The 282,327-nt window shown below is 43.2% G+C and overlaps 21 protein-coding genes and 4 long non-coding RNA genes across 46 annotated transcripts in view; 14 read left to right on the top strand and 11 right to left on the bottom strand.

Annotated features, from left to right (window-relative positions):
- atp5pf (ATP synthase peripheral stalk subunit F6) overlaps positions 1-1,097 on the top strand; it is a 1,656-nt gene extending 559 nt beyond the window's left edge. For all 3 annotated transcript variants that reach the window (XM_076982874.1, XM_076982872.1, XM_076982875.1), the window contains exons 2-4: positions 1-39; positions 257-381; positions 980-1,097. The exon at positions 1-39 is cut by the window's left edge and continues 132 nt beyond it. In XM_076982874.1, the coding sequence (XP_076838989.1) occupies positions 1-39; positions 257-381; positions 980-1,011 (196 nt within the window). In that variant the 3' untranslated portion in view covers positions 1,012-1,097. The remainder of the gene's footprint in view (positions 40-256; positions 382-979) is intronic.
- A 151-nt stretch (positions 1,098-1,248) lies between these two features.
- Positions 1,249-12,492, bottom strand: jam2a (junctional adhesion molecule 2a). 2 transcript variants are annotated; one of them, XM_076982870.1, is made up of 11 exons: positions 11,794-12,492; positions 6,515-6,580; positions 6,280-6,390; positions 5,943-6,092; positions 5,564-5,751; positions 5,034-5,136; positions 4,491-4,598; positions 4,347-4,359; positions 3,660-3,731; positions 3,112-3,145; positions 1,249-2,037 (listed from the first exon to the last, which is right to left on the bottom strand). In XM_076982870.1, the coding sequence occupies exons 1-11, from the start codon at positions 11,834-11,836 to the stop codon at positions 2,005-2,007; spliced, it is 921 nt and encodes a 306-aa protein (XP_076838985.1). In that variant the 5' UTR covers positions 11,837-12,492; the 3' UTR covers positions 1,249-2,004. The 2 variants fall into 2 exon arrangements, with proteins under 2 accessions (XP_076838985.1, XP_076838986.1); XM_076982871.1 differs by lacking the exon at positions 3,660-3,731 and having other exon boundaries at positions 11,794-12,489.
- Positions 12,493-13,849: 1,357 nt separating this feature from the next.
- Positions 13,850-18,688, bottom strand: mrpl39 (mitochondrial ribosomal protein L39). Of its 2 annotated transcripts, none has more exons than XM_076983233.1 (10): positions 18,500-18,688; positions 18,061-18,270; positions 17,516-17,655; positions 17,271-17,370; positions 16,282-16,349; positions 15,951-16,063; positions 15,349-15,414; positions 15,056-15,209; positions 14,114-14,161; positions 13,850-14,016 (listed from the first exon to the last, which is right to left on the bottom strand). In XM_076983233.1, the coding sequence occupies exons 1-10, from the start codon at positions 18,534-18,536 to the stop codon at positions 13,933-13,935; spliced, it is 1,020 nt and encodes a 339-aa protein (XP_076839348.1). In that variant the 5' UTR covers positions 18,537-18,688; the 3' UTR covers positions 13,850-13,932. The 2 variants fall into 2 exon arrangements, with proteins under 2 accessions (XP_076839348.1, XP_076839349.1); XM_076983234.1 differs by having other exon boundaries at positions 18,061-18,267.
- A 4,891-nt stretch (positions 18,689-23,579) lies between these two features.
- LOC143484283 (uncharacterized) lies at positions 23,580-29,809 on the top strand. Of its 3 annotated transcripts, XR_013122595.1 has the most exons (4): positions 23,580-23,707; positions 23,996-24,100; positions 28,121-28,295; positions 28,686-29,807. It is a non-coding gene; the product is annotated as an uncharacterized LOC143484283 (long non-coding RNA). The 3 variants fall into 3 exon arrangements; XR_013122594.1 differs by having other exon boundaries at positions 28,121-29,809; XR_013122593.1 differs by lacking the exon at positions 28,121-28,295 and having other exon boundaries at positions 28,887-29,797.
- Positions 29,810-41,596: 11,787 nt separating this feature from the next.
- LOC143484431 (uncharacterized) lies at positions 41,597-50,602 on the bottom strand. The gene is made up of 2 exons (XR_013122638.1): positions 43,372-50,602; positions 41,597-41,843 (listed from the first exon to the last, which is right to left on the bottom strand). It is a non-coding gene; the product is annotated as an uncharacterized LOC143484431 (long non-coding RNA).
- Positions 50,603-53,228: 2,626 nt separating this feature from the next.
- Positions 53,229-56,998, top strand: LOC143484336 (C3a anaphylatoxin chemotactic receptor). Of its 2 annotated transcripts, XM_076983018.1 has the most exons (3): positions 53,229-53,380; positions 54,260-54,334; positions 55,177-56,998. In XM_076983018.1, exon 3 carries the CDS (start codon positions 55,184-55,186, stop codon positions 56,213-56,215), a length of 1,032 nt encoding a protein of 343 aa, XP_076839133.1. In that variant the 5' UTR covers positions 53,229-53,380; positions 54,260-54,334; positions 55,177-55,183; the 3' UTR covers positions 56,216-56,998. The 2 variants fall into 2 exon arrangements, with proteins under 2 accessions (XP_076839133.1, XP_076839134.1); XM_076983019.1 differs by lacking the exon at positions 54,260-54,334 and having other exon boundaries at positions 53,254-53,380.
- On the bottom strand, positions 56,999-60,883 carry cenpq (centromere protein Q). Of its 2 annotated transcripts, none has more exons than XM_076983020.1 (9): positions 60,727-60,883; positions 60,159-60,262; positions 59,958-60,015; positions 59,557-59,650; positions 59,392-59,460; positions 59,158-59,287; positions 58,861-58,980; positions 57,894-57,971; positions 56,999-57,507 (listed from the first exon to the last, which is right to left on the bottom strand). In XM_076983020.1, the coding sequence occupies exons 2-9, from the start codon at positions 60,243-60,245 to the stop codon at positions 57,361-57,363; spliced, it is 783 nt and encodes a 260-aa protein (XP_076839135.1). In that variant the 5' UTR covers positions 60,246-60,262; positions 60,727-60,883; the 3' UTR covers positions 56,999-57,360. The 2 variants fall into 2 exon arrangements, with proteins under 2 accessions (XP_076839135.1, XP_076839136.1); XM_076983021.1 differs by lacking the exon at positions 60,727-60,883 and adding an exon at positions 60,522-60,547.
- On the top strand, positions 60,404-63,088 carry LOC143484338 (uncharacterized). 3 transcript variants are annotated; one of them, XR_013122609.1, is made up of 4 exons: positions 60,404-60,935; positions 61,363-61,501; positions 61,910-62,101; positions 62,216-63,088. It is a non-coding gene; the product is annotated as an uncharacterized LOC143484338 (long non-coding RNA). The 3 variants fall into 3 exon arrangements; XR_013122610.1 differs by having other exon boundaries at positions 61,910-62,357; positions 62,803-63,088; XR_013122608.1 differs by having other exon boundaries at positions 61,910-63,088.
- Positions 63,089-64,471: 1,383 nt separating this feature from the next.
- cracdlb (cracd like b) lies at positions 64,472-78,489 on the bottom strand. 7 transcript variants are annotated; one of them, XM_076983129.1, is made up of 15 exons: positions 78,369-78,405; positions 76,323-76,424; positions 75,049-75,158; positions 74,460-74,833; positions 73,490-73,590; positions 71,793-71,838; positions 71,431-71,587; positions 70,932-71,064; positions 70,605-70,766; positions 70,426-70,494; positions 70,087-70,296; positions 68,691-69,987; positions 68,022-68,422; positions 67,680-67,752; positions 64,473-64,993 (listed from the first exon to the last, which is right to left on the bottom strand). In XM_076983129.1, the coding sequence occupies exons 6-15, from the start codon at positions 71,830-71,832 to the stop codon at positions 64,815-64,817; spliced, it is 2,721 nt and encodes a 906-aa protein (XP_076839244.1). In that variant the 5' UTR covers positions 71,833-71,838; positions 73,490-73,590; positions 74,460-74,833; positions 75,049-75,158; positions 76,323-76,424; positions 78,369-78,405; the 3' UTR covers positions 64,473-64,814. The 7 variants fall into 7 exon arrangements, with proteins under 7 accessions (XP_076839248.1, XP_076839249.1, XP_076839244.1 ...); XM_076983133.1 differs by lacking the exon at positions 76,323-76,424 and having other exon boundaries at positions 64,472-64,898; positions 78,369-78,489; XM_076983134.1 differs by lacking the exon at positions 76,323-76,424 and having other exon boundaries at positions 64,472-64,993; positions 67,680-67,748; positions 68,282-68,422; positions 78,369-78,489.
- A 151-nt stretch (positions 78,490-78,640) lies between these two features.
- On the bottom strand, positions 78,641-88,979 carry tsga10 (testis specific, 10). Of its 2 annotated transcripts, none has more exons than XM_076983249.1 (19): positions 88,658-88,979; positions 87,003-87,131; positions 86,470-86,629; positions 85,912-86,120; positions 85,598-85,753; positions 85,037-85,216; positions 84,229-84,306; positions 83,924-84,075; positions 83,489-83,604; positions 83,195-83,349; positions 83,000-83,055; positions 82,673-82,841; positions 82,408-82,518; positions 81,915-82,100; positions 81,585-81,794; positions 81,013-81,215; positions 80,300-80,404; positions 79,333-79,523; positions 78,641-79,010 (listed from the first exon to the last, which is right to left on the bottom strand). In XM_076983249.1, exons 1-19 carry the CDS (start codon positions 88,718-88,720, stop codon positions 79,003-79,005), a joined length of 2,637 nt encoding a protein of 878 aa, XP_076839364.1. In that variant the 5' UTR covers positions 88,721-88,979; the 3' UTR covers positions 78,641-79,002. The 2 variants fall into 2 exon arrangements, with proteins under 2 accessions (XP_076839364.1, XP_076839365.1); XM_076983250.1 differs by having other exon boundaries at positions 88,688-88,979.
- An 85-nt stretch (positions 88,980-89,064) lies between these two features.
- slkb (STE20-like kinase b) lies at positions 89,065-117,402 on the top strand. 2 transcript variants are annotated; one of them, XM_076982513.1, is made up of 18 exons: positions 89,065-89,874; positions 93,097-93,261; positions 98,712-98,760; positions 99,069-99,218; positions 101,781-101,853; positions 102,224-102,418; positions 105,612-105,693; positions 106,217-106,348; positions 106,693-107,451; positions 107,632-107,762; positions 108,593-108,716; positions 108,835-109,014; positions 112,855-112,984; positions 113,170-113,294; positions 113,626-113,817; positions 113,911-114,036; positions 114,160-114,273; positions 115,332-117,402. In XM_076982513.1, the coding sequence occupies exons 1-18, from the start codon at positions 89,725-89,727 to the stop codon at positions 115,476-115,478; spliced, it is 3,024 nt and encodes a 1,007-aa protein (XP_076838628.1). In that variant the 5' UTR covers positions 89,065-89,724; the 3' UTR covers positions 115,479-117,402. The 2 variants fall into 2 exon arrangements, with proteins under 2 accessions (XP_076838628.1, XP_076838629.1); XM_076982514.1 differs by lacking the exons at positions 89,065-89,874; positions 93,097-93,261; positions 98,712-98,760; positions 99,069-99,218 and adding an exon at positions 101,164-101,386 and having other exon boundaries at positions 115,332-117,401.
- A 737-nt stretch (positions 117,403-118,139) lies between these two features.
- LOC143484478 (histone-lysine N-methyltransferase PRDM7-like) lies at positions 118,140-139,353 on the top strand. The gene is made up of 11 exons (XM_076983215.1): positions 118,140-118,211; positions 123,648-123,699; positions 126,589-126,706; positions 128,233-128,352; positions 128,773-128,879; positions 130,278-130,362; positions 130,765-130,860; positions 136,063-136,334; positions 137,775-137,842; positions 137,988-138,178; positions 138,349-139,353. Exons 2-11 carry the CDS (start codon positions 123,682-123,684, stop codon positions 139,260-139,262), a joined length of 1,989 nt encoding a protein of 662 aa, XP_076839330.1. The 5' UTR covers positions 118,140-118,211; positions 123,648-123,681; the 3' UTR covers positions 139,263-139,353.
- Positions 139,354-142,729: 3,376 nt separating this feature from the next.
- On the bottom strand, positions 142,730-164,252 carry col17a1a (collagen, type XVII, alpha 1a). Its single transcript, XM_076983158.1, has 54 exons — positions 164,096-164,252; positions 160,763-160,836; positions 160,437-160,484; positions 160,095-160,253; positions 159,261-159,728; positions 159,090-159,137; positions 158,833-158,874; positions 158,695-158,742; positions 158,198-158,320; positions 158,005-158,103; positions 157,515-157,583; positions 157,163-157,237; positions 156,323-156,376; positions 155,608-155,772; positions 155,247-155,321; positions 155,120-155,158; positions 154,820-154,951; positions 154,397-154,657; positions 154,116-154,166; positions 153,958-153,984; positions 153,445-153,471; positions 153,294-153,356; positions 153,027-153,131; positions 152,594-152,656; positions 152,329-152,418; positions 152,212-152,247; positions 152,054-152,089; positions 151,801-151,863; positions 150,819-150,854; positions 150,655-150,726; positions 150,481-150,507; positions 150,285-150,320; positions 150,111-150,146; positions 149,887-149,970; positions 149,769-149,804; positions 149,482-149,565; positions 149,295-149,363; positions 149,153-149,203; positions 148,960-149,022; positions 148,803-148,853; positions 148,454-148,486; positions 148,092-148,190; positions 147,668-147,715; positions 147,417-147,536; positions 146,800-146,904; positions 146,489-146,608; positions 146,252-146,347; positions 145,305-145,448; positions 144,939-145,079; positions 144,491-144,694; positions 144,107-144,244; positions 143,850-143,927; positions 143,598-143,678; positions 142,730-143,485 (listed from the first exon to the last, which is right to left on the bottom strand). The coding sequence occupies exons 2-54, from the start codon at positions 160,824-160,826 to the stop codon at positions 143,433-143,435; spliced, it is 4,635 nt and encodes a 1,544-aa protein (XP_076839273.1). The 5' UTR covers positions 160,827-160,836; positions 164,096-164,252; the 3' UTR covers positions 142,730-143,432.
- Positions 164,253-175,482: 11,230 nt separating this feature from the next.
- Positions 175,483-191,319, bottom strand: LOC143484565 (histone-lysine N-methyltransferase PRDM7-like). Its single transcript, XM_076983357.1, has 11 exons — positions 191,210-191,319; positions 186,139-186,190; positions 184,370-184,487; positions 183,203-183,331; positions 182,640-182,746; positions 181,197-181,281; positions 180,688-180,783; positions 178,062-178,333; positions 176,540-176,607; positions 176,208-176,398; positions 175,483-176,060 (listed from the first exon to the last, which is right to left on the bottom strand). Exons 2-11 carry the CDS (start codon positions 186,154-186,156, stop codon positions 175,483-175,485), a joined length of 1,662 nt encoding a protein of 553 aa, XP_076839472.1. The 5' UTR covers positions 186,157-186,190; positions 191,210-191,319.
- A 1,825-nt stretch (positions 191,320-193,144) lies between these two features.
- Positions 193,145-196,050, top strand: zp3c (zona pellucida glycoprotein 3c). The gene is made up of 8 exons (XM_076983078.1): positions 193,145-193,752; positions 193,959-194,071; positions 194,148-194,245; positions 194,781-194,955; positions 195,042-195,159; positions 195,412-195,500; positions 195,596-195,669; positions 195,822-196,050. The coding sequence occupies exons 1-8, from the start codon at positions 193,231-193,233 to the stop codon at positions 195,974-195,976; spliced, it is 1,344 nt and encodes a 447-aa protein (XP_076839193.1). The 5' UTR covers positions 193,145-193,230; the 3' UTR covers positions 195,977-196,050.
- A 101-nt stretch (positions 196,051-196,151) lies between these two features.
- LOC143484383 (inositol 1,4,5-trisphosphate receptor-interacting protein) lies at positions 196,152-199,048 on the bottom strand. Its single transcript, XM_076983077.1, has 2 exons — positions 198,932-199,048; positions 196,152-198,618 (listed from the first exon to the last, which is right to left on the bottom strand). Exon 2 carries the CDS (start codon positions 198,608-198,610, stop codon positions 196,364-196,366), a length of 2,247 nt encoding a protein of 748 aa, XP_076839192.1. The 5' UTR covers positions 198,611-198,618; positions 198,932-199,048; the 3' UTR covers positions 196,152-196,363.
- Positions 199,049-201,223: 2,175 nt separating this feature from the next.
- On the top strand, positions 201,224-204,528 carry calhm1b (calcium homeostasis modulator 1b). Of its 2 annotated transcripts, none has more exons than XM_076983080.1 (3): positions 201,224-201,352; positions 201,581-202,160; positions 202,348-204,528. In XM_076983080.1, the coding sequence occupies exons 2-3, from the start codon at positions 201,612-201,614 to the stop codon at positions 203,044-203,046; spliced, it is 1,248 nt and encodes a 415-aa protein (XP_076839195.1). In that variant the 5' UTR covers positions 201,224-201,352; positions 201,581-201,611; the 3' UTR covers positions 203,047-204,528. The 2 variants fall into 2 exon arrangements, with proteins under 2 accessions (XP_076839195.1, XP_076839194.1); XM_076983079.1 differs by having other exon boundaries at positions 201,258-201,352; positions 201,577-202,160.
- A 1,182-nt stretch (positions 204,529-205,710) lies between these two features.
- On the top strand, positions 205,711-210,944 carry LOC143484532 (RING finger protein 122). Its single transcript, XM_076983313.1, has 6 exons — positions 205,711-206,900; positions 207,732-207,882; positions 208,225-208,267; positions 209,418-209,459; positions 209,944-210,026; positions 210,526-210,944. The coding sequence occupies exons 1-6, from the start codon at positions 206,876-206,878 to the stop codon at positions 210,647-210,649; spliced, it is 468 nt and encodes a 155-aa protein (XP_076839428.1). The 5' UTR covers positions 205,711-206,875; the 3' UTR covers positions 210,650-210,944.
- A 523-nt stretch (positions 210,945-211,467) lies between these two features.
- Positions 211,468-228,991, bottom strand: pdcd11 (programmed cell death 11). 2 transcript variants are annotated; one of them, XM_076983311.1, is made up of 36 exons: positions 228,871-228,991; positions 228,338-228,453; positions 228,120-228,239; positions 227,559-227,726; positions 226,318-226,479; positions 226,055-226,178; positions 225,662-225,837; positions 225,412-225,519; positions 225,052-225,261; positions 224,720-224,844; positions 224,157-224,217; positions 223,908-224,054; positions 223,363-223,614; positions 222,850-222,975; positions 222,398-222,592; positions 221,814-221,984; positions 221,151-221,364; positions 220,285-220,437; positions 219,986-220,098; positions 219,328-219,812; positions 219,091-219,150; positions 218,910-218,997; positions 218,736-218,825; positions 218,267-218,369; positions 217,714-217,891; positions 217,463-217,525; positions 216,726-216,845; positions 216,486-216,608; positions 216,044-216,215; positions 215,811-215,957; positions 215,537-215,689; positions 215,164-215,414; positions 214,810-214,978; positions 214,571-214,724; positions 212,261-212,426; positions 211,468-212,085 (listed from the first exon to the last, which is right to left on the bottom strand). In XM_076983311.1, the coding sequence occupies exons 2-36, from the start codon at positions 228,437-228,439 to the stop codon at positions 211,911-211,913; spliced, it is 5,424 nt and encodes a 1,807-aa protein (XP_076839426.1). In that variant the 5' UTR covers positions 228,440-228,453; positions 228,871-228,991; the 3' UTR covers positions 211,468-211,910. The 2 variants fall into 2 exon arrangements, with proteins under 2 accessions (XP_076839426.1, XP_076839425.1); XM_076983310.1 differs by having other exon boundaries at positions 228,338-228,458; positions 228,871-228,989.
- An 84-nt stretch (positions 228,992-229,075) lies between these two features.
- atp5md (ATP synthase membrane subunit k) lies at positions 229,076-230,230 on the top strand. Its single transcript, XM_076983314.1, has 4 exons — positions 229,076-229,234; positions 229,469-229,571; positions 229,933-230,033; positions 230,148-230,230. The coding sequence occupies exons 2-3, from the start codon at positions 229,485-229,487 to the stop codon at positions 230,020-230,022; spliced, it is 177 nt and encodes a 58-aa protein (XP_076839429.1). The 5' UTR covers positions 229,076-229,234; positions 229,469-229,484; the 3' UTR covers positions 230,023-230,033; positions 230,148-230,230.
- taf5 (TAF5 RNA polymerase II, TATA box binding protein (TBP)-associated factor) lies at positions 230,226-239,683 on the bottom strand. Its single transcript, XM_076983312.1, has 11 exons — positions 239,243-239,683; positions 238,725-238,950; positions 238,193-238,508; positions 237,625-237,788; positions 237,248-237,383; positions 236,915-237,035; positions 235,854-235,983; positions 235,429-235,593; positions 235,157-235,334; positions 234,741-234,918; positions 230,226-230,897 (listed from the first exon to the last, which is right to left on the bottom strand). The coding sequence occupies exons 1-11, from the start codon at positions 239,661-239,663 to the stop codon at positions 230,680-230,682; spliced, it is 2,253 nt and encodes a 750-aa protein (XP_076839427.1). The 5' UTR covers positions 239,664-239,683; the 3' UTR covers positions 230,226-230,679.
- A 4,251-nt stretch (positions 239,684-243,934) lies between these two features.
- On the top strand, positions 243,935-264,428 carry gsk3bb (glycogen synthase kinase 3 beta, genome duplicate b). Of its 2 annotated transcripts, none has more exons than XM_076982464.1 (11): positions 243,935-245,153; positions 253,892-254,085; positions 254,807-254,890; positions 257,779-257,889; positions 258,110-258,240; positions 258,483-258,589; positions 258,682-258,779; positions 259,891-259,986; positions 260,211-260,397; positions 260,636-260,734; positions 260,846-264,428. In XM_076982464.1, the coding sequence occupies exons 1-11, from the start codon at positions 245,066-245,068 to the stop codon at positions 260,914-260,916; spliced, it is 1,266 nt and encodes a 421-aa protein (XP_076838579.1). In that variant the 5' UTR covers positions 243,935-245,065; the 3' UTR covers positions 260,917-264,428. The 2 variants fall into 2 exon arrangements, with proteins under 2 accessions (XP_076838579.1, XP_076838580.1); XM_076982465.1 differs by lacking the exon at positions 243,935-245,153 and adding an exon at positions 247,869-248,021.
- Positions 264,429-270,718: 6,290 nt separating this feature from the next.
- On the top strand, positions 270,719-273,044 carry LOC143484303 (gap junction gamma-1 protein-like). Its single transcript, XM_076982962.1, has 3 exons — positions 270,719-270,841; positions 271,619-272,651; positions 272,808-273,044. Exons 2-3 carry the CDS (start codon positions 271,637-271,639, stop codon positions 272,819-272,821), a joined length of 1,029 nt encoding a protein of 342 aa, XP_076839077.1. The 5' UTR covers positions 270,719-270,841; positions 271,619-271,636; the 3' UTR covers positions 272,822-273,044.
- Positions 273,045-277,568: 4,524 nt separating this feature from the next.
- On the top strand, positions 277,569-280,009 carry LOC143484552 (gap junction gamma-1 protein-like). Its single transcript, XM_076983337.1, has 3 exons — positions 277,569-277,703; positions 278,511-279,543; positions 279,700-280,009. The coding sequence occupies exons 2-3, from the start codon at positions 278,529-278,531 to the stop codon at positions 279,711-279,713; spliced, it is 1,029 nt and encodes a 342-aa protein (XP_076839452.1). The 5' UTR covers positions 277,569-277,703; positions 278,511-278,528; the 3' UTR covers positions 279,714-280,009.
- Positions 280,010-281,729: 1,720 nt separating this feature from the next.
- Positions 281,730-282,327, top strand: part of LOC143484553 (uncharacterized) — a 1,006-nt gene continuing 408 nt past the window's right edge. Inside the window, exon 1 of the long non-coding RNA XR_013122657.1 lies at positions 281,730-282,264. This is a non-coding gene — a long non-coding RNA (uncharacterized LOC143484553). The remainder of the gene's footprint in view (positions 282,265-282,327) is intronic.

The following is a 282,327-nucleotide window of genomic DNA, read 5'->3' as shown; positions in this document are numbered from 1 at the left end:
GTTTCTGGACAAGATCCGCGAATACAATACCAAGAGCAAGTATGTCCCCGACCAGGGCCCTGAAGATCAGTGTAAAGAAGACTGCTTCTGATTACTGGCCCAGGGATTGAGATAATGAACATGTTCCTTCAGTGGAATAGTAGATAAGCATATAATGCTTTATGGATTAAGAAAAGCAATAGCATCATTAAGTTTTTACATTTATTTTAAATAAAATGTGTTTTCCTCAGTGTATTTTCGTGTACCCTGCATCTAGGAGCACAGGTGGAGTGGTAGATGCTGGCCCCAGTTACCAGAAGAACATGACAGAAGAGATTGCCAAACTACAGAGGCTATATGGAGGTGGAGACCTAACAAAGTTCCCTGACTTCAAATTCCCAGGTCACTACTCAGTTTTCACTTTGACTGTACAGTAGTTTTCTAGTCAGAGGGACAAAAGTGTTGCGGTCAAGAGGACTGTGTCCATTATTCTGTGAGAGGGCTCTGTTTCTTTCCCAATACTACAAGGGTTCAAGTACTACCGCTAACTCTGTGCTCAAAGGCCACTTCACTTTATTTACACATTAAGTGGATGCAAACTACGTCATGTTCCAAACTGGAGCCCGGTGAGCAAAAATTTTAGGTTATAGATGTGTTGCACACAGTGCTAAATAACCTGTGTATTTCATAATGAACATTATTTATGGTTGTGATTTTTAATACCTTGGTGCAAAGACCAAGACCTTAATCCTGCTTTGCTGAACAAGAGAGCCAAATATTTGTCCAGGCAGCGAAAAAAAGATGTGTAGATCTGTTGACCAAAAAAGAAATTTGACCTCTAAAAGAATTTGAAAATGTCTGGGAAGAAAATATGCTTATCATCTAATCTTGGTGTACATCATAATGTAACTAATGATTTGGTCATTCTTTTCAGTGGGATTCCCATTATTTTAAGTGTTTTCTGAGTTCTTTGCTACTTTTCCCCCCCTGTCCTCCACAGAACCCAAGCTGGAGGAGGTGGTGGCCAAGTGAGGAACCCTCTGCTCAAAATGACACTTGTTTGTCCCCTTCTAAATGGCTGAAGTAAATATTTAATAAATGACCTTGGTTTAAAAATGTGCCGTTGTATCCATCATTTATGGCTGTAGGGGTCAGTGATTGGTCTGCTGCCGGTGTGTGTTAAATGTGACCTAGATTTATCTCTCCCTTCAAATCAGAGTGGATTTCCAGTCTCTAGCCTTCAGAAGACCACAATAAATCACACTAGTGAAAAATGAAAAATAACTTTTAATACTGAAATGTACACCAACTCATTCCTTCACTGTTTCATATCCATGCACTCCATTTAGAAGAATATTGTACAAGTTAAAATAAGGCACATTTTCAAATGTTTTTTACACAAACATCACCCAATAATAAATCCTTCAACTTGGGTCAGAAAGCTAACCAGTGTCAATGTACCAGTGGCAACATGGTGAGTTGCAACTGGAAACAGTTAATTTACAAACCAGTGAATATAGCATTGCAGATCGGCTTCCTGATAAGGCACAACAATACAGACAGCAGGTAAAATGAAATCTGGGCACGGTTTCCCAAAAGCATTATAATATTTAGACGCTCAATGCTCATGTGGCGATCTTAAGATGAACTGTACGCTACCACGCTTTTGAAAAGTCACAGTTCAAAGTAAGCATTCCAGCTGCATCTTTGTGCATATAAAGAACCAGCAGGGGGCACCAGAGGGCAACTGAACTTTGCAGCACAAAAGCAAGACATTGGTCACCACTGTGGGGGTGGGAGTGTAGTAAAAAAAAATACAACTTCAGTGATTGAGCATCACATGGTATTACCACGCAAATAGTCTGTTTAGAAAGGCTCTCAGGAGACCCTCGCAGCAGCGGTTGAGGAGACGTGAACGCCTGCGTGCGGTTCCTGTAGGCCATCCGTCCACGGAGGCAGTGAGAGCTTCAGAGAGGCGCAGGGCCGTCGGTTTAACTGTGTTTTTAGAGGCTGCATGAAGACCTCTCACAGCATGAAAGACTGGGTGTGCTTAAAGTCCTGCAAGCCATGAGTGGAAACAGTGATCATGGTCAGTAACACTAATAACAACTGGTATAAACAACTATGCACATAGCTGGAATCATTCTTGAATTGATGTTTTTGGATTACTTTACACATTTCTTTATTTGCTATTGAACTGAAGGAATTTCCAGTGTACTGAAGTGTCAACCCCAGAATATCTAGTGTTTTTGGTAGTTAATGCATTTTAGCTGGTGTACTATATCTTGTGTTATGATGTAATACTGTTAGTTAATTCTTTAATGTCTATATTTCAGTGGCATAATAAAGAATGGGCTGGATACTCAGAAATTGATCTAAACCTGATTTCTGTGGGAAAGGACAGAATCTATACTACTACTACGACTACTAATAATAATGTTCTTATTGTTCTTGCTTATGCTTATACTGCATATATGTATTTCAGTCACAGTTTTTTTAGACCAGCTAAATTTGATCTAATAGTTCATCCACACACTAGAAATAAACACAAGCTGCAAAGGGCTATAAATCAGAGAAGCTTCTAGAACGTCTCAAACAAAGAGCATCAGTTCAGTGTCTGGCTGTAAGTGAAGACAGTAGCTGTGTGCACATCCACATGAACACGTTCTGGGCTGAGACGCCCACACAGGACAGCTGTGTGAGTGCCATATACCACTATTAACATACATTTACATGATATACCAGGGTTATTAACATTCATTTACATGATATTCCAGGGTTATTAACATTAATTTACATGATATTCCAGGGTTATTAACATACATTTACATGATATCCTAGGGTTATTAAGACCCATTTACACAATATTTCAGGGTTATTAACATTTAGTTACATGACATACATGGATTAATAACACAAATTTACCTGATTTAGGTTATTAACACATTCACATGATATACCATGGTTATTAACGCATATACACACTATACCAGGATTATTAACACATCTTCACAGTAGAAACAATGAGAAATTGCATTGCTTCTGTCTCAGTCCATAAAAATATTCTAGCTTTTGTAGTACTAATAATGTGGCTAAATGAACAAAACAAGGAACTTCAGAGTCAGTACTCACGTCTTGTGAAGGAGGGCCATAACCTGCATGGGGGCTGAGGAGCAAGAAAAAAAAACATTTAACAATAATTATCTACACATTATTTTATATTGTTTTCTCTAGAATAGAGAAATATCTTTTATACTTTACTCTCTCTCTCTCTCTCTCTCTCTCTCTCTCTCTCACACACACACACACACACACACTCTCTCTCTCTCTTTGATCTGTACCCAGGCGTTATGGCCTTAGATAATACCATTTGTCTCAGTCCCCCAGCTGTCCTGTTCTCCAGTCTGTCCCACAGTCTGTCTTTGATCAGTGTTTATGTAGAACACATGGCCTGTGTTTATGATAGGAGGAAAGTCTTTTGTCCTCTTTCACCATGTTCACACTGACGTAATTAAGATATGGAGGTTTGTGATTGTCCTTCCACCAGTGACCAGTTCCAACCGTTGATGTAAATCTAGACTATACTGTGGCTTTATTCCACACCATCTCCTTCAGCTGTATGGGGCGTCTAGTGTCCTAACATGTTTGTAGCAGCTCCTTTGTGTGACCCTCTGACTCACATGTCCTCAGTTCTGTTGAGGTTCTGGCTGCTGATGTGAGCCACTCCATGACACTGTGGGATCCAGAATGACCTGCAATAGGGTGCCATGGGGTCATAGGTCAGAGGTAACAGCCTGGGGGAGGGGGACACAGCACACACTGTGCGTCATGCTGGAGGTTACAGTGGCTTTCATGACTGTTTTAGGGGGGAAGGATCAGGTAGTTGCATGCAAAGGTAGAATTATTTTCTCTGGTCACAAGTGAAGTTTATGGCAACAAAGCAGTCAGCCAATCACGCTACCACGTCATGCTACACTTATCCAATCACGTATTGAAGGCTTAGAGCTGTTAGCCAACAGGTTTAGTCAATCTCATTGGTCAGTCTCAGTCATTTCTGCAACACAGTGCATTGTGACACAGGAATCCTTTAGGCTGGATTTCTTGAGAAATTACAGAAGATTATGTGGTAATCACAGCTGCACCTATATGTATAAAGTCCTGAATAAACTAATTTTAGTGGGCATATAAAGTATAAAATCTCTATCTTGACCGCTGACCCCTAATACTCAACAAAACATATGCAACAAAACAATATACACATATAGCCACACAGACACACACATACACACACACACACACACACACACACACACACACACACACACACACACACACACATTTGTTTTTGAATAAATAATTGTTCTTACCGTCCTCTGTGCCCTATTACGGAGATATGGGAAGAGTATGACATGAAATTAAAAACAAAAGCCAACTGGTCAAAACATTTTCATACAGATAAACACGTCATGACCTACATACACAGGCAGTGGGAACCACGCTAGCGTACTTACGGCTGAAGTAGCCCTGCCGGAGGGCGTAACAGACTCCTACAGCGCAGACCAGCATGGCCAGGCACGCCGCAACGATCCCGATCACCACAGCCGGAACGTTGAGGTCGTCTGAGGAAGAGGAAGGGCAGGGTGAGGGGGAAAGAGATGAGAGACGACACCACAACACACGGAGCTGGGAATGGCCGTAGCTACAAAGACAATTCACCACACCCGGCTGAGGAGTTATGGTAGGGATGCAGGCACATTGATATACAGTAACGTAGCCTGACATACACTGACATAGACTGACGTAGACTGACAAACGCCAACATACACTGAAATACACTGACACAGACTGACATACACTGAAATACACTCACACAGACTGACATACACCGATATAGACTGACGTACATTGACATAGACTGACATACACCGATATAAACTTATATACGCTGACATAGACTGACATACATTGACATACACTGACATAAATTACTTAACACTAATGTCTATGTGAACCCTTTCTGACATAAAAGCACATATGCATGCACATACACTTACCGATATCCATCTGTTTCCCTACACAGCTCTTTGGTTGTCCCACCCCGTTTTTGGCCTCACAGTGGTACAGTCCTGTGTCAGCTCTGGTGACTCTTAGAAAGGTCTGTTCCAAACAGCAGGCACAGGGGGGGAGATACAATATAATTTTATCTTAACTCATTTGTATGGTGTTAAGAAAGAAATTATTTCAAGCTCAATAGCAGAGGTGTGTGTGTGTGTGTGTGTGTGTGTGTGTGTGTGTGTGTGTGTGTGTAAAAGTATGCATCCTTACTATTGTTTTTTTAAACATCAGTGTCAAACCAAGATGTCAGAATACGTTTAGTGGGATTCTTACTGCCTGTCAATATTAATCCATCACTGTGGCTCTGTCTGGTCTTTGTGATGCAATTTGTCCAAACAACAAATCCTGAATTGACACCCATGGTGCAACTTCATTAATGGCACTTTGATCATTTAAGTACATGCACTACGCTAACATGCTGCGCACTGTAACCACATAATGCAACCGTCCACGAGTCCTTCGGTCTCACCAGAACACCGGTGTGCTGGTTGACGGTGTAATTGGCGTTGGCTTGGCGTGGGGGCACCAGGGGCCTCCTGTCCTTGTACCAGGTGTAGACAGCAGGCGGGATGCTGTGCTGGTCCCGGCAGCGGAGCTCCACCCGCGAGCCCGTGAGCGCAGAGGTGGGGATGTCACAGGACGGGATGTGTGGCGGTACTACGAGATTAGAACGAGACAGTGATGAGAAAACGACCAACCGGGCCGCGGCGAGACGCGCTAAAGGCGTGCGGCGTGCGTCTGAACGCACACTCGTCGATGGGATTAGGAGACGGGAATTACCGTTAACTAACCGTTTGCTTTCCAAAGGATTAGGATGAGGAGGAGGAGAAGAGGAAGAGGCGCCTTACCCAGCACCTTGAGCGTGACGTTGGTCTCGCCCAGCATGATGGCGTCCAGGTGGGCGCTGACCTCGCAGCGGTACTCCCCCGCGTCCTTCAGCGTGACCTTGCGCAGTGTCACCGTCGCCCCATCGATCTGTGCGCGCCCCGCGAACGGCCCTGTGAAGAGGGGACGTGTACAGGAAGTCGTTCAGGAAGATTACGGGGACATATGGGCCTCACAAAGCTGAGAGTGGGTGTTGGCCCCATTATTGGGATTCTGCCATTTTTGTTGGGTTCACCCTTTAATGTAACTGGAGCATGAACAGGAGTGTCATATTTAAAGTGGGTCATACGTGTTACTCGCCTGTGAAAGTGCCGTCGAAGTAAACAAAGGACACGTCCTTATCTTTCTTCTTCCACTCAATGCGAGGATTTTGATCATTCTCCGTCTTAAACTCACAGGAGAGCACGGCATCTGGAGCGAGAGATAAGGAAGACCCGAAAGTCGGCCAGTTGAGCAGGTGAACCTCTCAGGAGGAACCGGCAGTAGATGCCCTGATGCCCTGAGGGGCCATTTTTGCTCCTTAAATTTTGCTTACCTGAATTCTCCTGCACTTCTACTCGAGGTCTGGTGGTGGTGACGATCACAGGGGCGACAGGGAAACCTGACAGAGAGACACCAGAGGTCATCCCATCACACCGGGTTTCTCTTCAGAACGTTTTGGATGGTTTCGACACGCAGCCCCATGATCTGTCAAAATGGCCGCTTGCTTTGCTTTAACAAATCTACAGCTCTGTGATTTCTTAGCCCGAGTTGTGTCAAAATACGGCTGCTTTCAGAGCCAAACATCTTGATTCATATTTGCTGTGAAATAAAAAATAATGTCAAATTCGGTAGTTTCACTGTGTAAGGGATCTTTTTCTCACTATGCTGTGACATCAAGGAAGCACCTTGACGTCAGCCCTATGGTCCCACTGATTCTCAACGCACTGGTGCTTCTCCCTATGGGCCCTGCAGCACGTTCATTCCCAATAGGAAAGATATGGAGTCTATCGTACCAAGACACAACCAGCCATTATTGAGAAGTCATCACAGTGTATATATAGATGAACTATGCTGACTCGTTGAAAAGAGGACGTTCGTGAGAAGGTCGACACATGATGGATGTGGTAAGACGTGCTAAGGAGTAACGGGATGTCCGTCGAACATGGTGTTCATGCACAAACATAGAAGAGATTGTGATGAATAAACAGGAACATGGTCTGGGCACTGGAAAAAAACAGGATGACAGATGTTTGATTATGTGTTGAAATAGATACACAGAAACATGTATCATTTAGGCCAGAGGTCTTCATGTACAGAAAGAGATTCCGATTGTAGGAAATTCTTACACTATGTATCTGGAAAGAGTAATTTAATACATAGACCATGAAAGAGAACTGTGAATTCTGTATCATTTTGTCAGTTCATAAGAGAAAATCAATTGTTTTTGAGATGTACTCTGCTTCACGCCGTTACCAAACCACTGCAGGGAATGCTGTTTTGTGAAAAATATATATGAATATTGCCAGAAATATATATGAATCAGGTGTAGACATAGCCTTTATTCACCTATGCCCTCTATACTAGAAAACAGTGGCAAGATTAACTTTCCATGGCTCACACAGAAGTCTAACTTCCTGTCAGGAACAGGAAACAGGTGTAGCCCTTCCTCTGTGCTGATTGGTGTATGCATCACAATCATTGTTTGCCTTCCTGTATCCGGCCCACGGTCAGTGATTGCATCGAGCCATATCACATCATCAATTATTTCTTTGTATCAAAATTGTAATATGTAAATATTCTAAATACAACTATAAAAGCATAAACTGCATAAATGCATAAACTGCATGCAAATTAACGTAGCTACACCTATTAAATTCTATATATTTTTTATAATTTAGTGATTGCAACAGTTTGCTGGTTCCTTCATCTGAGATCCTTAAGCATATGAGTGTTTGGGGAGTACAGAGAAGCAACTTTCAAAACTACAAGGAGAATTGTGATTGGCAACTTAACACTGCGATCTGATCCTCAGCTGTAGTTGGGACAGCACTCTATGTTTAGAGACATCAGAAATATAATTTAACTGGAGGGAATGGAGATTTTAAACACTGAACTTTATGTTTCTGACGGAGTTCAGAGTGCAGCCTATTTCAAGAGTCCAACATCCGGACGGCTTCCGTATGTCACTCCACAGACCTCCAAGATACGCTTTGCAAATCCTCGACACATTGTGTACTTTCAGGTATTGTTTCCTGTTTCTGACTCTAGGAGCACCCTGAAAAAAACAAAGCATTGGCTCAATGTAATAAAATGTAATTAACCAATCACACGAATTTTTTTTCATTGACTCAATCCAAAAAACTTAATTCATGACTAAATGAATTTAGTTTTTTTAATTGATTCAATGAAATAAAATTTGTGTGATTGATTAATTCAATTTTATTACATTGAGCCAATGCTTTATTTTTTCATCATATATCTATTTTAAAAACTCAGCTCTGACAAACAGGCAGTCACTAAATGACATTTTCCTAGGTGGAGACCAGCAGATGCAGTTTTAGACCGAACAAAATCTATTCACGTTTTTTTTTAGCACAATAGAATTGTGGCAGTTACATTTCATGGTACATTCAACGTTCATTTTCATTGAGCCCTAATTATAGATTTTGGCATTTCAGTTTGGGAAGTGATTTACAAAGACATCAGTGCCACTGTTGTTGATTCTAGACACCACCGAGCCATTATGGAGTAAGTCTGCTGCCACGGCAACCTCCACATGCCGGGGTGATGGTGTCCTTCCCCTCGATTGGACAGCTGTGCTGAATAACAAGTGACAGAGGTCAGAGGTCATGTAAGGGAGCACTTGTTGGGCTCAGTTGGTCCTGGAAGTGAATTTCACATCTCAGGATCTTTATAAGCTCGACTTGATGTGCTTAGTGTCAAGTGTGCAGTTTTTCAAAGAATGTCCTTCAATAAAATGTGACACTGGTGTTCGGGTTCATCTTTATCCGTATATCATCTTATACGTCATCTCACAGGATCGCGCTGAGAACATTTGTGCCTTAGTACCACAGCTACAATGTTAAACGATGACAAAATGGTATATACGATAATAAAGAATAATATCAAATAGAGAAATGAGATCTCCGTATATAAACTATATTTAATTAATGCTTTACACAAAAAAAGGAAAACACACTAGCCAAAAAGAGGCTTTTAAGTCGTTCTTCATGTAAGCTAAAGCAGCAGTGGGAGATTTGTGCAGGAGAGTCTCGTATCCACACTGCAAGCTGTACGTCACGACTTTAAGCCTTCACCAACTGACCTAAATGCACACGTGCCATCGTCTCACTACAGCCGCCTACATACCAACTACACTCCATACGTGAGACAAAAATAGATTACAGAGAGCCAATAAGAACTGCTCCAAATGTTTCCTGCATCTGTGTTATTACAGTGTAGTTACACGCTCTGAGAAACAGGGACACATGCGACAGACCACAGATTTCCCACCTGGCATGTACCTCAGGTTACTCCCACACTCACCTGCTTTACAGGTAAAGGCTTTCACGTTGAGCTGATCTAGGACCAGCCTATATTTCATTTATTGTTCTATCAACCCTCAAAACTGGTCTCAGATCAGAAGGAAAGTGAAATTCCTCCATGCACATTATCAACACAGCTGTGTGACCAGAGTGTCCTTGCAGTAAGCATGTTATCACCTCACTTTCCCTCTGAGGACCATTGTTAAATGTTGGCTGGGGGGGAGGAGGAGGGAGGCAAATGAGACACAAATGAGAAACAAGAGACGGCTGTGTACACTTTGACAGACGCCAACCGTAAGGCCCAGCACACCCCGATAAGAAATGAGCGAGGACAATCTGACACGGCAGCCGTACATCCTCCAAAGTTACCATTTAAACTGTGACAGACACACCCACACACACACACACACACACACACACACACACACACACACACACACACACACACACACACACACACACACACACACACACACACACACCTGTCACGCCAAACCCGAACACAGAAACGTGTAGGGCAGCAGTTCACTGCAGTGATGGATAAAGACACAGTTAAAGATCTGTAAGCTTTCTTACACACACACACACACACACACACACACACACACACACGCACACACACACGCACACACACACGGAGGGCTCCATCAGAACGACCAAAATCACATAATCGTAAAATGCAACCCGCATATATCAAACCAATCAAACTTCCTATGCAAAATGTTGTGGAGGTAATGGAAAACCAAATGGTAGCATTCAATAAAGGACTGAGTGTCATTATATGCAGCAATGGAAACATGGATTATAGCCGTTTTATTAGATTGTAGTAGCCACTTAATACAGACTGACAACAGAAATTCATTTGCATCTCAGTAGACTCTGTTCATTCTAAATTGGTTTTGACGTTGGTGGAACTGGTTTTATTCCATACTGCAGTAACACTGAAGTCAAATATAGATAACCCTTATTTCTCAATCAGACAGAAACACTTTGGAAAATGTCAAATATTCATGTGTAAGTGATAAAGCAAGTGGAAGGACACCTGTTTGAATTAGAGTGTGCTGACAAGTGTGGTATTTGTGAGTGGTGTGTGTGTGTGTGTGTGTGTGTGTGTGTGTGTGTGTGTGTAAGAGAGAGCGAGAGAGAGCTAGAGAGAGGGGGGGGGCAAAGAGAACAAAGCTTCTCTGTGCATAAGTAATGCTGCACTGCTCAGAGGGAACAGCTGGGTGGCTCTGGTACAGAGAGCCCCACCTTCAACCTCACACACACACGCGCACACACACACGGACACACACACGCGCGCACACACAAACACGCGCGCGCGCGCGCTCACACACACACACACACACACACACACGCATGCCACTTACACGCACACATAACAATTCCACAGTAAAACCACTTTCTCTCTATCACACGTGTCCATCATAGCAGTTGCATATAAACCCTCATATAAAACTCCCAAACAAGATATAAAGACCTCACAAACACAAAGCAGAAACATCCAAACATCCAAAGCATACAAGCACTGTGACAAAAGACACAACGTTTGCTAAGATTTATAACCATTACAGGAGAACACTAAACTTCACCACAACCGTCATAGCCTGACCTTACACCGTCTGTGATTGCGATGCACAGCACATAAATAACAATAGTAAGTAAATAAAAAATGAAATTAAATGCTCTGATTGATAAGGTCAGGCTTGATTCTATCACAATCACTTATTGGAGTCGCCAGAGACGACCAACAACTAAGACGTCCACTGGTATAAATACTTTCATATTTTCGTAGATAAAATCGATGGCTCTATTCCAAAATTAGTGTGAGACTATAATATATCAATTATATCCTATATCCTTTCCCCAGACTGTCCCTCGTGGCCCAATGCGTTTTCTCCACATAAAAAAAACTTGATTAATTTAAAATCCATCATCAATAACGCGTGCGATGTCAGCACTATTACGTAGTAAATTATTTTCCTATAATAACGACTGTTCCAGATTACTACAGTCTGCACATGTACTTGACAGAGGAAATGGCGCCAGAACAATCAAACTTTTCCGTACTGTATTTCGGGTTATTAAATGATGGCTCCTGAATAACCCTGTTACTGGACTTCCTGCTATTATTTCACCTAAACACTGCCACCCCCTAACACACACACACACACACACACACACACACACACACTGAACATTTACTAAGAGTGGACATATCCCCTTCTCAAAGTAGATAATCGGTGTGTGAGAAACAAAGAAGATAAAAACAGGACAAACTACTCACTTTGCATCAACAGCGGTAAAACCACGAAGAGGAAAAGCGGCATTCTGAGCAAATCTAAGTGCAGATTCACAATTAGTCTGTTAAACTCTTGAAGCAAAACGGGGGGGGATGAGAGTCCCGCACAGTCCACGTAAGAGTTCACGGTGTTGTGTTGATCTCCTAACAGGCGTGTGTATTTACACCACGTCCTTTAACCAGACACGCCACTTGCGCTTTCTTGCGTCACGTCTCCAAACCGCGTCTCACGTCTCCAAACCGCGTCTCACGCCTCCAAACCGCGTCTCACGCCTCCAAAACCGTGTCCCACGTCTCCAAACCGCGTCTCACGTCTCCAGAACCGCGTCTCACGTCTCCAGAACCGCGTCTCACGCCTTCAAATCCGCGTCTCACGTCTACAGAACCGCGTCTCACGCCTCCAAAACCGCGTCTCAAGCCTCCAGAACCGCGTCTCACGCATCCAAAACCGCGTCTCACGTCTCCAGAACCGCGTCCTAGCCCGAGTACCGAGCTCTGAGCTGTTTTAGCGACGTTGGTCGTTGGTCGTACGTCTGAGTCGTTTCTCCCTGGAGCGACGGGAGGATACCAAGAGGACTCCGCTGTGCCCACGAAGCGCACGATACTCTCCTACTTATCGACTTTATAGCTACAGTTAAAGGACACGAGGAGGTGAAGCGATAACATTTTACTCAGAGAAAGACGATGCCCATGAAATTGTAAAAAAAAAAAAAAACAAACTAATGCACACGAATGCAACTACAGGTATAAAGTAAAATAAGACTGAACAACTTTGATCCAAACACGTTTCAGGATCCGATGAAAACGTTAAAGCCTCTCTCTTACAAAAGCATTAGTCTACATGTGAGAAATACTCTTATTCTCCGAAGTCTTCTGTTCTATTCACGCGAGATATTGAGATTTCTGAAGGCACCGAAATAAACTAAAGTTTGTGCTGGCGCATATGAAACAGATGAATCGATCGAAACTAGGGAAGGTTGCGATTTATTAAGTACCGAGTCCATCTGCTACCATTTAATGTAACCTTTTCACAGGCTAATTGCAATATATAAAATGAGTTGAAACCAAACGAACAGGTCGCTGTCAAAGTAGTACATGCTGCAGATAACCTGTAAAATGCTGGCGCGTTAACATTAAATTAGCGCAAGAAAGCGCAATTTGCTCAAACCACTTCTGGTGCACAACCAAGAAAGTGATGGATGTCACTGAGACTGATCACGTTTGGTGTTGTGGGTCCTGCACAGCGGGTGGTACTGGTGGCTGTTCGGGCACCGTCTCAAACATTCATATTGGCCCGATAACAAGCAGGAGCGGCCCGTTAGTCTGGAGGAGGGAGTGGACGGGTCCCCCCTCCCCCCCTCTGGTGGGCCAACGCTGGGGGTGAACTGAGCAGATACAACAGCTGCGTTATAGCACCGTACCGAACATATTCAATTCCTTAAGTAAATTCGACATTTTTCCAGATGGGTATAAAATAAAAGGTGACAGTGAGGTTTTTATGCCAATAGAAGATGACACCGTTGTTTCCAAAATAAAATGCAGCTGCGGAAGGTCTTAGATGTGCGACGGATTAAAATAATTATGGCATGACAACTTGTCATCTGGCGTGGTATTTAAATCCTCGGGCAGCGAGCCCTGCACCTGTCCTGAAATGACGGACATGCCAGTTGCAGCCAGAACATGACAGTCACACAACACAGCCTTTGTCCCTGCTTAACCAAAGTGCTGACTTACTTACACACACACACACACACACACACACCTACAGCTGACATGGCTGGACATGCAATACACCAACACACCCAACTGATGCTTTTCTCCTCTCACTTACACACGTGGGCGCACACACACACACACACACACACACACACACACAAATTCCTCTAGACCTTTAAAAACAGACAGGGGTTTCATGTTATATGATCTCAGGATCTGATGTAATTAACGAATTAGCTGTGGAAAACATTGCCATCAAAACATTCATATTTTCCCCAGTGCCCCATAGACACACACTTCAAATCAACACACCATAACATCAATATCCACCGCTTGGCATGTGGTTTATTCAACAATACAATACAAATTTGTTTGCACTAGGATGGGTGACTGCAGGTCACTGTTGTGTCACTGTTGTGTGGAAGGGGGAGTGGCTGATGGAGAAAGGGGTGTGGTCACAGGTTTGTTTTCTGAAGATGACTGAAGCTCTATCTGCAAGAAAGAAGTAGCCAATAGAACAGCATAAATTGTTGGAATAAATTGTTGATAGGCTGGTTTTATGGCTTGGTCAGCCAATGGGATATCTCACCAGTTTCTCTGCTCTCTTCCTCAGCCTTCTCCAGATGGTGTGGTGAGCCTTTAGAAAGAGGAAGGAGGTTCACATGGCTATAGAGATCCATCTTTATGTGTGTCTATATAGCATGGAGTCAACAGGCCTATTTTTATCATTCTTAAGCAGATTAAATTATGCAAAGTGGGTTAATTTAGACATGAACAAGGGTTACTCCGGAATAATAGCATATGAAGACAAGTCACGATAAATTAGTACAAGGGAACTATGCAAATGTTTTCCAAAGCTCATAAGTCATGAGTTTTAATTTTTTTATTATTATTATATACCAGTGTCCAAAAAGAAAAACTTCACTCCCTCAAAAGGCCTCAATTGGTTATGCGATAGGATCATTTTGAAACATTTCTCATTCCACTTTTCTTCAATCTGTACACACTACCATTAGGCCAAATTCTACAAGACATCAAAAATTGCATGAATTATGAAACAGAATTTCCTTCAGGTAGATAAAGATTAAATGTTAAATGTTTATGTTATTTGGAAACTGAGAGGACTGTGTCAAAATTAGCCAACATCTTGATTCACCAGATCTCACCGTAACTATAGAAACTGTACAAAAACAGCCATCAGTCATCTTAAAAACTGGTGGAACTAACTTTCAGGAGAACTTGTACGTGCCCTAAATTTCTGAATCCAGACAAGGAACCTTTCTCTTGTGCTGCTGATTGAGCTTCCACATTTTATTCTGTCTCATTCCAAGTATTAAATACTTACCTATAATAGCAACTTCTCAAAATGTATTAATATGTAATAATTAACATGTAATAATGTTCATGTTTAGTTTTTATATACAAACATATGGTCTATTATGATATTTTTAAAGCACCTTGAATTGCCATCGAGTATGAAATGTGCCGCATAAATTCACACATTCACACCGTTCTTCATTAACAAACGTACCGTGAGGTTCTCAGGCAGCGAGAGTCCTTGAGCTCTGCGCTGTAAGCCCCACCTCCCTTCTCCCACACTGTGGAACGATGTCACCTCGTACTGAGAGCACAGACCCGTCCTGGCCACCAGGGGGCGCCCAGCCAGCATCACATGCTGCCCGCACCTGGGAGACAGTTGGAGGTTGTGTGGGAGACGGAAATAGGTGAGGATATGAGGGAGTGTTTATGAACATGGGTTTATCTGGCGATACCCGGTACTGTCAAGTGCACAGTGTGTGTGTGTGTGTGTGTGTGTGTGCTGACCTGTATAACGACACTGTGCCATTAGGACTACCAGCAGCCTTTTCCTCCACCTCTTCCTGTTTACATCTGCAGGGTGATTAAGACGTTACTTAAACCGCAGGAGGAGATGTCGCTTCACAGAGTAACGTTCAGATAGCTTTTCTTTTCAGTGTTCTCTCTCCGTTACACAGACTACCAGCAAAAATGTGAATGATGCCTAATAAAAATCAGAACTAAAATGAACTATTTTTTTTTTACTTGAGCTGGAAAAGCCTTGGACAATGACATCAGGCATTATTTTATGCAATTCAACATGAAAAAAAGTGCCTGATTTTTGCCGCCAACCCCCCCCCACAAACATTTCCGTGCCGTTCCATATCTTCACAACAAATATAACCGGCTAGCGCCGCACTTCAGACACTTGTGCTAAATCCAGGATATTTCAGTGACACTTATTTTGGTTTAGTTCTCCAGCTGAAAATGTCTGACCTGCATTTCAGGCCTGAAACTCGTTTGAAGTAGCGCTGCACATGAAGGTAACGCTGTCCCATTAAAGCCGGTCGTCTTAAAGCCAGCAGGATACGTTTGTCCTGAGAGGCCCTCGGTGAGTTCGTAAGAAGTACCTGCTGTGCGAGAAGATCTCCAGTGCTACAGGGGGCGCCACCTCCAGTGGCTCCCAGGGCAAGTCTTTATGGATGAGCTGCTGAGCGTCCCGGGTGAAGGAGCGCATGTTCTCCTGTGGGTCAGGCCACGCCCATCACGCACCAACACACACACACAAGCAGAACAGATGTGTTCTTAAGCTGTAGCCAGTTTCTTACTGCACCGCAGCAACTGATCACAGCACGTCTTACATATCACAAATGTAAATAAGGTTCGAGTGCCTCTTGCGTAATAGTGTCCTCGTGAATACATCACACATCACTCTTACACATGAGAGATGAGCAGACTGACCTCTGAGGGGCTCCAGGAGTCGAGGCGAGTGTCCAGCACCAGATCACAACAGAAGGCACCCGAAGTGACTAACAAAACCAGGCAGAACAGGCATGTTAGACAGGAAGAGAGTGAAGACCAGGATGTGTGTGTGTGTGTGTGGGAGATGGGGAGAGGCCAGGGTGTGTGTGTGTGTGTGTGTGTGTGGGAGATGGGAGAGGCCAGGGTGTGTGTGTGGGAGATGGGAGAGGCCAGGGTGTGTGTGTGGGAGATGGGAGAGGCCAGGGTGTGTGTGTGTGTGTGTGTGGGAGAGGCCAGGGTGTGTGTGTGTGTGTGTGTGTGTGGGAGAGGCCAGGGTGTGTGTGTGTGTGTGTGTATGTGTGTGTGGGAGAGGCCAGGTGTGTGTGTGTGGGAGAGGCCAGGTGTGTGTGTGTGTGGGAGATGGGGAGAGGCCAGATGTGTGTGTGTGTGTGTGTGTGTGGGAGAGGCCAGGGTGTGTGTGTGTGGGGGGGGGGGGGGGGGAGGGGAGATGGGGAGAGGCCAGGGTGTGTGTGTGTGGGAGAGGCCAGGGTGTGTGTGTGTGTGTGTGTGTGTGGGAGATGGGGAGAGGCCAGAGTGTGTGTGTGTGTGTGTGTGTGTGTGTGGGAGATGGGGAGAGGCCAGAGTGTGTGTGTGTGTGTGTGTGTGTGTGTGTGGGAGAGGCCAGGTGTGTGTGTGTGTGTGTGTGTGTGTGTGTGTGTGTGGGAGAGGCCAGGGTGTGTGTGTGTGTGTGTGTGTGTGTGTGGGAGAGGCCAGGTGTGTGTGTGTGTGTGTGTGGGAGAGGCCAGGTGTGTGTGGGAGAGGCCAGGTGTGTGTGTGTGGGAGAGGCCAGGTGTGTGTGTGTGGGAGAGGCCAGGTGTGTGTGTGTGGGAGAGGCCAGGTGTGTGTGTGTGGGAGAGGCCAGGTGTGTGTGTGTGGGAGAGGGTTGTGGGGTAAACATGCGGTCACACTCGACAAACACGACTGTGCACCTGGCACTTCTGGAACCGCCAACAGCTCCACGCTGTACTCCTCCTTGAAGGCATCATCAAGAACCTGACCCAACAGGGCTGCACAGGAGCGCCAATACGCCTACCCCACACACACACACACACACACACACACACACACAGTTATTATATTTAATAATAACTATAAACAACAACAAGTTCTATTGATACAGGATGTCCCCTCGTACTCAAACTTGACACAAACAGTCCCGCTAGCCCATTCACACCTGGTTGGTGAGCTGGGGGTCGGCATCTTTGAAGGTGAGCAGGGTGAGCGTACAGGAGCGGGTCAGAGGCCGGTGCAGGGACCACGGCTCCCCGTCCACTAGGGCGAGGGCCGAACTGAACACGTGCCACTCAGTCAGGTCTGACAGACGGGACCAACCAAGGACAGAGACATAAAGAGAGAAATACGCAAAGACCATTAAGTCCGTCTCCAAGTGGCCGGGGTTCTGGTTTGGCCTGGTGCTAGTAACTTCAAGGTCATGTGTTTGATTCCCAGGAAATGTATACCGTCACCCCGATAAGCTTTAAATCACTCTGTACAAGGCAAATACCATAAATGTAAAATCATATGACAGCACTACTGTCAAATAAAGATTTCGAATTCCCTCACAGGAGTTACCACTGAAAACAGATAACCCAAAACACCTTTTGCTCCATAGATGCCGTGGTCACTTAATTCATAGACAGGCGAACGCACATTCACTCACGTTGCATCCAAAATTACAACCTTAAGCACTTCTTTAAAAGACTGAGCTTGTCCACTCACGCCTGGCGCAGCTGTGCGGGGTGGACTCGCCCTTGTTCATGACCAGAAGCGTTCCCTGAACCCCAGCCCCCTGCATGGACACCTCTATCTTCTCTATGCGCGGGTAGAGCGCCCGCTGTCTCGCCTGCTCCGCCGAGAACAGCGCGCTGCGCCAGCTGCGCAACTCTGCAGCCGACAGGCGCGCCGCCGCGGCGCTGGTTGCCAGACCTGCTAGAAATCAACATGTGAAGTAATGCAAATAAAAGCACGCTGATAGTAAAACATAAAAGCAGTCCCGGATGATTAAGAAAAATCCTGGATACGCTTTACTTACGAATTTATTATCTAACATTTTACATAAGTAGTAAAATATTAAAGAGCTGGTGTTTTACGTTTATTAGCAATACATGAAGGTCAGTAATCTGGGATATCACGTCCACAAATTAGGAGACGGACTTACGGCGCTGGACTATTTGGCAAACTGTGCGGCACGACATAGCACCCAAACCCGGCCGACCTCGCCGTTACCTGGAACACTTATCCAGAACCCAAAGCCTAATTTTAAAAACACAAAGCAGCTGTGAAGCTTGATGGTTAGCCACGCACAGTAAGGTCCAGGCGTCGACTTCCGCCAAAGCGCCACTGCTATAATAAGTCCGTGTCGGTACCACAACTGAAATCTTTATGTTCCGTATTTGTGTGGGACTCCATTTGTGTTCAAAAATGTAATGTAAGCATAGACAAAAACAACGTGCTTATGCACAGTGACTATATTATTTACCGTTGCGTTTGTATATACTCTTAACATTGGTGTTCAATCCCATGTAGATATAGCGTCTAATTTAAATGGGGTTGGGAGGTCAGTTCCATGCGTCAGATTTTGCAAATAAATCTTGACTCATTTGGCTCTAATTGTTACAATTAGTTGCTAATTGTTGATAGTATTGTTATTAGTATTGTTAATGCTTATTAATAACAACGATTACAAATTACACACAGACTAATACTATTTTGTGCTACATGGTTTAGTTAAGCCATCCTTCTCTGTCAATCATCTAGGCTTTTAGAAATATTTATTCTACCAGTTCTCAAGTTCTTGTAATGAGTTATTTTGCTAGGATGCAATGGTAAGCTAATACAACAAAAATATTAGTTATAAAATGCTTGTTATAAAATGATGGAACTTAAGAAATGAAGAAAATAAATTAAAATCATTAATTAATTATTGTTTTGATTATCTGCCTGTCTATATGAAAAATTGAAATTGAAATCATATAAAATTTATATTAAAAGGAAATGTAATATTCATTTGCATTCATTTTTCTAATGCATTCAGAGATATGTGCTTACATTATTATATAAACATTACATATAAACATTATTTTACAGTTTTTCTTGGTCACTTTGGTGTATTTTACAAACCAGAATTAGATTTCTCAAAATTGCTTGTCCAACCTCCACATCATCTAGTCACTTGTGCACATAATGAAAGCAATTCCTTGTCCATTTTGAACAAATACCAAATACTTGGCATAATCAAGCAAGTGATTTTGTACAACAATTGTTACATTCAAAAGTGTTGAACCAGTCGTAACCTGTAACTCATATTTTTTACATCTCTTTTAGACTTTTTTGGTGCATTTCTCCTGGACTGATATTTAGGTGAATCGTGACTTCCACTCATGAAGGAGAGTGTGTGAAGCTTTAGATCAACCAATGATCAACCAGTTCTCTAAAATAACTCAGAGGTGCTTCTTACAGTATGAACCTTCAACTGGTCAGCACATACAGACAGATGACAGTGCTGACGGATGCAGTGTGTGGACATCACAGCAGACGCCTGCAGAGGCTGGATCAGACATCCCAGAAGGTTCCTTCCACGCTGCATTGCATGAGGAGATATGTGTTGAGATGTGGATGACAAACCTGTGGCCCGGCATACAGAAACATTGGGAGGTGTAGAAATATTGTGCTGTAATTTGACAAGCAGTGTCGCTTGTTCAATTCTGCCTGTTTCCTATGTTTACATTCCAATCTCTTGCAATCTCCCACATACAGTGATGTGTAATATTGTGCTATAGAAATGCTATAGAAATGTGCAGCCTTGTGTATTGTCGATCATTGTACTTAAAACCTTAGCCATCAGAAAATATTTACAGAGTACAGTGATATATGATGACATGGCAAACAGTTTTGACTGTGGTTCTGTTGTTCATCAGTGACACAAGGGCTTGTCATCCTGATGACACTAACATGTTTATTGCCGTAAATTCTTTTGGGACATGAACGAGACATTTTGAGTAATTTTCGGGGTTTTATAAGGAATCCATTGTGTGGCGCTGTTTGTACGAATTGTTTGATGATTGCACCATATCACAATGCACTGTAATATGTTAATATGACGTTGATGTGCCAAAATAAAATGCTTATTTCAAAGAAGGTAAATACTGGCCATTGTGGGGGAACAGATGAGGTATATCAGCTATTACAGTTTCTCTCAGATGCGTTTCAGGTGCATCTCTCGAATCGTCATGAAGAGTTGCGTAATAGCGGGAGCGCGTTTCTCACAACAATTGGTACAAACAGCGCCACACAGTGGATCCCTCATTCATGTCTTCAAAGTATTTATGTCAATGAACATGTGAGTGTCATTGATTACGAACATGAAACGTTTGTAACGTAGTTTTGGTTCTAGTTTAGTTCATGTTTTAAGCCCTGTGTTTCATGTCACATGTTGCTGATCATTTCTACCATGTCATTTCTGGTATTGTCCTGTCTGGTACTAAGGGATTGTTCAAGTCTGAACTCCTGCAGTGTTTAGCATTCATGTTTAATCTGTTGCCTTCTCTCAAGCTTTGTTTAGTTAGGTCTTTTCTAGTTTTGTGTTTATTTCTAGTTGTCTTTGGTGTTTCTGGTATTTGCTTAGGTTAAGTCATGTCTATCCATAATGGTTGTTCTGTGTCTGACTGCTATTCTGGTGCGAATATGGACTCTGATAAAGGATTTGCCCGTAATAAAACTGGCTTTTTTTAGAAGAGCGCCCCAGGCATACAGTCATATATCAGTGTACTCTGTAAACATGTTCTGATGGTTAATGTTTTGAGGACAATGATTGAAAATGCACATGCCTGCACATGTACATTTCAATGGTAAACTTATACATTACTGTATGTGGGAGATTTAGAGAGATTGGACTGGATTCAAATTCATGTTAATGTGTACAGTAACATTTACTGGCCATTTATTCACAGACCATGTCATTGCAATATAGAAAATAAATAAAAGGCATAACACTCCAGAGCACAAAGAAAAAAAATGACTGAATTAGAAATGTAAAAATAGGAAATAGGCAGAACTGTACAAGTAACGCTGTATGGAAAATAACAACAATCTTTCTACACCTCCCAATGTTTCTGTATGCCGGGCCACAGGTTTGTCATCCACATCTCAACACATATCTTCTCATGCAATGCAGCGTGGAAGGAACCTTCTGGAATGTCTGATCCAGCCTCTGCAGGTGTCTGCTGTGATGTCCACACACTGCAACCGTCAGCACTGTCATCTGTCTGTATGTGCTGACCAGTTGAAGGTTCATACTGTAAGAAGCACCTCTGAGTTATTTTAGAGAACTGGTGGATCATTGGTTGATCTAAAGCTTCACACACTCTCCTTCATGAGTGGAAGTCACGATTCACCTAAATATCAGTCCAGGAGAAATGCACCAAAAAAGTCTAAAAGAGATGTAAAAAATATGAGTTACAGATTGTGACAACTGGTTCATCACTTATTTAATGACTTATATAACAAATGAATGCTGATATGTTTTGGGGGACAGGATTACTCAACAGAGAACAAGGATACTATGGATCGACATAACAAAAGTAACTGATAATGTAGGAAACAGCAGACAGCTGTATAAAATCATTTGCTTGATTATGCCAAGTATTTGATATTTGTTCAAAATGAGTGGGAATGATGCTAGATTACTAAATGATGTGGAGGTTGAACAAGTAATTTTGAGAAATTCAAGTCTGATCTGCAAAATGCACCAAAGTGAAAGAAAACTGTGATTGAACAATATGGTAGGGGAGTGTCTAGTAAAAGTTGCATATTTAACTGTTCCCTGAAAAATACTGTTATAAGACAAACACCAGTCGTTGTTATTTCTGATATATCCATTTACTGGGAGATTTTTACATATTGTTATCTTGTGACATTTTCAGTGACATTATATCTAGATTAATGGAAAGTCACCAAAGTACTGTAACCTTGTAGATTAGTGCTATTAATTTAAACAAAGTAATAACAAGTAGCCTGTTCATTTAAATGAACTAATGTTAGAAGCTCTATACATAAACTACCACTGCAATTTTCTAAAAACACTAAGACATCTAAAAAAATAAAAATGTATCAGTTACTTTGTGCTCTGTGATTACCTTAGCTACTGTTTGTTTTCTCTGACTTGCCAAAAACAAATGTTTATTTTTTCCCGGTTCATCGTTGTAATAAAACCCTATTAAATGAAGCCAAACCGAAAGTGAAACCAAAGTTGTTTCGTCCTGTTTATCAAATCAGATTCCACAAAAATCGTTACAACCACGCAACTGTGAATACATGTAATTTTGTTAGTTTGTGTTTTGAAATGAGAAAAATCACACTTGGTATGGATGATTTATTTATTTATTTAGAAATCTCACACTTGCTTTTTATCTTTAAGTAAAAGATCCAATATGCGTTAAACATCAATCATCGCACCACGACCATATTAATAAATAATGTAACGGCAAACGTTGTACAGTCTGGGTTTGGTGAATCCGGTTGGTTTCTTAATGTGTGAACGCTACCACGCCGGAGTGAGCGTTGATCTCACCACTCCAGTCATGAACAGCATTAACACAAAAACTATGTATCTAGACCAATGATCTGACTGATGGAGAAAAACGGAGAGAGATGAAAGAGAGACATAATGGTTCGTACATGGATCCAGATCAGTATTCTCTCTCAATATACACCAGAAAAAATATTCTTAAAACTTCTGAATTCTGAAAAAGATCCATGTTCATGTCCTCCATGATGCGATGCAAGCTGACCAGCGCAGGGATAATGCTAACAGCATAGGTGTTAACTTAAATACAACCCCTATCACGATTAGCATTAAACCTGAACTGAACAAGGTCGGCAGCGGCATGGAAAGGCAGTCAACAGTGCCACCTACAGGTGAAGAAAAGGTCGCACACGTTATGGTAACTCTTTAAGAGGTAATCATGTATACTTATTTCTATTCTGCCTATATCCTGGGGTTTATAAGAGAAGAAGAGTATTTGCCAGCAACTATTTCATCATGTATATCATTTACCACACAAAATGAAAGATGCTATGTATGATAAACAAGAACTGATAAACAAGAACTGTGTGTTTACATATCAAAAGATGCAGGGTCTTGACTATTACTATTTAGAGAGCTCCTGTCAGATTGAGCTCTGAGTCTGGGCTTGAGATTTAAAGAGAAAAGCGGAGAGTGACGTCTGTCCTGTATAAGTATGGTTTCGGTTTGTCCCCACCTTCACACTCTTCCTGTAAAGAGGAGTAGCAATCCCTACCTGAAGTGACCTTTAAATGTTGGTTAAACTGAGTCATATCGCAGATGACGTAAGGCCTCCTTCAGATGGTAATGGTTTTTTTAAACCTTGGTTTTTCCTTTGCCTTTAAATAAAAAAATAGTTTTTCCGTCTGGAGATGACGGTTGTTGTCTGTTAGAAATAGCCACGTGTGATTAACAATCGCCTTGTGTTTCTCTGTGAACTTCTAACCTTCGTTGCCAATAGTAAAACCTGTGTTTAAAAAAGAACCAGAACACATTAATCTTTATATTCTGGTTGTTATATGAGTCGAGGAAATGCTAAGCTAACAGAGTTAAACTATGTTTACCTCCCCCGACCCGTTTCCTTCCTCTTAGCACCCGGCATTCGCAGGTGTTCTGTGTGGACGTATTTCTCCAGGGTTGGACACGGCTCCTCGGTTCCCGCACGTCTGCGCTCATCATTATCAAATTCTCCATAAGGTATTCCAGTCCATTAAGCTTGTTAAGTAAAGCAATGCAGGTTCACAGATCCACTCTCGCTTTTTCTCTCTCAACCCCTTCACCACCCCCCCTTACACACAGCCACGAGGTGAGCAGGTCTAGAGCTCACATCCCTATATCTCTTTATATATTTCACTGATGACTCATCAGAAATCCCCAGGATGGTGGGGGAAAGTATTTGGTCTCTGATTGCATCTTTATGAAACTATCATTCTTTAACAAGTACAGCATTTCTGTGAAGAGATTTTTCATTCTCAACATTAAAATAGTTGGAAGTAAATTTTTCTTGTAGACACTGAATACGTTTACGTCATTTGCAGTTGGTTGGGTGGGCAAAACCTCCAACTTCTTAGACGTTTATTGCTATAATGTACAGTAACATCTATTCAAACTAAAATATCTTAACATATAAAGGGAATGGCTGGAACTCTCTTCCCAAACACAGCTTCAGTGATGTTGAAAAACAGACAATAAACCAACGTAACACAACCACTGTAGTAGCTGTCATTTAAAAATAAGATTTAAGACATGTGTTTGCAGGGAACACAATACAGTTTCATAATAAAGAAGAAATACAATCAAGAAAACACAATAAAAATGCTAAAACCCAAATCCACTAAACCCACCCTGTAGCTGTTGTTTCCCACAAGCTAACCATTCACATGAATAAATTCTGCACTGTAATGAATTGCAACCATGAAATTACACCAACTAATGCAGTTAAAGTGCATTAATGACAAGGTCATTGCAAGTATGTCATGATGGTGATGATAATGCCAAGATGAACGTTTGCTTCTCAGCAGATAAAGCAAAATGCTGTATTCTCTAAAAATCTCAGAAACAAACATACACACAGACATCACATTTATTTTGATAAATTTTATATGTAAGTTAGAGTGAGGTAAAATTTGAAAAGAAGTTTGTACACTCAGTAAAATACATTTCGTTGCTTGTGATGTTGGTGAGGGCTGTGAGATTTCAGTTAGAATGAATCAATCATTGTTTTTCACTCTGAGTGAAAGTCTGAATGACTGTTGAGACCACACCATTCGATGTCACGTGTTCATCTTGACCTCAAACGATCTATTTCAAACGTTCAGGTGGCCTGCTTTCTTTTCTTCAATGCAAATTGCTGCAAACTCTTTAGCTGTAGTGGATTCAGGAATTCTCCAAATACTTTTTATGTTCTTTCTGCTGCGGGTTTCATTTTGAATAGATATAATTGCCATTTTTACCTACCAGTCTTCACTTAATCACACATAATGATAAAATGAAAGCATGTTTAGAAAATAAATCAAAAACATCTAGCAAAGTGAATTTCAGTGGACTATGTTTGGCTGAGTGCATAGGACACTAGCACTGAGCACTTCACATGAGTAACAGTGTCATTTGAATCACTTAGCATTCATTCTCATTATATCAACTGCAGAGAAGCGTTTTAATGGTAAATGTCTGGTTTGACCGCAGTTTCAGTTTCGGGCAGTGCTCCTCTTCAAACACTTATTGTATACTGATGTTGCTAAGGGATGCAGAACATTGTTCTAAGCGACAATTCACCCGTCTTTGTTCTTCCCCTTGAGTGACTGTTCATGAGATGCAAGCGATGTGTAGGAAATGACATGTACTTTTTCAACACTACACTGGAACTGTATCAGCGGCATGACTGCCTATTAATTTATGCCTCAGAACCATGACGGCATTTAAATAATGATGTAAATAGTGATAATAATGATAAACTAATTATGTAGTTAAAGCATGTTAAGAACTGTAAATGATTCCGTACCTATACTGAAACTGTAGTAAAAAGATGTATGTAGTAAAAATAATGAATTGTCTGAATATATATATATATATATATATATATATATATATATATATATATATATATATATATATATATATATATATGCTTTTCCATAAGATTCTTCCCATTGGTGACTGAAGATTTCTATTCAACTTTCCCTTTTTAGTCACTATTTCACATTACACATTGTCTGTCTCTGTCTGCTTATGTTCCTAATTATATATATATATATATATATATATATATATATATATATATATATATATATATATATATATATATATATATATATTAGTGGTGGGACTTTAACGCATTAATTTCGATTAATTAATTACAGGAAAATTAACGCACTAAAAATATTAACACATTTTAACGCATGAGACACTTTTGCACCGTGGAATGTTTCTCAGTGCACGAGTTCTAGACGTACAGATTATATGGACGCACAATAAAATGAGCATGATGGAGATGACTGAAGAGGCTACGCTGGTGGATGGGAAATTTAAATATAAGAAACTTCCAGATGGAAGTACAAACAAAAATAGTGTTATTTGCACTTTATGTAGGAAGGAGTTCGCTTATCACAGGAGCACTTTCACCCTTCGTTACCACCTCAACGCAAAACATGTTGGGGCTAACGCGCAGGTCAGTAATGATAACTTATCTGCTAAGAACGTTTTGGGAAACTCACCCCTGGATTTTAAATGACCTTCATTGAACCATTAAGACTGGATTAAACTTTCGCGAGTGACCGTAGCGCGCGACTCCGCACGCGTTTATACATGACGCGTCACATTATTTGCAGTGTTGTCCGCTCTCTCTGGTCGAGGATAAAGGCTTACAAGAAGCGCTGCAAATTGCGTCAACTGATGCAAGTTACGAACTACCGTCCAGAAAGACAATGTCGAAGAAAATCCAGCAGCTATATGATGAGGAAAGGGAAGTAAAACAGGTTATTGTGAAGAGCGCCACAAATGTGGCTCTGACTGGGGATCACTGGACCTCTGTTAGCAACAAGAATGATCTTGGTGTGACAGCTCATATAGATGATGAATCTATAGATGATGAAGATCCAGTCATTTGCTTTGAGCATGCAGAAGACCACTTCTAGGCACTATGGAGATCCCTGTGGCAGAGGCCTGGGAAATTATAGAAAAATATACCATCTAAAATGGTATTAAAAAACATCTTCTGATTTACTTCAATTCTTCCAATATCCTGAGCAAAACTCCCAAAATTAAACATTTTTGGTCAGAATTTCCAGTGTTGAACTGAGCTGTTTTCTGCACTCATCTATTGGTCTGTGTAGTAGACTGGTGGAAAAATAAACAAGATGTTGAAGTTTATGATTATGTTCATTGATTCATTCATCATTCAACCTTAAATTAATATTTCTCATGTTAAATACTGAAATGCGATTAAAATGCGATTAATTTCGATTAATTAATTACATAGCTTCCGATTAATTCGATTAATATTTTTGATCGCGTCCCACCCCTAATATATATATATATATATATATATATATATATATATATATATATATATATATATATATATATATATATATATATATAAGCAGACAGAGACAGACAGTGAAAGTTGGATGGAAACTTAATGTGTAATGTGAAATAGTGACTAAAAAGAAGAAAGTTGAAGAGAAAGCTTCAGTCAGCGAGGGGAAGAGACTTATGGTGAAGCAGGGGGCCCCCCACCTGAAAGTGCTGGAAATGTACTGCCCACACGGCCACACCAGACGTGTGGCTCACCAGTACGTCCAGGAAGCAGGACCAGACCTGATATTTGATATTCACGCACACACAAAAAAGTTAAACATATGACGAAGAAGACGCTAAGTGCTAAGATCAGTAAAGGAGAAGACACGGGACCCACACTGACCACTGTGCACCTACACTGAGGAGATGACAGGGGAATGGTGTTAAGGACATCTCCCTACACTAAAACATGCTTCTGTCAGCACATGGGTGGAAGGTATATTTCTGCTGGTTATTAGTTGAATACTCTTCATGTGTGTGTGTGTGTGTGTGTGTGTGTGTGTGTGTGTGAATGCGTGTGTGCTATGCGTGTGTGAGCAATGAGTCAGTGAAGTTTTTATCCCCACGCAAACTCTGCAGGCTCTAATATCAAGAGTCTTACTAATTACTAAACCATATCACTCATGTTCTGAAACAAAGGAAATGAGATGGGTATGAGACCAACGAGACACACTGAGACCTCTACATGTAAAATGCACCAGCTATAAAGTGAGAGAAATGAGAAGGAGGTTTAACACGTCTAAGGGCGGGTCTTTCCCCAAGACCACCTCACATGTTGGAAACACCAAAGCATGGGGGAGCCCACAGAACTCTGGTAAAACACCTTCCACACACACTCAACTGTGGCCTAATTCATTCACAATGAATTCTTCCATGTTTCATCAAGTAATTGACAGTTTTGGCACTAGCAGGGTTATAAGAATATGTATGTAATAAAAATGTTCTGAAGCGTGATTAAAGAATCTAAGAGCAGTTATTTAATTGGGCTAAACTTTACTGATGAAACAAATAAAAGTCCTGCAATTCCTGTGATGTCGTACTCTAAAAAATGTACAAAAACCACTTTTTAAAGTCATTATTTAAAAATTAAATTTACAATAAGGATAAATTTCTCTTTCATTCTGTCCAAATTTCATACATAGTTAATTAATATCTTAAATTTTAATTGTCCATGACCTGATAATCTCATTCCATTTATCCATAGTGTCTGAATCCTACGAGACTGTTGAAAAAGATCTCGAAAGGTTAGCAACAGTCAGGCAGCAGTATTGGAAAGGAAGAGGGCGGGGGAGGGGTGTGTCAGAAGTGCTGCGTCGTCAAGCCGACGTTCTTTTAAAACCGCCAGCCGTATGCACCTCCAACGAGATCGTCGCCAGGCTTTTGATGTCTAAATTTGCTCCGACAGTTCAGAGAAGCGTGGGTGTGTCCCGGAGAACCAGAGAACACGAGGGAAAGGAAGAAAGAGAGAAAGCTGAAGGAGAGAAGTTCAATACCAACGTGGTGTTACGGTGACATTTAAAGATGAACGTGTGTTTCTTCTAAAGGGTTTCAAAACAAGTCAAGATTGCAGTAAAGTTTCCAGAGAGAAACAGCTGATGAAGGACTTCTGATCTGGAACGTCCTGTTTCTCGGGAAACGTTGTGTTCTTCACTTCAATTTGAATATCCCTACATCTTTTACTATAGTATTCGGCAGCTATCACCTGGATTGTTACCCTATTGTTACCCTATTGTTACCCTATACTCTATTGGTTTCCATCTGAGCATTTGTTGATGATTATAATTAAAAATGGGTTTGCAAAATTTGTCATCAAAATAGAGGGGAAATGCTCTATAGGCAAGTCTAAAAATAAATTATTTGGAACTTAGTGAGTGAGCTGGAATTTACTCTAAGAATTTCTAAGAACATTAAGTGCTCTAAACTTAGGGTTAGGGTATAAAGTACATCTGTACATTTGTACACTGTTTCACTTTTGATTTGATTGTAGGGGAGAATTCAATAAAATGTTTTGCATCATCTCATTCTCATTTCTCAACCCAAAACCCAAAGTGACAACACCTAGCACAGGTGGCTCTCTCAATAGTGTATACTGGAGTTTTACTAACGAGACACAAGAGTTTTGTTTTTACATGCTCTTCTGATCCGTCTAATGCTTTTCTTCAAACAGTAAAAGACCTGCTGTTCATTTAAATGTTTGGTTTGAGCATTTTCCAAAATTCCCCCTGCCCGCTGCTGAACTTCCGAACTTCAAGAATAAACATGCAGTAGACTAACGGTGTATGTAAAAGGCATTTTTAAGAATAATAGAATATTCAAAACATGTTACTGACCAAACACACCACCACCACTGACATGTATCATATGTACTGACTGGATCTACAGTCCTTGTGGTAAGATGTCCCACTGTGTATTGTCAGATTAAACAGGGAGCCACTTTCTGTATGTAAATTTATTTTTTAGCTTTCGGTGACTGGGTGTTTGTGTTGTATTGTGTTTTCTTGATGGGGTAACCTGTTTGGTGTTCAGGTTAATCTTGCTGAAGGTAACAAGTTCATATCAGGCGACACGGCAGGCATTCACACCTGCCCCATGCACGCTCTGAACCTGTGGGCATCATGGCTCACAACTTGGTCCTCTTCTTTTTGCTTTTATGGAGGTAATGACCTAAGGCTTCCTCACAACTCTAGCTTCTGGGTTTCTTCTGTACAATATCAGGAGGATTTTGTCATTTCTTCCCAAAATAAGCCCCTTCAGGTGTTCAGTCCCTAGTCATCGCACTGTTGGACTGCTGCAGCTGGTTCCTGGCTTGCTGCACAGTGGTGCTCTCCTTGTGTTTAATCCCCACAGCTTTCCCACACAATTCCATGGATGTGTGCCTTCCACCGGACCAGCCCCTATCGCCCTGACGACCTTAATGGACCCCACCCCTTCAAGTACCTAACACTCATAAAACCCAGTACCTAACACTCATGAAACTCAGTACCTAACACTCATAAAACCCAGTACCTAACACTCATGAACCCCAGTACCTAACACTCATGAACCCCAGTACCTAACACTCATGAAACCCGGTACCTAACACTCATGAACCCTGGTACCTAACACTCATGAACCCCGGTACCTAACACTCATGAAACCCAGTACCTAACACTCATGAACCCTAGTACTTAACACTCATGAAACCCAGTACAGGGCCATGCGGTGGACTAGCGACCTGCCCATGGTGTACCCTGCCTTCGCCCGGAGATGCTGGGATTGGCTCCAGCCCCCCCGTGACCCCGACTAGCGGGATTAAGCGGTTCGGATAATGGATGGATGGATGGAAACCCAGTACCTAACTCACCTCTGGCAACAAGTTCAGCTTGACTTGCCACTGCTCAACACACAAGGAAGAGAAGCACTGAGCCTTTTCAGTATCAAAGTGGTGTAATGAACATCATCCTGTCTTCAGCTGTCTTCAAACACAGACAGAAACAGTGTGCCAGTGTGCTTTTACACTCATTGTGTTCAATTTATATTTATGGTGGTATTTATGGTATACAGCAAACCTAAACCTGTGATTTCTTTCTAATTTGGTTAATCTTGCTTTTTTGGCAACACAATGTGCAGTTATATGAACACCCTTTCAGTAAATATTATTTATTATTATAGAATGTCTTCTCTTCCAAACTGGGTCATTATGTGGGGTAAATGTTACAAGTGCTTATGGGCACTTGGGCACAACATGAGCACTGATTGGAAGGGCTGATGCTCGTTAGAGGAAGATTTAGATTGGAATATGATGGTAATTGGTAACTGGGATCTGTTTCCCCTGCATGTAGTGATTGTAATGAGGGAGGCTTGTAAGATAAGAGCGGATGGGTTGTGTTAATGTGTGCAGCAGATGAGTGCGAATTGAGGATCTCTGCTCTGATTGGGCCAGGCAGGGGTTGCTCAATCATATAATGTGAAATACTTCCAGAGAGGAGGCCTTCTTAAAATAGAGAAGGATGAGAACACTCACCCTTCCTAAAGTCAAGAGAGCATTTCAGCTCAAATGGAATGATCCTTCTTAAAGGCTAAACCTGATGGCCCTTCTTAAAGGTTACATTTTAATCTTGAAGTAGAAAGTTAAATTCTTAACACTCTTACGATTTTGTACCATTTGGTCCTGTGTAAACATTAGCTGTGGGTGTTGAGGTTTTTTTGCCATGTAGTTATGGGTTTAGTGTTGTGTGGGGTGTTTAGAGGTGTGTGTGTTTTACACCTAAGGTTGTAAGCCCAAAGAGGGCCAATGACTCATTTGTGGGTTAGATGATGGGGTGTTGGCTCCCACATCCTCATGGTTTCCTTTGAGAGAAGGTGTGTGTCCTTTGACAAGTGACTGCATCCATTTTATTTTGTTCCCTTCCCCTTGTGCAAATTGGACTTTAAGTGGTGACTAAGAAGCGTTTACTGACCTGTGTTACTGTTTGACTGCTTCTGTAAGGTGAAATGTTGGTGGTTGAAGTTGTAAGTGGCTATTCCCTTCTGACGTAGCTGTGGTATTTATTCAACAGTCTGAATGCTGATGGCCCTTCATACTCCAGCCTTGCTTCCTCTAGCTGTTGAGGTTTGAGCGCTCTAGCCTCAGTCAAACGCACATTGTAATTCTGATCTGTGAAAATCCTTCAAATGGCACATGTTTGCCTGTATTGTCAAAATCCAGCACTCACTGTAATGTTTCCACACGCGTATCAACGCCAAGTATTCCATTACGGGTCATGAAGCGGAGGAGTTAATAATGTAGCGTTGTTTTACTGGGTCTCTCATTGCTGATGGCTTTTGAGAATGAGATGTTTGCTTTAGTTTCTGGAAATGTCCTGACCTGAAATGTTTAACACAGAGATCAAGTGTTTTCTGTTCCCAGGATCTGTACACTAGTACCCTGAGGGCTCTATCCCTAGCGACACCGCTAGCCTCATACTACAAGACGTTTCCTAGGCAGCAAAGCACCATGTTGCTACGGACAGGAGTGTGTGCTTCAGGCTGTAAATGTGACGATCACTAGTGACACTCGTCAGTCTGTATGAGCCTTAAATACACTGAAGTGAGTATAGATGTGAGGAATGAGGTAAACACATCCCAAGATGTGAGGAATGAGGTAAACACATCCCAAGATGTGAGGAAGAGCCAGTGAAATGCGTAGATCCAGCTTACACCAAAGTCACAGCACATATCTCAGAGCTATACGTGTCATAGCATGTTTTACAGCTATAGGTGTAGAGGTATGTTGGAGATACATCACCAAGCACACCTGCTGGCATGCAATGGTGAGCAAGGGAGAATTCTAGCAAGTTTTGCACCCTACAGTTTTTGGGGTTTTCTAGTACAATCAATTAAATCCTCTCAAGACTGAACTAAAATGAAATAAAAATGTATGAAGTAAAGTGTGTTTTTGCTGTGTTCACTTTATCCTGGCTCTAAACTGGAGAACAGAGAAATGTACCAGTTAAATTTGACCGATTTACAGTTTACCCATAAAATAAATAAGGCTTTTTTCATTTGATTGGCAAAACTTTGGGCATATGGACATACAAACTGGATTCCAAAAAAGTTGGTACACTAAACAAATTGTGAATAAAAACTGAATGCAGTGATGTGGAGATGGCAAATGTCAATATTTTATTCGTAATAGAACATAGATGACAGATCAAAAGTAAAATGTAACATTTTAAAGAAAAAATATGTTGATTCAAAATTTCAGTGTCAACAAATCCCAAAAAAGTTGGGACAAGTACCAATAAGTGGCTGGGAAAAGGAAATTGAGCATATAATGAACAGCTGGAAGAGCAATTAACACTAATTAGGTCAATTGACAACATGATTGGGTATAAAAAGAGCTTCTCAGAGTGTCACTGTCTCTCTGAAGCCAAGATGGTTAGAGGGTCACCAATTCCACCATTGTTGCGCAGAAACATATGAATAGTGTTACCCAGTGTAAAATAGCAAATACTTTTAAGTTATCATCATCAGCCCTGCATAACATCATCAAAAGATTCAGAGAATCTGGAACAATCGTTGTGCGTAAGGGTCAAGGCCATAAAACTCTTCTGTCTTCAGTCCAGATCTTTCAGCTACAGAGAACATTTGGTGCATCATAAAGAGGAAGGTGTGACAAAGGAGTCCCAAGACGATTGAACAGTTAGAAGCCTGTATTAGACATGAATGGGAGAGCATTCCTATTTCTAAACTTGAGAAACTAGTCTCCTCTGTCCCCAGACATCTGTTGAATGTTGTAGGACAAATGGGGGGATGCCACACAGTGGTAAAAATGGCCTTGTCCCAACTTTTTTGAGAATTGTTCATGCCATGACATTTTTAAACAACTTATTTTCCCTTAAAATGATACATTCTCTCAGCTTAAACTTTTGATCTGTGATTTGTGTTCTATTCTGAATAAAATATTAGATGTTGGCACCTCCACATCATTGCATTTAGTTTTTATTCACAATTTGTTTAGTGTCCCAACTTTTTTGGAATCCAGTTTGTAATTCTAAGTGGTCTATTTAAATGTTTTACATCTCTGGTGTTCCTGATCATAGAAAAAAATGGAGAAATCAATACTTTCTCTCTCTCCTTCACACACAAACGTTGTCTCTCTCTCATGCACACACACACATCATTCAAGCTGTGTGTCTGACACCTGTCCCCTGCCACTGCAGTCTCACTTGCAGACAAACTCATAACATTTCATCATTTTTCTGTGAAAATTGGTTTTACTATGGGCTGTCCCTGTATTCGTTCTGCCCAGTTTGACTCAACTAATTTGCTCTATATCGCATGGCACCATCGAGCTGGAACTGTGAAGGCTAGCGCACGCTTCTTCATATTTACAGATTACGCTTCTGTTCCAACTGCCTCCGGTGTTACATCACTGGAGAACTCACCCTGCTTGGTGGACATGGCGGCCAGCCGCCTACGTCAACATGGCTGGGCACCGTGTTGAGGGTGGAGAACGAAAGAGAGCTGTCTCAGACTCACGGCCAGAGATGGCTCTGACGTCACCAGTGATCAAACCTGTAAACGACAGGACTAGCAGTTCTGTTTTTATGCCTCAGGGTTATGAATGTGACTTCTTGTCTTTCTCACATTTCACTCTGGACCTGCTCAATGACCAAATATTGGTCAGAGAAGGTTACTTACTGTGACCTTCATCTCTTCTGGACAGAAGGCAAAGCTCAGAGTATTATTGGGGCAGCTGCCAACAAGTTATCCCACGTCCTGTGTTAACGATATTAAAGTCAAGTCAAGCTTTGAACTGTATTTGTCAAAGCAGATTTAATGTGAAGGAGATACATGTTCATACTGGAAGGAGCTTGACCTTGCAAGCACATAGGTGTGCTGATTCTGTCTGGGGGTATTTAAAGGATAAGTCACATATATAGCACTCTTTACCGCACACATTGTTACATAACAGCGTTACGATGTCTTGGCCCAGACACTTAATGAGCAGGTCAGCGGTGACACACCCTTGGGGGATTAATGAAGGACTTAAGGGCCAAGCTTACAGCTTGCAGTTCATGCTTCATAAGTTACACTATATGAAGACAGGTTCAGTGTAGGCGTAGAGGTGAACGTCATGGAAGAGTCCACCACCAGACCTCATGGCTGTGACTGTCCGTTTAATATAACCTGTCGGAACTTCTGATGTTTGCCAAGAAAATGTTCATTTGAAACTTATCTTTGTATATTTATGGGGTTTGCAACAAATGACATATCCACAAAAATAGTTACTAGTCCTGAAAGAAACAATTAGAACCTTTTTAAAAAGAAGAAGAAAAAGTGAACAAGTGATGCTAGTTAAGTTCTAATTAGGCCTGTGTTGAAAAAAACGATTTTCCGATTCAGAATCGATTCGCATATGATGATCTGATAATCGATTCGTATGTCCAAAGATCAATTTTTTAGTGAACTTTTACCCCCGCCTCGTCACTGAATTCATGCAGGCGTGCTCGGTCTAACTAACTGTAAAACAACATGGCGTCGGACAGTGACGGTAACTACGATAGTCAAATCGGAAATCTAAAAGCAGAAGGACAGTTTATCCAGTGTCAGTGACTATTTACAGTTAGTCCATGTCACTGACAGTTTACTCAGTGTTTTTACAGTTTAAAAAAGTTAAAAATGTTCTTGTAACATTGGGCGCAAGGCGATGGACGAGACAGAATCCTTTGCACTTTCCAAATCGTTACGTTTAATACATTTACTGAAGCGCAGACAGCGCACATAAAACACATTTACATAGAACATGTGACTCAAACAACGACGAGCACAGGACGCTGCGCGAACACACAAACCCCACGTGACGAGACGAGCCACAGGTGAGACGGATTATCACAAGACGCACCCGCACCCACGGAGATCTACAGACGCAGATGAGTAGACGAAGACAACGTTAACACGCCCAACAGGGAGGGGTCATAACATGACAGTTCTGTTCTTATATTCGCACTTTAAAGAAAAATACACGTTTACATTTTATACTTTCAGTTTATTAAGTGTGAGCACTTTTAAAATAAAAATGCATTTGGTAGCAACAGCTTTTGGGTAAATTCTTAATTATTTCAATTATAATAATAATGCACTGGTTAGTGTCTCAGTAGGAGTCCACTGTTGCAGACATAGACACCTCAAAGATGTCCTCTGTTTATTGTCCTATTACCTTTCTTGAAAGTAGATTTATAATGACCCTTTTCACCAGTATTCCAGCCATCAGTAACTACCAACTACCAGTAACTATTTGCTGATTAATATCGATATAATACTAGTTTTAACATGTTGCTTCTGTACATAGTCAGGAAACAGCTCAAATACATTTTTAATAACACTAAACCCCAAAATCGGATCGAATCGATTAAATCAAAATAAATCGATTCTTAATCTTCAGAATCGGAATCGGATCGATTCTTGGAATTTGAATCGATACCCAGCCCTAGTTCTAATATAATTCTCGCCATATTCTTAAAATGTATTAGAAATATAATTTGTATTTTTTCTGTAACTGGAATGAAATACAGACACTGCTTTTGATTCTGATTACTTAAATTTGTTTTATGCAGCCTGTCACTACCCAACCCTGAACAGAACATAGCTTTGATAATTTATATTAGACTTCTGAGTCAGCATATAGCAAGAACTTATAGCTACAATTTCAGGCCTTCAATGTTATATAGGTTGGAGTTGGAGTTGTGTATGTGAGTAAATATCTTTTAATATAAATGTTCAAATACCCCCTTTAATTCAAGTTTCTTGAAATGTGTGACTTGCCAGAAGATTGGACCCTGAACGTAATAAATGGTGCAACATAGGCCAAATGTGTAAGAAACCACAGATGCTTTTGCGGCAGTAGGACCCAAGTGCTGAACATAAAAGCCAATTGGGAGGTGAGAAATGAATACTTTTAGTGGTTCGTAAACCGAAACTCTACCACTAGACCGTAGAATGTGATTAAAAGTCCAAAGTAAAGAAAATAAAACCTCCGCTTACTGTTTTCACGGGAAAAAAGAACAAAGAATGCCAGGGGGAAACTGACTGGTTCTCTCAAACACTGAGGAAGGATTTACCAAGAACAAACTGATTTTCCAACCCTAAAAACAATGACAGGAAAACAAAAGAGAAATTGACAGATTAGTCTTTTATCTTATATTTTGAAAAATGAGACATGAGACAGACAACTCGAGGGAGAAGAGAAGGATTCGAAAAGAGAGAGTGTGAAGGAGCTCGAGGGAAAGTCCCTAGGGCTCCTACCAAAATTACCGGCCAGTCTGTATGCCGTTAAAGCAGTGTGTTCTTTCAGTGGGTGACTGGGCAATACGCATACAACCTTGGACACACTATGTCCGCCATTTTACCTATGACATATGACATACGATGTCACACGATCATAGTTAAGCACTCCAGATTAATTTTGGGATAGAACAGTGTGCTGTAATTACATACTTCAAAATGGCTCCTGATTCAGTAAGCCATCCGGGTACTTTTTGCTTACTGTTTAATACATACTATGTATTCGGACATATCGCGTACTGCTTTGGTGCACTGCATAGGAGGGAATAGGACGGAGCCTATTTTCCCTGCTCTTATAAATCCTAACCACCAGGTGAGGCGCTTTTGGCTTGATTGCTTCGTAGGCTCCCCCTGGTGGCTGACGGCGGTCCAGCTCTGGTACCCACCCTTACGTTTCTATTATGACTTCATTAGGGCTGCTTGGGTTTTGTAGTCATAGTTGACCACATGGTTCGTTTATTTCTGAGAAAGAGGCTTTCATTCTTCATGTTCATTACAAAAAAAATTCCAGTGGAGTTTTTACACTGTAACTTTTGGCATTCAACTTTGGCATAAGTTACATTCTCTTCCTGAGTGTGTGTACTGAATACAAAAATGAAAGATAGCTACTGTTGAAGAACTAATTTTCAACAGAATACATTTTCATCTATTGGTCTCAGAAAAATACCTCCTGTAAATATACGTTAATTCAACGTTAGCTAGTTTTGAATTGTGTTACCCGAGGCTTGATTTGTCTCATTAGAAATCCACCCAAGACTTCTTCACCAATGATGTTCTTTGACTTTTAAAACAAATAACATTTTTAAATATAAAAAGAAGAATAACAAAAATATTAGTTCACAAAATAAAATACGTAAACCACGTCTTTACAGTATGATTTTTTAATGTACAACGGCACAGAGCGCAGTTCATTATACAAAAATAAACAGAGCCATCTGGTGGTGCCAAATGGAAATTGCATAATGTAGGAAGCGTTATTGTCTGTACCAAAATTCACCGGACGGCCATACGTATTTGGACATCTCTCCTAATTGACTTCAAATGTTTGCATAAATCATGCACATAAGTATCCAGTCCACAGGCAAATATTGGCAAAATAAAAGGTTGTACTGAACTTGGCTCCATCATAAGAAGTCAAAGGTCAGTTAATGAATGGAGTTACACTCATGCAGCCACATTTTTTTCAGGATAGCCAATTTTGACCTAACCACCATGTTTTTGGACTGCGGGGGGAACCAGACAACCCAGACACAGGTAGGACATAGAAACCTCACAAAGAACACAAGAGAAAAAAAAACGTACCAACCACCGAGACACGCTGTGTCTTCCCCCGTATGTCCCTTTCTGTGAAATGGAAGTCCAGAAACACCAGAATCAGAAGCTCGGCCACAAAGTGGTAGACCACGCGAAGTCTACCTAGCGTGCAAAAACCACCTGTTCTGTTTCATCACAGTCTACATGAACTGTCTTTCCACTTCTTTGACTTACATGCATCAGCAGTGCGCGTTTGGGAACTCGATGAAATGGTCTTCCGTGTCCGAACATCTGCACGCACCTCACCTGGACCAGGGAGCAGCGGGAATGTTTGCCCCGGAGCGATGGGTGTAGCTGATGGATGATTAAGCGTTTGGCAGATACCAACAGAACGTGTCCTCGGTGGAGGAGGGACAGTGGCCAGGGGCTGTTTTTCAAGGTTAGTTTCGCAAGCATTGTGTCAATGCTATTGACATAATGGTTTTGTGTCAATGCTATTGACACAACATAAAGGTTTTAACAGTCCTTCCTAACTTTTGTGGCAAATATTTGGGCAAAAGGCCTTTGGAGGAGCCATAGTGTTTATCTTCTTTATATAGTATTTTACCCTTAGTGAAAACACTTATCAACAGTCTGGTCTGCTTCGTGTGTTACGTGTCATACATGTGTGTGCTCTCACCAGAACAAATTCCCTGTATGTGTAATATGCTTTGCGAATAAAGTGATTCTGACCTGATTCTGATTCATTTCGACACGTAGCCACCAGGTGGCAATGCTTCCCCATGTCATTTTACCATTTGCGCGTCTACGTGATTGGAGATCCAGTTTTAGCCTCCTGCCTGATGGATTTGCAGACGCTAAGACCCAATCTTTGAAACTATGGCTCTTTTGTCGAAACTTAACACACAGCAGCCAATGCTACACACACAACAGGCAAACATCTCACACTTTTGGAAAAAGCACAAACTTCAACCAAAACTCTTGCAACTCTTGCCAAAACCATATTTTTGCATCTAAACCCTACACACAAATATCAGATGATTAGTCTTTCATATATGTGACTACACACTGAAGTGACAAATGGAAAACACTACTACCATGTGTTTGAGTGTTCAGTTTGTAGTCTGCTGGGAAGGTCTGTCAGAGGTCTCACATATACATGCATATTCTGCATATTCAGTACATTTACACTATAAAGTAAAATACAAGGGAAAGGGTTTCTTTTTGGTTTTGCATGAACACTACAGCAACACATGCTGTATGTACTGTAAACACATGAACAACAAAAAAGAACAAAAAGCCAAAATAACCTCAAGCTTCCTCCATCACCTGCTGAATGTATTTACACTGGTGGGGTTGGTGACCACCTCCATGCCAAAAAGAACTCAACAACAATGGAGAGTTTGGTGGAATCACAACAAATCGTGGCTGTTCAGTGAACCAGTTTGTACTTGAGCAGCCCGGTGCAAACTTATGTTGTTCCAGATGACAACAAACCTGGACTGTTCTGGTTCATCCCCCTGGTGATGGAGAATGAGTGTGTTGTGCTCTGTGTTGAAGAAGGTGATGATATGCACAGTGTTGTAGGGACCAAGAGTGGCATGATGATGAGTGGCAAATTCATAGTACAGTTGTTTCACACTGTCACTGGCCCAGTCTGGATAGACTCACTGAATGGATGTTGCTGATGGTGACGTTGTCAGTAATGATGTGCTGTTGTAGTTGTTGTAAACGTATACAGTTGTTTGCTCTGACCATATTGATTATGGTCTCTTTCTGTTCTGAGGTGGATAGCCACCCACTAAGGGGTAGTCTAGTACATGATGTAGTATGTATAGAGGGGTAGTCTAGTACATGATGTAGTATGTATAGAGGGGTAGTCTAGTACATGATGTAGTATGTATAGAGGGGTAGTCTAGTACATGATGTAGTATGTATAGAGGATGAGTCTACTTATCTGTTCTCATTTTGAATTGTCTGGATGATGCTACAGTGTAGCAGCCCAGATAAGGTTGGACCCTTTACCTCCAGAAAACCCAACGCATGCTTGACCACATGGTCAACCAGAGTGGCTCTGATCTCATCCATTATGGTTGCTCATCCTCGTCCTCATTCTCGTACTCTTCATCATCATCTCTATGGAATATTGAACTCCAGTGATGTGCACACCAAGATTTGCAACTTGTGGCCTATAGGGATTAGGCTTTGATGTCTAAAAATTAGCTGTGTTGTAACGTGTGAGGACTGGGTATGGATATTGGTGAGTGTAGCAGTTGCGTGTCAGTGTTTTCCAAAAAAAACACATGGTTTTCAGTTTTGAATGTTGTGTCTTGTGTGAACAACTGTGTTTAAAGTAGGGGTGGGCATAGATTAATTTTTTAAATCTAAATTAATCTCACTGAAATCTTGAAATTAATCTAGATTAATCTAGATTAATCTATATTAAAATGGCTCATATGTGTGTTACCCAAGTAATGACTAAAATTCAGTTTTTGAGATTGGGTTTCTTAATACAGAGGGTGCATTAGACCAGGGGCTCATCTCCTGTTTCCAAAATGCATCAATGACTGCTTGAGGAAGCTGTTCTACTTTGATACTTGAAGAAAAAAAACATGCTTACAGTTTTTCTCGATTGTTTACACACATTGTCTGAAAGCATGCCTCATACTCTCAAAACTCTACACACAAATCAGAAAAACACACACACAATGGGCAAAACCCCTCAGTTCTCTTTCAAAATGAAACTTTACAGTCAGAACAATATTATATCTTCTCAAAATGGTATTTTGTTCTCAGATGACACACACAAACCATCATATGAATAGACATTTATAACAACTGGTTGAACACTGATGTGCTCAATGTAAAACACTATGATGAATGGAAAACACTTCTTCTCCATTCATCATAATGACTTAGGCCTTTTTTGTGCAGTGTTACACTTACTACAGACAGGAAATACATAAGTGCATTGTAAAATATTTTAGAATAGTGTTTTTATACTCAGAACACACATATACAGTAACAAATATATTTTATTTTTTCCCACAAAAGCAATGTACACAGTGTACATCCCACCCAACACAAAGTTGCACATACAGTGGTCTACATACACAACAACAGAAGAGTTTACTATATACAGTTACAATTACAGTAAAAAAAAACTATGTTGCATACAATGGCACGCTGGCCAATGATATTCCTTCCCCTCCTTCGTCCGTCTTTTTGTGAGGTTGAATCCAACCTCATCAATGAAGATGAATTGGTGCTCCACTGCATCTACCTCTAGCTCAAAGATTCTCTGAAACACACATGACAGTATCAGAAATAGACATGGAGGAGTCACTATTGTGAAGCACAATCATTATGATTACAATACTGAAATATGTATAATTTATACAGTGTTGAGGGGATACATCAGTTGCAGTGGTGGACAGTAACTAAGTAAATGTAATTCGTTACTGTACTTAAGTAACATTTCCATGTATCTGTACTTTACTCAAGTACTTTTATTTGGTAAGACTTTATACTTTTACTTCACTACATTTCAAAGCGAAAATTTGTACTTTTCACTTCGTTACATTTACAGAAACATCTCGTTCCTTTTTCATTTTTAAATCAACGTTTAATAAAATACCGAAAGGTAAAAGTGTACCATGTCACAGACTATAACCAATCAGCGCTCAGTAAGAGATTAAGATTTGTACGCTAAATGGCTGAGGATCTGACATGGCTGCAACAGATGTCTTCCCCCAACACCCAGTGCCGTTTCAAGGTATTTGGGGGCCCCAAGCAAAGACACCAACCGGGGCTCCCCCAACCTCCACACCAGAAATCTCATGCCCAAACCCCCCTCCGGCCAAAAAAAAAAACATATCTGGCCGCAGTCCACCTTCAAGAACCACAGCATATACACCTCAAACTAACTACTTTACAAATTTACTACTTGTAGCTGAACATAGCAGATTTAAGTATGGGATTACCCGGGACGTATATATTGTTTTTAGCCTACCTGCTGCTAAATTACACCATTTGTACAGGTAGGCCTAATTTATCCAGTGTAAATCATCACTTACCACTGTCTTGTGTTTTTTTAGGGGTGGGCATAGATAAATTTTTTAAATCTAGATTAATCTCACTGAAATCTTGAAATTAATCTAGATTAATCTATATTAAAATGGCTCATATGTGTGCTACCCAAGTAATAACTAAAAGTCAGCTTTTGAGATAGGGTTTCTTAATACAGAGGGTGCATTAGACCAGGGGCTCATCTCCTGTTTCCAAAATGCATCAATGACTGCTTGAGGAAGCTGTTCTACTTTGATACTTGAAGAAAAAAACATACTCAATAAAATGTAGGCTACTCGTGTTCAACGGTTTATTCAGTTAAACATGAATTTGTAAGCCTACATACTGTACATTAAAAGGGGTTGATAACATGTTTATTCAGCTAAACATGATCTTTGAAATGTAAGCCAACATTTAGTACATTTAATCTCACGGACATAATTTGGGGGGGACTTTTTCAAAAGCCGGTTTGGTCCTCTGAAGTTTTAACGGTTAAAAATAAATATTTAAATAGCGACGAATCTAGCGCTAGGACCATGCAGAAAACGACCGCTCCGAGCTCCGCTCCGGTAATATTTTACGTTCCTAAAAATGAATTTTCCATGAAGCAAACCTGGCGACTTCGTGGCTGCATCCATGTAAACACACGTACGATTTTTAATTCACAGGTTTGAAAACTCGTTCTCGCCCCTACTGTGCAATTTGGTTAGGAATACAGCCGAGCTAAACTGTCAAGTTGAAAGTCATCATAGTTTGCTTACCCATTTAGTAGATATATTAACGGCGATAATTTTTATATCGCCCGATAAGAGTATCAAATTAACGAACGCCGTTAACGGCCCACCACTAGTTTTTTTTGTGTTCCTCTTCCTTCTTTTGTTTTCTCTTTTGGCTTCCTGATGGATAAATTCGCTTCATGGTTAAGTTTCATATTTGCCGGCGTCTATAACTTGGCTGTCTGCCAGGACAGTGTCTACCTGCCTTAAGCAGCTGGTGGGAGGGGCCCCTTGAGGGGGATTCTGAGAACAGTGTCATTGCTCATGACTTTGAGAATGTAAAGGGGGGCTCACACAGTTTGTCGCTGCATTTAATTCTTAACCTGTTGTTGTCTGGGGGCCCCAGGCCAGCTTGGGGCCCCAAGCAATTGCCTGGTTTGCCTGCCCCATCGCGACGGGCCTGCCAACACCCCTGGCCTTATTTAGCCGAAGTGTTTGTATTCCTCGAAAAGAAGAATTATTCGTATTCCTCCTCTGCATTCCGAAGAACACATCGCTGTCATCATTTATGAACTCGCTGTCAAACTTGAAAAAACACATCGAAGTAAGTTCACCATTAGATTAGTAGGTTTATATACCCCGGTTAATTATATCACATTGAAGTACACTACATTTAACAGATGCTTTTATCCAAAGCAATGTGCTAGTACCCGAATTGCAATCTGTGGAGATGCTAAGCGCCAGTTTAACACAGGAGACTCCCACATCAAACGTTAAAGCCGGGGACACATACACGCGAATTTGGCCAAGCGAAGCGAACTTCACAATTTATTCATATGAGGGAGGCGAAGGCAAGTAAATATGAGCGAAGCAAAATTATTAAAATTATTATTAAAATTATTATTATCAGGGTTGGGGGGCGGGGCGGCGGCATGTGTGTAAAATGTTGGCGGGGGTGGCGGCGAGTGTAAATTGTTGGACACAAATTAAGTATTATGTCGCGATCGATCGCCAGTGTTTGGCGCCACAGCGAACTAGTAACTCATTGAATCATAGATGTAGATCAGAGGTAAATAAACTAGATTTTTTTTCAGTGTGAGAAATCGGATGTATGTGAAGTGTAGTGCGAGTGAAAACGGTCTCTGGTAAAGACAGTCAATGCGTGTGTGTCTCACGCTCATTGCGTGAGAGTTGGCAACTGATTATTATTATATTAATTATTCGGCCAAGTTTAATATTATGAGTTCAGTTGGTAGGGCTGCACACAGTTCTAGTTCTAGGTGATTATTATTATATTAATAATTATTAATTATTTGGCCAAGTTTAATATTATGAGTTCAGTTGGTTGGGCTGCACACAGTTCTAGTTCTATGTGCTAGAGCTTCTAGCTTCCCTGTCCCGCCATGTGGTGGACAACGTAGAACCTCAGAAAAAGTCCCCCAAGCTAGGACTGAAGTGGCCAGTTCGAAATTATTGTTCTGTTGGTGGTGAATTATGTTTTTATATAAAACTGTTTGTCCACTTGTCTACCTTTCTAGTGTGAATTATTAATATGGATAAAGTTTGGAGATGAATGTTGTGAGGATAATATAGGCTAGTTTTGTGTATTTTGTGTTTGCTAGGCAAATGTAAGGCACTGTTTCCTGTTCACCTTTTGATCGAGTAGGCCTAGGGGTTTTGATGTGACGCTAAGAAAAAAAAGGTTTTTACTTTTACTTTTAATACTTAAGTATTTTTGAAGGCAGATACTTTTGTACTTCTACTCAAGTAAAAAATTGAGGTGAATACTTTTACTTTTACTTGAGTAATATTCAATGCAAGGTAACTGTACTTTTACTCAAGTACATAATTGGTGTACTTCGTCCACCACTGATCAGTTGTGAGATTGTATAGGGCTTACTTGCACATAGTTATATTTCAGTTCTTTGACTCTTTCTGAATTTCGTTCAAAAGGCACCCTGTAGACCTGCTTCATCCACAGATTATTTCTGCGCAAGACACGGTCCAGCGTTGATAATCTCACCCTATCAATATTTTGAAATATCTCGTTGTTTTCTATTATTTTTCTTTGTATTTTCCATAATGTTATGGCATTATTTTCTAGGACCATGTTCAGGATTTCAGTTTCCTATTCAGGAGACAAAAGACGTTTCCGTCCACCTCATGTTGGTAACCTTTCAGTTCTGCAATACAAATAGTAAAATACTGTAAATACTGTGTAGGAACACAAAGTAGGAATACATTTCCCAAATACTTGAAACATACTTTATATTATATATACTTTATATTATATTTACAGTCCTACAGAACAGTCCACAGGCAATACTGTACTCATTGAGTACTGTATTGATATGCAGTACTGCAGTTTCCTACTGAGAGTTGATTTCTTACCTGTTCTCATTACGGAAAGTCCGGATGATGGATGCTACAGTGTACCTACTCACATTTGGCTGTACTCTTTGCCCAGCCTCCCTCATTGTTAGACCATAGACCACATGGTCAACCAAAGTGGCTGGGATCTCATCAGAGATTACGGTCCTTGGCCTTCCTCATCCTCGTCCTCCTCCTCTTGCTCTCACTCCTCTGGCTCTCCCTCTGTTTCCGCTGTTGGCATCCATTGCTCCAAAACAGAAGAGCTCACCACCAACAGAAGAGCTTTTGCCATTTTATGCTAAAGCTCTGATTGCTGGTTGTACACATGTGTGACAGGTGTTTGCTGATATGATGAGTCAGTGTGCATAGTAGGACAATTAACTTTAGAATTTTGAATAGCAGTGTGTTCCTTGTGAAAACAAGAGATTTTCTTCATGAAAATTATGCCAAATGCAGAAAATTGTGTGTAGTGTTTTGAAAAAAGTGTGTTTTAGAACTGCAATTTGAGTGTAAAGCAGGAATTGTGCTTGTAGTTTAGTAGAATTGGTTCAGGGGATTGGTGCAATAGTTACATGTTGTGGTCATTGTGTCTCAATTACCAGCATTAGTGTGTTAACAATCGAGAAAAACTGTAATAAAATGTAGGCTACTCGTGTTCAATGGTTTATTCAGTTAAACATGAATTAATTTGTAAGTCTACATACTGTACATTAAAAGGGGTTGATAACATGTTTATTCAGCTAAACATGATATTTGAAATGTAAGCCAACATTTAGTACATTTAACCTCACGAATGTAATTTGGGGGGGGGGACCATGCAGAAAACGACCGCTCCGAGCTCAGCTCCGGTAACACTTTACGTTCCTAAAAATTAATTTTCCATGAAGGAAACCTGGCGACTTCGTGGCTGCATCCATGTAAGCACACGTACGATTTGTAATTCACAGGTTTGAAAACTCATTCTCGCCCCTACTGTGCATTTTGGTTAGGAATACAGCCGAGCTAAACTATCAAGGTGAAAGTCATCATAGTTTGCTTACCCATTTTGACACAGTTCCCAACCCAACTTTAAGAATAGATTAACGGCGATAATTTTTATATCGCCCGATAAGAGTATCAAATTAACAAACTAGTTTAAAGTTTTGCAAAAAGTGTGTTTTGGAATTTCTAAATGAGTGTAAGGCAGAGAATGTGCTTAAGGTTTAGCGCACTAGGTCAATAGATAGGCTACATGGGTTAGTTGTTTCAGAAATTGTGCTATAAGGACCACTTTTTGTGTCTTAGCGTCTGAAAAAAAATGTAAAAGTCCCTGGTACTTGTGCATTCTGCCTGCAGTATGAATTCTGCCTGTATTATGTTCTTCTTCATCACATATGATAATAGGTGGAAGGATCACATATGAGAACTGTGGATTCTCTTCATGGACCTGAATATGTAATGAAAAATAGTCTGAAATAAGAATGTGAACAGGAGTCTGACATTCTGTTTTCTTTTTCAATCAGAGTAGCCCAAAGACCAAACAGTGGTGCAGATGTAAAAAAAAAAATTGTATATTATCAGCCTATTCAACTAAGCTAGTTTATATAATGTTGATTACTATGCTTTATGCTTCTGTAAGATATATGTGACCTGTGAAATTTTCTCCTCAGGGTCTTGCAACATTACTGAAACACCCCTGTCTGTTATTCATGTCATATGCCAAGCCTATAGACAATAATGATATGTGAGAGAGATTAGCAAAACAAAGTCAGAAAGATCAAAGGGTCAAAGCCGGAAAGATCAAATGGTGATACATTTCTCAGTTACATCTTTTACTACATCAGCATTTGTGTGCGTGTTTTTGTGTGGTGCGAACTGTGGTATGAAGAACAGGAAAAGTCTGAGATCTTTGAGTTCAGCTCTTGAAAATGGGAGCAAAATCAAAAGTGTTGCATTTATATTTTTGTTCAAAATATATAATGTGTGTGTCCACATACACACACACACATGCAAATTTCCCCATTGTGGGATTAATAAAGGATTATCTTATCTCATCTTATCTTTATATATAAGAGGTGAGAGAGAGAAATTGTAGTAAAGTACACAAAATTTCCAGAGAAACAGGATGTTTGGGACACAGAGGTCATTCATCAGCTGTGCAAGCAAATTGACACATTGACCTGTAAACAATCTCCTGAGACAACAAGAATTCCTTCCTAGCCACAAATGAAACTGTGGCTAATTTTATACTTCAACACTTCAGTATCCTCCAGGACGGTGTACAGACTGCATCCCCTTTGAAGGATCCTCCACTAATCTCTTATAGATGAAACAACGTTAAAGACATGCTTGTCAAGAATGATTTAATTAACCATTCGGATTCCAATGGTGGTGCTGTAGCCTGCAATCGATCTAGATGCTACGTTTACATTTATTAACACAACCACTAAAATAACTGCCATAAGATCTATTGAATGATGATCTATTGTCATCATTCATCCTCATGACAACAGGAGTTGTTGTCTATTGTATTACTTGTAAGAGATGCAATCAGCATCACATTGGAGAAACCAAGAGAAGACTTGCTGAATGGTTTGTTGAATACCTTCAAACCATCGGGATTAAATTTCCAGTGTCAAGGCATTTTAATATTAATGGGCATTGTGTGTATGTATATATATATTCACCCTTCGGAAAAAACAAGCAGACCAAAGAAAAGAAAAGTGGACACGGAATGCCGAAAAAGTGTTTTTTCACTGAGGTCTGATCAACGTCTGATATGCAGAGGTGGGCATTCCAGGTTCAGAAAGTAAAAGTCCTCACCAGTCCACAAAAGTCCTCCTTGTGTTGATTCCACTAATTTTTACCTGGATTGCACTAATTAGAAAATCTAGCAAGCCTGAGCAAAATCCTGGTGAGGACTTTTACTTTCTGAACCTGGACTGCCCACCTCTGCTGATATGTCAAGAAACAGTTGCAGTTTTCAAAGAGTACAATATCAGTGGTCACTTTGCTACGAAGCAAATTACGCTAGCAAGTCGACAGAAGGTCAAGCAGCTACTGCCCAGAGGTTGGCTACTAATTTACAGGCTCAGCTGAATTTTTTTCACCGACAAACTGCGATTCAAGAGTCAAGTACCAAGGCCAGTTTTTTTTTTTTTTTTTTTTTTTTTTTTGCGGGCATTCAAATTAGCAAAGGCTAGCAATAACCAACTTAAAGAGCCCTATCTAGTTTCTGCTGCAGGCAGGATATTCAATGCAGTTTGTCTCTCGGAACAATCCGACCGTGATTTTGCGAGGTTTAAAACAATTAGAAATGACTGAGCTTAAATTGCATGTCCAAATGCTCCTGACCCGGCCCCTCTGTCAAATTTTAGAACCCACTGTGGCACGCAACTCAGAAAGTTTGCCCACCCGTGTGGCTAGACTGTGGCTAGGCTGTGATGCCCTGCTGTGTTCGTGTGAGATTCTTGTATTTGCTTGTTACTTTAGGTTTGACTAATTTTTCTGGGTTTGTGGCTTGTGCTCATGACTTGTCCCCTTTGTTTTTGTGTTGTACATTTGTAAATATTCTCTGTGGCTGGTGTTCCTGGACTTAGGGAGTGGCTGCTGTTTGTGTAGGGGTTCCGGTTGCTTTCTGCGTTTTGTTAAGAAGTCGGTCTATTACTGCGTCTGACAGATTAGGTAGTGTTGCTTTTTCTTACAGCACTGTGTTTATGTTGGTCCTGCTCACTCCTTAAAAGCAAATCAGTTATGTAAATAGGCATCGTAAATACGCTTTCAACTGTCTTGTTTTGTGGCCTCCCTCATTCGTCTTCTCCACGCTGTCAGAGCCTGTATGAATGGGCATAAAGGCGCTGATACAATTAACTCATTTTGTGCTGTAAACGGCTGATTATTCTTAAGCGAATAAGGGAGGGAAAACACTAGTTGGAGAATAAGGTGCAACTGTCCAAAAATGGTCAGACAGTTCAGGTAGGAGAACCCTTATCAAAACTGTGTTTTGGGCCCCAGGAAAGTCTGAACCGGCTCTGCCAGCTATCAAATCAAATCAAACTTATTTGTATAGCGCTTTTCACAACACATGTTGTCTCAAAGCGGCTTTACAGGATTTACAAGGTTAACAATACTATGGGCCCAAATCCCTAATGAGCAAGCCAGAGGCGACAGTGGCGAGGAAAAACTCCCCATGACCAGCTATGACCTCGATGCTTAGACAGGGCCGTCACACCTGCACTTGCCTTCACGTGTTTGTGGATTTCTGTCTTTTCCTCAGTCTCTTCCTCCTGCCTTGCTGTCTGGTGCCAGTGTTTCACATTACTGGCTTTGGCATTTGTTTGTTCTACTCACTCCTTAATCTGCTACCCTTTAAACCGCAGATTGTTACACGTGTCTTCTTTCCTTCCTACTTCTCGTTGACTGTAAATAAGCTGTTTCACAGAAACATTTCACACGTCCAGTTTGTAATGTGTTCAAAGCACTGACGTAGTGAGTCAAAGGGACTATAGTAATGTGGTGTAAATAGTTCAGAGCATCATCTGCACAACCATGGTAAAATATACTTGAGTCGTGAAGAATTTGGCCCAGAGGAAGCCCAAAGAATTCAAATGGGTCATAGCAGCTGTAAAACCCAACCCTGGAGGGACGCTCACACACTTGTCCATCTCAACAAAGCAGTGGCCGCAGGTCTGACTTAAACCAGTTTAGCACCGTCCCTCAGTGGCCGGTGTTTTATGGCCTAAGTAAGTTCAAGCAATACAATGTTGCTTGTATTGCTTGTATATACTACCAGGATCTGCATTTAAATCAATAACACTAAATATGTTTATGGAAACAATCTCAGGGATATGACTGGACCACAATCCTGTATGAAATTAGTTAAATATCTATTCAAAATAAATCAGAAAAGTCCATTTGCTGGTCAAAAGACAACTTTCCTAAAGATAAAAATTGTAATGCAAATTTTAAACCAATTAAATCCAATTAAATTATAATACAAATGTTTCCTTTTAGGACTCTTTAAAGAAACCAAAAAGCAACAGGTCTTTTCTGTCTCCTATAAACACCTGTTGCTTATAAGTAATAATATAGTTTTACACTTTAGGTTTATAGTATTAAGTGTGACATAAGTTTAAATCCATGCAGGGATGTCAAGGACACTGAACACAGAAGTCTTAAAAGCCAAGCAGCCGTATAATAAAATAAATAAAAAATAAAAAAAAAACAGGAAGCAAACAGGATGCAAAAATGATGCAAAATACAACTGATCAGCAGTGGCAAACGGGGACCAGGCTGGTGTTAATGATACTGCTACAGCTGGAGAGAACAGACCAGTCCATCTGGGCTTACACGCTAGCACACTGTGAAGAAGCTGCCGGTGTCATCAACCTTGACGATCGATGGAGTCCTCCGCGCCCGCTGTGTGTACCATATGTGGCGTATTATGTAGAATACAAGATGACACACAAAAAACTTCACTGTGAGGAAGTCCCCCTTATGACCCTCTCTTATCTGGCTACGAGAGTCGCTTCAGAAACATGATGAAAGGGACAGAATGGAGATACAAAAGACGTATAGGAAGTGATGAGTAAGGAGAAGCTAAAGGGATTTATTAACGCCCTACTTATGCGTTTTATTACGCATCTGTAAACGTGAATGGTGCCCTACCATGACCTACAATCATATTAGTAATGCGGAACAAATGACCCGCAGTAGAGCAGACAGTTTTCTATTGTGTAGTTGTCCTATTTAAGTGGCATTGAGAATCTCTTGCTAAATGGGATCGCCGCATAACTACATACTTGGATATATGCTGGATATATGTCACATTACTCAGGTCTACTGATACTGTGCTAACCACTTTGATACGTGGTGATCGTGTCCTTTGGTACACCGTGCTAGTGATAACACTGTGACTCAAGCGTACTGACAAAACAGGACAAAGTCAAAAGTGTGGTTGGTGAGAGTGAATAGGAAAGAAATGCAAATAAATTTTCTTTAATTGAACACAGCTCTGTGCTCGTCTACATTTGACAAAGGCAGTAGTGATGCGAGAGTGAGATAAATGATTAGAAAGATAAAATTACAGGATGTCACAGTGCTTAAAGTGAAGGCCACACAGATGCAACAACTGTAAGATGAAACTCATGTGATTTTCATCAGGTGTCTGCATAGAGTTACACTTCAAATTATGTTTTGGGTTGTACTTAAGGTTAAGGCTGGGACCATAAAATAAAGTGAGACTGAATTCAATATATCAGTATATCATTTAACTCTGTATGACTAATTACTACATCCTGTATTATTTCCTGATCTTAATTCTTGATATGTTTATTGTCATTCTCATAAGACTCATCTATAAAATATATGAATAAAGTGACAAAAAACAACTGTTATTCAAGTTTTTTTCCAAATCACTTTCAGACAATACTGGATAAATAAGACACCGCACCAAAGTAATCACACATCCCCCTAAGTACAGTACATACGACTACAGTACACATCTCCCTAAGTACAGTACACATGACTACAGTACACATCTCCCTAAGTACAGTACACATGACTACAGTACACATCCCCCTAAGTACAGTACACATGACTACAGTACACATCTCCCTAAGTACAGTACACATGACTACAGTACACATCTCCCAAAGTACAGTACACATCTTGTACACATTGTATGAGTACAATCCACATTTCCATGAGTACAGTACACATCTCGCTTGATTTTCAGCTGCAGAAAATGCATGGTCAGAGCATATTCTCCAACATTAAGGCTTTAAGGTTTCAGACTTGCCAAAACGTCTGACAAATGGGGAACTGCGAGCGTGTTTGTCCCACCATTTCACGATGCTGAGAAACAAGAAGCACTAAATGTGGGTCAACTTTTCCTGTAATAACTTTCATTTCACAACATATCCGACTTTAAAGCGCATTCTGGAGGATTGAACTGCACGAAGAGTCTAGCTGTCCAAGAACCACACACATCCCTGCTGAGTGTCCTCACACCTCCACAGAACGACTGCTTTAGCAGGACTTGTTTAATGCTTTTGCGTTTTGGCACAACATCTGGTCAACCATCATAGGTCCTGCCGACAATTGACCCCCCATTCTCACTGCAGGGGCTAGATGGCAACTAGTGTTGTCATTCCCATGTATCTTTCTTGTGTGATACGTATTTTCATTCTCAGTCCATAAAACAAATGTATACTGCATGTTTCACAGCTTTAAATCTGGATAGTCAACAACGGGTTGTCTTCTCTGAAGTAATGTTACTAGCAAGACATGAGTAAAGCCGTGTCTGCAGCATACAGGAACATGGGCATTGGAGCACTGAGGTCTGAGAGTTGGTCTTTTTAGTAAACAAATTGTCTCCAGTTTCTTTCACCAGAAAGACAGAAGCTCTGCCCCACAAGCGAACAAACATGTCCCACCAGTGTGAGGGCATAGAATAGGACACGTTTTCACCAAGTACCTTTTCATGTTGCAATCAACATGGTGCAATGTTAAAAGAGGAAGGAATGCGCACACACACAGACACACGCACAGTTCTTAAACACGCCCCCACTCATTCCACATAAAACAACCCACACTCTACTCTACACACACACACACACACACACACACAAACAGGCAGAACAGAAGCTTCTCCCCACCTTACGTGCGTGTCAACACCACAAGGAGTCGTCTTTCTCGACAGGTAAGCCTTTTCCAAGATTATGCTAAAAATGTAACACTCCATAAGGACACACCAGATGTCAAGAACTAAGTAAGATGTTACTAGGCGTGCTCGTGGCAACCGAGAGCGAGCTAGGAGCTCACGTACTGTGTTAAGGTGTGTTCTCATACCTTGCATGCAACTTGCATAGGTGTTAACAGGCTCTGAATGGTTGGTCAGCTCGGCCCCACCCTCAAGGAATAGGGACTAACATTCCTTCTGAGTGACACCTCAACTGTAAGAGGTGAATTACCTGAAGCTTTGTGCTCAAATTTGTGCTCAAATTGTTCTTATTTTAGTAAAGAAATGTGTAAAGGATAGATAGAGGAAATGCAATAGCAAAGAAGAAAAATAGAAATTTTGACCTATAATAGGTGTTTTTGCCCTAGTGTATAAGGTGTTACAGGTATCACTGTTTTATGGTCTCCTGCTTTAACATGTAAATCTACTTCAACATCTAAATAATCTAAAGGAAATATGAAAAAACACAAACCTTAAATGCGCTGCAAAACTAACTCTAAACCTGCATCTGTAGATAATCTATCGGGGAGCATCAAAATAAAGTGAAACTGAGTTACACATTACCTAACAGCATAAAATCATACACAGGAAACTCAAGACGTTCAGACATTATGTAAAAGAAAGTTGCAATTTGTTTAGACCTCAAAAAGTTTCTTCCCCAAACCTGCTATTTGACATTCCCTATAATCACTGCAATCATTTGCCCATGGCAAAATGTCATTATGGAAACGTACTCTTTATAATTCTTCCTTGGATATTCTTTGAGAAGCGTGGCTTTCAGAGCAACACATCTATCAAATTTTATCCACTGGAAGCAGCAAATTATTATGTTTTTTACAGCTGGATTTACAAACGCCAGTAGGGGGCGATCAACTTGCTTCTTCAGAGAGGTTTGAGGTTTTACACTGCCACTGTGTGAGTATTTTCTCACACCACAGTCATCCTGTCTGTGCAGGATGTAAACTGCTTATCATGAGATACATATCATATAAATTCACAAAACAGGTACTGTGAAATTATGTTTTTTTTCAAAATATCTGTGACATTCTTTCTATCGTACACCAAGTTCAAGGTCAGTGCATGAAAAGCACAGAATGCTGTACACTACTGCATTGTTCATTATTTCCATTTATTTTTAAACATTTTTTGACAGATTTGGAATCATTCTAATAATAACAAAATCAGTTTCCTAGCATAAGAAAGGTTCAGAGCTTACTGAGGAAATCTAAAATAAGATGTTTTAATTTGTGTGTGTGTGTGTGAGGGGGGATTTTCCCCTCTATTCATCATTTGATCCACACCAGCTTTTTCAGTGTAAGGAGGTCCTCTGCTCCTTCACAATACTGCAGTCAGGCGGCTTTTAAAGAATGACCAACTCTGCCAAAAATTACAAACCCACAGCAGCTGGGGTGTAAATAACTAGAACAGCTGTATCAGCCTGTTTCATTTTAGTCCAAGTACTTTTGTCAGTTTTTCCTGATAACAAGATATTCTAATTCTGACTTAAAAAAAAATTCTCAACCAACAATTTATTTGATTATATGTGACTTGTTAAAAATTGTTGTCGCGTTATATTTTGCTCACATGGTTAGATATTTTTATGCATGGTATTTTGTGTAATATTTTGTATTTTAATTAAAATTTTCAAAATTCAGTTCTGGAAAGAATATCAGCAAATCTGATGTAGAGGAGTAAATCAATGTACGTAACTGGAAATATACTCATGGAAAAATACTGATCCATGATCTTCTCCACAGCGACACGATGGCCAGTGAAGCAGGACGTGTTGTTCAGATGGTGGTGACAGTGGTGATCTTCATGGTGGGCGTGACTCTGAATGGGCTGGTGGTTTGGGTGCTGGGCTTCCGTGGCAGGAAGCTGAGGAGGTCCGGGAGTGGCGAGACGCAGGGCGCCGGCAGCTTCCGTGTGTACGTGGTGAACCTGGCGGTGTCCGACCTGGTGCTGTTGCTGCGCACGCCGCTGATGCTGGGATATCTGGCTAATCACTACAGCTGGCCCTTCGGAGAGCCCATGTGCCAGCTCATCATGTTCCTCCGGTGCCTGGGGCTGTATGCCGGAGCCTTCCTGCTGAGTGCCGTAGCGCTGGAGCGCTGCTTGTGCCTGCTGCGTCCTGTCTGGGCCCGGCTGAAGCGGCCCAGATGGGTGGTGCCTCTGGTGTGCGCGTTGCTGTGGATCGTGGCCACCGCCCTGTCCGTGCCTTACATCAAAGCGTCGGGGCTGGTGTACAACGGGACGCAGTGTATGGAGAACAAAGGCGATCATACGCTGATCATCATAGAGACGGTGGCGGGCTTCCTGCTCCCACTGGCCCTCTTCCTGTCCTGCAACCTGGCGGTAATCCTCGCAGCGAGGCGGGCCGGGAGGGGTACGATGCAGGCCCCAACCTCCCCCTCGTCCCCCACCTCGCCCACGTTCCCCACCGGCTCTCATTACACTTCACAGAAGATGATGCGTCTCTACCAGGTGCTATTCCTCACCATGCTCATCTTCCTCACCTGCTGGGTGCCGTATTTCACCTGCCGTTTCCTGAAGGCGTTGGCGGAGGCAAAAGGTCTGGAGAATCTTAAGGATGGGGCACTGAAGGGCACATACATAGCACTGTACCTGGTGTACATCAAGAGCGCCCTTAACCCCATCCTGTACGTGTTTGCTGCTCGGGGCCTGCGCAACACCGTCCGGGCCTCGCTGCTCTCCACCATTGAGCGAGTCTTCAATGAGGATTTTTCAGAGTCACTACGCAGGAAGTCTCTGCGACGAAAAGACTCGCAATTCTAGGAAAAGGCGCTGATCCTGGCGCGCTGGCCAGTGGCCTCAAAGACGCTCGGTTTTTGATTTTACATTTAATACCATTTCGCAGTCGCATTTTTCCAGAGGAACCTTCAAAAATGCTATATGAAGTTCCGGGGATCCTTAGTGCTGGCGATGAGCTGTCCAGAACCGCAGTCATTTCTGAACCAACGGGAATAGAGGACAGCAAAGGAGCCACAGGTGCATCAGACGTAGTGGAAATCGGCCCCGGTCTGTTGCTTTTAGCTTCTGAGCACTTCACTGGCTGAATTTGGATTCAGACACATCACATTTGTTTATCTTCACTGTGAATTTCAAACTAATCAAGTATGCCACCTTGAGATCAACTGCAGTGAACACACAGACCACTGCATACAGACCTCAACCACGCCAGCTGCACTGTTAATTATAAATGAATCCACAAGACAATATGTTAAGACAAAGTGCAGCGTGCACTGATGACATGATGTGGGAACTTGATGGAACTATTAGTGCCCTCTGTACTGAGGTGTGATGTTGCGTTATGTCTATCACAATCCTCACAGTATGGTTCAAGAATTCAGGATTTTCCTTCAATTTGTCATCCATCTGTAGATGATATATGACGAGATTTCCTGAATGAACACATGCAAGTATTTGGATATATATATGGACAAAAAAGTACTATTTGTGCTATTTTCAGCTCTGCGTGTCCTATTCAACATGTGTCCTGCTCCAGTCATGGTCTTAACTCCTTGCAAAAAAAAAAAAAAAAGACAAAAAGCAAACAAAGTCCAACTTGAGTATTTTATTATATAGCCCAGATTGTATATTTTAGGTTTTAACAAAATGCAAGAATTTATAACATGACATTTTGTAATACTGGTTTGATGTGCTTTATTGGCAGGCATATGCGTGATTTTGAAATAAAAAGCCTTTGTACGTTTCCAAATTTAGACTATTCAATTTAGCATTACAAACGTGATGCTAATTATTTAGCATTACAAACGTGATGCTAATTATATATACAGTCAACAGTTTACATTGTATGAATGAGCAAAATCAATGTCATTTGTCAAAAATAAAATGGCACATATATATTTTTTTACAGAAGAATGTTCTCAGTGTGGGTTGACACTGGGTGGGTCATCAGGTCATCTGTGTGCTGACACTGGGTGGGTCATCAGGTCGTCGGTGTGCTTATGGGCCAGCTCCAGGAAAGTTCTCACACTCCCAGATGCTTCACTCTGAAGCACCTTCATGACCGCTTTGGGATTGGGCACCATTTTCAACATCTGCTCCTGGCGGATGAGTGAATTTAGTGTTAGTAAACCGTCCCCTCCACCGTGAACACTGCTGATTTCACAAACACCGTCTAAGATTAGCAAAGAGTTGACCCTCTGGCCTAACGCTGTAATGAAGATGCTATACTGATTGCGCTGTCCAAATGTGTCTGCACAAACGCTGATTCAGCAGTGTTACACAGGCCATGCCACAGGGCAGAAGTGGTCGTGCTCAGTGTGGCAGGAAGTGTTCCACTATTCAGCAGGGCACTTGAACAAACGATTGCTTCTCTGTGCTTGTGCAGTCCTCCTCTTTAACTCAGACCAACCCTAAAAGCAGGACTGTGCAATGTGTGTGTGTGTATTTCTTTAAATTTATAATATTTTTACATGTAGTTCTGTACCTGTAGCGTGAGCTCATCATCAGGCTGAGGAGGTAGAGCAGGAAGGTGCAAAACTGCTTGCTCGGCCAGTTGAAAGAACTGCCAAGAAAACGTTAAAACACGGTGTAACTACTCACTAGCCCCTGCAGGGGAGCCAACCGTGCAAAAGCCAGACGTTCATGCCGTTCATCATCACGCACTGTTTAATGCCATTGCAAATCACATCAAATCTGAGAACGTTAAATCTGTACTTATGGCGAAATCTAACTGAAATGCAAAGAAGCATTTCCTGTCCTGATTGACAGCACTGATGTGCGAGTTCCTGAAGGGCGTGGTAACTGTTTTTGTAACACCTGATTGAACCACCGTGCGCACCATCCATTCTCTTTCCTTTCAAAACTAAAAGGACACTAGCAACCGCATTTGAGGTCGACTGTTCGACTAAACCTTGTGGAGCCTTAAGCACATCATGGTACCAAATTGTGACAGCTACATACACACACATCCATAGCCCTGATACTGGGCCCACTACAGCGGTTAGTTGAACGGTAATCATGTAAACAACAAAGCTCGATTGTCCAGGAAATCAACAGTGTGCATTTTTTTTTTATGAAAGAAACGAAAGGAGTTTAGTCAGCACAACTTGAAATGACAAAATCTTTGCATTTTAAAATCTACACCCCAAAGCAAGGGGATATCAGACTAACATTTACGTTTCTGGAAGTGCACCAAAAAGACAGGAACAAGTGTTACTGGAAACCTGAGGACCCAACGCATGCGCACGTGAGATAAATCTGTAGCACGTGAGATAAAGTACCGTGTGCACTAACCTAAACAGTAGTATTTGACCGTTTTGTATTTAAAATTTGCTGCAAGTTACATACCTGCCACAGCCAGGCTGCTTAAAAAAACAACAACAAAATCACGTCAACTAGCCGGAGCACTAAAAGCGCTGGTGCACTGTAACCTAGGTGACGGCGGTGCACACCTGCTGTGCACGCTCCTCTTCCTCCTCCTGTCTGGCCCTCAGCAGCCTGCACCGCTCCTCCAGACTCTCCATGGTCTGGTGCAGCAGCTCCAGTCTGCTCACCACCGCCCTGATGCTCTCCTAAAAAAACAGAAGAAGGTTCATCTTCAGACACCCGGGGCAGATGGGAGGGGGGGGTATCGGGGTTGTCCACCATTAATTGCACGGCCACGCCGAATAGTAATTGGTGATGCAATCGACGCAAAGATCCACTTGCGTGTCATTTAGTAGCACGCCTAGACTTGTGCTGCCTGTTACCTCCAAAGCTTCAGTTTGAGATCTGCCGTGCTCAACCTTCTGCCTTTCCGCCCGCACGTGCCGTGACATTTGCACCACGTTTCCGCATTTCTTTACGGGCACAGGGAGCTGGGAACATTTGGATAGGAACCTGACGGATAAAACATACAGCTGTTGAAAAGCAAGCTCAGTAAAAGCCCCAGACCAATATCCGCTTTGGTTATTACACTGAGGATTTTAAGAAATGTCTCTTACTGTTCTTTCAACAAGTTCAGGTGTTTCTGTGATTCTTCCTTCTCTTTTCTTCTTAGGGCGAGAGCAGTTCTGATATAACCGAGACACTGGTTAAAATTGTGAAGTTTAACCAAAGTGTCGTTTTATTTGAGCAATCTTCACTTTAACGTGCATCATGATCCTCACAGTATTGACATGCTCATCATGGTGTCCAGGGCTACTATGGAGGCTTTATCCAGCGGTTTCCATTTCTCCTGTCCCTTCTTAACCACAACAGGCACTATTTCACACAGAAAGGAAGGTATGTGACAGAGCATGAAGGTTAAATTATACCATATATTTAACTACATTTTTCCGAGCAGCATGCTTTCAGTAACAGTGATGACAAATTATGGGTTCTTATATTTTTTAGAAAAATGTTTTCTGGATTACCTGGATAGATGGCTATTACTACGCAGTGTAAAACCTTAACCACCTTCACACAAAAGCATTATTGATTTAAACCTCTGTGATGTCCCAATATGACGATTTATATATATTTTTATGCTCAACAACCACTGGAGGTTTGTGTGGTTCTCCAAACTCACAACTGGCGTTGCTCTTCCTTAAGCCATCTTGGGTCTTCCCACCACGGGCCAATGGCACCTGGCACAGAAACACTCATGAGCCTTTAATCGCAAGTACAAAACACAATATAACGTGGCCATGATCTTCAGTTCCTAACAGACCAGCGAGGAGAGTCTGGGGTTAACGGGCAGGTCAGGAGGAACATCTGACCACAGTCTTACTTTGCCGGTCTGCGGTAACCTTTCCGCTCGAGTTTTCCCTTTAGGACCCCGAGTTGAGGATCTCGAAGAAGCTCGAGTAGGTTTCATCACCGCTGTTACTCCCTCTGATGGTGTGAAAGTGAACAAGACTGTAAACCCGAGTATTAAAAGCGGAGTATGACTACGGGTGGCAAACTAGGCAACAAGTTTGCTAGGTATGCTAAGTTAGATTGCTAGCTAGCTAGGTTATTTCCTTCTCTTGTCATTCAGCAAATACCTAAACACACAATTAGGCGTTGACGCGTTAATTTAGCTTTCTCTAAAGAAACGGTAAGTTTGCGAAAGTAAATATTTTACTGCTTGCTCGCTTAGTAGCAAACGCACCAGTTTCGCGCTAAATGATTCAAAACAAACGAAAGTGCGCATGCGCGGAGTAAAAGCGGTAGCCGCCGTAAACGTGGAAGCCTGAAGGAAATAATATCTCATATCAGTATCTCATAATTCTCACACGAGCACCTTATACCTTAGTATCTCATTATTATGACTTGCGTTCTTATAATTTTGCCTTAGTATCGCATATTTGACTTACGTTCTCATAATTATGACTTAGTATCTCATTATTAAGAGATGGTACATCATAATCACGACCTTCAGTAGCCTATTTGTGAAAGCTGCACCTCCCCTGGAGGAGTCTAAAAACCTACAGAGTCCCTGCGTAAAATAATTCGTACAGAAACACTTCCGTTGTGTTGGGATTGGATTTGCGGCGTTTCTGAATTTGCAGCGCGTTTCCGAAATGTAAGCGCATGCGTTGACATTTTGATGAATTAGCTTTGCGTATTTGTGTTTTTGCATTTGTTTTAGAACTTTCAGGTCTACCGTATAATTTACATTGGGGTGAAAATCACGTTTCGCAATATAGTAACGTAACTATAAAGTTCTTCTCACAGTTGAGCCAGTCAGCTCCTGATGTATAAATATTCTGCAGGAGTTAATGTTTACTCCTACTCTAGACAAAATGAGTAAATTTTATGCATTTGTTTTACGATGTATTGTTTTATAGAGATCTGGCATGTCTCATAATCAAGTTCTCTCATCACTCATTTACTCTTAAAATGACATTATATTATTATATTTTTATATTATTTTATTATGAAACTACGGATTAATCTCGTCTAGATTATGTGACAATTTTTTCGAATTCTCCCAATTATTATATCCACAGACCAAAGTAGGCGCTCCACCACTATGAGAGACGGAAGGTTCAAATCTAATCTTAGTTATTTTGAGCATGGAAGCGACATCCGGTGGCGGATTTTGGGCACTGCGCAGAGTGCAGCTTCTTGCGGACGACTTGTTCTATGGTACAAAATAAGAGCTCATACCTTTTAAATGACAAATTACTCTTTTTGAAAATTACTTGTTTACACAAATTAAAAGTGCAAGATATTTCAAAAAGAAAGCAGTGAATACTACATTCTTCCTGCATTCTTCCACTGCTGTCTTCATTTGACCTCAACATCAACCTGTCCCCTCTGACTCCACAACGTTCTGGACCTGGTCTCTACAACCCATGCAAGCTGTTTAGTGTTTTTTCTACTCTCCTTAACACCCCCTCTTCCCCTCCTCCATCCTCTCTTACTCCTGAGCATTTTGTCACCTTCTTTGAGGAGAAAACTGCAGCGTCAGTCCTTGTCCCCTGTTCACACTCTTCCTACCAGTGTCTCTAACCCAACTCCCAACACCCAGGCTCCTTTCTCCCTTCTCCTCAGACAAGATCAATCAACTCCTGACGTCTGGCAATCCGACCACATGCTCGCTAGATCCAGTTCCTTCCACTCTGTTCCAGAACATCAAGAGATCTCCTTCCATTTATTTCAGCCATCACCACCAACTCCTTAGTTTCATTAGGACATGCACCTACTGTGTTCAAGACAGCCAGGGTGGTAGCAATCGTGATAAAGGTAACACTTGACAACTCCAACATGCGCAATTACAGGCCAGTATCACTCCTCTGTTTTCTATTAAAAACTCTGGAATAAGCAGTCTGTGATCAATTATCTCTCTTCCTCACCCAGAACCAACTCTACCATCCCAATCATTCTGACTTCAAACGGACACACTCAATAGAAACGGCCCTCAAATCAGTAACTGAGAAGCTTCATGCTGCCAAGGCTAACAAGCTCTCATCTTCTGCATCTTCCTGCATCCTTTGACATGGTCAACCACAACATCCTCCTCTCTGCTCTTTCTAGCCTAGTACATACATATCATAGAACTATAAGGGACTGTATAGACATGTCAGTGGAATAAGATGCTATATCGTTTATGAAATCAAACATACATAATATAAAATGCACTCTAGAAAGTACTTGCCGTTACAATTTTTATACTTTCAATTTGCATTAAAATATTTTAAACCATCCATGCCATAACCACATTAAGCTTTACTGTAACCCTTACTGTTTTGCAAAGTTCATACAATGAAAGCACCTGCTCTGTACACGTTGTTTCCAAACATATTAGGTTATAACAGTATTCACTTATTTCCATGTATAGAACATTTAATTCTGGCTTTCATTACACATATTTCCATGACTATGATCTTAGGTCTTATATTTAGTATACAGCTAAAATAAACAGGGATTTCCCCATTCGATTTCAGCTGAAAGTCACATTCTCTGGAAAACCACAACTCACAGTATCCGGTTTCACTTCAGAAAGTCAAAGGTGAAGAGAATACATGAAGATGTGGTCACTGTTGATGAGTGTGTGCATCTATAGCCAGACCCTGTGACTTTGACTATTATACTATTATATTGGATTCTATTATATATATACACATATATATTTTAATGTATATATTTTAAACCAAAACACTAGGTAATGACATTGATTCCTGTAGTTTAGTAGTAGTCTGACTCAAGGTTTATCTTGAATTCTGGCCTATCTGTACTATTACCTAGAATGAATTATGTGATCAGATGCAAAGCACTTTGCTAAATGTCGTAAATGAAATGTAAATGTAATAGTTTGATTATTATACAATAATGATTGATTATTATTCTTTATTATAAAATTATAAAATTGTACTGGATTATTATACTTTGATAATTATACTAATAAACTGGATTATTGTACCTTGCTGGTACTCTTTGCTGGTCTCCCTGTAACAACTATGACCACACTATAATGCAATATATGTAGTGCTATACCCCCCCCCCCCCCCCCCCAAAAAAAAAATTCAATTCACTTACCACCACCTCTTTGCACTTTCAATGTTTCCCTTTTTTTTTCTGTAGAGTGACCTTAAAATGATTAAATGATTGTTATTAAGAGGTTAATGTTAAAGCACACATTAAGCCCTTTCAGTCTCAGTTTCAGCCATCACAGCCGCTATCACAGGCAGTGCTGCTCTTTGGCCCATGGTGATCCACTCTGCCCACTCTGTGTGATGCGTTGGTCATCATCAAAACATCGGAGCCAGTAGCTTCTTCCTTCGTGCACACTTGGAATTAAAGTTCCGCTTATAAGGGTTGGCTCCAGGGTTGGACCACCATCAGCCACCAGAGGGAGCCACGAAGCAATCAAGACAAACGAGTCTCACCTGGTGGTTAGTGAGGGCTGGAAAAACGGGCTTGCGTTGCTGTGTCTTTGTTCAGACTAACAGCATACAGACTGGCCGGTAATACTGCCTTGTCCTTGCATAGAAGATGTGTTCTTCGTCTCTAAGACAAGGGGGTTTACCTGGTGACGTGGTCCTACGTGTGTCCTGACCTTGAGCAGTGCCCTCCGTTGTCTGTGGAGGCATGGTACCTACACAGCTACATATGCTCCACGGGGGTGGTGGTGACCACTGGAAGCTGGGGTGTAAGTGTCTGGTCGAGCTGACAGGAGCCCGCGAGCCTCTACCAGGAGGTGATCGTACATGATGGCTAGTTGCATGATCTTCCTGAGCTCAGCCTGCAGCTCTGCTCACAGTCCAGGGATGAACACATCTCCAAGGGCTACAGGTGCAGGTGGGTGTGTCTGTATGTGGGTGTTTGAGAGAGGGGGAGTGGCTGAAGGCGTGTGTGTGTGTGTGTGTGTGTGTGTGTGTGTGTGTGTGTGTGTGTGTGTGTGTGTGTGTGTGTGTGTGTGTGTGTGGGCGTTTCCCCGTGACAATATTGTTACTCACTTTTATCACTCTAGCTCACCTTGATAAAAGGAACATTTATGTACAAATGTATTTAATTATAGGTCTCAATATTAAATTCCAATTACAGCAATTGTAACATGCTTAAAGGTGCTTGTCAGCATATTTGAACAGGGCTAATAGATTTATGTTTAACAAGACTGCAAATATTTTGAAATAAAAATGGTCTGGCTAATATTTGCTCCATATATTTTATTTGTAAAAATGGAAACTTTAATAAAACTGCTAATAGAACACATACCACGAAAGACTGAAATGTAGCAAAATGACAAAATATCAGACTGTAGTTTTATGCTTGTCAGCAGATTTTAGGCATTTGGGCATTTTAGAATTTCATTTCAGAATGTTATTTACTGTAACAAAAACATGTTATTTCTGCAGATCTAGCAACGTCAGCTGTTAAAAGTGTCACGTACATGTTATTTGACAAACTTTGACACATATATTTCTTTTTGTAGACTTCAGATCTTTTCTATTTGTCTTTAATCCAAATTCTTGTCACTCCAGGCCAAAGATTTCCTCTTGGCCAGTTCCATCCAAGATGGCTGAGCTGTGTCTGAAGGAGTCTGTTGACGCAAGAGTAGTGACGATGATGATGATGACAATGATGATGGTGGTGATGATGATGATGGTGGTGAAGGCTCCGGCTTGACAGTAGGCACTGATCAAAAACACACACGTTTAACACTGCTAAGGAACTCAACAAATAATAACTGATGTAAAATTCATCCCTCATATCTTCATGAATGCTGTAATATCTATATAATATGGATGAACACTGACTTGCCTGCAAATGGTCTTCAGAACAGCATAAATGTCCCTGGCCATATAGATTCTACCAAACACTTGATGTTTTATCGAACAATATTATACTAGAGAACGACTGTCCCACAATAGCTATAAATTCGTCTGTTTCAAACGATCCTTCTGACCTTATCCCACAGATCCTTGACAGGGTTAAAATCCAGTGACTATGTAGGTGAGTAAAGCAATAAAAGCTGACTGATTTGTTCTTGAAGCCATTCAGTGTCCTGTGACATGGGGCTGTGGCACACTGGAAGTGTCTGAGTATGCATGAACTATAGCTATAAAGATATAAACATAGACTGCAAACAACGTTTACATACTGAGGTAATTTCTGTGGGTGGCAGGCCCTAACGTGACAGGAAAATGTTCCCCACATCTTCACCGTGCCGCCACCATCCTATGCTGCTGACAACCAGCTTGCTCTAAATAGTGATCTTTCCATCAGCACAATTTGAAAGAAACCTGAAATCCTCCAACCTGGCAACCCCTTTTCCATTCATTACAGTAACTGTCCACGTTTCGATGCACCTGTGCTCAATCCAACACAGAGGCACCTGCTATGGTCAGTAGATGGTGAACTTTTTTTTCTCAGTAAACCCGTGAGATTTCTGCTGGAATTGCTCCCTCCCCCCTCCTTTACCCCATTACCCAGCAGTTAAGATAATGTGTTAGCATTCCCCCATCTGTCCACCAGAGGTCTCCCTCACCAGAATACTGACATCATCACTCTGAATCTGGAGTGTTTTCATTAGTCTATTTAAAAGCCTCAGGGCTCTTCAGTCTGTGTGAAGTATTGCCAACCTGTTTGTTAGCATCACCAAGCTCTATCACGCCTTTAGTGTTCTTACCTCAGCCTGTGGTTTGGTTTCTACGTCTTGTTTTGCCCTTTTGATGTGTGTTTTTTTTTTGTCTGCTCTGTCTTTTTTTACTCTGCCTGTTCTGGAATTTCACCTAGGCTTGCCCTTTTGTCAAGTGTTAATAAAAACATTTTTACCCGGCTGACGCATCCTTCTCAAGACCCTCATTCATCACACGGAGATCCTAGCGCTGACATGCCCAACACCAACTATCATGACATGTTCACCGTCAATAAGATCACCAGTTTGCCCAATTGTAGCATTCAGTTTAACACTAACTGGTGCTAGAAGTGCCGGCCAGATTTTTGCCACACACTTCAGTCACATGACAGACGTGTAGATGTGTTGGGGGTGGTGTACATAATGAATAACTTGTTCTTAACTTAGTGTAAAGAGGTAAACTTGGTGGAGATACATGTCACTATACTTAATACTGTGAACGTAATATGCATTATTTGTCAAGAAAGAATGTCATACCAATGTGCGTTCTGAGCATTTCACAAGAAAGGCCACTTTCTTGGTTTAGGACCGAAACGTTATGTTACGTATAGCCCCAGGCTCCGCCCCTGTCTTATGTTGATTACCTTAGACCCGCCTTGTTTCCTTGGTTTCCCAGTTCTCTGTCATGCCCCTGTACTGTTTTTCCCTACCCCTTGATTATTGCTCCCACTTGTGTCTTGTTTAGTCCCTGGCGTTTTAATTCCCTGTTGTGTCTAGTCTCCCTTGTCTGTCATTGTTTCTGGTTGCGTTGTGTTTGTAAGTTGGTATGTTCGGTGCTCCTGTTTATCCCCTTGCGAATCCCGTGTCCCAGTTTGTTCTGTGTTTCTTAGTTGAGTTACACTTATGCCTGTATCAGTTTAATGCCCGCCCTGTCATGTTACTCTTAGTCAATGTCTATATTCTTTTCTAGTTCTGTTCCTGTAGTGTTCCCCTCTTTGTGTTAGCGTTTTTGTCTAGTTGAATGAATGTTCAATTTATATAGCACCTTTCAAGATACAAGCTTTACAATTTTAACACAGGTACAACTCTTACACAACCAATCACACAGCAGCGTACTCTGTACCGGAAGCCACAGCCCCCTGGGGGACTGAATGGGGTGCAGGAAGGGGAGAGAGGACAGACCCTAGTGGCAGAGCACCATCCACCACTGGGCATACAAGCACACACACATTCATGCTCAGACAACTGGTTTTATTGAACATGAAGAGAATTTGCCAGGAACTGCCAATTTACCTAATCTCCATGTCTTTGGACTGTGGGAGGAAACCAGCGACCCCAGAGGAAACCCACACAGACAGGGGGAGAACATGGAAACTCAGATAGGGACTTGAACACAAGACCCCAGTGATGCGAGGCAAACATGCTAACCACCAAGCCACCATGTTTCATTATTTCTCCTTTCTTCTATGTATCCCGTTAGTGTCTTTCTCCATGTATTTAGTAACTAACTGTGGATGTTTGTTACTTTTGAGTTGGTCTGTAGTTGTATCCCCTGTCGTCTGTGTTGTTATTTCTGTTTTCCTCACATTTGCCATTAAAACCATCATCTCCTGCACATGTGTCTACTCTGACCTCTCCGACTGGTACACTACAGCGCCTTTCCTTTCTTAAAAAATAATTTAAAGAAGTGGACATCTTCCTGTCGACAGCCACAAATGTTGCTACATAACATAATGCTCTTACTGAACGTAGGGGTCCTCCTGAAGACATCAGATTCTTGCTGGGTATTACTCTTGACCCCAGGTTTAGGTGGTCCCTATCAAAGCAAACAGAAAGATCGTGAAGAAATTGTTTTTGGTTTTGGAAAAATAACATCCATGTGAACTGCCAGTGTATACAGTTATGACAGCTTGAGTTCTAATTGGTTAGTTTTAGCCTGTCACATTCTAAATGGTATAGTTTATGAAAATTGAGGTGCACTCCACGTGTAAACTAAGATTACACATTGTTAATCACTATTCAACATATGCGTGCTTCTGGGAAGTTTTAGATGTATTCATGGTCAGAGCCTTTTGTATTATTGACCTTAATTTCCACTTGATCCACTCCTTTCGCTAACTGGTTCCCATTATGACTTTCTGGTCTCAGAATGTTTGAGGCCTGTCTGTCTGCCGCCGCCCTTGCTGCTGGTGTTGGGGGTGTTGGGAGTGGCTCTGTGTTTAGGGGTGTCTTAAGCTGGGGTTTGGTGCTGAGCGGTAAGGGTCTATGGTGGGGAACTGTTCTTAGGGGTAGAGGAGCAATCGGTGATCTAGGTGAAGGTGTGGAGGTAGAAGGAAGTGGTGAAGCTGCCTGGGAACAGGGCTCGGTGGAAGGCTTGTGGGCTCTGGTCTTCTCCCGGACAAGGGTCATCCACGCTGGCTCAGGCGTGGTGTCTGCCTCCCTGCTTGAGCCTATCACAGGCCTAGGAGGCAGCTCACTGTCTGAGACTTAAAAAAAAAAAAAAACATTAGCACTGAAAATGCTACCTCAGTTATCAGTGCGTATCGCATAGTACAGTGAATTCTGAACCTTGGAAAATAAAACGGAGACCTCTTAGTAAGTTTGACAAGATTTATGATTGTAGTATCTGTGCTTTTTTCAAAATACTGGAATGAACTAGCCAAGCTATTTTTATGACACAATCACTGACCTAAATACGGTTTATCAGGAATTCTTTCAAATTGTCATTTCTGAATTGACTCCACAATGTGTTACCTTTGTCTGAAGTTGGATCTTGCTGTAGGCCAGGGCTCTGCAGTTCTAGGCTTGCGAGAACATTTGATTTTCCATCATTAGTGATGTCTGTCGTGTCCATGGAAGATGGTTCCTTCCCAGTATGCCCTTCAGAAACTATGTGAGGGTCCTCCAGACTGTGTCGCTTTGTTTTTGATTTGGCCACGTCAGAGCGATACTGAAGAGACAACGAGGTGGTTCGGAGTTTAACCCCAAAAAGATTTTTCTTGTCTTCACATTCCTCTACTTTCTTACTCCTTTCAGGTTCTGTGGACTGTGAACATCCTTCACCCCATTCAGAGCTTCTTTTCACTTCTGTCTTAGAGACATTCTGCAGTATTACTTCCCTTAACGAACTGGTGGCAAAAGTGTTTCTGTTAACCTCAATAGGTTTGTCAGTATGAGTTTTCTCCATTTGTGCTTCTAGATGCTGGTTGTAGGAAGGAACATTTGGAGGAGCCTCATCAGAAGAGTCAACGTCTTCCTTCTTAGCCACACGTTCTCCACTCACTCTGGAGCGATTTCTTGCAGAGGCAATGGAGAACCGGAATGAGTTCAGTCTCTGTGGTTCGTCATCTTCGTCTCCGAACGGCACCGTGCTCCTACAGTTTAGCTCAGGAACAGGCTCGTTTTCAACCTCTCTGTACTTTGTATTAGATATTTTCACGGAAGACGTATTCCTATTTTCTAAAGTTGGCTTCATGGTGCGTGGAGCTGGAACAGGGTGGGCTCTGACTATGAGCTCTGCTGGTTTCAAAACATCTCTATCCGCAGCCTTCTCCAAAGTCTGCAGGTGTTCTGTGGCACCAGCTTCAATGCCATCACTGGATCTTTCACTTGTAACATAATAATCAGTTGCTAAAAGCTTCACTGGACTGGGCTTATACACTTCATTAAAATCAGCTGCAGTGTCTTTTGTGCACTGGATATCAGCACTTAAATGTGCATATAGACCAGACATGGGCTGGAGGAAGAGTGGATTGGTTCTGATTCTGCCCTCAGCTTGGAATCGCCCGGCGGGCTTTAGGGTTTCAGAATCCATTCTGGGTGGATCTACTGGATCCCTGTCCAAAGCCATGGCCCTCTCTGGTTGGTCCTGCAGAAATATACTAGTGGGAAGTGAGACAGAGATCAGTTCCTCCGCTGAGCTTGTAACGCGAGTGGAGTAAAGGTGGAGGTTGACGGTGTCCATCGATATCATGCTCTGTGATGCCCCCCCTTTCTCTAAAAGAAGCTGGTCCAAATTGTCCACGCTCTTGGACTGAGGGTGATATGCAGCCTGAGAAGAAGGTTGACAAAAGTGTGATCATTATTTGAAGAAGCTTAAAATGTTTTTAAAAGCTTTTTTTTAACCAATTTCTTGTATGCAGGCTCTTACTGCTGATGGCTGCTTGACCTTGGTGCTGGCGCGTTGGTTCCTGGGCTTGATGGACATGCGGTGTCGGGCAGCTGAGTTGTCCAAGATGGGGACATATTGGGCAGGGCTACTGAAGTCCACCCCAGAAGAGGAAGAGGTTAAATCTGTAGGTGATGAGATGAATGCCTGAGGAGACAGCCGTGAGACTGGCGAGAGAGGCCTCGATAGGGGCTGGAAGGAGCCAAATTGAGAAGGAATTGAGAATGTGTTATCCTCATGTGAGACCATGGAATTGTTGAGTGCAGCAACAGAAAGCCCCAGTGTCTTATGGGATTTATGTGTCACATGGCATAACGTTACCTGCTCTTCTTCTTCACTTCCTGTTCCTGTTAAACTCAATGAGCTGAGATGCTTTTCACCATCAGGAAACTGTGAAGGACAAATTGGCTTTGCTCAGCGAAGGTAACCGTGATTGCTAACATTCCAGAGATGCGTTTTGTCAGTTTTTTTTCAGCTACGCCTCGACTAGTCGCACTCACGCGGTAGGATGTTCTGTGCGCGGCTGCGTCTTGTAGGGATATTTCAGGAGGACTGCAGGGTAGCCCATCATCCTCGGACGTTGTTCCAGAATCCTCGATGCGCTTCGTGGGAATCCGCAGTGGAGGAGGTCCCAGCCGCATGTTCTGTTGTTGCAGCTTCAACTGTTCAGAATTGGACAACATTTAACTTCATTTTCTGTCCGCAGTAGATCACATTCGATTACTTTTTGGGCAACAGCATGCCGTTGTTGTGGTCACACGACTGGGTTTGATCTGGCGGTAGATCCGAATATTTTAGCGTGAGCTGCGCGAGCCCTTTTGACTCACCTGTAGCGCTTTAATCTTGCTGTGCACGTTCTCCTGGGAAAGAACGCGCTCACACTCTGAGGACTGGGCTTGATTGGCCAGGAAGATGCTGTCATGTGACAGTGCTCTGGAGCTTAATGTCCTGTGCGGGTAGCTGCAATATTGGATCAATACCGTGCAGTATTGGATTAAGACTCAGGTTGCTCTAAGTGTACTGTAACGTGGTTTATCATTGAGTTTGTGTATGGAATAACATTCAAATTTGAAGTAAACAACATTATGCAAAGCAAGCAAGTGTTTTTAAGGACCAAAGCCTTAACGCTAACCCTTCAGTAACAAAATAATACTAATGCATTTAAATTTATTAATAGTTTGCCTTATCAAAATGCTAGGAAACATTTCTGATTTGAATGCAGTACATCATTGATAGTTATACTATTTTAATTGCCTTATTGAGAACAATAAATGTTTTACGTCAAAAACATCCGATAGGTGACTGAATGGTAAGATGTCCACTCACTGGCTGTCGTCCTCCGAGTCGTCATCGCCTGTCCCGCCCTGCTGTGTGGTGACATCACTAGAGGACTGGCTCTGATTCATCTGGCTTCCGGTCTCCTTCCTCTTCAAGCGGCTGAAAAGTCTCGTCTTCAGGACCTTAAACCGTGACTTCTTCCTCACTAATAAACACGGATAATGCACATACTATAAAGTCTGGTGGACTCTGACAAGTATCTACTTCAGATATATAGGGATTTGACTTCAAATATATAGGGATTTGACAAAACGTGAATTCATACCATGAGATGAACTTAATACACATTTAATAAATGTATAATTTGCCATTACATTCATAACTAGTTTGACTGAAACAATTTCTCTAACCTGTTAGCTCCTCTGTGTCTACGTCTGGGCCCATCTCCATGGTTCTCTGGTTTGACATAAGAAATTAATTCACTTAAATGAATCTCAAATGCCCATTCAGCGAATAGTTTGTGTTCTTCAGCTCCGATCCTTCACCCTACAAGTGCCCAGCATGTGTGAGAATTTCTTGAAGACATCACAGGTGACAGTTGTCATGACAGTAAAGTGTGGCTACGTTGAAGAAGCTAAAATCTAAGACGGTCGTTATTTGTTTAACGCAGCGTAGTCACAGTATGCCCATTGCTTTGACACCTTCGCTGATGGCTATTATCAGGACAGCTTGGACCTTGGTTTATGCTGTTTACAGCCACAGCACTTAAATATCTCGACTGCTTCCAGCCGTACGAGGATTACATATATGGTTGTCCCTGCTGCAGTTCAAGTTTCTGCTCTTTAGGTGGGTAGACAGTTATGGGCCTTGTAATACAGTTATGTAATCATCTAAAGGAACTGACTGTTTCACAATGACAGAGCACGTGGTTTTAATAGCTTTGATGCAATGTAACTTGGAATATTTGAGCAATGTGGATAAACTGTAATAAAGAATTGTAAAACAAAAATGTATCAAAAATTTGATCGTGGTGGTTTAGAGATTTGTGATTAGTCTTGCTAAAATAGCTGCAGTTAGCACAGTCGGAAATATGACATTAGTTTTACAGCCTTTCTAGTGTACAGTTATCACATGTTCCATAGGGTATGTGCTGAAGTCTAACCTCTTCATCTATTCCAGCCAGACCCACAATAATAACTGTACGGCATGTGTTTAATGTGTATATACTAAATGTTTGAAATCTAGAAGATTTATACAAATCAAAAGCAGTATATGTAGTGAGAATCCTTTTCTTTCTTCTCCTGTTTTATACACACATATACACATTGGTGTGTTTGTGAGAGAAAGGTGTTTAGGTGAGGAACATATCTGAGGCATAAGCAGTCTTGATGGTGCTGCAGACAGATACAGGGTGTGGGTGTGTGTGTGTGTGGGTGTGTGTGTGTGTGAGAGAGAGAGAGAGAGAGAGAGAGAGAGAGAGAGAGAGAGATTCACTTTCTTCTGCAATGTGAAAAATTCAGACCAACACGTGAAATTTACACACACAAATTCGTAAAGAAAATCCCAAACTTCCAAACACTAACACGAATTGAACAACTAAAAATCATTCTAGGAGGGGGACACAGCGCCCCCCTCACTGCTAAATATGTAACTACATGTCACAGCCTGAGAGACAGTGGGAACCCCCCCCTTTCAGTTTCAGAATGTAAATAATTAAAATGATAACTTTTCCTAAATGTTATCATATATATTATTATTGTTGTTATTTGTTGTTTGTCATTGTTATAATTGTTGTAATGCTTTGGCAACACTGTACCTTATACAGTCATGCTAATAAAGCTATATTGAATTGAATTGAGAGAGAGACATTTCACTGCTTACTCTGATTTAGATGCACACACACACACACACACACACACACACTCACAATCTCACAATGCCGAAACCAGGGAAACACAGACTCAGCCTAAAGTCCCTTCTCTGTTAGACACACACACCCACACACACACACACACACACACACACACACACATTACCCTGTTTTGGTGCAGAGGTATTTAGAAAAGGGCAAAGCTCTTAACACAAATTTTCTCTGTGTCTTAAGTACCTCTTTGCTTTTTGTGTTCGGTTCTCAGTGGAGACTTCCTGAAGAAAGCCACAACAAGCAGCCCTTTATCACTGCTGAAACTTTATCCCAAACTGGGGGACCTGTTAACAAGCAAAAAGAGTTATTTGGTGAATGCGTGTTGTTTTCAAATGTGTCGAGTCAGCCAATAGTCTCCTCCACAGCTTCCCCACCCTTGTGCAGGCCTTGTGAGTATTGTTCACCTTGTGCAGGCCTTGTGAGTATTGTTCACCTTGTGCAGGCCTTGTGAGTATTGTTCACCTTGTGCAGGCCTTGTGAGTATTGTTCACCTTGTGCAGGCCTTGTGAGTATTGTTCACCTTGTGCAGGCCTTGTGAGTATTGTTCACCTTGTGCAGGCCTTGTGAGTATTGTTCACCTTGTGCAGGCCTTGTGAGTATTGTTCACCTTCATCTTACTAAACATCTGATAGCAGAGGTTCCCAGAAGGCTTTCAAGTCACTGCAGGTTATTGTGTTCGTATAGGGAGCGCAAACAGTTAACAAAACCGTAGACAATACGGCCTTTATTTAGGACATGGATCAAATGAATATGGCTGGTAATACGACAAGCTACGTCAGGGAACAGAGTCCTGAACATCCAAGTTTTCATTGTGTTGACTCCACTATGGTTTGCTTATTGAGAGCTACGCTGATGAACTAATGACGACTTCAATCCAGGGTCATCACAGACGATAATCCTGATTTGAATCCAGTCATTGTGTTTGTGTTTGTATCATGACAGTGTTTGGTTTGTGAATGTAAAAAGCAATTGTATGACATGAGAAATGGCAGAACGAGACAGACCGAGTGCAAAACAGCCCGGCACAAGGAGAGTTGCACTGCTGAAAACAATAATCTCCATGGATTATTCACTCAGGTTTTAACATCATGTAATATATTCACACGCAGGCCTATGTTTGTGAATGTTTCTAATCCACATGCCGTAATCTCACCAGCAGGTTGAAATGCAGGTTTAGAGATGCTGCTGTGTCCCGCAGTGCTGCTGTGTCCCTCAGTGCTGCTGTGTCCCTCAGTGCTGCTGTGTCCCGCAGTGCTGCTGTGTCCCTCAGTGCTGCTGTGTCCCGCAGTGCTGCTGTGTCCCTCAGTGCTGCTGTGTCCCGCAGTGCTGCTGTGTCCCTCAGTGCTGCTGTGCCCCTCAGTGCTGCCGTGTCCCTCAGTGCTGCCGTGTCCCGCAGTGCTGCCGTGTCCCTCAGTGCTGCCGTGTCCCTCAGTGCTGCCGTGTCCCGCAGTGCTGCCGTGTCCCTCAGTGCTGCTGTGTCCCGCAGTGCTGCTGTGTCCCTCAGTGCTGCTGTGTCCCTCAGTGCTGCTGTGTCCCGCAGTGGATAGAATAATAATATATTCCTTCTATTAACTATTTTGTTTGCACAAATTTATATATATAGTGTCTGTGTGTGTGTAAAAGGGATAATGGTGCTCTTAGGGTGAGCTGTTTTTAATTGAATCCATGTATAATCTTGATTAATAAAGCTTGATTTGTTTGATTCCTGGCCATTTGCTGGTTGACCTTAAAAGTTCACTCACTCTCAATCCCAGTCACCCGCTGCTTTTCTGGAATGTCTCTTAGACGTTTGACCTGTCTGTTCTTGGGCCCAACTGCATTTTTCAATAGATATGCTGCAGTGTCCTCAGTCCTTAAATGTTAATAAATACATGAAATAAGTTACTACTCCCTTCAACTTAAGGCCAAAAGTTGAAGACATATGACATATGAAGACAAGTGAAGAGATTTAAGGTAGTAGCAGTTCTTATTCCTAGAGGCAGTGCACTAAACAAGTGTCTCTTGCCCAGAGAGAGAGAGAGTGGAACACAAGTGTGTCTTAAGAGTTAAGGAGCAGTGTGGGGCCGTTTTCTGTAAAGGAATTCCAGTGAACTTTTCAACATTCTGGCATGAGTATGGAGCACTGTTCTCAATGACCGCCAGTCACACACACAGAGACACAGAGAGAGACACACACACACACACACACACACACACACATTACAAAAGCCCCTGAACAAATAAAAAACTTTGTCAGAACTACAGCCTCATCATAGTACCTGACAGTTCCTACGCTTACTGAAATATAGTCTGCACATTAACACATGCGTCTCAAAAACAGCAGTGTTAAACTAACACATACATTATTAACCCAATCCAGGCATGAGTTTAGTTACAGTACATCTCCAGTCTACTGACAGCTCTGCCAAAACGGAAACAAACCAGGAGACCCATAATGAAAGCCCTTCCTCATTTTCTAGGGAATCGTTTCTGTAAAAGCTTGTAGAGGAGTTTGGATGAGCAGGTGCTTCTGTGTCACATTTACATACTTCCAGGGCCTGTCTGGCCTCATCCATTGATGATATCACTAGTGGTTATGAAAATGCGTGGTGGTACAGGTGGATTGTTCTGTAAGTGAGCCCCAGATGGGCTCCTCTACACAGGTTCTGTGGCGTCTGTCCTGCCCACTGGCATTCTCACCTCATAACACGTCTATGGGAAGATTGTATTTCAGATCAAAATACACCATTCTGTGATTCCGCAATTTGGTCTTTTGTTTTTCAAACTTGGATTACAGAATTTACAAAATGCCAAAATCATGGTTGCCTGCAAGCACATACCCTGGCATGCTGGTAAATATATAAGTGCCTGTGGATCAGATCATCAGCCCAGGGCTGTAAACACCACCTGTGTAACAATCACAGCTCTTCTCAGTGACCTGCGTCTCACCCAACGAGAAGAATCGTGTGCTCTGTGAGGCGCTACTGTTCATTTTAGCGAGCGCTGTACACCCCCCCCCCCCCCCCCCCCCGCCTACCTGAATGCCTCTGATTCAGGTGCTGTGTGGTTCTGAGGTAACATTATCTTCATCAGGAAGAGACACACCAGTGTGGTTATTCACTGGAGAAGGATGTGGCACCTGAGTTCATATGTTTGCAAATTAATCCCAAAAAAATAGCATTTCCTAACAGACAAAACAGAGAAGATAATAGTAATACTACCACCACTAATAATAATAATAAGAATAATAATATTGCTACTACTACTAATAATAATAAGTAATAATATTACTTTTATGATAAGATATCGAATAAACAGATACTTTCAAAAGCCACAAACATTTCATTCATTTATTTTGATGACACTCCTTATCTTAACATTCAGACATAGCACTACAGTGGTAACAGCACTAAGGACAAATATGTCCTTAAATGTCCTTAAATACTGCATCTGGATAAATCAGGAGCCGCACACTTTTGTCCAGCATGGCTTCCCTTACGTTCTGGACACTGGACATTTGTCCACATGAAATTTTTCCATTTCAAACATTAACTGTTATGTTTGATGCGCTGTGAGGAGACAGAGAGAGGTGATCATTAACTGTATTTTACAGACTCACCTGGGTGCTCAACACTGTGCCACGAGCTCAATTTATTCACTGACCTTTGGACAGCTATTATCTGCAGAACGTCTTGGTTGACCAAGTAGCCTACCTCCCTCAGTAGCAAACACAACACACCCATCATAAATAAAGTCTAATAGTGATGAATTTAGCTGTCCCTCTGGCTAGAGAACACCCAAGCCTTGTTTCCAGGCCCAAAACTTAGTCACGACAAATACAATAGGCCAATAGGCCATTGCTGCTTGGTCTTAAGAATCAATGAAACTTGGGTTATGTTCATTATTTATATTCACATAAACCAATAAGCTGAACTGTCACATTGTCACAAAACTGCATCCAGAGTCTGAGAGCACCCATACTTGATTAACTCAGAGATGTCTAAGATGTTTAATCCTTCACATGAACACCTCCACACACCACCACCACCATCATCATCACAAGTACACAAGTCACATGAAATCCACCGTGGCCCTGTAATAAACCCCTATATCATGCACTTCAGGTAATATACATCATGTACAATGCTCATACAACTCACCCTTTAGATTGCAATTAAGATACTGGCCGGACCTGCCCGAGATAGGTCTAGGTATACCAGTCCAATGTTTGCACACGATAAAGCTTTGCAGGCTCCATGGTATATGGGTTACCCTGTTCTAACCCATATCATGGCAATTACACTCTACAAACATAAATATTTGATATGTACACATTGTTCCTTATCTATATAACTTACATTTAACATTTAAGTGATCAGTTATTTTAAGCCCATTCACGATCTGACCCTACCTCAGGTTTCTCTCAGATTGACCTATGTCACACTTGTCTTGATCAGCGTTCAGTATTTCCCTGATTCTTCATAGCCTGTGAGTGTTTGAAGGGCTGTTGCAATCTGGGAGTGTGTTTAGTAAATTAATCCTCATCACCATCATCCTCATTCTGTATCTGATGCAAACAGGAGTCCCCGCAGTTCCGTGCAGCAAAACCGTAGTAAAAGCTTGTGGGTTATTTACTGAATGCAGGTTAAACGTAGGCGAATTACACTAGTTTAAACCGCAGGCTGTGGCCAAGAGTGTAGGAGTGTAACACAGTCCAAGACCAGATGTAATCTCTACGACGTGTTGAAAACACTTTCTCTCGTGTTTAATATTTATTCACCACTTGATTCAACTGACTTGAATGTTTCAAATGAAACGTACGCTAAAAGTACGCTGAACCGAAGTCCACGGCGGGGTTTTTACTGCACTTCTAAGCTTAATTTCGGATGAACTCAAACACCATAAAGTCTCGATTTTCTGCCTGTTTCAGACAAACGGCGATGTTAAGTCTTGAACTAAAACCTTATTACGATTACTTTTACAATACAACAATCATTCTTTTTTACATGACATGTAGAGATAATGCATGTAAATAACAATACGATACCTTAATAAAAATGCAACCAAGCAATGACGATCTTACCTCGGCGTCAGACAGGCAGACAGGTGGGCGAGTACAGTGCACAACACCAGCCTGAAACCACACGACCTTCCTCACCTGTGTAAACGGTGACTGGATAAACCCCTCCGTCCTACACAGCGACGTCACACATCTCCGCCCCATCTACCTGGGCAGGTCGTATCATCTCAGTTAACAGCAGTCTATACCCTACAAACGCTTGTCTGAGCTTTTATTAACGTGACGGATATGCAAATGACTTTGCATCTTCATATTCATTGAAATAAAACATAGAATGCAAAAAATAATTTTATTCCTCAACAAGAAGTGACGAATTATCAAAGCAATGGTGTAAAATGGCAACAATTCACATTATTATACTGAATTCACATTATTATAAAGAATTCACATTATTATAAAGCAGAAATACATCACCATCACTGTAACATCAATGGTACATTCATGCCTATTCATTCAAGGCTCTTGGACAAGGAAAAAAGTGACAGTATTTTATATAGATTCAGAGTAGAATCGTTTATTAATTGCAGCAGGTAAATCAAAGATGTCACAGTAAATCTGACGTGTGTCCAAAGCCACAACTCTAAAAGAGCGAGTCCTTTCCAATCCTGGTCTGGTTAGTCATGCAGGTCTTTAAAAGTTACACTCCTGCGGAAAAAAGTAATAATTATGTAAATATGTACTAAATTAATCATGAACATCGAACTATCATTTATTATACAATTAGTTTCAGTAAACATGGGTTAACACACAGACATGGATCAGTGTGTTATAACCACAGTGTGAGCTTAATGAGCTTAGCTGTAGATAACATAGCTACCATTCATTAAATATTCTAACCCTTTGCTAGAGCACAATTCCTCTACAGAAAGTACAGAAACGTAAGACAGGTGATCATATATGTATGTGAACAGTGATGGGGTCATGGTGGTGTGGTTCCACTGCCACTAGCAGCATCATCGGTGCACACCTGTCGAGTGAGCGGTCGGGCGGTGGGTGGGGGTGCGTGGTGATGCTGGAGAGTTCGGGCGACCAGGACACGTGGGGGCTGAGGGAGTGACGGGTGGGGGCACCGGGGGGAGCGCAGCGTGGAGGAGAGCAGCGGGGAGCGCGGGGGACGAGGAGAGACCCAGTCTGTGGAGATCCTGCACCGCACACTCCCTGAGAGAGAGAGAGAGAGAGAGAGAGAGAGAGAGAGAGAGAGAGAGAAAGAGAGAGAGAGAGAGAGAGAGATGGGGGGGTAAAGAGAGAGAGGGAGAGAAAGAGGGGGGGACAGTGAGAGAGAGAGAGACAGAGAGAGAGAGGGAGAGAGAGAGAAATTGAGGGGGACAGAGAGAGAGTGAGAGAGAGGGAGAGAGAGAGAGAGAGAAAGAGGGAGGAGAACAGAAAGAGAGTGAGAGAGAGAAAGAGAGAGAGAGGGAGAGGGACAGAGGGAGATAGAGAGACAGAGAGAGGGAGAGAGAGAGAGAGAGATGGAGACAGTAATAATTACTGCTCGAATCTTTACCACTACTATTATTACTGTTATTATTATGGTTACTATTAATAATTTTACTACTACTATTATTATCATAATAATTATTATATAAATATCAGTTATGTAAGTAGTGGTGGGTAATGTAATGGTAATGACAATATAGTCATTATTTTACTTTATTATTATTCTACTTTACTATGTTATTTTATTATATTTTACCATTGTATGTATCCTATGCTTTGGCAATACAAATGTACATATTTGTCATGCCAATAAAGCACCATTGAATTAAACTGAATTGAATTGACAGTGAAGGAGGGAAAGACGGAGGACATTTTTAGTAAAGAAAAAAATCAAGCAGGATAGAAGAGGGCAAAGAGGTAAAACAATGAACAAACAGGCACACGTATTACAAGACTCTCTCTCTTCTGGCTCTGTTCTGGCCCAGAATGCATCTCACCTCTCCAGGCGCTCGGTGGTGAGCTGCTTCCTGGTGGCCTCCAGGTCAGCCTCCAGCTGTGCCGATCGACTCCTTAACTGCACCATCTCCCTGCCCTGGGTGCTCCTGGCACAGCAGAGGACAGAGAGGACAGAGAGGACAGAGAGGACCAAGTCATACCGATTCTGTCATGTCACAGCGGTCTTTGTGCAGATATTTTAGCAACAGTTTGTATTAATTGTAGGGAAGGCAGCAATATAGATAATATAGATCTGGACACACAATATAGATAAACAAAGCGTGTTCTATGAATTACAGAGAATTCATAGAAATAAATAATTTTGAGAAATAAGGTATTTTGCAGGGAATTTGTTATCCATTGTTTACATCTACATATAGTTTTGTTTTTTCATCTTGGTAGTAAACATAATTCAACCATTCTGGTGGCATCTGCGTTCTTGGGTACTTTGAAAGGCACTATATAAGTGGAAATTATTATTACTATTATTATTATCTGGAAATGAGGTTACTGGACATTTTGACACCTATTATGCAAAATACGACATATTGGCAGGTTTGCGCATGTCTGCCTGCATGACTCCCATTATCTCTGCTAGTGCCATTATATCCAACTCTGAATAGCAGGCTGAGACAGCAGGCTGTCGATCAAGCCTGCTCGCCGTGCTGATTGGACGACCCCCCCCCCCCCCCCCCCCCAGGCCCCGCCCACTCACGCCTTGCTGTCGGCCACGGCGAGCTTGTCACGCAGCAGCTGGAGCTCGGCGAGCTTCTCCTGCGAGCTCAGCTGGCGGTGCAGGTCCTTCTCCCGCGCGCTGGCCAGCAGGCTCTGGAGGCCTCGCGACGCCACACGCTCGCTGGTCAGCTGCTCGCGTAGAAGCTCCGCCTCCGAGCGCCAGACTTCCTGCTCCCGCCGCGCCTGCGGTACACGGGACACCGCCCACAACGTCGGGTGACGTCACGCCCGTCAGTCGCTATGACTGTGTCTGATACTGTGGTGGACATTCCCATCCACGTCTAAAACCTCTTTTTAAACTTTACATGTTGAAACTGTGATCCAGTGTGTCCATGGTGATTTTTTTAACTTACAGATACATTTATATTTATTATATTTTTATTTTATTTGAAAAAGCATCTTGAATTCTCTTGTTCACAAAATGTGCGATATACAATAACTATGATCAAACTGGAGTGCTGGAATATGACACCACAACACCCTCACACACACCCACACACACACACACACACTTTGTACAAACAGTGTGGTATAAATGTGTGCAGAACCTACGGCCTCTTTGCTGGCATCCAGTTTGACGCAGAGCTCGCGTGTCTTTGCCAGGTCACGTTGCGCATGCGATCGCTCCGCCTCCACCCGCCGCAGCTCCGCCTCCACCCGCTTCAACTCCGCCTCCACCTCATGAAGCTCCGCCTCCTGCTTCTGCAGCCTGTGGTTCAGCTGTGCCAGCTCAGCACTCTGGGACTGTTTAGCGCTGAGAGCCTGAAAATGAGACAGGATGTGGGAGAGAGTGTGAGAACCTGAGCTGACCTGGGGCTCTAGCCACGCCCCCTGGGGCTCAAGCCACGCCCCTGTGCCTCCAGCCACGCCCCCTGTGTCCACCTCCTGCAGGCTGCCCTCCAGGCTCTCCACCCTGACCCTCAGCGCACGCTTCTCCGAGTCCGAGGAGTGGAGCCCCAGCCGCAGCTCCGCGGCACTGGCCTCCGCCTCCCTGGCCTGCTCCTCCCAGTCGCTGGCCTGCTCAGACGCCCGCCGCTGACACTCCTGGAGCTCATGGCACTCGCGTTCCTGCTCCAAACACACAGATAAATGACACGTTGGCTGGAGTTAGGGAGCATGGTCAAACGCCACTTGGGCTGGAGTTAGGGAGCGTGGTTAAACACCAGTCACACTGCTTTTAGGGAGTGTAATTAAATGATTGGCCACAGTTAGGGAGCGTGGTCAAACACCACGTGTGCCACTATTTCAGTGTACTTTTTTAACACCACAGGGGACATACTACCACATTACATAACTCAAGACAAATGATAAATCTAATGCTTAAATCGTCTTGACCTATGCATCAGAGAGGGAGCTGACTATTTAGTGACTATACCTTGGAGGACAGCAGGTCCTCGACGCGGGACACGTCAGACGTGCACTTCTGCACTTTCCTCTCCAAACCCGCCTTCTCCTGAACGGCCTCGTCCAGTTTGAGCTGCAGCGCCTGTCGCAGCAAGAAAGTCCCGCGTGAGACACTCGACCAACATCACCAGTCTGGTTAGAGGAGCCCTAAAGCGCGTAGTCCTGCAGCTGTGTCCTGCGACCACTTCGGCTGCAGGAAGCTACACAAGCCGTTCCACCGGCCGCGGGGCTCTGACCTGGAGGTCCAGCCGGGCCTGGTCGAGGTCTCCTCGGAGCTGCGCGCTCTCTAGCAGCGTGGTGTCCTGGACCTTCAGCGCGGAGGCCAGCTCGTCTCCCAGGTCCGACACCTTCTTCCTGGCCGCGTCCAGCTCCCACTCCCTACTGCTCACCATGACCCTCACAGCACTGGAGGCATGCAGACACTCCGCTATTGCTGGCTTAGTTATATCTATATCTACATATAATATATAGGACTATATAAACACGTTCATGACGGCTTCCCCTTAATCTGCAGATTGTAATCCAGAATCAAAACAAAAATCCACATGACAGCAGTCACTCACTCTGTGGTAGTCTCCAGGTCGTTGACTTGAAGTTTCAGAGCACGTATTGTGTTTTCCTAAAACATAGAAATGGTCCGAGTGAATACATATTGCACAACGTCCAGATGTTGGTGTAGACACATTGTTCTTCATCCTGCTGGATGTTTATTGTGTGTGTGTGTGTGTGTGTGCATGTGTGTGTGTGTGTGTTCTCACCTTGTCTTCCAGCTGCCTGTGAGTAGAGCTGAGTTGACAGCTTCTCCTCTCCAGCTCATCCTGCACTGTGTCTCTGCTCTGCTCCAGTTCTGAGAGAGCACCTTGAACAACATTCAGCTCCTCTCTGAGACCCACCAGCTCCTTCAGCAATGACTCTACACACACACACACACACACACAGTATATATAAAAACCATATAACTAAACTCCAACAGGGGGCGTGTTGTCGGCATGTGACACGGCCGCTGTGCTCCACCTAATTGGCCACTGTGCCCACATAAGGCCCGCCCTTACCGTTTCTTTCGTCCAATCGCATGCTCCTTTCCTGCGCGCTCTGAAGCTCCGCCGTCCTGCTGGCCAGCCGGTGCTGGGCGTCGCCCAGGGAGCTCTCCGCACGCCCGTGGCACAACCTGACACCCAGACCAAGACACACAGGCACGGCGGCTAGGACGGGAGCCGCATAAATCGCCAATCACCACGGCCAAGACTGCAGGCCATTGCATCAGAGCTACTCAAATAAAGCCCTAGTGTTTCCAGTTGTTAGCTCAAACCCTGCAGAGCTCCGCCTCTTTCACAAACGGCCACACCCCCTTAACCGAGAAAGCGCCTTCATTCGCTGGGAAACCAGATGCTGGCGTGCCAACCCTGCACACCACAGCTGACCGGCCTTGCTCCACGCGCAAGTCGAAACGAGCTTCGAAGGAGAAGTCCTCGCGTGCTGCGGCTAACCTGAGCGCGTTGCACTGGTTCCTGAGGCGGCCGAGGTCGTCCTCGCTGGCGGCGAGCTGTCTCCTCAGCGCACGTACCTCCTCCTCCAGCCCCGCCACGGCCTCCCGCAGCTGGGCCTGCCTGCTCTTCTCCTCCCCGCGCTCCTGCTCCAGCTGTGTGCGTGCGCCCCAAAGCAGCTTTACTCACACACGCACTGATCTCAAGTCAGTTGTGAGGCTTCAAGTTGGAGTGAGCGGTTGTCGGAATAAGCGCGTGCACTGATCTGGTGTCAGAGATGGCCAAAGATGTCAGTGAGGGATTCTTACTGTCAGTACGGCGTTCTGCAGATCCTCCAGTCTCTGCTCCAGGTGAGCTCTCTCACTTATGGCTGTCTCCTGAGAGATCTGAGAACACACACAGAGGAAAACATGCAAGGTTGGAAACACCCACACGCACATACAGAAACACACACACACATACAGACATTCAAAACTGGAAACACATGACTGTGAATCTCTCCATTTATACACCCTCTGGATTCTCCATGCTCCCCACAGGGAGATGATTCATCATTTCTTTTGTTTTATAGAAGACAAATATTATATAAGCGATTTTCCATAATTGCGTCATATAAATAACATGTCACAGGTGTGTGCACATACGTACGCATATTCAACACTTCACAAAACAATAACGCAGAAGAGCTCATTCAAAAATTCAAAAAGATCATAGATTTGGGTGTCAAATCAAGCTTTTTGAGAAAAGCTTATTTGTATCTTTAATAATTTTAAAGATTTATTTCACTGTAAACACTGCACACCAAGCCAGCGTTCTCCGACAAACGCCAACAAACCTGGCCGCTCGCATTAGAAAGTTATGGTGTTTGCTGGAGGAGGTGGAGTCAATGTGCTCTGGACTTCACAGTGTACCTCACTCTCTTGGGCTGTATGTTGGTTCACCTTACCAAGCCTCTGTTTCATTCACCCATCTTCTCAGGCTTTCTCTCTTTCAATCATTTGTGTCCTATGATAAGTCTCTCTCTCTCTCTCTCTCTCTCTCTCTCTCTCTCTCTCTCTCTAGCTGTCTTTCTGTCTTTTATCTCCCTCTCTATCTCTTCCTCTGTGTGCATCTTACCTTGAGTCTCTCCCTCAGGCTGTCTCTCTCTGTGCTCATTCGGTGCAGGTTGGACCTGGCCTCGTCCCTCTCGTCCTCCAGGCGTTTGAGGACGCTCTGAGCTGTCACGCTGCCCTTTGACCCCCGATACCCTCTCGACCTCACCACCTCGCGACGCAGGGTCGCTATCTCCTCCTGCGCCTGGAGGAAACAACACATCCATTCAACATACATCCACATCAACCTGTTTCTTGCATTACTTCATTTATTCTATATTTTTTATGAACAATTTATATTATTTATCAAATCCAATGGTTCCATAATCAATGTATGTTATATGAGGTCAGATTCTACAGTATGTAATCTATGTACAATAACAGGAAGCTCAGTTAAACCAAAGGTCAAATCAAATCGACTATTTTCCAAAAAATCCCACAAAATCCTGAAAAAACATACATGCAATTCATACCATTTTACAGTGGATTGTTTTGGCTGAGGATCCATTTGCATGTGAAATATTTTATAGAAAAACCAGTATGTCTGCGATAACCCAACATGCAGGCCTGCTGGAGACCTACCTACCTGCTGGTAGTGCGCTCTGGTCTTGTCCCGGTCGGTCGTGAGCACCCGGATGTTGGCCTGCATCTCGGACAGGTGGCGTTCATATTTATCCAGCATGCTTTGCAGATCGTCCCTTTCTTGCAACGCCCTAATCAGCTCTGAGTCATATGTGCCACCCTAAAACACACACACACACATACACACACACACACACACACACACACACAAACACACACATTATCTTCGGAAAAATAATGGCAGAGCTCTGGTTTTCAGTCCCTTTTTGCGACTAACGTAGCGCTGCTCATTTTAGCCGTCGTGCTCCGTCCACTGACCTTTACTGGGGCCTGTCTGGTGGGGCTGCGGCCTGTGGGGGGCACTCTGATGGGGCTGGACAATCTCCGCACCCTCTGCGTGCTCCTGCTCCTCCTGTTGTCCATCGTGTAGCTGTCCGTCTCCTGCTCGGAACGGCGTGGAAGACGGTCCGCCTGGGAGCCGAGCGGCCCGGTGCTGTCCGTGTCCGTGTGATGTCCCTGCTGGCTTCCTGCATGGGACAAATGGAATCACCTGTTCACCCCTCACATGCTGTGATTGATGGATTGGCACTACGTCCTTCTCCGGCTCATAGATGTGCTTAGATATGCCTAATGGCAGAGACCGTGTGTAGGACTGATCAGGCATTGCCTGCTGTAGGTCTACGAGAACCCACTGGTTCTGTATCCAGCACACGAGAACCCGCTTACCCAGTGCCGGTTCTCGGCACACTTCTGCAGCCCTTGGGTACCTCGCTCAGATCTAAAAACTGGAGAACTACAAGAATGTGGTCTTGTCTCCCCAACGGCTCCCCAAGGACTGGACAGACCCTCGGCACCTGGACAGGCCTGCAAACTCACCAGCGACACACAGACGCTGCACCTGCCTATGTGGCCGACTCCGTTCAGTCCGCACCTGCTCCAACTGAACTTGCAGGCACAGGCTCTGCTCGGGCTCCGAGCTCACACAACACCGCTCCTCCTCCTCATCTGGACTAGGAGTCTGGGTTGCCTCGTTCTCCTTGGTGAAGGAGTGTAAACAGGTGTCCAATCATTGGAAAGATGAGGTTGCAGAAAAAAACAATGGCCAAAAATTTGGAATTGTTAATCCATAAATTGTGATTGTTTTGCAAATTAGTGTAATGTGCTTATGGTGGAAAGGATGGCGACTGTATGCTCTAGTGGAGTGACTTTCTTCTCTAGATCGTCAACAATGGTCTGAAAAGAGGTATAAACTGAGCTGTGAATAATGCATCTTTCCTTAGTGTGCTCTTGTGTATATTATAAAAATATTGGTAACCTTGCTTTTCAAGGTTAGCCCCCCCCCCCCCCCCCCCCCACACACACACACACACACACTCCGCCCCCCATATCCATCCCACAAAATCGGCTACCTCTTCAAACTCCAGTGGGCCTGAATTCGATTCCAGTTGTGGATCTTTGTCTATCTCGGATTGATTACAGTTCTTGGTCGCCCCCTGCTGGCTGACCTGGGTGTTTAATTCTTGTAAAGGTTGATCAGCCTGAAACGAAGTTACAATTATTCACACATTCAAAGGCGGTGTACGTTTAATCTAGTAGGTGTTTTGCCTACTTCAGCTGGACTTCTGTCGGTTTTGTTTATTCGTGTTTTCAAATTCGATCGTGCATACAAACTTACTCACTAGCACATGGTCGTCCCAACTATCCAGTCAAGCAAAACTGTAGCGCTGGAAATAAGCTCCCACATAAAGTTTAAACCGATATCTAGTTAGTCAAATTAATGTAACAAGCTGGATTATTAGCGAGCTAATCCAACTGGCACAACACCATCTTCGAAAAGGTTGTCATAGAAACTTAAAGCACAGTGACTAGTACTGTAACGAACAGCTGTAAATATTAACTGGTGTGTGTGTGTGTGTGTGTGTGTGTGTGCAGGGTTGCCAACTTTTGACGTTCGCTTGGAGTGAGATTTTAACCTGGAGCCGGTGGCGAGTGTATTTTGTTGAGCGGGGGGGGGGGGGGGGGTGAACGTAAAATGGACACAGATTCAGTGTTATATCGCCGGTGGATGGCGCCAGAGCTAGCGAACTAGTAACGTATTGAATCATATATGTGGATCTGAGGTAAATAAACTGGATATTTTTTTTCGGCGTGAGATATCGGAAGTGTGGCGTGAGAGCGTGTGAAAACGGTCAAATGCGTGTGTCTCACGCTCAATGCGGGAGAGTTGGCAACCCTGGTGTGTGTGTGTGTGTGTGTGTGTGTGCGTGCGTGCGTGCGTGCGTGTGTGTGTGTGAGAGAGAGAGACCGATTTTTTTTCACATTTTATATTTTGGATATCTACATGTTTACATTGACGTTACCAGTAAAGTTACTTTACTTATTTTGGTTAGCTAGCCGCTGGCCAGTTAACGTTAATAATGTAGCTGCTGCGAGTATCTGCCTTCAGTTCACATCTGGTGACCATTATTGTGCAGCACGTTTTGTCTGTTTATTTATTCAGTTTATTTATTCATCTTTAGAGCATGTCCGTGGTGTTATGACCTTGTAATGAAAGTATTTAATGACCTTTCTATCGCAAACGGCCCGTTCGAAAGCAAACAGGTCCCTGCGCCTCAGTGCCTCACATTCAAACAGCGGTGTTTCGTGTGATGAAGACCGACCAATCACAGCTCACCATTAAACAGCAATCAAGGCCTCCCCAAACACCGCAGCCAATGGGAGGACTCCTTCTTTTCTCGTTTGAGTCTGTCGCCTTGGCGACGACGCAACGAGTTTTTGTAAAGTTTAACAAAGTTTTTACAAAGTTTTACCAATTACTGAATGATTAGCATGTATGTTTTTAAAATTTGCAAATAATACCTCTAAAAAAAATAAGGACCCATAAACGTAATAATGCCTTCCCTCGACTCAAGCTTTGCGCAAGATAAAGCGTGTAACACTGCAGAAAAACCTGAAGTACTGCACACGAACTGTGTTTACGAATCAGACGTTAAAACGCTGACTTCGCTTAAAAAAAAACATTTCAAGGAATTGAAAGCGTTTTGCAGGAATTGCAGTGTTTTACCAAGAAACCCCTGATGTTCCTTCGCGCTACCTTTTCATCGCTGTTTCCAACCAACTCGTCCATACGGGTCCAGTAAATTTGAGGCTATCAGTGTTTGCTGTAAACTTGACGTCTGTGGACAATTCAAAACGAGCTGACTATTTACAGAATACCATGGATGATATGAAAGCCCAGTATAATCCCAGTACAATCCCAGTATAATCCCAGTATAATCACAGTACAGCCCCCGCAGAGGGAGCGCTCCATCTAAGAACTGCGACTACATGTCCTAACACACCCACACCAGCAGGTGGCAACAATGCGTCAGTGTGCGACAATAATCGACGACGAAGAAGATCCGTCTGCACGTGAACGCGCATAACTGGTAAATCCGGGAGCGGGCTTTAGTGCGCGCGTGCGGGTGGCGCGCGCTTTCTTAGTGCACGTCAGGTCCGCTAGCTAACGTTCACGTCGCGCGCTCCGGTGCCTCGGAGACCGTCATTTCACTGGATTTTTATTCATCTTTTAAAATTTTATCGTCCACCCATCTACTCTTCGATTACGGAATTAACGGTGAAAGCGAAGTTCAGAAATCGGATGAGTTGTTCCGCGAAGTTATAAGATAACAATAACGACGACGGCGCGGGTAAAGAGGAGAGAGAGATCCAGTTCACCGCTCATTATCCACATTAATGACACACCTCAAATTAATGACACACCTCAAATGAGCCGCTTTGTTGGGCTTGTCTGGAATAACGTTCACTTTAACGCATTCATACATGTGAGACAGTGGATAAGAAATAACTGACTGAATGTTCTTTACCTTGCTTGGATGTGACTACAGGAAAGAAAACCTTAAAGATTTGTAAATCTTTAACCTACATATCATTTTCATCTACACAACACGTTTAATTGCACTACTAGGAGCGACATGAATGCGTGGTGGCCTTAGAAAGACGATTTCAAGATTACCAAGTGGTCATAACAAAGTTACTACCGAACAATGAGAATGAATTAACTACTGCCTTCGTATCAAGTGATTTGCTTATTTCCACGGATAACCCAATTTTGTCAAGTACACCGAGACCATGTCTTTTTTTAATTTTCGGAAAATATTTAAGTTGGGTCCGGAGAGGAAGAAAAAGCAGTATGAACACGTCCACAGGGACGTAAATCCAGAAGAAATCTGGCAGATTATCGGAGAATTAGGGGACGGAGCTTTTGGGAAGGTGTACAAGGTAAACAGCACAATGTTTCTTTTTTTACGCGTGTCTGTACTTCTATACAGCGAGCAGTGTAGTTGATTGATTGTCCCAGTTTGTTATACATGTAGTTTAGATCCTTGCTAGTGTTTCTATTAGTAAATGTCATGTCCCAACGTCGGGATGATCAACGTATATTTCCCCTACGAACCCCAAACATGTGCTCAAATACCCTCTCCGTGATGGTTAACATCTCCAGCACACCAAAAAGTGTTTGGACACTTTTTAGTTTGCATATAATCTCTGCTAAATATTTTTTTCTGTCAGACAGGTCACTGTCACTCGGGTGACCAGTGTAACCTGAGTTCTTCTCATTTGGTTTTCAACTAAAACAGAAGGACATTGTCTTTTAGAAACAGCGATTAGGAGATCAAATTCTAAAGTACTGTAATTGGGTAGGTTATGTAAAAGAGCTTATTCTTAATACTGAATAAAATCCCAAACAACAGCACAATAACATATTTTCAACCAGACATTGTTCATATATGGTAGGTTAAGGCCTCTGAAAGCAAAGGAATGGTTTGGTGGTGGTCACTGCCTGTAGTTCTGGACTGAGATCAGTATACCTGTTCCTGGGAAGAGTGAAGTTCAGTTTAAGGCTAAATGGCTAAAGCTGTTCTAAGACCAGCCTATACTGGCAGCATTATGTAGAATGCGGAGGGAGTTAATTTCCTGCTATTGGGAAATACTACAGGATTTCCATGCTGTAGGAAGCGGATGGGCTTGTTTAAATCCAGGGAACCAAATGTTTGCATGACCAGGCTCACCAGAAAGATTCCCTCAACAATAAGCAGTTTGTTACCCCACATTTCTAGAAAAACCCAGAATAGAACAAGTCATCGCAACTGCATCCTGGACCGTGCCACCACAACGGCTTTCTCAGCTCGTGCGATGTATTGTAAACCCAAGTCACTTAATCTCATGACAAATTGGCTAGAACATTTGTGTTGCCCTAGGAAGCCTATGTTCAAAGATAAAAACGGTCTCTTGACATGTTGTGAAAAGCATCAAATTTGGTCATTTCCAGTTTCCTAGGCTTGAAATGGACATATTTACCGTGTTTCTGACCTATATGCGCAACTATCTGGCATGCAGTCTGTGAATAGATGCAAAGTAAGTTCCTCTGGATAATAGTGTCTGCTAAACTCCCTGAATGTAAATGTAAAATATCGCATCACAGTGGAACATGAAGCTATACTGTTTAGGTCATTTAACATGGCTGAATGTAGTCATTCCTGTTTACACCTACTCTCTACTGTTTGTTCTAATGCATGCTGTAAATGCTATTTTTGGCTTAGACAAATCTGATCGGTAATAAACCCGTAAATTCTGTGCTGGTTAATTATTTACTGTCTGAGGGCTTTTTCTTCCTCCTCCGACACTGAATCACAATGCTGTTTCCACTCGATTTCACTGTAAAATTGTAACAGTGGTGTTGTGACCACTGACCTTCACTGATTTGGAAGATGGAAGGTTGGGTTTCATTTGTAAGAGTGGCACCAAGTTCCCTCACACTTCTGATTGGTCGACGAGTTCCCACACACTGTTGAGTGGTAGACCAAGTTCCCTCACACTTCTGAGTGGTAGACCAAGTTCCCTCACACTTCTGAGTGGTAGACCAAGTTCCCTCGCAGTGTTGAGTGGTAGACCAAGTTCCCTCGCAGTGTTGAGTGGTAGACCAAGTTCCCTCACACTTCTGAGTGGTAGACCAAGTTCCCTCGCAGTGTTGAGTGGTAGACCAAGTTCCCTCGCAGTGTTGAGTGGTAGACCAAGTTCCCTCACAGTGTTGAGTGGTAGACCAAGTTCCCTCACACTGTTGAGTGGTAGACCAAGTTCCCTCACACTTCTGAGTGGTAGACCAAGTTCCCTCGCAGTGTTGAGTGGTAGACCAAGTTCCCTCACAGTGTTGAGTGGTAGACCAAGTTCCCTCTCAGTGTTGAGTGGTAGACCAAGTTCCCTCACACTTCTGAGTGGTAGACCAAGTTCCCTCGCAGTGTTGAGTTGTAGACCAAGTTCCCTCACAGTGTTGAGTGGTAGACCAAGTTCCCTCGCAGTGTTGAGTTGTAGACCAAGTTCCCTCACACTGTTGAGTGGTAGACCAAGTTCCCTCACACTTCTGAGTGGTAGACCAAGTTCCCTCGCAGTGTTGAGTGGTAGACCAAGTTCCCTCACAGTGTTGAGTGGTAGACCAAGTTCCCTCACAGTGTTGAGTGGTAGACCAAGTTCCCTCTCAGTGTTGAGTGGTAGACCAAGTTCCCTCTCAGTGTTGAGTGGTAGACCAAGTTCCCTCACACTGTTGAGTGGTAGACCAAGTTCCCTCACACTGTTGAGTGGTAGACCAAGTTCCCTCGCAGTGTTGAGTGGTAGACCAAGTTCCCTCTCAGTGTTGAGTGGTAGACCAAGTTCCCTCACACTGTTGAGTGGTAGACCAAGTTCCCTCACACTGTTGAGTGGTAGACCAAGTTCCCTCACACTTCTGAGTGGTAGACCAAGTTCCCTCGCAGTGTTGAGTGGTAGACCAAGTTCCCTCTCAGTGTTGAGTGGTAGACCAAGTTCCCTCACACTGTTGAGTGGTAGACCAAGTTCCCTCACAGTGTTGAGTGGTAGACCAAGTTCCACCGGCTGTGAGACAGCTGACTGTGCAGTGTCATCTTTGTTATCTGAATATAGTCTAATAGAACTTCTGGGAATTTTGATTTGAATATCTTCACGTTTGTTTACTTTATCTAACATTCACACAGCACTTTTCTGTGTCCTTGCTGCTATGTTTAGAAACCATTTAAATGATATTTACATTTACCTGATGATTTAATATATTTTCATGGGTTTCACTGAGCAGTAATGGTCTTTCTAGAACAGAACAGGATAGCTGTTACTTGTTTTGGTTATTTTTAAATATCCCTTTGCATTTGTTTATTATTTATATCTTGAATAAATACTTTGTTTAACAAGAGTTATATACAGCAGGTAATAAGTGGTTGAAAGTGATTTCTATCAGTGAAGGTTGTCCATTTTTATCACTCTGGCTGGTTAGCCAATATTTGTCATGTTGGTTGCCAAAGCAAACAGTTTCACCTTTTCTAAGACACTCATTTTTCGCAGACCCACGTATTGGCTCGGATGTTTCTCGCTAAAAACTCGAGTCACTTTCCATCCTTCTCTCTCTCACTATCTCTTACCTTCTTCTCTGTCTCTCAGGCTCAGAACATCCAGTCTGGCACCTTAGCTGCAGCCAAGGTGATTGACACCATGTCAGAAGAGGAGTTGGAGGACTACATGGTGGAGATCGATATCCTGGCGTCGTGTGACCATCACAACATAGTCAAGCTCCTGGATGCCTTTTACTATGAGAGCAAACTCTGGGTGAGCATGCTGCATGTGACGGCCTGCTTTACATTTAGGCCTGTTTCATTCATCAAAGCATATTTTCTCCACCAAATTTACCAATGGAGATAGCTGGCGTAAGAGATTCGGTTTTGGTTTTCAAAAAATTTTATTATGCCCAGTCCTGGACTAAATGATCATATCAGTGATTAATTACCACTTGGTACCACAATTACCATAATCTCTTGTTTATTATAAACCTCTCCTTGCTGGATTCGGATCAAGTGGCCCCACTGTCCACATTAGGTTCTCGGGCATTAATTGTGAAGGGCTTACTCTACTGTAGCAACAGAACTGACCAGGGAGGAACTCTCCAGTTATGTTGGTTTTCAGTGGAAAAAATTTCAGATACCTGAACTGTGATGGTATCACCGCAATTCAAAAAATAAAAACTGTTCAGAAATGGCACTCTTCATTATATCATGATTTGTAAATAATACAAAAAAAATGTTTTTAGCTAGTGAAAAGTTTGTTTTCTGTAACATCTGATAGGTATAGTTCAGGGTTTCTTTGAATTGCTTTGAAGTGAGAAAGTGTTGCACATCATCAGATAACTTTGTGTCAGGAGAAACACAGGATAAAGAGATTACTGATGGCGCTGGGATGACTGGGTTCTGAAAAAGTCAGGATATTACTCAGCCCCCAGCTCGGTAAAACCTTCCTCTAACGCCACACTGGCCCGTTAGATTCTTTTGTGTGTGTAGCACAAGGCCTGAAGAACATTGTCATTGGGATGCAGCTCCTCGGTTTATGTTCTGAGATCATTTTGTCAGAAAATGTGTTTTTTTTTCCTCCTCAGACAGCCAGGTATCGAGTAGCAGGTCTGTTTTAGTTAGTTGTTAGATAAGAGGTGGTTACAGTGGATGGTGATAGAAAATTTCATCAAAGCAAAAGATGACTTGGAAAGCCTGGTGCAGCAAATCCTGTTATGATTTTTAATTTTTTTTCCCCTCAGGCCTGTTTCCTTCCTGTGAAGGGGTCAAATGGTGGTCTGTAAAAATCATAAGCTGTGTTGATTTATACACTATTAACAAAAAGGTTTGGGATTTCTGGTAAAGATTTTAGAGTAAACCTAAAATACACTCTAACTTTTTACAGGTGAACTTAATGTGCCCTTCTCTAAATTCTTGAATGTGCATGTCCAACTGTTCAACTGTTCTCTAACAAGGAGCTTAAATTCACAATGGGTGTTTGATCCAAGAATCGACAAATACATTTCCTGGTTCAATTAGAATTGGTGTTTAAACAGTCCTGCTCACCATGCTGTTCACCTTTTGACATGGTGAGACCAAGATGACACCTATGAATTGATCAACAGTACCTCACCATTGCGAGACATCAAACAGGATGTTCTCAGTCGGAAGTGGCCACTGAGCTTAGCGTGTCACAGAGTGTTATCAGCAGTTTGCAACAGAGATACAGAGAGACTGGAAAAGTCACAGACGTCCTTTGGCCACATCCCACGCTGATGGCCGCTTCATTGTGAACTGTGCCCTGTGGAACCGGATGATAAATGCCTCAAAAGTCCAGGCACATTTAACGGAGGTGAGAGGCACCCAAGTGTCAGGTCAGACCATTCGAAACTGTTTACATCGGCGTGGTTTGCGTGCTAGACAACCTGCAGTGGTACCTGACCACACCAGACACAGGCGTTATCGTCTTGCGTGGGCCAGGAAGCTTAGGTCATGGTCGCCAACGATGTTGGAGACATCAAGGAGAGTGCTATGTAGCAGCTACTGTTGTCACCAGATGACCCTATGGTGGTGGTGGTGGAGGTGGTGGTGGAGGTGGTGTTACAGTGTGGGCAGGTGTAGTCAATACAGAACACTACAATTTGTGACAAGCCCATCCTACTTGAACAACATTAATCCAGTCTTTGTGCTTCTGCATGGACAACACGGGCCTAATTTCACCTTCATGGATGACAATGCTCCAGCTCATTGAGGTCGCATCATTAGGGAGCAACTGCTGGAGACTGGGGCACATCAAATGGAGAGGCCTGCACTTTTCCCAGACCTGAATCCCATAGAAAACCTGTGGGATAAGTCACAGTGTAGAGGCTCAAACTCTTTACCCCAGTGGGATACCCTGACTCAGCAGACAGTAAGTCGACTTTTGAACGGCGTGAGACGTCGTTGTCGAGCTGTAATTAATGCTCAAGGGTACATGACAAGATTTTGAGACATTCACATTTTTATTGGAAATCACCATTGCATTCTTCTACTTAAATGCTATACTTTCATGATATAATAGCACTGTAACATGATCTATGTTTTCCATAAAAAACTGTACCCGAAGGCCAAATATGCCTAACCGTTTTGTGAGTATTGTATGTACATCGAGCATTTTTAACATGATTATGACCTCGTTTCCACACTGTAACATCAGACGTTACTTTTCACACACAGATGTTATGTTGCATAAATGTTTTTAATATGAAGTACATGTGTTCTGGAGAGTAATTATCATGCACATGTTGGTTCAATATCACATATTAACGTATTGAATATGGCATATGTGATTCCTTCAGGGTTTTTATTTGTAATAAGAAGCAAATTAAATAATAAGTAGATTAAATGAGAAGATTGCACAGATGATTATAATTGAATTCGAGCCTGGGCATTTTTTAACATTAACAAGTCTTATCAGCATATTGTTACGGTCTGCTGGTTTCAGGATGTGGTGCCAATAATTGTACTCATAAATCAGATGTAGTCACATATCAGCATGATGGTCTCTGTCCAAGAGTTGTATTTTTTATATATATGTGCAATATCGCAATAAAAGAAACCATCATAAATGAAAACAAGATGGAAATATAATCCATCCCAGATGGATTTCTGTGTAGTCATGGTAACATGGTAGCATATTCAGAATCATGCTCGTGGTAGTGTCTGTCGTGTCTCGCCATCTCTTTATTCAAATTACCCCAGTGCGTGGGAACAGACTCTGCTGTCCCCGCCGGTAACACCTGTCAACAAGTAACTTCACCGTAATGCCATATTCGCTGAAACTCCATTACTGAGGTCAGAGCTTCTGAGTGCGTCTACCTTCAACAAGGACATTTTTTTAAAAGCTAAAATTGCAGTTCAGGTTGATCTGTGCTCGGCGTGAGGGCTGGCGGCAGGTACACAGCCGTGTGGTCAGACTAGACGAGCAGAGCTGGATCATTACAGAGAGCTTCCCTGTCATTTCATAGTGCGCTTTACAAATGGGTGTGACGCCTCTCGGAGTGGGTGTGCAGATTTTTATCAGCGAGTAGAACTTTACAAGGAAGTGGGCGATCGTGGGCCACACCCACTTCCTCGTGATACAGTAAAATAGGCCTTTTGGGTTGAATGACTGAGACAGCGGGATTATCAGCACACACAAGCCTTTCAGATTAAGATATTCAGATTCAGATTAATCTGTTCAGACCGACGGCTGCATAGCATTTGTTGAAAAAAACAACACGATTCCAGATTTTAAAAAAATATCTCATTATCTGTTCATTTTGGGTGAATAAAAATATATTATGGATGTTACACAACTTCCTGGAAGTTGTGTATGTTATTGTAAAGCAGTGTTACCACATCACCCTCTTTCTTTGATTTGTGTAGTGTCACTGTGCATTGTAGTTCATAACTCCAGGCAGGCGGTAGATTGCATCAAACATTAACAGGATGTATTGGCCAGAACGGCTCCTCTGGGGCTGATCCGTCGGATAGTGAGCCAAAGCCCGGCAGTCTGTCTGTAACTCCACAACTGTGTGAACTGTCTATGTGGGCTATTGTGTTAGCATAGCCGCAGTGCCAAACCAACATCTCGCCTACGGTTCAACAGCAGACGCTGGCTCAATAGCCTCCACTGTGTGTACTGTGTAAGGGATGAGGTCACAGTGTAGTGACTGGCCAGATCCAGGCTCCAGGGTCTCAGATAAACACCCGCCTGTTTTATTCAGTGTTAGCGATTTTAGCTTTATTAGCTGTTTCCTTATAATGCCATCTGATGCGTGCTGTGTAGTCAGGAGACCATGGCTTTCCAAGGCTGATATTTATCTATATCTAAAATATATTATAATGAGGCAAGAGGGGGTTACACAATGGACTTTATTACTTATAAACTTTCCATTCATCCTTATCTGGTGTTTTTTTCTTCAAGCTCAGGTCTAACCAGCTTGGGAGCTTAAGCACCTCCAGCCCTTACTCGGCACATATATTTCTGTGAACCGTTTCTGTATACTGTGCCTGCCTCTTGCTCATGGTGTTCCATGTGCTGGGTTATCTCAAGGGCATCTGTGTTGTTATTTGTACATCACTGTCTGTACTGGGACACAGCCACCACCCCTCACTCCACGGGGAGTCCTCACAGAGTCCACGACAGACGACAAAGGCGCTCGTCGGGATCCCTGTTTCTGTTGGTATAGTTTCCCGAGCAAAGGCTTGTCTCTGGTGCAAGTGCTAGTTGCTGATGTTTGTGACTGACTCAACAGGCCACCAACTTTGGCATCAGTGCGAGGTGGCACTCAAACGAGGTGCCTGTCAGAGTCACACAGGCGTAATGAAGTCACTCTGGATTCAGCTGAAGGTTATCTGATGACTCAGGGATCCAGTCCTGTGAGTTTTTAATGGTTATATGGGTTTTTAATGTTTACCTTAAGCAGAATGTAGTGTGTGGGAAGGCCCCTGAACCTTGTCTGGGGCAGAGCAACGCCATTTACGAGGAAGCGGGTCTTGCATTGAATTGTTTTAAACGAGTGGTATGGATTGGGGTAGCCAAAGATTCCCACAAGGTTACTGCAATGTTTGATATTTATGTGCTATTTCTCACAGTGTTTGTGTTGTTTATCAACCTCAGCTTTGTGCCATCTGTGTAGGTTTTGGTCTGTTGATGAATAAACTCCAAATCCCTGAAGAAAAAAAAGCAAACAAAACAACTGATTTAAAGTGTGAATCATAATCATATCATAATGCTTTGGTGGTGCCAGGTTTATATTAATACCAGTATTAGGCAGATTGAGCTCTTCAGAGCTGTTGCAGTTTCACACCTCCTCGAGTATCATTGAACATAAACGCAGATTCAGATACTCCTGTAACTGCCTTTGATGTAATCGTACTTTTAAAAAGTAATAACATGAGGTTACTGAGGTGCCACAACTGCTTTTTATGCTAAATTCATTATAATGAAACCACTTCCTTTATTATATTTGTATCTGACAGGATGGCCAATGGTGTTAATTCTGTTTTTTTTTGGTATGTCAGTCTGAGCAGGTCAGTGAGCTATCCCTCTTTACTCTGGGGGATTTCAGATGTACATTTGTCAGAAGTAACTGAGTAGCTGCTGATGGAGGTTTGACTCGGGTCTCTCTCCCTTGTGAATCTAATGAGCGTGAGTTATGCTCGAGCGCGCTGTAGTGAGTGATCTGAGGGATGTATTACTTCTGTCTGCAGATCCTGATTGAGTTTTGTGGTGGAGGGGCGGTGGATGCAGTAATGTTGGGTACGTCTATCTCTCTCTCTCTCTCTCTCTCTCTCTCTCTCTCTCTCACACACACACACACACACGCACAGAAAGCATGTTGTGTTTCACGTGAGAAGATTTTTCGCAAAGAAGGAAGGAATAATATTACATGAAGCAGATATTATGTGACCTAATAGAACTTCACGTATGCGTGGCGTTTTCTCAAGTGAAGTGATCGCTTTCTGAAGAACTGAGCGTGCAGTAATGTTAGAATGTAAAGCACATGTGTGTGTGTGTGTGTGTGTGTGTGTGTGTGTGTGTGTGTGTGTGTGTGTGTGTGTGTGTAGAGCTGGAGCGCTCCCTCACAGAGCCGCAGATCCGGGTGGTGTGTAAGCAGACTCTGGAGGCCCTGCTGTACCTGCATGAGAACAGGATCATCCACCGTGACCTGAAGGCTGGAAACATCCTGTTCACTCTGGATGGGGATGTCAAACTGGGTGTGTGAGGGTGTGTGTGGTTGAGTGTGAGGGTCTGTCAAACTGGGTGTGTGAGGGCGTGTGTGGTTGAGTGTGAGGGTGTGTCAAACTGGGTGTGTGAGGGCGTGTGTGGTTGAGTGTGAGGGTGTGTCAAACTGGGTGTGTGAGGGCGTGTGGGGCTGAGTGTGAGGGTGTGTCAAACTGGGTGTGTGAGGGCGTGTGTGGTTGAGTGTAAGGGTGTGTCAAACTGGGTGTGTGAGGGCGTGTGTGGTTGAGTGTGAGGGTGTGTCAAACTGGGTGTGTGAGGGCGTGTGTGGTTGAGTGTGAGGGTGTGTCAAACTGGGTGTGTGAGGGCGTGTGGGGCTGAGTGTGAGGGTGTGTCAAACTGGGTGTGTGAGGGCATGTGTGGCTGAGTGTGAGGGTGTGTGTGGCTGAGTGTGAGGGTGTGTTTGGCTGAGTGTGCGGTTCAGTGTGTGGCCGTGTCTGGTTGAGTGGGTGGTAGAGTGTGTGGCCGTGTCTGGTTGAGTGGGTGGTAGAGTGTGTGGGCGTGTCTGGTTGAGTGGGTGGTAGAGTGTGTGGGCGTGTCTGGTTGAGTGGGTGGTAGAGTGTGTGGCCGTGTCTGGTTGAGTGGGTGGTAGAGTGTGTGGGCGTGTCTGGTTGAGTGGGTGGTAGAGTGTGTGGGCGTGTCTGGTTGAGTGGGTGGTAGAGTGTGTGGGCGTGTCTGGTTGAGTGGGTGGTAGAGTGTGTGGGCGTGTCTGGTTGAGTGGGTGGTAGAGTGTGTGGGCGTGTCTGGTTGAGTGGGTGGTAGAGTGTGTGGGCGTGTCTGGTTGAGTGGGTGGTAGAGTGTGTGGGTGTGTCTGGTTGAGTGGGTGTGTGTGTGTGTGTCTGTCTGAGTAGGTTTAGTTTTGTTTTATAGGAGAGGCACAACCTCTGTTCTGGGTTGATGAATGAAGTGTGTGTGTGTGTGTGTGTGTGTGTGTGTGTGTGTGTGTGTGTGTGTGTGTGTGTGTTTCCCTTGCTTTGGTTATATTTTGTTCAGACATGTACTCTCCTGGGCAAACAAAATGTGCCAAACCCCAAGTTAAATGGTTCTGACAACAAATAATTGGTTAGAAAATGAACAAGAATAAATGCATTTTATAAAAACCCCAGACCTGTGCGTGTCACTGGCAGGTGCTCCAGTGAACTGGGCTGGGGTGGGGCTTTACATAAACAATCTGTACACAAACACAAATGTAAGGCATGAACAAAAATAAATGTTGGGATGTAAAGTTCAAACTAGCACATCGGGGTGTTCAACATTTGACAGTAATTTACTGTTGAGGTAATTAAAAGCATAATATTATGCAGTTTACCCGATTCATTAGAATGTTGTTTAATTAGAATTAATTCTAGTTAATTGTAATTAGATATTTGTTGTTTCTTTATGTAATGGAGGGAGCCAGGAGCAGAGCAGCTGGTCTCACTGTAATAATGTCAAATAATAATAGTTCCCCATGAATAATAAAGTCAAGGGATGTACTCTGGTCATTGGTGCTGGAACACTAAACAGTGATTGAACATTAGTGATTGAGCGTTCAAATGCTGCCAACGTCTGCTGTATAATTGTACCCCATGATCATCTGGTAGGTCTACTGCTAGATCCTGCTGTGTTCTGCGTGTTGTTTGGGTACGGCGTGTGCTGCCGTGAGCCGTTTTTCTGTGCCATTTTTTGAAACCCCCCGTCTCCGCCCACAAACAGTGTCCCCCCCCCACGGGAGGTCTGCTAGCTGTGGAGAGGAAGTGAGTCAGCCACGGCTGTAATGAATAGCTGTCCCGACGCACCACCAGCGCCCGTGTTCTCATGTTTCGAGCGATCGGGCGCCACTGTGGTGCCGCTGCTGGCCGGCAGACAGACCTCGCCGCGGGGCCTTGTACACTACTCGTGCGAGTGAGTCACTATAGCTGTGACCGGATGTACTAATAAGCAGGTTGGATGAGTCGAAAGAGGACGTGAAAGAGGAGAGGAAGGGACCCTATTTGCATGTCAACAGCTAGGAAGCCACCGGGAGGTTTGGAGGAGTATAAATAAACACCCAGTTGCACTTTGCTCTATAATTCGTTCCTCACGCCCCTTTTGCAAGGCAAACTGTGGGCTGCAACCTGAGCTGTGGGCTTCTAACAACAGGCTACCAGCAATTGGTTTTCAGGTTTATGCCAATTTCATTTCTCTTCAACTAATTCAGCAGAGAAAAACTGAAATTAATATTTGTTATTGATTAAACTTCCATGGCTTGTATATTGGTATATAAAATGTAAGTTAACATTTCATATTGGTATGTGTAAAATTGTTCTTGGTTTCTTTGAAAAAAACGCTTCATAATGGAGCCTGGTAGAGGGGTTAGTCTTGACAGGGACATCGCACCAAAATCTTGGACTGAACCTCAAACGTAACATTTCTCATGGTCCAAGTTCCACTGTTAATCACTGTTTATCTGGACTAAAGTGAAAGCTGAGAGTGGGTTGTGTGGTTTGGTCCCATAGTGGGATTAATCTGTCTTTGGAACCCACACAAACACCTAATACCATGTTTTTCCTCCCCAGCGGATTTTGGTGTATCTGCCAAAAACACTAAAACACTCCAACGCAGAGACTCGTTTATTGGAACTCCGTACTGGTGAGGCACACAGCCTCTGACTAAACATTCGAAAAAACAACAGTTTCTGTATTCGTGATGCAGTGTTATTGAATCTGGTGTGTTTTCCTGTTTCTCTTTCCCTTCCATCTCTCTCTCTCTCTCTTTCTCTCTCACTCTCTCCCTTCTTCTCTATCCCTTTCTCTCTCCCTGTCTCTCTCTGCTTCTCATGTTCACTTTCACTCTCCCTCTCTCACCCCCTCCCTCTCTCTCTACCCCTCTCTCCCACTCTCTCTCCCTCTCCCCCTCTTCCTCTCTCTCTCTCTCTCTCTCTCTCTCTCCCTTCTCCTCTATCCCTCCCCTTACTACTCACTCTTGCTTTTGCTCTCACTTTCACCCTCTTGTCATGCAGGATGGCTCCAGAGGTGGTGATGTGTGAGACGTCAAAGGACAGACCGTACGACTACAAGGCCGACATCTGGTCCCTGGGCGTGACTCTCATTGAACTGGCCCAAATCGAGCCTCCCAATCACGAGATGAACCCCATGCGTGTGCTGCTCAAGATCGCCAAGGCCGAGCCGCCCACCCTCATGCAGCCCTCCAAGTGGTAAGAAGAAGCTCATGGCAGCGAGAATGCAGGTGTGGTGAGAGTGTGATGGACGAAGAGGCACATCCAGGAAGCGCAAATCGCATCAACCTCGTTAAACCACACGGGCAAATGCTTGGACAACGAGGAGTACAGTGGTACCTCAACATACGAGTTTAATTCGTTCCAGACCCGAGCTCGTAAGTAGATCAACTCGTATCTCGAACGAATTTTCCCCATATGAATTAATGTAAATAATTCTAATTGGTTCCAGCCCTAAAAAAAGTCCCAAAGTTAGCCTAAATTATGAAAAAAGACATGTTTTTAATTAATAAATGTACATGCAACACATATAAATAAAGTAAATAATGAAAAGAGAAATGTACAAAATACAATAAGAAAATGTATAAAACACGGTCCAGTAACCTTACCTTGGCGACCGACAAGTGCGGCTGTGTACTGTAGGAGCGTGGCTGAGGAGGAGGGAGCGAGGGCAGGGAGGACGAGTTGGCTGCGTGGAGTTAGGCTACGTAAACAACACTTTCTTAAACTATCATAAACGTAAACAAAACAACAATTCCATAGTTAAATGGTATAAAACTGTAAAAATACACTTTCTTAATTCGTAAACTTTCTTAAACTTTAAAATTTCTTAACTTTAAACTTAACTTATGCTTAACTTTACGTATGTACACACAGTAGCCTAATCATCTGTTTTTGCTTTTTTGGCTGCACATTCAGCATCTTCACTTGGAACAGCTCTTTTCATAAGAAATGTATCCAATAACATCTGCTTTTGCCTGCTTTTCAAAATGTTGTGAAAGTGAGTCAACAAGGTGTCACTGAAAAGTGCTGCTGAACGACTCGTAGCAACTTTCTCTGTATGATTCTTTTTGATGAAGCGAACAACGTTCTCCCACTGCGCTAGCATCGCTTTTATTTCACTTGTAGGATTGACTTCCTGCGGCTCCTGTACCTCCTCCTCACTACTGCTCATCTCTTGGCTCATCTCCGTCTGTTGCATCTCATGCAGCACCTTCAGGTCCTCTGTAGAGAGCGGTTCTTCATGCTCCTCGACAAGCTCGTTGATGTCGCCCTCGTCTACCTCCAGACCCATAGACTTACCGAGTGACACAATCTCCTCCAACGGTATGTCAGTCTCGGTGACGTCCTCAGTCTCGCCCTCGGGCTCGGACCCGAAACCAGCAAAGTCCCTTGGTGCAACAGCAGCAGGCCACTTCTTCCACGCTGAGTTCAAAGTTCGCCTTGACACTGCTTGCCAAGCAAGGTCAATGATGTTAAGGCAAGAAACGATATTAAAATGATCCTTCCAAAACTCGCGCAGTGTCAATTTGGTGTTTTCTGTAACGTCGAAACATCGGCGGAACAGATGCTTCGTGTACAGCTTCTTGAAGTTAGCTATGACCTGCTGATTCATTGGTTGCAGGATTGAAGTCGTGTTGGGTGGAAGGAAGAAAACCTTTATAAACTGAAATTCTTGAAGATGTCCTCTTGAAGAGCGGGCGGGTGGCCTGGAGCATTGTCGAGGAGCAGTAAGGCACGTAGGGGGAGTTTATTACTCAACAGATATTTCTTCACCGTAGGACCAAAAGCAAGATTTACCTAGTCCACGAAGAACTGCCTCGTTACCCATGCCCTTGCATTGGAGCGCCACATGACATAAGAGTTTTTCCTTTAGGATTTTGTGCGTCTTGAATGCGCAAGGATTCTCAGAATGGCACACGAGAAGTGGCTTTACTTTACAGTCACCCGACGCGTTCGCACACAATGCAAGGGTTAGACAGTCCTTCACGGGCTTATGTCCTGGCATGTGCTTTTCCTCGGTGGTAATGAAAGTCCTACGGGGCAATTTTTCCAGAACAGGCCGGTCTCATCGCAGTTAAATATTTGCTGCGAGACGTAGCCGTCTTTTTCAACCAGGTTAGCGAAACGCGTAATAAACTCGTCTGCTGCCTTGATGTCTGCACTCGATGCCTCCCCATGCCTAACCACCAAAATGAATGCCACTTCTTTTTCTGAAATTGTCAAACCATCCATGATTTGCCTTGAACTCGTCTTGATTTCCTGACGAGGATGCTTCATTTTTCTTTAGGTCTGAGAATATCGCATGAGCCTTCTCGCTGATGATCAACTCTGTTACTGTATCTCCTGTCACCTCCTTTTCTTTTATCCAAATTAGCAATAACCTCTCCATCTCTTCATGAACAGACACCCTAAGTTGGGAAAATATCGTCGCACCTTTCACTACTTTAACATCTGTAAGGATGTCCTTCTGCTTAAGGATCGTACAAATGGTGGATGTACTGCAGTCGAACATCCTCGCAAGTTCAAAAACAAGAGTTCCTTTATCATGTAAATTTATTATCTCCTGCTTCGTTTCTATGGATATCATCCTCTTCTTCTTCTCAGCGGCCTTTCCACTTGCGGATATTTTTTGGGACCCATGATGCCCACAAAAAGTTCAGATTAAAATATACACTCGCTCACTCTAAACACTGACATGACAGAGACTTTGTTTTGCGCACTAACACGTGCGAATGGCCGAGATAACCGGAGCATCCTGAAGCTCGTCTCGTATCCCAAATTTGAGCTCAGGTGTCGAACAGAAATTTTGCTTGCGTCGTGGCTCGTAACTTGGAATACTCGTGAAGCAGCTCGTGGAGCAGCTCGTATCTAGAGGTACCACTGTAGTTAATTTACATATATAGATACATAGTGAGATGTTTTATGACAGAGGAATAAACGTGGGTCATTTATAAATAAGATATGAGGTTCTTTGGTTGCTCTATGACAGAGCGAAAACAAGTCTTTTAGGTCTAATACATAAAGTTATGTGTCCATGATTTTGCTCAATTCCCTAGAGACAACTGCACAAATGGGTGATACCCCTATGCAAATGGATCCTATACAACATTTGCACATATTTGATTAATGTCAATCAAAACCCATGCGAGATTTGTGAGTACTGCATGTTTGTGGTGGGGCCCAGGGCCGGAGTGGGAGCTTTTTCAGCACCGGGAAGTTTCATACCCAAATCCGACCCAAAATGATCGCCCCCTCCCAATCGGCCCAAACTAGAGATTGACATGAGCCGGCCCATCGGGAATCCTCCCGAATCTCCCGATTAGCCACTCCGGCTCTGGTGGGGCCTGTGTGTCTGCGGCTCAGCTGAGATCTGGCTGTGCTTCCCCAGGTCTCCTGAGTTCAGTGACTTCCTCAGGCATGCACTGGAGAAGAACGTGGACAACAGGTGGAGCTCTGCTCAGCTCCTCCAGGTAAGACTCCTTGTGCCTTTGAGTTGCGCTGATTTGTAGGAAACTACAGAAGTGGTCTCAGATCAGTATGAAATGTTAAGCAATGCCAGCAACATTTCATCAGTATCTTGGAAGCCTGTAGGGCTGAAATTTGGCCCCAGAAGCTGCTCCCAAGTCATTGTAAAAGGTCAGGTTCAACGTTCAGAGTTCCCATTCCACTTTCTACCCACCTGTTGGACCATGTGGAACAGATACCAAATTGAAAGATTAGATTGTAAGATTGTAGATCACTTGATGGATACCCAAGAGGGTCAAATAGGAAGTGTTGGCACGATCGGAAAAGCTGTTGATAATAATGATGGACAGTATTTGGTGTGATTGCACATTGTGTTATTTATGGGGAGGGGCTCTGTACTTTGACTTCTTTATGAAATTAGATTCATTGAAAAATGTAAAAGGTTTACTTTTTACAAAAAAATTAACCAAAAAAGTGTCTGAATCATGTCATTGATAATAATGTGTGATTTCTCGTGTGTGTGTGTAGCACCCATTTGTGTGTAACGTGGCTGATAACAAACCCCTGAGAGAGCTAATAGCCGAGGCAAAGGCTGAAGTTACAGAGGAGATAGAGGAGTCCAAGGAGGAAGAGGAAGAGGAAGATCAAGAAGGACAGCTGGTGAGATTCTCATGAACTCAACACATATCTCCTTAAACACTTAAGTTTTTAAAAGCTGGTTTAGGACTCAACTTTGAAAGTCTTGGTTCCAAGACGCTTTTTACAACCAGATCTTTCTTTCCCCTAAACTAGTGTGGCAAGTGAAGTCATTGTGGAGTACTGGTCAAACAACCACAAACACTTTGAATGCAGTTCTGCCATCTAACAATGCTTGTCATGATGTGTTTGGGAGCTTGAGCCAGTTTTTCAGTCAATCCAATTCCATCTGAAAACTGGCAGGTGGAAGGATTGTTGGATTGTGGATGTTTGTATTGTATGTTAAAACTTTACTTCTTTCAATATAGCTGCTTCGTGGACACAAACGCGCCTCATCAGATGCCAGTGTTGGGAGTTCTGAGGATGAGAAAATTTCCCAGTCACCCTCCATCTTGGAAGTGGTTCCAGAGAAAACCGAGGAGGTCGTTGTTACCAAGATCTCTGATGTGGACCTGAGAAATGGTGAGATACATGAAAAAGATACCCCCAAATTGGAGGTAAACCATGTCCTGGAAACACCGACATCAACTGTTGAAGAACTGTCAAAGGCACCAAGCTCAAATGTAAAACACCAAAAACCTAAAGATGAGAAGAACCCAATCCCCGAAGATGTTCTCAAGCCAGAAGTTCCTCCTCCTCAGCCAGACATTGTGAAATCAGATAAAGAGATGGAAAAGAGAGACCAGCCAGCACAGGAAGAGAAGGAAGTCGTCACAGTTCAAAATGAAAGAATTATTCAAGATGATAAGGTGCTGAAGGAAGGAGTCGCTGCACCTTCCTGTCCATCTGAAGCTTCAAGTGAGGACGTCAAGAAGTCAGTGACTCCCATCAAGCAGGTTGAGGTACCCGTGTCTGTGGAAACACCACCATGCTCCCCTGTGAAAGAAGACGAGAAAGGTGAAGTGGAGAAGGAAACATCTGCAGAAGGGAGCGAGAAAGAGAGAAAGCCCAGGTTTCAGAAGAAGGACTCCAGGAGTGGAGCAGCCGAGAACAGCAACATAGACCTCAATCTGTCAATCTCCAGCTTTGTGAGCAGATCTAAAGAGCAAGGATCCATGTCCACACAGGTGAGCGACTGAGAAGGGGGATCTGGGATGGTTTACTGAATAAGGAATTACTGGTGATTGCTGTTGGGATTAGAAGATCAGAAGGTTTGGCTGTTGGTAACATCATCAGGCAGCTTGAAGGACACTTTAGATAATCTGGCACTTTAGTGAAAAAAATTAAAGTAATGTTTGCTCCTACAGGACACAAAGCGTCAGAAGAAGACCCTGAAGAAAACCCGCAAGTTCATTGTGGACGGCGTGGAAGTCAGTGTAACGACATCCAAGATCATCACGGACAATGATACGAAAAACGAGGAGATGAGGTTCTTGAGGTGAGGAGGTCTTTTTTTTCATGCCATGATTATTGCTTGTTCAGTTCTCAGTGGCACTCAGCCATTGACTTATCAGTGACCCCAGTTTTTCATGATTATGCTTTTTCACAATGATTGAGTTCCACAGTGCTTTTATGCAGTGTCCCATTGAAACAAGCTGGGCTTTTGGAGGGGGATCACGATTCAAATATTTATTCATATTAATCTACAAACTTTTTAAAATCTACAACATTTTTAAATGGAATTAAACTGCCTTTCAAGTATGTAAAGATCATAATTGACAAGAAATTCTTTAAATAAACAGTTAAATAAAATGGGTCTAAGTCCATTTTAAGCGTCACACTAGGAGTTTTGGATTATTTGAATATTTCAAAAGGTAATGACAAAATAACTTTATATAAAAATATTTTTATAACTTTTTTACTTTTAAAACTTTTAGTTTTTAAGTTATTTTTTAAAATAAGAAATGAAAAGATACGTTATTTTATATTGTACTATTGCAAATGTGCCTTCATTGGACTCACCAAAAACGAAACCTTTGCTGTGGTAAAGTAACGGGAAGTGAGCTGTCCATCACTTCCTGTCTGTTGGAGCACATCCTGTCCGGCGGGCTGTAGTGTCCATCTGGAGATAGTCCAAGACCAGCAAGCACACTCCTTCACACGCTTGCAGCTTGTTTCCTCCCAGTTCATTCATTCATCCTCAACTGGTCGGAGGGCTCATTGTAACTCGTGTGTGTGTGTGTGTGTGTGTGTGTGTGTGTGTGTGTGTGTGTGTGTGTGTGTGTGTGTGTGTGTGTGTGTGTGTGTGTGTGCGTGTGTGTGTTCCAGGCGTCAGGAGCTATGGGAGCTGAGGCTGTTGCAGAAGGAGGAGCAGAGAGCCCAGCAGCAGCTGAGCACCAAGCTGCAGCAGCAACGTGAGCAGATCTATCGACGCTTCGAGCAGGAGACCACGGTCAGTGACCCCTCCCCCCAGCACCTGACCCCACCCACAAGCAACACTCCTGCTCCGCCCCCTACACTGCCCCCACCCAAGAGGCGTGAGTGACCGGATTTACCCCCCTTCCCTGCAGGGCAAGAGGCGTCACTACGACACGGAGGTGGAGACCCTGGAGCGTCAGCAGAAGCAGACCATCGAGCGTCTGGAGCAGGAACACACCAGCCGCCTGCGCGAAGAGGCCAAGAAGATGAAGGGCGAGCAGGAGCGGGAACTCTCCAAGTTACAGGGCGTGCTGAAGAACTGCAAGAAGGAGGTACGAGGGGCGGAGTTGGGGGCGGGGCCAATTGGTTTGGGCTTGAGGAGGGCTTTTGAGAGGGCTGGCAATGTTCTAATCTCTTCCCAGTGGTTTTGGGCTCGTTGTGCTGTGTGAGTTGTGGTGGTGTATTGGGTCAAGATCTGACCCAAGTATTCAAGTAGAATTATGAACACTCATTGTTGTGTGAGCTGCTCATAGCCTCGCTGGTGACTTTTAGCTAGGAGAAATTTCTAGCATAAGAGCAATCTCAGTCTATATTTTAGTTCTTTAGAAAAGTGTGTTCACTTCAGGCTTAAACCTACAGTTGATAAGATTGAGAAGAGAGTGGCTGGAAAATTCGAACTTGGCTTGAAACTACCAGGCCCCTCCCCCTGTCTCTCCGCTGCTCTCCAGCTCCGCCCCCAGAGCCCTACCCCACACTGCTGGCCACTAGACAACCAATAATACATCTTTTAGACATGAAAAGTAACTGATAGCAAAATGTATTTAGCAAGATGTTGGTTTGATAACAGACACTGTGGTGAACAGTGTTAAATATGCAGTGATGAAAGAGTCGGTGTGCAGAGAAACCCTGAATGACTGGACACTTCACAGAGATTTTTACAATAACATCCAAATAAAACACCTTAAACCAGTAGCCTTGCCATCGGTGACAGGCAGACTTCATCCCAGCTTCAACATTACACTAAAATTATAAATGCACTACTGAGTTTTACTATAACCATGTCCATCTTAGCTTCGTTTTAAACAATAATCCAGCAGGAGTAATATCTGCCTACCATGCACACATGTAGCTACGTCTGCACTGGAGTTGAATTCTTCCAGGACACATTGATAGCTCGTGCCACCATCTGGTGTTTATCCTTGTTTTATCATAACAATGTATTCTTGCTTTTCTTCCTTTGTCATCTACTGTTTACTCGTCTTTGTCATGTGAACCTTTGTTGGCAAAAGCAATGGCAAATATAGCACCACCATCAGTGCAAAAAACTGCCCATCCCTCCTTTGACAAGTTCCTGAAGCTGCACTTGACCAAGAGAGTGATTGACACTCCACCAGACACACCTCCTGGCTCTGATTGGTTGTCCTGATCCAGGCGAGGTGGATTGGTTGGCTTGGGTTCTGTTGTGTTTTTGTCTTTCCTCCCCATCCCCCTCGCAGGTTCCTGGGACTCCCAGGAAGTGCTGGGGCATTGGCCCAATAGGAGGGGGACCTGTAGGTAGGATCCAGTCTAAACCAAGAGATAAATTAGGGAGTGCAGCGGTTTCGTTTCTGTTTTGTCTCCTCTCCTGTGTTTTGTGAACATTTAATTTTAATTTAAGGGCATTTCTAGGCACACGTGCGTTATTTCTGGCGTCGATAGAAAACGCTCTCAGATTATGCTGATGCTCCGTCCACTGTGTGTTAGTTCATGTCCGTGGTCTCCTTGTGTGTAGTTGATCCTGTACACAGACCGTGTGTGTGTTGTCCACTGCTGGTCCACAATCAGCTGCTGCCTTTAGTTGTATTCAACCCAGCAGGGAGTGGCTCATTTCAGCACTCTCCTTGCACACTGTTCTAATGCCCCAGTGCAAAGTGCTGCCTACCTCCCCCTGCTGATCTGAGATCAGACCTCTTTATTTATTCTTAACAACTGTTTTCAAGTCATGCCTGATCTCAGATCAGCACCTGCTGCGTTTTCTTTTCCCTTTCATATATGGTACGTATTAGTCCCTGATCCATGTGTGATTTAATGCCATGTACTGGCAACACTAACCTTGTTCACTACTCCTCCATTAACACTCTGGTAACACTAACCTTGATCACTACTCCTCCATTAACACTGGTAACACTAACCATGATCACTACTCCTCCATTAACACACTGGTAACACTAACCTTGATCACTACTCCTCCATTAACACTCTGATAACACTAACCTTGCCTCATTACTCCTCCATTAACACTCTGGTAACACTAACCTTGATGACTACTCCTCCATTAACACTCTGGTAACACTAACCTTGATCACTACTCCTCCATTAACACTCTGGTAACACTAACCTTGATCACTACTCCATTAACACTCTGGTAACACTAACCTTGATCACTACTCCTCCATTAACACACTGGTAACACTAACCTTGATCACTACTCCTCCATTAACACTCTGGTAATACTAACCTTGCTTCACTACTCCTCCATTAACACTCTGGTAACACTAATCTTGATCACTACTCCTCCATTAACACTCTGGTAACACTAACCTTGATCACTACTCCATTAACACACTGGTAACACTAACCTTGATCACTACTCCTCCATTAACACACTGGTAACACTAACCTTGATCACTACTCCTCCATTAACACTCTGATAACACTAACCTTGATCACTACTCCTCCATTAACACTCTGGTAACACTAACCTTGATCACTACTCCTCCATTAACACTGGTAACACTAACCTTGATCACTACTCCTCCATTAACACTCTGGTAACACTAACCTTGATCACTACTCCTCCATTAACACTGGTAACACTAACCTTGATCACTACTCCTCCATTAACACTCTGATAACACTAACCTTGATCACTACTCCTCCATTAACACTCTGATAACACTAACCTTGCCTCATTACTCCTCCATTAACACTCTGATAACACTAACCTTGATCACTACTCCTCCATTAACACTGGTAACACTAACCTTGATCACTACTCCTCCATTAACACTCTGGTAACACTAACCTTGATCACTACTCCTCCATTAACACTGGTAACACTAACCTTGATCACTACTCCTCCATTAACACTCTGATAACACTAACCTTGATCACTACTCCTCCATTAACACTCTGATAACACTAACCTTGCCTCATTACTCCTCCATTAACACTCTGATAACACTAACCTTGATCACTACTCCTCCATTAACACTCTGATAACACTAACCTTGATCACTACTCCTCCATTAACACTCTGGTAACACTAACCTTGATCACTACTCCTCCATTAACACTCTGATAACACTAACCTTGATCACTACTCCTCCATTAACACTCTGATAACACTAACCTTGATCACTACTCCTCCATTAACACTCTGATAACACTAACCTTGCCTCACCACTCCTCCATTAACACTCTGTGGACTTAGTGGTGAAGGCTTTCATACCAAAGTTTAGCACTGAGAAAACTCCATGTTCTCTAGTTTGCACACACACACACACACACACACACACACACACACACACACCCACACAGATGCTTACATTACAACATTTGTGTCTTCATTGTCTTCTTCTAACATTAATCTTCTGTAACATATACTAGATTCATGACCCTTCAAGATCCCACCACAGAGATTAATTTCCAGAATTGTACCCCTTGAATGTATCACACACTCAAGCCTCAGTATCTGGCAGTACTGTGAAAGGTCAAAGACCTGCAGAAGAATCCTTGGCCACTTTCGGCACAGGCTTTGTTGCTGGTAAAGCCTCTCTGTGGGATTGGGAGTGCCTGAGGTTTCTGGCCACGACACGGTTACACGGTGTCCTGGAGCTCAGGGGGAATGACAGCGCTGGTGCTGATGTGTGTACGGTCACACCTGAAGTGAACCTGACCTAACATTCTCCAGCAAGCACACGAACATGCCTACATTCTGATGTACAGGACCTAAGAATTTAGATCAAATAATCACATTCAGCCATGTGACTGAATGACCACTGTAGTTCGTCTCCACGTGGCAAGCTTCAACCTCACTGTTTTGTTGACAGGAGGTGGCTTATGTTTGCTTAAATATGGTCTCCCATTGTTTCTCTCTCTCTCTCTCTCTCTCTCTCTCTCTCTCTCTCTAGGAGCAGGAGTTCCTTCAGAAGCAGCAACAGGAGCTGGATGGGGCCCTCAAGAAGATCATCCAGCAGCACAAGCACGAACTGGCCACCATCGAGCGTGACTGCCTCAACCACAAACAGCAGCTGCTCCGAGGTCAGCCTTGGCCACGCCCCACACAACTTGCCCCGACTGAGGCCACGCCTCTCTGATCCTGGCTGCAAAAAATGCTGTCACGACATCCCCAGTTGGAGACCGAGGCAGATTCCTGCAGCAGCTGGTGGTCCCTGATGGCGAGCGCACGCGTCATGTGGTCTGACTCTGTCCTGCTTTGCTTGCAGCTCGGGAGGCAGCCATGTGGGAGCTGGAAGAGCGCCACCTGCAGGAAAAGCACCAGCTCTACAAGCAACAGCTGAAGGACCAGTACTTTATGCAGAGGCACCAGCTGCTCAAGAGACACGAGAAGGTCTGAGTCATGCGGTGAACTCCGCCCCCTCAGTCAGCAGCCTTATGCGTCTCTGTTGCCCACAGAGATCCAAACATTTGCAAGACGCTAAAGCGAATAACTTATTAGAGCTGTCAGCGTGCAACGGGTAGATTCGAAGGCCCTGTATGGCCAGGCTTTGCTTTGTAGCTACTGTTTACTTGCACTATGACATCCTAGACAGCAGCTTTCTCTTACAGGTGATTTAAAGGAGCAATCCCTTACCCTCACTACTGCATATGGGTATGTGTGTGTGTGTGTGTGTGTGTGTGTGTGTGTGTGTGTGTGTGTGTGTGCACGCCCGTATCTGCAGGAGATGGATCAGATGCAGCGCTACAACCAGCGCCTGCTGGAGGAGATGAAGACTCGGCAGGCCCAGGAGAGGACCAGGCTGCCCAAGTTCCAGCGAGGAGACGCCAAGACACGCATGGCCATGTTCAAGAAGAGCCTTCGCATCACCTCGGCTGGCGCCACGGCCGAGCAGGAGAGGGAGAAGATCAAACAGGTCAGAGGTCACGCCCTGTCGGAGTTCACGTGGGGGGGTGGTGGGGTGGATGGAACTGTGTGCCATTAAGGGTTTTGTGTGTGTGGAGAGCAGTTTGCGTTACAGGAGGAGAAGAGACAGAAGAACGAGAGGCTCCACCAGCAACAGAAACACGAGAACCAGATGAGAGACCTGCAGCTACAATGTGACGCCAACATCCGAGAGCTACAGCAATTACAGGTACACACCCCCGTTCTCACACACACACTCTCTCTCCCCAGTGCCTGTATGAAGTACACATGCATACCATTTACACTGACTGGCCCGTGTGTGTGTGTGTGTGTGCGCCTGCGTGGTCCTCAGAATGAGAAGTGCCACCTGCTGATCGAGCACGAGACGCAGAAGCTGAAGGAGCTGGATGAGGAGCACGGGGCTGAGCTGAAGGACTGGAGAGAGAAGCTCCGACCCAGGAAGAAGGTGCTCACCGCCACCCCACACCCTCTCTCCCAAATCCCCACCCCCGCAGCCATGTGGTCCCTCCTACCCACCAAAGTAACAGGCTACTTTATGCTTAATCAATGTATAGATAGAATGCAGCTGCCCAAATAATCACCAGAACCCGCTCCACACACCACATCACTCCTGTTTTACAGCAGCTACACTCGCTACCCATCAAGTTCCACTCAGATTACAAAATTCTTCTGCTTACCTTTAAGGTCATCCACAATCTTTCCCCTTCATATCTGTCAGATCTACTTCAAGTCACCACTCCCTCCTATACTCTCAGATCCTCTTCTTCCATACAGCTAACTGTACCCTCTGCTCGTCAATATGGGGAGCAGAGCTTTCAGCCGACTTTGGAACTCACTACCATCTGGAATAGACTCACTCACAGAATTTAAATCCAGACTCAAAACTGTTTAAATTTTATTAACTTTATAAAAACTTCCTCTGTCCTGATTGGAATATTTTATTTTATTTTGTTTTGTTTTGTTTATCACCTCTGTCTAATTTCATGATTGTCTTTTATTGTACGGTGTCCTTGGGTGCTAGAAAGTCGCCATTAAATAAAATGCATTATTATTATTATTTGATGCCCGCAGAATAGACACTTAAGCAAAAATGAACTTGAATCTGTTAAATTAGTTATCTCAAACTGAATCCACAAATTCAAAACAAAATTTTTCCTGGACTTTAAATTTTCTACTGCCCCCTAGTGATGAACTAGCTCTTCTCCTGTTTCCAGCATTTTATACAATTTGGTTTGCAAAATGTTTCAGTTAAATTAAATTTCACAATGTGTATTTAGATTTTATTTGTGAATTAAATTTTAGTTGAATTCTAAATTAAATTTGAAACATATCTTCATTTAGCGGGCCAGATTCTAAACATAATGGCACGTTAGGTGAGAGGCATGTATTCATAATCACCAGGCGCCTTCACATCTGAGTTTCTCTTCATACTTTTACTGTTTTAATTTTTCAACCTTCGATTGCATCATATGTCCCCTTGTGTGTGTGTGTGTGTGTCACTAGGCACTCGAGGAAGAGTTTGCACGGAAGCTGCAGGAGCAGGAGGTCTTCTTTAAGATGAGCGGTGACTCTGAGTGCCTTAACCCGTCCGCCCAGAGCCGCATCTCCAAATTTTACCCCGTCCCTGCTGTTCACTCCACCGGCTTTTAACACACACACACACACACACACACACACACACACACACACACACACAAAGAGCACACATACCTGTGTATGACCTTTTTAATACACATGTACAAAAAGCCATGTAATTCACACATGTGAGTTTTACCGTGGAGTTGTGGGACCGTAAGAGAGAGACGAAGCTGCACTATCCTGATTGAACCTTGGATGCCTTCAACCACGAGTCTGGGTGGGTGTAACAGCAGAGTGTAATGTGCTCTCTAGAGGCGGTTTAAGCCTTTTAAGTTATTTTCTAAGTCTGTGGAAGGATGAAACCACTCCTGTAAGCGTAAGTTGTATTTTGTTTTGTGTTTTGATTTTGTTTTGTTTGTTTTGTGTTTTTTCATTTTCTGCTTTTTATGGCACTTTTTTGTACTTCTTTCCTGTTATAGATAAATGTAAAATACTGTATTTGTCCCAACAACCATGACTTTAGTTAATAAAACGCTGCTCCATTTCTCCCACAAATATATTCAGGAGCGCTGTTTTTTAAATTTGGTTGGTTGGTTATGGCTTTGATCTTCCGCAGTATTCAGCAGCTGTAGAGCCAGTGCCTGGATTTCTTGCCTTTTTAAATCAAGATTTCACATAAATTACCCCCCATTGCACTAGGCAGAAAATGTTAAATGGAAAGTGTTCAAGCTGCAAACCATTTGGTCATATGAGAGAGTGAAGCATCAGTAGAATGGAGCATCGGTAAAGAGCCGAGGGAAAATATTTACTTGACAAATCATGGCAAATGCGAAAAATGCAAATGAAATGAAGGAACTGAATTCCATAAGCTTTTTAAAATTGTGGTTGAAATGCACAGCTTCTTTAGTAATGTTATTATTTTTTATATTATTGCAGACACATTTCCTGAATTAAAAAAAAAATGTTGATTTTAAATGTTGGTGACGTCTTTCTGACTGACTCCACTGTAAGCGTGCTGTATTTTGTTATGTGTTCTGTATTCAAACATGCATCCATGTTTCCATGCTGTTTCTGTATGCATATCAGTTCAAGATTATGCAAGCCTATAACTGTTGTATATCACTGTGGTATGACAAGTGTGTCTATAGAATTGTAAGTCAGACAGCTTCAGTTTGATCCAGTTGCCCCAAGAAGAATACTGTATGACTCTATGTGCTTGGAAATTTTCAGTACAATACCAAATTTTCATACTTAATGAATTTGTATGGAATAAAGTTTTTTTGAATATTTTTTAACCCATTCCTCATTTTTATCTATGCTTATATGACGTGAGATCTTATTATTTCATTGGAGTTACAGAATTACACTGTAGAATATTTCTAAGTTCTTTAAACCACATATGACACTGAATTTAGAAGCGCATATTACCATTAACTGAGTTTGTTGTATAACAATCTACAAAAATCTAAAAGAACTGTAATTCTTTGTGGGAGCTTTCTGTGTGGCTTTTGTTTATGTGCTGCCATGTGATTGGCTGCAGAGCACCTGCATGGTAATTATATTTAAATTTAGTAAATTTAATTTTTGTGTGCTCAGCACTTTACACCAATCACAGGTGTTTTGGCTATAGGACTATAGAAGTCCTGGGTTGACCAGTTCGTTTTCATATTCACATTAATCTGCATTTGTCTAATTTGTCTGTTTTTTTCCATCGAGACCTGTCAAACTACCTGTCTGTGCCATTACTATCCATTTTTAGTGTATAGTGTAAGAAATACTGTGTTGGTGTCATTTATCAGGACAGTAGGAAGCTACTGCTGATTTGCTGTAATTAATTAAAACAATTGCTATAAATATTGAGTTCTGTCTTCTGAAGCGTTAAGAGATACATAAACAAAGAAAAGATGGGAATGATAAATCATCCTCATTTTTGTGTGTATTTATATACGTGTTCTCTATGTCATGAAGCAATGGCACCATTTCAATCCTATAACAGCAATAAAAGTTCAGAAAAGTCTGAGTTCAAGTGTTTTGTTCATTTAAACATTGTGTGTATTATGTTCTACTCTTGGTGACTGGGAGCGACCAAGACCCCCACACCAAAGTCATTGAAAGGGAGTATTTATTTAGACACCAGTAATTGAAAGGGAGTACTTATTTACACACCAGTAACTGAATCTGAGTATTTATTTACACACCAGTAACTGAATGGGAATACATTGTGGCGTGGCAAGGAAAGCCAGTAGGCAGGTCCAACAAGGCTCTTTATTAATGCCGTAATCATAAATTATTAATGCCTAGCTTAATCACGCAGTGAAGTCGTGATCACACAGAACCCACTCAATTTGAAACACGTGAAATTTGTGAATCATGAAACACAAGGGAATGTCATTGACAGGGTAGCATCACACACACACATGGCAGGAATGATTCACAACTGTACAACTACATAAACAGACACAGGGCAACTTAAACTAAACAGCACACATATTCACACACATAATCAATAACCACATAGACATTGCATACGATACCGGAGCCGCACAGCAATAACTGATTTTTTAAAAATTTTGTCTACCAGCACATTGCGCTACATAAATAGATGTATGTTTTTTATTACAAACTACATCCTAAAACGTGAGCTCTCTTTCACACACACACACACACACACACACACACACCTGTCCACTACTGTGACGCGCTCTGTTACGATTCATATTTTAGGCGGGAAAATGAGGGTCTGTACGGGCACGAGCACAAATCACGTCACTCACTTCAGTCCCGCCAAGAGGAGTTTTCTGACAGGTACTTTAACTTAGCTGCTTATCTACAAACTAATTAGAAAACAACTGAAAAATCTCTAATAAACAGAAACTCGTTCTCTTATATTCGAGATGATTGCCGTTCTGTTTAAAACACTAAATAAATTAAACTAGCTCGTTGACCAGGCGGTTAGCTACTTAGCTTGTGGGTTGAGTGACAGCTGTGGTGTGACGTGACTCAGCTAACAGCGAACTAACACCGTGTTTACCTCAGTACAGTAGTGCAGGTAAAGTTACCGGGTAACGGCGAACTAACACCCGTGTTTACCTCAGCAAAGTAGTGCAGGTAAAGTTACCGGGTAACGGCGAACTAGCACGTGTTTACCTCAGCAAAGTAGTGCAGGTAAAGTTACCGGGTAACGGCGAACTAGCACCGTGTTTACCTCAGCAAAGTAGTGCAGGTAAAGTTACCGGGTAACGGCGAACTAGCACCGTGTTTACCTCAGCAAAGTAGTGCAGGTAAAGTTACCGGGTCAGCTTGAGTACTGACCACTTCACATGTTATTTGAGTACTTTGTTGACTAAAACTAGCTAGCGTTAATCAGCTACCAAACTATTTACCTGAAAAATAGCTGAAAGGAAAACAGCTAATTGGCTAGCGGTACCTAGCTTGCTGTGTCTGGATACACTAACTAGACACATCGACTTATTTACATGTTAGATAAAAGATTTTTAGTGACAATTATAACCTTGATTGAAAATGTAACATATATTAATGTAACAGTACACAAGGAACACTGAAAGCATCTTGTGTAAACAACAAAGGTAAAGGAGAAATTTGTTTAGGTGGGTCAGGTAGCAATGTACTACCTTAGACTCTGAATAAAGAATTATCAGGCCCGAGCATACCGTGGTAGGAATTATTATTATTATTATTTTTTTACTCTCAATGTAACAATACAAAAAATAAAATAAACTCCTTCTCCCTACAGTCTTGTCTGTGAAATGAGCATTAAGTTGTATTCAGACGAGTCACCTTGGTGAAGTCCCTCTTTTCTTTTTACTGTGATCAGTAAAAATTGCAGTCCTTAGGCCTTAAAAAAAATATATACCTGCAGAAAAAAAAAAACTAAAAAAATTTAAGAGTATGAAACACTCTCTCTCTTACTTGGATCCTTCTGAACAAGGCAAGAAAAAAAAATAGCAACAGCGAATCCTCACGTGTCCGTTTGGATGTCTTCAGCAACCAGCCAGCATCGTAAGGCACCGTCCCACAGAACAATGTCTCTCCAATCTATCAGAACCAGAGTATTAGTGAGGGTATATGGAGGAAAACCGTTTTGGCTGATGAGCCCTATACTCTCCCGCCAGTCTCCTGGTTTCGCCGTTCGCACTGAACATGTGCTGCAGCGTGGTGCGACAGCGTAAACATTTTATGAATTAACTGCTATACATTACTAAATTTACAGCTGCATGACCGAACTCATTAATACAACAAATTGTGCAGTACATAACTCTCTTAGCTGTTAGTAGCATAAAACTGTATGAACAAATGCATACACCCAAAAAAAACTAGCTTACATTTTCGTCTACTAATTTACAAAATTCTCCAAAAAGACACATCTTTCAAATAAATGCATGAGCAATAACCAAGAGGTATTCATTGTTTTGCAACTAACACCGTGCATTATTAAAATTAACCTGTAATTTCTGCACAATTTAACATGTCTGTTCGCAACCTAGCATACAGCCAACGAAGCAGCAGCCTGCAATGCTGCTAATAACCTTGATAAAACAGCAAAACCGTATCACTTAAAAGTTACAAAACTCCCAAAATGCCGTACAAAACGTACTTTAAAAGGCTTACCTATCAGAACCAGAGTATTAGTGAGGGTATATGGAGGAAAACCGTTTTGGCTGATGAGCCCTATACTCTCCCGCCAGTCTCCTGGTTTCGCCGTTCGCACTGAACATGTGCTGCAGCGTGGTGCGACAGCGTAAAATACCCCCCCTCCTCTTTTTCTTTCTTTCTATTTATTTATTTATATATATAGTTATCCATTTATTTTCTTTAAATTAATGTAGTTTATTATCATTTTCTGAGGAGGTTAATACTAGGTCGGTTTGTAGTGTTTAATAAATTATTTTATTCATTTGGGTGGATTAGATTAATTATTAATAATTTGAGTGGGTTACATCAACTTGCGTGTTCTACGTTAGTTCATGTGTGGATATGTTAGCTAGCTAGCAGTGGGGCAAATAGCCAATGGCGAGGGTGTCAAACAATAATAATAAAGAAAAATATAAAAGAAATTACATATACTTTGTTCAAAACTTGAAATATCAAATAGGTTAACTATGAAAATAACAATTGTGCTTCAAAAACGCTCCCTCTGGAAAAGCGGCGATTTCTTCAGCCACAACAAACTACTGCCGCATTGTTTGTGGTTGTGGCTTTCGCGACACATTCGCAATTCTTTGGCAATTTGTTGTTTTTCTCGATATCTAATGGCGTACGTAGCTCCGTGTTTGGTCTCAAAATGTCGACGTTGATTGTACTTTTTGACAACCGCCACTACTTCATAAAATATACCGGTTTTTCTCCTTGAAGCACAAACATGTATTCGCTTTCCCATCTTTCTGCTCACATCTGCATCGATTTTTCTCTTCCTGGACATTTTGGGATAATTATTTATATTGCACTTATTGAGAAAATCGCATCAATGTAGAAACACTGCAGTGTCGATATGCCGTCCCTGCACACACACAATCATAGCTAGGTGACACTTCCACCCCCTCCTCCTCTAATCCAAACTGTTAAAAAAAACTTGGAGATAAAAGCATGCTCTTTGGGCATGTCAAATGCCACCGGGATCCTCAGGTCTACTTTTAACACTCTCAGCTTCCGTAAATAGGATCCCGTCCAAAATCTCATCAGCTCCCCTGTTGTCTTCTCATCCATGGTAGCATACCTCACCTGGGATGCAACAAAGATGCTCCCTAAAAACAGATAGGAGGGGTGTTAAAGAGCATTCCTGACGGACACTGCAACCTATATTTATCGCCTTTGACAAATTCACATTTACAATCACTTTGCTGACAATGTCTTTGTACAGCAGTTCCACCCACCTTAAAAAACGCCTAGGAAACCTCATCTTTAGCAGTACCTGAAACAGGTACTGGTGCGAGACCCGATCGAAGACTTTTTCAAAATCTAATTTTATCACTATCAATTAGGGTTGCAGCGGTAACCAGTTTCACGGTATACCACAGTATTAAAATGCACGTTATCATACAGTGTGCGTTTGCTTATTACCGGTAAAAGGCAAGCCAGCAGAGAAACTCACCTGCGCATGCGCAACTCGCTCCAGTTCAGCTACTCAGCACACAGCGGTGAAAATTTCAGAAAGCACATCAGACTCAACAAATGTTTTAATAAAAAAAAGGCTAAACTAAAATAAGCAGCGAAAATGACGTAATCGCGGTGGCTCCGCCTGTGCACAAGCGTCTCGCACGCTGTCGATTCGCGAAGTCGTGCACCTCTCGAATTTTGTGACTTTGCGCGTGCCGTGCCTCAGTGCAATGAACAAAGTCATGTTTGCAGGGTTCATACACCTTTACAAGGTGGAATTCAAGAACTTATACGTCTCTTTCAAGGTCTATTTCAATATTTCCTAGCATGTTAAACTTAATTAAGTTAAATATTTATACATATACTGGAAATGATTCGAAACAATTCGCTTTTTCATCACATTATTTAATGGTTTATTTTTTAAAACGCCCAATCTTAACGTCTTCAGGTTGTCTCATGTTTTGCCCTGGAATTACAAGAGGCTCATATTTGTTAACGTAATACAAGAGAACTGTTCAGTCAGACAGCTATTTGTTGTGAAACGAAGTAGTTACAATTTAGTAGCCTACTTTAGCCTCAATTCCAGCACTTTTCAAACCTGAAACACAAAGCAACATTAAAATTCGTCAGGTAAATGTTCCTTCCCCTGTTTTTGAGGGGTGTTTCTTTATACTACCACATATAGTTTCGGACAACACTGCAAAGAATGTGACGCAGCAAGTGTGAACGCTTCCGCCGTTCACACGAGGTGGGCAGAGTCGCACGCTACTCGCGAAAGCTTTTTCAGGTCCTTGCTTTCACTGGATGTGAAAGATGCCATTAATTTACATGCGTTCATTTTCAAATTCTGACGTGCCTGTTTTTCATATGTTAAAACCAGACTCGGTGTGAAAGCCTTAAAATAGAAATCTCTATTGTGAGGATCATGTCAGAAATAAATCCTCTCTTTCTGCAGTATCTGGTTATATTCCAACTTGGCAGTAAAACGGACGTTTACAACAGTTGTTGATCAGACACTGACCCAGGCTCAGTTTATCAGATATTAAATAATTGTAGGCCTACTGAAATCCATGATTTAGTTTTCTCTAAATTTGCAGTATTTATATAAACAGGTGTACAGTTTATTTATTTTTTAAGGAGACATTTTGTATACAATAGTTCCAGGTTTCTACAAGAAATAGTTCATTTGTTGTAATTTCTTTAAGGGTCAATGTATCTTTTAATAATATATGTAACAAACTATGATACCGTGATAACCGTGATACCGCGGTATTTTCTGAGATGGTTATCATACCGTGAAAATCTCATATCGTTGCAACCCTACTATCAATCTAATGTTTCTGTCCCTCACTAGACAGAAGGTGTCTCAAATCAGTATAAGGCTGTCCATTATCCTCCATCCTGGTATCGCGCAGGCCTGGTCCGGGTGTGTAACCTGCTCCAAAACCCCCACCATTCTAGTTGCTAAAAGCCTACTAAAAATCTTTACATAACAATTTAAGAGTAATAGGCCTCCAATTCTTTAGATCAGTCCTGTCATCTTTTTTAAAAAGCAAAGTTACCAGCCCCACCTCAAAACTCTCAGGCAATACTTCCTGTTTATCCATCTCATTAAAAATGTAACCCTTTTATGCTCCTCACATTAATAGTGCCTATATTTAAAACCATAATAAAAAGGATAAAACACCTCACCATATTTATATAACACCAAAATGGACTCATTTAATAGCTGTACTCCAAAGATTTACTTACCCACATTGGATACACTAAAACCCACCTTTATTTTACGAAATCATTAACTTTTGCATATCATCCAAGCTCTATGGACACCGGTTCTTCTTTTATAGTTTTCTCCTGTACCACATTTGGCCCGCAGGCCTTGAGTTTGACACCTGTGCAATACAGCTAGCTAAGCAGCTAGCCAACTCTATAGCACTCTCAATCTGTAGTCCTGCTTCAGGGACAGTAGCTGCTTGCAATGTGATTCTTAAAAAACCAGTAAGATCTATCTACATCAAATATTTTACACCCCTTTGTAACTGCTGAGATGTTCTTTACATAAAATGTAGCTAATTAGCGATGGGTTGTTATTTTACTGTTATAATAAATTACTATTTTTCTTCCCAGACAGTTAAACTTTGAAGATTTTTTACTTGTCAAGATGAGCTCTTCTGAAGAGGTGAGTTGTTTACTGTAGTTGTTGTAGTGCTACGACTAGAAGTGATATAGGTTATTTTCCAGCTTCTAGATGACATTTTTCAACCAATTGTTCAGTCCTCATGTACATATGTTAAAGACTCAACACACTTTCTACAAATCCTTGAACACCCGGAAGAACAAACACTACCTGCCAAATCCTTGATTTCAACGAACTTTAAAAGTCATCCCTAATGAAGATGGTTTGAGAGCTTTAAACCAGTGGTTCTCAAACTTTTTAGACAAAGTACCACCAACTGTCAAACGAAAAACCTCCACGTTTGGTTAATAGTTATGTATAAAGGTCCATCACTCAATTTAACTCTACATTTTAAGATATATATTTTGTCACAAAACACATAGTACTAATCTGATAAATCAAAATGTCGGGTGCAAATAGTACACACTGCTACATATACCCGGGTGCAAATAGCACACACTGCTGCATACACACGGGTGCAAATAGCACACACTGCTGCATATACCCGGGTGCAAATAGCACACACTGCTATGTACACCCGGGTGCAAATAGCACACACTGCTATGTACACCCGGGTGCAAATAACACATACTGCTGCATATACCCGGGTGCAAATGGCATCTGCCAAAAAAAAAAAGCTGTTTGGCGAGTTTAAGTTGTTGTTATCGAATGTAAATTGTTACCGGGAGGATGTAAAATGGACACAAGTTAAGTATTATATCGCGTTGGTTGGCACCAGAGCGAACTAGTAACTCATTGAATCATAGATGTGGATCAGAGGTAAATAAACTAGTTTTTTGTTGACGACGTGAGAAATTGGATGTGTGGCGTGTGAAGACGGTCAAATGCGTGTCTCACGCTCAATGCGTGAGTGTTGGCAACCCTGCTCATTACACACATATGTTATAATGTAGTTCTCCTGTAGTTTGTGTTGGTAGTGGTTTACAGCACAAAAAGTCTTCGTGCGACATGCCCTCATACTCATATTGCACGTAAACGAGCAAGTTGGCTAAATCTGCGACATCTATGGATTCATCTAACTGCAGTGAGAAGCATTTACTCGTTTTAATTCTCTCGGTCAATGTTTGTGGTACGCGTACGCGTACCACAGTTTGAGAACCACTGCTTTAAACCATTTGCTGTTAGGACTAAGAAGAACCCTCCTACAAAGATTCTCTTAACAGTGTTTAAAACTTTATTTTTTTTTAAGGAAGTCATAGATAATACTTTTACTTGTATTTGACCTGTTCAGAGATTTTCTGACCTGTAAACAAACCAAATCAAATATATTTATATAGCGCTTTTCACAACACATGTTGTCACAAAGTGCTTTACAGGATTTACAAGGTTAACAATACTATGGGTCCAAATCCCTAATGAGCAAGCCAAAGGCGACAGTGGCAAGGAAAAACTCCCTAGATGGTGGGGAATAGGAAGAAAACTTGGGAGGACAAAGACTCAGAAGGGAACCCATCCTCCATTGGGCGGCCCGTTAACACACAAATTACACAAAAACAAATTATACAGACGAATACACAAGTCACAAACAAATCACACAATCAGGCTAAGTATAAGGTAACTAGAATGAAACAATATTCCTTTGGCACTGACATATTCTACAAATAAAACACATTATATAATTACATTATATAATACTATCCACAAATCTCATGTAGATGAAATTAAAACATAAATGACCATACAGATATTAACTGTGGTACCGCTGGCTGCAACTGATCTAGATGTGCTTCAGGTATATGTATTAACAGCCACTAAAAAAACTGACACAAAAGGATCAATTATCATCATCCATTCTGTTTCACTGGGAGTTGTCTGCTTCATTACTTGCAAGAGATGTAATGAGCTTTATTTTGGACTAAGAGAAGGCATGCTGACAAACATCTTTAGACCATCATTATTAAGGATTTGTCATTTCCAGTTGCAAGGCATTTTAATGCTAATGGACTTTGTATTAATGACACCAGTTGTTGCTGTGATGGCAATGAAATGGGGAAATTCAAAGCAAAATAACTGATGTCCACTATTGGACCTTTAGAACCTCATGGAATGAATGTTAAGATTAATTGTTTAAATATAAATATATATATTTCTTTATTGAGCAATAGCAATAAAGAGACTCAGAAAGGATGGGGTAAACCCAAAACATAAAAATGGCTCACTTATTTTACAGTTTTCAGAGAAAAAACCAACCCACCCGCCCCTCCCTCCCATACCCTCGCCCACCCATTTCTCCCTCCTGCCCACCCATCAATCCCCAACAGCCCCATGATTTGAGTGCAGTGTATGAATGAAAGTAATTAAAATTTACAAACAAGGGGACAAGAAAAATAAAGAAACAAATTAATTAATAAATAAAAATGAATAAATAAATAAATAATAAAAAGATAAAAATAGAACCTCAGACCTATGTCTCTTCTGGTTAAGATTAAATTTTAATTCATAATTGTATAATGACAATAACTCTTAATTCTATTAATATTGTATAATGACATTAGCTCTTAATTCTCTTACTTAAGCCTTTTCTCAAATTTTTAGATCTAACAATGAATTTACAGTGTTTTTCACCCAAAAGGGGTTGTTCTGAAGTCAGAGAGGTGATGTATGACTGCTGCTATCCATGTGAAAGAAGTTTCACTGAACTTCTGATGGAGGCCAAGATCAGGAGCAAAAGAGGAATAGACTTTGTTTCTTGTAAATAGGAAGACATATCTTCCTATGCATTTAATGTTTATTTCATTTTATGTGCAATTTTGACTAAACCAAGTTCTACCAGATGGATTTGGATACATAATGCAGCCATATTTGGATGTGTGTACTCGCTTAGATAAATGTTCTATTTGTCTTATTTATTATTATCTTTTGTTTTGTAAGGACGATTACACAGAGATTAAAGAGCACTTCTCAAAGACAGAGTGGATACATCTGGAGAGATGGGAAAAAGTTCGCTATAAGAACATAAAGAGAAATTATCGTGTCATGATTGCCATCGGTGAGTTACAGCTGAATTTGGACAGACATGGTAAACAAAACCTCTTTTCCCATGCAGAGAATACCCAGCTTCTGACAGCTGTTTGGATATGTTGGTCAGTGTGATGTCAGCTGTTTGGGTATGTTGGTCAGTGTGATGTCAGCTGTTTGGATATGTTGGTCAGTGTGATGTCAGCTGTTTGGATATGTTGGTCAGTGTGATATCAGCTGTTTGGGTATGTTGGTCAGTGTGATGTCAGCTGTTTGGATATGTTGGTCAGTGTGATGTCAACTGTTTGGATATGTTGGTCAGTGTGATGTCTGCTGTTTGGATATGTTGGTCAGTGTGATGTCTGCTGTTTGGATATGTTGGTCAGTGTGATGTCAACTGTTTGGATATGTTGGCCAGTGTGGTGTCAACTGTTTGGTTATGCTGGTCAGTGTGATGTCAACTGTTTGGGTATGCTGGTCAGTGTGATGTCAGCTGTTTGGGTATGCTGGTCAGTGTGATGTCAGCTGTTTGGGTATGCTGGTCAGTGTGATGTCAGCTGTTTGGATATGCTGGTCAGTGTGATGTCAGCTGTTTGGGTATGTTGGTCAGTGTGATGTCAGCTGTTTGGATATGCTGGTCAGTGTGATGTCAGCTGTTTGGGTATGTTGGTCAGTGTGATGTCAGCTGTTTGGATATGTTGGTCAGTGTGATGTCAGCTGTTTGGATATGTTGGTCAGTGTGATATCAGCTGTTTGGGTATGTTGGTCAGTGTGATGTCAGCTGTTTGGATATGTTGGTCAGTGTGATGTCAACTGTTTGGATATGTTGGTCAGTGTGATGTCTGCTGTTTGGATATGTTGGTCAGTGTGATGTCTGCTGTTTGGATATGTTGGTCAGTGTGATGTCAACTGTTTGGATATGTTGGCCAGTGTGGTGTCAACTGTTTGGTTATGCTGGTCAGTGTGATGTCAACTGTTTGGGTATGCTGGTCAGTGTGATGTCAGCTGTTTGGGTATGCTGGTCAGTGTGATGTCAGCTGTTTGGGTATGCTGGTCAGTGTGATGTCAGCTGTTTGGATATGCTGGTCAGTGTGATGTCAGCTGTTTGGGTATGTTGGTCAGTGTGATGTCAGCTGTTTGGATATGCTGGTCAGTGTGATGTCAGACTGATGAGCCTGCTGCTCCTCCTGAGTAAACACTCACACTCTGTTGTCATTGTTTCAGTTCAGTTGTGTAAATATAAAAGAGCTCGCCAACACTGCATGTTGTCCAGTCTGTGGCCAATGAGTGGTAATTAGCATACAAAATCAACATACAGAGGCCGTTACTTCACAGTAGAGAAAATTACAAGATATCCATCCCTGAATGAGGATAACTAGGCTGAATTAAGGGACTCGTGTTCTTGTTTACTTTTAACTCTTACCAGATGTCTTTCAGAGAAGACATGAAACTGAATGAAACACATGGAACTATAATAACAAAATCTGTTGTGTGCTGTAGGCATACACTGACTGAATACCCCCCGCCCCTTTTTATTTCTATACTTGTATATTTTAGGGTTGAACTGCACTATCCCTGCCTTTATGAGGCGAGGTAGAGCACGAAAAGAGGCGCCCCCTACTGACCACAGTGACTCAGAGGATGAGTGGACACCCAGACTGGAGAGGAGACCTCAAGGTAAGGATTGTGAGTTAGCCCGCAACATCAAGGTTAATTTTGTTAGTTTGCAGTGTAACTCCCGGGGCGTGATGGAGTGATGGGGCAAACAAACTTATTAATCCATTCACAATAACCAGTCCTACACGAGACAAAGAACAGGGTTTAAATACACTGGACTAACAGGAAACAGGTGGGAGTGGTCATCATGGGGCGTGGCTATAAATGGCATGGGAGTGGCAGGAGAAACACATGGGTAACCAAAACATAGGCACATGGAGAACAACACACTGATGTGAGTGACAGGTGGGGGCGGGGCTAACCGTGACATGCAGCACTTGGTTTTATTGTAAAATGTAAACACAAGGTTGACTTTTACATTTAAAAATAACATTTGAATGAGTTGCAGGACTTGGTAAAGGTTATGGTTCTGTGTTCCAGCACCAAGAAACCTTAAACATCTCCCAGTAAAACCTGCAAAGACAAAACCCATGACGCACTCCAGCTCTGTCACAAAGGCCCAGGAACACACTCCTATTTACTCACAGGTAAAGCATTTGTGATGTTATTTTCATGGTCTGTAGGAGTAACAGTTTTACAGCACAGTTTTGCACTTATTTGACATTAAATCAGAACTGTGAGTGAGGTTTAATAATACAGTGGCACACGTAGTACTGTTTTCTTTATCAATGTGTCAGGAAGATTTTGTTCTCATTAATGAATTGATAATATCTCAGAGTGTAAGTTGCACCCCATTTACGCATGTTAACACTGGGGTCTTAGTGAAAAGTCTGATATGCTTTGGTCACAGTGCCACAAGGATGAAGCACCATGATGGCCTTTTAATTGTATCTGAACAGGATTGTCAAGATCTAGTCTGGAAGAATATTTTTCTTAAACCTTTTTGAAAACAACTGGAAGGTTTTAGTCCAGTAATCTTGTAGGGCAGAACCAGAAAAGATGTGACAGACATCCCTCAAAATTATGGAACTGTCACGTTACAGCCCCTGACCCCTCCCCTTTGGGCGTGTGTTTATGTTGTCTACGTCTAGTCGTCTGCGTCTGTGGATCTTCGTGGGTGTGGTTGTGTCTGAGTGTGTTCATCGGTCTCACCTGGGGCTCATCTCGTGATCACTCAGGGCTTATGTGGTTTGTCTATTTAATGTGCATTCGCGCAGTGTCCCGTGCTCGTCTTTGTTAGAGTTGTTTACGTCTGTAAGTGTTTTTCATGTTATATGTGCGCTGTCTACGCTGTATTAATAAAGGTGACAATAGTGGTAAGAGTTGGATTCTGTGCCTCGTCCTTCTCCCTACACCGTGCGTCACAGGAACCAGTCACACTGGAGAAACTGAGCTGCACATTTTACTCAGTCTAGTTTTAGAATAGTAGAACCCGTGAGCCTGTATCTATAATTCATGGAACAACTATGAATTCTAGATAAGCTCCTCCCATATTTCTGCAGACAGTATCTCATTCAGTTCATTGTTCCATGTTTATCTAAGATGAGTGTTCACAGTTAAAAAGAAACTGGAGACAAAACATTATTTTCTTTAATGTAGTGTCTAATTTACAAATAATGAAATAACTGTGAATTTGGGAAGTACAATCAAATTTGGATTGAAGTTGGGCAAAGTGGACAAATATGCCATCCAACAATCATGTGAGCTGATCAATTTCTGGGAATACTTGAGGTGTGCTGTTGTGCCTGTGTTTTTATGATGTGATTATACGTTTCCTGACATTGCATTGTATATAAAAAGAATTAAAAGTACCAGAAATTTACTACATTGTTTTAGTAAATACTACATATTACCATTAATATTTACACAAATATAATTTATTGATTGGAGTTTGAGGGGAGTGTGTAAGGAATGTGTGTTTCATGAGCCTGTTTTGATATATGAGCATTCTTTTTCTTGTTTGGTCATTACTTCTGGATGTGAAGACAGAGGCCTGTACCACTTCAGGTGGAGGAGTTACATCAGAACGGAATAGAACTGTCCAGAAGAAGCCCAGATCCCATAAGTTAGGTAGGCATATAAAGAGTTTAAAACATTATTCAGCTAGCCCTTCGTATCTGTAGAGCAGTAGAAAAGACTGGAGCAGACTCTACCTGCTTTTTATATCACTAAACCTGGCATTTTAACAGGGTTGTGTACACTTTTTATATTCACTATATACCCCTAATGTGTGAAAAAGGATTCTGGATGTTTGATTTTTAACTAGAATTAGCAACTACACATCAAAACTGTAAAAAAAAAAAACATACAACTTAGTGTAATACTCATTCTTGTGCAGTCTCATCCTTCACTGGCGTGCGATCATATGTCCATGTGCAATTATGTGTATAAGATTTTAATAATACTTATAAAATATACTTTTAAGTTAACTTTTTTAAATCTTTTTTTGTGTCTACCCCATGGCTTCTGCAGTGCAGGTAAACATCTACTCCCGAGACAGTAATCTCCGGCAGAGGCCGAGAGTTAGTTACACTGAAGAGGAGGAACCCAGAGATGAAGACTACTTCTGTAAGACAGCAGATACACATCAACAGGGTTCCTATACAGTATGGAACTTGATTTGACTTGAATTGATTGTACAGCTGAATTATTTTTCATGTTGTTTGGAGTATGTAGCCAGCACAGCCAAAATGCTTTTACCACTGTGTGTGTGGCCAGACTGATGTCATAGGTCTGTTCCTATATACACATACATGACCTTCATCAAGACTGACATCATGGGTCAATATACACATACATGACCTTCATCTAGAATGATGTCATAGGTCTATATACACATACATGACCTTCATCTAGACTGATGTCATAGGTCTACAGTGCATCCAGAAAGTATTCACAGCGCTTCACTTTTTCCATATTTTGTTACGTTAAAGCCTTATTCCAAATTGGATTAAATTAATCTCTTTCCTCAAAATTTACACAAAATACCCCATTATGACCATGTGAAAAAAGTTTTCTTGAGAATTCTGAAAATGTATTAAAATAAAAAAACTAAGCAATCACATTTACGTAAGTATTCACAGCCTTCGCCATGAAGCTCAAAATTGAGCTCAGGTGCATCCTGTTTCCACTGATCATCTTTAAGATGTTTCTTCAGCTTAAATAGAGTCCACCTGTGGTAAATCCAGTTGATTGGACATGATTTGGAATGACCTGTCTAAATAAGGTCCCACAGTTGACTGCATGTCAGAGCGCAAACACAAAGCATGAAGTCAAAGGAATTGTCTGTAGACCTCAGAGACAAAATTGTCTCGAGGCACAAATCTGGGGAAGGATACAGAAAAATTTCTGCTGCTTTGAAGGTCCCAATGAGCACAGTGGCCTCCATCATTCATAAATGGAAGAAGTTTGGAACCACCAGGACTCTTCCTAGAGCTGGCCGGCTGTCTAAATTGAGCGATCGGGGGAGAAGGGCCTTGGTCAGGGAGGTGACCAATTTACATTTACGGCATTTAGCAGACGCTCTTATCCAGAGCGACTTACAAAAGTGCTAAGTGTTTAGTCAGAATATGCATCTCTGTCTAGTATAAACAGGTTTAAGTCCAAACTACTCAAGCTCAAGCACTGCCATAAACAGTTGCCAGTGCTGATACCTAGAAAGAAGACAACAAAATATAAGATTAGACACAGAGCAATACCTAGCAAGAATGAAATACCTACAAGACTACATTAGCAAGTGCAATTACGATTTATACCAATGCTTCAGTAGATTAGTGCTTATAAGTGCTTTACAAAGAGATGGGTCTTCAGTCTGCATTTGAAAACCGTGAGAGAGTTCGCTGTTCGGATAGCCAGTGGAAGTTCGTTCCACCATCTCGGAGCCAGGACAGAGAAGCATCTTGTCGCGTGTCTTCCATGAATCTTGAGGGATGGCAGGTCAAGCAAGCCGTACTTGAAGCGCGAAGGGCTCGAGGTGCGGATCGACTCTTGACCATTGCCATAAGGTATGAAGGAGCTGGTCCATTTTTGGCTTTGTGGGCAAGCATCAGAATTTTAAACTGTATGCGAGCAGCCACGGGAAGCCAGTGAAGGGAGCGCAGCAGTGGAGTGACATGAGTGAACTTGGGTAGATTGAAGACAAGCCTTGCTGCTGCATTCTGGATCAGTTGCAAGGGCCTGATGGCCTGCAAAGGAAGACCAGCCAGGAGAGAGTTGCAGTAGTCAAGCCTTGAAATGACAAGAGACTGGACAAGCACCTGGGAGGCCTCCTGAGAGAGGAAGGGTTGGATACGTCGGATGTTGTAGAGAAAGTATCTGCATGATCGAGTCAGGTTTGTAATATGGGCAGAGAATGACAACTGGTCATCCAGAGTCACCCCAAGGTTTCTTGCATCTTTAGACGGAACAATCAAAGAGTTCTCGAATGAGATGGCAAGATCCTGCTGAGGACCTGTAGCTCCAGGGATGAACAGCAGCTCAGTCTTGCTGGGATTGAGCTTTAGATGATGAGCTGCCATCCATGAAGAGATGTCACTCAGACATGCCGAGATACGGCTGCAAACCTGAGTATCAGATGGTGGGAAGGAAAGCATTAGTTGAGTGTCATCAGCATAGCAGTGGTACGAGAAACCATGAGAGGTAATTACATCACCAAGAGAACGGGTGTAGAGTGAAAAGAGGAGAGGACCTAGCACTGAGCCTTGAGGGACACCAGTAAGGAGCCTGCAAGGAGCAGATGTAGACCCTCTCCATGTTACCTGGTAAGAACGTCTCTCTAGATAGGACTCAAACCACTTCCATGCAGAGCCCGCTATTCCCAGGTCAGCGAGGACAGATAGGAGGATCTTGTGGTTCACTGTGTCGAAAGCTGCTGAGAGGTCCAGAAGGATCAGAACCGATGACAATTTGGATGCTCTTGCAGTCTGGAGCTTCTCAGTCACCACTATGAGGGCCGTTTCTGTTGAGTGTGCTGGTTTGAAGCCCGACTGGTTGGGGTCCTGGAGCAGGTTCTGAGTGAGAAAGAGAGACAGTTGGTTGTATACAGCACGCTCAAGAATTTTTGATAGGTAAGAAAGGAGTGATACCGGTCGGTAGTTGCAGACATCTGAGCTGTCCAGGGTAGGCTTCTTCAGAATTGGGACCACTCTGGCAGTCTTGAATGCAGCTGGGACCTGGCCTGATAACAAGGAGCTGTTCATGATGAACGTGATGAAGGGTAACAGATCCATTGAGACTGTCTGGAAGAGTGTGGATGGAATGGGATCCAGTGGGCAGGTTGTTGGGTTGCTGGATTTAAGTAGCTGTAGGACCTCATCTGTGGAAAGAGGAGAAAAACATGTTAAGGAATTAATGGCAAGAGGATGAGTATTGGTGAAGGAAGTAGAGAAAGAGGAAAATGACTGACGGATTTTGTTAACCTTCTCCTCAAAGAAGGTGACAAAATCCTCCGGGGTAAGTGAAGAGGGTGGTGGGGGAGAGGGGGGTTTGAGAACAGAGCAAAAGATCCTAAAGAGCCTGCGTGGATCCGACGCTGATTCTTCCAGTTTCTCCTTGTAGAAGGATGACTTGGCAGCAGTAACCTCTGTTGAGAACTTGTAGAGGAGAGCTTGATAGGAGTGTAGGTCAGAGTCAAGCTGGGACTTCCTCCACTTTCTCTCTGCCTTTCTTAGCTCTCTCCGGTTGCTGCGTAGGACTTCAGTCAGCCACGGGGCAGGTGGGGAGGATCTGGCTGGCCTGGAGGAAAGAGGACACAAAAGGTTAACTGCAGACGAGAGTGAAGAAAGCAATGTATCTGTGGCTGTATCCAAGGAAAGAGATAGAAAGGAATCAGGATGTGGAAGGGTAGTAAGGATAGTTGAAGCTAGAGATGAGTGAGAGATGGAGTGCAGGTTACGTCGAGAGAATGACGAGCCTAAAGGAGAGGCATTGACAGGGAGAGCAGTAAGGGAGAATGTGAAAGATAGAAAGTGATGATCTGAGCAGTGCATGGGGGTTACTGTCATACCCAGCGCTGGGGCCGGTCTGCTGAAGATCAGGTCTAGGATGTTGCCTGCTCTGTGCGTTGGAGGGGTCAGGTTGAGAGCAAGGTTGAAGGATGAGAGCAGCGGTTCGAGACATGATGACTGCAGCTTGTTCGATGGAAGATTGAAGTCACCGAGGAGAATCAATGGGGTTCCATCAATGGGGAAGAGACTCAGAAGAACATCCAACTCGTCTAGGAAGTTACCTAGAAGAGAAGGAGGGCAGTAAATGACAATTATATGAAGTTTAGTGGGGAAAGATACAGTAACAGCATGATATTCAAAAGAAGATATAGAGAGATGCGAGAATGAAAGTGGAGTGAAGTTCCACTTCCTAGACAAGAGCAAACCTGTGCCACCACCCCTGCCAGTCTGTCTCAGAGAGTGGGAGAAGTTAAAGGCAGAGGATAGGGCTGCTGGAGTCACAGAGTTCTCAAGAGTGATCCAGATCTCAGTCAAAGCCAGGATGTGCAGTGAATGATGAGATGCTAAGGCTGAGATGAAGTCAGCTTTCCGAACCGCAGATTGGCAATTCCAGAGTCCACCCATCACCCTGGTCTGAGAATGTGATGACCTTGGGGGATGGATGAGATTCCTTGCATTGCGCTTCTTGTGGTAATGATGGGAACGTCTGGCTCTGTGGGATGAAAGAGCAGGTATTGAAAAACACATGTTTAAAGTGCAGCAGTGAAGTAACTTGATGGTAAAGTAGTCGAATGAGAGAAAGAAATACTTAGCCAAATTTGAAGGATTGTCTCTGTGTTGATGTATAATGGGACGAGGTAGAAGTAACCTGTCTAGTCGCTGTATGTAGCGGACACCTCTCAATATATCTGCCTGGTGGCTAGTAAGGCCACTCCCACCAAGAACCCGATGGTCACTCTGTCAGAGCTCCAGTGTTCCTCCGTGGAGAGAGGAGAACCTTGCAGAAGGACAACCATCTCTGCAGCAATCCACCAATCAGCCCTGTATGGCAGAGTGGCCAGGCGAAAGCCACTCCTTAGTAAAAGGCACAAGGCAGCCTGTCTAGAATTTGCCAAAAGGCACCTGAAGGACTCTCAGACCATGAGAAACAAAATTCTCTGGTCTAATGAGACAAAGATTGAACTCTTTGGTGTGAATGCCAGATGTCATGTTTGGAGGAAAACAGGCACTGCTCATCACAAGGCCAATACCATCCAAGTAGCGGAAAATACAGTAATTGTGATTGGTGGATGTGGGAATGGAACAGGTCTTGCTGGGTGCCAACTGGAATGAGACATTATATCCGTGGCATTAAATGGTCTTTATAACGGTATATCGCCCCCGTCCACAGCGGCAATTGTCTTGTTGCATTGTGTTCTTCCCTCAGGTGGGCGGGGCCTATGATCTGTCTCACCTGAGGGTCGTTTGTTTGTCTATATATGTCTTGTCTTTGTACCAGTTGACTGCTGGTCTTTGTATCGTGTCGTGTTTTTGGTTTACGCACTTTATTCATTAAAACCTCCCTTTTCCCAGAGACTTGGCATGATCGCTTCAATTTTATTTCACTCCCTGCCCGTCACTGTCTTAAAATGATATTATGTTATTATATGCACAGACATCTTTGTTCAAATTCATGAAACATGGTGTTGCAAGTTTTTTCTACAATATTTACCATATTTGCAGCATTACTGCACCATGTTATTTTGTATTGGACTGTTGTAGAATAAAATATTTAGCAGTAATAAATATCCACTGTATTTTAAAATAAGGTCTCCTGCTTTTCCAGACTGTGAGGTGTGCAGATCTTTCTTCATCGAAGAGTGTGAAGTTCATGGTCCTGCTCTCATCATCCCAGATACACCTGTTCCTGTGGGGGTCACAGACAGAGCCAGACAGACACTTCCATCTGGTCTGGAGGTTCATAAGTCCAGTATTCCTGATGCTGGATTGGGAGTGTTTAACAGAGGTCAGACTGTTCAGGTCAGTACGCACTTTGGGCCGTACCAGGGAGAACTGGCGGACAAAGAGGAGGCCATGAACAGCGGCTACTCCTGGGTGGTGAGTCTCTTTCATTGAAATTACACACAGGATGAGATGTTAAATGTAGAGCCTCACATAGTTTCATCTTCCCAGTCCACCCTCCTCATTCCAGCATCCACAATACTGCAGGCCCATCAGGGTCCTTCCAGTAGGCACCTTCATTTGTATTTCGCTGAATTAATACCCCCAGAAGACTCAGCAGTGAGTTACTGCTTACTAGACCTCACTACAGCTGCTCTTTATTTATAGTCTCTAAAAGCAGACTGCACAAGCAGTGGTGTGGCAGACTTGGTTACAGATCCTCCAACACCTCTCTACTGGTTTTATATAATCATCTTAACACCTCTCTACTGGTTTTATATAATCATCTTAACATCTCTACTGGTTTTATATAATCCTCTAACATCTCTCTACTGGTTTTATATAATCCCCTTAACACCTCTCTACTGGTTTTATATAATCCTCTTAACACCTCTCTACTGGTTTTATATAATCCTCTAACACCTCTCTACTGGTTTTATATAATCCTCCAACACCTCTCTACTGGTTTTATATAATCATCTTAACACCTCTCTACTGGTTTTATATAATCCTCTAACACCTCTCTACTGGTTTTATATAATCCTCCAACACCTCTCTACTGGTTTTATATAATCATCTTAACACCTCTCTACTGGTTTTATATAATCCTCTAACACCTCTCTACTGGTTTTATATAATCCTCTTAACACCTCTCTACTGGTTTTATATAATCCTCTTAACACCTCTCTACTGGTTTTATATAATCCTCTAACATCTCTCTACTGGTTTTATATAATCCTCTAACATCTCTCTACTGGTCTTATATAATCCCCTAACCTGTCTACTGGTCATATTTAAACCCATAACACCTCTCTCTACTGGTCTTATATAAACCCCTAACACCTCTCTCTACTGGTCTTATATAAACCCCTAATACCTCTCTCTACTGGTCTTATATAAACCCCTAACACCTCTCTCTACTGGTCTTATATAAACCCCTAACACCTGTTTACTGGTCTTATATAAACCCATAACACCTCTCTCTACTGGTCTTATATAAACCCATAACACCTCTCTCTACTGGTCATATTTAAACCCATAACACCTCTCTCTACTGGTCTTATATAAACCCCTAACACCTGTTTACTTGTCATATTTAAACCCATAACACCTCTATCTACTGGTCATATTTAAACCCATAACACCTCTTTCTACTGGTGTTATATAATCCTGTAACACCTCTTTCTACTGGTGTTATATAATCCTGTAACATCTCTCTACTGGTCTTATATAATCCTGTAACATCTCTCTACTGGTTTTATATAATCCTGTAACATATCTCTACTGGTCTTATATAATCCCATAACACCTCTCTACTGGTGTTGGGGCATCAATTTTTGTAATGTATTTGTTTGTATTAAATGTTTATTTTTCTAGATATCCAAGAGCAGACATTGTGATGAGTACATAGATGCAAAGAAGGAGACTCACTCTAATTGGATGAGGTGGAGAATGCAGTACTGAAGTCTGCAGCCCATTGGCTGTTGGTCGTATGTTATGAATTCTAAAGTATATAAAAAACTTCTCCCACCACTTAGTCATTCTCTCCTCTCGTTTTTTTTCTCTCTCTCTTTATCTGTTTTCTCTCAGATATGTGAATTGTGCTCGTAATGATGAAGAGCAGAATCTGGTGGCCTTCCAGTATCGTGGGGGGATTCTGTATCGTTGCTGCCGACCCATCAGAACAGGACAGGAGCTCCTGGTGTGGTATGGAGACGAGTACGCCAAAGATCTCGGCATCACGTTTGACTACATCTGGAACAAAAAGTGCTCTGCAGAAGGTCCAAACACTGTGATTTTATTGCAATTTATACTTACAACATTTTAAACTAAAATGTATCATATATCATGTGTTTGCTCTGCACTGACACACCTGATTTCACTCAACATTCCTTGTCAGTCAAGCTTAAACTTACAAACACTGAATTTGTAATATCCTTTTTTCCTCCAGAGATGAATAACATCCATGATGTCTTCTCCTGCTCCATGTGTAAACTTTGTTATACAGCTCAAATTTACCTGCACAAACACATCAGGAGATGCCACCATGAGGAGTTTACCAGGCTGCTGAAATCGGGAGAAATTAAGTGGGAGAATTTGGCATCCAAGCAAAGCTTCAGTACTCCACAAACATCCTCTGATACTCTCCACACTAACACACCTCACAGGCAGTCACAGAATGACACAAGAAAGGAGAGAACTCACCAGTGCTCAGAGTGTGGGAAGAGTTTTACTGTACAGAGTACTCTCCACCAACACCAGCGCACTCACACAGGAGAGAAGCCCTATCACTGCTCAGAGTGTGGGAAGAGTTTTACTAGACAGGGTCATCTCCACCAACACCAGCACACTCACACAGGAGAGAAGCTCTATCACTGCTCAGAGTGTGGGAAGAGTTTTACTCAACAGAGTAATCTCCACCAACACCAGCGCACTCACACAGGAGAGAAGCTCTATCACTGCTCAGAGTGTGGGAAGAGTTTTACTCAACAGAGTAATCTCCGACGACACCAGCGCACTCACACAGGAGAGAAGCCCCATCACTGCTCAGAGTGTGGGAAGAGTTTTACTGTACAGAATACTCTCCAACGACACCAGCGCACTCACACAGGAGAGAAGCCCTATCACTGCTCAGAGTGTGGGAAGAGTTTTACTGTACAGAATACTCTCCACCGACACCAGCGCACTCACACAGGAGAGAAGCCCTATCACTGCTCAGAGTGTGGGAAGAGTTTTACTCAACAGAGTAATCTCCGACGACACCAGCGCACTCACACAGGAGAGAAGCCCTATCACTGCTCAGAGTGTGGGAAGAGTTTTACTAGACAGAGTACTCTCCACCGACACCAGCGCACTCACACATAGTAATAGCTGTATCACTGCTCAATGAGGGCAGTACTTTATTTACTGTTTTTAAGACTTATTTATGTTTTAAATAAAAACTTTGTTATTTATTTATTTATTGTAAATAATATATATATTTTGATTAATTAGTTTTGTTAATTTGCCCATAATTATTAAATATATTGGGTTTCGATTAATACCAGATTAGTAATTTAAATGTTATACTGGTGTTTGAATGGTTTTAGGGTTATAATTGATTGCAGTTAATAAATCTAATAACATTCCTAATGTCTATATTCAAATTGCGATTCTGAATTTTATTGCAAAAATCGCGTTTTAGAGGCAGAAGTGTTGATGTGTTAAATGTCTCGTGTTGGGTGAACACGTGGCGGTCTGGCAGTGTTCACACTGACGGCTTTGATCGTCCCGATTGCAAAGGCCATAATTGGTAACCATGACGACAGCCATTGGTTCATGTGTTTTTTGTGGACAAGAGAAAATACATCGTATATGTTTATGTCTGTGGCAATGTCACATTTATAAGGACTCTGGATGGAAATGTACAATTAGGGTTACAGGTACTCTAACCCAGCGGTCCCCGTTAAAGTGTGGGGGGTAAATACGACGAAATAAAATAATACGACTGGCATAAAAACAAATATAAAGTGCATAAAAATAAAACCCACCATACGCACTGACGGATGTAATTGGTAACAAAATCCTATTTTTAAATTTTTCTAAATAAAACACCACTCAGACTGACTGTCGATAAAAGATATATGTTTTTCTGTGCAGCCCGGAAGTTGGTGAGTGCCGCAATTTATTATAGGGCTTGAAAAGCCCTATATTGTTATTCCTTTTCTCCAAATTTCTGCAATTAATGCAGCCCGAACCGCTTAACGTACAGACTCCGTTCGAACTGCGTTTTGAAGGTCTTGGCTCTGTGTGGTGTGCTACCCGTTTTTGGAGTCGATTAGAGTTATAGATTTTAAATAGAATTGAGTTTAAAAATGAAAAATGGCCCTATATAAAATGAATGGTGGAATGTTCAGAATTTCAAATAATCACTGCCAGTTAGAGTGTGAGCTGGCATAAAAAATGATCAAAACGTTCTTGGATAAACTGCTGTAAAATCCTTACACCTTGACCTAGAAGCTCCATTTAAATTTTAAATGGGAGAGAAACTTGTCCTTTCTGGCACGCTGAGATATCTAATCATTTGATCAATTCGTTTTAGAGTTATGAGCATTTGTTTGGCACCAGACACAGAAAACTACCCCATTGGCCCCCATATAAATGTATGAGAATCAGAATCAGCTTTGTTGAGATTTTTGTGTATATTTAACTTGTCATAAATCAGTCATTTTAGGGTCAAACCACACAAAAATATATCAAAATCATCAGCAAGGGGTCCTCTCTCACACAATCTCTTCGGTGAAGCGATAGGTTAAATGGGTCCCGAACTACGACCGTTTGTTCGGAGGGTGCAAATCACATAAAACAAGGCTTCTCCACTCAGTGGCAGAGTGTCAGTTATTTTTGAATGTCTCTCCCCCTCCCCCACACACGCACGCACACACACATGCATCTCTCATACCCACTACACACAGTCACACACATATACACCACACAGACACACACACATACATACATGCAGATGGGGCAGAAGGAGCAGAGGGTCAGATAGAACAGAGGGGCAGATGGGGAAAATGGAGCAGAGGGGCAGATGGAGCAGAGGGGCAAATGGAGCAGAGGGGCAGTTAGAGCAGAGGGGCTGATGGGCCAGATGGAGCAGAGGGGCAGCTAGAGCAGAGGGGCTGATGGAGCAGAGGGGCAGCTAGAGCAGAGGGGCAGCTAGAGCAGAGGGGCAAATGGAGCAGAGGGGCAGATGGAACAGAGTGGCAGATGGAGCAGAGGGGCAGCTAGAGCAGAGGGGCTGATGGGCCAGATGGAGTAGATGGGGCAGATGGAGCATATACACCATATACACTACACACACACACAGAGAGAGAGACTTGCATGTCTTTTCAAGCACTATGTATTTCCTTCAGGAAATGCACATCTCTAGTTTATTTCGTCCTCAGTGTATGAGCCACTTTACAAATACAGAATCAGACTTGTCTTCAGTCCAACTCTGGTGAAATGCAGTGAGTTCTCTTGTCACTAGTAAAATTTAGGAAATACAGAATTTAGTATATTTCTTAAGTTGTTCATAATAAAAGCGCAATAATTACTTCATTGGTTCTACTATGAAAGTGATCCTGTTTGGGAATCAGAACTGACGCGTAAAACGACAACAACGCTAAATATACTGTCCGATTAAAAGCTCCAAATGTAGATTTATAAACTTGTACAGTAACAATTTAGACGTCTTGGCTCAGAACATTAACATTTTGAAGTCGTAGTGCTGTATTTAGTGGACGTGCTGGTGAATTCAATCCTCCATGTATGAACAAACGCTTTTAATTCAGACATTGTGCTAGTTGGGCCACACGCGTTATCATCGCCAAATCGGAACACCTGGAAGTTTATTGAGATTTTCGTTTGTGGTCAACATAGACGAGCTTAGGCTCGAGTTTAATTTCTCCTGTGCGCATATGAACGCGTGTTGACGCACAAGTTGCGACTCGCTTTGGGTCAGCGAGAGTGACTGCAGTCCGAAGACGAGCTGAATAGTCCTCAAACTACCGTTTTACCTGCAAATGACCAACAGGTGTAGGAATGCGGACATTTTCTATCCTACCTATCGATGTCCAAATCGGGGTTGTTGCACATGTGCCAAACGCGATTAGAGAGGCTGCCTTCACACCCAATGAGGTGTGGCGTTGCGCATGCGCAGCGTAACCGAGCGCAGAGATGCATAGTAGCTGCGCCATACACGCCTGCCTGCGTGAGGTACCTGACCAGTACTGATGGGCAAGTGAAGCCTCATGAAGCACCGAGTCTTTCCCAATAATTGTGCCGAAAAAGATTGAAAACTTCAAGGCTTCAGTGACGGTGACATCTGGTGGACAACTGAAGCCATTACAACCTCTAAAGAGCATCACTGAAGCAATAGCGCCGTTTCAATCAGCAATATAAGTTCAGAAAAAGTCTGAGTGGTCATTAAAGTGTTTTGTTCATTTATGTCAATCAAATTATATATATATAGATATATATAGCGCTTTTTACAACAGTTGTTGTCACAAAACTTTACAAGTGTCTGAGTCCAAGCCCCCAGTGAGCAAGCCAAGGGCGACAGTGGCAAGGAAAAACTCTTTAAACCTTGAGAGGAACCAAGACTCAGGGGAGGAACCCATCCTCCTCTGGCCGACGCCGGTCACCATGACAACAACATTTATGATGTTAAGGTTTTTTTGGTTTTGTAGAGGTAAATACAAAAACAGCTTACCATACCTGCTGCTGTATCCACACACAAATGTTTAAATCATGTTGATTTTTAAATTGGCACATCAAAGTATACACTTGTGTTACAAAGTTTTGTCAGAAGATGCAAAAAATTCCTCATTTTATTTTTCAGTTTATGTATCAAACCATTCCAAACCACTGGGCCTACAGTTTTGATACAAAATGCAGTTTAGTCTGCAAGACTAACAACACGTAAATGTTAATAATGCCCTCCAACACAAGGGCTTCAACCACGTTTTGCTTAATTACCTGTAGTTCATTAGCATCATCACAGTTACTAGTATTTTGCTTTAAAAAATACAAAACTGATAAGACCAAGTACAAAAGACATTTTATGAAGTACAATTTTAAAAGATAGCTCACCACACATCTTAAGTCCCAAGCTACAAACATGCAAGATTAGTTTAGTATGGAGGCAGTACAGATTTGCTCAAAATTCTCAATTATTTGGTTGAGAGGCCAGACATTAAAATTATTACTGTATTTAAAAAAATAGTAAACTTCACTATAGAAAGTTAACTTGACTATATATTGATTACAATGTATATTCATTATAAAACTCAGGAAGTGATCCTCATTCTGTTTACTTATCAAATGAAGGTTTAATATGTACATACAGTTTACCACTTCAAAGGTGCAGATATATAACAAGAATGCCTGTTCACATTATGGATTTGCTAACATTGTGTGTATTCTACTGTTATTTTTTCATAATACCCTATTTTTAAAAAAGTATTAAATTCCTCCTATTTTGGAGAACATGGCTGTCCATTTCCTGTCTTCCTAAACATCTGCGTTTCTTCTCTTTCTTCTGTGACTCATGTAGGGAGCTTCACCTGAAGACGGCAAGTGCAGATTTCTTATTTAGTAGAAAAACATGATTCCACGTCTTCGTGTATTTTCTGCATGCCTCATCAAAACAGACAAGGTCAAGTCAGCAATTCCTACCTTTTTCACCTTTCTGTCCTCTTAGTCCATCGTTCCCAGGAAGTCCTGGTAACCCAGGGATACCTTGCTCTCCTCTAGGTCCTAAAGTTGGTCAGTTTTACAGCAGTTCAGGTTGTCATGGCAAGGAGATTTCAAATATGAACTTTAAAGCAGCATGTTAATGGTTGACGGGTATCCGGCATGCTCGTTGTTCCAAAACAATTATTGTGTGCATCTGTGCAAAGTGATGTGCCATGTGGTTTCAGTTTATACCTCTTGGACCCCTGGGACCAGGATATCCGATCTCACCCTTCTGCCCAGGTCTGCCTGGTGGGCCAGCAACACCGTGGCCTTTGTAGACAAACGATACAAGATAAGCACGATTAGGTTGTAGACCAAATATGTTATGTACTCCAATGACAGTGATTTAACTAACTGTCTGGATTTTATGTGAGCAACAAAACTCGAGCGATAACAACCAAACAGTGACAGCAATATCTTCAGTTCAATAATGTGTCAGTTATTCCTACTTCTAATAAGGCTCATGAGCTCAGTCATGTTGCTGTAGGAACCAGGTGGTCCGGGAGGTCCAGGTGGCCCCTGAATAACTTCAGGCTGGGAATGACGAGCGCCTTCATCAGCCGCATCCCACAACAACAAACCATGAGCTGAAAATGCACAAGTACGTGTTTTAGAATGGCAAAGAACCCCTCTCCACTCTCAAAACATGTTTCTCTTGAGAGGTTGAAGTGATACAGATTAAACAGCAAACAGGACATGTCAAGATTTTACACTCTACTTCACAGTGCCTTTGTTTTCAAGATCAGTTGAAATGACAAAGAACCATCAGTCTGTCAATCCTTTCCATCTGGGCCACGTGAGGGTTCCTTGAGAGGAGCTTTTTAGTAACCTACATTTGATGTAGTCCACCACTTCTGCTGCAATGCTGCCATAGTCCATTATCTCTGCAGGTGGATGTTTGATCTCGGTCCTGCTCTTGGAGAATGGCTGGCTATATTCTGGGGGTCCATGCTTGGCCTTGTAGTCACGGAGACCAGTACGAGCTGGTGAACCTTGGAAACCGAGCGGTCCTAAGATAGAATCAGCCATCCTGGAACCTGAAAGACATCAACAAACCAACATGTTGCTTTAAAAGACCGATTCACCAGCATTAATCATTTCTGATCTTCTAGAACAGCTGTCCAACTTTCCAATGTGAGATTCACAGCTGAAATGTCTGAATCAACATTTGAAACAGCGCCAGTTTTTTTTTACTTTCTGGTTATAGCTTAGATATTAAGAAGCAAAACTATGAACTGTGAGGTCAAGAGATATGGTCCTTCTTCACAGACTCCTACTCACTCTTAAGATATTCCTGCAGTTCAGCATGAATAGGCTCTTGATGAGTGTTCTCGGCATATGACACCAGCCCTCTTGTGATACCAGGAGGTCCCTGGGGCCCTGGAGGCCCAGGAGGGCCAGGTTGTCCTCTGAAACCAGCATCTATAGATACAGAGGAATGGTTAACACCAGGAAAAACCAGTTTGTGAAGAGAGGTCAAGTCTAATGCTGAACTGAAGTTCTCATTTACAGTCATATACATTTGTTGTATCGCAACCAGGATTCTAAAAGGTAAAAAGAGCCTTTTACTGTCTGTATCAATGGGTAGCTCAATGAAAAATTTATATACAACATTAGTCAGAAGACACAAGCCATAACATTGCTTACTCTCCAGGTATTTCTGAATGTCTTCCAGGCCATATGTGCCAGTGTAAGGAACTGGGCCTGGTGGTCCAGGAAGTCCTGGGAAACCCGGAGAACCAGGAGGACCTGGTGGACCTGGTGGACCAACAAGGCCTCTATACTCTGAGTCTTTAAAGAACAACAACAATGTTTTGTCAAAGTGCAGGTTGATCAAAACTACACAGGTTCTATATACCATTGCCCCTTTTTACAGGCTTCACACCACACTGTCCTTCAGAGAACTATGGTGTCCAACACATTGAACTATGGTCTCCATCACATTGAATTATGGTCTCCATCACACTGAACTATGGTCTCCATCATACTGAATTATAGTCTCCATCACATTGCCCTCTCTTGTGTAGAATGCACCTGTGCATTTCAAACATTCTATATGTGTTTAGGATGGCCACGCCCACACCCCTAATCAGGGGCTTTACATATCTTCACAGCATGGGAGGTTCCCCATGGGTTCACTCCTGATGGTCTCACAATACCATCCCCATTCTGACACCCAAGCCTTTATGGGGATTTTTATTTAGGGCCCCCATACCATCACCTCAGCACAAAATTCTTATGTAATTAATAGGCTCATCATGATATCTTGGTGCTCATGGGGGCCCCCTGGTGGCATGGAGGCCTTAAGCGGATTCATAATTCGAGTATGCCTTTTGCCAGCTCTGCTAGCACAATTTGTAAAGTAGGCAGAGGCCAACGACACCACACCTGACCTCAGAACTGGGACTTGCAGATGGGAAACATATCCTCTGATCACCAGGCCAAAGAGCCATCTCACTGGCACAGCAATGAGAATATATAAGGTATTTAAAATCCTGAGTGTCTTCTCTATTACTCTTTGACAATCAGATGCATATGGCAGGTTATTCCACCTGTGGAAATGCTAGACTTAAACTGATATTCGGCTTTCTTACTTTGTAGAAGAAGGGAGAGATCGCCATAAGGTTGTCCAGGATGTCCTGGAGGTCCAGGTGGTCCAGGAGGTCCAACTTGCCTAAGTATACCCTGCTCTGAAAACAGGCATGTGGTACATCTGGTACATGTATATGGGTTCATTATGAGGTTGATCTCACTCAGTACAATATTACAGTATTATTACAATATTCAACATTTAAATTACATTTTGGTCAAAAACCAAGTTCAAAATTTACCACTCATGAGATTGAGGACTCTTCCAGCTACTTCCTGAGTGTTAAATCCATAACCTCCTGGAATACCTGGAGGACCAGGTGGTCCTGGGGGACCAACCAGGTAGAGCCGCACCTCCTCTCCTGCATTAGCACAGAAGACCATTAGGAATGACACAGCTGAGAAAACACTACTCACACATTAATGTTTCCTAATATGGTACCATATTATAAACCTACAAAAATAATACATATTTTTTATATCAAATTCAACTCGGAGAGAGTTCCTCAAGCTAAACAATCTTTAATTTAGGGAGATAATTCTGAAGACTCACTTTGTATGTAATTGATAACACGTTTAGCCAAGTCATCATCTGACACGCTTCCAGGAGGTCCAGGAGGTCCAGGGGGACCAATGAAGTATTCTTTAACACCATCACCTCCATGAAACAACCCAGAGCAACATCAGCACATGATACTGTTGTAGACTTCATTCCAGTCACAGTGTAACTCAAAACCTCACTTATAAGTATAAAGAGTCTAGAACTCTTTGATCCAGCTATAAACCACAGGCTTCATTTTCACATCAAAACTATTCAAATTTTCTCTTTTCGGCTTGTTCCATTATGAACATATACAATATCTGTCAAAAGGTTGAACACACCTTCCTGTCTGACTTCTTTCTACATTAAAGAAAACCAGGAGGTATCGAAATGATGAATCAAATGAATGAAACATGTTCTGATATTGACTGCTTTAGAAAGTATTTTTGTCAAAGTGGCTATGCTTTACTTTGATTATAGTATAAGTTATATAAATATATATTTTGGGTTTTTACACATTTAAAGGATAAATCTAAAACTATCTCTAAACCTGTAAATCTATGAAGAACACATTCAGTCAGGTGTGTTCTTTTGGCAGGTAAACTGAGCATGGTGGGAGGAGTGTTCACTTTGGAGGAAGTCCGAGAGCTGCTGAGCAACAGGGGGCGAACCAGAGCTGTCACCCGGCGGTCCTGGAGGTCCTGGTGGACCTGGTGGACCTGGAGGTCCAGGTGAGCTTCTGCCTCCACCTTATCAGAGAGGCACAAGGTGAGACGTAACATTTACAGTATGACACAAGAAAGAGCACATTTTAGATCATTAGAAGCAGTGGGTTAAAGGGTGAGAAGAAATAATAACAAGTGCAGTCTTGTCTACTAACCATACGAATATCCTGGGATGCCAGGGGCACCTGGAACACCAGCATCACCTGCAGTGCATACATGACAGAATTCCCAATTGAACACTTGTGTACACAAAACAAACATTTGTCCAACGGGACATTGATAAAGGATCATCTAACGTCCTCATACAATAAACAGGTATCGATAATTGTACAAGGGCAGGCTCCATAGGGTTAAACGTGTATTTATAATTAACGATAGCGTTTATGCAAAGACGCTAGACAAGACACACAGCTAAATACGTGAACATAAACCAGACACAAGTGCAGCACATCACGATGACGAGACAAGAAACAGGAGCTACGAATAACACACAGACAAACAAACATACTACATTGCACACATGGAAATGACCAGAGAGAGGGGTACCGCGTACTGTGACAGATATGTCCTTTCTCATACCTTTAGGGCCTGGGGGACCTTCATGGCCTTGTGGTCCAGGAGGTCCTTGTGGTCCTTCAGGACCTGGGCTTCCTGCTGGGCCTTGAGGCCCGGGTTGTCCTGGTTTAAAAAGAACAAAATGGACTAGCTAGCTATCCTGCTGCTAGCTGAGATGCTGCTTTAAAAGGCAAAACATATTTGCAGTGTGCCACAACATCTGTGATTAAGTGTGCATAAAATTAGCAGTGCCAGATCACTAAATCCAAGTCCAGGTAAATTTGATTTACTTTGCCCCATTTGGAGTCATTTAAGCTTTTAGTAGTTTGTGTAACTCAGTACCACACTGGTACAGAAGATAACACACTACATACTGTATATCTTACCAGCCCCAGGTAATCCTGGATGACCTGGTGCTCCTGTGGGAGAGAAATGAAAGAAACGAAAAATAAATGATTGTCATATATTTAAAACAACAATATAGTTAGCTTAATTAAAGGTTTTAAAGTGTTAATTATAGAAAACGTATAAAAAATTACTAACCTGGGAATCCTTTATGGAAGTGAGAAAGACATAAAAATAAATATTACAAATTTAATTTGAATTGCACTGTAATTTAGACTCAAATTAAAGACCTTGTCCTGCTTGAGAAACTAGCATGATGTGTCTCAAATTTGAACAACTGCACGACTAAATACATAAGGAAAGGTTGTTAAGTTGTAAAATGAATCGAACCTTGAGGCCCAGGAGGCCCAGGGGGTCCAGGGGGTCCGGCAAAGAATGTTTCTGTTAGAAAAGGATTTGAAAACAACACTTTCAAAATATAATCTGAACACATGAAATTGAAAAAAAATGACATCATACCACTGTTGTGCATTTGAACATCACCCACCTGAGGTGGGCACAAAGCTTCCTGGTTCCCCTTTGTCACCAGGTGGACCAGGTTGACCAACACCTGGGTAGTTAAAAGGTGACATGTATAAGAAACATTTAGAATAACATGGTCCACTACAGCTCTAACAGTACTAGTTTATTCAGTGATGTTCAGAACATGGCACTGCTAAGTCAGTACGTAGCCAACATACCTGGCTCTCCAGGTGGACCAGGGGGTCCTGGTGGGCCTTTTTTGCCTTCACCTGCAATAATAAATTAAACTGCATTACTTACGTGCTACTTGTTGAAGCTAAAGTGCTAACAAGTTGGTAAGGTACCAAAAGTTTAGTTTACCAGGGATCCCCTGGTCTCCAGGTGGTCCTGGAGGTCCAGGTGGACCAGGAGGTCCAGGAACAGGTTGTTCTGTTGCGCAAGTTTGAAATTAACAGGTTTTCACTGGTGCTTTTAAAACAATGTCTAGCACATCTATAGTCATCCATAGCAGATCCATAGATCCATAGTTAATTAGAAAGTGCCTTACTCTCTTGCTTGGCTGGTTCAACCGTTTTCACAGAGATACCAGGCTCACCAGCATCGCCCTTGTCACCCTTATCTCCCTTTGGCCCTGTAAAAACGAATCTCATGAGAATGCTAACTAAACCCCCAAATGTACATTCAGAACCTACATTAATCAAGAATGACTGCTACCAGGAGGCCACAATGCAGCAGTGCAACTCAGAACATCTGGTGGTAAACTTTTATTCAATTTTTAGAATTTATTTGATTCGCGATATGAGCTGATTCCCCTGAATGGATGAAAAGTGCTACCTGGTTGCCCAGGAAGTCCAGCAGGTCCAATGGGACCTGAGAAAAGACATAACATGCATGTTATCAATTTATAAGTTTGCACATTTTTGTTATCCAGATGGTCAGCCCCAACACCCACCTGAGAGTCCAGGAGCTCCAGCAGGCCCAGCAGGTCCAGCAGGCCCAGGAGGTCCAGGTATAGCCACGGTGTTGGAGGCAGAACCTGACACAGAAACAGAGATGGGACAGTTGTTTTGATACCATTACATTCAATTTGTAGATGAAGAAATCAATCCCAATTTAAAACTTAATGAAGTCTGAATTAGAGTTTCAAGGGAAAGTGCCTGTTAGAAAGCTGCTGACCTGCAGTTATAACTCTGCCTGGCTCACCAGGCTCACCTGAAAGACAGCAATAAATAAATAATTACCAATTTATAACCTCCCAATTGTGTATTATAATCCCAGTTGCTTCACAGCCATATAAACTAATTATTTGCCTTAATAATGAAAAAAAGTATTGAGGTCCAGGGATGATACCTTTAGCTCCAGGCTGCCCCGGTGTTCCTGGCAAACCTAAAAGACATGAGCCAAAAACAAACATAAGCTTGGATCCCTGAAAGATGATGTGCCAACAGTACAAATGATCTTTCACTGACATTTGGGTAGATGTCAATATTTGTGGTCTTCTGATATAACTTCTGATATAACATGAATGAAATAAAACAGAACATACCCGGGGGTCCTTGAAGTCCAGGTGTTCCTGAAAATAGCCCCATGTATCATTGGTGATTAACAACCCAAAATGATTATCTGTAATGTACATAAATCACTATTGTGGACAGATCTCCACTAATTAATGCATTTATATTGAATTATTTACAAGTTTCTTTGGCTGAATTATAAGTACCTGGCACTCCGGCATCTCCGGGTGGTCCAGATGGGCCACGAGGCCCAGGAAGCCCAACTGCTCCTTGGTCACCTTCGGTTTTTCATGGAAGCACAAGTCATGCTGGGAATTCAGGTTTAGTCAACAAGTACATATAGGAACGTTTTCATGCATTCTGAACCCACCTCGAGGACCCTTTTCACCATCTGGCCCGGGACTGCCTGGAAGAAATATGATGGTGATGATGATGATGATGAAAAAGGAGTAGTATTTTATAGGTGTAGAAACATGACTATAGAGGGTTTTCCATCCACCGAGTTTTTGCGCATTTTGAAAATGCGCATGAAAAAAGCTGGATGGAAAAAGACCAACATTCGAAAAAAGCCCCAAATATCGCAAAAAGATTTTTACGCTAGGAGGAGGTGGAAAAGTTAGACTATCGCATCGCCAAAATTCGGAAAAACTGGATGGAAAAGGGTTTTTTGCATAAACGATGACGTATCATGCCTCAAGTCATGTGGTTCTGTACATGATCGCGATGTAAAGATGGCAAATACATACAAAAACTGTTCTGGAGAGAGCAAAAATTGAATTTAACTTCTCCATGTATAGAAAAGAAAAAGAAAAAAATGTTTCAAAACCTCAAAGTGCAAAAATGCGTAACTGCCAGATGGACGTAAAACCACTATTGTTTGGCGTCCTCTCACATGATCTAAAGTTTATTCGCATAACTGTAATGAATGGAAACAAGGCTTAATTCGCATTTTTTTCTGCCGAAACTTGGAAATTGCGCATTATTTTTTCGAAAGGTTTGGATGGAAACCCGGCTTCTGATAATGTCCATGATAATGAGTTTTTATAGGACAGTTGGAAAATAACTATTGTTGAAGAAGGTAAACAAAGTCAAGTTCTTCTCGCCAGTTCAGATCTACTTGATTTGTGAAACGTAAATTTCCATCATTGTGACATAGTTCCCCCTTTATAGAGAACATCTCTACAAAGAGATTCAATTTGCTACTTGATGTGACATCACATCAGGCAAATGTCCTCCGTGTGAATAAACACGCCTGCACTCATCTTTTTAATTCCCTTCAAAGCTGCCCCCTGCCCCCTGCTCCCTGCCCCCTACCTCCTGCCCCCCTGCCCCCTGAGCATGCCATGACTTACCCACTGATCCTTTGGGCCCTTTCTCTCCTGGAGGTCCAGCGGGTCCAGGCTGTCCTGGTTCTCCTGTGAACACAGAGAAGGTTCAGCTGTGATCAATGAAGAACCTTTACAAATCCTGTACGAACCTTTACAAACCCTTGTGGACCAAACAACGTATAATTAATATGTATTCAGGAGCAAGAAGCATGATGTGTTTCCCTCTTAATGGACTGTTTTTATTCTCTGTGGTTCAGATGAAGTTTAAATAACGTACCAGTCGCCCCACGGGGTCCCTTCTCTCCTTGGTCACCTATTGTGGGAAAGAAGTGTTTTGAACACACAGGTGCAATACAGCTCGATACAACTGCAACGATTGTTATGGAGTATCATTCACTTCAATAAATATTTGTAGGATATTTCTCAGGTTTTTACCTTTAGCTCCAGGAGAGCCTGCAGGTCCTCTCTCCCCTGCAGAAAAAGGACAGAAGAAGTTTGACACAAACTTGTTTTGTTAAAAAACTTGCACTTTTGTTCAAAACTTGCACTTACCCTTCGGTCCAGGATCACCTCCGTCTCCACGGAAACCTTGAGGACCAGGGGCTCCTGGGAGACCTGTGTTTCCTGGAGAACCTGTCTCTCCTAATGTGGACACATTACAGTTTTTGCCTGAAAACAACTTCTTAAACCCAGTGCTTGGTGTATCCGTCAATCGTGTAATCATCCAGGCTGAATTTCACCATCATAATACACCTGAGTACAGGTTATTGTAATTTCTGCACATTTTCAAGCATCTCATCAGGTGTGATGGTTGTACCTCTGGGGCCAGCAGGCCCAGGTGGTCCAACAGGTCCAGGTACCCCAGGATCTCCAGTGGAACCTAAAAAACAAGAATGGTATATATGCCTCTCTAGGATAAAAGGCAGTATCGGATACTTAGGAACTAGCAACAGCAGTGGAATCTCATACTAAGTAATGCTGTCTTTAGATTCTATACTTCTATTTTTATTGACCAGTGTTTTAGAGGTTTTGTTAGCAGTGGATATGTTGACCTGCATTCCTAACCCCAGTTCAGCTAATGATGGTATTTAAAGGTCTGGTTTTGAACTGGAAGGTCTCAGTGTATGGCCTACGTGTATAAGACCACCAACGTGTCCTATCGTTTGAGAGAGTTTTTTCAAGTTTTTTTTCTTTGAGTCTTGAGAAATCCAGACTGTTAATCCAGACTGTTAAATCCAGACTGCTTCTACCTTTGTCTCCTTTCTCTCCAGCTCCAGGAGGGCCCGGTTCTCCTCTGGGTCCCGTCGGCCCCTCACGACCTCTCTGTCCAGGTGGACCGTCGTGTCCTGGCTCACCTGGTTTAAATCACACACCCACGTCTGTTTTGAAGCGTTTCTTTACCATAACCCGGTGTTCCTCTATTAGCTGATAATCCATTGTCTACTCTGGATTATAAACCCAGTATCACAGCAAGAACTGTACAGGTTAAATGAGTAAAACTGCTTCTTGGACCTCACCAGCACTTCCTTTAGGTCCTCTTGGACCTTCTTGTCCTTGGTGCCCAGGAGGACCAGGAGGACCTGGTGGGGAGACATGCGGAGAATTAAGACCGGTGTCTGACAAATCTCATCACCGTTATAAAGATATTGGAGAATATACTCCTCTTACCAGGCACTCCAGGAAACCCTGCATCACCTGAAAATCAAGATGAACCACAGTAAGATCACATGTACCACAGTAAGATCAGAAATGGAGCATTCCGTGCTAGTGGCCAATGGTAGAAATGCTGTACCATGCAGTGCGTTTGCTGCACATTAGACATCTGTACAGTCTGTCTGCAGACAGCAATTTTCTATTCCACCCCATGCTCAACAGGGTTCTGATCCAGCAGCTGTGTAGACCACATACTGCATCATACTGCATCATACTGCCTGTACTGGAGATACCAAACAGGATTTGCTCCTAGGGATTTACATTACTCGTGACAAATTCTGATCACGTTATCTCAATACAAATGGAACCTGGATTCATCTGATCAGGCAACATTTCTCCACAACTCAAATGTCCAGGTTGAAACTATAAACCCTATCCCAACCACTAATCTCTAGTAGGTATTTTATTCCCTTTTTTAAGGTACCTAACAAACTGGCACCTCTGTGCACATGGGTAGTGTTTATCTACCTTTAACCCCAGGAATTCCCTGGTCACCTGCCAAAAAAACAAACAAAACAGTTCAGTACAATTGTGAGTTTATTATTTTATTCAACCTTCGAGGAGGTTGTTATCATTGTGCCTGGTATTGAAACTGAAAGTGTGATGAACACGTTGGAGATGCTCACCCTTGGGTCCTGGCTCTCCTCTTTCTCCTCTCACTGAAGAAGCCAGTGTAGCTACAGGGATCATTAAGAAAGACAGAAGGATAAATGATGTGATGAATGACAAAGGAGACAGGAAGCTGGATGCATTTGGAAATATGCAAATGATTGGATGAATAATTAATTAATTGATTGGTTAATTAATTAATGGGCTCAACAAATGGATAATTTCCTCCAAACATTGATCAAAATATGCGTGTGAGACGATACAAGTGCAAGAAAAAAGTGTTTATGGGTTGGAGCACCTCTGACACTATCTGACTGCAGTTCTGACTGGACGAGCTGCTTTATGGTCCAGGCAAGTGTCGCGGGGTCCTGCTGGCTTGGGTCGGACCCCAGGTTTATGGCATTGTCCGCACGCGTGATTGAAGTTCTCTCGACGTAGGTGGAGTCCAGAGGGTCCACTATGTTTACGGAGGACAAGCGGCTGGTGCGGGCGGAGGCTGAGCTGACCGCACCACCTTCTAGCTCAGTCACACGAGCCTTCAGGTTCCTCACCTCTTCAGCTGGTACCCCCCACACACATACACACACATATACACACACACACACACACGCATGAATGCATGCTTGCTTCATTTGAGCTGGCTTCAGAAGGTTTTTCAGAAAGACTGCATTTTTTAATTAACCTCAAAACTAGTTTACTGAGCAGCATTAACCCATCTCACCCAGAGCAATGAGTCCGAAGAGGAGACCCAGAAGAAAAAGGAGCAGGAGGAGCAATCCCAGAAGCCACTTCCACCACGTACAGCACGAGCAGAACCCCAGGCCCTTTGCCCCGGATTCGTCCTTACGGATCTCTGTGTCAACACAGGAACAGACACTTATTACGTGACATGACTTTGACATCTAACGGTGAGAGGACGCACTCAGACTTTCACCTTTGTAATAAAATAAAAACTTTTAGTATGCACTGACATATTGATAATGTGAAATGATCTGTTATTTGTAAAATAAAATGTAAATACCTGCATATGTGGCCTTGTCTTTTGTTGGAGCTTTTTCACCTTTGAAAGGAGAAATGAGGTCATTCTAGGAAACTGGCAACTGATGGAAATTATTAAGGAATAAATGGTACCAAATGTGTGAACTGACTGGACACAGTGGTTATTTCTCTGGTACTGGAGATGGTCCTTTTCTCACGCTTGAGTGAGTCCTCTGAAAACGAGGCTGTTATGATGGAAAGAAAATGCAGCAAGAACTTGTGCTATGGCCAATAATGTCAAACATCTGGATTATTCAACCGAATCATGGTAACTGAACAGTGTTAACTGATTCATATTAGCACGTTTGGCCATTAAAATTATTATAAACAATGATGATACAGTATTAATCACATTCTGCCTATAGTTAAAACTCAAAGTAATTATAACTAATTAACTTCATGATTGTACTCAAACTACATTATATCTACATAATTGTAGGTGTTATTATAAGTAAACATGTCTGGTCCTACTCGGTCCAGCGGTGGATGTCGTGGAGCTGAACTGTTTGCCCGTGTTTTTGGACATAATGAGCCTTTCGCTCTCTTTCTTCACTGGAGCGTTTTCTTTCTCAAGTAGCATAAACTTGTAGTCCTTAGTGAAGACATCGTCAGTGGGGCCAGGGCTGCTGGGAACACCTGCAAAAGCACAAGAGACACTGAGCTAAAGTGAGACAATGAGACACTGAGCTGAAGTGAGATGATGATATATTGAGCTGAAGTGAGATGATGAGAGATTGAGCTGAAGTGAAACGATGAGATATTGAGCTGATGTAAAATGATGAGATATTGAGTCGGAGTGAGATGATGAGATATCGAGCTGAAGTGAGATGATGAGATATTGAGCTGAAGTGAGATGAGACATTGAGCTAAAGTGAGATGAGACATTGAGCTAAAGTGAGATGATGAGATATTGAGCTGAAGTGAGATGATGAGATATTGAGCTAAAGTGAGATGATGAGATATTGAGCTAAAGTGAGATGATGAGATATTGAGCTAAAGTGAGATGATGAGATATTGAGCTAAAGTGAGATGATGAGATATTGAGCTGAAGTGAAATGATGAGATATTGAGCTGAAGTGAGATGATGAGATATTGAGCTGAAGTGAGATGAAACATTGAGCTAAAGTGAGATGAGACATTGAAGTTGGTTTACAAGTTTTGAACAGTGTTATGCTTCTTCTTTTACCAGCTGTTATGGCGGATACTCCAGGTCCCACCATGTTCTTCTGCACCCCATATACTGCAAAAAAGAAGTGAACACACCCACACAAACTCATCAAAACCATGTTCACCTTTGCTATTTTAACACAAGCAAATATGCCATAAGCAGTACATTCAAGAGGCCAGTCTAAACATGTCTAAAGCTTCTGTTTTACTGAGAGCAGCACAGCCCACATGTGGCATCCTCTCTCAAACCCTGTGTATATCATCACAATCAATAAAACTTCAAGAGCAAACACTCATAAGGGTTTCATCATTACCAGAACCATGTTATCTATGGCTTCAGAACTGATAATGACTACAAATAGATGGTGTTAATGTTTATATCAGTCTTTGGATTAAAGCAGTTTCCCAACCCTGAGCCTGGACTGACCCACCAGAATTGTTGAGGCCTTTGTGGCTTTACTGCTGATATGTAAGGGGAGGCAGAACCCTAAACACTTAGCTGTGTGAGGATAGGCAGAACCCTAAACACTTAGCTGTGTGAGGATAGGCAGAACCTTAAACGCTTAGCTGTGTGAGGCTAGGAACAACCCTAAACACTTAGCTGTGTGGTGGGTAGGCAGAACCCTAAACACTTAGCTGTTTGAGGCTAGACACAACCCTAAACACTCAGCTGTGTGAATGTGGGCAGAACCCTACAATGTGCAGTGCAAAAGTCCTCCAGGACCAAGTTTGGGAAACACTGCTTTAAAGTACCGTTCATTAACCAACTCACAAGCACCTTGCTCAGAAGAAAAATGGCCTACTGCAAAGGTCAAACCCACGACCTCAGAGTGCAGTGTCTGCTGGGACACTCCCTCACCTGCACCAGAACTGAGTCCATGTGCCACGAGGGTGGGGCCTCCACTGGTTGCTAGGTTATTCTGCATGCCATACACTGGAAAAGACAAGGAGCAAACATAAGACATGGATTTTCACTTCTTTTTGCTGTATCAACTTTAATATTAAAGACATGTTATTATGAAGCATTAAATCTATATCATGACTAAAATAAAACATTAGCCTGAAGTCTCAAAGATTACTGTGTACCACTTGACTGAAGAAATGTAGTGTTAAGGACAGCTAATAGTATTTAGCGTAAAGCTATAAGCTAAGGGTATAAAGGTGGCCTGTGGTGGTAAGTGAGTGGTATTAGAAGACGTTAGGAGAGAGACCTGCAGTGCCAGTAGAAAGACCACTGCCCAAGACGGGGGAGCCCAGGCTCAAGTTGTTCTGAAGACCCACTATAAACAACAATACACACACAGCACCAATCAGAACAACAACAATACACACAGAGCACTAATCAGAACAACAACAGTACACACAGAGCACCAATCAGAACATCAACAAGGCATTAGAATTTAAATAACATATATTTATCTGAAACCGAATGTCACAGAATAATAAATGTAAAAATAAAAATAGAGAGAGAATACTATAAAACCAAAAAAACATTTTACAGACACAAAAGTATTGTTTCCTTGCACAAGTTGATTCAAATTAGCGCTAAACACAAATGATTATGAACACCCAATCAGATTACTACATGAACAACGGAATAGACATCCCATCATTTACCTCGGTTCTTTCTCCATCCCCCTCTCTCTCTCTCTCTCTCTCTCTCTCTCTCTCTCATGCATTTCACACACCTCACACACATACCACTGTGCTGTAGTGTCGAGGTGGGGCTGAGGTTGTTGGGGTTTGTGTGGTAGCCATATCCACTGTACGCCGACTCCAAGGTAGCGCTGTCATAACCGACTAGAAAAGAAAAACACAAACAAACAACAACCATGAATGAGCCCCAACCGTGCTGGGCTGCGTCGGGTGTCTGAAGGGTGCAGGCGTGTGTTACCTGAGTGGTTCTCCACACTGGCCTTCTTAGGGATGGGCAGTGTGCTGGTGGGAGAGCGAGGGGGACTGATGCTACCAGAGCGACTGCCCTTCAGGAGCTTTTTAACATCACCCAGCTCAGTCCCTACATGCAACATGTATACACACACACATGGATACACACACACACACACACACACACACACACACACACACACACACACACACACACACACACACAGATACACACACACACACACACACACAAACACACACACACAGATACACACACACACACACACACACACAAACACACACACACAGATACACACACACACGGATACACACACACACACACACACACACACACATCACGCAAACACACACATTCAAACATACACATGCACACACAATATCACTCAATGCACAGTTCAACTTACTTTAAACACACTGGCAATGTTTTTTTCATAGAGCATGTTATCGAATATTATCGACAGATGACTGGATTGGATTACTGACATCTAGTGGACGGAGAGGCACTCTGCAGTCTGGCTCTAATTTCACTTTCTAGAAAAAGAGGACAACAATGGGGTTAATGCCTTCAGCCACTGAACCCGTATTACAAGCGTTGATGTAATGCTGCAGGGTTTTATGTACCTTTTGTATGGGTGCGCCCCCTGGTGGCTGCACTTGCAGCTGCTGAAATGAAAGTGAGAGTCAGATCACACAGGACAAGTGCACTTACGTTATACCGTTTAACACATTATAACTGTTCAGATTCATACTGTTTGAAACATTTATAAAGTTTCAAACAATTATCTATTATCAATCACAAATTTAGTTATTTATTAAATGATTACCACAAGAGAGAAATACTGATTTATAAGAAAGCTTGTTGATGAGAGTATATTTACCGTACTCCTTCCTGGTGTATTCAGGTGAGGAATTGCCGCTGGAACTAGCTAATTTAGAAAAATGTGACACAGAAATACTGCAGTTACATAAAAGCCTTGTGTGAATACACTTCAGTGTTTTTGTTAATTACTCATTAGGATGGAGGAGAAAGGTCATGACCTCCCACTCACCCTCATATCCGCCCGAGCGCTGCGCCAGTCCGCTCTTCCTCTCAGCAGGGAGCGGGGAGTAGGTAGCAGATGAGGAGGCCCCCTTCATCACACCTGAGGAAGAGGAGCTGTACTTGCTCACCGTGACCGAGCTGGACACACCGCCGCCGGACGACATGGCGAGTGAGGAAGCCCCGCCCCCAGACCTTCCTGTGGACACTCCCGACACACTCGCCAACTCTCCGGAAGAGCTGGACACGAACTGGGAAGAGGAGTGGGACTCGAAGGCACCCGCGGAGTCTCCCACCGCTCCGGACGATCCTCTGACCGCGACGACGGACGAGGTGCTGCTGGAACCAGTGGTTGAAGGGGCGGGGCCCCTGGCAGATCCACCCTGGATGGCTGTGAGAGAGAATGTTCCAGAACCACCGGATGACAACACAGTCGAACTGCTGTTGGTCGCACTGGTTGAGCCTCCTACTGAAGAGGCTGAAGGACCAACAAACAAACAAACACAAACAAACTGTCAAATATAATGGGCCCATTTCATAGTTGAGTAAATAAGATTACAGCTGTAAAGGTGACAGGTTGTCCTTAAAGCAATGAAATGCTATATTAATGAAGTAAAAGGCATGTACAACGCTACGACGACAAAGTAATACCTGTAAACAATTTAAGGGTTTAATGATAATAACAATATGGAGGAAATGCAAACTGAAAATACAGATTAGACTCATAATTTGAGGCTGTTCTGAATTGGCAAATGAAATTAAGACAACACTAACGTATTTTATATAAACTAGCAAAACAACACCATCAGTAAACACATTTTATTACAGGATGTGATGTACTCACAGGATATGACATAACTACTGCTGCTGCTCCCTCCTGTACCGCTCTGGGTAAGCTTCTTCTCCACCAGCACAGCTGAAGCAGATCCAGGCCCAGAACCAGAACTAGAACTTGTGTTAGTGGTCAACACACGATGGGTGCTTGCTGAACTACTGCTGCCCTCTGGTGGAGAGACAGAAAGTAGCATACTCTGAGGCTGTGCATTGACACCAAGTGTAGCAGCTGTTTTCATATACAAATATGCATTACAAAAAATATATATTATTGTATAATAATTATAAAATTATAATAATCGTAATAATTAAAAATTAAAGGTTTAGATTAAAAATAGTAATCTTAACTCACTTGGTGGAAGGGATGTTAATCTTGTTGATGTGGTTACCGTCTCTATAACTATAGGAAATTACACAAAAAAGTATAATGTTGTATGGTACATGACCACCACGTGGCATACAATACAAACAACAAGTTTCAGGCAGCGAGACAGTTTCAGGCACACAGCAATTTTAGTGCATTCTCTGTGGATCAAATCATAATTGCTCAGTTTATGGACGTCTTATGAGAGTGTATTTTACATTGTTCTATGGTTTGTATTGGTGTATACACAGGACATATTTATTCAGGAGCCAAAAGGTTTTGTACTAACCCACTGAACGCTTGTTTTAACTTACCTTTCCCTGAGGAGACAGATCCCCCCTCTGTACTCACAGTCCTGGTTGTGATTAAATTGTCCATTCCATGTTAACTGTTTTAAAATAAAACAAACAAACTAGCACAGGATTCACCCAGCATCTGTGTCAGGGAATACAAAACTTAGCTTTACCAAACTGCTGAAATTTTCCAAAAACACTCTAATCAATACAGTTCACTGTTGCAAAAACAACAGTCATCACCAGAAATCAAAAAAGGATTTTTTTCCTCCTCAAACTCCACACATCAACTACATTCAGGACCCTGGGGAAAGTTTGAAAAACAACCAAAGCACGGGATGGCTCTCATTACAACTCTACCTGTACCTGAACTTATCACATTTCATGCCACGTACTTAGAGACATCTGATTTCACAAAGCTGAGCCTGCACCAGAGGAGAATATGGAGTTCATTTATCACCATTGTTTAGACACAATCACTGATACGTGCAGGAGGGGTGTCAAAGACACAAGGACTGGAATGTCCGTCACATGAAATCCCTCACACATATAAAATACCAATAAATTTCCCAAGCAAACAAAAAAAATTTTTTTATTGCGGCCTACGATGTCACACTCTCCATTGTCAGATTAATGTTTTTTTTGTACTTACCAGACTCTATTCTTGAGATCTCAGACCTACCTACACTACAGCTGTTCAGCAGGTTTCAACACGACTGCTCTCCTTAAAGCAGTAGACACTATCTCATTTAGCCCATCAGAAACAGATCTGTACATTTTATGAGTATTTCTTGATATACCTTAATGCCCAAGAGCTGTTGTAAGTACTCATTAAATACACAGTTTATCCTGTCAATCAAATGAAATGAATACAACTACACCTAATTAAACCTAACTTTTGACAAAAAAATCAAATAACATTATGAAACAATAAAATTCATTTACCCCAAAGAGTCCAGTTCTCCAGGCAGAGTTATATCCAAAAAGATATTTTGTATTGTTTTGTGGTAAGTAACAATACTTCTTTGTGCATAAAAATTTATTTGTTTAACCAGCCCATACAGAAAATTATAATAGACATTTATAAAGGCATTTAGAGGATGTCATCTGTTGTTTTTTTACTTTAATTTGTTTCTCAAATCACCGAAGAAACTGAGAACAATGCCCAATAAAATTTGTTAAAATGTTAATGTTAAATGTTAAAATGTTAAAATGTACACTAAACTAGTGTAGTTTAATTATGAAACTACACTAGGAAAATTATTTAAAAAACACTGTCACACGAAGCATTAAAGTGGAGATTAATAGTGCCTGAGATTCATATACAGACATGCGCCATACATGTAGAGTGATGAGCATTATACACAGACATGTTTCATACATGTAGTGATGAGCATCATACACAAACATGTTTCATAAATGTAGAGCGATGAGCATCATACACAAACATGTTTCATACATGTAGTGATGAGCATCATACACAGATATGTTTCATACATGTAGTGATGAGCATCATACACAGATATGTTTCATACATGTAGAGTGATGAGCATCATACACAGATATGTTTCATACATGTAGAGTGATGAGCATCATACACAGATATGTTTCATACATGTAGAGTGATGAGCATCATACACAGACATGTTTCACACATGTAGAGTGATGAGCATCATACACAGACATGTTTCATACATGTAGTCATGAGCATCATAATCAGACATGTTTCATACATGTAGTCATGAGCATCATAATCAGACATGTTTCATACATGTAGAGTGATGTGCATCATTCACAGACATGTTTCATACATGTAGAATGATGAGCATCATACATAGACATGTTTCATACATGTAGAGCGATGAGCATCATAATCAGACATGTTTCATACATGTTTCATACATGTAGACCAATCCAGCATGTCCCACACTGCTGAACCATCACCAAAAATCTGAACTTGCCAAATATATCATCATTCTAACAATGGGCTAATTGGACATCCCACTCTGTTCTAAATGTACAGGGCGTGCTGCCATCTTTACTGTACGGACTGAGCAAGGACAGACCAGTTTCATATATGCCTGCAGGTTAAAAACAAACCTGTGGACCTTTCTACATATTTTCAAAAAAGAAGGAGCTGAGAGAGATCTCATCTTTTCTATTTTTTTCCTTTCTGCTTTTTTCCTTTTGGCGGGCATTCTTCCAAAACCATACTTGTTAAACACAGCCATCAAATTAATACTATGATTCAGAAGCATAAATATTCTTAAGACAGATTTTGCAGTGCATATCCACAAATTCCAACGCTGCTTCATAGTGATACGTATGAGTGTTTGCATGTGCATACGTGTGTGGGTTCTTGTTTGTTTATGTGTGTGTGTGTGTGTGTGTGTGTGTGTGTGTGTGTGTGTGTGTGTGTCTTGTCTTGTGTGTATGTGCATACATGTGTATGTGTGCCAACGCATGTGTGTTTGTGTGTGTGCATGTGTGTGTGTGCGTGTGTGATTGTGTGAGTGTGCGTGTGTGTGTGGGTTCCTGTGTGTTTATATGTATGTGTGTGTGTGTTCCTGTGTTTGTGTGTGCGTGTATGTGTGTGTGGGTTCCTGTGTGTTTATATGTGTGTGTGAGCGTGCGTGATTGTGTGAGTCTTGTCTTGTGTGTATGTGCATACATGTGTATGTGTGCCAATGTGTGTTTGTTTGTGTGTGTGCATGTTTGTGTGTGTGTGTGTATGTGTGTGTGTGTGTGTGGGGGTATGTGTGTGTGACAGTGTGTGTGCGTAATTGTGTGTGTGTGTGTGTGTTCCAGGGCTACTTATTATGATGTTCCCCAGCCATTCAGTGTTGTGGTTTACCTAATACTTTAAGTCATATCATTACTGTAATGCAGTGATTACCATCTCTTGGCTACATATGCTGGTAATAGCCCACATTACTGCTCATTTACCTCTGTGATGTCAGATATTACATACAGACAGCAAATTACACAAAACGTAGGTTACAGTAGTTATCTGCTTTGATATTATAACAGAATCCATAAAACATCCCTGTTAAGAGAGCTGACAAACAAATACTAGTCCATGGACAGCATCGGCGTCAGCAGCAGTTTGTGTACAAACTCGAACGACCAAACTGATGGTGGACCTGAACTTAACTAAACTAGCTGCCCGACTGTAATCCAGTACACCCGTCATGCTCACGGTGCACTTGAACTTGAAAACAGCGTTTTGTCAAACGTAAAACTAGCCACAGTCTAGCCAAAATCTAATGGTAACGTGAATATGCACGCACGGATGTGGTACACTGCTTACAGTGGCCTTCAACTATCCTCGTAACTGAAAAGTTTAAAACTCACCTGTCCTCGCCGTGTGGAGAAACGGGTCAGGGTTTCCTCTTGTACGGTGCAATTTGAGTGGCAGGTGCCGACAGCCGAATATATTTAAGGCCAGGTCACGGTCAAGTGCGGTGACTAATCCGCGTGCGTGTGCGCGTGCGGTGGGGAATGATGCGGTATGTTCTTCTGACTCAGGTTCTACCTGCAGGTTTGAACTCGCTGCATGTGTCGGACACACAGATTGGAGAGGGGAACAAAACCCTGGAGGCAATGTGATTTTAAACAGAGACGAGATGAAAAAGCCACACTGCAGGATACGAATTGTGCGCAAAGATAAACTGAAGTAACACAACTGCATCTTTTCATGGTCCAGCCTACGTGCTTTGTATTTGAATATTTTTGGTTTTGATTAACTGTCTCGTAATGTATTTATCTTTAATATAAATGTAGTAATACAACAAACATATTGTCGGTGAATTTCCGCCAAATTCCTACTCTGGTGGTAGCATGGACGTAGTTTTGATTTCATAAGTGGGGGGGACACAACCTGGGGTGGCGAACTGTTGAGCGGGGGGGGGGGTTGAATGAAAATTGTTGAGCGCTGTGAACAAAAATTGTTGAGCGGGGGGGGGGGGGGGGGAGCTCGGAGCTGCATGATCCTAGTGCTAGATTTGTCGCTATTTGGATATTGTTTTTTTAACCGTTAAAAAGTGGGGGGGACATGACTTCGTCGCTACTTAAATATTTGGTTTTAACTGTAAAAACTGGGGGGGACCAAAACCGGCTTTTGAAAAAGTGGGGGGGACATGTCCCCCCCGTCCCCCCCCAAAACTACGTCCGTGGGTGGTAGTGCTATGTAATCTATTGGCAGGGCTCGTGGGAAATAAAAGTCGTGAACCCCTTCTAAATTCCTCATAAAGTACCTAAAGTACTGATAATAACAATACTTAACCAGAAAGATATTTGAGGTTAGAGGCGGGTTTCATCAAATAAACAAACACAGCGCTGAAACGTGTTGTTTGTACAATGGGCAGTGATTTCCACAAATAAAAATTAGGGCAAGGTATTGGTTGTATGAAAATATGGAAAATGTAAGTTCACCTACTTCGAAGTCTGATGCCGTGACAGGCTCTCTAAATAACTGAGTAATTTTCACCCTTGCAAATCCTTTTTTGTTATATGTTATGTGTTCTATGTTATTTTCTGTTACATGTTATGTATAATTTATATAGGGCATTAGAATCTGAGAGACTTTGACAAGGGTCAGATCATCTCCAAACCTCCGTGTTACAACGTGGTACAAGGAAAAAGAAGAATTGATGAACCAGCAACGGGGCACAATGAAGACATTAGCATTATGAGACCTGGTCTGATGAATTCCATTTTCCTATAAATCATGTGTCGAGTGCGACCGTCGAGTGCGAGTGCGTTCGTTAAGGAATGGCTCCAGGATGCATCATGGGAAAAATGCAAACCAGCGGAGGCCGTGTGGTCGGCACGGATCTGTTCTGCTGGGAAACCTTGCGTTCTGGCATTCATGTGGATGTTAGTTTCACACATAGCAGCCACCTAAACATTGTTGCAACAAAACACACGCCTTCATGGCAACAGAAGGTGTTGACTTGGCTTCCAAATTCCCAAGATCTCAATCCGATAGAGCATCTGTGCTGGAAAAACATGATCCACGGAGAGCCCAACTCTGGACTTCCAGGAAGTGAAGGATCTGCTTCTAATGTTTTCGTGCCAGATATCACAGGACACCTTCAGTGACATAAGTGATGGTCACCATGTTCACGGACGTAATTTTGGGGGGGGGGACATGTCCCCCCCACTTTTTCAAAAGCCTGCTTTGGTCCCCCCCAGTTTTTACGGTTAAAACCAAATATTTAAATAGCGACGAATCCATGTCCCCCCCACTTTTGAAATCAAAATTACGTCCATGACTATGTTAAACTGTTTTTTTAAGTATAACGACATATTACATTTAATAAAACTACATACATTTTTTGAAAATCACAAATCAAAACAAAACAACATCTACTGATCTATTTCTACCCTTGATTGCCTTTCAACTAACTACATCAGAACGATCTCATATCCTTGACATCCACATTGTCCTATTTGCTGTTAAAAATGCCTCGAAGCAGATTATGTTGGAACTCCGTGGACCTGTGGAAAGAAAATTACAAACGGGCTAACGTGAGCTGGTGTGATCAATTGTGATCTACAAGATTCACAGAGTCCATCTGCCGAGTGTGTTATGATAGATCACATCCAATGCAGTTTCCCCTCAATTAGACGTCCATGTTGACTCAGTCTGCCCCATCTTCCCACCATCTGCACTCAGTATTTGAAGCAAATGGACTATGGTGGTGGAAATAAACCTGTATAAAGCATCTCACTGACTATAGAAGTGTAGAACTTAAAGAAATGTCATAGGAGACCACAACATAGCAGTGAGTTCCTTCATAACACATAATCACTGTTTATAGTCATTATTTGTTTATGTTAGTTCATATTTAAACAAATAGTTTATATTTGTTTATGTTGAATCTGTTCACGCCTGCCCTGACTATGAGTTAGCTTCCACAGCATAATGAAACCTGCTTATTTATATTTAAACTGAGTTTGCTTCCACAGCATAATGAAACCTGCTTATTTATATTTAAACTATGAGTTTGCTTCCACAGCATAATGAAACCTGCTTATTTATATTTAAACTATGAGTTAGCTTCCACAGCATAATGAAACCTGCTTATTTATATGTTTCTTTAGATGTTATGTTTAGTTGATGATGTTGAAAACATGATAAATCCTTGCAACACATTTTCATAATTGTCATAATTGAATACGCCCCTCTAACAGAGACACACACACAGCCTCGCTTTCTAGCTCTGTAGCCAAAACCTTTATTCTTGCTTTTATTACATTCAGAAGCAACTACTGCAGTGCTGTGGGATCGCAGAACGTCCAAAAATCAGCTGCCACTCTTCTCATCCACCAGACCATGGACCGTCCTCTTAGACTAGACTTCCTGTTCAGTTTATCATGAAGAATATCATCCTTAGAGGTTGTACATCCCCACACAGTCCAGCACCTCCATGCCACAGTTCTCCATGCATATTCATCTTCTGGCTCACCCTGATCCTCTGACACCCACCTGCTCCCCCTCCAGGCTCAAGACGTACAGGAGCAGGGCTTCTAGCAGGCCCTGAACTCTGGCCAGGCACACCTCTGTTCTCGCACATCTCCTTCAAGAAATAACTGAAAACTTCTCTCCATTTTAGTCCCTAACTGAATATATTGTCAGTTTTAATTTTTGTTTTTTTTTTGTTGTCAATACTGTAGTATGTACAGAACAATTGCGTTTCCCTCCTACCCAGAGGAGAGATAGAAGTAGAAGGGACTAGATATATGACTTTTATTCTACATCTGCTCGTGTGATCGTCTCTTTTCATACCAGCTGCTTTGCTTGAGTTTAATCTCGTCGTTGACATTTAGCATTTTCCTTTGTTTCCTATACATTTTTATTATTTCTAATTGTCTTATTTTATATTAGTTCTTATATTTTCATATTGTTATTTTAGTGGTATCTCTGTTCTCTTGTGCCATGTCCTTATTTATCCTAAAAGGCTATGAATTTCTATTTTTCTGTTGTTGTTATTATTAATCAGATACTGCCTCTGCCTTTGTTGTTTTGGTGCTACTAACCCTTTCTGCTGATATGATGTTGTGGATGTAGTGAGCAGGGTGTGTGTGTGTGTGTGTGTGTGTGTGTGTGTGTGTTTGGGGGGGGGGGGGGGGGGGGGGGGTTATCCATACATACTCAGATGCATTTTTACTCACAGTTGCACGCGTACCTACACACACTACACAGAAACACTTCAAATCGTAATTAGATAATTCCATTTGGTTCAGAGTCTTGTTCATGCAGCCACTCTAAACCAGGTGTGCGCAGATGAAGACCCTTATAACTCATGATTCACAGTGACTCACACAGCTCATATACTGATGTGAAATATGCTATTATGACAGCTCCTCGGGGAATGTCATAAATCTAATACGATAGAGAACACTTCTGCAACCATATCATATGCATTATGCATTTTCACTTGAGCATCCAAAACTATACAATTTTTTTTAAAAAGGAACACTTTAAAAATTTACATTTTCTTACCCCAGTTTTTCTGACTATTATCTGACTATTCTGACTATTCTGACTGATATTATATTATATTGACAGTTGCATAAGAAAAGAAGATTGCCTGTTGCCGAGATTCAGGATTCAATAACAGCTCCTAACTAAATCCAGCCCTGCTATTCCACTGTAGAGAAAAGAGGTCAGTCACATAATCACTGAACTTTTGAACTGATCAGCCATAGCATTTAGGCCTCCTGTCTAATACTGTGTAGGTCCCCCTTTTGTGCTACCAAAACTGCTCTGAACATCAGGAGATGAGGACTTCTTTAGACCCCTGGTGTCCTGTGGTAGCACCATAGTAGCACCAGATGGTTTACATCCTGTAAGTTCAGAGGTCAGACTTCCATGGACTAGACAGGTGAACCTTCACTCCCCACATGACTAAATGATCCTTCAGCACCCTGAACTCGAGCCCTAGTCCTCTGGCTGTGTACCAGGAACACCCACCAGACCCGATGTTTAGAGGTGACCTGACGCAGCCATCATAATTACGGACTTGTCAATGTCACTCAGATCCTCACTGCTTGCAACCATTTCAATAACTTATTGCTCTAATTTTTCACAGCCCTTCACAGGTGACACTGACCAAGATAATCAGTGATATTCCCTTAGTCTCTCAGGGGTTTTAATGTTATGGCCAATCAGTGTATTTATGATTTTAAAATATTGTTCAATATTTAAAGGAAATTGCTATGTCATTTTATTCACGGTTATATTTATCTGTTTTTTATTTTATCAAATTAAGACATGAGTTGTAGAGTACGCTGCTCACAGTGTGTTTTAGGACTCATACATTTTATCTTTGCCGTGCTACTTTGCTCTCATCTGACATGTTTTTTGTCTTGGGAAACCCAATGTCCACCTACTCTGCCCAAGTGTAGTATCCAAGTGTAGTATCCAAGTGTAGTCACTTTTGAAACTGCCACAATGCCACAATGCAAAGATACCAAGACTTCCACCCCAAATGTTACCACAGTATCTAATGTGTAAACACAAGAATACTTGGACCCATATATATTTATATAGCCTACATATACCAAAATATTACAAATACAAAAATACACATATATATATTGGAATGGACCAATTCATATGGACTAATATACATGACATTAACCCACTGACTTGGCAGTTGTTCTTGGCAGTTTGTGCTTTCATGGCATTTGGCTGCAGTAAAGTGACAGGTATGCTTTACTGCTGAATTCCCCCAGTAGCCTGAAGCCACAACATTGGGGTGGAAGAGTCAAGTTGAGGCAGAATCAGCTCTTACCAGGGGCTGACACACTTCATCATCTCATGAGACGTTACAGAGATAGGAGGTGTGGGGAGAATCACACAAATGCTTTCAAAATTAAATAAAAACACAGAGTCCTCAGAACACAATTCTCTTCCTCCAAAGTCGATTGCTTCCACAAATCCAATGGTGTGTCAAGCTTTGATGTAAATGGTCCGGTAGACAATGGATTTGGTTGATATGGTTAATCTATTAGACTATTTTCTGATTCCACCTGCAACTCTGGATTAAAATATTACTGACAGCATTTCAGAATTCACAGCAGAATTCAATAACGTTGGCGCTAATAGCTTGTTAGCATGTTTGATGCTGTCCAGTGCCAGGGTTAAAGCATTTCTGAGAGATGTGTGTCAGGATTTCTCACTAGGGCTCATTCTTAGAAACAGGGATTGTTTAGGGTGTGGCACTCACCCAAAGGAATTTAAAAACACCTAAATCTCTGCTCTGACCGAGGTAATGAGCCCATTTGAAAGACAAACTAGATCACATAACCATGAGCGTATGCACTATGTACATGGATCTTTAACTTTTATTGTTGGTTCACTGTGTTCAGTTTGAACACAAAGAGAAATAAAATAGCATTATATTAAGGTATTTCCAGGGATAGTTGGTGGGTAAAATTGCTTCTGTAAAACTGCTTGTCTTGGATACACCTGGAAATCAGATTTACAGGGAACCACGGGCTCTTCACAGACACTGACATGTTGTTGGTCATTTGTGGAGACTTCTAGTTGCAACATTAAAAATATATATATTTCTTGAAATTTAATTGAGACACTAAATTTTAGTTTTAATTTTTTTAAAGCATGATAAATTGAGTAAGTGAACCTGTTGTCCAGACTGGTGAATAATTACTTAATCTGAGAGAGCCAGTATGTGAGAGTGAGGACAATTCTGGATCTTTCTAATGATTTAAGGATCTGGATCTTAACATCATGTTTTATTGGTTACCATAGTTAGCCAATAGTTAATCGTTTTAGTTAACATTTAGTTAACTGCATTCTTTCATCTCAAAAATATAGCTCGTCTCCGTCCTTCACTCTCCTTTTCTGCCGCTGAAACGCTCATCCACGCTTTCATTACATCCAAAATTGACTACTGTAATAGCATTCTTTATGGTTCATCTAACAAAGTCCTCAAAAAACTTCAGTATATTCAAAACTCAGCTGCCCGTCTCCTTACTCACACACGTTCTCATGACCACATTACACCTGTTCTTCAAAAACTTCACTGGCTTCCTGTCCCCCAACGCATACAGTACAAAATGATTCTGCTTACGCACAAGACCCTCCACGGTCAGACCCCCTCTTACCTCACTGATCTTTTACATTTTCATACTCCATCCCGTTGCCTTCGCTCCTCCAATGCCAATCTCCTGTCAATTAGCACTAGGACCAAGCATCGGACCTGGGGTGATAGAGCGTTTTCTGTTGCTGCTCCATCACTTTGGAACTCTCTCCCTCAACAATTACGCGACTGTTCTGACCTACCAACCTTCAAATCACTCCTCAAAACCCATCTGTTTCGATTAGCTTTTAAATTGTAATTTTATTGTTTTATTTTTATTGAGATTTTGTGGCCTTAGTCCTAGCTATTATACTGTTGTTGTTTGATGGTGTCTGTTTTATGCTTTTATGTTACTGTGAATACTATTTTAATGTAAAGTGTCTTTGAGGTCTCTAAAAGCGCTATAGAAATAAAATGTATTATTATTATTATTATTATTAACATAAATTAATTCACTGCTTGGTGATATTAGGGAGGTACACGTACCAGGTCAGTAGTACTTCTGAGTCATTTTATTGCTGATTGTTGTGAATTACCTTGTTATCTGCACAATTGTGATTTGTTTCAGGTGGTCTACCTGCTTTTAAACGGGAAGCTGAGATATATACATATACTGTATATAGGCGAGCAACTGCAGTGTATTTAAGTAAGATGTAGAAAATGTAATGATCATGACCAGCCTGCGCTAACCTGCGCTACAGACTACCACCACTCACACCTGTCCTAAACTCCTAACTGCTGATGACGATGATGAGGTTCCCCCCCCTCAACGATCTGGAACACATCATCACCCCTATTTGTGCCCCCCCCCACCTATGAAATCAAAAGACTAGGTCAGTTTCAGATGTTGGAGGATTCTTTTTGTGGAATGTTGTTTTGGAGACTGAAGGCTCAAATTGTACCAAAAGGAAGATGTCACATTTTTCTTTCTGAGTTCCTGTGTATTTAAATGAATGAATGAATGAATGAATGAATGAATGAATGTTTAAATTTATATAGCACCTTATCAGGACACCCAAGGCACTTTACAATTGTAAACACAGCTACGTCACAGACAACCAATCACACACCGGCAAGAAGTGCACTCTCTACCGGGATCCACAGCCCCCTGGGGGACTGAATGGGGTGCAGGAAGAGGAGAGAGAGGACAGACCCTAGTGACAGAGCACCATCCACCACTGGGCATACAAACACACACATTCAGACAACAACTTAGAATTTAGAAGAAGATTGTAAACCATAGCCTAATTACTAAAACTTAGACTAACAGCTGTGCCTGGGAATTCCAGTGGATCATTTGGTATTGCGCTTGCCCATGTCATAAAACAGTCCTTGTTCTGGAAACCACAAAACTATGAATGCGATAAGTTAGTATTATTATTTTTGTTGTTAATGTTCATGTAATTTGTTACTGCTGCAGACAGAAGCCAAATTTACACTGTTAAACAATAACAACAACAATCCCAGAGAGGGATGTAAATGGTTCAGTGGTACTCCTATACTGAATTACCTCAGTATAGACATTTACGCGTGTTTGGAAACCACTGCCACACAAATGTGGCAAATGTGTTATAACATCGAGCTCGAAAGAAAAAATCGCCCTTTCAAACCATCCCCGATGGAACACTGAAACACACACACACACACATTGGGCTGAAAGACAGTGGAGAGAACTGGTGTCTCTTTTCATCTGTCTGGGAGACTTGCTAAGGTTTGACCGATCTGTTGTCTCTCAAAATTTTCTCCCATAAAGACGTTATGACAATTACATCTTGATCAAATACATGCTGAAATCCTGGAAGATGTATCTAAATTTATATAATCAGATACAATATCAGGGAAGTATGTCACAATACAGTGAACTGGTTCTGCAGTTTTGTGCACACAGAATATCTAACTCTAATTTAAAATTGTTGTTATACATTCATGTATATAAAATAATTTTGTTTGGGAATGTTTATAGCAACTGCTCAAGTCAAGCGCTTGGAGACAGAAGACAGATCTCCAGTGTTCTAAAACTGCTGGTCTAGAACTTGTTTACTTGTTTCTTGGTGTGACTAAAGTTATATTTTAGTATATCTAGCCCTGGTTCAATTTATCCTTTTGACCTTTGTTTCTTCATACTGTATCTGTTCTGTTGATCTTCCTCCAACTTAATGGGGACAAAACGGAAGTTCTCCTTCTGGGCCCAAAGGCCACAAGACAGAAAATACCAGATCTAATGTTAAATCTCACAGACTACCCCATTACACCTGGCTCAGTAGCCAAATCTTGGCATCATACTCGACTCTGACCTATCATTTGATAACATTGCCGAGCTAAGAAATGCTTTATCACACACTGATACACAGCATGATGCAGAAAAATTGGTACACGCCTTTATTAGCTTCAGATTAGACTACTGTAACTCATTACTGTCAGGATGTTCAAATAGGAATCTAAATAAACTTCAAATAGTTCAAAAAGCCACAGCCAGAGTTCTGACTAGAACTAGGAAATTCGATCATATCAGGCCAGTCTTATCAGCCCTGCATTGGCTCCCAGTTAAATTCCGTATTGATTTTTAAATTCTTCTACCGACTTATAAAGCACTGCATGGGCTTGCTCCTGATTACCACCAGGAACTTATTTCCTATTATGAACCCCCACGTCCACTAAGATCACAGGGTGCTGGACTCTTATTCGTTCCAATAATTAATAAAGTAACAGCAGGGGGAATAGCTTTTTTTTATAAGGCCCCCCAACTATGGAATAACCTTCAAGAATGTGTCCCAGACTCTGACAAGGTCTCAATCTTTAAGTCTATCTTGAAAACTTACTTAGCGTTTGGTAGTTAATGTGCCCCCTTAGATAAAGGTTACAGATCCAGGGGTTTATGGGTGAAAGGTTTTATGGTAAACTGGGGTGCAGGTGCTGTCATCCTGTCACTGCTCGTGATCACTCGTTTGTTGACGGTGTAGTGGATGGGTGCCAATGTCTCAGGATGCTCCCGTCTGTTACCTTCTAGTTCGGCCCTTTTAGTTAGGCTGTAATAATTTAATGCAAGAGTTGCTGTCACACTCCAGAAATGTCCCACATATGAGCCCATACTGCCCTGCTATGGCTGTATCTCTGTGGCCCTGGTCTACTATTACCAACAAGATGTTTAGGACTGAATAAGAATGACATAGAGAACACATGTATATAAATACACAAAGATCTTTTCTTCGTTTATGTATCTCCCTAATTGTTGTTATGGTGACCGACGTCGGCCAGAGGAGGATGGGTTCCCTCCCTGGGTCTTGGTTCCTCTCAAGGTTTAAAGAGTTTTTCCTTGTCACTGTTGCCCTTGGCTTGCTCACTGGGGGCTTGGACTCGGACACTTGTAAAGCTGCTTTGTGACAACAACTGTTGTAAAAAGCGCTATATAAATATTTTGATTGACATAAATGAACAAAACACTTTAATGACCACTCAGACTTTTCTGAACTTATATTGCTGATTGAAACGGTGCTATTGCTTCAGTGATGCTCTTTAGAGGTTGTAATGGCTTCAGTTGTCCACCAGATGTCACCGTCACTGAAGCCTTGAAGCTTCCAATCTTTGTCGGCACAATTGTTGGGAAAGACTCGGTGCTTCATGAGACTTCACTTGCCCATCAGTACTGGTCAGGTACCTCACGCAGGCAGGCGTGTATGGCGCAGCTACTATGCATCTCTGCGCTCGGTCACGCTGCGCATGCGCAACGCCACACCTCTTTGGGGTGAAGACAGCCTCTCTAATCGCGTTTGGCACATGTGCAACAACCCCATTTGCGGCGCTCACCTCCGGGCCGCACAGAAAAATATATATCTTTTATCGACAATCAGTCTGAGTGGTGTTTTATTTAGAAAAAAATAGAAATGGGATTTTGTTTCCAATTACATCCGTCAGTGCGTATGGTGGGTTTTATTTTTATGTATTTCATATTTATTTTTATGCCAGTCGTATTATTTTATTTCGTCGTATTTACCCCACTTTAACGGCCGATCCGTGAAAATATTGTCTGATTTAACCGGTCCGTGGTGCAAAAAAGGTTGGGGACCGCTGGGTTAGAGTACCTGTAACCCTAATTGTACATTTCCATCCAGAGTCCTTATAAATGTGACATCGCCACAGACATAAACATATACGATGTATTTTCTCTTGTCCACAAAAAACACATGAACCAATGGCTGTCGTCATGGTTACCAATTATGGCCTTTGCAATCGGGACGATCAAAGCCGTCAGTGTGAACACCGCCAGACCGCCACGTGTTCACCCAACACGAGACATTTAACACATCAACACTTCTGCCTCTAAAACGCGATTTTTGCAATAAAATTCAGAATCGCAATTTGAATATACACATTAGGAATGTTATTAGATTTATTGTATGATAACTGCAATCAATTATAACCCTAAAACCATTCAAACACCAGTATAACATTTAAATTACTAATCTGGTATTAATCAAAACCCAATATATTTAATAATTATGGGCAAATTAACAAAACTAATTAATCAAAATATATATATTATTTACAATAAATAAATAAATAAATAACAAAGTTTCTTAAAAACAGTAAATAAAGTACTGCCCTCATTGAGCAGTGATACAGCTATTACTATGTGTGAGTGCGCTGGTGTCGTCGGAGAGTACTCTGTCTAGTAAAACTCTTCCCACACTCTGAGCAGTGATAGAGCTTCTCTCCTGTGTGAGTGCGCTGGTGTTGGCGGAGAGTACTCTGTTGAGTAAAACTCTTCCCACACTCTGAGCAGTGATAGGGCTTCTCTCCTGTGTGAGTGCGCTGATGTTGGTGGAGAGTACTCTGTACAGTAAAACTCTTCCCACACTCTGAGCAGTGATAGGGCTTCTCTCCTGTGTGAGTGCGCTGGTGTCGGTGGAGATTACTCTGTTGAGTAAAACTCTTCCCACACTCTGAGCACTGGTGAGTTCTCTCCTTTCTTGTGTCTTTCTGTGACTGCCTGTGAGGTGTGTTAGTGTGGAGAGTATCAGAGGATGTTTGTGGAGTACTGAAGCTTTGCTTGGATGCCAAATTCTCCCACTTAATTTCTCCCGATTTCAGCAGCCTGGTAAACTCCTCATGGTGGCATCTCCTGATGTGTTTGTGCAGGTAAATTTGAGCTGTGTAACAAAGTTTACACATGGAGCAGGAGAAGACATCATGAATGTTATTCATCTCTGGAGGAAAAAAAGACAAGGAATGTTGAGTGAAAGGAATGTTGAGTGAAATCAGGTGTGTCAGTGCAGAGCAAACACATGATATATGATACATTTTAGTTTAAAATGTTGTAAGTATAAATTGCAATAAAATCACAGTGTTTGGACCTTCTGCAGAGCACTTTTTGTTCCAGATGTAGTCAAACGTGATGCCGAGATCTTTGGCGTACTCATCTCCATACCACACCAGGAGCTCCTGTCCTGTTCTGATGGGTCGGCAGCAACGATACAGAATCCCCCCACGATACTGGAAGGCCACCAGATTCTGCTCTTCATCATTACGAGCACAATTCACATATCTGAGAGAAAACAGATAAGGAGAGAGAGAAAAAAAACATGGGAGATGAATAAGTGGTGGGAGAAGTTTTTTATATACTTCAGAATTCATAACATACGACCAACAGCCAATGGGCTGCAGACTTCAGTACTGCATTCTCCACCTCATCCAATTAGAGTGAGTCTCCTTCTTTGCATCTATGTACTCATCACAATGTCTGCTCTTGGATATCTAGAAAAATAAACATTTAATACAAACAAATACATTACAAAAATTGATGCCCCAACACCAGTAGAGAGGTGTTATGGGATTATATAAGACCAGTAGAGAGATGTTACAGGATTATATAAAACCAGTAGAGAGATGTTACAAGATTATATAAGACCAGTAGAGAGATGTTACAGGATTATATAAAACCCGTAGAGAGATGTTACGGGATTATATAAGACCAGTAGAAAGAGGTGTTATGGGTTTAAATATGACCAGTAGAGAGAGGTGTTATGGGTTTAAATATGACCAGTAAACAGGTGTTAGGGGTTTATATAAGACCAGTAGAGTGAGGTGTTAGATCAGGGGTCACCAACCTTTTTGAAGTTGGGAGCTACTTCTTGGATACCAATTATTGCGGAGGGCTACCAGAAAGAAAGTTGTTGAGCGGGGGGGAATTGGGTTCATGTGCACGTCAATCGCGGACAATCGCTAATAGCAGCAAAAACATAATTTATAATAAAAAACATAAACGATGCAGCGCTTTGGTGCATGGCAATATAGTGAGCTGTTTTTAAAACAAGCCCGCGGGCGACTCATAACGTCCTCGCGGGCGACATGGTGCCACGTTGGTGACCCCTGTGTTAGATGATTATATAAAACCAGTAGAGAGGTGTTAAGATGATTATATAAAACCAGTAGAGAGGTGTTAAGATGATTATATAAAACCAGTAGAGAGGTGTTAAGATGATTATATAAAACCAGTAGAGAGGTGTTGGAGGATTATATAAAACCAGTAGAGTTGTTACAGGATTATATAAAATCAGTAGAGAGGTGTTAAGATGATTATATAAAACCAGTAGAGAGGTGTTAAGATGATTATATAAAACCAGTAGAGAGGTGTTGGAGGATTATATAAAACCAGTAGAGTTGTTACAGGATTATATAAAATCAGTAGAGAGGTGTTAAGATGATTATATAAAACCAGTAGAGAGGTGTTAAGATGATTATATAAAACCAGTAGAGAGATGTTACAGGATTATATAAAACCAGTAGAGAGATATTAGAGGATTATATAAAATCAGTAGAGAGATGTTACAGGTTTATATAAAACCAGTAGAGAGATATTAGAGGATTATATAAAACCAGTAGAGTTGTTACAGGTTTATATAAAACCAGTAGAGAGGTGTTGGAGGATCTGTAACCAAGTCTGCCACACCACTGCTTGTGCAGTCTGCTTTTAGAGACTATAAATAAAGAGCAGCTGTAGTGAGGTCTAGTAAGCAGTAACTCACTGCTGAGTCTTCTGGGGGTATTAATTCAGCGAAATACAAATGAAGGTGCCTACTGGAAGGACCCTGATGGGCCTGCAGTATTGTGGATGCTGGAATGAGGAGGGTGGACTGGGAAGATGAAACTATGTGAGGCTCTACATTTAACATCTCATCCTGTGTGTAATTTCAATGAAAGAGACTCACCACCCAGGAGTAGCCGCTGTTCATGGCCTCCTCTTTGTCCGTCAGTTCTCCCTGGTACGGCCCAAAGTGCGTACCGACCTGAACAGTCTGACCTCTGTTAAACACTCCCAATCCAGCATCAGGAATACTGGACTTATGAACCTCCAGACCAGATGGAAGTGTCTGTCTGGCTCTGTCTGTGACCCCCACAGGAACAGGTGTATCTGGGATGATGAGAGCAGGACCATGAACTTCACACTCTTCGATGAAGAAAGATCTGCACACCTCACAGTCTGGAAAAGCAGGAGATAGAAAAATGATGCTCAGAGACCTTATTTTAAAATACAGTGGATATTTATTACTGCTAAATATTTTATTCTACAACAGTCCAATACAAAATAACATGGTGCAGTAATGCTGCAAATATGGTAAATATTGTAGAAAAAACTTGCAACCCCATGTTTCATGAATTTGAACAAAGATGTCTGTGCATATAATAACATAATATCATTTTAAGACTGTGACGGGCAGGGAGTGAAATAAAATTGAAGCGATCATGCCAAGTCTCTGGGAAAAGGGAGGTTTTAATGAATAAAGTGCATAAACCAAAAACTCATGACACGATACAAAGACCAGCAGTCAACTGGTACAAAGACAAGACATATATAGACAAACAAACGACCCTCAAGTGAGACAGATCATAGGCCCCGCCCACCTGAGGGACGAACACAATGCAACAAGACAATTGCCGCTGTGGACGGGGGCGACATACCGTGATAAAGACCATTTAATGCCACGGATATAATGTCTCACTCCAGTTGGCACCCAGCAAGACCTGTTCCATTCCCACATCCACCAATCACAATTACTGTATTTTCCGCTACTTGGATGGTATTGGCCTTGTGATGAGCATTGCCTGTTTTCCTCCAAACATGACACCTGGCATTCACACCAAAGAGTTCAATCTTTGTCTCATTAGACCAGAGAATTTTGTTTCTCATGGTCTGAGAGTCCTTCAGGTGCCTTTTGGCAAATTCTAGACGGGCTGCTGTAACGTAGCACGCGCTGCGGAGTGAGGAGGTGGACACAAACGCTGAGGAGAGCGAGATTTAATAAAGGGAATACCGAAATCAGGGTCGAATAGAAATGCAGAGGTCAAATCAGAGAGGGAGTCCGAACACGAAACATGGAGAGACATGAGCGAATGAAACTAGAATTAAAACACGAGTAGGACACGGAAACAAACGAAACAACCAGGTACATGAAACACAGAGCGACTGGGCAGCGAATGAGAAGTACTCACAACAGCATGAACAAAGTACAAAGCACAAAACCACGGATCACCAGACTGGGGAATGACCGGGACTTATAACACTGAACTGAAACAAGGGACAGGTATAACAATAACACAGGGGCGTGGTAACAAACGAGGAAACACGGAGACAACGAGCAGGGCGGGATAAACAGGCAGGGAACACAGACATGAGGGAACTCGGAGTGACAGCTAAGGGAGGGGGCGAGGCCATACGTGACAGCTGCCTTGTGCCTTTTACTAAGGAGTGGCTTTCGACTGGCCACTCTGCCATACAGGCCTGATTGGTGGATTGCTGCAGAGATGGTTGTCCTTCTGCAGGTTCTCCTCTCTCCACGGAGGAACGCTGGAGCTCTGACACAGTGACCATCGGGTTCTTGGTCACCTCCCTGACCAAGGCCCTTCTCCCCCGATCGCTCAATTTAGATGGCCGGCCAGCTCTAGGAAGAGTCCTGGTGGTTCCAAACTTCTTCCATTTATGAATGATGGAGGCCACTGTGCTCATTGGGACCTTCAAAGCAGCAGAAATGTTTCTGTATCCTTCCCCAGATTTGTGCCTCGAGACAATTTTGTCTCTGAGGTCTACAGACAATTCCTTTGACTTCATGCTTTGTGTTTGCGCTCTGACATGCAGTCAACTGTGGGACCTTATTTAGACAGGTCATTCCAAATCATGTCCAATCAACTGGATTTACCACAGGTGGACTCCATTTAAGCTGTAGAAACATCTTAAAGATGATCAGTGGAAACAGGATGCACCTGAGCTCAATTTTGAGCTTCATGGCGAAGGCTGTGAATACTTACGTAAATGTGATTGCTTCGTTTTTTTATTTTAATAAATTTTCAGAACTCTCAGGAAAACTTTTTTCACATGGTCATAATGGGGTATTTTGTGTAAAATTTAATTTAATCCAATTTGGAATAAGGCTTTAACGTAACAAAATATGGAAAAAGTGAAGCGCTGTGAATAATTTCTGGATGCACTGTAGACCTATGACATCAGTCTTGATGAAGGCCATGTATGTGTATAGACGTATGACATCATTCTAGATGAAGGTCATGTATGTGTATATAGACCTATGACATCAGTCTAGATGAAGGTCATGTATGTGTATATTGACCCATGATGTCAGTCTTGATGAAGGTCATGTATGTGTATATAGGAACAGACCTATGACATCAGTCTGGCCACACACACAGTGGTAAAAGCATTTTGGCTGTGCTGGCTACATACTCCAAACAACATGAAAAATAATTCAGCTTGTACAATCAATTCAAATCAAATCAAGTTCCATACTGTATAGGAACCCTGTTGATGTGTATCTGCTGTCTTACAGAAGTAGTCTTCATCTCTGGGTTCCTCCTCTTCAGTGTAACTAACTCTTGGCCTCTGCCGGAGATTACTGCCTCGGGAGTAGATGTTTACCTGCACTGCAGAAGCCAAGGGTAGACACAAAAAAAGATTCAAAAAAAGTTAACTTAAAAGTATATTTTATAAGTATAAAAGTATATAGTTATTAAAATCTTATACACATAATTGCACATGGACATATGATCGCACGCCAGTGAAGGATGAAACTGCACAAGAATGAGTATTACACTAAGTTGTATGATTTTTTTTTACCGTTTTGATGTGTAGTTGCTAATTCTAGTTAAAAATCAAACATCCAGAATCCTTTTTCACACATTAGGGGTATATAGTGAATATAAAAAGTGTACACAACCCTGTTAAAATGCCAGGTTTAGTGATATAAAAAGCAGGTAGAGTCTGCTCCAGTCTTTTCTACTGCTCTACAGATACGGAGGGCTAGCTGAATAATGTTTTAAACTCTTTATATGCCTACCTAACTTATGGGATCTGGGCTTCTTCTGGACAGTTCTATTCAGTTCTGATGTAACTCCTCCACCTGAAGTGGTACAGGCCTCTGTCTTCACATCCAGAAGTAATGACCAAACAAGAAAAAGAATGCTCATATATCAAAACAGGCTCATGAAACACACATTCCTTACACACTCCCCTCAAACTCCAATCAATAAATTATATTTGTGTAAATATTAATGGTAATATGTAGTATTTACTAAAACAATGTAGTAAATTTTTGGTACTTTTAATTATTTTTATATACAATGCAAAGTCAGGAAACATATATAACATCATAAAAACACAGGCACAACAGCACACCTCAAGTATTCCCAGAAATTGATCAGCTCACATGATTGTTGGATGGCATATATGTCCCCTTTGCACAACTTCAATCCAAATTTGATTTTACTTCCCAAATTCACAGTTGTTTCATTATTTGCAAATTAGACACTACATTAAAAAAAATAATGTTTCTTTTTAACTGCGAACACTCATTATAGAGAAACTTGGAACAATTAACTGAATGAGACATTGTCTACAGAAATATGGGAGGAGCTTATCTAGAATTCATAGTTGTTCCATGAATTATAGATACAGGCTCACGGGTTCTACTATTCTAAAACTAGACTGAGTAAAATATGCAGCTCAGTTTCTCCAGTGTGACAGGTACCTGGGACGCACGGTGTAGGGAGAAGGACGAGGCACAGAATCCAACTCTTACCACTATCGTCACCTTTATTAATACAAAGCGTAGACAGCGCACGTATAACATGAAAAACACTTACAGACGTATACGACTCTAACAAAGACGAGCACGGGACACTGCGCGAATGCACATTAAATAGACAAACCACATAAGCCCCGAGACGAGCCACAGGTGAGACCAACCACACCCACGAAGATCCACAGACGCAGACGACTAGACGTAGACAACATAAACACACGCCCAAAGGGGAGGGGTCAGGGGCTGTAACGTGACAATTCCATAATTTTGAGGGATGTCTGTCACATCTTTTCTGGTTCTGCCCTACAAGATTACTGGACTAAAACCTTCCAGTTGTTTTCAAAAAGGTTTAAGAAAAATATTCTTCCAGACTAGATCTTGACAATCCTGTTCAGATACAATTAAAAGGCCATCATGGTGCTTCATCCTTGTGGCACTGTGACCTTTGTGACTACGACTTTTCACTAAGACCCCAGTGTTAACATGCGTAAATGGGGTGCAACTTACACTCTGCGATATTATCAATTCATTAATGAGAACAAAATCTTCCTGACACATTGATAAAGAAAACAGTACTACGTGTGCCACTGTATTATTAAACCTCACTCACAGTTCTGATTTAATGTCAAATAAGTGCAAAACTGTGCTGTAAAACTGTTACTCCTACAGACCATGAAAGTAACATCACAAATGCTTTACCTGTGAGTAAAGAGGAGTGTGTTCCTGGGGTTTTGTGACAGAGCTGGAGTGCGTCATGGGTTTTGTCTTTACAGGTTTTACTGGGACACGTTTAAGGTTTCTTGGTGCTGGAACACAGAACCATAACCTTTACCAAGTCCTACAACTCATTCAAATGTTATTTTTAAATGTAAAAGTGTCCAATGAAAGTGAAAGGTCTTCAAAGGGTTTTTGGAGGAAGTCAACCTCGTGTTTACATTCTACAATAAAACCAAATGCTGCATGTCACGGTTAGCCCCGCCCCCACCTGTCACTCACATCAGTGTGTTGTTCTCCATGTGCCTATGTTTTGGTTCCCCATGTGTTTCTCCTGCCACTCCCATGCCATTTATAACCACGCCCCATGATGACCACTCCCACCTGTTTCCTGTTAGTCCAGTGTATTTAAACCCTGTTCTTTGTCTCGTGTAGGACTGGTTATTGTGAATGAATTAATTAGTTTGTTTGCCCCATCACTTCACCACGCCTCGGGGAGTTACACTGCAAACTAACAAAATTAACCTTGATGTTGCGGGCTAACTCACAATGCTTACCTTGAGGTCTCCTCTCCAGTCTGGGTGTCCACTCATCCTCTGAGTCACTGTGGTCAGTAGGGGGCGCATCTTTTCGTGCTCTACCTCGCCTCATAAAGGCAGGGATAGTGCAGTTCAACCCTAAAATATACAAGTAGAGAAAGAAAAATGGGCGGGGGGTATTCAGTCAGTGTATGCCTACACCATTCAACAGATTTTATGACAATTCCATGTGTTTCATTCAGTTTCATGTCTTCTCTGAAAGACATCTGTTAAGAGTTAAACGTAAACAAGAACATGAGTCCCTTAATTCAGCCTAGTTATCCTCATTCTGGGATGGCTATCTTGTCATTTTCTCTACTGTGAAGTAACGGCCTCTCTGTGTTGATTTTGTATGCTAATGACCACTGATCTCATTGGCCACAGGGGCAGACTGGACAACATGCAGTGTTGGCGAGCTCTTCTATATTTACATAACTGAACTGAAACAATGACAACAGCAGGTTCATCAGTCTGACATCACACTGACTAGCATATCCAAACAGTTGACATCACACTGACCAACATATCCAAACATCTGACATCACACTGACCAACATATCCAAACATCTGACATCACACTGACCAACATACCCAAACAGCTGACATCACACTGACCAGCATATCCAAACATCTGACATCACATTGACCAACATATCCAAACAGTTGACATCACACTGACCAGCATACCCAAACATCTGACATCACACTGACCAATATATCCAAACAACTGACATCACACTGACCAACATATCCAAACAGCTGACATCACACTGACCAACATATCCAAACTGCTGAAATCACACTGACCAACATAGCTGACATCACACTGACCAACATACCCAAACAACTGACATCACACTGACCAACATATCCAACACACTGACCAACATACCCAAACAGCTGACATCACACTGACCAGCATATCCAAACAGTTGACATCACACTGATCAACATACCCAAACAGTTGACATCACACTGACCAGCATATCCAAACATCTGACATCACACTGACCAATATATCCAAACAGCTGACATCACACTGACAAACATATCAAACAGCTGTCAGAAGCTGGGTTTTCTCTGCATGGGAAAAGAGGTTTTGTTTACCATGTCTGTCCAAAATCAGCTGTAACTCACCGATGGCAATCATGGCACGATAATTTCTCTTCATGTTTTTATAACGAACTTTTTCCCATTTCTCCAGATGCATCCACTCTGTCTTTGAGAAGTGCACTTTAATCTCTGTGTAATCGTCCTTACAAAACAAAAGATAATAAATAAGGCAGTGCATTCCTGAAATAAATTTACCTAAGCGAGTACACACATCCAAACACGGCTGCATTATGTATCCAAATCCATTTGGTAGAACTTGGTTTAGTCAAAATTGCACATAAAATGATATAAACGTTAAATGCATAGGAAGATACGTCTTCCTATTTATAAGAAACGTTTCATAATGTTTCATAAACGTTTCATAGGCTCATAATTCTGGCCTCCATCAGAAGTTCAGTGAGACTTTACTAAGCATGATTATATTTCACATGGATAAGAGCAGTCATACATCACCTCTCTGACTTCAGAACAACCACTTTTGGGTGAAAAACACTATAAATACATCGTTAGATCTAAAAATTTGAGAAAAGGCTTAAGTAACAGAATTAAGAGCTAATGTCATTATACAATATTAACAGAATTAAGAGTTATTGTCATTATACAATTATTAATTAAAAATTAATCTTAACATTCATTCCATGAGATTCTAAAGGTCCAATAGTGGACATCAGTTATTTTGCTTTGAATTTCCCAATTTCATTGCCATCACAGCAACAACTGGTGTCATTAATACAAAGTCCATTAGCATTAAAATCCTTAATAATGATGGTCTAAAGATCTTTGTCAGCATGCCTTCTCTTAGTCCAAAATAAAGCTGATTACATCTCTTGTAATTAGTGAAGCAGACAACTCCCAGTGAAACAGAATGGATGATGATAATTGATCCTTTTGTCAGTTTTTTTTAGTGGCTGTTAATACATTTACCTGCAGCACATCTAGATCAGTTGCAGCCAGCGGTGTTTTAATGTTTTTATTTCATATACACGAGATTAGTGGATAGTAGTATATAATATGTAATTATATAATGTGTTTTATTTGTAGAATATGTCAGCACTGTGACGCGGGAGGCAGCAGACGGACGAGACACAGATTCGCAGGTTCACTCACGGTCTTTGTTTATTTTAAAGACAGATATTGCGCAATAGCGCACGTAGAACATTTAAACAAGCATGGCAACGTGTAGACTTTAGACAACGACGAGCACAGGACACTGTGCAAGCGCACATTAAACAGACAAACCACATTAGCCCCACGTGATTACGAGACGAGCCACAGGTGAGACAGATTATCACAAGACATAACCACAACCACGAAGATCCACAGACGCAGACAATGCACGTGGACAACGTAAACACACGCCCAAAAGGGAGGGGCCGGGGTCCTCAACGTGACAAGCACCAAAGGAATATTGTTTGTTTACAGGTCAGTAAATCTCTGAACAGGTCAAATACAAGTAAAATTATCATCTATGACTTCCTTAAAAAATAAAAACAAAGTTTTAAACACTGTTAAGAGAATCTTTGTAGGAGGGTTCTTCTTAGTCCTAACAGCAAATGGTTTAAAGCTCTCAATCCATCTTCATTAGGGATGACTTTTAAAGTCCGTTGAAATCAAGGATTTGGCAGGTAGTGTTTGTTCTTCCGGGTGTTCAAGGCCTTGTAGAAAGTGTGATGAGTCTTTAACATATGTACATGAGGACTGAACAATTGGTTGAAAAATGTCATCTAGAAGTTGGAAAATAACCTATATCACTTCTAGTCGTAGCACTACAACAACTACAGTAAACAACTCACCTCTTCAGAAGAGCTCATCTTGACAAGCAAAAAATCTTCAAAGCTCAACTTTCTGGGAAGGAAAATAGTAATTTATTATCACAGTAAAACAACAACCCATCGCTAATTAGCTACATTTTATGTAAAGAACATCTCAGCAGTTACAAAGGGGTGTAAAATATGTGATGTAGATAGATCTTATTGGTTTTTTAAGACTCCATCACATAGCAAGCAGCTACTGTCCCTGAAGCAGGACTACAGATTGAGAGTGCGTATAGAGCTTGCTAGCTGCTTAGCTAGCTGTATTGCACAGGTGTCAAACTCAAGGCCCGCGGGCCAAATGTGGTACAGGAGAAAATTATAAAAGAAGAACTGATGTCCATAGAGCTTGGATGATATGCAAAGGTTAGTGATTTAGTAAAATAAAGGTGGGTTTTAGTGTATCCAATGTGGGTAAGTAAATCTTTGGAGTACAGCTATTAAATGAGTCCATTTTGGTGTTATACAAATTTGGTGAGGTGTTTTATCCTTTTTATTATGGTTTTAAATATAGGCACTATTAATGTGAGGAGCATAAAAGGGTTGGTGAGAGCTGAGAGTATTTAAAATTGATATAGTTTTATTGCAGGAATGTGCTTTACCCATCTTACAATCTTATAAGAAATGGGATGAGAGATAGGAAAAAGGGCCAGCATTATGGAGTGGGTCTAATGTAAATAAAGCTAACGGAGTGGCAATTGGCAATTTAAATAAAAAATCCAAAAAATTACAATTAAGTAGGTTATCAGAGATGGGAGGGCTTTGATGGCGGTTTTAGACTTTTTAGGACAAGAATTTAAGATTATGAATGTATATGGGCATGCGGATAAACATGAGAGGCAGGAGTTGCTTGAAGAGTTAGGTCTACATTTGTTGGGAAGAATGCCGGTGATACTGGAGGGAGACTTTAATTGTGTATTGACAAAGGCAGATAGGAAAAGGGGTGGAGATGATTTTAAATGAGACCAAACATCCTGGTTATTACAAAATATTCAATATAAAAAAGGATTAGTAGATGGGTATAAGTTGGCACGTCTAGAGAGAAAGGCTACACGTGGTATAAGCAGGATGGAGCCAGGGCATCCAGGATTGATAATCTCTTTGTAAGGGTTTGGTGGGTGGAAGCGATTTGCGGAACTGATGCCAGGTTTTTTCTCAGATCATGTTTTGTTGACCCTCTCGGTCCCCTTAAAGGTGAAGACAGGTAAGGGAGTGTGGAAATTAAATTGTGCATTACTGGAAAAGGAGGAGGTGAGGAGAAATTATGAAGAAGAATACATGCAATGGGCGATCATTACAGGACTGCTATGAGACGAGATTGGACTGGTGGTAAATGGTGAAGACTAGAACTAAGGCCTTCTTTCAGAGAGTGGGAAAACGGGAGAAGATGAAGGTATTTTAAATTAATTCATGAGGGGTTTGACTTTTACGAGGATATAGCCATTGTTAAGCAGAAGATGACAAGGATAGCAAATTAACAAAGTGAAGGAGTGATGCATTATATGACAAGGTGACAAAACTTTTGTCTTGCCAAAATCTGACCTTTCTGTGTTGATTAAATGATCAATATTTCTGAAGTGAAGCAAATTTATTTTCGTAAATTAAATCTCATTTGGGAGGGTTTCAGCTTTCATACAAGTCATTTCTAAAACCAATCGATGAATTTAAAGTCAGGTTATAAGCTTTTGTTTCCACAACATGGATAAAAGACAGAATTTATGTCAGAGGCTGTAGAATGGCAGGGGTTTTGGAGCAGGTTATACACCCGGACCAGGCCTGCGCGATACCAGGACGGAGGATAACAGACAGCCTTATACTGATTCGAGACACCTTCTGTCTAGCGAGGGACAGAAACATTAGATTGATAGTGCTCAAATTAGATTGTGAAAAAGCCTTCGATCGGGTCTCGCACCAGTAACTGTTTCAGGTACTGCTAAAGATGGGGTTTCCTAGTGGCGCATTTCCACACGGGCCTGCTTGGCGCGGTACGGTTCGATTCGCGACGGTTTGTGAGTGTTTCCATTAGTACCAGGTACAAGTTTGCCGATACCTTCAGGTACTTTTTTCGTACCTACTCGCTCGAGGTTCTAACCGTTCCAAAGCGGAAAACTTCTGTGATGTGGAGGAACAGCATGACAGTGATTGGCCAGGGAATGTCGTCACAGGTTGCGTCACAGGAGAGCGACTCCTCCGCTATCGCCATCTCGTCCATTGTTGTACGGTGTTGTGGACGCATACAAATGATGTCACGACACTACAACCCGCGCGCCAACAGCGACTCCACCCACATTGTGGTGGTCCACCATTGTAATGTAAACACAACGCGACCGTACCGCTCCGTTGCGAATCGATCCGTATCGAACCGTACCGCGCCAAGCAGGCCCGTGTGGAAATACGCCATAGGCGTTTTTTTTAAGGTGGATGGAACTGCTGTACAAAGACGTTGTCAGCAAAGTGATTGTAAATGTGAAGTTGTCAAAGGCGATAAATATAGGTCGCAGTGACTGTCAGGGATGTCCTTTATCACCCCTCCTGTATGTGGCCTGCATAGAGCCGCTGGCACAGTGCGAAAGGGTGTGCCGGATTTTTATGTTTTTAGGGAGCATCTTTGTTGCAACCCAGGTGAGGTATGCTACCATGGATTGACAAGACAACAGGGGAGCTGATGAGATTTTGGACGGGATCCTATTTACGAAAGCTGAGAGTGTTAAAAGTAGATCTGAGGATCCCAGTGGCATTTGACATGCCCAAAGAGCATGCTTTTATCTCCAAGTTTTTTAAACAGTTTGGATTAGAGGAGGAGGGGGTGGAAGTGTTGAGATGTCATCGAGCTATGATTGTGTGTGTGCAGGGACGGGGCCGCCCTTGACCCGTGCGGGGCCTCACAGAGGAGCCGGCACGAGAAGTGTGGAGGAATGCAGCCCACCCCGCCCTGACGAACACGCATAAAGACCTGTCCCGGCTGGCGGCCCATGAGGTCCTCCTGGCCAGGGATGTGATGCACTCCCAGGGCATGGCGAGAAATGCCAGGTGTCCGCGACTCGGATGTGGCGCGCCCGAGACCATACGACACGTCCCGTGGGAGTGCAGCGTGTGGTTGCAAACTAGTGCCCTGTGGTGCCCGTATCTACCAGCAGGGGGCCCCCCCAGGCGTTGCGTTACCGGCAAGCGGTGAACGGGGTGGGCTGGATGGTAATATTGTAACATTTAAAATAACACAAACAAATTTTAAAGTTGGTTTTTAAATGGGTTTTAATATATGTAGTGATCTGTGATCTATGAAATGTGACAAAACAAACCAAATTCATGGATGTAAAAGTCGTGCTTGGGATGATGTAATGGAAATTGTTAGTTGGTTGTATTTTGTACAATGTAGTGTGTGGAACAACAAGAGGTGTTTTTCTGTGGGAAAAAATGGCTGTAAGATGATGCAAATATGTCAATAATAATAATAAAGTGGCCCACCGTGTCATTGTATGTGAGAGCTTAAAAAGCCAAATAAAAAATATGTAAAATACCTGCAGTGAACAAAAACTACATTACCCACAATTATGTTACCCGCAGAGTGACGGCATATCGACACTGCAGTGTTTCTACATGGATGTGATTTTCCCAATAAGTGTAATTGAGAAATATAAATAATGATCCCAAAATGTCCAAGAAGAGGAAAAATTTATGCAGATGTGAGCAGAAAGATGGGAAAGCGAATACATGTTTGTGCTTCAAGGAGAAAAACCGGTATGTCTTTTGTTTTATGGAGTAGTGGCGGTTGTCAAAAAGTACAATCAACGTCGACATTTTGAAAGTAAACACGGAGCTACGAGAAAAACAACAAATTGCCAAAGAATTTGCGAATGTGTCGCGAAAGCCACAACCACAAACAATGCGGCAGTAAAAGCTAGTTTGTTGTGGCTGAAGAAATCGCCGCTTTTTCAGAGGGAGCGTTTTTGAAGCACAATTGTTATTTTCATAGTTAACCTATTTGATATTTCAAGTTTTGAACAAAGTAAATGTAATTTCTTTGATATTTGTCTTTATTTGCTTGGATAGTTTGATCGTTGATTGATGGAGTAAAGTGGGTTTCATAACCTAACAAATTAAAACGATGTATGTTATAATAACAGAGCAACAAGCAAACATTTGTTACATCTATGTAAATATATATGTAATATTTGAATAAGTACTAAATTCAGAGTTGTTCAACCATTATGCTGATGTGGCCCGCGGTGAAAATGAGTTTGACACCCGTGCTATTGGCTATTTGCCCCACTGCTAGCTAGCTAACATATCCACACATGAACTAACGTAGACCACGCAAGTTAATATGTTACATTTTCATTCAAGGTTATAATTGCCACTAAAAATCTTTTATCTAACATGTAAATAAGTCAACGTGTCTAGTTAGTGTATCCAGACACAGCAAGCTAGGTACCGCTAGCCAATTAGCTGTTTTCCTTTCAGCTATTTTTCAGGTAAATAGTTTGGTAGCTGATTAACGCTAGCTAGTTTTAGTCAACAAAGTACTCAAATAACATGTGAAGTGGTCAGTACTCAAGCTGACCCGGTTACTTTACCTGCACTACTGTACTGAGGTAAACACGGTGCTAGTTCGCTGTCACCCGGTAACTTTACCTGCACTACTTTGCTGAGGTAAACACGGTGCTAGTTCGCCGTTACCCGGTAACTTTACCTGCACTACTTTGCTGAGGTAAACACGGTGCTAGTTCGCCGTTACCCGGTAACTTTACCTGCACTACTTTGCTGAAGTAAACACGGTGCTAGTTCGCCGTTACCCGGTAACTTTACCTGCACTACTTTGCTGAGGTAAACACGGTGCTAGTTCGCCGTTAGCTGTTGAGTCACGTCACACCACAGCTGTCACTCAACCCACAAGCTAAGTAGCTAACCGCCTGGTCAACGAGCTGGTTTAATTTATTTAGTGTTTTAAACAGAACAGCAATCATCTCGAATATAAGAGAACGAGTTTCAGTTTATTAGAGATTGTTCAGTTGTTTTCTAATTAGTTTGTAGATAAGCAGCTAAGTTAAAGTACCTGTCAGAAAACTCCTCTTGGCGGGACTGAAGTGAGTGACGTGATTTGTGCTGTACAGACCCTCATTTTCCCGCCTAAAATATGAATCATAACAGCGCGCGTCACAGTAGTGGACAGTTACCTGTGTGTATGTGTGTGTGTGTGTGTGTGTGTGTGTGTGTGTGTGTGTGTGTGTGAAAGAGAGCTCACGTTTTAGGATGTAGTTTGTATTAAAAAACATACCTATTTGACTCTTTATCTATTTATGTAGAGCGATGTGCTGGCAGACAAAATTTTAAAATCAGTTATTGCTGTGCGGCTCCGGTATCGTATGCAATGTCTATGTGGTTATTGATTATGTGTGTGAATATGTGTGCTGTTTAGTTTAAGTTGCCCTGTGTCTGTTTATGTAGTTGTACAGTTATGAGTCATTCCTGCCATGTGTGTGTGTGTGTGTGTGTGATGCTACCCTGTCAATGACATTCCCTTGTTTCATGTATTAAATTGAGTGTGTTCTGTGTGATCACGACTTCACTGCGTGTTTAAGCTAGGCATTAATAATTTATGATTACGGCATTAATAAAGAGCCTTGTTGGACCTCCCTACTGGCTTTCCTTGCCACGCCACAATGTATTCCCATTCAGTTACTGGTGTGTAAATAAATATTCCCATTCAGTTACTGGTGTGTAAATAAATACTCCCTTTCAATGACTTTGGTGTGGGGGTCTTATCGCTCCCGGTCACCAAGAGTAGAACATAATACACACAATGTTTAAATGAACGAAACATTTTAATGACCACTCAGACTTTTCTGAACTTATATTGCTGATTAAAACGGCGCTATTGCTTCAGTGATGCTCTATTGAGGTTGTAATGGCTTCAGTTGTCCACCAGATGTCACCGTCACTGAAGCCTTGAAGCTTCCAATCTTTTTCGGCACAATTGTTGGGAAAGACTCGGTGCTTCATGAGGCTTCACTTGCCCATCAGTACTGGCGCTCGTTCACACTGCGCATGCGCCTCTTTGGAGGCGAAGGCAGCCTCTCTAATCGCGTTGTGCACATGTGACAGGTAAGTGCTGTTTTTTTCATGATGAAGGCACAATACATTGTTCATGTAGTGCCATGTGAGTTTTCTGTCTATAATTTAATTGATAGTACAAATAATAAATATTTTATTGGTAATCTTTTGCATTAAAGCGGGCCACAGCATGCATCCTTAAAAATAATCAAAATATTTATAGGATTCATTTTTATCTAAAACCAAAAAGGGGAAATGACACGCTGGTGACAATTCAGACACATAATTCATAAAATATCTGTTTTTTTTAATAAAGAATAAATGAAAAACACTTAACAGTTGAAAAGGGACATGTTAGCTCTCAGCTAATGTCTGTTTTGCACATTACTTTTAACCATAAGTCTTTCAAACAGTTATGCATATATGTCTGTAACAGGGTGGACATCCTGGGTCAGAGATTTTTACAAAAATGTTTAAATAAGTGCTACAGATTATATGCTTGAGCTTGACTAAAATTAGTTTTTAATAGTTTAACATGTCCCTTTCATAATACAACATGAAAAACTAATAAAAACAATGTTTAATATTCAAAAAGCTTTGAGATCCAAATGACTCCATATCCCAGGAATGATCCTTATGCATCAGCACGCGTTCATATGTGCGCAGGAGAAATTACACTCGAGCCTAAGCTCGTCTATGTTGACCACATACTAAAATCTCAATAAACTTCCAGGTGGCCCGACTAGCACAATATCTGAATTAAAAGCGTCTGTTCATCCGTGGAGGCTTGTATTTACCAGCACGTCCACTCTAAATACAGTACCCTACATTGACCAGCAGGGGTCAGACTTTGTCAAGAATTTACTGCAAACACTGCCAACACAGCATATGTTGATTGGTTGTCGAGCCAATTAATAACAGGTGCCAAGCACCCCCAATCACTTCAAAATTGTGCAGTTGCTACTCCATCTGTTACTTTGAGTGCTGGGCCAGGTTGTGGAGTTTCATTGCAGATGCTTAGAGATGTGTCAAATATTCTTGATCGCTGCTTTGATCCTTGTGGTGCTGAGATATGAGGTGGACCCCTACCCGTTAAAAAATGTTGGAGTTGGGTGTAACAAAGAATGGAGCAGCCTGGAAAAGTCCTGGATGTGGAAAGATGAGGAGCTGGATCCAGAAAGGGACGGTCAGACTCCTGTTGCATCTCTAGCCTTGAGATTGCCACAGTCTCACAAAATCCTGGCCTCTGAAGTACGCAAAGATCTCTTCAAACCAGAGAGAAGCAGTAGGCCGCTACCCGATGTGCTGAAGGCCATCTTGCTGCCACCGGCTCTTCCTAAAGTGAGGCCCACCAAGACTCCTCAGCCGAAAAACATTGAGGTTTTGTGCCACATTGACCGCATTTATGTGAGGATTCTGAAGAGCATGTTTGTCAACCCAGATGCTTGGAAGTACCTCAAAGTTGGAACATGCCCCGTGAATCAAGCCACTGAGCAGTATTACTTTTTTCTGTATAACCTCAATGGTTGTAATGTAAAGCGTGAGGTAGGTGTGTGTGTGTGTGTGTGTGTGTGTTCAAGGTGTAAATTGAGAGCTTAAATATTGTGGTTTACAAAGTCACAAGTAGGTGGGCAATTGTTCAGTTTGTTACCCCTCCGCCCCGCCCAGACATTGTCTCTCTGGTAATTCCAGTGAGTTTTGTGGTGATATCATTTTAACATGCCATTTCCCCCCTGGCCTCCATTTGATAGGAAAACGCAGACCGTGTAACTTATCTGAACACACTTTACTATGAGCCAGTGGTCCGTGGGCCGGTGGTGTGGGAACTACCCTTCTCTGTGCCGCTGGAGTGCCACTACAACAAGTGAGCGCAACCTTCTTCCCCTCCTCCTCTTCCTCGCCGCTTCAGATGAGTCTAAATGGCGCTGCTCATTTCACAGGCATCACCGGGCCTACCGGGTTGGCTTCCGCCCAGAGATGGCGGTGGGAACCATGTTCTGGAGCCTCAGAGCCGGGTTCTCGCTCATGTCTGTGGATGGTATGGGATGTTTTAACCTTCAGTGCACGTTATCCAAAGCTGTTTATCTGTTTCTGTATTATGCACGGTCTGGTTCTGAAGTTTGGGGGGAGTGCACTAAGTGCTGTGGAACCTTTAGTTATTACTGCCTCAGACCTGACACGTTAGTTTTGAATGTACTTTTTTTTTTTTTGGCCTTGACCGTCCTTTTGTATTCAAATATAATGTTAAATATTCAAGTGCATACTTAATATTCAAATTAAATGCAATTTTAAGATTAAATTTAAGATCAATTCCAAGATTGAGGACCTGAGGGACTCATTTAGCTGCTCAATATACTTCTCATTCAGGATATTCAAAAAGCCGCTACTGTTGGCACAGTGGCCAGCCTGTAGACCACAAACCTTGGGGCTAAGATTGATTTGATTGGTTCCCCTTCGAGTTTGTATTTGTGCCACCCTTTGACCTGCAGTAGTGCGTTACTACAAAATATAAATGAAAAACTGGAAGATTACATCAGTGTTAAAAAGCATATATTTTCAAAATTGTTCTACAGTGACATGGATGCCTCTCGCCCATGGGCAGACCTATGTGATTGGCCAGCCCATGTACTTTGAGGCTAGAAGTCCTCGTCATGAGGTAGGAAAAAGACTCTATTTAAACAAATGCATCGTCACTACTTCTCCAGACCCTGCATCTACGCCTCAATACGTCGTGTTGGACAACTACGGGTAAAGAAACGGCTGATGCTTGTTTGACTCCAAGGTGACCTTGGTGGCTGTAATGTGATTGGTGGCTTGATGTCTCTTGCACGTAGATGCATGTTGGCTACTGAGAGTGCTCAGATGCAGTTCTATGCTACTGACGAGAAGACTACAGTAAGGTTCTCTTTGAAAGCTTTTATGTTCAAGGACATGACCTCCCAGGCAAAAAAGGTAAATGTATGGTAATGTCTTCAAATCACCATCTCTCCATAATGTTTTGTTACGGAAAGTGGAAATAATGCTGGTAATGATGCGCTTTTTTTTTATTTTACTGAATTTAATCAGTTTTTTGTACATTGAGAAATCTGACAAATGAATATAGCAAATGACAGTAACAACCTAGACTTTTAATTTACATTTCGGTGTCTGCAATTGGCAGGTTCTGCTTAACTTGTCTCATATATGCATATGGCCCGTTCCCAGATGATGTTTATTCATTGTGAGATGATGATGGCATCAGAAACGCCCAGTCCAACCACAAAAGCCTGTACATATGATTCAAATACCAAACGGTGAGGGTCTTTGTTTGTTTGGGGGTGGGGAGGGGGGGGCAGTGCAAGCTTGTTCTCCTTGATGACATGAGTGAACGGATGTGTGTGGCCATCAGGTGGTCCGAGCTGTATGGAAACGACACCGTGTGCTCTTGCTGTGACTCATCTTGCCCCGCTCCAGAACCCTCAGGTCAGTTGACTTTGTGCGCTCCCCTGTAATGCAGCTTTAATATTGTGGGAAGTGAGGGAGACCTTGTGTCATCCAAATTGAGTCGCAGGACGGTGGTAGCTTTGTTGGTGTCTGTGTAGTTCTGCAGTATTTAGATGTTCTTTTAACTTCAGGTTCCGCAAAAGTGACGATGACTACCAGTGACTCATGGCAGCTTAAGGAAGAACGGGTTAAGGAACACCGTGCCGAGCCACCTGCACTCAGAACTTTGATAAAGGAGGCCGATTTGGATCAAGACGAACTGGTCTTGGATACCGTGGAGGATTGAGAAATGCGGGGGGGGAAATGGGGTTTGTGTGTGATTGAATGATTTACAATTTAATAAATGGATTAAACTACAAATCTTTGTACATTTGTTCACTTGAGTGTAAAGAGAATCATTATCTTGATGTTTGGGGCAGTGTTCTCATGGCTGATACTGATCATAGTGGCTCACGGCCAGTGTCTGGAGATTGTTATGCATGCCGTTTCACCCAGACGTGAACAGAAGCAACTTTTCCAGTTTTGTTTTTGTGTACATTTTACATGGATGTAAATTTAAGATTGGCACGTGTCGCTTCTAAAACGGTACATATGAGCATATGACTTGCTGACTTGCTTATTTTCACAGCACACACCGAGGTACAAGCAATGGGGGGAAAACCCTAGCAAATCTTCAGAAAGAAGCTTTGGCCTTTAATTCTCCTGTTGGGCACTTAATGGAAATGTACTCACAAATAAGTACAGGAGAGTTTCTCACCAGCTCCTGTAGGTGTCTGATGGTTTTTATGTATGAATCCTTATTTAGAACCAGTGGCAGAAGAAGGTTGGTAGGCTGTGCTACCTGAAGTTCTTTAGGAAGACCAATATGGCTTGGAAGGAGGGGGTTCCCGAGTAAAGCATGGTGAAGCTCTTTTGCTTGAAGCCTGTCCTCAAGAAACATCAACATGTCTATTAGTCTCTCTGTTAAGTGCTCACATTTCCATGATGAGGGCTTTTTTGCCAAGAGCAGATGTATCAGTGCTGTCTTCAGGTGGTAACTTGTAAGCCCACATTTTCCTGTCAGGCTGATTTGTTGCTTGTGCAGGAAAGAGAGGATCCGGAGACATTTGATATGGCAGGAATTGTACGGAATGGTTTTGTCAAACTGTTGAAGGAGGTCCTTCTCATAGAGGGCAAACGAAACAGGCCAGTCGATGTCTGAGGAGCTACGGTTTGTGGACAGATATGAAACCAAATGGACATTTGAGCCTTTGACCTGGACCACAGGCGTGATGTTGAAGAGAATCACCTGTCCAGATCTGAAGCGGACTTTTAAAGCCCCGGGAGCTGTCTGGTTTCTAAACGCTAGCTCAAACTCGTACTTGTGACTAATCTGTTCCCAAGCTCTTCTAATGGCCGCTCTGAACCATCTCACCACTCGCGCTTTAGAAAGATATGGCTTGTTCTCTTGACACAAGGGACCACCGGTGGCATCCGCGAACACTCTGGTCATGCCGTTATGGGGATGGAGGAGACACAACAGGTCATCGTCTAGGTTCCCGCTGCTGCAAGGGCAACTGTTCAAAGTGTTTTCAGTTTTCATCATTTTGATCTTGCCACAACCTGCAACATTTGAGGCACCATTCTTATCTTTCCAAAGTTCAAAACCAAAGGTATGTGACCTTGGTGCTGTAAAGGAAACGTACAAATCACACACCACCTTCTTGCCTGTAGCCCAGAACTCGTACAAGCTTCCCACGCCAACAAAGTCCTCGATCTGCATCTCTGTATCTTTATCGCTAGTTCTCCTCACCACTTCTAGAAGTTCATCTACAAAACCCTCCACAAATTCACACGTTTGCTCACATGTGTTTGGAGGCACTCGGACACACTGGTCATAAAAGCAACTTAAAACATCATGGTCAGGAAGAGACAGTTTGGCTGATGCAGATCGTTTTTTCTCATCTTCCACAGTGGGAAAAATCGTTCCTGAGGTTTTTAACCCTCTGCCAAGGAATTTCCTTAGAAGACGGATCAGCGAGATCAGGGAAAGGACTCTCCATAAATACCAGGTGTGGGTATTATCTGACTTTGCATTTTCAATGGAGTTGGATGCCACTTGCACTCTGTGAACTTGCTCCTGATAATTCAGGGCTTCTCCCTGATCACCCCTGGAGTTTCTCCTGTCATCTGGGGCCTCTTCCTGAACAATCTCACCTGTCCTTTTGTGCATTTGAGCTCGTGACTGTCCAGTGTCTTCTGTTGATTCATCATCTTGAGTTGCTTGCGTTTCTCCGGAGGTTTGAGACCACGTCTGCAGGTATTCATAGATCTTTAGAAAAAATGCCCCGTGTTCCTCATGAGGAAGAGCACTGCCCCCTTCAGAATGCATTTGATTCGCAGTTGTGCCCATTTGAGCTAAATTGAGATTCTTTAGATCACTGTGAGTTTTGTTACTTAAAGCTGGTGTTGCTTGAATTTCCATAATTTGGTTTTCATAATTTTGTTTTTCTGCTGCTTGTTTTACGCTTGGGGACTGTTGAGAGACCTTTTCATCTAAGAGAGGAGCTACTTTGTCAGTCTGTGTATTTTCCAGATTGTTCTCCATCAACAGCTGCGGGTGCAACATACCCTCGTCTTCCTTTGGTGGCATTTGGCGTTCTTGTGTATTTTCTTCTTTGACATTTGGCAGGATTTGTAAAACATCTGACTCCTCCTTTGCCAGCCCTCGATAGCTTTGCGACATTTCCTGCTCTGAGTGCGGCAGCTCCATGGTAACAGTGGGCGCACTCTGCTCCGATCTGGCTTCCTCGTGTAGATAGTGCTTCAGTTCTTGCACGCCTGTGGTGAGGTCGTCCTCTACCTTCTCAATGACCGTGTAGTCATCCAGGCACAACAGACTCACTAAGACCACACACATTCGTAGAAACACCTCCTCCATACTGCAGCCTATTAAAACATTTTTGTTAATTTAGCACTGACTCAAAAATCACTTAAAACAATGAATTAGTGCATTAAAATAAAATGAGTCTTGAAGGGATACTATGTGACATATATATCGTGCATTGTGTTTTAAAGTTTACATATATTAATTTGAATCTTAATATGGATTTACAACTCTGATAACGCACCATACAATTTCCTGGTTTAAAAAAAATTGATGAGTTTTTAATCATGTAGGAAACAGCAGACAGTTGTACAAAATCATTTGTTTTTAAAAATGAAGTAGTAGTAGATAACATCTCATTTTCAGTTCACCTACCTGCACACTTTTGTGATTACATCCAAAATCAAAGGAGCGTTTCGGAGTCTACATTCACAAGCTACAGCACAGTGTAGCGATCAGAGCCGTTATATTTCCTCCTACAGAGGATGTTGCTTGTCAGATATAGACAGACGTTGACAACACACTTCCTGAACACGTCCATGTGTAACTCTTCCCCCTCTGTAAATGCATGCTGCCTCTAGAGATTACACTAAAAGTGATGGTGATTTTGTTTGGATATCAATGGCATTGTACTGGAAAAATTGTTGTTTTTTCTTTCTCGGTCACTTTGGTGCATTTTGCAGATCAGAATAGATTTTCCTCAAAATTGCTGGTCCTCCCTGTCATCTAGTTATTTGTGCACATCATGAAAGACATTTCTCGTTCATTTTGACAAATACCAAATGTTTGGCATAATCAGACAAATGATTTTGCACAACTGTCTGCTATTTCCTACATCGTCAAAAGCACTTATTTATATAGCATTTTTTACAACAGTTGTTGTCACAAAGCAGCTTTACAAGTGTCCGAGTCCAAGCCCCCAGTGAACAAGCAAAGGGCAACGGTGGCAAGGAAAAACTCCATAAGGGCATGAGGAAGAAACCTTGAGAGGAACCAAGACTCAGTGAGAGAGGGGGAGGGCTCCTCCTCCTCCTCCTCCTTTGGCCAACGCCGGTCACCATAACAACAATTAGAGAGATACATAAACAAAGAAAAGTTGGGAATGATAAATAATCCTCATTTTTTGTGTGTATTTATATACGTGTTCTCTATGTCAATCTTATTCAGTCCTAAACTGCCTGATTGTCGGTAATAGTTGTGGAGATACAGCCAGAGCAGGGGAGATTTTGGGATGGTCAGAGGGGCCAGGGCGGTGGGTTGATCCTTCATCCACAGCTGGTTAGGCAGGAGGTAGCTGGCACAGGGTGGATAGCAGCAATGGCGCCTCTCTCCTCTTCAGTATTTCTCGAGTAGTAGGGCAGCCATTTTTGTAAAAGAAAAAAAGGGGAAACTAGCTCTTTATGGGACTATATGTGGGACAGAGGAAATTCAAACATTTCTGGAGTGTGACAGCAACTCTGGCATTAAATTATTACAGCCTATCTAAAAGGGCAGAACTAGAAGGTAACACAGACTTGGGAGCATCCTGAGACATTGGCATCCATCCACTGCACTGTCAACAAACTTGAGTGACCTCGAGCAGTGACAGGATGACAGCACCAGCGCCCCAGTCTACCATAAAACCCTTCACCCATAAACCCCTGGATCTGTACCTTTATCTAAGGGGGTATATTAACTACCAAATGCTAAACTAAATAAGTAAGTTTTCAACCTAGACTGTGTCAGAGTCCTGGTCAGCTCATACAGACAGATGACACTGCTGACGGATGCACTGCGAGGACATCACAGCAGACGCCTGCCGAGGCTGGATCAGACATTCCAAAATATCCAGTGAGCGGCACTTCCTGTGGGCACAAATGCCTTGTTGATGCCAGAGGACAGAGGAGAATGGCCAGACTGGTTCGAGCTGATAGAACGGCACCACTAACTCAAATAACCAGTCGTTACAACCGAGGCATGCAGAAGAGCATTTCTGAACACACAACATGTCGAACCTTGAAGTGTAGTCATGCTCTATTCCTTAGAATTTATTATTTTTTTGTTGTTGGGATTTTTTTGTTGTTGTTGTTGGGATTGTTATAATAGTTTTAGGATAATATTGTTTGTTACTTTGTGTTTACATTTATGTCGTAGAACAACATAATGGTATTTTCACTGACATGGTACTATGTACATAGGTTTAGTCAAAAAGTAAAATATTTGAATGGGGTGAGGCATGTGTTATGTAAAACACTAACAATGCACCGTCACTGCATTTACATTAGCGTATTTATTATTTTTTTACTACACTTGCCAAATATGTATACAATGAGTGCTGTCTACTCTTTGTATAACATTGTCCTGTCATGTGTAAATACTGTTTAGTGATGGTACCTCTGTACTGCATTGCTGATTTGTGTGTATGAAAATTAAGCTGCGCTTTTTGACTACAGCAGAGGTTCTGATAGTTCAAAACACAGAATATCAAAATGATAAAGATATTATAACCTTGCTACCCATAGCAGACATGTTACCTCAGAGTAGGATACAGGGGTGAGACATTACAGAGGTGCATCATGCGGTGTTTTTATCGAGCGAGTGTTGTGGATGAGGTAGACATGACATCAAACGACAAGACGTGGGTGTTGTGAGATGGGCGGAGCTGATCAACATAACGTTGTGATCCTTTTTCCACTGAGTCAGAAAACCTCGGCTATTGTGCCTGGGTTCGATGTGTATTTAGGAAACACCTCCTGTCTCACTATTTCTCACTATTTTGGAATGAAATCAACCTTCTAAACACCTACTGAAAACTTTGTAAGTAGAGCAGACTTATTTGATTTTTTGGAGAAACATGAAACAAAAGCAGGACTGTGTGTTTACATTAGTTTTTTTTATCTGTTTAGTGCTTAAGTTGGTGCTTAAGTTCATTGTTTACATTGGTGTAAATATTTGCTATCTTCAAATATACCTCTTATCACCCTTATCGCCCTAATGCCCACTTTTACCAATGCATGTCATAACATCTTTCTCCATCATAGACAGATATTACAAAAAAACCACCCTCCACGCCAACATGGATAAGTTTCGTATGATGTTCCAGTTTCTCCAGTCCAACCAAGAGTCCTTCATGAATGGCATCTGTGGTATCATGGCTCTGGCCAGCGCTCAACTCTACTCGTCTTTTGAGTTCAACTGCCCCTGCATGCCCGAATACAACTACGCCTACGGGATCGGTATCCTAGTAGTCCCGGCGATCTGGTTCTTCCTGCTTGGGTTCGTCCTGAACAACAACGTGTCCATGTTGGCCGAGGAGTGGAAGCGTCCGGTGGGGCGGAGAGGCAAGGATCCCACCATCCTGCGCTACATGTTCATCTCCATATCGCAGCGATCGTTAATTGCCCCCGCCGTTTGGATTTCGGTCACTCTGATGGACGGGAAGAGCTTCCTGTGCGCTTACAGCATGGACCTGGACGTGTCTCGGTTCGGAAACGCCACTGGACATGGGCTGTCGGAGGAGCAGCTCATGAGGACACTTGCAAAAATCCCATGCAAGCACATATTCGATGGTCAGCATATTTTATCTAGGGAAGCAGCCACCAGGTACATACGGTGTGTGTCACAGGTATGAGAGTCCAATACCTTGTCTTGCTTTTGAAATGAATAACTAGGGGTCTGTTGGTTATCATGGCTTCATGACTGGATAATGCTATCCAGGTTATCAGGCATATTATTTTTCACATGTGTGTGTTGTGTACAGTACTCTTAAAACATGTTCCTTTAACTTTGTCCACATCTTTGCAAATTTGCAGGCGTTTGGCTGGGTGTTTCTGTTACTCATCACAGTAACGGCCTTCATGATTCGCGCCATCCGCCCCTGCTTCACCCAGGCAGCCTTCCTCAAGACGAAATACTGGTCGCACTACGTTGACATCGAGCGCAAGATGTTCGACGAGACCTGTGCCGAGCACGCCAAGAGCTTCGCCAAAATTTGCATCCAGCAATACTTCGAGAGCGTCAGTGGCGAAATGCACAGCTTCCACTGTGTGGGCGACGGCAGGAAAAATAGCAACGAAGATGACGATAAGCATATGAGTGAGGAAGATAAACTGTTGGGGATTCGCGCCCAGGACGACATGAACAAAGTGCTATGGAACTGGCACACGTGTAAACCTGCACTGAGTGTTAGGAAGGACAAATTCATCAGCGACGCTGACAGGAACTCCAACACACAACAAAGTGGCCTGCTCAACGGTGACTTTAGCAAGGATGGAAGCGTGGGCCAAAATGGCTTCAAAATTGGCTATGACAGTGCTACATTTAGCATGGGTCAAAAGGGCTTTGAGCATGGATTCAGTGATGCTAATTTTAGCACGGCCCAAAGTGGCCTTCCAAATAGCTATGTGAATGGTAATGCTAGCATGAACCAGCAGCACATTGTTAATGGGGATGGCCACCTATTAAACACTGTTGAGAAGAAAGAGTGGGCTGTGTACTACAGCAAGGTCTGAAGGTCTCAGCATTTCAGACAGGAGTGCTAGCCGTCTAATGAAAAGAAGTGATCCCAAACATATACAAGCCAGTTCATAGCCAAAAAGAAAAAAATTATAAATGTCAACTTAGACCTGTGCAAAGGTCTCTGAGGATTAAACAAGCAAACTCTGCAAACTCTGCAAAAACTCTGAAAAAAAAGTCATACATTGAACTCCCATCAGATTAAGACTGTAACTTCAAACTAAAGTGCCTAAACTGTCATTGAGAAGAACAGAACAATGTCAAAGCTTTGGTTGGTCCTATAAAGTCTGTGACTGAGTGAAGCTCTATTGATGTGGCTGGTGTGCATTAGAGGGTGTCCCATATGTTCTAAACCACTCCTCTATCTCCTCAAACATGTCTTTATTTAGCCAGCACTGGATGAAAGATCAAAGCAGCTTCCCTCTGTTTTGTACTTTGTAGGTTATGTCCTCCTCCGAGTTGTGATCGAGAATAAGCATTTCTCTCAAATCTGTGGTCCTCATTCTCCATGTCTCTTGCAAATCAGGGCAGGGAGACCAATGAAGAGTCCCACTGCTTTTCATACTGATGCAGAAACAAGGATTATTTTTGCATATGTCTGCTTCTGTACAACCTTTGACACACATATTAGTTTCCTTTAGGATTTCAACCTAATTGATATGTACATGTTATATACATGATATGTTATGTACATGATATGTACATCTATTTCTCCAGTAGAGACATATGTATAAGCTGCAGATACTATACAAAATCTCACGTGCATGTGTATGAGAGGAATGTTTGCAACTAACCAAACAAGAACTATTTAAATAGCTCAACACAATAAATATCCAAATGCTCTAGCGTCGGCTCCAATATGCTCAAAACCGGATAAATATAAAACCATATGAAAGTTTTTGGAGATTCTGCTCTGTCGAATGATGAAACAAAGCTGGAACTTTTCGGGGCCTACGGATGAGCGGTATGTCTGGTGGAGGAAGAACGAGGAAATGCTGTGAAAGGAACGCCCTGTGCGGTGAAGCATGGTGGTGGCTTGCTGATATTCTGGAGCTGCTTTCCTTCTTCTAGCCCTGGAACCCCACAGCTCGTGGAGGGAAAAATGGATTAGATCATCAGGAGAATCCTAGGAGAAAACGTCACGTCTTCTGTGTGGACGATGAAGCTTGGGCCACATGATCCCGTGCGTACCTCCACGTCCACCCAGGCTTGGGTTCAGAATAAGTCCTGGAAGATTCTGCAGACGCCATTGCTGTGGCCTGACTTGAACCCAATCTTTGGTGGGATTTCAAGAAGGCAGCTGCAGTCCACAAACTCTAGAATATTGAAGTTGTAAACTGGAGGCCATTGCCCCTTAGGAATAAGCTAAGATTCCTCAGGAAAGCTGCTTGAAGCTGGCGTATGGCATATGTATCATGTTTGCTGCAGGTCATAACAGCAAAAAGGTGGTCTACTAAGCATTAAAGACACTTGTCATAAAGGGGTTGAATAATGATATGTCTGCACTAGTCATTAAAAGTGACATTTTGTAGTATTTTTCTTTTTTTTCTTTCGTGAAACCTCTTGTTATATTAGATGTGTTGGGCTATTTTAAATGTTCTTGAATTTGTTTGTTATAATTAGATAAGACAATTTGTTAACTTTTAAAAAACTTGATTTGCAATGAGGGCTGAATAGTTTTGATTGCAACTGTATGAGTATGAGAACATGTGAGAATATGAATTCGAGGAAACATGATGGGTCCCAACAGAGGGCATAGTTAACTTCCTGTTGGCATTCATGGTACAGATTGTATCATTTAAAAACAGTACTAATTATTTATGGATAGATAAGGGACATTTATGTACATATTATCTGATCACACTGTCAGTTGCACGAAACTCAATCAGCAATGCAAAAACATAGTCCAGGCATTCAACTTTGTTAAACATTAGCGGCGTCCTTCCTCATTTATACAGTTCATTATAATAGCACAGTGCTTCATTTATAATTCTATAATATTCTGCTATGTTCAACAGCTGCACCCCATCACATTCATAAAAAATGGCACTCCTTGATAGTCTGTATCGCTCATTTAGTAAAGACAATAACAAGTACCTTCTCTGACATAATACGGGGGGGGGGGGGGGGGGGGTTCAGCAGCTGTTCAGTCTAGTACAGCAGGCAGTCATTCTGTGCTTAAGTCATTTCTCTATGTGCAGAGCCATATTTATATTTATGTGAAGGAGCAATGTGAAGTGATATAAGTATATAACATACTATCATCATATCAGGCGAATGGTGGGTACGACATAATCGCAGCGCCTGGCCTTCTGCTGTAGCTCATATCTCTTTTGTTTCTCTATATGTGTGCATGTGCGTCCCCCTCCCTCTCTCTCTCTCTCTCTCTCTCTCTCCTGCTTTGTTTCTCCTGTCAGTGTTGTTGTTTTCGTTGTTCCTGCAGCAAGACACATGCATCCCGTCTGTGTGTGTGTTTTGCTGCTGCAGCCCAGTGGCAGAGAGATGGAAGAAGCGAGGTCATCCTCTGACTGCGGTCACCCCTAAAAAAAGACGGGGAGAAAAGGGGAGAGCGAGGGGGGGGAGTACAAGAGAGAGATTGGAGGAAGGGAATGACACGCAGGATGGAAGGGAGGGAGGGAGAGAGGGAGTGGGTGAGCGGAGTTGCGAGGCAAACCGGGGATCACATGAGCAGAGATCTGTTTACAAACTGAAGCTGGGAGGTGCTAGCAGAGAGGAGCCCAGAGAAGACCACCTTACCTCACACACACACACACACACACAACACACACGCATGCCACTCGGGAGCCTTTCGAAAGAAGACGGAAATCTGGATAAACCGAATACTATCGCCGGCCACCATGGGCTTTATTCCTTTTTCTCTTCTTCCCCTTGTGGAGGACGGACTGAGAGACCAGATGGTTTGAGGCGGAGTGAAAAAGAAAAGACTCCCCCACAGTCTGCGTGCAACACGGCGCATACATGCAGACGCACACAGACAGTGGGGAAATACAAGTCTCAGCTTGAGGCTGCTGGAAGCGTTGTGTGCTGCCACTGTCTTATGTTTTGATTTTTTTTCGGAGGGGTTCACTGCTCACCAGATAAGGAATACCTCTTACGTACCAGCCATTTTCCAGAGAAAGGGAGGGAGAGAGAGAAGAAGACTTTGAAAGAAGAAGAAGAACATCAAAGAGGGGTGACGCTTGTCAAAATCTTTTGTGAGAGAGGTGTACAGCGGCCTTTCTCTACAAGGTTTCTACATTAAGTGCTGCTTCCACTGTCGATCTGGACTGTGCCATTGTTGTTTTTTCTTTAATACTTGCATGTTTGTAGGTCGATAGACCATAAGCTGCAAGTATTACCAAGGAACCACAGTTTATATCTATCATATTTGTGTGTGATGACACTCGCATAAGATTTGAGATTTTGGCGTTGAACCTCGTCTTCAGCTGCTACATTCTTCAAACACAGGAAGCGAATATCAAGGACATGTTATGATCTCTTTGTCTGTGACAAGGCACAGTATGTCAACAACACACCAACCCAACAGCGCATGAAATCTTTTGTTTGTCGACACTGTCGACAGAAACGGACGAGAGAATGAACCGAGTAACAAAGCTAAAATAAATATAACTGAAAACGAGTTATCGCTTCAAGCTTCCGCAATTTTTTTTTTACTTCGAGCCCTTTGTGATTGAAGACCGACGTAACGGAGTCCGCGGTTTGCGTCGCCGAAGATCATCGCGAGTGAGTGAAGGCGGAACTGACGGCTCGAGCCCTTCTGCAGAACAGCGCTGAATCTACGGCACCAGATCGGAGTTGGATTACATGCAACCTTTCCAATGGTGTAACGGTGAGTTGATCTACATAACTATCAAACGCAAGTCGTCTTTACTTCGTGGCAACGTGTTTCTGTTTTTTTTGTTTGTTTGTTTTTTTACAATGCTCAGAGTATTAAATCCTTTGGTAATCTAATTTCTTTTACACATTTTGAAATGTGAATATCAAAATTGTTTACATATTGCGAAAAAAATAGATAAATTCAAATGTACAGGCAGTTTTATAGACTAGACAAATGTTTACATTGGTCAGCCATTTAATATATTGTTATTATACTTTTGGTTTATTCAAAATACAACAAACAGTATTTTTTCCGTATCAAATATCCACATCCATTTTGTAAAGTGCCATCCGCAATACCAATTTTTAAAGTTTAAAGCGATCTCAATGTAAACACTCTCTGTGGCAATCCCATTAACAACCCTACCCTTTCTTGCTTTCCAGAAATATAACTTATACACGTTGTGTATGGTATTAAAAGTATGAATGAAGGTGAATGTTAATATGGTGTACGGTCCCTAGGCTATGAATGGGGTCCCAGTGTCCCTGATATACACACCACCTGCCGGTACCCCAGTCTCTCACTCATCCACTCACCCCCACCCCCAAGGGCCAGATGGTGGTTTGTTAGAGATGGTGCCACAGTTGTCCGTGTTTGCTTTGTGCATAGCTAATTACCCAGATTCCCCTTGGCACAGTTTACACGGACAGTGACCGGAAAGCAACTGGATGTACTTGCCAAATATTTGCCTTAGCTTTTATGATCAGCCACATTCTGGCCATTACTAATATGAGCACACATATGCATGATTATGTGATTGTGAGTGTGTGTGTGTGTGTGTAGGCTGCCTCTGTGGTCTAGGGCTGCACCGTTCGGACTGCGATATGACGTCGGACGATCTTTATCACCTACCACTCAACGTGTATGTCATCGTTCTGGGCATCGGCCTTTTCATCTTCATGCTCAGTGTCATCTTTTGCTGCTACCTGTTCAGGTGTGCGTGCACACACACACACACACACACACACACACACACACACACACACACACACACACACACACACACACACTCTGGTAGGAGCTGTCCCTATGAGATTCCACACCCACATCCGCTGATGCCACCTCATGTTCACAGTCAGACACACAGAGAACACCACTCCAAAAAGCACAGACATTACACACAAAGACTCGATACATAACACACAGTCTCACCACTTCCTCAATGTAAATAAACTTGGAGACCTCCAAAACCAGCAAAAATGTGTGTGTATGTCACTGGACCGTGTTCAACAGGAAGCAGAGATGATGCTGTCTTTATGCTTCTTGGACTCTGCAGGTTAAAGCAGCAAGATACTAGACAGCAGTACAGCTACAATGAGGTAAGGCAATGCAGTGAGTGTACTGCCTCATACTGCCGCATAATCCCTCATACTCCACCAACCTACCTCATACTCACCACCATACTCCCTCATATTCCACCATACTGTACTACCCCATACTTCACCATACTACCTCATACTCCATCAAACTCCCTCATACTCCACCAAATGTCCTCATACTGCCTCAAACTCCCTCATACTCCACCATACTACCTCATACTTCACTAAACTACCTCATACATCACCATACTCCCTCATACTCCACCAAACTCCCTCATACTTCACCATACTACCTCATACTCCACCATACTCCCTCATACTCCACCATACTCTTCAAGGCCTTTTAGCTATTTGCGAGTTGAGAGCAAATATGGGTTCAGCTCAGTCAAAAACTGCTTTCTCATGAACTAATGGTGCAACCATAGACTGGGGTTTTGGGGGGAAAAAAGCAAAAACTAAGTCTGTCCCCAGGTTCTGTCATATGCAACAACTGTTTTATACTGTATTATATACTTCTAGATTGTACTGTTTTACAAAATATTTTTTTTGGCATGAAGGCATACTGCTTTAGCGAAACCAATCAATGCCGTTTATATTTATACATGTTGGTAGTCATTGAATTTTGTAACACAAGATATTGAAAATTAAATCTTAAATCAAGAATCAAAAGTCATATAGAACTATGTGAATCTATGAATGCATGTCATTTCACCCCTATTAGAGACCGAAGTAATTATGCTATGGTATTTGTGAATCGTGGGTTAAGGGTAGTGGATGTAAATATAGCCTGAGTTCTGTAGGCGTCACCATGAAACCCAATCCAGCTCCTCACAGACGACCTTCACATGCAGGACGGTGGGCGTGAATGTCTGGCACACTGGCATTACACGCGGCTTGTGGCAAACATGCCAACACCTCAGCCGCTCCTTCGTCTCACATGGCCAAACGTGAACCCACTGCATGTGGGACTCGTGAGGAGAAATGAGGATGTGTCACATTTAAGACGCTGAACGTTACTTCAGAGTCGGAAGACGCTCGGCTTGTTGTGAAGCGGTCGCATTTGGGCTTCCTGTGGTGAATTAACAACGGCAGCATGCGCTACCTACGCAGATTGCTTATGACATTTTCCTTCCTGGTTTTGTCTGAACAGGTGGTGTTGAAAGGGGCCGGGAAGAAGCTGAGTCTTCTCGGAGTAAGTGCTGGGCCTCTGATGTGGTTCAAGAGTGTGTGTGTGTTCACATGTAAGCTGCCTTCTCTCTGAGGAATGAGGAGTTTGTGCATGGTTGGTACACTTCCTCTCTTCCACCTGCGCTGGTTTTCAGACCTCAAGGTGGAAATCTTACTAGTTGTATCTCTGACACAATTTTAGAATCTTTGTGGTAAAAAAAATCTAAATCCTTTATATATGTGTATACATACATACATACATACATACATATATACACACACACACTATTTATATATATATATATATATATATATATATATATATATATATATATATATATATATATATATATATACAAAATTTGAATCTACACAAACAGCTCCCTCCAAGCACATGAAAGGCATGACATGGCATGACCAAGCTCAATTACATCTACAAGCAAGTGTGCAGTTGAAACCTTGTTTACGTTTTCACCAACGATGCGGTCTGTCTCGTTTTTCTCCTGCAGCAGCCCTGCGCGGTCTGTCTGGAGGAGTTCAGAGCTCGGGACGAGCTGGGCGTGTGTCCCTGCTCCCACACCTTCCATAAGAAGTAAGAGCTTAGCACCATAGCACCAGAGCTTAGGATCATGGGTCATCAGCCACAGTTCTCTAGGTTCCCATAATGGTTGCTCTTCAGGACAGGCCACCTCACCCTCACACCTTGAAATTCACCAGCATGGACACGAGTGAGAGACTCCGGAGAGGAACTCCAGTCCTTACACCAAGAGTAGATCTAACGAGATCTAACGAACTCGTTAACAAGTTCGGTGTCGGCTTCTGTTTGTGCTTACGCGTTTGTTATTTGTAACTCTATGCTTCTGACATACAGGCAGTCTGAGGAGAGCTGAAAGCTTTAAAGGGGTAGCGCATGTAAAAATGCTATTGCTGAAATTATGACCCATCAGCATTATGCTAATGAGCATTATGTGATTGAGCATTATGCTAATGAGCATTATGTGATTGAGCATTATGCTAATGAGCATTATGCTTATTAGCATTATGCAAATTCTCTCATGTAACCGGGTCTGTTTGGGGTTGTTTGGGATCAGGTGCCTGCTGAAGTGGCTGGAGATCCGCAGCGTCTGCCCCATGTGCAACAAGCCAATCACGCGGCTGCACAACGACAGCGCCCCCCGGGGAGCGGAGGGCCCGCAAGACCCCGAGGAGGTGTGACCCCACCCCCACCCCCGAGAGACCCGTCTCGACCCCAGAAACTCTGGCCCGCCGCCTCATTCGTCGTCTCCAGTACTGTCACCGTCGGAGCGCACGTGACCTGACCCCCCGTCACTCCAGGAGATCCAGAAGGACTTCTAAACGGCCACTGGAGGCCTCGCACACTGCCTGCTGCATCATTACACAGGGGCAACAAACACTACACACATGCCTCCAGTTGAGAACCAGCACCCGATTGGCCAAAGCCCAAAAAAAAAAAAATCAGCCACCTGTTTCGCTCCACGTTTTGTGAATAGATGAGCCAAGCTCAAGCAGTGCATTCTGGCTAAGGTCAGAGGTCAAGAGGGAGGCAGATAAGTTGCCAGTATGCCTGAGGGGGGGGGGGGGGGGTTGTCTCTAAGCAACCAGCTAATGAAGAACAACACTGAACTAGCGCGAGTGATGACGAGCTCTGCTGTTCACTAGAACAGTGCTTAGCTACAAGGAGGCACGATCTATCCACAAGAGAATCAGTCTGCTATGCACTGAGGTGTCGTGGCTGTAGAGTGTAGGTAAAGTGTTTTGTCTGTTCGACTGGTACCACAAGTCTTTACTGGGGACTTGTCTAGTGCTTAAAAGAAATATTAAGATATGAACTAGTAACCAGCAGTTACAATGTACTTCATTACTGTATATGTATCAGTCCCAGTTGACCTTTGGCCAATTTTTCTTCTTTTGTATGGTTTAATGTTTTTTTAAATAAAAATGTCATGTTTGTGGTTAATTTCCTAGGAATTAAACCAAGGACACTTGGAAACTTGCACGTTTATATTCACAAATCGGTGTTTTTATTAGTTTTATTACAAACTAATATTAGTTTATTACAAATGTTCATTATACCAGTAAAACCTTGAACGTATATTGTAAGCATTTTGCTGCCAAAAGCACTGGTCCTTTTTTTAATTGTTTTCTGGTTCCATACCAACTGATTTGTGTGATCACTTGTAAGAGGAAAAAAAAAAGACTAGAAACCATGTCCATTAATATTCAATTTGTCCATCGGATTCCAAAGAAAAAACAAAAACAAGGCAAGCTAAGTGGGTGGAGTTCTGCCAGAAAACGAAGATGGCAAATTAAGACACATTTTGTCTTTCCAAATCCATGGGGTTGGAATTGTTGCCCCTGCATTGCCTGTAGTTCCTGGTCCACACAGCGATCTAAAATGGCCTCTGGCTCCAGATTGTGGCCTCGGATCCTTTAGACTGCACATGCACCAGATCCTTTAGACTCCACATACTCCAGATCCTTTAGACTCCACATACTCCAGAGCCTTCTGCTTGACTGCCTGAATGCTCTCAGGTGTGCCGTGTTTCTTCTCATAGTCCAGGTAGCGCTTGAAGAAGAACTTGACCTTCTTCACAGACACGCTTAGGTGGATCACCCGGTCCAACAGGTCCCTACAAAGGGCGAAGGAACAATTTGGATATCACACTCGGTTAATTCACCTTAATGAGCACTGCAGTAGATATTTACATATTGACTTTGGCTATCAATTTGTCATTATGCCTTAAGGATTTGTAAAGCAAGTCTAGAATTCAGCCAGTACGTCAGTAACTCCGTCCTTCCACACACCTGACGTCCTTCTGCGAGCCATGCTTCATCGTGAGGTCTATGAAGATGGACCACAGGTCCGTGCGCTTGGGATAGCTGCTCAGGACCTTCTCGAACATGGCCGTGGCTCTCTCAGAGTTTCCATACTGAAACTCCATCCGGGCAAATCTGGTGATCAAGTCCACATCTGTAACGGGGAGAACGGGAGAAAGTTCAGTGAACAGAGAGGTTTACCTGTCTCCTCTTGCACTTAAAGTAAAATTCTATACATTAAAAGCGAGGGCTCTTATGGATTGTGATAATCATATCAAGATAGCAAGGTGCAATATCACAACACCATAATCATTAGAGATGCATCAACTGCAATTTTTTTGCCCGATCCAGATTAATTTTCTTAAATTTATTTAACTTATGACTGGTTGATTCAGATTTTTTTTCTTCTTCTAAGAATTACGACAACATACAGAAACACAGGACATAGGACACTCCACCAAACAAAACATGTTTACTTAAACAGTCACATGGACATTCATGGCAAGTTTTCGTCTACCTCGTCACCAGGTCGTCTGTTTCTTCTGTCATTTACCACAAGTCCAGCCAAGCCAAACAAGCACTCGCCGCCAACACTTGTACACGGGGTGAAGAAACAAGTGGAGCAAGAGCAGCGAATCGATATTTATTGATCGTCCAGAAGGCCAGTGCCGTCTCGCTGCTGCGGACGGGCTCCTCCGACAGGTAGACCTGTATGGGCTGTGCAGGCAGCTCCACCATAGTTAAAGTGGTGATCCATGTGGCTTTGTGGCAACTGGCGACTCCATGCGTGGTCGAGGAACCATGTGATGCTCCTGCTTCTTCTCCCTTCTTCTTCTGTAGCACAGCTAGAAGGATCTTTTCACTCTATCTTTTACTTTTGCCGAGACGTATCGATTCTTGAATGGAAGTCTAGGTCAAATGACGAGCATCTACCACACTGACATGTCTATAGAAAGAATATTTAAATAAAATTTAAATGAATTCATTTACATAATAACAATGAAAAGTGGCCAAAGTGTACAGAAGCTCCTTCCGGACACTGCAGAACCTTCTCCGCCACATCATGGTCATCAGACTCCCCACTCCATGGTCCAGGTCTGCTCTCAGAGATCCGCACTAGTGCTGTAATGGCGTTGGTGGCTGTTGCTACTTAAGGGCTGATCTCTTCTAATAGCTCCTCAAAAGGAGCGAGACGCTTCAGCACATCTAATCGGCCCCGTCCACGTGTGCCAGCTCATGTTCTTTGGTTTATCCCCACAGCATCTTCACCATCAGCGACCACAGCACATGATGTTCTGTCTAGGTGTGACTGTTTAAAAGGCTCGATAATGTTCCTTCCAGTCACAACTGGACCAGTAATGATCCACAGTACCTGCAGACCTTCTTTCACACAGTGGGCGCGCCATGCGGGGCAAACCTGCGAAGTTGCCCCTATCCAGAGCTCGGGTCAGTATTTCTAGTGTTGTCTCGTGACACAAGGGGAACACTGGCCTTGTCTCCGTTCCACCCGCTGCATCGCTGTGGTAAACGTGGCTGTCAGGCTGGTAACAGTGTGGGACTCGCCGAAACGGCAGGTTGTGGAAACGCCTGCTTAGCACTGCGCAAATTTCTAAAGTGTGGACGAGTATAGAAAATGTATGGTAACCCAGTGAATTCCATGATTTGTCTTGTTAAAGAAATCATTCATGGGCTGCACGCTTGGGTCTGGTTCTGCCCTCACACTAGCTTCAACTTTGACCTCTTTGCCTTTGTTAGCTTCATCAAATTGCAATTATTCAGCAGGTTGATGCTGCTTTAAATATGTCTTATTAAATTAGTCATCGTCTGAGTCAGTCCTGCACAGATTACTTCTCCATCATGTTTTACAAATTGCGAGCTCGTTCATGTGAAGAACTTCTACGCTGGCGTCATGGTTCCCCAAGTAGCAATAAAAACACGGCTGAAAATCGGACCCTTCCTCTTAATCACCACGCGTCAGCACCGGTCTCGTAAACAAAACACGTGAGCGGCGTTTAAAGTTCGATATACATATGAACTGAATTCTGAATAAAAGTGAGTAATAGCACTGTGCTATTCATGTGTGCTTGTATTTGTGTCGCTGATGTGATTGGCACAGAATCATTTATATGAGACTGATCAGCCGATCACTGGTCAATCACACAGAAAAACTTACGTTTCCCGTCACCAGCCAATCAATTGATGCATCTCTAATAAACATGGCTAGAGTTGAAATAGCAAGGCATGGCAGACTAGCCTTGGCGCATAACTGTGAAAAACGGCGCATAAAGCATCACTTACGTTCTTTGCTGGACAAGCTCTGTAGCGCCCTCTGCAGGAGAGCGTTGGCAGCGTCACTCTGTCCCTGGCGCAGCAGGAAAGACCCGTAACTTTGCCACACGGTCTTCTGCTGCCTGAAACGCTTCACCATGTTCTTGTACAAACTCTCCGCCTCCTACACACACACACACACACACACACAAAATGACTCCTATGACTCCTCAAACACAGCGAATGAAACTTGACCTTGACCCCCTCACCTTGACCTTGCCAGATTTGGCATAGATGTCGGCCAGCTGCTGGTAGACCAGCATGGGTTCGCAGAACTGGACTGCGCGCTCGAAGACCTTCTTCAAGCTCTCCTCGGTGCCGTACATGTTCTCCAGGTTCAGCAGGGCCACCCACACGTTCAGCTTCTCCTGCTCCTCCCTGGGCGCGCACACGTGAAAGACGGGTCACGTTTGGAGGAGCGAAAAACAACAACAACAAGTTTCTAATTGAGACCAGGCTAAAGTCATTATGGTTGACATCAGGTGTTCACGCATTGAAAATCCTCATCCATCCTCTCTCCAACACACCCGGCTACACCCAAACTTGACCCCGCCCCCACCCACCTGAAGGAGATGGTGCGCAGGGCTCTCTCGGCCACAGCGCGGGCCTGCTCGATCTGCGTGGCCTGCAGGTGGAAGGCCATGTACTGCAGCCACAGCACGGAGCTGTCCGGCGACGACAGCAGGAGGCGCTCGAACTGTGCCGGGCTCTCCGGCCGCGCCGTGGGGTCCTGCAGCTCCGCCTCCAGCCTGCTCAGCTTACGCTCCGCCTCCTGGCGCTCTTGCTCCGCCTCCCGCCGGGACTTCTTCGCTGGCTGGGGGTGGGGTGGGGGGGGGTTTGAGCATATGTGTGCATTTGTATGGGACGCTACTCAATCACCAGTCACTTTACTGGGGCAAATACAGCGACGAGTGGCAGAGGTCTGGGGTGAGTCACCTTGCTCCGCTCGTCATCCTCCTCGGCGCTCGACTCGCACGCCTTGTCTACTTCAACGGCCGGCTTGAGAGAGCTCAGCGCTGCGTCCCAACAGAACGCGGACGTCACTTGCAGGCTAGCACGCTGACGTGGAGCCTCGGGCTTACTTTTGCCCTAAACACGCACGCAAGAGTGGGGAAAGACAAGCTCTGTACGGCCGTAAAACCTCCAGCCAAAGTCTCTGAAGTACTTGGCACGGTTAATTGATGTTGGGAAGTCACGTTTGGGAGGTCACCTTTTTCTTGGCTTGTCTGATCTCCTCCTCTCTGAAAAACACGTCGATTCCACTGTCCAGGTCCTCGGCTGGTGGAGGCGTCTCCTCTGTCTTCTCCTCCATCGCGTCCTCCTTCTGTTTCTTTGGTCTCTTCTTTTTGGCTCCGTCCTTCAGAGGTTAAGAGGGAAGCCTCAACTTAATCCTCAGTAAAGTACACGCACAGCCCCCACTCGCCCTAACACACACACACACACCTGCTTGCTCTCGGAGGCACTGCGCTTTCTCTTGCTGCTCATTTTATCATATTTCTCTTTGTCCTTTCCCCTCAGACGCAGTGGGAGCCCGAGGGATTCTGGGAGAACGTCGGATTTCCCAGTGTCCTCGGGGAGCAGGGAGAGGTCCACGTGGTCGCTCTGTGCGTCAACACTGAGAATAACACATTAGGCTAAACCCATGGGACAAGGGAACCCCACTCAGCTGAAACTATGACTTCTACACATTACAGTGAAACACGCTGAAACATGTATCGTTTCCCGTCATCATTTTCTTGTGTAATATTTAATCATACCGTGAAACAATATTAAGATTATGGCAGTGCACTCTCTTGTGGGTCTTTATGGAAACGATTCTGAGAAAATTACCACCCATACAAGTCTGCACAGGCAGGAGACCCTGCTGTGTATTGTAATGTCTTACTGTAGGACTTTGGCTGTCACCAGGGCATTGTGGGGAATGTGTTTGGTGAGTATTTCAGGGTCGGACACAAAGTAATTAGTGGCGTTCTGGATCAGGACTCTTCCTATGACTGATCTTGATAACCTGAACAAGGTAAACAGGACAAAGTGTGAGGAGCATTGAAAACACACACACACACACACACACACACACACACACACACACACACACACACACACACACTCTAAAATCCTAACATACCTCACAAATATTCCTTTTCCGATGTCCTTGACGTAGCCTCGTACAACCTGGCCCTCTGAAAGCTCAGATGTGGAGTCAAAATCTACGTCCACGATGGGCGGGGCCTCATCACCATGGGTCCTGAAGAATATCGCAGAAGACAGAGATCTGACGACTTCCACACGTAACACACACGCACAGCAACCGTTCATTACAAACCAATACCTTTGTACATATCCCCATTTGCTTCTGTATTAGATGTCCCTCAGCCTGTTACAAGTGCAGCTATTTATTTTTTAATTTAACCTTTATTTAACCAGGAAGTCCCATTGAGATTCAAAATCTCTTTTACAAAGAGTAGCTGTAGCTACACTGTAGCTGTCAGTATGCACCAACACTTCATATATATTCCATTCATCCAAGGTCAGTTTATGAACCCCACTGAACCTCGTGACCTTCGCTAACCCCGATACAGTTTAGCTAACGCACCATTCCCAACACTCGAGTGGAGCGGTGTGTTGTGTTGGAACGCGTGTATCAGCACGGTGTCAGCGTCCTCGGTTGACCTCACACCCCAGTACACTCCAGTGAGGACAAACAGACGTCCAGGGGCGAATATGGGCTCTTGGAGCCGTCTCTACAGAGCAGTCTTGTGGTCACACTGGATGGGGACACCGCTAAAAGTCCTTCACGGTCTATGTCTAGGTGCAGTCTAGGTTTAGACCAGACCAGGCCGTGAGCAAGCGCGCCTCTCGTACCTGGACAGACGCAGAGACACGATCATTTTGCCTCTAATCTTCTGTCCCTGAAGGATGCAACACCTGCAGATATACACACAGGCAATCACACACCAATTGAGAACACACACACACAGCAGGTATAATTCTCAAAAATGTCAAGACTTGACTTCACAATAAACATTCTGCTCAGCCACACCCATTTTAGGTACAAAGTCTGGGAATCACACAATCCTCTAAATAAACAAGTAAACAAGTCCACCGGGCCCTACCTGACCAGCTGGCCCACTTTGTACTGCTGGAGTGGGTCATCCATGTACGTGTCTGATAGGTCCGTCAGAGAAGCCAAGCCACAATTCCCAAATGGCAGTTTCAGCACCAGGCCGTTCTGGGGGTCGGTTTCCTGAACCATTCCCATGGTAACGGTTCCTTGCTTGAGCTGGTGCGTCCCTACGGCAACAGAGCACACAGGAAACGTTGATGTGACCCGAGGGAGGAACTCGATGGAGTCACAATCACGGCAGAGCACGACGTGTGTGTGCGTGTGTGTGTGTGTAAAACAAACATGACTCAACTAGTTGATCAGGTGGAGAAAAGTGTGCTGCCTGGCATGGCAGAAAACCACTTATCCGTTTTAACTCCGCCCTCTAGTTTCAGCCGTTATTGCAGCTTCAGCTGCAGACGGTGCTAAACGTCTCAATTCTGCCCTTCTGCGGGGCAGCTGCAGCATGAATATGGATCACCGCTTTAAAAGCATTTCATGCTCTACGGAGGCGGTGCCGTCCCCACGCCCAAGTGAGATCGGTTAAAACGTTGGAACATTACCTATGAGGGAAAGATTGAGCTGTTGAGAGTTGATGCTGACCCAGACGACCTTCGCCATCAGACACTGACCGCACCTGAAGAGCTTTTTGAGGTAATTTGCTTCCTGGGCAGCACAGCAAGGGGAATACAAAAAAAAAACAGAACATCGTGACTACTCTGGCTTTGACCTGAAAACGAAGGAAGAGGATTAGGAGACAGCAAAAGCATCTTTCTGATCACTCTCAAAAACGTTTCCCTTCAACGCTCTCGGAAAAAACGTGACCGGTCGCTGGCGGCAAAAAAGCTGGCGATGTCGTGCTTACCCACCTCAGCTGGTGAGGTCATCATTAAGGAAGTGACATCACTACTTCCTGTGCCCCCCTCATCACCACACTGATGCGGTCCTGCTCTATTAACTCTACGGCAAAGGTGGCTGCAGGCTGAATCCTGATCGAGCGGACGCGGGACGGAAGGATCGCAATGTACTCACTCGAGGTTTCTTGGTCATGGCCAGCAGCTCGACTCTTCCGTACACTTTGGGAGACACGGCGATCTCCAGGTACTTCTGTTCTGGAACGTACTGTAAGAGTTCGACGACAAGCGTTGCAAAAGGTGGCTAAAACGGGCTCTTTTTCACACGCGAACGCACACTCGCTGCACCTACTTTGGATACGTAGCACCTGATCTCCTCTCCAGGTGTGTACTTGCGTATGTTCTCCCAAGTCTGGACATCCACGTCCTCCTCCGTCTTCCTGGAACGGAGGAGAACATGTACATTACTGCTTTGCTCTTCGCAGACAGAGTTCTGAGCTCCCTGCGCCCATTAGTGATGAAAAGCTCGATACCTGGGCAGAAGACTGAATTCAGGCAGTGTGATTAAGTTGGCGTGAGAGATGGGGAGGAAACTGTGGAGACAAAAAAAATAAATAAACATTCGAAAGAACAGCAATCAGCGTCTCACGTTCCGAGTCCAACAACGGAAGAAGCTTCGCTTCTCAGCTTTAGTGTACGGGGTCTAAACTTGAACCCATTTGTTAAACCCAAAGTGAGAACTAAGGCACAAATGAAGTAGCCAGGCTTACTTGTGGCCCTTGACATCATGATGCCCGATGAACCGGGCCTTCACTTCGGTGCCGATCTTCAGGGATGATGTTGGGGAGCTTCCCACTGCGGGAGCCTCCTGGATTTGGGACACGTGTACACTCCCCACACCTCCGCCTGGCAGGCTGAGCTGCACGTGCAAGGGTTTAATCGCTTTGATCACGGCCGTGACCTCTTGCCCGATCTCGTATTGGTCTTTGCACTTGAAGGTTCCAAGCCCATGCAAGGCATCACTCGGTTGCCGTGCGACGAGGCTCCGCCCCCCCAGGTCCTCACACTTCGGCTCAATGACAATTACGGTCAGTTTCTGGCCCACCGACAGCTTCTCCGAATCAAAGCGGAAGACTTCGTTTAGATGGATCGTCATGGAGACCATGGTCAGGTGACCGGTGCTGCCCAATGAGATGATGGCGAAGTCTTCATCCACATATTGGACTGTTGCGGTGTGTTGGGAACCTTCTTCCAACTACACACACAACAAAAACCAAAGAAACCTTCACATAAAAAAGTATCCAATATTTACATCATATGTGATTTACCCCATTGAGACTGTACACATTCATTTAAATATTTATAGCCATGCTTTTCTCTCCACACACACACACACACACACACACACACACACACACACACACACACCTTTTTCTTCTTTTCCGTTAGCTTTGGTAGGAGAGACACGTGCACCTGAGGGGTCACAGGGTCAACATGGAGCACCACAGCAGTGATCTGCCGACCTGGGGTGGTGTTCACACCTACAACCATTGAGCGTGCATCGTTAAGTGTTGGTGAAAGGTGATTGGCTGCACACAGCCAAGGAGTCAACAAGGGTATGCAAATTTACAGAATTTACAGGCCAATAAGAAAAGGCCCATTATGTGGCTACAGCAGAGCAAAATTTGCACAGAGATAAATGTGCACTTATGCAAATGAACCACAACCTGTTGTGTGGTACTTGGAGGCTGACACAGTGACGTCCCTGAGCTGGTCTGAGATCAGACAGACAGAGCCATCCTCCATCGTCTCGCCGACCGTCATCTTTAGTTTGTCTCCTAAAGCTACGGATGCTAGTTGTTGCATCGAGGCAGAATCATCTGGAAACAGAATTTTTAAGGCAACTCTGATTTAATAATGACTCATCAAAATACTTTGAAACAGAAAAATTCATCAAATAGCTGCTAGGGGCCAATTCACATTGAACAATTTCCAACATGCAAGTCTGAACTCGTAACTCGAGCGCAGCAAACAACCAAGGTGGCTGCAATTCCCGGTTCTGCCACAAGGAGCAGCACTGCCCTGCCCGGGGCACAGCTAGGGCTGTCCAGTGGTTTTCAGAAGCTGTGACACTACGTGCAAAAGACATCAGCTCCAGGTTTCACCGAACAAAGCCTCCATTAGAGGAAATTGGGCATGAACCGCCACCCACTCCAGTGGAAGCAGAAACTGAGCCGTCTTACTATACATCCTGAGTGGTAAATTAACACTTAATTAACACGTGGTAACACTAATGAGCATGTAGTATGTGTGTTCACTCATGAAGATATGTAATGGTATAATGGTAAAGAAGCTACAAAGGAGTCGGTACAAACACACAGCTGTGTAATGTTAGCAACACCAAACTGTGATAGCTAGCTAGCTACATTTAAAACATTTATTCACATAAGTAAAAAAAAGAAATTAATAATAATTAAAAAAAAAATTCACTAGCTACAGTAAAATCCTCAAGGCCATTAATTTTTATTTTTTTTTAAATTATCATAACATTTCACTTTTACATTTCATCTGGCTGTCAACACCAGTCTCCTACCTCTAGAAGTCATCATGTCCAGGATGGTCCGTCTCTCAAGCTGACCCTGGATCAGCCTGTATTGGGCATCTCCCTCTGCCAAGCTCACATCTGATAGCTTCAGGCTGACCAGGAACCGGTGCTTCTCCTCGTCCATGTTGGTCACCTTGGCCAGGACAGTCTGTCCCACCTCGAACAGCCCTGCTGTGTCTGTGATGAACTTATCGCTGATCGCCTACAGGGGGAGCCAGATTTGCACACAGCATTGATCAGAGGACGGCTTTCGGTATACCATGAACAGTGTCTCAGGCAGTCAGTTCATGACAAACACCTAGCTTACTAGCTAGCTTAAACTTGCCCGATATTTAATACATTTACTAAATTGTTGTCTAATATTTTATCTGCCTGCCTTAAATCCACGATTATGTAGTAAAAATGTCAGTTTAGCTGAGGGCTAAAGTCAACACACTTTTTGGAAAAACCAGAAATCTAAAGATTAACAAATAAAAATAAATAAGTGTTCAGGCTGTCTTTAAATAAAAAAAAACTGAACACCTAGGCAACGAGCTCTAACTGAAAAGAAAATTTACAAATCAACAAAAACAACTAAATACTGCCCCCTGGTGGTGGTGCTTGTGAATGAGCGAGACAGGCGAGCATAAGAGAGAAATCATGGCGACTCACGGCTTTGGGGGCGAGACCACAGAGCCCATGGGGGAAGTCGATGAAGATTCCAAAGGGCATGATGCTCTTCACCCATCCCAGCATGGTCACGCCCACCTTCAGCTCCGAGAAGGCTGTTACCATGGCACCCGCCTCCAGCGCTGCCATCAACAGCGGCTTCTTAGTAAGAGTCTGCAGAGGGGGCGAGGTTAAGGAACGGGCGGACCTCACCTTGTCTCGCAGGTGACATGCAAATCACCACGACCCCAGGAAGTAAAAACATCACGACAAAAAACACTGGTGAACTGAACAGGTATTGGACACTGGACAATGAGGAGTACTGAAATTGTACCCAGTATGGCATCATGACCGGTGTCATTTTTGAAGCATCTTTCCCCTCGAGTCAGAGCGTGGATGTGTACTCTGAGTGTTAATGAATCCAAAACAGTCCCTGATCTGAATTTCCCAGCATGCCAGCGAGATGCAAAACCCTGACAAAGCTATTATAGGCGTAACAGACTGTATCGCCGAGGAGTGGAAAAAGAAGTCTCAAAAACGTTATTGAGGAAAAACTGAACCCAAATTAAGTTTGCAGGAGAGGATACAATGCTTTGTTTGCTGTTGCTCAGACACACAGCGTTAGAGACAGTGTCGCCCTCCTGTAGTCCCGCCCACAGTAAAGGGCAATTGGTCACATGGTCAGAGAGATGCACTGTGGGAAGGAGAGCAGGGACCTTCTCTGGAAGAATGGACACCTGAAGGCCAGTCAGGTCCTTCCTGAGCACTACGGCTTTTACTTTCTGACAAAACGAGAAGAAAAATAGAATGAGTGCTTTTTAAAAAATTTAAATACATATGATACAAAAGAAAAGAATGTGAGGATTTACATTTATTTGCTGGTGGTCATTTAAAGTGATTTAAGACGCCAAAGTACAGCCGTTTAGCTCAGGTTGAAGATCAATGTGGTCATAACAAAGCAATGAACTCTGTCTCACTTACAACATCATGTGAACGCTACCTTGCGTTAAGCAAATGAAAAGGTCCTTGGATACTTCACCTTGCCAACTTCAAAGGTGAACTTTGCAACGTCGACCTGGTGCACGTCTTCTTGAGTCACTGCTCTGAAGGAAAGGAGAAGCTTCTCAGCCTGGGCATCACAATTCAACACTTTGGCCTTCACCACCTGTGTGACGGAGTATAGGGGGCAGAAAAGGAAATGGGTCAACAAATTTTTTCCTCATACTCATCCACACATGTAACTGTGAAATGAAGCATTTGAACTAGCTTGCAAGAAATCAATACCAAAAATAAATATGAGAGATCAATACCTAAAGTGCTATTGTTTAAAATGCTGGAGATGCCAAGATCGTGGACAAAACACAAACACTTAAGCACAGGCCGCTCTTCAAAGCACTCCCTCGCTACTTGAGGGAGAGCTCATCAGGTGAACCTTAAGGGCACGGAGACACTCTCAGGAGGTTCTTTGAGGAACACCTAGTGCAGTTCAGCCCAAATTCGGGCATGTCCTGGCCCCTGGAGAAGAAGCTGCAGAGCACGGCGGTTCGCTGACCTGCCCGATGTAGAACAGACCCTTCGCGTTGAAGATGGGCTCTGCAGTCAGCTCCATCGTTGGCACCAGGCCCTTGACGTCGCCGCAGAAGCGCACGATACAACCGAAGTCCTTGATGCTCACGACGAAGCCGTGGGAGACGAGGCCGGGTCGGGCGTCCGCGTACGTGGTGAAGACCGGCAACTGGGACTCGATCAGGGCCTTCTTCCTGGTCAGAACCAGCTTTTTGTTTGCCGGATCCACCGATAGAACCTGCGGTGAAGGCGCAGAGTTGTACGCACATCTGTTTTCAGAAGACAACCCTCAACTGTTTCATTTCTTTACTCCAAACAAGCTTCTTCAAACAGCGTTTTGGGCCATTTGAGGAGAAAAATGGGAAGATCATGCACACATCCACCAGACAGAAAATGGCCTTGTCCCACTTTCTGCAAGATTTTCTGAAAAAACACACAGACCTTTTGTCCTGTTGGACAAAAGCACTCTGGGCCAAGTAACAAAACCCCTTTTTCCCTTCCTATTACATTTGAAATATGTGAGCAGCTCACCCTGCACATCACCCTCATGCCCTCCTTGAACTTCTTCTCAGGGTTGCTGAGGACAACGTCGGCCAGGTGGATTCTGGGAACCAGGCCCTTGACGTGGTCAGAGATTTTCACGTGCATCCCGTACTGCTCCAAGCGCTGTATGGTGCCCTGAAAGAACACATCAAATGTTTAGAGGTCCGGTTCTGCCGTTTCAACGCAGACGTGCCCCACGCCGCAGGACGGGAAGGCGGAACATTCCAGAACACCCACCTCAATGAGCTGGCCCACACTGATGTCCAGGTAGCTGAAGAATTTTGCATCGACAATGCTCCTTCAAGACACGAAACGGAAAAGAAAGTCAATGCAGAGCCTTCACAAACCGTACTCACACCAGACCAGCTTCGTTTTGTCTCCCTGTGTAAACACAGGATTAGTCACAACAGTGAAACGGAGAAAGACATCCTTCTATTTTCAGACACCTTTAGTGGAAGCCTTTAAAGTACTCATGGAACAATTTATTGCCCAAGCCAAACGCTGAAATGAAGGATGAGGTGTTTGAATGATGCCCATGAGTGTACGCTCATCAAACACCAACCGTGACACCTCGCTGGTCACTTTATTAGGCAAACCGATCCCGAATAAGTGCACAGTGACAGAACATAGACTGAACATACTCTGTAGCCACGCAAACCTTATCGATTGCATCATTTATAACAAAGTGTCCAGTCTTGCATGGTAGAGACTGCAGACTCATGTATTGTAGTATTACACACACACACACACACACACACACACACACACACACACACACACACACACACACACACACTCACTTGCGCAGTGTTGCCAGGTACATTTGCTCCAGTGAGGAGAAGCCTGTGATCCTCAGTGTGTGCTCAGTCTGGGCCAACTGTCTGTTCAGGTTAAACTCCTCCTTGGGCTCCTTCATTTGATTTTTCTGTCACAACCACAAGACGAACATCGAACCAATCGGTTAGCACACGACACAGCCGCGTCACAACAGCCGTTTGCAAAGAAGCTAAAACGACGACAGGTTCCCATTTCGTTTGTTTGTTTAGGTGTCAGGCTGAGGACCACAAAAATGGAGGTAAGTGGAAATTCGGCCGTGAAGTCGAGCTCCGCGCCAAACCTGCACGTCACTCACATGGACGAAGGCGACGGCTCCGTCGGGCAGCTCCAGTACGGCTCCCGAGTGGTGGTGAACGGCGCTCATCTTGCAGCCGTGAAGCACCTCGCCTACGCGCTCGCACGGCTCCCTATCCAACACGTCGCCCCCTGGTGGCAGGAGGTGGCTGCGCAAAGACAAGCCCACCAAGCGAGAAGAGGGCTCCACATAGAGAACGCGAGCCTTCACCTGAAGGAAGGGGAGAACCAAAATACGGTTGCGTTAGGCTTTACATCTGTCCTTAGATGACACCACCTCCAGTGGTTCGAAAGATGAAATTCATCCAGCTCTCTCCACGTTAAACGATCCCTGCAGTTGGAACGTGGATCGTGGTCCTACCTTATCACCAATGGCGTATGTGGACGCTTTGCCTGGGTCGATGTGCATGAAGTCCACCGTGCCGGTGTAAGATGCGAGGAATGTCACAACCAGTCCATGAGCGGTTACCTACAGAAAAGACCTACTGGTTCACCCGCCGACATGAAGACACAGCAACTAGGAACTTCAGCTGCCTACATCATTTATATTATGCTCAGAATCTTTGAAGCCTTTTTGAATCTTTTAAGCTTTTGACTTAAAAAGTCTTTACCTTCTTTACGTGAGCTTGAACCAGAAGTCCGGGGACCAGGCTGCCCAGGGTCCAGCCGTGCTGGATCTCAGCAATGGCCTCCGCCACGGCCATGGGGTCCAGGGAGAGGCGCACCACCCGGCCTCCGCCCTGCACCTCCACCAGCAGGACGGTCACGTACTGACCCACCTTGAGATCTGGGTAGACGAGGTCATGCACACCTGAGCTTTACACGAATCCAGGACAGGTAAATGTGACTCTTTTCTGTCAGCTTTTCACATTGAAAAGCACAATTCGTGGAACCACAAATTTGAGTTTCTGGTTGGATGTTAGACAGAACATCCTGAATGATGTTAGCATCATTCAAAATGGTTATTGGAACCAGGTTTACAAGGATCTCTCCTCTCTTCTAACCTCGTTTGAATGACTTTGCTCCGTTCTTTTTGGTCTCTTTGGGCAGGAAGGCTTTAGTTCCTCGGACTCCAATGTCGATAAGAAAACCGTGATCCTCTACACTCTCCACACACCCACCAAGAGTCTAAAGCCACAGGGAAAATAATGAATTTAGAGCACTTAAATGGTATACACATGAGGAAATTCACATTTCAATGTACATCCTTACTAATCAACTTATGGCTACGAGTTCCTAGATGTCTCTGGTGAGATGATGAACTAACCATGCCCGCTTTGAGAGAGCTGGAGTGGAGCTCCTTGTTGACCTCTTTTGGGTCGATGGAGACTTTGAGAATGACGAAGCCCTCCTTGGACTGTTCTAAGGACGACACCACGCATCTGACCAGCAGACCTGGGGTGAGGAGGTGAGAGGGGGACACTACGTCCTGCAGGCAGGAGACACACACACACACACACACAACACTTTAGGTACTCATCTAATGCAGCTTCACAACACACAATTACACTACTAATATATATATTAGTGGTGGGCCCTTAACAGCGTTAACGGCGTTCGTTAATTTGATACTCTTATCGGGCGATATAAAAATTATCGCCGTTAATCTATTCTTAAGTTTGGTTGGGAACTGGGTCAAAATGGGTAAGCAAACTATGATGACTTTCAACTTGATAGTTTAGCTCGGCTGTATTCCTAAACAAATTGCACAGTAGGGGCGAGAACGAGTTTTCAAACCTGTGAATTACAAAACGTACGTGTGTTTACATGGATGCAGCCACGAAGTCGCCAGGTTCGTGGCGGAGCGATCGTTTTCTGTATGGTCCTAGCGCTAGATTCGTCGCTATTGAAATATTTCTTTTTAACCGTTAAAACTGCCCAGCACCCCCCCTCCCCCCCAAATTACGTCCGTGAGGTTAAATGTACTAAATGTTGGTTTACATTTCAAATATCATGTTTAGCTGAATAAACATGTTATCAACCCTTTTTTATGTACAGTATGTAGGCTTACAAATTCATGTTTAACTGAATAAACCGTTGAACACGAGTAGCCTACATTTTTTTGAGCATGTTTTTTTTTCTTCAAGTATCAAAGTAGAACAGCTTCCTCAAGCAGTCACTGATGCATTTTGGAAACAGGAGATGAGCCCCTGGTCTAATGCACCCTCTGTATTAAGAAACCCTATCTCAAAAACTGACTTAGTCATTACTTGGGTAGCACGCATATGAGCCATTTTAATATAGATTAATCTAGATTAATTTCAAGATTTCAGTGAGATTAATCTAGATTAAAAAATATATATATATATATACTTCCTTATAATATAATACTTCCTTAATGTGTGCCCTTTATCCCTACATTACTTATAAGCACTGAAGTGTTTCTAGGTCATAGAGAGAACTGTGGGAAGACAGTAATAGTAAAGGCGCTTCACACAGTGAATGATTTGTATAACTGCTGCAAACTGTGCAAAGCTCCATGCTGCTTGTCTTGTTGGGGCGAGTTACCTCAAGATCACCATCACCGTCCAGCATCTTGCCGAGGATCTTGTTGTATGCCTTGCAGATGCTAGAAATGGGCAGGTATCCTTTGAGGCCGTTAGGAAGACCCAGTACAACTTCGAATTCGGAGACCTCCTTCACACAGCCAAGCATGACGGTGCCCACCTTCAGATTCTACAAGAGGAGCATATCAGTGGTGAGGTCTGACATCAGACACAACTGGAATTTATGACAAAGAGTGACAATGTGCGTGTCCAGAATCAAACAGTTAAAGGAGTGCTTTAAATGCCTGAACATGGGTCTCAACTAATAAAGGTTAGGTTTGCAGGATATGTATTTCAGAATAAAAGGTTTTTCATTTAGCATTGATTTGTTACTAGGAATTTTGGGGGACGAACATAAAAGCCTGTTGTTCAACACTTAACCAAATTCAACTCAGAAGCCCGAATCTCACTCAAAAATCTACTCCAGAATCAAAGATCAACTCTGGACCAAATTAGTCTGAGAGATGTGTGTCCAAAAGTTTGAAGCCCTTCGGAGAACGATGGTTCCTTCATCAGCTCCCACCTTCAGGTGCAGGATGTCCACATTACTGGCTGTGTTGAGCTTCAGACCTCCAGCTTGAGGTGTCTTGTCCCGTTCCTGTTTATTAGCCTTCTTTTTCTTTTTTGTCTCCGGTTTTCGAGTCTGAAAGGAATCACAGAGGAAAAATAATCGTGTTTTCAAAGTGAAAGACATAAACTCGATCATCTGGGGTTTTAGGAGGGAAAGATGTCGGGTGTTACCTCAAAAAGATTGTCGACCTCCACCCGGGGTTTGGCAGGTTTGGGTTCAGAGGCTTTCTTGGCCGAGCCACCACGAGGGAAATCTTCATCTATGGACGCCATGATTCAGTGGAAATCTACACTAACATGGGACACGAACAAGATTCAGACGCAACGTTACTCTGCAAAATCTACTATCCAAGATCAAACCTCACTTAGGTGGCAATGTTAGCTCACTAGATAGTTAGTTAGCATACTGTCCTGGCCAGCAAAGCCTTGACCGCAGTTAATTCTCAGAAAATCGAGAATGTTTACCCATCAAGAAGAAAAAACAACAGCATAACGTAAATGATAATCTCTGATCAAAGCCTCTAGATTCTGTACCAGCTGGTCTACAGCAAAGCATGTTAAAAACTGTAGAACTAGCGAAGCTAGCTATCCTAGCTAAGTTTATATATACACACTCTGCTAACGTTATACTGCATACTGTACAATTTCACAATTTAGGCTGCTAAGAAAAGAAGAAATTAATTTGCACTGTGCAGTTCACCCACATTCACAAACGGAAGACTGTAATCGCTCTAACGTGTTAACTTCATCAACAACCTCACATGTTCTCCTCAAAGCGTGCCATGATAGTGACCCGGAAATAAACAAGGGTGGGTGGGATTTAAAAGTAAAAAAAAAAATCTGCAAAAACGACCTATAGGATGGGCAGGATGTTTATTGACGCTTAAATCAACCAATTAAATCTTGGTTGGCTATATCGATTCCCGTCTGGACCAAACAGCGTCGTATACGCGAGTAGTCGTTAAAGTAGGCGGGACTTCCGGTTGAGCCGTCGCTCTCTTCGCTTCATCTCGAGTTGAAGGGCACAAGTGCGCTAGAAGAAAGGACTAAGATCAACTAGTGACCCAGGTGAGAAACCACATCAGTCGGGTGAACTTCATCTATGTTTGTTTTCTGATATGTTGAGGTCCTGTTGGTTTTGCCCGTTATAAACGTCCTTCTCCGCGCCCGGCGTAGGTCACCTCATGCTAAGCTAACCGCACAGAAATGTGGGTTGTGTGTGTGTGAGAGGGTTGTGTGACCTGCTGACTGGTGTGAACCCTCACAGGTGAAATACAGGTGATGTTGAATCTGTGTTTGCAGGAGATCATCTTCAGACATGGGCGGACACGACGCGGGCACCCACCACCAGTTCACGGGCATCGCCAAGTACTTCAATGCCTACACCATCGTAGGAAGGAGAAATGTACGTCGTGGACTTAAAATTATTATAAATCATTGCCTGGTTTCCCAAAATCTCGTGCTAGTCTGCAGGTCTGAAATTTAAATACACTCCAGACCCTGGAAAGACTGGTAAAAGAAAATACCTCGTGAAAAGCATCCGTGTTAACCAAATGATCATGGGCTCATGACACTTTTTGGTACAATAAATGACCCTTTAAAACGTTTTCAAAAATAAAGATTATTTCATAGACAACGTTGACTTTTGCAGTCATGAATTAAGAGGCAGTAGTTCTCTTACTGTTTTATTTGGAGCATGCACTTGTTTTTCTGTATAGTTTGAAATGGATCTAATGTAATAAAAGGTATCGTTACCCCACCTTTAGTGTGTGCTAGCCACGTATGCCAGCCTCGCTGCCATATTCCTCTTCTTCAAGTTAAAGCCCAAGAAACAGAAGGCTGTGACTGCAAGCTAATTTATAGCAAGGTAAGAATTTGCAGCCATTGTTGAAATTGGTAAAGTGGTTTTGTCCATTATACTGTCACATGTTAAGTTGAATAGTGACAGTTGGAGCGTAATTCTCCTCTCACTCTCTTGCAGGGTTGTTTGATTTTACCATGTAGGGTGAAGATTGGTCTTCTCGTTGGTCCCATGTTGTAAAAATAAAAGTTGTTGAACTCCCATTTAGAAAACATGTTTTATTTACACATTCGGCACCATTATAAAAGACTGTACAGATTGCTAGGCTAGGGCACAAACTCAAGCAGTGGGTGGCAGTGATGTGTAAACAAATACAAAGTACTTCCAGGTTAAGGACTGATGTTCACACTTGCATATGTACAGCTACTACTAGAGTCCTTGCAATGGGGGCAGTCTTCAGAATAGTTATTTGGAGGTTGAAGTGCATGACCACTGTTAACTAACTCAATGTCTGTTATGGGCTCAGAGGAAAAGTCTCACTAATGGAAATACACGTGATGTACAATAAAATTCACAAAGTCTCATTTGAACGTCCCGTTATGAAGTTAAGAGGTGCGGTTGAGCGAAACAGATGTGATTGGTAAGTCATATGCAGGCTGCATTACTGGGATGGAGTGGTCTGTACCACTGAACCGCACTGCTACAGGTGAGGTCACTGCGGGTTATACGCGCCGGCCGCCAGAAGCAGGTTGCGTCTGGTGAAGTGGACGTGAATGACGGGGGCGGACTTGGTGAGGTACGTTCCCAGCAGCAGCTCCTGCGAGTTATCGGGCAGATGGACGTGGCCCGTGGTGGCCGTGAAGTCGTCCGTTTCCACGTCGTCGAAGGCCCTGATGGCGTCCCATAAGCGCACGGTGTTGTCCATGGAGCCTGGGATGGGGTGGATGACAATCGACATTTGAAACAGTTTTGTTGCCATGAACACACTCCATGACACGAGAAAGGAAAAACTAACTGAGCCATTTTACATTAACCCAGAATTATTTAGGGCTTCCTCAGTTATCAAACTCTTTATCAGGTTTTTGTTTTCGTTCACTAACGTGCCAAAGCCACTGTGGTGAGTGGTAGAAGGGCGAGGAGGAGGAGTTATGATGGCGAGCGGTAAAAGGGCGAGGAGGAGGAGTTATGATGGCGAGTGGTAGAAGGGCGAGGAGGAGGATTTATGATGGCGAGTGGTAGAAGGGCGAGGAGGAGTTATGATGGCGAGTGGTAGAAGGGCGAGGAGGAGGAGTTATGATGGCGAGTGGTAGAAGGGCGAGGAGGAGGAGTTATGATGGCGAGTGGTAGAAGGGCGAGGAGGAGGAGTTATGATGGCGAGTGGTAGAAGGGCGAGGAGGAGGAGTTATGATGGCGAGTGGTAGAAGGGCGAGGAGGAGGAGAAGTTATGATGGCGAGTGGTAGAAGGGCGAGGAGGAGGAGTTATGATGGCGAGTGGTAAAAGGGCGAGGAGGAGGAGTTATGATGGCGAGTGGTAGAAGGGCGAGGAGGAGGAGTTATGATGGCGAGTGGTAGAAGGGCGAGGAGGAGAAGTTATGATGGCGAGTGGTAGAAGGGCGAGGAGGAGGAGAAGTTATGATGGCGAGTGGTAGAAGGGCGAGGAGGAGAAGTTATGATGGCGAGTGGTAGAAGGGCGAGGAGGAGGAGGAGTTATGATGGCGAGTGGTAGAAGGGCGAGGAGGAGGAGAAGTTATGATGGCGAGTGGTAGAAGGGCGAGGAGGAGGAGAAGTTATGATGGCGAGTGGTAGAAGGGCGAGGAGGAGGAGTTATGATGGCGAGTGGTAGAAGGGCGAGGAGGAGGAGAAGTTATGATGGCGAGTGGTAGAAGGGCGAGGAGGAGGAGTTATGATGGCGAGTGGTAAAAGGGGGAGGAGGAGGAGGAGTTATGATGGCGAGTGGTAGAAGGGCGAGGAGGAGGAGGAGGAGGAGTTATGATGGCGAGTGGTAGAAGGGCGAGGAGGAGGAGGAGGAGGAGTTATGATGGCGAGTGGTAGAAGGGCGAGGAGGAGGAGGAGTTATGATGGCGAGTGGTAGAAGGGCGAGGAGGAGGAGGAGTTATGATGGCGAGTGGTAGAAGGGCGAAGAGGAGGAGGAGTTATGATGGCGAGTGGTAGAAGGGCGAAGAGGAGGAGGAGTTATGATGGCGAGTGGTAGAAGGGCGAGGAGGAGGAGGAGGAGTTATGATGGCGAGTGGTAGAAGGGCGAGGAGGAGGAGTTATGATGGCGAGTGGTAGAAGGGCGAGGAGGAGTTATGATGGCGAGTGGTAGAAGGGCGAGGAGGAGGAGGAGGAGTTATGATGGCGAGTGGTAGAAGGGCGAGGAGGAGGAGGAGTTATGATGGCGAGTGGTAGAAGGGCGAGGAGGAGGAGGAGTTATGATGGCGAGTGGTAGAAGGGCGAGGAGGAGGAGGAGTTATGATGGCGAGTGGTAAAAGGGCGAGGAGGAGTTATGATGGCGAGTGGTAGAAGGGCGAGGAGGAGGAGGAGTTATGATGGCGAGTGGTAGAAGGGCGAGGAGGAGGAGGAGTTATGATGGCGAGTGGTAGAAGGGCGAGGAGGAGGAGGAGTTATGATGGCGAGTGGTAAAAGGGCGAGGAGGAGGAGTTATGATGGCGAGTGGTAGAAGGGCGAGGAGGAGGAGGAGGAGTTATGATGGCGAGTGGTAGAAGGGCGAGGAGGAGGAGGAGTTATGATGGCGAGTGGTAGAAGGGCGAGGAGGAGGAGGAGTTATGATGGCGAGTGGTAAAAGGGCGAGGAGGAGTTATGATGGCGAGTGGTAGATAGTGGTGGGGTGACGCGTCGACGTTATCGACGTAATCGACTACAAAAACATGTCGATTTGCAAAAACGTGCGTCGACGCCACAAAGATGGCCACGCCCACTAAAACCATGGCTTTCTCTGGGGAGCATGCAGCGGCTACAAAAACTCGCACACGAGCATCTAAAGTTTGGGACTATTTTGGACAGAGACCGAACAACGTGGTGCTATGTAAGCTTTGCAAAATTGAGATGGCTTATCACAGCAGCACGACTGCTATGCACGAACACCTGAAGCGCAAGCATCCCGGAGCACTTCATCAAGATAGCAGCGAAACACCACCGTACGTTCTGTTTTTAGGTAATCGTAAATTAGCACATTCACATTCATACATTGTAGTATTCACTACAAGTTGTTTTGCTAACTCTCTATATCGGCACGTGTTAAAACGTAATTTCTGCACTGTTGCTGTTATGGTAACATACTATAGTTATGCAAGATTGTTATTCGGTCATTTTATATTTTTCTGTCTACTTTAATGGCCGGGTAGCGGTAAGAGAATAGATTAAACTAACATTATAGCCTGTCAATGCAGACACGGTTTCGTCTTGAGGATTTCTCTTTTTTATAATTGTAGGTAAATCACAACTATTCAATTAATCGATTCATCGAAAAAATAATCGTTAGATTAATCGGCAAGAAAATAATCGTTAGGTGCAGCCCTAGTGGTAGAAGGGCGAGGAGGAGGAGGAGTTATGATGGCGAGTGGTAGAAGGGCGAGGAGGAGGAGGAGTTATGATGGCGAGTGGTAAAAGGGCGAGGAGGAGGAGTTATGATGGCGAGTGGTAGAAGGGCGAGGAGGAGAAGGAGTTATGATGGCGAGTGGTAGAAGGGCGAGGAGGAGGAGGAGTTATGATGGCGAGTGGTAGAAGGGCGAGGAGGAGGAGGAGAAGTTATGATGGCGAGTGGTAGAAGGGCGAGGAGGAGGAGTTATGATGGCGAGTGGTAGAAGGGCGAGGAGGAGGAGGAGGAGTTATGATGGCGAGTGGTAGAAGGGCGAGGAGGAGGAGTTATGATGGCGAGTGGTAGAAGGGCGAGGAGGAGGGGTTATGATGGCGAGTGGTAGAAGGGCGAGGAGGAGGAGTTATGATGGCGAGTGGTAGAAGGGCGAGGAGGAGGAGGAGTTATGATGGCGAGTGGTAGAAGGGCGAGGAGGAGGAGGAGTTATGATGGCGAGTGGTAGAAGGGCGAGGAGGAGGAGGAGTTATGATGGCGAGTGGTAGAAGGGCGAGGAGGAGGAGTTATGATGGCGAGTGGTAGAAGGGCGAGGAGGAGGAGTTATGATGGCGAGTGGTAGAAGGGCGAGGAGGAGAAGGAGTTATGATGGCGAGTGGTAGAAGGGCGAGGAGGAGGAGGAGTTATGATGGCGAGTGGTAAAAGGGGGAGGAGGAGGAGGAGTTATGATGGCGAGTGGTAGAAGGGCGAGGAGGAGAAGGAGTTATGATGGCGAGTGGTAGAAGGGCGAGGAGGAGGAGGAGTTATGATGGCGAGTGGTAGAAGGGCGAGGAGGAGGAGGAGTTATGATGGCGAGTGGTAAAAGGGGGAGGAGGAGGAGGAGTTATGATGGCGAGTGGTAGAAGGGCGAGGAGGAGGAGGAGTTATGATGGCGAGTGGTAGAAGGGTGAGGAGGAGGAGGAGTTATGATGGCGAGTGGTAGAAGGGGGAGGAGGAGGAGGAGTTATGATGGCGAGTGGTAGAAGGGCGAGGAGGAGGAGTTATGATGGCGAGTGGTAGAAGGGCGAGGAGGAGGAGTTATGATGGCAAGTGGTAAAAGGGTGAGGAGGAGGAGGAGTTATGATGGCGAGCCAATGAGAGCTCCCAGCAGCTTTCAGTTGTTGACTGCCCCGGTTTGCCAGCCAAGACGCATCACAACACCGTGACGTACGGCGCACGTGTACCTGACGCCAGGATCTCGCCGTCTCGGCTGAACTTTAGGGCGTAGACCGTGTCTGTGTGACCTTTCAACTCTCCGATCATGATTCCATGGCCAATGTCCCAGAGAAGAACTCTGCCGTCTGTTGAGCCGGACGCCAGGTACTTCCCGTTGGGTGAGAATGCCAGGGAGTGGACAGGTCCCTGGGGGGAGGGAGACGAAGGTGTGTGTTGCTTCACATTTTGTTTCACGTATTTGGTTTATTATATTTGGTTTGCAAGTCAGAGAAAAACATATCAGGACATTTCTATAGTACAAATTTTACTACAGGACACCTCAGAAATAATTATATATACTATTATGCATACAAATACATATTTCCTTCTGTTTAGCAACATGTAATAAAATTGATTTGAAGGGGGCGTCTCTCAGAAGACTTACCTTGTGGCCGGTGAAGATGCGGGTGCACTGGCCGTTCAGGACGTCCCAGAGACGGACGGTGCGGTCGGCCGAGCCTGTGGCCACATAGTTGGAGTTGGGGTGGAAGCGGGTGCAGGTGATGTCGGCCAGGTGGCCGGCGAACATGCGCAGGGGCTGGTAGTGGTCCGTAGCCCACAGGCTACGTGGAAATCGACAAACGACAAAGTACAAATTAAAGAAATCAATAGACGTGAAACTCACGGAAAAAGCAGATTTCACAGACCTCGGCTTACCGTGCCACTCGGTCGTGCCCTCCGGACACGAAGTAATATCCGTACGGGGAGAAGTGAGTGTCCCACACCGGGTAGTTGTGACCCTTGTACGCGACCAGGCAGGTGAACGTCTGCAGACTCCACAGCCTGACCGTGCCGTCCTCAGAGCTGGACAGCAGGTAGTTCCTGTGGGATCATGGTGAAGCCACAGTAAAGCTACTACCTCAGTGTGGTCTGCGCCACACCAAAAGACTGATTTCTAAACGCATGCTGCACAGGGCAGTATTGGAAGAAGGCAGCGACATTACATTCATACAACCATATGAATATATTGAGGAACGTTGGGGTCTGTCTTCATGTAAATGCGAAACCTGCCGTGTCTACAGAGAGCTGCGTGTGAAACGGTCTGCAGGTCCATGCAGGCCTATCAGACGGGTGGCTCTAACCTGTCTGGGCTGAAGCTGATGCCGAACACCGGCCCGCTGTGGCCGTACATGATCTTGGACTCGCTGGCCGTCTTCTCGTCCATGATCCTTTCCAGCACGTCGTCGGACTCCTTGTCTATCAGACTGAGGTCTGGAATGAGCAGCACAGGTGCAGTTGACGGACATGGAGACAGAGCAGCAGTAAGATGATACAAAATGGTTTTTAGCCGATGACGGACAGAAAATTTTCGCCTAAATGTACCACCAAAAAGTCTTTAGGTATCGATACACTAATTTCTGCCCAGTCTAGTTCAAATTCATTATGGCCTTGTATTGTAATAGGTTTTCCCTTTGATAGTTTTGAGCCGGATTTACTTCAACGCTTTAATTATTTTATATCAAATGAAGGTTGAGATGTCGAGACTGCTCTTTGAAATGATTCTACATCTTCACTGGCGTCCACCTCTGCCTGATCGAACTGACTGGACATAACTGAGGAAGGTACACACATGTCTTTGTAAGGTCTCACAGGGTAGGGCAGACGGAAAGATGGTAGAAGAAAAAAAGTTTTTTTTTTCCAGAGCCTAGGAATTTTGGGGTTAAAAATTTACACTTCAGCAAACCAACAACCTGAAGCAAACCACCAAGAAAACTGGAGGTTTCGGGAGAACACCCGGAGCGACCCGGTCATACTGTGGATCTGAACCCAACAGAGCACACCTGGAGAGACCGGACCCTGCCCTGACAGTACCCATACAACCTGGCTGAGCTGGGGCATTTCTGCCAAGAAGAATGGAAGAAACGTCCAACAGAAAAGTGCACCAAGCTCGCGGCATCTTTCCTGAGAACACCCGAGGCGGTCACAGCTGTTATTAAGGTGCTTTAACTTGTGGAGACCTATGCACAGACTGTTAAGAAACATTAGCAGTTGAACCCATATGGAGTCTGACAGCAAGTATGGGAAACATTAAAGGGACGAACAACATTTGACAGAGACTGTTGCTTCCAAACAGGTGTGTTTACGTGACTAAAACCAGGAAGGTGATCCACTCTGTGTTCGGAGCGATCCTGCTCAAACTGACCTGCTGCAGATTTCACTTTGCGTAGTTTCTTGGGTGTGACGCTCCACACCCGCACCGTGGAATCAGCAAAGCCTCCCGCAATCAAGCTGGAGTCATCTGTGAAGTCCACCACCGTCAGGCCCTGAGGAGTGCACAACAGGGTCAGACCAGGATTTGGACCAGGAGGCTTTACAAAGTAGCAATTCCATCCAGGACATTTTACGATCTTAAGAAAAAGCATCACCCACAAAGTGTGTATGTGTGTTTATGTATGTGTGGAGGGTCTTTAGAGTCTATTCCAATAGGAATAGTCTACTGAGAAACAGTCAGACGGCTTGGCGAATTGAACCCTACCTGGTAAGCGTTGAGGAACGTATAGAAGCATATAGAGGGCAGGGTCTCTGGGCCCAGTCTGAGCCTCTTGGTGGTCTCTTTCATGTACATGATTTTATCCAGCTTATCCGAGTCCTTCAGTTCTGGAAGGGGAATCCTGTACGACCAAGGAGATGAGCGAAAAATGTCAGGTGCAAGGTGATGGAATCTTTATGCCCCTATTAATCCATCCATACACGCAGAATGAAAACTAAAACTAAGAGAATGAGTTTTAGAAAATGAAAAGCTTTAATTTTCCCCCCACCCAACTGCGTTCACATCAACAAATGGCTCTTTTGTTTAAACAAAGGGCCGTCGCGGTGCGGCCCGCGCGGGTGAGGTGTGAGCTCGGTGCCGACCTGTTCTGCTGAGGCGCGTTGGGGTCTTGCTTTTTACTTTTGGAGCCCATACTGTCCTTCTTGGGTTTCTTCTTCTTGGGCTTCCCCTCCTCATTCTCCGCCTCTTCGTCCTCGTCGTCCAGGGGCACCTCGATCTCGGGCTCCTTCAACAGCCCGTAGAACACCTGCAGCGACAGCAGCAGACACACTGGTGTCACGCAAAGCCAGTTACACTCGAGATGGTCTCCTCAGAAGCACATGAAAGGTTTGTGTTCCTACACCGTTTTAATTATACAAAGTGAGAGTCCTGAAAGATTGACACACAAAATAAACACGAAGAATGCCATCTCCACTCCCCTTTAACACCCAGTGGAAAATCTACTAGACACCATCATTTACAGAACATGTCATATTCAGACCTTTCTAAAGAACCCGGGCTGGTCCATACACCCCCCCAGAGACTAGCATGTGGTCCCTGAGGGCTGGTTTGTGGACCACTCAAACAGACTGCTGGCAGACCGGTTCCTCGTCCTGTCTGCACCAGTGAAACGAAACCCCCCCCCCCCCCCCCCCCCCCCCCCGCGCCCACCTTGGTCTTGTTAGCGTCCCGCCGCGCCTCCCCCGCCAGGCTGCCGGACATGCTGTCTATCTGGCTCTTGCTGCGGGGCATGCCGTCGAAGATGTCGATGTACAGGTGCTCCTGGATGATGTTCCAGATCTGGTTGTTCTGCCGCTCCTGCAGGTGCCTCTTGAGCAGCTGGTAGGAGTCGCGCGAGATGCGCAGCACGAAGCGGCTGGTGCGGAAGTCCAGCAGCGTCTCGTTGCCCTTCATGTGCTCCTTCTTGGTCATGCCAGAGAGCACGCGCAGGTCGTCCTGGTAGTAGCACTCCTGGTCCCCGCTGAACCTGGGTGGGGGGTGCAGGGTGAGGCAGTTTCACAACACTGATTACGCCCGATTGGATTAGAGGTGAATGCTTGGGTTAATTCGCCATTTTAAAAAGCCACCGCGCGAGTCTATCCACAATACAAGACGCATGCGATAACGTTTCTCACTTCACGCCAGTGTTATTAGCTTACACTTTGCTGATTGACACTCGATTCAGATCCACAGCCCAACTTACTTTTCGAAAAAAGCTTTCGCTTCACTTTCGTGGTTGTTGTAGACCAGCTCCAGGTACATGTGAACGAAGAGTGGGTAGAACACCTGCGACAGCTCGGCCCTGTGACAGTCCAGGACCGACTCGATGAACTTCTTCAAGCCGCTGTAGTACGTCTGATACAGGGAAGGATCCCCCTGCTGGCTGTACGCCGACAGCACAACGCTGACATCTGGCTGGTCTTCTCCACCTATAGTTGATGTAGTAAACAAAAGGTGACACTGACGGATGAAGGTGGACAAGCAGGTCTGGATCATCTCTTGATGACCTTCTAGCTGGGAATGATGGCGCTCCAGTGTTTGGGCATCATGGGGTTGGAAATAACTGGGAATAACACACCTAAAGGAGCCCTTACCTGTCTCTAGCCGACGTGCTTAGGGCGGAGGCGTTCAGTGAAATGTAACTAAACGTTAATTAATGTAATTAAACGCTAATTAATGTAATGAAACGCTGTAATGGTCTTTTATTTTAAACTCATCTACCTTTCGAGGGCGCAGGCGCCGCGGTGCTCTGGGAGGCTCCTGTCACGATGGACACGCGACTGAGGAGCGAGTTGGCGTCTCCGCTCTCGGCTCCAGCGTTCGGCCCCCCACCCGGTCCACCCGGTCCGCCCCCGCCGGCCTCGGCGCCCCTGGCCTCGTCCGGCTCGTCCGACAGTCCCGCCTCGCGTCGCAGGATCTCCACCGACTCCGTTAGGTTGTTCCTCCGGAGGAACTGCAACACGGCCAGTAAAGTTTGCTGGTCTTCGGGTTTGGACGTTCCCGTGGAAGGGGCCGTGGCCGGCGAGGTGGAGAGCGGCCCGCCGGCCAACCCGGGCGCGCTCGCCGACCCGTCGCCCACAATGTCGGGTTTTGTTTCCTTCTCGTTCTCGAGATCCGTCGGTCCGTCCTGCACCGCCGCCATTTTCACAAGCGCGGAAACCAACCTACGTGACGACGTATTCCGAAAGAAAGTACGTAAGGTCGACGTAAGATACGTGCTCTTTGATTGGCTGTGTTCAGCCAATGAAAGCAGAGGTTCATACTGCGCGGTCCGAGTGTGTACTACACATACATACTTTATATAGTTACTTTATGCTATCTTTAATTAATACTTTGTATGGTTAGTACACAAGATATTAGGATGATACTAAAGCCTCGTTCCAATCGCACTAGTAGTTCTAGTAGGACTAGTACTACACAAGGAATTCTGCCAAAGATCACTTATGTATGTGTGTGTTTTTACCCTTTCAGACCCTGCGTCCACTGCAATGGACATCACATGTTTTCTTCTCTTTTTTATGATTTGTTGTACAATAGACCAATTAAAATCTGTTAACAGTCAGAATAGACCTTTACCAACCAATCAAATAACACATTAGCCCTGTCCATTGCTTTAGGAGCCAAAAAAACCACACTGAAGTTAGCAATGGCAGCACTCCAGCAAAAGAGGCAGAGTAAGGGCTCATTTTAACTACTTTTATCCGATTTAGAACACTTTATCCTCAATGTTATGAGTTAATTTTACACTTAAGGGGTAGTTTGTGAAATTAAATGTTCAATATCAATTGTAAAATCATAAAGTTAAACACAGGATTTTTTAAAATCTTGTTGTCCATCACAGTGGACAGTGGGTCTTAATGTATATAATTCAAGCATGCTTTTTAGTGCTGCTGTTAAAACTTTTCTTTTGCAATTGCAGTGTATACAGACAAATAATCTGTTAAATACAGTGTAAAATAAGATAAAAATATTTATTCCACAAAGTACACTGCACATGATGTTAATTGACAGCGGAAATATATCAGAAATTGAAAGTTTGGATAGTGATGATGGTGAAGATGCAGAGAGTGCAAGTCTCTCAAGAGTAGGTAAACGTAGCTTAAATACAGGTACTCCAACACTCCCATTGTTGTCCATAACACAATGTATGAACATAGCTACTTTTAATTATTGATTCCAGGAGATGAGTAAGTACCAGTGATGGGGCAAGAAGTTGTTCTTGAGACAGTAAATGATGAGGAAGGATCAGGGAAGGAAAATGAGGAAGAAATTGTTTTATATTGTGAAGGTGATCCTTATGCTAACCTGTCCAACGTCCAGTGGCCAGTGGCGTCTACTTGGGAAGATCCTATCACAAACATCACTGAACCATTAACTCCATATGCTTACTTCAAATGATACATTCCACAAGAGATGTTTGAGCTGATGACCACCATGACAAATGTCTATGCTGAACAAACTGCTGTGAGGGGCTACAAACATGCATCAGTGCATGAAATAGAAGCCTTTGTAGGCTTGCACATTGCAATGGGAGTTCTGAGGTTTGCGAATGTACTGGGAATCGTACATGCAACCATAATTTCAACTAATTTCTCCTTGTTATATGTTATATATATTATTTTTCATAATAAGAGATGTTCCCAAAACTTGGATAGCATTTTTAGTCTATTGATCAGGTTTATTTTCAAAAAGAATAACAAACAAACCATAAAATTATACATATGATATAGCATTGCTTTACAACTGTTAAGACCCACCGTCCACTGCAGTGGACATAAAAAAAAAAAAAATACTATAAAAGTATTATATTTAATTTTTTTTTACTGATTCTTGTTTTGGAGTTCATTACAGACAGAAAATTGCATTCGTATATTTTTTTTCATTACTGGAACATAATTCGGGTCTGAAGGGGTTAAGAAATATTAATTGAAAAATATTAATGGTGTAAAAGCAGCAGAGTCGTTGTCAAAATAATCTGGAAGTTTTTTTTTCATATTTTTTACCTAGTTACCAACGGTTCACATAAGGTAAACTATGTATATTAGTAGTCTGTTTAGCGAACATCATCCAAATATTAATTTTACATGCTATATAATATATATATATATATATATATATATATATATATATATATATATATATATATATATATATATATATATATATATATAATTACATATGCATATATATATCAAATCAAATATATTTGTATAGCGCTTTTCACAACACATGTTGTCACAAAGCGCTTTACAGGATTTACAAGGTTAACAATACTATGGGTCCAAATCCCTAATGACCAAGCCAAAGGTGACAGTGGCAAGGAAAAACTCGGTGGGGAATAGGAAGAAACCTTGGGAGGACCAAGACTCAAAAGGGAACCCATCCTCCATTGAGCGGCCCGTTAACACACAAATTACACAAAAACAAATTATACAGATGAATACACAAGTCACAAACAAATCACACAATCAGGCTAAGTACATATTGTTCATAGTCTGTCCGCATTAGCAAACAAATGAATTGTGTAACAAAATCCAAAAAAAGTGCAACAGGCATGTCTTTTGCATGATGGCGTTGCAGCGCCTTCCAAATAAGAGATTTTATCAACTCCAGTTTGCTTGATCTACATCAGGTGATTAGTATGGGACAAAAGCGCACTGCTGAAGGACCCGCAGGATACACTGCAGCTTACACGCAACCTGTGCCTGCCTGTGATGGTTGTGCAAACTATCAGATCCGAGTTGATCCAAAGTGCCAGATTCATTAATGGAGCAGTCATATCATATTTAAATATCTCGGAGTTCATATAGATAATGATCTGAGTTGGAGAACACAGGTGGCTAGCGGTTGTTCGAGAATTCATCAGCGTCTTTATTTTCTGCATCGATTAAGATTATTTGGTGTCTGTAAAAATATTATGCTGATTTTCTACAGAGCTGCTGTTGAATCCATCCTGAGATATGGTATTACTGGTTGGTTTGGCAATTTAACTGTTAAATCAAAAACTCAAATACTCAGTCTGGTCAAGACAGCAGGTAAAATTATGGGCATTCCTACCCTTTTTAGTCCGCAAGAGCTGTTGGAACAGGAATTATATAGACAGGCAATGAACATTGTATTAGATAATACACATGTGCTGTCTTCTGAGTACCAGCTCATGAATTCAGGTAGGAGATATAAGGTTCTGTTAAGTAGGCATAATAGGTACAAATATTCTTTTGTACCACTGTCAATCAAAATGCTAAATAACACCAAGGTTTGACTGTATCCCTGTGTGTCTGGTCTTTTGTAATGACACATAATTGTAACACACTTAATGCACTTTCATGATATGTTATTTGTTCACATGGTGTTGTCCATTTATGTCTTGTGTTGTACTGCAGTATGCCCTCTGTCTAAGGAAAATTTCTCCCCTGGGAGACAAATAAAAGGAACTTGAACTTGATATCAGCCTGACCGAAGTGCAGCTCGCAACATGTGAAGAAGCAGAAATTTGTGCAACAGTAGATAGCCAACGTCTGAGAAATATCTCAGTAACAGAAATTTCAATTTAAAATGTGTTGTTGACTGTTGATTTCTGTTTATATATGCAAATATAAACTTGTAAGCAGTATGCATGCACTTTTAAGATTAAATCAGGGTTTTGGTCCCTGGCCAGTTCAAGCTTTCACTTTCAGTATAGCCATGCAGGTTCTGGTAAAGTCCAGCTGAGTAGCATCGAAACCATTATCGAACCGGTCATCTAACGTCTGGGTATAAATTAGACTGTCCAGTATGTTTTGCAATAAGACTTTCATGCGAAAAAAAATCACGCTACAACCTGCACAAGTTTGTGAGACATACATAGGTAATGACAGTAATAGTACATGTTGAGTTCTTACCAGAGCACTAACTCAGCTGATACCACTTGCCGTTGTTCTTAAATTGTATGTCTGCCTATGGTTATTTGTTCTTCTTGGCAAATGTCTAACTTGCAAAACACTAGGTAATGACATTGACTCCTGTAGTTTAGTAGTAGTCTGACTCAATGGTGTCTTGAATTCTGGCCTATCCGTACTATTTCCTAGGATGAAATCTATGATCAGATGCAAAGCACATTGTAAGTCGCTCTGGATAAGAGCGTCTGCTAAATGTCGTAAATGTAAATGTAAATGCTGTATACGCTACTCAAAACAATATATAGCTGTCACACTTCTGAAGCTTCAGGAAAGGCAGCACAAGAAGTGCTGAATAACGTTTCTTAGACATTGTCGCAACACCACGTCTCTCGCCGCCTGAACACTAGAGGTCGAGTTTTATCCTCCTTTTACCACTCCAGACGCCCATTGGCCCGCAGTGTCTCCACCCATTTTCCCAAGGATTCGCGGCAGATCGGTTTACGCAACTGCGGCACGTCACTGTGCGCGTTCACCATGTTCCGATTCTCGTAACGGTCTTCTTTTTGCGTAAGGGCGCTTTCTGTATGACGAACTCGTACTTCTAAGTAAATGACGTTATATTTCTCGTAAAAAAAACGCACGAGCGAGTCGGAGAGGAGAAGGAACGAGCTCGCGCACAGAACCCACGGCGGTTGGCCTGGTTCAGCGGACGGTTCCCGAGGTGTTCATCGGTCCGGCTTTAGACCTCAGAGGGACTTGATCAGTAACGACGTTCCCGTGTTTATGCGGCTGTGAAGCTGGAGTTCTTGTGCGAACAGTTTTTATTCCAGGGCTGATATTTTCTACATTTTTTTAAAAACTAAAAATTATCCGTTTTGAATGTTGGGCAAGTCGAATCCGCCATGGCAAGTGACTGGAGCATGGAGTCTCTCCGTGTTAGCACAGCGAGCTAGCTGGCTAGCTGTGTGAGGACGGTCTGGCTAGGGCTGTGTGAGGACGGTCTGGCTAGGGCTGTGTGAGGACGGTCTGGCTAGGGCTGTGTGAGGACGGTCTGGCTAGCTGTGTGAGGACGGTCTGGCTAGGTCTGTGTGGACGGTCTGGCTAGGTCTGTGTGGACGGTCTGGCTAGGTCTGTGTTAGGACGGTCTGGCTAGGTCTGTGAGGACAGTCTGGCTAGCTCTAGTTAATGCAGCACGGTTTAGGTAGCTAGTTGGAGTCTGTTTCTTCCTCCTGGGTCTGTCTGCCTGGCTAATGTTAACGCTTTAAACGCATATAGCTGTTAGCTAGCCTGTCTCTAGATTAGCTTTCTCCTGCTAGTTAGCTGACTAGCTAATACGGACAAGGCGGTTTTTTTTATGTTGGTCAAGAACGCGTAATTATTTTTTTCTTGTTTATCCACTGAGGGTTCAACACCGTCCACTGGACATTATACAGTTATTTAAAGGGACCCACACGCTTAGGGCGGTCGAGTAAATTAGTTTTGCCCACCACAGACGGAGGGATTTAGCTGACCACCACAGAATTCCCAACAAGGGCAGCGTGGAGCTCACGTCGGTGTGTTTAGTGGTAAAAGAGCGAGTGTGTTATCGATACACAGTGAACGGGGACTCGGTGGGGAAGTGCACACGGGCAGCCAACTGCCGAAACCCAGGAGAGAGATCCCAGAAATGTCGGGCCGGCCCAGGACCACCTCCTTTGCGGAGAGCTGCAAACCCGCACCGCAGCCCTCCGCCTTCGGCAACGTGAAAGTCAGCCGTAAGTACATTAGACGTATTCCACGTTTTGTTGAGTTAATAAGACTCTCGTCTTTTGATGTGTGGGTGTTCGCGTGAAGACAACCCGATCAGGATGCAAATGTTACGTTAAGTGCACTGTAACATGTCTGTAATTGGGCGATCTGCCGAGTCACACTTTCCCCAATTATACCCGATGTAGCTAGAAACGGAAGTGGGTTCTCAAAGATGCGGGCTTGGGTATTTTTCCGTCCGTCTTTTCACCACGGGTGCTTTAAAAACGCATTGTCCAGTCCTTCCTAAGCAGAAAACTTGCTGTGCAATAGTGCTGCTGGCAAGAGAGACGTGTGCGTCCAGCCAGTACGGTTCGGTTCGGTTATGATCCGCTAGCCACAGCAGTGCAGAAAGGGTGGGTTTGAACTGCCCGAGCTCCCGTTCATGGCAGGTGTCCAGTTGCTCTGTGGGAGCAGGGTTGGCTGTGGACTGATGGACCCTACCATACAGCATAATTACTGCCGTAGTTTAGATTAGTGATGTCAAAATCCTTGATCTTGCATTCCAGAGGGAACTGGGCAAGGAAGAGCGAACGGGAGAATGAAATGTGCCAAAAATGTCCTGACATTTGTCAGTCCAGTTAGTATATGTTTTGTATAAGTATTATACATAGTGACTGTTTTCCCCATTTCCCTGTCTTGCGCTCTCTCTCTCTCTCTCTCTCTCTCTCTCTCTCATGTCCATACCTGGCTGTATATGATGGATTATGTAACATATGTTTTCTGCAGCCTATAGTCTCACCTTTTTGGGGGGGATAATTAGCACCCTGTTCCCTGACACAGCCCCACTGGATCAGTCATTTCCTGCCCTAATGATGTCAAGCTCCCCATCATGCACTCTAGGAAGGGCAGATCGCACCACTCTCTGAGTCACTTACCCTGGCCTCTGTCCCAATTGGCCCCCTGATCCCTTCCTAGTGCCCTATTACGAACATACTTGGCAGAGCAGAGGAGGTATGTGAAGAAGTGTGTTTCCACTTCAAGTTATTTGATTGTCACGTTAACACAGGGGTCTGGTCTTCGAAATGAACTCGCACATAGTCCAATCCTAATCTAACACACCCGGTACACTTAATCAAGGTCTTAACACATCTGAGGAATAGAAACAGGTGTATTGTAATTTGGGGGTGGGCTTTTTGTGATCGTAGTTGGTCAACATGAAGAAGGAATGAAGTTGTGTGCTCTTACAGATACAGAGTTCTGGTGTGGAGTGTGTGTGTGTGTGTGTGTGTGCGCGCGCGCGCATGTGTATGCATCATGTTTCTCATCAGTTTCCTTATAAGTAGTCTTAGGTCAGATTTTCATCAGAAATCTGGCTACATCACTTTCACTAAGACTTCAGTCAAATTCACAACTCTGCACATTCGACCCAACAGCTTATAACAACCACATTTGCTGTCAACACAAAGCCAATCCTCGGCCTTCATTTAAATGTACTCTATACTCATTATATGCCCCAGACCAAGCTTAATACGCAACCCCAGTGGACCTGGACCTCGGCCCCGATGCACTGGGGGGTTCTGTTGGAGGACTGGTGCACCAGGGACCCATGCACATGCTTTGGCCTCGTGCTGAAAGCCCACAGATCTGTGTGACGGCTCAGGCTTCCTCTGACACAGTGCTGAGGGTCAGCAGGCTCAGATGGTCAGCAGATCAGTGACCTCTTTGAGGATATTGCCTAAAAAGGTAGCCAGAAACTAACGACAGCATGATGTCCTTTTATTTAGCAGTTCTAATAACCAAGTAACTCCAAATGACCTCCTGTAACAGGGATATAGATTAATTCACATGTCTTGCCAAGGGGCTCATGCTTATGTTAGTTAATATCTTATTGCTGTTATTGTACTATATAATAACCATTTCTCCTCCACTTATAGGGTCACCAGAGAATTTTAAATTCTCAATTTAATATTAAAATTTGTTAAGCAACTTGGTGAGGCCCCAAAGTAGTTTTAACAGCCCAATTATTCTTGTGGATCGCTTTCAAGGAAGAAACAGGCTCGCAACAGGTTCCAGGATTGATGGGAAATATCCTGTGCCTCACCTGTGTCCACACACGTGTGATGGTGCTACACAGAAAGGGCCAGAGGGCCTGACAAAATGGTGATGGGCTGGAATGTGCTTTATTAGGTAACGGAAGTTGATTCTCTGGGTACGGGTGAGGGCGCTCTGGGCGGCTGTACAGAGGCGTTTCGTCAGACTTCATCGTCAGGACCGTCGACACACGCTCGGTGGTGGTAAAGGGCTGTAAATCGGGCGGGTGGGGAAAACGTCCGCGAGCCCTCCCGTTCAGATTAGAGTTGCTGTTCCAGGACAGGGAAGTGAGACTCACGGCGATATTTCCATAGCAGCAGTGTGTTGAAAGAAGAAAACCAATAAGCTTTCAAATTGTACTAGGAAACCTTGAGGTGGAACAGAACGGAGAGATCGACATTACTAAGCGTTTGAAAAGTCTGTGGTAATATGCTTTCGATCCGTGGATTGATTGGGGAAACTAGTGCTTTCTATCTGCTTCATTCTGCTCTCACTCTCTCTTGGTGTCCCATCAGACTTTAACCTTCCCCTCATTAGCTGAATAGGTCGGCGTTCTTGAGCTGGGTGTGTCCTAGGCAGAGGGGTGTGTCCTGGGCAGAGGGGCGTGGCACACCTGCTTCTCACGTCATCTTCCCCTCCCCAAACTACCTCAGACGTGCCTGCTCGGATCTTGTATGCGAGTTTCTGTCCTGGATAACAAGTTTCTCTCTACACATGTCTCTCTGTGGAATATCCTGGGTTAATTAGAGGATTTTGTCACTAGCTCTTCGGGCTTGCAATGCCTTTATATATATGCACGAGAGGTAAGTTGTTCGTTTGAATAATGATGCTTTTTAATGTGCTACAGCTTGAACAGAACATATATAAAGAAGAACTTGTCTTTGTTCATACTTTGAGAGTTTTTTTTTTTCAGTAGTTTTGAAAGTCTCAGTTTGTCTCATTATTTGTTCGTCTTCTGGACCTCAGAGAGACGTTGAGAGGTTGAATCCTCTGTGTGTGTGTGTGTGTGTGTGTGTGTGTGTGTGTGTGAGCGCACGTGTACCACGACTCGATCTCTCCTGTTGCAAATGTCTCGGTACCAGGAAAAAGGAGTGAGAACTCTAGAAACTGCCATGCGTGACTCATTTAAAATGCTACACTGTGGATGTGTAAGCAGTGTGTGTGTCTCGGCCTGCCATTTATTGTGTGGGTGTGTGTACTCTGACCCCATCACATGTCTTTGGCCTGAACAGATGCTCGGTGCACTTTGTCCGAGCCCTGTCCCTCCCCCACCAGAGACTCACCGAAACTCAGTGCGTCCTGTACCTTTAAACAAGGAATTGTTTGACCACACTGCTATCAGAGCTTGAAATAAAACCTTTTGTTTTACTTATTTGCCAAACATTTTTGACTAAATTGCCCCAAAATGACACGCTCGGTTTTGGGCTGAGCATTCGGGCCAAATTTTTTTTAACAGATAAAGAAATGTTTCAGTTTTTTTCCCCTGGATCAATACAATAACGAGTATAGCGGGAAAGATAATGTGGTAGTGAGAATTAGGAGTAAGGTTTAAAGGCTGTTTGCTTTGCTGCCTGTACTGGTCACTGCTGACGCATTGTACCAATTACAGCAACTGTCTGTCATCAACACGAGTTATTTAAGTGTGAACAGCACATGAATAGTTCTGGTTTTTCAATAATGGAGGTATTTTTGTTTTCTAGTTTTGTTTCATTCAAAATATCAGACTGAAAAGTCTCCTTTTCGTGCTGGTCTGAACAGGCATCTTACTGAATGTGCGTTAGACCGTACCGCCCATTACGGTAGCTGTCAAAATTGAGACACATAGCAAGCAGTGCACGCCTGTACATACATGTGCTTCCTGTGATTCAGGCCGCAGGTGTATATGACTCAACCTTGTGTTGTATCCATGAATAAGCATAATGCATCTTCAATACCCCAAATGGTCGTGTGAGTATGTGTCAGTGTTTTGGAAGAACGGAATGTCTTTGATGTGTGAGTGGAAAACAAAATTAACTCCGGACCCTTGATCGTGAGAAGAACAAGAAAAAGACCCACATCAGAGTACATTTGACCCATTATCGTGACATCCCCAGTTTAAACCATTATCCTGTTATGGATCACTAATGAGAGGCTGAAGCACCTGGTAAACAGTGTGACCTCATGTGCTGATTGTACAGGTGACCCCTGCTTCAGCCGGTTGTGTAGATGATTCTAGGATGATACCTGGGAGTGGCGTTCTCCTCTAGTGTGTCACTCTCACGAGATGTTTGTTGATGAATGATGCTAAACACAGTCTGCTGCATGTGCAGCTGGTGCGTAGTCATATCGCTGTTGAGGTAGAGTTACTGTATATGATTAATATGTGGTCTGAGGTCAGGTAGGGTGTCTGTCATGTTTCAAATAAAAAGCGGATGTAATGAAAAAACGTATTTCTGTATCAGATGAGCAAGAACGTGAAAATACATTTGCACGTGTGAGAAACTTCTCACTAGCAACGCATTTCTGCCGGAATCCCGCAGTAATACACTCCCACACATCGTAACCCCCTGTAAGCTTTGTTTTCCCAGAATGCCGGGGAATGCCAAGATACCAGGAGCGCACAATACATCGTCCGCCTCTCTTTGTCACGGTACCGATATCGTCCAGGTCTGCAGTATGCAAACGAATCACCATTCATGCTGCCATTCATGCGATTGAACGGACATGCTTGAATTTGGTCAGAGCAAATATGGCCATCATCTACTAATCACGTCACTTGTTCCAACAGTGTACTTCCAGTATGCACATTTGCAGTGCATAGAGCCATCATTGGAGTTTCTTTTTGCCATTTCGTACAAACCCTAGTGTGTACTGCACAGGAATGTGACCTGGACTCACTGCTCCATCAGTTCACTCCTTCAGGTTTTCAGGAGTTGGCTTCAAAGGCGTACTGGACTTCCTCTCCCGCCAGTGGTGCATTTCCTGTGAGGAAGCAGGGGTCTGTCTGGGCCAGGGTGGGAGGGAGGAGGGGGTCTTGGAGGCTCTACTTGGTTCTTCATGCCGGGTATCGCAACCTCACAAACTTTCCTGCAGTGCGGTATTTTCCATGCGTCCCAAAGTAGGATGACCGCATGAATTATGAATTTTACAGGCCGTAAGAGTTGAAATTTACTCAGCCGAAATGGTCAACAGTGTATGCAGTGATGTCATGAAGAAAAGTTGAAGAAAGTTTTAAGGACTTTTGTTTTATGCAATTCCAGAAATAGGATGGGCAGTGTTTCCCTTACATTACATTACTGGCTTTACTTTTACTGACTTTTCCACTTCTTTCCCTTTTTCCATAAAACGGCGGCGGTGGTGACGGTTAGCCTCTTCGTGGTGTTGGGATACTAGATCCACGTAGCGTGCAGACCTACCTTCCTGAAACAAGCATGCGTGCGTGTGAGCGAGTCACTGCTGGGGAATGTGTAGCGGAAGCGTTCTCTCCATGTGAGCAGCCCTCCTAAGAAGCTGCGACAAATGACGGGAGGGACGAAAAAGTCCGAGAATGTGTGTGTGTGTGTCTCTCTCTCTCTCTCTCACACACACACCCATTCCAGTCCTTCAGGACAGGCAGCCAGCTCGCACTCTTTCCATCTCTGACCAGCACCAGTTCAAAATATTCAGCTTTCTCTCTCTCTCTGTGTCTCTCTCACACTCACTCACTCACTCCCTCTCCTTCTCCCCCTCCCTGTCTCTCTCTCTGTGTTTTAACCAATCACTTTCATGTGAAATTACGTTAGAAAACCTCACTAAAAGCCATCAACGATGCTGTGCTTGTTGCTATGCTACATACGGATCTCACGCTTTTTATCAGATTATAATGACAACGAAGACCCTCTCTGAAGAAGAGTTCTCCCGAGTGATAACGAAACGCCCTTTGAGGGAATCGGGCCTACAGTGTTGCTCAACTGCAGCACCTCTAAAAGGAGGCTACACAAGAACAGCAAAACATGTAGTTTTACTGGGTCACCAAGAAAACAACAGAACACGGCAGCTTTGAAGATCATTTATACTGCTGGCTTTTGCCACTTCTAGCTTTCCAGTTTCCATCCACTCCATCCGTCTCCCACCAACACGTTTGACATTTACTCTGAATTGTCTTCTTCCCAGAGAGCCAGAGATATGAGGACCAGAGGGTTACTGATCTCAAAGCTGCCTTGAGCTTGCTTTGCTACTGCTGCGGCGTTTTGCCAGACAGCTGCGCTGATCTGTGCCATCTGGCCTGGGCTTTTATTTTTTCCTTCTCTAAAAACCCTATGGTGGGCTTCTCCGCAGCCGGAAGCTTTTCTTTGGTGCCCTGAGCAGCAGTAGTGGTGCAGTCTCCATCAGGACGTGTCCAACAGCCACCGAGCTGTTTCTTTTGTGTTTCTTGTGTTATTTCAGTCTCTGCATTGCAGAAACAAGGGGAAAGCCCTTCTCTTCCTCTGCCCAATCCTCCATCCTGGCCTTTACTTCCAACACGCCGAAGAGCGCCAGCTACTAAAGTCTGGTTGCGAATGTCTGTTACAGTAGTTCTTTCGTAACCGGCATCCCGCTAAAGGAACAAGGTGCACTGTGACTCCCTGCAAGTACGGCAGTACTGCGTATCCTGACATTTCTGATGGGGAAATTGCTGTCTCGTTGAAAGCCAGAAGTCTTGTCGGTCCCAGTCCCGCCAGGACGCCACAGGACTTGGCCAGTTGCTGCGTCTTCAGGTGCATTTGGACCTGATGACGATGAACGCAGTAGTGAATGTCAGTGGTTGTGACAAACACAATTCCTTACCCACACATTGCAAACGTTTTAATCAGGTTTAATTTTGGAGAAGAGCTGTTTTGTCAGCCGTGGAGAATCACGTTGGCTGTTCCCTACCACAAAACCTGCTGAGTCATGGCACAGGCAGTCGAGGATAAAACCCAAAAAGGGGTTGCAGACTTGAATGCTGCAGACTTGAATGCTCTGTTGCTCCAACCTTACACAAAATTTGAAGAAGTTTCCATTTAGTCGGGTAATTTAATGTAATGTTAATGGAACGTTTGATTTCTGAAATGTGTGAAATGTTTGTTTGTTTTATCCTGTCTCTGTGGTTGTATTGTTTTACCTTCTACTGCATAAGAGCTGTCTGTGGAGTTGACCTATTTCAGATCCTCGTATAATAAGCCCATATATTCATTAATTGTAGGTATATTTGATTGCAGGCTTATGCCTCATTCATACGACTCATCCTGGGTGTAGGAGAGCCATATCTCTCTCATCGTGCCCTTCTCTCCTTTCCTCTCTGCATCTCGAAGGCTCCAGGATGTCTAATTGAACTTCCGACTTGGGCGCGAAATCGTTTTGCGAGCGGCGGTCAAATCCGTCATCGCTTAACAACAATCGTTCACACGGCGCCATAGCCGGCGAGGCTCTCTGCTGGGCCCGCCGAGTGGGGAAACCGAGCCGTGAGCACTCCAGGGAGAGGCGCTCTTTTGTCTGAGTTTTTACGTCTTGATTGCCGGGTAGCACGACAGATGCTCTTTTACCGCTGGATCCGCTAATTCCGGCTTTCGTGTCCTAATGGCGGCCTTAGTTGGTTCGCTAAACTTCTCTAATTCGTTAATTGCCACCTTCAAGTGTTAATTTTTGCCATATTGATGTGCTCCTTTTGTGTGTCAGCAGAACCACAGTGTAGGAGTGTGTGTAGCGTAGACGCTGAAGCTGCTGGGTTTGCGAGCGGCTCTTGTTTCTTCTTTTCTATTAGGTCCATTTTAGGAGGCATCTGTGGAACTTCTAGGTGTGTTTAATGTAGATTATGGTGTCGTCACATTGCACTTCACTGAACTGATTCTCATGGATGTTTCTGATCTGTGAACAGAAATATGCTGTAGTAGAGTCTGGCCTTTTCTGAGTACAGCCCGTAAGCTTTGGAGTTGCCTTCCCGGGGGTTCTTAACGATGGAGAGTTGCTGCAGAGCAGGTGAAGACCTCTCTGTTCTGATTAGCTGTTGTAATCCAGTAATTAATGATTTATGTCACTGTTGTACTTTTAGTTGTTGTAAATTTCTGTTCATGCATTTAAACCATGTTTTGTATTTTTACATTTTATTTGGACTACATCTAGTGTAACCAACCTCAGAACAGCTGAGCAGAGATCGTTTGTCTCGGTCTGAGGAGCTGTCGGGTGGAAGGCAGAAAAGGTGACCGTAGAGGAGCTCCGTTCACCTGAGGAGGTGTAGGTGTCACGGTGGTGTAGATCTAGGTGTCACGGTGGTGTAGATCTAGGTGTCACGGTGGTGTAGATCTAGGTGGTGTAGATCTAGGTGTCACGGTGGTGTAGATCTAGGTGTCGCGGTGGTGTAGATCTAGGTGTCGCGGTGGTGTAGATCTAGGCGTCGCGGTGGTGTAGATCTAGGCGTCGCGGTGGTGTAGTGAAGGGTGGGGGGTTTGGTCAGGGTGGGAGTTTGGACTGTGTGGGGGTTTGGCCCGGGTGGGTGGTGGTTTTCTTTCCCGCCTGAGAATGCTGTCAACCAAAAACTTGCAGCCGTTGTGATGTGCGATGCGACCTTGACCTTTTGACATGCTGAATGCTGCTGGTTGGATGTCATGCTCTGCCTTATGTTACTGAATTTCCCTGGTTGTGGTCTGACTTTCTCCCCCCCCCCCCCCCCCCCCCCCCCCCCCCCCCCTTTTCACAGGGGATAAAGACGGCAGCAAGGTGACGACTGTGGGGGCCACCCCGGGGCAGGGCCCAGACCGGCCTCAGGAGGTCAGCTACACGGACACCAAGGTTATCGGAAATGGCTCGTTTGGCGTGGTCTACCAGGCCAAGCTCTGCGACACCGGAGAACTGGTGGCCATCAAAAAGGTCCTGCAGGACAAGAGGTTCAAGGTGAGCATAGAGGAGCCTGTGTGTGCACGAAACACCATGTTCACCAGCTACGGAAGACGTAAGAAGAGCCCTTTTAAATTTTGTCAGCAATTTTGATCAGTTTTGATCGTTCGTGGGCCCCATTTCAGCTGTTCAGGTTTCAACAGGATCAGCTGGTTCGCTCTGATGATATATTGGTGTCCGTATCATCATCGCATGTTCAGATCTACGTCAGCCTTCAGATGATTGCCTAAATTACACCATGTCCACGCAAGGCTTGGCGCGTTCCGGCCGTTGTAATTGTGCCCGTTGTGTACGGAGTCTGTACGACACACAAATCTGCCCATGTTTAGAGTGCATTATGATGGTAAAGAATAGAAATATGTTTGTACATGCTGAGGTGCTTTCAGATTGATTCAGTGGCTTGTCAAGAATCGGCATAGTTTAGTTAAAAACTTTCTGTCTGGCTGCCTGTCTGGCTGCCTGTCTGGCTGCCTGTCTGGCTGCCTGTCTGGCTGCCTGTCTGGCTGCCTGTCTGGCTGCCTGTCTGGCTGCCTGTCTGGCTGCCTGTCTGGCTGCCTGTCTGGCTGCCTGTCTCGCTGCCTGTCTCGCTGCCTGTCTCGCTGCCTGTCTGGCTGCCTGTCTGGCTGCCTGTCTCGCTGCCTGTCTCGCTGCCTGTCTCGCTGCCTGTCTCGCTGCCTGTCTCGCTGCCTGTCTCACTCTTTGTGAATTCTCAATACAGAACCGTGAGCTGCAGATCATGAGGAAGTTGGACCACTGCAACATTGTGCGCTTGCGCTACTTCTTCTACTCCAGTGGAGACAAGGTGAGTCCCCCCCTGTCCTCTCCCCTCCCGTCCTCTAAACCCCTCCCCTTTTCACCTCCCCTCCTGTCCTCTAAACTCCTCCCCTCCTCTCCCCTTAGTACTGTTGGAGTCCTTGGTTAAAGCAGCATAGTTATGACTCGGAGGTAGAGTTCTACAGGACTGGAATAGAAACCTGTTGACACAAGGATCTGTCTGCAGATCCCTTGATGTTATTTTACATTGGCTAATTCTTTGCGTGGGACCACACTGTGCTTTTACTGAAAGGGTTGTGTTCTAGGACTGAATACCTTTGTATAGGCTTCAGATGCTTGTTGGTGTTTACAAACATGTTTCTGAATATTCATCCGTCTAAAAACAACATCTGCATGCTGTAAATATCGTAACCTCTAACATGCTTGTTCCTGTAGTTCAGTATTCGTTTGGCATCCTTAACATTGCTGTTGTAATAATGTGTGCCATAATAGTGCTTCATATAAAGGCAAGGAGGCACAACCTAACCTGGATATCATTTATTTATTCTACATTTTACATATTCTATATACAGTCCTGTCAGTTTATTGGGTTCACCTGCTGTATAGTTCTCCATAGCTGATGAATATGTGGGCTATTTTATAAGGAAGGTCAAACACTTTCCAGCCTTTTCCCTTTTCTGTGTGTATAATCCATTAACTTTCTTTTTGATTTTGTTGTACAACCTTTTAAAATATACTTTATTTAGACTTGCGTCACTCCAAGTATGCATTTAAAAATAATCTTACAATAATGTTTTTATATTATTTCATAGTTTTTTTGTATAGTAGAATGTCTGTCGTGTGAATCAATTTGTAGCTCTGACACACTCACACAATTGCTGATGTAATGCAAGCTTGTTGATAAAATGGGTAGTTTATTTTTGCTGAATTAAAAATAAGCCGTGGATAACGGAGATTAGTTGTATATTTACGTAATGAACAAATAACCTCCCAAACTATAGTTGGAGAGCCCACCCCTGGGGTCATTTGTATAAGGAGTGTGGAAGGACAACCACGGTGCCCTGTGTTCTAAAAAGCTAAGTAGAACCAGAGAGGCATCAAACGTTCCCGTGAGACGCTGGCCGTGGGTCTGCTGGAGAAGGACCTCCGCTAGATGCTGGGTGCTCGCCGCATGCCTTCACCAGCCGTGAGGTCAAATCCGTGCAACAGCTAAAGTCCTTACATCATGAACTGGAAATAGAGCGGGCTTTACGATTAACACTGGCCAAAGGAGCGTGGGTGTGGAATTACTCAAAGCGCTGACGTAGAGAGTTATTCTTACGTACACGCGCACAATCGAGGCTTTTTTCTTGTCCACCGCGGGCGAGGAGTCGATCAGAGGAGGGAGTGCGGTTGGCGTAAGAGTTGCGCAGGAGTGTCTGAGCGGAACAGGAAACCCTTTAATGATGGACGCGCTACACCACGCAGGGAACTTTAATCAAGTCCATGGCTCTGTGTATTTCCTCAAGACTGTTCTGAAATATTACAGGAGAAAATCAGCTAGCACATGTTCTTAGCACCACAATATAGTTTTTATTTATTTATTTATTTTAATAATGCACTTATTGGAATTTGTGGTTTATTAACCATCCTTACTTCTTCTGGGAGTTATAATTGTCTGGTACAAAATTCTAACACACAGGACGGCATCCTGTGTCTGCCTGTCTCTCTCTCACTCACTCACTCACACACACACTCACACACACACACACACACACACACACAGAGCTAGACATAGTGAGAGAATTCCGTGCTGTCATGTCTGCAGCCTCTTCTGTCCCATGGTGATGTGGGTGTGGCTGACCCATGGGAGTATGTCCTGACCTAGATAAAGGGTCAGCTGTGTTATGTAACCGTGCTAAGATGACACACAGACATTAGTACACACGAACGCACGTGTGCACTTCCACAAGCTCTTGACGTTTGGGTTGAGTAGAGTTATCAGTGAGTGAAGATAACTCTACTCAAGCCAAGAGTGTGAGCTGGTGTGTTTAGATGAAATGGGTTATGGGGACACAGGGTTCTCTTGTGTCTGCAGAAAGGTCTGCACTTCTCAGGTGTAGACCCCTTATCCAGCACCTACACTTGAGCTGCTTCTTTCTGATTAATTTCTTCATTTGACCAATATGCCCATTATCCTATCTAGAATAAAATATATGCATACACACACACACACACACACACACACACACACAGCGCACCCAAACGCATCCACACACAACAGAATCTAAGCTTGTGTTCCTGTAGATGGCACGCTCTGTGGATGCTTCTCTGACATCAGATAATCACAAAGCATCTGCACCTCTGCAGCCAATCGCATGGTGGCATTCAGCGCAGAACGTTAAGGAAAACCAATCATGTTGCCCTCCGCAAACCGTTCAGCCAATAGGAGAGTAATTGCAGGGCTGCTGTTGTGAGGCAGAAAGTGACTCATCATCTTCAGCGGGTTTATTTTTGAGGCCGGGCTGCAACAGGAGAGCATTTTTTCAAACACACAAAAAAGAGAATGTGGGGTAAAGATACAGCAAAAAAAATAAAAAGTAAAAAAGAAAAATAAGTTGACTGTACAAAAGTACATCTCCACAAGCATACACGCTATCCCTCAGGGTAGACTAGTACTGTGGCAAATGATACGCTTCTGGTGAGTCATTCCAGTGAAGTCTGAAAATAAAAATTATTAGCATATCACTGTTTGCCTCTTGCCTGTGTTTGATTAGTGATGTCTGTTGGGGAAAGCACAGATCATTAAGCTTATCCTCTGTGTAGCACTGTTTCTACATTCTCTTAAGCCCGAACTTCATTTGATCGCTTGATTTGCTTGCTCCTTTGGAGGAAAACCATGTCTGAGTGACGTTTCGCTCTCCGCACAATTTGCAGAAGGATGAGGTCTACCTGAACCTGGTGCTGGACTACGTTCCAGAGACGGTTTACCGGGTTTCCCGACACTACAGCCGGGCCAAACAGATCCTCCCCATGCTCTACGTGAAGGTACAGGCCTTCCGCCTTGTGACCCAAAAGACAAACCCAGTTGGGCTCAAATCAGTACAGCCAAGACGTCAGATAAATATTACCATGTGAATACAGAAGAGCAAACTGCATTAAACTTTTGCCATTAAGACATGGTGGTAAATGGTCTTTTTAAATGAGTGACGAGCCGTGTGTGTGTGTGTGTGTGTGTGTGTGTGTGTGTGTGTGTGTGTCCCCTCAGCTGTACATGTACCAGTTGTTTCGGAGTCTGGCATACATCCACTCATTTGGGATCTGCCACCGGGACATCAAGCCCCAGAACCTGCTATTGGACCCCGAGACGGCCGTGCTCAAGCTCTGTGACTTTGGCAGGTGTGTGGGGGAGAGAGGGAGTGTGTGTGTGTGGGGGAGAGCGAGACACTCTTGGAATAGCCCTGGGAAGTTCCGCAGCTCTGACTCACCGCTGGTTTGCAAAGGAATCCTTTACCAGAACAGCCCAGGCCACGTGGAGCGCAGCCGGGGTTTGGTTCCCTGCAGCTGCCAAACAGCAGCATCGCTCTAATGGTGGTGCTGATGATGCCGAAGGCTAATCGCTCCCTCCCTCTTCCCCGCAGTGCCAAGCAGCTTGTGCGTGGCGAGCCCAACGTCTCCTACATCTGCTCTCGGTACTACCGGGCCCCCGAGCTCATCTTCGGAGCCACGGACTACACATCCAGCATAGGTATCGTACACCCCCACACGCCCCTTCACCCGCCCCTCTGGCCCGTGCGCTGTTGTGCCTCACTGCCCGCCTTGCGCCCTCTCCCCCCATAGATGTGTGGTCCGCGGGCTGCGTTCTGGCAGAACTCCTGCTGGGCCAGCCCATCTTCCCCGGGGACAGTGGCGTGGACCAGCTCGTCGAAATCATCAAGGTGTGTGTTGTGTGGGGGGGCATGGAAGTATTGGCATGGAATACTTTGCCTTATGTATGGGTGTCATTTTGGTAACTTTTTTTTTTTTTTTTTTGTTATTTAACTGCTGAGCACCACTGTAGTTGAGGAAGGATCCTTGCAATGGCTGGCGTCATTTATTAAGGGCAGATGTAACCGTGCTAAGATGACACACAGACATTAGTACGCACGCACGTGTGCACTTCCACAAGCTCTTGACGTTTGGGCTGAGTACACCATCCAGTCCCCAGTCAGATAATCATTACGCAAAGTCGTCTGATCAGAAAACACAGTAAGATGGAGTCAATCACAGAGCTAAAAATGGAAGATGCGTCATCAATGACCCAACAGCACAACACGGGGCGATGAGGCATGACGGCACATTTGGATTAAGGACAGAGCAGGTGCTAACGGTGAATGTGGGGGTTACACCAAACACCACAGAGTGAAACAAAACTACACATGGTGCATAGTGTCCTAGCACACGCGGCACTGAAGGGCCATGTGGACGCCGTGATGGAAACGGACCGGAGAATCAGACGTGGAGTGAAGTAAAGCAGCATGTATGTCAGAGTGTATGTTGGCTGAAACCAAAATAGCAACAGTGATGAATTTGGTCCAGTACATAGACTACGATAAACATAGACACAAGCTGCCCTCCAACAGGCCAGTGCTATAAGACGAATATTAGCTGCTGCATTTTCTCGTGCTGTTAAATGATACAGCCAGATTGAAAGACATAACTGTGTAAAAAGACACAATTGTGTGTAAAAAAAAAAAGTCCACTTTAGTCCATTAAAGATATTTAAAAGAAACTGTTTGATTGCTGTATATTGTCTTGGGTATTATTTTTTGCACATACAAAGTTCACTCTAATAATACAAAACTTAATTTGCATTACATTTTCCAAATGTATTTTGTAAGGTTAATTATAGAGTATTGTTCCCACATGTGAAAAAATCAGGAATTAATTTTAGTGCAGGAAAATTTCATTCAGTACCTTTCTATCTCATGACCCAGCCAGCCCAAGGGTTCACCAGGAGTTAAATGGAGTCTGAGATGTTGACTTGGCCCCTGGTTCATCTCTGTGTAGGTTCTTGGGACCCCCACACGCGAGCAGATCCGTGAGATGAACCCTAACTACACGGAGTTCAAATTTCCACAGATTAAAGCGCACCCATGGACTAAGGTTAGTTGGCTATTTATTTGACACAAAGGTTCTCTCTCTCTCTCTATCTCTCTCTCTCTCTCTCTCTCTCTATCTCTATCTCTGCTGCGATCATATTCCGTTGTTTTTACTGGCCTGAATCCTAAAATCGAAATTGCACTGCAGACGTCACAGCGCCCCCCTGTGGCACTAGGGTCTCAATGCAGCATGTGTGCTCACCCGTCTGGTCTGTGCGCACGTGTCAGGTTTTCCGTCCGAAGACCCCCCCGGAGGCGATTGCGTTGTGCTCGCGGTTGCTGGAGTACACCCCCACGGCACGCCTCACACCGCTGGAAGCCTGCGCACACGCCTTCTTCGACGAGCTCCGCACGCCCGCCCTCAAGCTCCCGAACGGCAGAGAGAGACCCCCCCTCTTCAACTTCACCACTCAGGGTACACACACACACACACGCGCGCGCGCACGCACACACACACACACACACGTTTAAGACCCGCCCTCACATTCACACAGACCTGTACCAAACTAAAAGCTTTGACCACACCCATGTCCATAGTATATCTTTATTATTCTAGACCTGGTTTAGCATACCACGCAGGCCTTTTCATTGACCGAGTGGATTAAATGGTGCAGTGTGTAGTAATGGCTTCTTCTTCTTTGCTCTGGTTTAAGAGTTGTCCAGCAACCCCTCACTGGCGTCAGTACTCATTCCCGCCCACGCCCGTAGCCAATCAGGAGCCTCCCCTCCTTCCTGCACCTCCTCTACTGCAGGTTAGCACTCACCTGCAAACACCACTCTTAGCAGTCCAGCACAAACGTAGCTTTACCTTCATCTCTCTCTCTCTCTCTCTCTCTCTCTCTCTCTCTCTCTCCCCGTCTTAGACATCAGCAGTGGAGAACGTGGCCCAGCCACCAATGCCGCCTCTGCCTCCGCCCCCAACCCCTCTACCTGAGCACCACCCAACCACTCAACAGGCCAACCCCATGATGCTGCTCATAAACCACGCCCACTCCCCCCAGGTTGGGGGCGGGGCTACTAAAGATGAAAGAGGGGGGAAAAAAGAAAAAAAAATGCTCACGACGAGACACAGACGAACCAACTGAATTTTTACTTTCTCTTCCCCCAACCCCCATTAGTTTATTTTGTTTTTTGTTTTTGTTTTTATTTATTTATACTAAAAGACATTAAGGATGTCCTTAAAAGCCTCTCCTCTGTTCTTGGCTTGGGGAGGAGAGGAAATGACGAGAAGTTTGATGATAATATATACGTGTGCTTATATAGAGATACAGATATATAGACCTACAGATATGCTTTTCATGTGTCTCCTTCAATTGTTTTTATTTTCTGTTTTAAGGGTAATTGGTTCACAGTAGCCTTGGTTGCAACCTTTCTTGTAATCATACCGAATGCAGATCTCTGCACCTTGGCCCCAACCTTGTGACCTTTGACCCAGGGCCCAGGAGAACAAAGTAGGAGTGTGTGGCAAACTTGCCAGTCTCTGGTCCTAGACAGAAACGGCGTTGAGGGTCAGTGTGGTGGAACCGAGCTCGCTGGCCTCTCTGTCTGCCCATGAGTATTTTGTTTTGCCGCTGACCTGAGACCTGTAACTAGTATGCGCTGAAGCATCTCTGAGAAAGCGTGCGAGACTTGGGACCGAGGACAAGAAGGGACACGACGACTGATCCGAGTTGTAGACGCGTGTTGCCAGTTTTAAGCAGTGTGACCGTCGTAATGGTGAAGGTTATGATTTGGCTTGGGTCCCTGATCCCAGACCAGTCTAAAAGGGCTACTTAAACCTAGAACGCGTTGAATGGGCGAGAGCAGATTTCCGAGGCTTTTGTGGGCTATATATTGGGTTCCTGTGAAATATCATGTGTGTAATGTTGCCTCTTTCATGGTATTGTTGGGTTGATGTGTACGTATGCTCGGCATGGATGCTCTGCTGCTTTATATACTCTATGCTCTTTTTTTTTTTTACTTCTTCCATTTTTTATGTTTTGAAGGAGTATACCTCTGTTCTCACTTCCCCTCCGTGTGCTAGTCTTCCCATCTAGTTTACTGTGTGGTTTGTATGTACTGACTGTGCATACGGCGGATCCTTGTTGTGTGTGTGTGTGTGTGTGTGTGTGTGTGTGTGTGTGTGTGAGCGCGCATGTGTGCCTGTCTGTGCGCGTTCATGAAAACATGTATGCCTACTGTATTTAAATTTTCAGACCTTTTAGGGTGTCAAATAAGCAGAATGCTGCAATGAACAAAGTTCCAATGCAAACACCAGGGGGAGGGCAGGGTTAGAGCCCCTCCATCCAGAACCGCAGAGAAGCCTCCTCCCCAGCCAGAAAGTCCAAAATGGCCAATGGCAGCGCGTGTGTCTGTGTAGGACGTGTCTGAGGAAGGTCCACAGGCTGCGCTCAGAACTCTGGGAGGGGGGGGGGGGGATTCTCAGTGTGGGTCACTGGGGTCAGTACATATTGTGGGCGGAGAGGGGGGTAGTTTATAAAGCTGCCGTGCTGAGTTATAGTGGTATCTTCACCAACTTGCTTCACGTTTTGCTCATGTTCGTGTTCAAGATATACAGGGTCTCCAGGTTTTATCTGAGCAGTTGTCCAGCTAACTCAAATCACGCCACTGAATCAAAACAACAGCTTTGTGAAATACCTCCGCCGGTCTTTGCAGAACTTGGCCATCCCTGCTGATCCAAGAGCGCTTTTCTGTGATGCCCGTCGACGGGTCTGGGAGATTTCTGTAATGAGATGGTTGTGAATCAGCATCACTGAGCTTGTGCCATGCAACCGATTGTAGTGGCAGTAACTATGTGCCATGTGGACACGCCCGTTGGACCTCCTAAGATTCAGGGTTGCGGGGGAAAATGAAACCAGCCATCTATTAGTGTAACATCGACGACTACGTGGAGCCCTGGGTTGCTAATCTGAGACCAGGGTTGAGATCCTGAAAGGGTGAAACTGACCTCAGATTAGTGTGAATGAGTAACTTCACCTTAGAGCCATGGACCTCCCTGGAGTGCTGTTGAAAGACCACAGTTCCCAGATCTCCTCCTCCTCTCTTCCTCAGCCTCTCCTGGCTGTTCCAGTCCTCATCCTGCTGCTTGTGGCTTTTTACATTTTAATTTGTTTATTTTAGTTTTTTTTATTTTTATGTTTGAGTTTTGGAAGTATGTGTTCCCAAGCATCACGGGGCCGGGGGTTATTACACGGCCGTTAAATGTAACGTGACTACTGCTTGGTTGTCTTAAGCTGAGCCCAAAGCCTGTTTCATAGTTCACACTTTATGATCGATCTCATTGGGATGTGAAGGGCATTAGTAGTTTGAGTTTAATACACTTAACTCTCAGTTCATGAAAAGCCCTAAAAACCACGAACGGACATTTTATTTTATTCAACACGCGTGGCCGCCGTTAACTTGTGAACTCGGTGGTAATTCTCTCCGGATCTTTAACTGTTTTACTTTTGTTGAAAAGGGGAAAAAGGTGATTACGTCTAGGATCATGTTCTGACCTGTCTGTACTAATCTTGGTAACTACAAATTCCTAGACCAAAGGAAAAGACGTTCAGCCGAGCAGTGTTTGGTTGTTTTTGTTTTTATTTGTTTTTTCTTCTCTAATGGTGCTGTTATGTTTAGTCCCTTTGCTCTCCGTGTACTTTTATCTGTAATGAGAGACTTGATGGCAGTGTGCACAGAACGGCTCTCTCCTTTCAGCCCCTTGGTCTCACCCTTTGAGCCGTAATCGCCTGTCTCTATTTTAAGGGTGCACATGTGTAGGGTCTTTTAAAAAGAACTGTTATTACAGTTATTTTTGGTGTCTGCTGTTATTCTTTTTACCCGCTTACTGTTAAAAGAATATGATGTCACTCTCTGCAGTATTACTTAATCAACTATGGCAATAAGTATTACACAAGTGGGATTTTTTTTTCTGTAAAACGTACGCTTTCAGCAGCACTCGATGGGAGACATGTCACGTAGCATTAAGTACATAATAAATATCAGTAATGATGCATTTTAGAGTATGTAAATGCTTTCTGCCTGTACAATTTACAGCCATAGACATGTCACTTCCAAAACGACTATCCAGATCCCATTTTAAATAACTTTTTGTCTAAATTAATTACCTGCACAATCACACAGGTTCAGTGAAAATGCTTTAAAAAAATAAAATAAATGAAAGACGGTTGCTGCATATATGAACATACACTTGTGTGTAGCTGTTGAGACTTTATAACTACAGACAACTATCACATTATTACTTGAATGCCTGTTGAAATTATATAGAGATGTAATTTCATTTGAAACTTTGTTTTCCCTCTTGTGATTCTTATGCTAAACGTCTCCCTGTAAATAATGTTCTGTTAAAATGTTCTGTTCTGTTCTGTGTAAAATTGGTATTTCAGAAGAGTAGTTACCCCGGTACTGTAATTTGCATTGAATAAAGTTTAGGTTAGCCTGAAAACAGCTAAATCTCCTTTTGCCCCATTTTCTGGTCACATTTTTCAGTTTCAATGTATGCGATATATCAGTTATTCTGTTTTAATGGTGGAACATGAGATTAAATGGAGGTTGTGAAAACCAGTTATATGAATAGAAGATATGAATGGACGATAATTCTACCACCACCAGAATTAGGATGAGGCTGGTGCAACGGCTGAACCCGCTGACCTTCACACTGAATCAGGCGCCTGCTTCAGGTCCTTGACTGGAGATTAACAGAAATCGGAGCTTGATTTCAAAGGCCATGACAGTACGAGTAAGTATTATGTATTGGGAAAGTTATAAATATTTTGAGGTCTATAAGCTTGTGTATAAGCCGTTGCAATTGTGAATCAGTAGTTCAGTACATGATCTGACTCTACATGCCTTTGTGAACCAAAAACCTTGATAGTCTGGTGGAGCTGTCCATCAGCATGTGGGAATTCCTCACACTTGGTGATGGGCTGCATAACAGATTCCCAACCTTTCTGTCTAATGGCTTCTCTTTTTCGAGTGTAGTTGTAATCCGATTCACACTATGACTTCAGTCAGTCATGATAGGATTCATAATTTTGCAGTCATTTTTTACACTAGTGACTAAATGACATTAGACAAGACGAATCAAGTTTACATGACACTACAGTTTACCGGATCAAGCAGTATAGCTCTATAGTACAGCACTATAGTAGGGCCGACGTGTCTCGCCTGTCTGAGCAAGTTCACAGCAGGATGCCAACCGAATATAGGACTTTCCTACTAATAGAAACCCCATTTCACTTTTTAACTTTAAATTACTTAAACAGTAGAACAACTTAGGCCTGGCTTAGACTAAGAGCTTACCTAATTCGAGCTTTAACATTCTCTACTTAAGCTTAATACAGCCGTCATAAGACTTCCAAAGAAGTGATCAAGACAAAAACCCTTGGGGAACCTTACAGTAACTTTGGTGGAAACGGGTCAAATACAAACCTGGCAACAGCAGCTGCTCTGCCCCTTTGACGCTGTAATTGATTTGAAAATTATGGCTGCCTTCTGCTAGAGTGCATGGTCACCATTTTCCCAACTGACAGCAGCTATTTTTTGATGGGTATGACTATTGTAAACACGATGTCTTCAAAAAATAAAATAAAATAACCTGCATCCTTTGGACTTACTGATTGCACTGCTGAGATCACCTTGGCTTCCCAAATCCACTTTAAATGAGCCACACTCCACAGGAATGACGATGTCCAATGGGAGCTGTCCTAGTGCATATGTGCTGGCCCTCATCATTATGGGTAACCGGTTTATATGTGGCATTAATTTGCCAATGAGCTGGTCCATATAGTCATTAGTGATGAGCTTCAACATTTAAGTGTACTTGCTTTTTATGTTTTACATATTTCATCTTTATTGTCTTAAGAGTGGTTAAATGCCGTTTCATAACATTTTCAAAATTCTAAAACAAATTTGTACATGCTTGAAAATCCCCCAAAATGTCTTTTCTCCATTAAGGCTTGGCTATTTAGCAAAGGCTGATGGTGCCCTCTTCTGGACAGACGTTTTTTGAAGTTTCTAGGAGTTAAACATTCCTTTGAACACAAATGGATGACCTTGATCTGTACAGAAATATAGTTTGGAGAAGTCAGGGGAGTCGGCGGTAAGGTAGTTGACACAGTGAGGTTTCTTGGGTAGGTAAGGGATGAAACACGAGTCCAACCACATCCCAAACAGGTAAGTTGGTTACAGACGTGTCTGCTGTAAGGAGTCTGTAAGGAGAAATTCCAAAAGTACAGAGACTGGGAGACTCAGTGTGGCCCAATCGTTTTGTCTCCATGTCTGTAGCAAATGTCTGTTTTTCTTTAGAGTTCTCTTCATTGGGACTTTCAATCTCTCGTGATTAATAACCTCCTAGATGTCATAACAATCTTCATCTCCTACCATATAGCAAAACATTTCAAAATAAAAGTCAAGAAAAAAATTTAATTCAATTCAATGGTTTGTAAAAAAAAATTGTAAAATTTATGAAAAGATTGTGTACACATTACATAGGATGTTATAGCATATTAGCATGTTAAAGAAATTGGGCAAGGAACTTTAACTACGTAAATCCATATACATACATGCACTTATGAATGTATTTAACATAGTCTGTGTTAAGGTACACCTGAGAAATAGACTGTTAACAAGATTTTACAAATTTGGTTTGCACATTCGAGACTAATCAAATCATCAGACATTGGCACTAACTAAATAAAACATCTCCATACACTGCTATCATTTATATAAACTTACTCTCACACTATCCCACATTGTAGAATTTAATTTAATTTAATTTAATCTTCTGTTGTCAAAGTCTTATATACAAAGGCCTTGCAAACTTCTGGATCTCCCACCTTGATGTATCCGCTGGGTAGCTCAGCACACCAGAGGAAGTCATGACCTGTAAACCAGTTGGAAGCTAGAAGCTCCTTTACCTTAAGGCCCTTGACGCATGGTCAGCAGGATTTTCTTCTGAGGTCAAGTATCTCCACTGGCTTAGTACTCTCCCTGATGTGCTGGATGTTGTTTGCTACAAACACATGAAGGTGTCTGATATCATTACTAACATTCCAGAACAACCTTTGAGTCTGTCCAGAAAAATGTGTCTTCTAGTTCCAGCTCCCTTCTTAGTAAGTAGCTTGTACGAACAGCAACAACGGCTGCTGACAACTCAAGTCTCGGTACTGTGACACTCCTTATACCCATAACTATAGCACAATGGATCCTGCATGTGTCTTGTGAAGTATCTGGCTGTCGGTCTGCTCAGCAGGTGCGGCTCCGCCCCTCTGGGATCTCCAGATGTGTTCCCGCCTCCTGGCTCGTTGCTTGTATGAATATACATATAGTGAACACTTAAACAACACAATGTAACTCCCAGGTCAACCACACTTCTGTGAAACCAACCTGCTCAGTTAAGAAGCAACACTGATCGTGAATCAGTTTCACCTGCTGTTGTGCAAACGGAACAGACAACAGGTAGAAATGAGAGGCAATTTGCAAGACACCCCCTATAAAGAAGTGGTTCTGCAGGTGGTGACCACAGACTCTGTTCTCATTCTTTCTGGCTGATGTTTTGGTCACTTTTGTATTTTGTCAGTTCTCTCATCATCGAGGTAGCATGAGGTGGTGTCTACAACCCACAGAAGTGGCTCAGGTAGTGCAGCTCACCCAGGACGGCACATCAATGCGAGCTGTGGCAAGAAGGTTTGCTGTGTCTGTCAGCACAGTGTCCAGAACATGGAGCAGATACCAGGAGACAGGCCAGTACACCAGGAAACACGGAGGGGGCCGTAGGAGGGCAACAACCCAGCAGCAGGACCACTACCTCCTCCTTTGTGCAAGGAGGAACAGGAGGAGCACTGCCAGAGCCCTGCAAGATGACCTCCAGCAGGCCACTAATATCCATGTTTCTGCTCAAACTGTCAGAAACAATACCGCTCTTCCAATACCGTGCAGAAGAGCATCTCTGAGCACACCACACATCGAACCTTGGGGCAGATGGGCTACAGCAGCAGAAGATCACACCAGGTGCCTTTCCTGTCAATTAAGAACAAGACACTGAGGCTACAATTCGCACAGGCTCACCAAAATTGGACAATAGAAGATAGGAAAAACATTGCCTGGTCTGATGAGTCTCAAGAATTTGCCATCAACAAGATGAAAGCGTAGACCCATCCTGCCTTGTATCAATGGTTCAGGCTGGTGGTGGCGGTGCAATGGTGTGGGGGATGTTTTGTGTCAATGCCACAGCCTACCTGAGTATTGTTGCTGACAATGTCCATCCATTTATGACCACAGTGTACGCATCCTACTTCCAGCAGGATAATGCACCATGTCATAAAGTGCAAATCATCTCAGAATGGTTTCTTGAATACGATAATGAGTTCATTGTACTCGAATGGTCTATCATGATGCTATCATGTCAATATAGATCAGACTCTCTGAGGAATGTTTCTAGTACCTTGTTGAATCTATGCCACAAAGGGTTAAGACAGTTCTGAAGGCAAAAGGCGTCCAACCCAGTTCTAGCAAGGTTATATTTCTTATATAACATAAAATAATATAAGTATTCACTCACCCATCAAAATTATAAGAATAATGTGTTCCAATCACTGTGATAGGATGCCACCTGTGCAATAAATCCAGTCGTGAAATTTCCACTCTCCTAAATATTCTACTGTCAGCTGTATTATAAGAAAATGGAAGTGTTTAGGAACCACAGCAACTCAGCCATGAAGTGGTATGCCACGTAAACTGACGTAGCGGGGTCAGCGGATGCTGAAGTGCATAGTAGGAAGAGGTCACCAACTTCCTGCAGAGTCAGTCACTAGAGACCACTAAACTTCATGTGACCTTCAGATTAGCTCAAGAACAGTGTGCAGAGTGCAGAGTGGTGTAAAGCACGTCGCCATTGGACTCTAGAGCAGTGGAGAACCATTCTCTGGAGTTAAAAATGCACTATTCCATCTGGCAATCTGATGGACGAGTCTGGGTTTGGTAGTTGCCAGGAGAACAGTACTTGTCTGACTGCATTGTGCCAAATGTAAAGTTTGATGGAGGGGGGTGAGGAGACCCCCCCAGTTAAGAAGAAACATGGGTACAACCCCCCCTCCCCAACACTCATCTCCCTTTCAAACCCCTTTGCATTAATGTGATGATATTTATGTGATATTTCAAATTCCCTCTACCCACCCCTGCTGTAAACACACATTAAATGCTAACCAAGCATTAAATATCAAAGATCTCTTAAATGTATAACAAGAAATACCCTAAAATACCCTATATATACCCTAATTCTACCTCAATCACAATTAAGGTCTGATGAAATTGGTGTGTGACGACAAAAGTACAGTGATCCCACTGTCCTTGCGCTGGTTATGGTCTTCTATGCTGAAGCTGTAGCTGGCTATAGTCCCTCATGTTCCGCCAATTAGAAGGCCGTCTCATTTCTGCACACAAACGGTTACTTTTCTCATGCGAACACAAATGGGGAATGATATTATATGAAAGCCCATTCCCGCCGCCTGAAGAAAACAATTCATATAGTATCTCATCATTATGACTTAGTATCTCATAATAATAATGACTACAATCTCATAATTATAACTTACTTTCTCATAGTTATGAGTTAGCATCTCATAATTATGACTTATCTCATTATTATGAGATACTAAGAGAAGTCATAATTATGACATAACGTCATAATTATGAGATAGTAAGTCATTATTATGAGATACTAAGTCATAATTATGATATAACACGTCCTAATTATGAGATAGTAAGATGACTACAATCTCATAATTATAACTTTCTCAGTTGTGAGTTAGCATCACATAATTATGACTTATCTCATTATTATGATATACTACGTCATAATTATGAGATAGTAAGTCATTATTATGAGATACTAAGTCATAATTATGAGATAGTATGTCATTATTACGAGATAATAAGTCATAACTCTGAGATACTTATACAGTGGTACCTCGAGATACGAGCTGCTTTATATACGAGCAATCCAAGATACGAGCACCGAGACGAGCAAAATTTCTGTTCGACACCCGAGTGCACGCTCGAGATACGAGCATGAACCACTAGGTGGCAGTACAGTACTATATGGAAAAAAAGAAATCATTAATCAGCTCAAAGACACACTCAAACGCTTTTCTTTCTCTCCCTCCCCCACAACCTTAGGTTCAAAAACACAAACATACCTGTATGTGCGGAGATGACGTCATTTAGCGCGTTCTAGCAGCCAATAGCGTTTTTTTAATTCTTGAGGTGTTGGTAAGGTCGACTCCTGTACCCGGTCATCACAGCCATTCGCACGAGTGCTTTGCAACGAGTAACAGTACGTACGGTGTATACAGTACAGTATTTCAATACTACAAACGTTTTTTGTAGTACTGTAATAACTATTTCTCCTACATTTATTTTATTGTTTAATTATACATGTTGCGTGTGCCTTTATTAATAAAGAACATGTCTTTTTTTCCACATTTACGCTAGTTTTGTGACTTTTTTAAGGACCGGAACCAATTACAATACTTTACATTGTTAAATTGCTTCGAGAACCGAGCAGTTCGAGATACGAGCACGGGTCTGGAACGGATTAAACTCGTATCTCGAGGTACCACTGTATGGACTTTTTTCTTCAAATGGCGGGAATGGGCTTGGAATGGGCGCGGCGCGAGCTTCCAAAATTCAGAGTGCCATTGGACCAATCCAATATGCTTCTCGAATTTTCATTGGCTCTCCCGTTGCCATCCCGTTCAACGACCCCCCCTCCCCCTCACAACTACGCACATTTCTCATTACCTCCGTTTATGGTTGTTCTCCGATAACCATTTCCACTGATTGTTTGCAGTTCGTTTGTGGTAAGTCCCGTTTCTTTCGCTGTCTCGGTAGAGTTAACTGTAAAACTGAGCTTTACTTTGCGAAGTCAGCGGCCAGGACGGACCGAGCTAGCCGGTTAGCTGGCTGTGTGGAGCGGGAGTGGGAGCGGGAGGCTGCTGCCATGGCGCGGTCGTTTCTGTGCAGAATGAAGGGCTAAACGCCACCGCACCACTTTTATTCAAATTTTAGTGAATTTTTGAACATTATGGAAAACTGAAACAGACTATTCTCGCTAACACACAAGCACACTGTGGTGCCTGCCTTCTCCTCACAGTCATAAGTCACTAATATGCGTGGAAATATCGCGGGCTACGGCAGCTGCAGCAGGTGGGCGTGGCTAAGCGACTATCGATCGCGCCAGTCCTAGCACGTGAAACTCACGTGTGATCGTCACTTCTCGCTTGCGTTCGTCGTAACTTGTATATTACGTTTTAAGTAGTCACTTAAGTGCTGAATCCTAAACAGGGCAGTACAAAAATGAAAGTGTGGTTGTGTTTTATTGTCGTTTATTATTACTGTTATGGTTATTGCTGTGATTGTTGATGCTGTGAGTACACATTGATCAAGTTGAAAGTTAAACACGTTTTCAGGCTGAAATCCCAGCTATAACTGGTAAAATAACAGACATTATTGATTGTCAGTAACAGCAATGAAACAGCGGTAGGGTGGGAAAAGTCTAGGCTCCTGTTTCTAAGTGCCATGTATGAATGCTCTAGTGCTGCTCCTAATTCCTGGATTTCTCTGGTTTTCTTTGGCAGCAGTGAGATGGTGACACCATGAGCTGGAGCTTCCTTACTAGCCTGTTGGACGAGATCTACAACCACTCCACCTTCGTTGGGAAGATCTGGCTCACTCTGCTCATCCTGTTCCGCATTGTGCTGACGGTGGTGGGCGGCGAGAGCATCTACTATGACGAGCAGAGTAATTTCGTGTGCAACTCGCTGCAGCCCGGGTGCCAGAACGTGTGCTACGACGCCTTCGCGCCGCTCTCGCACGTGCGTTTCTGGGTGTTCCAAATCATCATCATCTCCACGCCCACCGTCATGTACCTGGGCTTCGCCATGCACAAGATCGCCCGCACGGAGTACCAGCCAGTGAACGAGGACTCGGAGGATCCGGAGGAGGCCGAGCCCAAGAAGGAGAAGGAGAAACCACAGAAGAAGCACGACGGGTGGCGGAGCATCAGACGCGATGGCCTCATGTGTGTATACGTGCTGCATCTGTTGTTGCGAATCGCCGCCGAGGTGGCCTTCCTCTTCGGCCAGTACATGCTATACGGCCTGGAGGTGGTGCCCATATACGTGTGCAAGGTCAGCCCCTGCCCGAATACCGTGGACTGCTTCGTCTCACGACCCAGGGAGAAGACCATCTTCCTGCTTATCATGTATGCGGTGAGCGCACTCTGCCTCTTAGTCACCGTGCTGGAGATCGTGCACCTGGGTGTGAGCGGCTTCTGCGACGCCTTCTGCAAACGCCCACAGCGCCACCACATGGCCACGCCCACTCCAGCGCACCGTGATCAACACAGCGCCCTAAAGAGAGACATCGGCAAGCTCACCGCGGACATGAGGTCGCACTACAACCTGCGGGACTCAGGGTGTGAGTCGTTCGGAGACACGGCATCCTCCCGTGAGCTGGAGCGTCTGCGCAGGTGCCTGAAGCATGCGCAGCTGCACCTGGACCTGGCCTACCAGAGCGAGGAGTGCCACCTGGAGTCCAACAACAAAGTCGTCAAGCAGAACAGGTGCGACTTCAAGAAGAAGGAGAAGCAGGCATCTGCTTATAAGAAAGGTGAATACCAGTGGAAATGTTACCTTGGTTAAGCATGACTAAGATTATAAAAGCATCGCTCACACACACACATTCCTGTTCACTTAAATATTGCTTTATTTATTCCACAGAATTTAATGTGCTTAACACACTGTCATTGTATACTCTTTTCCACAGGACTTTACATCTGATACCTCAGCCTACTTTCCTGCCAAAGGAATGTGCTTTTTTTGTAGTTCAATATATCCACGTTGTTTTGTGGCAAATAAAAATTTGTTAAACATACAATTTGTTTTGAGGCTCTGTTTATATCAATTTTATATTTTATATACCGGTATTACAAATTATTTCACATTGGTGAGTCAGATATTCACCAATCTGTTCACTAAACACTTTCTGTTCACTAAACAAATCTGTTTAGTGATAAACAAATCTGTTCACTAAACACACGTGTCAGTCAGATATTCACCAATCTGTTCATAAAACCTTTTAAATGACATGTTATTTAGATTTGAGTCGTAATATGCTCTTGATTTATTACAGGCAAAGCTTTTGGTTTTTCATTGTAGAGTATACTGATGCACATAGACCATTGACTGTATATATAATGGACGGTATGTCACAGTTGACTCCTATTGTGAGTTTTTGAAGCCACCAAGATGGCCGCACGGACGCTGCCATCTTGAAAATTGGAGCCAGAGCATGCGCATTAGAACCGGTAGGCAGGACAGTATCTCCGCCAGAGACCGCATCTCTGCCCCGACATTCGTGAGGATACGCCCACCAGTATAGAAACATTTGACGTTTTACAAAATAAACGTAAAAGGTTTTAATACTGCTGTCGAGAGCTTTGATGTTGAGCGCGTTCACGTTTGAGTGTCTGGTATTAGATGTCAACCAACGCAGCTATAAGCTATCATTTATATAAACTTACTCTCACACTATCCCACATTGTAGAATTTAATTTAATTTAATTTAATTTAATCTTCTGTTGTCAAAGTCTTATATACAAAGGCCTTGCAAACTTCCGGATCTCCCACTGAGAGATCTCCTACCTTGATGTATCCGCTGGGTAGCTCAGCACACCAGAGGAAGTCATGACCTGTAAACCAGTTGGAAGCTAGAAGCTCCTTTACCTTAAGGCCCTTGACGCATGGTCAGCAGGATTTTCTTCTGAGGTCAAGTATCTCCACTGGCTTAGTACTCTCCCTGATGTGCTGGATGTTGTTTGCTACAAACACACGAAGGCGTCTGATATCATTACTAACATTCCAGAACAACCTTTGAGTCTGTCCAGAAAAATGTGTCTTCTAGTTCCAGCTCCCTTCTTAGTAAGTAGCTTGTACGAACAGCAACAACGGCTGCTGACAACTCAAGTCTCGGTACTGTGACACTCCTTATACCCATAACTATAGCACAATGGACCCTGCATGTGTCTTGTGAAGTATCTGGCTGTCGGTCTGCTCAGCAGGTGCGGCTCCGCCCCTCTGGGATCTCCAGATGTGTTCCCGCCTCCTGGCTCGTTGCTTGTATGAATATACATATAGTGAACACTTAAACAACACAAAGTAACTCCCAGGTCAACCACACTTCTGTGAAACCAACCTGCTCAGTTAAGAAGCAACACTGATCGTGAATCAGTTTCACCTGCTGTTGTGCAAACGGAACAGACAACAGGTAGAAATGAGAGGCAATTTGCAAGACACCCCCTATAAAGAAGTGGTTCTGCAGGTGGTGACCACAGACTCTGTTCTCATTCTTTCTGGCTGATGTTTTGGTCACTTTTGTATTTTGTCAGTTCTCTCATCATCGAGGTAGCATGAGGTGGTGTCTACAACCCACAGAAGTGGCTCAGGTAGTGCAGCTCACCTAGGACGGCACATCAATGCGAGCTGTGGCAAGAAGGTTTGCTGTGTCTGTCAGCACAGTGTCCAGAACATGGAGCAGATACCAGGAGACAGGCCAGTACACCAGGAAACACGGAGGGGGCCGTAGGAGGGCAACAACCCAGCAGCAGGACCACTACCTCCTCCTTTGTGCAAGGAGGAACAGGAGGAGCACTGCCAGAGCCCTGCAAGATGACCTCCAGCAGGCCACTAATATCCATGTTTCTGCTCAAACTGTCAGAAACAATACCGCTCTTCCAATACCGTGCAGAAGAGCATCTCTGAGCACACCACACATCGAACCTTGGGGCAGATGGGCTACAGCAGCAGAAGATCACACCAGGTGCCTTTCCTGTCAATTAAGAACAAGACACTGAGGCTACAATTCGCACAGGCTCACCAAAATTGGACAATAGAAGATAGGAAAAACATTGCCTGGTCTGATGAGTCTCAAGAATTTGCCATCAACAAGATGAAAGCGTAGACCCATCCTCCATTGTATCAATGGTTCAGGCTGGTGGTGGCGGTGCAATGGTGTGGGGGATGTTTTGTGTCAATGCCACAGCCTACCTGAGTATTGTTGCTGACAATGTCCATCCATTTATGACCACAGTGTACGCATCCTACTTCCAGCAGGATAATGCACCATGTGATAAAGTGCAAATCATCTCAGAATGGTTTCTTGAATACGATAATGAGTTCATTGTACTCAAATGGTCTATCATGATGCTATCATGTCAATATAGATCAGACTCTCTGAGGAATGTTTCTAGTACCTTGTTGAATCTATGCCACAAAGGGTTAAGACAGTTCTGAAGGCAAAAGGCGTCCAACCCAGTTCTAGCAAGGTTATATTTCTTATATAATATAAAATAAGTATTCACTCACCCATCAAAATTATAAGTATCATGTGTTCCAATCACTGTGATAGGATGCCACCTGTGCAATAAATCCAGTCGTGAAATTTCCACTCTCCTAAATATTCTACTGTCAGCTGTATTATAAGAAAATGGAAGTGTTTAGGAACCACAGCAACTCAGCCATGAAGTGGTATGCCACGTAAACTGACGTAGCGGGGTCAGCGGATGCTGAAGTGCATAGTAGGAAGAGGTCACCAACTTCCTGCAGAGTCAGTCACTAGAGACCACTAAACTTCATGTGACCTTCAGATTAGCTCAAGAACAGTGTGCAGAGTGCAGAGTGGTGTAAAGCACGTCACCATTGGACTCTAGAGCAGTGGAGAACCATTCTCTGGAGTTAAAAATGCACTATTCCATCTGGCAATCTGATGGACGAGTCTGGGTTTGGTAGTTGCCAGGAGAACAGTACTTGTCTGACTGCATTGTGCCAAATGTAAAGTTTGATGGAGGGGGGTGAGGAGACCCCCCCAGTTAAGAAGAAACATGGGTACAACCCCCCCTCCCTAACACTCATCTCCCTTTCAAACCCCTTTGCATTAATGTGATGATATTTATGTGATATTTCAAATTCCCTCTACCCACCCCTGCTGTAAACACACATTAAATGCTAACCAAGCATTAAATATCAAAGATCTCTTAAATGTATAACAAGAAATACCCTAAAATACCCTATATATACCCTAATTCTACCTCAATCACAATTAAGGTCTGATGAAATTGGTGTGTGACGACAAAAGTACAGTGATCCCACTGTCCTTGCGCTGGTTATGGTCTTCTATGCTGAAGCTGTAGCTGGCTATAGTCCCTCATGTTCCGCCAATTAGAAGGCCGTCTCATTTCTGCACACAAACGGTTACTTTTCTCATGCGAACACAAATGGGGAATGATATTATATGAAAGCCCATTCCCGCCGCCTGAAGAAAACAATTCATATAGTATCTCATCATTATGACTTAGTATCTCATAATAATAATGACTACAATCTCATAATTATAACTTACTTTCTCATAGTTATGAGTTAGCATCTCATAATTATGACTTATCTCATTATTATGAGATACTAAGAGAAGTCATAATTATGACATAACGTCATAATTATGAGATAGTAAGTCATTATTATGAGATACTAAGTCATAATTATGATATAACACGTCCTAATTATGAGATAGTAAGATGACTACAATCTCATAATTATAACTTTCTCAGTTGTGAGTTAGCATCACATAATTATGACTTATCTCATTATTATGATATACTACGTCATAATTATGAGATAGTAAGTCATTATTATGAGATACTAAGTCATAATTATGAGATAGTATGTCATTATTACGAGATAATAAGTCATAACTCTGAGATACTTATACAGTGGTACCTCGAGATACGAGCTGCTTTATATACGAGCAATCCAAGATACGAGCACCGAGACGAGCAAAATTTCTGTTCGACACCCGAGTGCACGCTCGAGATACGAGCATGAACCACTAGGTGGCAGTACAGTACTATATGGAAAAAAAGAAATCATTAATCAGCTCAAAGACACACTCAAACGCTTTTCTTTCTCTCCCTCCCCCACAACCTTAGGTTCAAAAACACAAACATACCTGTATGTGCGGAGATGACGTCATTTAGCGCGTTCTAGCAGCCAATAGCGTTTTTTTTATTCTTGAGGTGTTGGTAAGGTCGACTCCTGTACCCGGTCATCACAGCCATTCGCACGAGTGCTTTGCAACGAGTAACAGTACGTACGGTGTATACAGTACAGTATTTCAATACTACAAACGTTTTTTGTAGTACTGTAATAACTATTTCTCCTACATTTATTTTATTGTTTAATTATACATGTTGCGTGTGCCTTTATTAATAAAGAACATGTCTTTTTTTCCACATTTACGCTAGTTTTGTGACTTTTTTAAGAACCAGAACCAATTACAATACTTTACATTGTTAAATTGCTTCGAGAACCGAGCAGTTCGAGATACGAGCACGGGTCTGGAACGGATTAAACTCGTATCTCGAGGTACCAATGTATGGACTTTTTTCTTCAAATGGCGGGAATGGGCTTGGAATGGGCGCGGCGCGAGCTTCCAAAATTCAGAGTGCCATTGGACCAATCCAATATGCTTCTCGAATTTTCATTGGCTCTCCCGTTGCCATCCCGTTCAACGACCCCCCCTCCCCCTCACAACTACGCACATTTCTCATTACCTCCGTTTATGGTTGTTCTCCGATAACCATTTCCACTGATTGTTTGCAGTTCGTTTGTGGTAAGTCCCGTTTCTTTCGCTGTCTCGGTAGAGTTAACTGTAAAACTGAGCTTTACTTTGCGAAGTCAGCGGCCAGGACGGACCGAGCTAGCCGGTTAGCTGGCTGTGTGGAGCGGGAGTGGGAGCGGGAGGCTGCTGCCATGGCGCGGTCGTTTCTGTGCAGAATGAAGGGCTAAACGCCACCGCACCACTTTTATTCAAATTTTAGTGAATTTTTGAACATTATGGAAAACTGAAACAGACTATTCTCGCTAACACACAAGCACACTGTGGTGCCTGCCTTCTCCTCACAGTCATAAGTCACTAATATGCGTGGAAATATCGATATCTTCAGATATAATCTTAAACTACACGCGGGCTACGGCAGCTGCAGCAGGTGGGCGTGGCTAAGCGACTATCGATCGCGCCAGTCCTAGCACGTGAAACTCACGTGTGATCGTCACTTCTCGCTTGCGTTCGTCGTAACTTGTATATTACGTTTTAAGTAGTCACTTAAGTGCTGAATCCTAAACAGGGCAGTACAAAAATGAAAGTGTGGTTGTGTTTTATTGTCGTTTATTATTACTGTTATGGTTATTGCTGTGATTGTTGATGCTGTGAGTACACATTGATCAAGTTGAAAGTTAAACACGTTTTCAGGCTGAAATCCCAGCTATAACTGGTAAAATAACAGACATTATTGATTGTCAGTAACAGCAATGAAACAGCGGTAGGGTGGGAAAAGTCTAGGCTCCTGTTTCTAAGTGCCATGTATGAATGCTCTAGTGCTGCTCCTAATTCCTGGATTTCTCTGGTTTTCTTTGGCAGCAGTGAGATGGTGACACCATGAGCTGGAGCTTCCTTACTAGCCTGTTGGACGAGATCTACAACCACTCCACCTTCGTTGGGAAGATCTGGCTCACTCTGCTCATCCTGTTCCGCATTGTGCTGACGGTGGTGGGCGGCGAGAGCATCTACTATGACGAGCAGAGTAATTTCGTGTGCAACTCGCTGCAGCCCGGGTGCCAGAACGTGTGCTACGACGCCTTCGCGCCGCTCTCGCACGTGCGTTTCTGGGTGTTCCAAATCATCATCATCTCCACGCCCACCGTCATGTACCTGGGCTTCGCCATGCACAAGATCGCCCGCACGGAGTACCAGCCAGTGAACGAGGACTCGGAGGATCCGGAGGAGGCCGAGCCCAAGAAGGAGAAGGAGAAACCACAGAAGAAGCACGACGGGTGGCGGAGCATCAGACGCGATGGCCTCATGTGTGTATACGTGCTGCATCTGTTGTTGCGAATCGCCGCCGAGGTGGCCTTCCTCTTCGGCCAGTACATGCTATATGGCCTGGAGGTGGTGCCCAAATACGTGTGCAAGGTCAGCCCCTGCCCGAATGCCGTGGACTGCTTCGTCTCACGACCCAGGGAGAAGACCATCTTCCTGCTTATCATGTATGCGGTGAGCGCACTCTGCCTCTTAGTCACCGTGCTGGAGATCGTGCACCTGGGTGTGAGCGGCTTCTGCGACGCCTTCTGCAAACGCCCACAGCGCCACCACATGGCCACGCCCACTCCAGCGCACCGTGATCAACACGGCGCCCTAAAGAGAGACATCGGCAAGCTCACCGCGGACATGAGGTCGCACTACAACCTGCGGGACTCAGGGTGTGAGTCGTTCGGAGACACGGCATCCTCCCGTGAGCTGGAGCGTCTGCGCAGGTGCCTGAAGCATGCGCAGTTGCACCTGGACCTGGCCTACCAGAGCGAGGAGGGCAGCCTGGAGTCCAACAACAAAGTCGTCAAGCAGAACAGGTGCGACTTCAAGAAGAAGGAGAAGCAGGCATCTGCTTATAAGAAAGGTGAATACCAGTGGAAATGTTACCTTGGTTAAGCATGACTAAGATTATAAAAGCATCGCTCACACACACACATTCCTGTTCACTTAAATATTGCTTTATTTATTCCACAGAATTTAATGTGCTTAACACACTGTCATTGTATACTCTTTTCCACAGGACTTTACATCTGATACCTCAGCCTACTTTCCTGCCAAAGGAATGTGCTTTTTTTGTAGTTCAATATATCCACGTTGTTTTGTGGCAAATAAAAATTTGTTAAACATACAATTTGTTTTGAGGCTCTGTTTATATCAATTTTATATTTTATATACCGGTATTACAAATTATTTCACATTGGTGAGTCAGATATTCACCAATCTGTTCACTAAACACTTTCTGTTCACTAAACAAATCTGTTTAGTGATAAACAAATCTGTTCACTAAACACACGTGTCAGTCAGATATTCACCAATCTGTTCATAAAACCTTTTAAATGACATGTTATTTAGATTTGAGTCGTAATATGCTCTTGATTTATTACAGGCAAAGCTTTTGGCTTTTCATTGTAGAGTATACTGATGCACATAGACCATTGACTGTATATATAATGGACGGTACGTCACAGTTGACTCCCATTGTGAGTTTTTGAAGCCACCAAGATGGCCGCACGGACGCTGCCATCTTGAAAATTGGAGCCAGAGCATGCGCATTAGAACCGGTAGGCGGGACAGTATCTCCGCCAGAGACCGCATCTCTGCCCCGACATTCGTGAGGATACGCCCACCAGTATAGAAACTTTTGACGTTTTACAAAATAAACGTAAAAGGTTTTAATACTGCTGTCGAGAGCTTTGATGTTGAGTGCGTTCACGTTTGAGCGTCTGGTATTAGATGTCAACCAACGCAGCTCTTAACTGTCAATCAGCTTATCGCCACACCCCTTTAAATAACACTTAACTTCTATAAAATCTGTTTATCATAGAGAAAAACACTGGGAGAGATACTAACGCAATGGGGTGTTATAGAATTGACAACATATAATTGCTCAAAAAACTTATTTTACGTGTAATAAAAATTCAAAGTCACTTACATGGGAATGGGCGGGGTTAAAAGTTGTACTGCAGCCAGCCACTAGAGGGCAGCTGACTCACGGAGGCTTCACTTTTCACTCGCGTCGTCCAGTCCACTTATATATACAGTCAATGACATAGACACACATTTGATAAAGTTCTTCTGGTGGTTTATTTTACATAATCTGGGCACAGTCACATTCTGTAGTATGGATGGAGAGGAGGGCAGAAGAAGAGTGTTGGAGCTTCAGAAGTAGATGAGAACTCTGCGGATGGACTGGATGGTGAACCTGCCACTCAGCATGGCTGCTGTAGAATTCTCTCCAGTTCGTGATCATTAAGCGGACCTTAATAGCTGAAGTAGATCTGATATTTTAGATGTCACATATGTACCCCCAGAGTGTTTCACTGGTTGATTATCTTACTGTAACATGCACAGATAATATAATCAGTGAGATTATACATGGTTATTATTCAATTACATTCTCTGAAAAACACATGAGTCTTAGGGCGTACTCACACTAGGCTCTGTGATCCGGGCACGGTTGCCTGCCGAAGCACGGTTCGTTTGGCTAGTGTGAGCGCTCTAACCGTGCCCGGGCCCGCTTGAAGAGGTGGGCCAGGGCACGATTCATGTGGACTCGGGCACGGTTCGCTTCTAGTGTGAGCGCTATCCGTGCCCGGGCCCGCTTGGTGCCTCGTCTGATTGGTTCATTTCGCTGGAACTCAAACATGACATCAGTAATGCGATGCTCACGTTAAACAGTCATAGCGGCAAAGCGATTAGCAGACAATCGTTGTGTTAAATTATCGATAAATCTGTGCTTGCACCGTGTTTCTGCACTCCCAAAACGACTCCAAAATAGAATCGTGAACTCCATAGTGTTGTGCGAGCGCGCTTTTTTTCCAAATAAAGCGGCGTTGTGATGACGTAAGCGTGCTCGGGCCGGGTTGCTCAAGCGAGTGTGAGTGCAGGCCAGAGGGGGAGTGGGGAGGGGGGATAACCGGGCCCCAGCACGGAACGAGCAAACCGTGCCTAGTGTGAGTACGCCCTTAAAGGATAAAAAGAGACTGGTCTCCAATAAAAAAACACAACATAATGCAGAGTTTGGGGAAAAAAAACAAGTAGCAGATCATCTAAAGACAGTTTGTCTAGCAGATATCTAGGAATAGGAAATAGATTATTTAAGCTGCACTCTGCTATTAAGTAGCACTTAGCTGTTCTTCAGATCAAGCTGAGGGAATCTTTAGCAGTCAGTTCAAGAGTAAAGCAACACAGGTTATCAGTGACCTTCTCCTGTCATCTGGAGAAAAACTTGCTTCAATGCTTACCGCCAGGTTATGAGACTTTGATACTTTGATACTATGTCCATATTGGAGGAGCTGGCTTGGACCAAGACCCCCTCTATGGAATCCTCTTCATCCATATAAGTCAGACCTACAGCTTCAGCCATCGTAAGGTTGTTTCTGAAGCATTTAGTTTTCTGTCCAGTGTGACAGTGTTCACAGTGGACCAAGACCATCTCAAAAGTCCTTCCTCTCTGCTTCGTACAGCATTTATAGAGCTTTGCATAATAAGGTGTTTGGGTTTCTCCAGGGACTTAAGGAAACATCAATTAGAAAGAGAGACTTCCCCTCAAGTCAAACACATGAATCCATCACTGAGACTGAAGGTGAGTGTGCTATCAATTAAGACACAGTCATTGTTGAACAGTTTACATTTCAAGTTGGCATGT

Source organism: Brachyhypopomus gauderio, chromosome 20 (genome assembly GCF_052324685.1).
Source record: "Brachyhypopomus gauderio isolate BG-103 chromosome 20, BGAUD_0.2, whole genome shotgun sequence".
Classification (NCBI taxonomy): domain Eukaryota; kingdom Metazoa; phylum Chordata; class Actinopteri; order Gymnotiformes; family Hypopomidae; genus Brachyhypopomus; species Brachyhypopomus gauderio.
Note: the sequence above shows the minus strand (reverse complement) of the source record. Positions and strands in the feature narration are given on the sequence as shown.

Coding starts and splice junctions, on each gene's coding strand:
- jam2a (XM_076982870.1), bottom strand. CDS start 11,836: ATGCCGCTTTTCCTCTTCGTGGTTTTACCGCTGTTGATGCAAA. Junction 6,581..11,793: donor TTTACCGCTGTTGATGCAAA/GTGAGTAGTTTG, acceptor TCTCTCTGTCAG/GTTTCCCTGTCGCCCCTGTG. Junction 6,093..6,279: donor CTTCGACGGCACTTTCACAG/GCGAGTAACACG, acceptor CCCTCTTCACAG/GGCCGTTCGCGGGGCGCGCA.
- mrpl39 (XM_076983233.1), bottom strand. CDS start 18,536: ATGTCGTGCCGCACAGTTTGCCAAATAGTCCAGCGCC. Junction 17,371..17,515: donor ACCCCCAGCTCACCAACCAG/GTGTGAATGGGC, acceptor TGTGTGGGGTAG/GCGTATTGGCGCTCCTGTGC. Junction 14,017..14,113: donor GGAAGAGAGCAGAGAAACTG/GTGAGATATCCC, acceptor TCTTTCTTGCAG/ATAGAGCTTCAGTCATCTTC.
- LOC143484336 (XM_076983018.1), top strand. CDS start 55,184: ATGGCCAGTGAAGCAGGACGTGTTGTTCAGATGGTGGTGACAGTGGTG.
- cenpq (XM_076983020.1), bottom strand. CDS start 60,245: ATGAAACCTACTCGAGCTTCTTCGAGATCCTCAACTCGGGGTCCTAAA. Junction 60,016..60,158: donor GGTTACCGCAGACCGGCAAA/GTAAGACTGTGG, acceptor TTTCTGTGCCAG/GTGCCATTGGCCCGTGGTGG. Junction 57,972..58,860: donor AAGAGGAGCGTGCACAGCAG/GTGTGCACCGCC, acceptor TTTTCTTGGCAG/TTCTTTCAACTGGCCGAGCA.
- cracdlb (XM_076983127.1), bottom strand. CDS start 71,832: ATGGAGATGGGCCCAGACGTAGACACAGAGGAGCTAACAG. Junction 71,065..71,430: donor GACTCGGAGGACGACAGCCA/GTGAGTGGACAT, acceptor CCAATATTGCAG/CTACCCGCACAGGACATTAA. Junction 64,994..67,679: donor CAGGAGGACCCCTACGTTCA/GTAAGAGCATTA, acceptor GTTTTTGATCAG/TGCCTACTGTCAAGCCGGAG.
- tsga10 (XM_076983249.1), bottom strand. CDS start 88,720: ATGGACGAGTTGGTTGGAAACAGCGATGAAAAGGTAGCGCGAAGGAAC. Junction 83,605..83,923: donor AACCAGTGCAACGCGCTCAG/GTTAGCCGCAGC, acceptor TCTGGGTGTCAG/GTTGTGCCACGGGCGTGCGG. Junction 82,519..82,672: donor AGGCCCGGCTGGACCTCCAG/GTCAGAGCCCCG, acceptor TTGCTGCGACAG/GCGCTGCAGCTCAAACTGGA.
- slkb (XM_076982513.1), top strand. CDS start 89,725: ATGTCTTTTTTTAATTTTCGGAAAATATTTAAGTTGGGTCCGGAGAGG. Junction 98,761..99,068: donor GGTGGATGCAGTAATGTTGG/GTACGTCTATCT, acceptor GTGTGTGTGTAG/AGCTGGAGCGCTCCCTCACA. Junction 113,295..113,625: donor TGCTCAAGAGACACGAGAAG/GTCTGAGTCATG, acceptor CCGTATCTGCAG/GAGATGGATCAGATGCAGCG.
- LOC143484478 (XM_076983215.1), top strand. Junction 136,335..137,774: donor ACAGCGGCTACTCCTGGGTG/GTGAGTCTCTTT, acceptor TTATTTTTCTAG/ATATCCAAGAGCAGACATTG. Junction 138,179..138,348: donor CAAAAAGTGCTCTGCAGAAG/GTCCAAACACTG, acceptor TTTTTCCTCCAG/AGATGAATAACATCCATGAT.
- col17a1a (XM_076983158.1), bottom strand. CDS start 160,826: ATGGACAATTTAATCACAACCAGGACTGTGAGTACAGAGGGGGGATCT. Junction 154,658..154,819: donor CTTCGGACTCATTGCTCTGG/GTGAGATGGGTT, acceptor GGGGGGTACCAG/CTGAAGAGGTGAGGAACCTG. Junction 154,167..154,396: donor GCAGTCAGATAGTGTCAGAG/GTGCTCCAACCC, acceptor TGATCCCTGTAG/CTACACTGGCTTCTTCAGTG.
- LOC143484565 (XM_076983357.1), bottom strand. Junction 182,747..183,202: donor GAGACCTCAAGGTAAGCATT/GTGAGTTAGCCC, acceptor TCTGTGTTCCAG/CACCAAGAAACCTTAAACGT. Junction 176,061..176,207: donor CAAAAAGTGCTCTGCAGAAG/GTCCAAACACTG, acceptor TTTTTCCTCCAG/AGATGAATAACATTCATGAT.
- zp3c (XM_076983078.1), top strand. CDS start 193,231: ATGTGTCAAATATTCTTGATCGCTGCTTTGATCCTTGTGGTGCTGAGA. Junction 193,753..193,958: donor GTTGTAATGTAAAGCGTGAG/GTAGGTGTGTGT, acceptor TCCATTTGATAG/GAAAACGCAGACCGTGTAAC. Junction 195,160..195,411: donor TGACCTCCCAGGCAAAAAAG/GTAAATGTATGG, acceptor GCCCGTTCCCAG/ATGATGTTTATTCATTGTGA.
- LOC143484383 (XM_076983077.1), bottom strand. CDS start 198,610: ATGGAGGAGGTGTTTCTACGAATGTGTGTGGTCTTAGTGAGTCTGTTG.
- calhm1b (XM_076983080.1), top strand. CDS start 201,612: ATGGATAAGTTTCGTATGATGTTCCAGTTTCTCCAGTCCAACCAAGAG. Junction 202,161..202,347: donor ACATACGGTGTGTGTCACAG/GTATGAGAGTCC, acceptor GCAAATTTGCAG/GCGTTTGGCTGGGTGTTTCT.
- LOC143484532 (XM_076983313.1), top strand. CDS start 206,876: ATGCAACCTTTCCAATGGTGTAACG. Junction 206,901..207,731: donor ACCTTTCCAATGGTGTAACG/GTGAGTTGATCT, acceptor GTGTGTGTGTAG/GCTGCCTCTGTGGTCTAGGG. Junction 210,027..210,525: donor TCCCACACCTTCCATAAGAA/GTAAGAGCTTAG, acceptor GTTTGGGATCAG/GTGCCTGCTGAAGTGGCTGG.
- pdcd11 (XM_076983311.1), bottom strand. CDS start 228,439: ATGGCGTCCATAGATGAAGATTTCCCTCGTGGTGGCTCGGCCAAGAAA. Junction 225,838..226,054: donor AGCAAAGTCATTCAAACGAG/GTTAGAAGAGAG, acceptor TCGTCTACCCAG/ATCTCAAGGTGGGTCAGTAC. Junction 221,365..221,813: donor GTGGTCTCGCCCCCAAAGCC/GTGAGTCGCCAT, acceptor CTCCCCCTGTAG/GCGATCAGCGATAAGTTCAT.
- atp5md (XM_076983314.1), top strand. CDS start 229,485: ATGGGCGGACACGACGCGGGCACCCACCACCAGTTCACGGGCATCGCC. Junction 229,572..229,932: donor CCATCGTAGGAAGGAGAAAT/GTACGTCGTGGA, acceptor CCCCACCTTTAG/TGTGTGCTAGCCACGTATGC.
- taf5 (XM_076983312.1), bottom strand. CDS start 239,663: ATGGCGGCGGTGCAGGACGGACCGACGGATCTCGAGAACGAGAAGGAA. Junction 238,951..239,242: donor GGCGCCTGCGCCCTCGAAAG/GTAGATGAGTTT, acceptor CATCAACTATAG/GTGGAGAAGACCAGCCAGAT. Junction 230,898..234,740: donor CGGCGAGATCCTGGCGTCAG/GTACACGTGCGC, acceptor ACCCCATCCCAG/GCTCCATGGACAACACCGTG.
- gsk3bb (XM_076982464.1), top strand. CDS start 245,066: ATGTCGGGCCGGCCCAGGACCACCTCCTTTGCGGAGAGCTGCAAACCC. Junction 258,590..258,681: donor GGACTACACATCCAGCATAG/GTATCGTACACC, acceptor CTCCCCCCATAG/ATGTGTGGTCCGCGGGCTGC. Junction 259,987..260,210: donor AAGCGCACCCATGGACTAAG/GTTAGTTGGCTA, acceptor CGCACGTGTCAG/GTTTTCCGTCCGAAGACCCC.
- LOC143484303 (XM_076982962.1), top strand. CDS start 271,637: ATGAGCTGGAGCTTCCTTACTAGCCTGTTGGACGAGATCTACAACCAC.
- LOC143484552 (XM_076983337.1), top strand. CDS start 278,529: ATGAGCTGGAGCTTCCTTACTAGCCTGTTGGACGAGATCTACAACCAC.